The sequence below is a fragment of the Lontra canadensis genome, unplaced genomic scaffold (assembly GCF_010015895.1).
Source record: "Lontra canadensis isolate GAN:19392208 unplaced genomic scaffold, GSC_riverotter_1.0 scaffold9, whole genome shotgun sequence".
Lineage (NCBI taxonomy): Eukaryota > Metazoa > Chordata > Mammalia > Carnivora > Mustelidae > Lontra > Lontra canadensis.
In genome coordinates this window covers 3,282,315-3,555,049 of record NW_022631003.1, presented here as the reverse complement: position 1 = coordinate 3,555,049, position 272,735 = coordinate 3,282,315, and the positions used below count along the sequence as shown (strand labels likewise).

General features: G+C 37.9%; 3 protein-coding genes, 1 long non-coding RNA gene and 1 pseudogene across 5 annotated transcripts in view; 3 read left to right on the top strand and 2 right to left on the bottom strand.

Moving 5' to 3' along the window:
* The window catches only part of SYT1 (synaptotagmin 1), a 543,751-nt gene extending 474,977 nt beyond the window's left edge, over positions 1-68,774 (top strand). For both annotated transcript variants that reach the window (XM_032854709.1, XM_032854708.1), the window contains exons 9-10: positions 61,116-61,249; positions 65,678-68,774. In XM_032854709.1, the coding sequence (XP_032710600.1) occupies positions 61,116-61,249; positions 65,678-65,884 (341 nt within the window). In that variant the 3' untranslated portion in view covers positions 65,885-68,774. The remainder of the gene's footprint in view (positions 1-61,115; positions 61,250-65,677) is intronic.
* A 73,650-nt stretch (positions 68,775-142,424) lies between these two features.
* Positions 142,425-254,958, bottom strand: PAWR (pro-apoptotic WT1 regulator). Its single transcript, XM_032854707.1, has 7 exons — positions 254,761-254,958; positions 253,600-254,269; positions 182,364-182,495; positions 169,467-169,501; positions 147,231-147,375; positions 145,111-145,215; positions 142,425-142,742 (listed from the first exon to the last, which is right to left on the bottom strand). Exons 2-7 carry the CDS (start codon positions 254,116-254,118, stop codon positions 142,656-142,658), a joined length of 1,023 nt encoding a protein of 340 aa, XP_032710598.1. The 5' UTR covers positions 254,119-254,269; positions 254,761-254,958; the 3' UTR covers positions 142,425-142,655.
* LOC116866360 lies at positions 175,827-180,292 on the top strand (annotated as a pseudogene).
* On the bottom strand, positions 188,573-190,057 carry LOC116866072 (cytochrome b-c1 complex subunit 2, mitochondrial). Its single transcript, XM_032854706.1, has one exon. It carries the CDS (start codon positions 190,024-190,026, stop codon positions 188,665-188,667), a length of 1,362 nt encoding a protein of 453 aa, XP_032710597.1. The 5' UTR covers positions 190,027-190,057; the 3' UTR covers positions 188,573-188,664.
* LOC116866074 lies at positions 254,224-270,386 on the top strand. The gene is made up of 3 exons (XR_004382320.1): positions 254,224-254,263; positions 255,650-255,714; positions 270,306-270,386. It is a non-coding gene; the product is annotated as an uncharacterized LOC116866074 (long non-coding RNA).
* The last annotated feature ends 2,349 nt before the right edge of the window (positions 270,387-272,735 follow it).

Below are 272,735 nucleotides of genomic sequence, written 5' to 3'. Positions count from 1 at the left end.
AAAATATCTATACTATGCAAAGCAATGTTCATATTTAATGCAATTTATATATATATATGTTATATATATATATATAATCCTAAATAAGACACCAAAGACTACTAGATCTAATAAGTTCAGTAAAGTCGCATGTTTGGCTTTACTGGAAAAAAACTCAAAAATCAAATACAAAAATCAAGGTACAGATATTCCTCTACACCAATAATGAGGCAGCAGAGAGTGAAATTAAGAAAACAACCCATTTAAATTGCATCAAAAACAATAAAATATTTAGGAATAAACTGAACTAAGGAAGTGAAAGACCTATACTCTGAAAACTATGAAACACTGATGAGAAATACAAGATGACATAAAGAAATGGAAAACATGTTCTATGCTCATGGATTGAAAGAACAAATACTGTTAAAATATCTATACTATGCAAAGCAATCTACAGATTTAATGCAATCCCTAATAAAACACCACCAGCATTCTTCACAGAACTAGAACAAACAATCCTAAAATTTGTATGGAACCACAAAAGACCTCAAATAACCAAAGCAATCTTGAAAAAGTAAACAGGAGTTATACCAATTCCAGATTAAGTATATTACAAACCCATACTAATTAAGACAGTATGGTACTGGCATAAAAATGGATACATAGATCAATGGAATAGAAAACCCAGGAAAAAAAACACAATTATATGTTGAATGAATCTTATACAAAGGAGGAAAGAATATACAATGGGGAAAAGACTGTCTCTTCAATAAATCGTGCTGGGACAACTGAAAAGCAACGGGCAAAAGGAGGACACTGGACCACTTTCCTTCACCATACACAAAAATAAGCTCACAATATATTAAACACCTAAATGTGAGACCTGAAACCATAAAAATCCTTGAAAAGAGCACAGGCAGTAATCTCTTGGACATTGGCCATAGCAATACTTTTCTAGATACCTCTCCTGAGGCAAAGGAGAAATAAGAGCAAAAATAAACTATTGGGACTACATCAAAATTAAAAAACCTCTCCACAGTGAAGGAGACAATCCACAAAACTAAAAGACAACCCAAGGAATGGGAGAAGATATTTGCAAGTTACCTACCTGATAAAGGGTTAGTATCCAAAACATATAAAGAACTGATACAACTCAATACCCTGAAACAAATAATCCAATTAAAAAATGGGCAGAAGATATGAATGGACATTTCCCCAGAGAAGACCTACAGGTGGCCAGCAGACACATGAAAAGGTACTCAACATCACTTATCAGGAAAATGCAAATCGAAACCATAATAAGATATCCCCTCATACCTGGCAGAATGGCTAAAATCAACAACCCAAGAAATAGGTATTGGCAAAGATATGAAGAAAATGGAATCCTAGTGCACGGTTGGTGGGAATGCTAACTGGTACAGCCACTGTGGAAAGCTGTATGATGTTTCCTCAAAAAATTAAAAACAGAATTATCCTATGACCCAACAATCACACTACTGGGTATTTACTAAAAAACAAACAAACAAAAAAACCAAAAACACTAATCCAAAGGGATACATACACTGCTGTGTTTATTGCAGCATTATTTACAATAGCCAAACTATGGAAACAGCCCAAGTGTCTATTGATAGATGACTGGATAAAGAAGAGCATGCAATGGAATATTATTCAGCAATAAAAAAGAATGAGACTTGCCATTTGCAACAACATGGATACAGCTAGAGAGTATAATGCTAAGTGAAATAAGTTAGTCAGGGTAAGACAAATACCATACTCATACTTGGAATTTAAGAAACAAAACAAACTAGCAAAGGGAAAGAGAGAAACAAAGAAATAGACTCTTAATTATAGAGAACACACGGATGGTTACCAGAGGGGAGGTGAATGGGGAATATGGGAAAATAGGGAATGTGGATTAAAGAGTACCCTTACCACGATAAAAAATAAAATGGAAAAAAGTAGACGGAGGATTAAAAAAAATAATAACTTAGAGACTTAAGGGTGTACTACTGTGACTTTGCCAGGAAACATAAATGAAAATATTATATAGAAGATATTATAAAACTTGCCTTTCTATTTCTGAATTTACATTGTTAGGCATGAAATACTATTACTGTCCAATTTTTACATGTAACTTCTTCAAACTCAAATCCCAAAATTAGTGCAAAAAATGTACTAATTAAGGCATAACAAAAAAAAAAAAGAAGAAGAAGAAGAGTATGTTTGAAAACAGGGTTTGTGTCAATGTGTTTTTCAAAATGGGAGATCAGGGATCTGCTATCTTCCACCTCCCTACAGGCTAATTTCCTCCAGAGAAAAGAAATGCATTTAATTCTTGTGTTCCTATAATGGTTCTGATAACTTTCATCATCATTTTCAGTTCTGAGATTACAGTTTAGTAAATGGACCACAGACCCAATAAACATATCAGCAAAAATGTCTTTAGCAAATTACCAAAATACAGGCAAGAGAATGGGATGTGCTTGAAATAACGAGTCACTTATTTAATTAGGTTAAGAAGACTACCAGGAAATAAAACCCTGTTGTTTTTTAAAACCTCAGTTAAAAATGTCTGGTTAATGACATGTACATTTTCAAGGAATAAAGAAAATTAGCCTTCTGAAGGCTACCAAAATGTGCCAGCTGTGATACCATTCCAAAGGAGTCCTCTAGGGACCCTGAAAATACATAACAGTTTTGTTCATCATCTTAAAACCTCAAAGAGAAGTCTAAACTACACAAATCCACATAAAGCTTCCTGGTGTTTTATGGAAAGTCTTAGCCCAAGCATTTGGATTGGTTGAAATCTTTATTTCCGAGCGTGGTAGTAAACCCCAGGACATCTGGGATTTCAAACAAACCTCTCTGTTGTGTTTTTCGCCTCTCAATACAGTAATCGCAGCTGTTTGTGTACCGAAACATCAACTGATAGAACCAGAACCTTGACAAGCAGGTTTACTAATATGAAGATTACCCAAGAACACAAACAACAGTAACCGTTATCAAGGGCTTACTCTCTGCCATTCACTGTGCTTACTAGTTTACATGGGGGTACGTTATTTTCCAGTCACAAAAGAGCTGAGACAGCTGGTGTCTACCCCCTTGAAAAGCTAGGGAAAACTACTGAGGAAGTTAAAGGTTTTACCAAGTTCTCAAAGTGTAAACGAGTGAACCAGTCACCTACACCAGGCCTTCTAACTCAGAGCAGGTTTTCTGATTTGTGAGCCTCAACCCCTTTCCAGAAACAATTTGATATCTTTGGAAAACTTTTAGAATTGACCCATCTTACCTAAAAAGATTCCCTTTGCTATTAAGATGACAATTTTAACGCTCATCTTGGCCTGTCTTTCAACACTATTTCAACTCTCCCTAAAAAAGGAGGTAAAACAGCACCTGTCATTTAGATCTTTTGAGAAAATATTAACCGCAGAAACTAATTAGCATACCCTGAAGACAGATAGGAGTTCAGAGAGACGCTCTGGCAAAGATAAAATCTGAAATGTGTTCCCAGAGCATATTCATTCACACTTACACCTTATTCAGTCAGCCAGTCAGCAAATATCTATCACTCCTATCTGTGCAGGGGGTCAATCGAGTGCTTTCCTCAAAGTGAAAACAGCTTGTTTCACAGGAATGGAAGAAGTCATCCTTGCAAACCCCCAATGCAGCTTTGCAAAAGAGGTTCTCCCCTCAACCTTACCATCTCCTAGAGATACCTACTTGCACCTTCTGCCTTCTTGAAACCCCAAATTTCCTGGTCCTGCTTAAGTATTCTCCCATGCAGAATCCCCAGGTCAGGCAGAGAAATGTACTATGTGTCCCAGAATGCCAGACTCATAAAAGATTTCACCAACATGTAATCATACCATGTTGTCTGATGGAGCAGAAGTAATAGCTACCTTATTCAGACCTTACCATGCACTGGCACAGTGCTAAATATTTGACAATCTTTGTCTCATTTTATTCCTGGGATAATTCTAGGAAATATACGCTATCATTATCAACATTTTGCAGCCAAGATAACTATGGTTTAAAGAACTAAGGAATCTGAAGTCCAGGATCCTAGCTACTGCACCATACTTTTTAGTTCTTGGAAAATTGACGATCAACGGCCTATATTAAGCTATAATATTGTGATTCTGAATTCTCTGATTTCTACTTTAAAACAGTTTTTTTTTTTAATACAGCATTAGAGATGCATCTTTTGCTATCTCCAAAGGAAACTATCCCTTTGTTCAAACGTTAAACTGTACATCTAAACTTTGCAAAACCCTGTAGTTGAGGTTGTCTCAAGTTCCCATCGAATCAGGTAGTTCCAAAAGATCTCCTCGAAGAACGTAAGTGGACCACCATGGTAGCAAAGGGCAGAGTAGCCAAAGCCAAGGTCCAGGTAGCAGCTCGGCCTTGAAATGCAGGAGCAGCTCTATGTATTTACTTCCCGTCTTAGCACATGGCAGGGCAAGGGGCTTGAAGGATTTGAACTCTGAATTTCTGTCAGAATAACATCTCCCAAGAACAAGTCCAGAATGTACTTCTTATCCCCATAGAGAAAAACCAGCAACTTCTCATGCAGGTCTTTGTCAAGATAATACCTACACCTGTTGTCGGGTTAAAGCTTTAGATACTCCTGGATGAAATGCCACGTTGGCTATGTGCAGGTTAGGAGCCTGGTTGAGCTACAAAGTACTTGGAAGCGAGCTGATTTTAAGTTGCCGTGGCAAAGAAAATGCCGACAATTAGTGTTTTCCACGTCTTGTTAGGGTAGGACTGTCCAGCTGAGAGGTGCCTTTTATTCACACTTCTGGCATGAACAGATAAAATAATAACCACTAATTACAGAGTATTATAATGATCTCTGGCTTCACCTCAGAGCTACAGATATCTGACTAGGTAATTACCTCTGACAGATAGGCTCCTGGTCCTCGATTTTCATGTAAAAACCTATTTCATTGCTTGCTGATGAAACCACGGTTGTGTGTGTGTGTGTGTGTGTGTGTAGGGGGGGTGTCTCACAAGGAGGCAGACTCACAAGACCATTTTCGTCAGTGGGTTGTCAAGGTACTCCCCCTCCTCAGCCCTCCCCCTCCGCTCGCTAAGGAGATGTTTTATAGGGAAATGACCCCAGGCTCTCAGTCATGGGAACCGGTTACCTCAGGGAAATGACTGAATGGTAATAGATGGTTCTCAGGTTGAAGTGGAAGGCATTTCATGAAAATAAGATACATGTGCCCATAGTGCTCTGAAGTTTATTCCTAGTACAGGAACACTAAACTCCTTATAACACTTACATTCCCTGAAACATTCTTCTCCCTCCTGCGCCCCCCCCACCACCCGGCTAACTCAGGCTCGCGTTTCCGTACAATTCAATGTTCAGAAGGCCCACTAACCTCAGGGACTCTAGAGAAGTACAGAAATACGTGCTTTGCTCCCTTTCACATTCTCCAGAGAAACTCCTTTTCTGACCTCTAATGTACTTAGCCAGGGAAAAAATGGGTGAGTGATTCTGTCCCCTTGTTATTTACTCAAATAACTAAGAATCTATAAAAGGAAAGGGGGGGGGGAACAGAAGGAGAAATCAGAGGAGGTAGAAGAATTCTAAATAAAGCTTTCCTCCAAAATGGAGGATGTAGGCATGTGCTACTCTTCTGGAAATGATCCCGCCTGGTAAAATGATATGGTTTCAGCATTTTTTCCTCTTAGCACTAATGTGAGTATAGGGTTTCAGAGGAAAAAAGCAGATTTTAAACAATGGCAATGATTTGTACTCCAAACACCAAATAGAGATTCGTGGTATTTGATGAAATGTCAATGTCACAGCACAGTCCCCTTTTTGAATTACTAAACAAATTCAAATACTGCAGAAAAGCAAGCCTTTCTAGACTACTCATAAAATATAAGATTTTCTCTCAGGTAGTCTGTGGTATTTGGTACTACATATAATATAGGGTCACTTGCCGTCTTCTACGAATACTCTAAGGGAAATTTACCCACATTTAACACAACTGTTGAAATATTTATTGTTAGCCTGTTAGAGGCCTTAATATGCTTTATAGAACAGACATTGCCATTTTCTAACTATTTTTATCCCAAGTAATAGAGTACAATAGCAAAATAAATTCATATGGTACAGATGGCTATTCAAGCTAATTTTTTAAGTGTTCTTCCTTAAAAAGCAAAACAAAACAAAATCCTTCTGCTTTTCTAACTACCCTTTATGAACATTTTGCTGTTGTCCCTTGCAGAAGTGACAGTTAGACAAAACAGTGGAATGATCAGCATTTAATTAGGTTTACTTGTTGTTGCAATAGCTTTTAAATTCTTTCTTCTTATGAAAGAGTGAATCCCTAGATTACAGACACATGAAAATAAAGCCTAAACACAGAGAGGAATTTTACTTTGTACTTCTCAGTTCTTAATCATGTAAAGCAGTGCCTTTCTAAAAGGCACAAATTCCTCTTTATGAGTTAATAAGATAAATTCACCTCTAGAACACTCTAAAAATGAAACTGTGATAACTGGGTCCTCGAATATAACCTTTCCTGGATCATGCCTATTAACTGGAAATTCTCTGGGAAAACTAGCACCATACAGAACATATTTGTGCTCTCGTTATTCAACCAGAGTACTTACCCTCTTCTGAAGAACTTAATATTGAGGGTATGCTGAGAGGTGATCATTTTAATCTAGATAATTTTTCCAGAAATAAAGAAAATGGAGTCTGAGTAGAAACAAATTCTCCGTATACATGTTTTCATATTTCACAGAGGGCTGAATTATACCAGCAACAGAGCAAGTGAAAAGTTCCCAGCTTTGAAAATACCCAGCAGATTTTAAGTATTTACCCTAACCACCTCTTAAACATAGGCTCACTGCAATTGCTAATATGCAAGTTTGTGTAAAAGTCTTTATAGTACATATTTCATAAACAGTATAAACCAAATTTTCCATGATTAGATTTGTGTGCCAAAAATCACTAGACAGGTCTTTTTAACTCATGGGTATTAAAGACAAAACTGAACAGTTTTGTATTAAACAGAAATGTATCATGTAACAGGGATCTGTAACCAGAGTCGTCATATCTGAAAGAGATATAAAAGTGTTTAATATCCACTGAAGCATCAACACGTAAAATCTGCATTCACTGACAAAACGTTTCAATAGCTTTACATTGCCTGACCACACGGGTTAGAGACAAAAATGCTATTGCACAGAGATGGACTTTTGACAAACGTTTCTCACAGTCTCTCCTGGGATATCTGGGGCACCATATACTTAGAGCCATGATGATGATTTCATAGTTCCCACATTTCAGGTTTTGAATAGAAGTGTATCAGCAAACAAGAATGAAAGTTGACTCAGTATCATTGGCAGATGTGAGAAAATATGAATTATTATAGGATAGGTTTAATTGGCTTTCTCCTGAATTACAGACATTATGTTCCTAATCTGTTTATACATAGGTGTTTAATTCCCTGATCTTTTGAGTTATTGTTTGATTATTTACTCTTTTCTGGTAATGGTTATTCCCACCAAGCAATTTATAATAATAGCTAATAGGGATGGGAAAAATATTGGATTACACTGTGGAACAAGTAGGTATCAAGAATTTTTCTCCCAAATCCTATAGAGACAAGGACCATATAATCAGTTATTGGAAATGAATTCTCGGGATTGTGTATTTTTTTCTATTTGTGGGTGCTCAATCAAGGTTTATGTATATTCATTGATTTTTCAAGTCTGATTAACTTTAAAAATATAATCAGAATCTTCATGCTCATCCCCCAAAACATCATCCACGCAATTAAAGTCGTGCTACCCAAATTACCGATGTCAGAGTGCCAAGATGTACAATTCAAAATGGTGTCAGGGCAAAATTATAAGCCAGACCATATATGCAGGATATTATGTGCTTTAGAATAAATTGGTATATTGGGCCAAAGTTACCAATTTGAGGGGCACAGTCAACTGTAGGTATAAATTTCATTACCTGTTTCTTAATTCAGGAAAATATATCTGATATAAGTGTAGTACCTGAAAGAAATAAAGGCATGAATAAAATTGCCTCTGGTGTCTCAGGTGAGAAAGTACATGGTGATTCATAGCTCTCCAAAGATTGCTTCTTTTCCAGCATTTGTCGCTTAGCTGGCCTGTCAGTGAACAAGCTAGAGTCTGCAGCTAAAAGGAAAACAAAATTTGTTATGGTAACTCAGGCTAGCTCAGGATGAAGATGGTGCATGTGAAGGTCATTGCCATGGTCTCCGACCTTGTCTTTGTGCTGTTAGAACTACTCTAAATCAACACTGCCTATCCTGGGCCCTGAATTAACCTGCAGGAGTTATCCAGTCCCTGGCCTTACTTAGATAAGATTACTTTAAACACTCCCAAAGAAAGGTACAACATCCCTCTGCAGAAATTTGATTCTTAACATTTAAAATATGTTATCATAGAGAATCTAGTTAGGATACATTTCTAACCGAAAAAAGTTCACAAATATAAGATTCTTTTGGAAATAGACACATTTTCCCCCAAAAAAGTCATTGGAATCCCCCCCCCCATTTTCTCCATTTGAGTTCTACTGCATAGACTATCTTCCAGGACCATTAAACTTTTATATAAAATGTTAATAACTACCCTGCATGCCTGGAATTCCCTAGTGTTTAGGTTTTTAAGTATCTTTCACAACCATCATCTCTAACCTCATAATCATCTACAAAAATTCTCAGGGCTATTTCCTGAAGTTCGTCACTTCCACGCATTCCCGCCCAGAGTCGCCCTGCCCAGCTGGGTCTGTGGGCAGCCCTGCCCCACAGTGGCCTAGCTTCCCCTGCCATCCTGTACATGGCCTATGTTTCCACAGTTCTGTGCCCTTCTCGCCCTTCCTGCTTATTCTCATGACTCGGACTTCACACACGTCAAAGACATTCTATTGGAACAGTAACTATCGTGGCATTTTGCAAAGTCATTCTGAACACATTTGACACAATGAAGTCTGCCCAGCCACCTGCCTGTAGGGGATCAAGGAAATGAGCTTGAGATCAGAGACATTCCAAATCACCATCACCATTAATATCTTAACCTGTCTATCTCATCTCAATTTGTCTTCATTTTCAGCACTTCTGGGATCTTCACCCTCTTACCCACCTTATCATCTTTGAATATTTTATGTCACTGGTATCCTTCATAAGAGAAATATTTGACATACCGTACACTTTTGCTTGAAGAGATCACCGCATCGCGCCATAATGAGAACCATAACCATGGGCAAGTCACATAGCTTGTCCAGACATCAATCTCTCAAAAGAAAAAATTAAACTATTTGACATCTGAGGTCTTTTCATCTTTAAATCAATGATTCTATTATTTTTTTATTTAATAAGCCGGCCTGTCGAAGTCACTGTAGAGAATAAAAATTATAGTCAAATTATAGTCAAATAGCTCACATATGAAGCTATTTAAATGTCTGCTATACAGAAATTTTTAAAATATTTCTAGCCAGTTATGATCACAGTTTTCTTATTCTATTATTCTTTCTATGTGCATTTGATTAAGGATGATACATAAAATTCTCTTCATATGTGTTCTGTTGGGGATGCTAATTAAGATTTAGCTTATTTTGAAAGTTATTTATAATGTCAGTACATGCTTAAGAAATGCCCAAGTAATAGTTGCTAAGAGAGAGACTACAATATCTATTAAATGGTCTTAGAAATTTCCCTAATATCTAATTATGTATAGATCCAGACTATTCATGCTTGGCATACAAATAACTGTTGGGAATTAGAATGGTTTGACGACAGGCGCCTGGGCAGCTCAGTGGGTTAAAGCCTCTGCCTTTGGCTCAGGTCATGATCTCAAGGTCCTGGGATTGAGCCCCGCATTGGGCTCTCTGCTCAGGAGGGAGCCTGCTTCCCCCTCTCTCTCTGCCTGCCTCTCTGCCTACTTGTGATCTCTCTCGGTCAAATAAATAAATAAATAAATCTTTAGAATGGTTTGACCAATACATGAGATTAAGTGCACACATTTTAGATCTTTTCTTACAAAGTAGGTTTTCATTATAAGATCATATAATCATATTTTCAACATATCAATTAGTGATCTATTCAATCCAAAATCTTTGACTTCTTATGAAGGACATTAAGTTCTCATCAACAAAGTCACATTGTTACATTAAAATAAAAGAGCCTCCATGTCCTGTGCACATTTTCTTCTATCCATTGTACAAATATCTGAAAATGTATGCATACAGCTATAGGGGGTTATAGATTGAGTTGGGTCAGAAAATATCTACAGAGCACTTGCAATAATTCTCCAGTTCCTTGGAGCCCATCTTTTACCACTGCTGCCTTTACCTATATCCTTTTTCTCTTATACACACACACACACACACACACACACACACACACGGTTTGTCTTACTTCTTTCAAAAACAAAAACAAAAAACAACACTATTTGTTTCAGGGAAAGAACTATAGGCTTGAAACAGCACAAATTTTGTAGTGGTAGAAATTTTAAGAGGAGTTTCCATGTTCTATTCACAAGAAAAATTTATGGAAGAAGCCAGTACTTTAAATCCCAATTTTCCAGGGGTAAATATGTTGTTAAAAATATCATTCAAGGACATGATATACATATACATGATTTCAGCCCTCCTTTGCTAAGCCTGTGACACACCTAAATCCTGCCATTTAATGAACTCCAATGGAACTCACCCTTGAATGTCATTAAGGATGTGTATTCACAGTGCCAGAAACCTGCCTATGCCATAAAATTCAGAAAAACATGCTTAGGAAGGAGACTGATCCCACTTGCCATTACACTCCAGGACTCTCTCTACTGGCTACGGAATTGTATGTAATCACATTATTCTCATTCACATTAACAAACCCTGACAAGAAATAAAAATGTGGAAATATCAGTTCTCTGTCTCAAGGCACACTCTCAATAGACTAGGGACTATCTTACTAATCTTATCTTTTAGCAACACGAATATCAACCATAGTTTTTACAGAAAGACAGTGAATCTATAGCACATTGTAAAAATTCCAGTAGGAGCTGTCTATACTTTTCCCTGTATCATGTCTTTGATAGGATTTGTAAGCCCTAAATTATATGACAGCCAATGACAGCTAAGAGCATTTTTAATTAACTGGAATAACTTAAGATCCTGCATTTGCTAAGTACTGGATATGAATCAGGCACTGTGCTATGTGCCTCACAAAGAAGATCCCGCCTAATCCTCACTGTAACCCTGGAGGCAGGTACTGTCATTATCATTTTGCAGAGGAGGAAACTGAAACTTTAAGAGCTTACGCAACTGTCCGGGACTTCAGAGGCGGAGCTGGGACTCAAGTTTGTCTGGCTTCTGAATCGCTGATCTGTACTGCGCTCTAGCAGCCTACAGACATTCAGGCTTCCTCTCCAAGCTCACCACAGAATGCTCCACCTCATTGCAGGAACACTGCAAGTATCCTAGAATACTTCGTTCCACGTCCAAGCTCTTTTGTTGAGTTCAAAGTCTTTCGTGCCCTCATTCCAGCCACCCAGTGCAAATTACGTTCTAGGAGCAAGCAATAGTTGTAACACTCAAGAGCAGTCATGGACCCTGGGCCCAGTGCTTATACGGTTGTTTCCTATCAGCAGAATGCATCTGAATCTCCTGGATGACTTGGCTGAAATACAGGTGCTCAGACACACACCCACCCCCCACAGTGATCATGATTATCTCTTGGACAGCGACCCAGGTATCTGCAGATGACTAACTCCATGTTATTCGATGCAAAGTTCTGAAGAATCACCCTTTGGGAAATACTAGCTCAAAGATATACAACAAAACACAAAAGCTAACAAGGTTTTCGTTTTTGGGGTTTTTATTTTTTGTTTTTTTTTTTTAAACAAACCATAAAAGCAGCTTTTAAAATTCCTTTCTGGCTCTGAAATGTACACATCTGGGGAGGCCAGAATCCTACTGCTTAAGAATTTTGAAATGCGCCCCACCCCCTGCCCCCAAGAATGAAAAAAACTAATTCAATGAAGAATGACACAGTCCACAGGTCATTAACTCCAAAGTATGGATTAAGAAGATGGCCAAGAGCTAAAGTGGCCTATTTTCATTGTTTTCTGAATGTGGCAAAGATACTGCCAAGAGCAAGGACAAGATGACACTATCTTTTGTAATCTCTGTAATAGAATCTTTAGTTGGTCCCTCAACAGTTATGGTAGACAGAATTGCACATGATTATAGCCTTCAGGAAACTGAAAGGAAAATAAGATTTTTATTCAGGATAGCGGATTTGTTGTGATCAGAAACCAAGGAATTTTAAAATACCAAGGAGTGTAAACCTGCATTTGAGATTTGAAAGACAGTAGACAGAATACTAGAGGTCATGACTGACAATGAGGTCATCAATATAGAGTAATTTTGTAAACTACATGGAAGATATCAATCTGTTGATAGCTCTCCAATCTCTATACATTTTAAACTCATACTCCAAATATGCTATATCTACACCAAATGAACAGCATGTACCACCACAAAAATAATCTTCTTTGAAGGATGAGTGGGTAACAAATACAGGAGATAGAACAACCTAATCCTAATCATTGTTTCTCCAAAGGAAGAAGAGTTTGGATATTGTTTTAAGAGTGTATCTCCATGGCCATATTTTCAATCTTTAAAATGTATGTCTGAAATATCTAACTAGGCAAGTTTCCATGGAAATATACTTTGGACAACAATTTTAAAACATACTAATAATCACCAACTGTTTTCTAAGAAATCTTTATTTTCTAATGTACCTACAAAACCACATCAACCTTTTTTGCCATTGTGAAAAACTACATGTAATATGAGAAGTAATGATGTAGACAGTTTTACTATAGATTGTAACATCAGCTGTTCAAAGAGCATATAAGAACCTAGCAAATACAGATTACGGACACATAAATTATGACAGGAAATGATTTGATACAGCAAATGATAACAGGAAGATGGAAGATACTTCTTTACTCCCTACTTGTAACATAAAACTTACTTAAGAGTATAAAGGACAAAGAAAGTACAGAAAGAGAATCGAGAGGTAAACCAATTTAAGATAATGCAAAGTTTAAGAAGACAAATTTTTATATGTTTATATGTATAATTTATAGAGAGAGATATATAGAGATGATTCAGCTTAATTAACAATGATCTGGTTCAGTTAAAGAAATCTGAGATGTAGTCTAACCATGTCTGGATAGACAATCCTGAAAATATTTCTTTGGACTTCTGTCAGCCTCCCTCCATCTTCCCTCACTTCATTCTGCTCTGATTCCCCCTGCTCTTTGAAAAAGAGCAAACACTACCAATATTTACCCCACTGCCAAACCCTAACATCTCTCTGCTGTTCCATTTGGGAAAGTGAGGACCAGCAACCACAGCCATTTCAATGTATACCTTGTTGCTTACTAACTTGAGAGCTACAGCAGGGACTGCATGGAAGAGAGAATACATTACTTGGCTGCAATCTGTTCTAATGCTTTAGCATCTGGTCCCATGTATTATTTAAAATCAAACAAATACATAAACTGTTCACGTAGCCCAGATAGCTGGGTGATAAGTACTTGGTAAATGCTAGAGGTATATAGCTAGGTATTAACTCGAATTGCAATAGACCGGCATATACGAATATAATTTAGGATATCACTGAAGCAGTTGTCAAAATGGAAATAATAATTGCTTTTGCTGGAAAGGAAAAATTGAAAACAGTGAAAATGCAGCTAGAAAAAAATTACAGGAAGAAGCTCAAACAGTGTGTCAGGTTTAACCTGTATAGGCAATTGATAAGCACTGATAAAGATAGATTGCTATACAGTATATGACACAGTCTGCAGGAAGATTCTGTATCCAAATGTGAATCCATTTACACTCATAAAGATCAATACCAATCAGAAGTTGACGACACATGTCCTACCCTTTATTCTCACATCTCATCTTAGAGGATGACACATTTCAAAATTCATACATTTAAGAATGCCTGACTACTGAGATAGGAACGCATCTATTTGGCTTATTTTATGTTAAAGAAAACTTATTTCAGTCCACATAAACAACCTGAAATACCTAGCTAGAATTCAGCAAAAAAGATTTCCACAGCATCATTTCAAAAAACAGATGATGGGTTTTCCCTCTTACCACCGAAATGCTAAAACAACTGGACCATAAATTTAATCTTACCAATGGCATATCTACACTCTAGTTGTTTTGCTAATCATTAGTATTTAGTCATTAAATGGATTAGCCTGTCTACATAAAATTACTTCCATAATTATCAATAAAATTAAGGTTAAATAGATGAATCTCATTAGAATCCCAATGTTTGAAAAATTTTTATACACCATACATATAATTTTATATCATTTTTTAATGCCAAGTGATTTTTAAAAAACCTGATACATAGCAGGCATTAAGCACATTTTCTTTACTCTCATCTGACAAAAGGTAGAGAAGAAGATTGGCTATAGAAGAGATGTCAATCAATCATGTCTGCACTACAAAAATTCTTGGGAATGATTTCATTATAGATTAATTAGTAAAATAGAGAGCTCAGTATTTATAGACCTTACTATTAATCTCTGATTAATGAAGATATTTCTTCTCCTATTCTATGTAAGGTATATATTTTACTCAAAGAATATAATGAAAGGAGAGAATGTACAGGAATATCAAGGGGAAGAAAAACAAGTTGATGTGTAGCATATCAAAAGTAAATTTCTAGTAAACAAGGTCTTCAGACCATACTCGGGGGGGGGGAAAAAAAGATACCCAGATTTTCCTAAGTTAATCATTGTAATAAAGAAGACATTCTTATAATCCATGAGACAATCATGACTTTGTCTTAATATGGCTGCAAAATACTCAGTAATACTTTGCCCAGTAGTTACTATACCTAGACACATAATTTTTAATTGGTTAATAGTCAGACATGAAATTACCTATATCCATCTCTAAATCAAATGTTTTAATACTTTAGAAACTGAGGTATTTATTATGTTAACCATTTTATAGGCTTCAAAGAGTACATGAACAGATTTCCAGGCAATAGTAAGGAAAGGCTTATTATCATCTGAGATCGCCCCACCACACCATAGGATGATTGGCTGAGGTGGTTCCTACCTAAATTGATACTTTGTATTTCACTTCAATACATGCTAGGAGAATATATTTGATAATTTTGTAGCACATTTTAATATTAAAATATTGAAATATTAAATGGGATATTGGTCCAGACTTTCTGGATCTTTAGTACATCAGAGTTACCCTAGCAGATTTTTAAAATACAGATGCCCAGGCTCTATCTCAAGACTGAGAGCTGAAGATTACAGGAAACAATTTTTTTTTAATGTTTCCCAGGTAATACTAATCTAGCACAAAACTAGGTTAAATGAAATCATTCTTTTTCTGATTAAGAATAAAGAAGTAGGGGCGCCTGGGTGGCTCAGTGGGTTAAAGCCTCTGCCTTAGGCTCAGGTCATGATCCCAGGGTCCTGGGATCAAGCCCCACATCAGGCTCTCTGTTCATCAGGGAGCCTGCTTCCCTCTCTCTCTCTCTCTCTCTCTGCCCGCCTCTCTGCCTACTTGTGATCTCGGTCAAATAAATAAATAAAAATCTTTAAAAAAAATATGAATAAAGAAGTAGAGCTCAAAGAATGAAAGTCTTATTAGACACCCAGGCTAAGGGGCACAATCGAAGGCTACGTGGAGAAAAGTCTCTGAAAAAGACACGCAGAATCACAGAGGGTGAACGAGGGGATGGACTTAGCTCTGGAGAACAAAGATGCTGGAAAACCTGGAAGAAAGGGTTCCAAGAACAAGGAAAATGAGTTCCAGGTCCTGAGATGGGACAAAACTTTGTAGTCTGAGGAAGACCTAGAAGGCTGGCCTGTCCAGATCTCGGTGCAGTACTGGGCAAGGACAGGGCATTAGGACCGAGAGTAAGGCAGGAGCCAGCTTGTAGGGGCATCAAGGCATCGACAGCACTTTGGTAAAATGTTCTTAAATAAGATGACAATAAGGAGATCTGCCAGCACTGTGGAATGTTGCTGTGTAGAAGATGGCGGGGGGAGGGTTTCAAAATGGAGGTAAAAGATGATGGTGGCTTAGTACAGGGAAGATTCTAACTGCTCCTCTAAGTGTCAGAAATAGCAAGTTCTCATCGTTATCATTATTTTAGGTTAAAGACTCCATACTACACGTTTTAAAAATTGGGTGGGGATATGGGATTCATGAAAGGAACAATCCTGATAGATTTTTCCTAAGTCTAGGTGATGTTCTAATCCCAACAACTCTGATTCTAGGAAAAGTTTACATTATGTATTTTATAATCAACTTTAAACTCTGTATTACTATGTAGAGTTGAAATCTCTGGTTTCGTGTTTCTTAGAACATTTTGAATTTAGTCTTGTAACTGGATGACGTTATATTATGTTCCTGTTACGAACATTAGATTCTGAATTGTTGTTTCAAGCTAAAAGTTGGCCTTCTAACTTAATTAATTTCTAAAGGCAAAATATCTTTTTTGTTACTACCAGTTATAGTCCATTTGTCCTTCATTACACTTCAGACAGAGTGATGAGGATGCAAGGTCAGTCTGATCCACAGAACAAGAGAACACTGGGGCAGGAGGGCCCTTGCTACAACACAGCTGAGCTCCTCCGAACTCCCAGGGAAATCTGTTCAAACACCACTGAGGGAATTTCACACTTAGGTCAATAGAATATGAAGTTCTATGCTAAATTCCTATCAGTTGCTAACTTGTTTTTAATAATTTATTTGGCTTTCACCCACATTTCATTTATTATTATGTTCAATTAGCCAATATATAGTACATCATTAGTTTTTGATGTAATGTTCAATGAATCATTAGTGGCATAGAACACCCAGCGCTCATCACAACAGGTGCCCTTCTTAATACCCATCACCAAGTTACCTCCCTCCCCCCATCACCTGAAATTCATTTGGCTTCTAAGCAAATATCTTTAAAAATTTTTTTGAATTATTATGTTGAATTCTTAACTTATCCTGGCTTTGCATGATCAGCCAACTGTATTTCCCTGGGTTGACTTTTGGCACCTGTGCTTTAATGCCCATTATGGTGGAAAATATGCAATAGCAAGTCAGTAGAGGTCTGCTGATCAAAACAAACATTTATAGAATATGATCTCAGTACTCCAGAAAAAAAAATTAAGATATGATTAATGTTTACTTACATAAATCAACATATATAAAATGTTGTCCACAAGAGATACATATCAAACATTTGCAGACAGGACTTGTTAAGGAAGAAAGTTTTCTGGGAGAACTCATTACTATTTAAGAAAAGAAAAGATGTGGTTTATGGAATGGCAGATTTTAGAAATGAAGGACTTTTAGGAGAAGGGAGAACTTGATATTAGGAACCAGAAACAATTCTTTTCTCTCCAACAGTGATTTAACAATATCTTTTCACAGCTGTTCTAGCTGCTCCCTCCCCAAACTTCTATTTGCCATCACTCTCCAACTCAAGATGATACAAATCACCAGTACCATGAAAATAAATCATGTAATTTCAACTTCCGCCTAGTCAGTGTAGGCAACATTAATACACAGTTCAGTACTGTTGTGCCCGGTCTCCTTTGAAATTCTGCAATCTTAGAATCCTATTATTTCAAAGCTATTTCTTTTCTTAGGAGATTGGGATAAAGGAGGGAGGAGAAGGAATATTGATCTTCTCCTTGGTCTTTCCAAGTTTTAGAAGGATTATTGATACGGTTATTTATAAGTGCAGATGATTATAAGACCTTGCAACAAGCCGTCTGTGGTCATTTGAATAGTTTTTCCCTCTTAAAATTTTAATCATTGTCATCAGCAGATGTCAAAGAAAATATTGTGATAAAGTCAAAAATCAGAGGTGATGTTCCTGTTATTTAGAAATCTTATTTAATTTTCTCTAGAAGTCAATTAAACTGTTCAAGTACATTGCCAAGAAGGAAAAAACTTGCACTGGCTTTCTTTATATTAGGAACAGTCAACAAGTTGACATTGTTCCATTTATCTCATCTTCCAGAACATATCAGAGGAGAAAGCAAATTAAGTCTTATCATGATGATTGTTGATGGATTTTTAAGGCTTTTTATTTTTCTATATATAAATGGGGAAAGAGATTAAATCCTCATGTGGTAAATATTACAGAGTAAAGAATCAGCTCTCAAACTTGGGCATGCTTCAGAATCATTTGGAGGCCCAGGTCAAGGCAGACTGCTGGCCCACTCAAGGAGGTCTGGGGTGGTACTCAAGAATCTGTATTTCTCATGAGTGCCCAGGGGATGCTGGTGTTGAAGTACTGAGAACCACTGGAATTCAGGATGGTTTTCTATCTCCCACTTTTCCTGAGGCATAGAATTTAAGACAACCCATTATATCCACAAGAACAGCATCTTTGAAGCAAGGCTTCCATAGATCTTTAACCACAAAGATTATAGATCTCTCATTTGCAGCTCTGCTGGACAAACCAAATGGACTTAAATAAAAGCAAAGTGTTTATCTGAGCATCCTTCTCTCTAGAGCCAAAAGGACTAGAACACACCTAAGTTTCACCTTTTCTCCTATTCTTGGATTCTACTATTTTAGAATTCTACTATTTTATATCTATTCTACTTTTTCTCCAGATACCTTATCTGCACCCTCCGCGTGGAGTCCAAGCTCCCCACTCTCGCACCTCTATGCTGAACTTAGCCTGTATGTTTACATGGTGCGACTACATAGAAACAAGAGGGCACAAGGACAGAGGCTGGTTAAGGCAAGAGCCACGGTTTTTCCAGTCAAAACAAAGATAATACCTCCTTCTCTTGGCTACTGTTGATGAATAAAGGAGAGCTAGGTATATAGAGTCAAGCATAATGCCCAGCATATGGGAGGCCAGCTCTCCTCATTGCAGAACCCATTTCCTTTCCATCCTTCTAGAACTTCCAGCCTTCCCATGTCGTTTTATTACTCTCCCTACCGGCTGCACTTTGCAATATCCTGAATATCCTAGAGTGTACCAGGCAGAAAGTAGGAGAAAGAAGATGCATGGCAGAGTTGTCAGTTTTCCAGAAGGCAGAGAAAAACCAGAGGACAGATAGATGGTTGCCTGTGAGAAAGCAAAGTACCAGCAATCAGAGCTATAGAATTTTCTGGCCCTTTTAATCCCCTCTGGCTCAACAGTTTTAGTTATAGGTCAGCAGGCCATCTGACAGAATTCAACAGATGCAACCACACAGTGCTTGGTGGTAAGCTCTGGACTAATGGTGCCTTGCTGAAAGGCAAGCATTAGCTTTTTCACCGTTTCTAACTCACTGTTGTTCCTGTGTTACCATATCCACAGGACATGCTAGTCCTTTGGTTTCCATGAAGTCCATGCAGAACCAAAACTCTAGTCCAAAAGTGGGACAAATATCAGTCTTGTGCTTTCATTCACCCTTTTAGACAACAGAACAATGATCGATGGATTCAAGTAGTCAGCCCAGGAGTTTGAGAAGGGTTATGGTAGCAGTTAGGGACTAAGCATCTGGGTGCCAGTTTTAATAAACAATGTAACCTTGAATAAACCCCTTCAGAGTCTTGTGTCTCTAACCTCATCTGTAAGACAAGATGTCAGCTGGCTAATCCACTTCACATTAGCATACAGAGTCTATCAAAATGCTTTAAGAAGTACAAATGTCCAACAAGGGCAAATTTAATAGTGGTGGTTAAGTTGAAATAACTACATTAACTAGAATCAAGTCAATCATCAACTTTCACATATATACCATTTTATCAAGAATGTGCCAGAAAATACCCATAATGTTTTTACTTAGCACGCATGAAGCTAGTATTATAAACCTCCCCTCATGATACAGCGTTTGTAAAAAATCCATTGCCAATTTTTCCACTTTGGAATAAATGTCTTTTCTGAGTGCTTTTCTTGGCTAGCAGATTTCTGTGAAAAGAATTTTTTTTTCAATTTGTTTCACTTGTCAATAGGAGATAACACTTGGAAAAAGTACTAACAATTAAGTCTCAAACCTTTTAGGAAACAGGATTAAGAAGTCAGAGGGTCCCTGGGGGTTTATGCTCCTAGCCCTGGTGTATACTCACAACACTGTTTGCCCAGTAAGTACCTCAGCATTTTCAGAAGTGTAGAGCCCTTCACAGAGCCTTCTGACACTAGAGCGGACCCTCCAGCTTGAGTCAATCTACACTCCAGCCCTCAAAAGCTCCAGCAAGAATTTCTCCGGAGAAAAGTCACCGAAACGCCGCACACAAACCCTGTGGGGCTAGGCCCCCTCTGCCTGGAAGTGGAGGTGCCTTTCCAGAGCTGCCGTACCACACTTGGCCAGTAGGTGCTGCCATCTCGACACGTGTGACTCTAGCCTGCGCACAGGTTCCAGGTTTCAAGCTCTCACAGATAAAACCTGGGTTTCGAGGTTGATAAAGTCTTTTTCACAGTTATCTAGGATTGATCAATTCTGAAGGCTCTAATTTTCGTTCTTCGAGCTAACTTAAAGCAGGGCAGCCTGAGAAATACCTCTTAGACGGGCGGCCAGAGAAGCAGACTTCACAGGTGTTTGCGCGGCAAACCAAAATAGGCCCCTACCTTCAATCACGCCAATGCCAGAGGCAGAAGAAACCCTGCAACAAAGGATGAAAGGAGAGCGAGCTCAGGAAAGCTCATGGCTCCCCAGAGCTGTTTTAATGTAGAAATTTCTGTGAAAGCTCATTAAGTCCTCCGTGTGTGTGTGTGTGTGTGTGTGTGTGTGTGTGTGTGTGTGTGTCAGGACTTAGGGAAAAGTAAAAATGAAGCTAGTAAGACACCATGTCCACCCAACCTCACATACTTGTAAAGCATTCAGACTATGCCATAGAAATTTCCCGTGACTCCCCAACATATGAAAGACCTAAATTAGTTCTCCTCAGTAGACCCCAGTCCAGACAAACTGTTACATACCTGGGAGGCAGTTGCCTTTGTTAGAACATGGACCACAAACAAAACCAGTTAAAAAGCAACTCCAAGCAGGAGGGCCCCACAATGGAACGCCAGTTAGGTCCTCTTCATGAGCAAAAAGCATTAGCCATACACCATGAATATCCAACCCATCAGAATAAATCATAATAAAAGACGTTAAATGATGGCTGCATACGAGAAAAGCCAGTAAGTTTCTTTTTCCCAGTACTTTCTGCTCATTGGAAACTAGTCATAAGAAAAGGTTTATCCTCAGGCTTCAACCAGAAACTGAATGGAATGAGACCTTGTATTAGGGTCCTCCAGAGAAACAGAACCAAAGCGATGGATATGTGAGTTTTAAAAAATAAATAAATAAAATAGAAAGATTTTAAACCAATGACTCACGAAATTATAGAGGCGGCAGGGTAGGCAGAGAGGCTGGAGGCCCCGGAGACAGTGATGTTGTCACTCATGGCCAGAGGCAGTCTGGGGGGCAGCGTTTTCCCTTCCTGAGCAGTGGTCAGGCTCTTCATAATAGGCCTTCGGTTGGACTCAGCCCTCCTCGTTTTAACTTAAATGACCTATTTAAGACCCTGTCTCCAAATACAGCTGCATTCTGGGGGTGCTGGACCTTAGGTTTTCAACATATGAATTTGGGGAGACAGGGTCCAGCCCACTAGAGACATGAACAGGCATTAGAACAATCTAGAGATCAAAATAGAGAAAGACACAGATAAGGAGAGGCTGGTAAAAACCTGGGTTTCTTGAAGCAGAGATTCTCAAAGTGTGCTTCTGGACCCGGCAATACCTAGGAAACTGTTAGAAATGCAAATTCTTAGACCCCACCCAAGATGGGCTGCACCTGTAGGGGGGGGGGAAGGGCACAGCAATTTCTTTTTAAATTTTCATTACGTAAGTACAGTTCATATACAATGTTATATTAGTTTCAGTCTAAAACATGATGATGAGATAATTCTATACAGTACTCAAAGCTCAAAATGACAAACATAGTTACCACCTGTCACCATAAAACATGTTATAATGTTATTTATGTTCCTTATGCTTTATTTTCATCCCCATTACCTATTTATTTTACAAATGGAACTTTCTACGTCCTAATCCCCATCACCTACCTCATCCATCTTCCCCCTCTCTTCTGACAACCACCCATCCGTTTGTTCTCTGTACTGATGAGTCTGTTTCATGTCTTGTTTGTTTTGTTTTCTAGATTCCACATATAAGTGAAATCACATGGTATTTGTCTTTTTCTGTTAGATTTATTTCACTTAGCATAATGCCCTAATAATACCTAGAGGTCCATCCATGTCACTAATGACAAGATTTCATTCCTTTTTATAGCTGAATATTCCATTGTGTATATACATACCACATTCTTTTCATCTATCAACAGACACTTGGGTGGCTTCCATATCTGGGCTATTGTAAATAATGTTTTAATAAATACAGGGGTGCACATATCTTTTCAAATTAGTGCTTTTGTTTTCATCGGGTAAATACCCAGTAGAATTACATGGCATTTCTATTTTTGTTTTCTGAGGAATGTCTATACTCTCTTCCACAGTGGCTGCACCAATTTACATTCCTATTAACAGTGTGTGAGGGTCCTTTTTCCCCACATCCTGACCAACACTTGTTTTTTCTTGTCATTTTGACACTAGCCATTCGGACTATCTCACTGTGGTTTTGATTTGCATTTCCCTGATGATTAGTGATTTTGATTTGCATTTCTCTGATGATTAGAAGATAATTAGTGATTATCTTCTCAGGTATATCTGTAGGCCATTTGTATGTCTTCTTTGGAAAAATGTCTACTCAGGTCCTCTACTCATTTTTTTAATCAGATTAATTTGCTTTCTCACTGCTGAGATTTATAAGTTCTTTATATACTTTTGATATTAAGCCCTGATTTGGACATACCATTTGCAAATATCTTCTCCCATTCAGTAGGTTACTTTTCCATTTTGTTGACAGTTTCCTTTTCTGTGCAAAGGCTATTTATTTTGGCATAGGTCCCAATATGTCTCCTGAGGGAAGGAAAACAGAAGCAAATAAATATAAACTATTGGGAATATACCAAAATAAAAAAAAAAATCTTTTTCACAGCAATTTGTTTTCAATAAGCCCTCCAGCAATTCCAGTGATGGCCATAGTTTGAAAACAACTATCTTAGAAGTTGCCTGATTACAAGAACAATCTCACCTAAGAAATTTTCCAACAAACATGGAAGTATATATTATTTGATCTGTGTGGTTTCTTTAAATATATGAGGCTGAGTCATATTTTATAAATCAGCCCTGGAATCCATTTTACTCTTATAAATCAGAACTGGAGCCAGAGCTCTAAGGATAAGCATGATAACAACACTGCATAGGAACTTGGCCTCTGAATACAGATTTCACAGGGTAAAAGCAAAACTGTGGGTAACCAATACAGCTTATTTATCAAATACCAGGGCAGTCTAATTGCTGTCTGTCTGGTTGGACACCTCAATTATTTTATGCAAGTCCCATAAATGGCAGATTAAATTACAATGGTTGGACTTAGTAAGATTAATTCTACTCTATTTAAGAATTGTGGGGGGAAAGAAAATAACAGAAATAGAATTGTTACGTGGTCATGTTTGAGCAAGGTTCAAATTTACACTATGCTACACCTGGCCCTAAAACACATTCTCAACACTCACAACTCAGCCTCTGTCAATGCAGTGGCCAATAAACCTTTGGCCATGCTTGTCACCATGCCCTTTGGGAATCTACAGTGTTAGGAACAAAAAGATTGAATTCACCTGTGAGTTATTGTCAAGCCTCAGTGGCTGGTCAGATCTACAAGCAAGGACATGCATGCCATTTATCCGGAGAAGTCGACTTCATCTGAGACATACATGCTATCCAGTGGTCAGGTCCATGCCACTAAAGGTAAAGCCTATGTCCAGTAAGCCTTCCTGCTTGCCTAGCATAGTTCTCAGAACATAAGGTGCTGAATCACATTGCACAATACAACTAGACCCAACACTCATAATACTTTTTTTAAGTAGGCTCCACACCCCAACATGGGGCTTGAGCTCATGACCTGAGATTAAGAGACTCATGCTTTACTGACCGAGCCAGCCAGGTGTCCCGATACTCATCAGTCTTTATGTAATTTAGGTGGCAAGAATTTCCCAGGTTTTTGGGGAAAAAATTATTTGTGGAGCCTAAATTTTTATATTGGCTATCAAGAAAAAGATTGTCAGGGGGTCCTTTTGATTGGACCAAGATCTACATATACCCTCTTTGTCACATTCTGTCACAGAATGAAAACTATGAGCTGAATATATTTGGGTAAGACCTATATGAACAAGCTTAAGGACTAATTGTGAGTTGCAGTTTTTAACTGTGTCCAGATAGAACAGAGAACATTTTCACACTGAGCAACTCTATCAGCAGCAGGTCATTGATTGAGAAGTTGATGTTTGTCTGGTGCCACCAGAATATGGGTGATCTTATTGCTGGAAGCTAGTGTTCTAGACAAATAGGTACTGTAATCTGTATTCTTTTTTTTACTCCTCTATGACTCGCTCTTCTCTGGGTTTATCTCTAGAGCTCTCCCTGGGGTGGTTCATTACCTGTGACTGATCATACTGTGTGGGTCTCTCCCATTAATAATAAGTGAAGTTAACTTAAATTTAGCATCAAGAATTATCTTGAAAGGAAAATAGGTTCATAAGAGTAGCCTCTATGGTTTTGAGAGGATGCCATCCCACAAATACGGCAAGGACCTTGACTATGTGAGAGGTAGTAGAATGTCACCAGTAATGACAATTTAGCACCAGGTGGTAGTATAGCCATTTCTGTCCCACGTCCCCTCCCACAGCCCAGTTACCTAGCTGCCTCCCATTAGTTGGGAAGTCATTCGAGAAAGAAAGGATTGAATCCTGGAATGGTTAGGCCCATTTGCTGTTCCATTGGGATGGTTCTGGTTCTCACATTCTCAGAAATGCAAATCCTAAGTTCTGAGAAGATCCAAAATCGTCTTTGTGGACCACTGCCATCTCAGTTCTTGGCCTCAGCCTGTAGATGGGGTGTATCGATAGCACAGTCTGTGCTTCTGAGCTACATCAAAACTCCTTCAATGCTGTTTCCTGGTATCAGAAGATCAGACTGCCTATGTTCCTTCACTTCCCTTGTACGTGGCCCACGCAGAGATTTTAGTCTTAGAGTAGACGTGTTTGTCTTTCACGCAGTATACTCAGAGTAGGCATACATTGCTGCTTCTTTTCCTCCACCTTTGGCCACATCTCCGCTTCATGGAGACTTGTTTTTCCCAGCTACCTCCTCCTGCAAACAATAATCTTCCCTCCGTTAATCCTGTTTGTACCACCTTCCAACACTGGGCACTGCCAAAAGACGTTGCTTCCAGAACGGATTGAACCTCACATGCATGGGCAATATTCCTGACTCACCTGGAGGTAGTTTGGCCTGGGTATTAACACTTGAATTTAATTAAGCAGATGTATGTAAGAGCAGTTCCGGGATTAGCCACTCTGAACAGGAGATGGCAGTAGCAGCCAAGGCATTGGGTCACTCTGTTCCCAGTCCTTCGAAGAAATGGCACTTCCTGTCTGCTGTCATTTCTGGGCATAGTTTTAGTCTCACCGAAGCCATGGTGGCTAAATAATGCGTCCAAAGTCCTAGACCTTGTGCAGTCCCACAACTATCAGAGAACTAAAAATTGCTCAAATTGAAGACTAAATAACCAAATGAACAAGGTGGGAAGTTACTGTTAAGTCTCACTTCAAAGGAAAGGAAGAGTCCTCCAGAAAGCACAGACACTCCTACTCAGGTTGACATTAGTGAGATAGTTGGAAAAAGCAAGGATTTGAGATCCAGTGCATGTTCTTACTGAGACTTTGAGCAAGTTATTTAACAGAGGTGACTCAGCTCATGCCCCTATGTGGATTAAAAGGGTAAGGAAGTCTCCCTCACAAATTTCATAAAGGGCCAGATAAGTAATGCCCATGAAAACTTTGTAAACTATGACATGCAATAAACATACAAGGAAGGATTTTTTTATTGGTTTGTCCCTGCAGGTTTTTTTGTTTTGGTTTGGTTTGGTTTCATTTGGTTTTGGTGGGGGGGCGGGGCAGCATTGGGTTTAGGTTTGGGTTTTGTTTTTTGGGGTTTGTTTTTTTTTTTTTTTTTGGTCCAGGTAATATGTCCAGAAGCAGTTTGACCATGGGATCTACTATTTCTCTGATATTTATAAATCCCCAGAGAGTTATGGCACAGAAATTATTTTGTAACAGCTCTAAATTATTCGTTTCATCCCGGGTCTACAATTATGCTTTCACCAAGGCTCCTGTCATCTGTTGTCTTGATTTATGAAGCTTCTGTTCTCTGATCTCATTTACTTCTGCCTCCTTTAAAACTTACAAAATGTGGCTGCAAGGTCAAATTTCTCATCATCACAGCATTACATCCTCAGGTATCATCATTACTGTCTTAATAAAGTGGGCAGTTAGTTCTACAATAGTCTGTTTGTTTAATCCACTGGATAATTGCTCAGCCTTCACTATATAATCCCCAGCCTATCCCTTGCTAGGATTCCAGAACCACTGTGCTGTGGTTTTAAACATTGATGTGTTTGTCACATATATTAATTAAAAATTTATTTCTAGTCAAGTAAATGATGAATCAAGTACAGCGTAGAAGAAAAACATACCTCATGTTAACCAGTTTTACTTGGAGTGAAAACAGTATGACCAGACAGTTTTCTAGTAACTTCCATACATCCACAGACTTTGCAAAAGTTGAAAAGAAAAAAAAAAAAAAAAACCTAAAATTTAAAGTATTACAGTCTCAGTTAGGTATTATAGAAGATTTATGAAGCATGGAAACACATGAAATTTTTCATGTAGTTAATAAGACAGAGATATATTATTTCATTTTGCTCCACTTGTGACCCCGAGTGAATTATATCCACAATAAAATCAGACCTAACTGGACCCTGGTACCTGAATGGCCAAGAGGTATACAAATTTCCAGCACAGTTTTATTAGCAAGTGGGATATAAGAAGACCACACTCTAAAGCCAGTCCTCAGTTTTATTATTTATTTTGCTGCCTTGATCATTTTTCTGCACTCATTTGGCTTGAAGGCACAGACATTCCCTGTTGATTATCTCTACTTGGCAGTGGGTTTCTGCTACACATTTTGATTCCTAATATGGTAGCAGGAGAGGGTTTTGTATGAGTTCCAGCCAGTTTCTCTGGGCTTGTGGAATGCAGTGAGGAAAGAATCCTACAGAGATGAAAACATGAACATTTGCATTGATAAAGACAAAAATAAAATAAAGAAAGGAAAAAGGGGATGTTTCTCTAAAAGAAATTTGTTCTTTTTTTTTTTAAACTCTGGCCACTTTCTAATAATGTCTTACAGTTGGGAGATTAGGGGAGTTAATGTGTTTTTTAATTGCTTGTTTTTTGTTTTTTTTTTTACCATTTCAAGTCATTTAAAAAATGTCTGAGGGTTATCATAGAAGCAACATGAACAAAATTAGCTTTTCATCATCATCAAAGTTTAAATCCTTGAAGCACCCAATCACACTACCTTGTAAATTAGCCATACAATGATGAAATCTGAGAAAGTAAGCTTCACGTCCCCAAAAAGCATAAGAGATAATGTTGTCTATTCAGGGTGCAAATTATATTATTCTTCTTAATTTTTGTAGCAATATGAACTAATGCTAAAGAATCCATATATTGGCCTCAGAATTTAATATAGTTTTTCTCTCAAAGTCCTAAGTTCACAGAAATATTCATTTGGTAAAAATTCTTTAAGCTATACAGCTCAGATGATGAATTCTCCTTCAATAATGAGCTCATTTTCCCTAAATGTATTTATTTATTAAAGTGCTCTGTACTTTAATAAGCCACATTTGCACTTGTGTTAAAATGCCATTATTTCCATAATTATTAACATCCATTTTATGTTTGGAAGCTATTGCCTCCAGATTGGCTATATCAACATTTGAGGTTGTGTCTATATAGGCTTATCAGCTACATCTAAAAAAAAAAAAAAATTTCACTATAGAAAGACTCATCTTGAAATCCAAGAAATTCAACTTGCCAGTGTAGATACATTTAGCAACAACCATAAACACAATGTGTTTAGTGAAAAGGAATAAAGAAAATAAGCATAAACCGGTGCTCTTTAGTCAAAGTTCTTTAAGTCCCACACAGAATTTCCACTTGCATCTCAATGGCCAGAATGTAGTCTTGACCACCTTTCTTGGAAGGGAAGCTGGGAAATGTAGTCTTTTATTCTGGGTGGCAATGGGTCCAGTGACAAACTGTGGTGCTAAAACCAAAGAAGTCGATATTAGAGTAGGAAACACACATTCTCCATCATAGTCAGGTTCACAGATTCCTTAACTTGCTATTACTGTCAGGGTCAGAGGATGACTTAGCTTATTTGTATTTACTTATTTAAATTAGAAGTAGTGTTTTGTTTCACTGATGTAGTTATGTATAAATTAAAGAAAATTTTAAAATGCAAATGAAAAAAATGTAAACAATCTTAAAATTTGCTACCCAGAAATAACTTAATTTTTTGGTATATTGTTCTATTAAATTATAATGCCTATCTTTATGCACATATGTGTATATCTATACACTTTCCCAGGACCCTGAGACCATGACCTGAGCCAAGGGCAGAGGCTCAACCCACTGAGCCACCCAGGCGCCCCTGTATTTCTTTGATTACTATTAAAGTTGAAATATTTACCCCTGCTTGGATTTAGCCTTCTCTATTATCATTAAAATACAAGGCAGGAGAGAAAGAGGTTCCATGGGCTCAAATTTGTAACTACTAACTTCAGACGGAAGGAAACAAGTCCCTGGTTGTTAGATAAGTCATGTATGCTAACTCGTGAGCAGCAACATAGAAGAACAGGTTATTCTTCAATTTCACTTGGCACTCAATGACCACTTGAAGTAAGGTACCCCAGTTCGTTCTTCCATCATTTAAGAAAGAAGTCACCGTGATCTTGGTTTAACTTGTGTTGAGTGTGAAGGATAATGCTTCCTATGTCACTTATCAGTTTTCTCATATCCCAGTGATTCCTTTGAATTGACTGTCAAGCTCCTGTCACAGCAGAGTGGCAAGCAGAAATATTCAGAGGGGCTCCATTTTAATTCAGGTTGTCAGTGAACCACAAGATCTGTCTGCTCCACTGCTTACATACCAGATCGATAGCTCCAGTCTAACTTTGCAACTGAGCTAAAAACAACTCTGTGCCTTTAAGTATCGGCTGCTGTGTCACATATCACACACCTGCAGCCAGGGTGATGTACAATAAGTAGTCAGATCACAACATGCCAGGCAAACAGCTATTTGTGTCATTTCCTGATGTTGCTGAGTAGAGAACTTCCAATGTCTCTCAATGGCACGTGCTCTCTGTGAGTGGGCTCACAGAAGTCACTCTGGAGTAGTTTGCCTCTGGCACTTTTTAACCCTTTCCTTGGACCCAAAAGCCAATTAGTAAAGTAAGAGTTAATATAAGAGAAGTTTGAACACTGTAGGATAAATCCCACTTAGCCCCTAAGGACAAACTTCAGATAAGCGTGTGCCTAAAATGCTAAGGTACAACTCCAATAGGAGGAATAAAATAAATTTCATCCTATACCAGCAACACCAAAAATGAAACATCGAACACAACGATCTCTTTTTCTCTATAAACCTAACAATTCTTTTCCCTATATGTAAGGAAGACAAATATGCATTTTTGTTTATAATTTAGGCTGGCCTTGTGCACACGGAGCACACTCCAGTGAAACTTCAATGGGCAATAACATGGAACACTACAAACCCGTAGGTTTGTAAGACACCACTGGGGTTTGCCCCACCTCCACCGCCTTGCCAGAGTCTCTTTTTTTTCCCCTCTGTAGGAGAAACTATTTAGTTAGAGTCAAGCATCATTAAATCAAAACACAAAGGAAGGAGAAATGAATTATGGGTTAATTCCACTTTACATGCCATTGAGCCACAGTGGGTATAAAGTATTATTGTGGTAAAAAAAAAATGCATTGTGTATTCCAGGAGGACGAATGATTTGGTAAACAATATGGGTGTGTACCAGGAAGTGGCCCCTGCCCAGGATTCTGAGAGTGTGTGTATGTGTGTGTGTGTGTGTGTGTTAGTAGGGTGAGGCTACATGTAAAACCTCATTCTTCATATGCAGAAGTTGAGACTTTGTCCTAAATTCCCAGAGGAATTGCAGCTACTCATCTACTATCCAGGAATGTCCCATTTTATGTAATTTGGCACACTCTGTGTGACCTCCTCCCTTTTACCACACAAAGAAGCCCTATACCTGCAATCTTAGTAGAGAAGTAAAACCCTGATTCCTAATCAGCAGAGCTGCAGGCTAACAAAGAGAACATTGTGATGAGAGCAGCTGTAATTAAGCAGAAGACCTCTTGTGCCATCCACTGCCTGGAGATAAAAGGAATACAATCAGTATGAATAAAGGGCAGATAGGCACCGACTCTAAAGCGGTGAATTTCTTTTAATATGAGTGGAAAGAAGGCAGAGACCTAGGAAGGCCACAAGAACCATAGAAGGCTTCTCGGTGGAGGTGATGTTCGCTATCCTAGCCAGACCTGAGCCATCATGTTCAGGGTCCTGAAGGATCAAGTGGCAGTAGGACTCCAGAGAACCTTCTCTTCCCTGGCGATATAATGAAGGGCAAAACAGACAAGTATCTTGTCTCATGTACCACCACAGAAAACATAAGGGCCTCTGTTCTTTTTGCAGGCCTTGTTGCGGTAGCTGCACCCAAAAAACTCAGATAACTGTCCCTTTTCAATGGCCCATATCTTCTTTTTTTTTTCACTTATTTATGTAGAATTGTTTAAAATTTATTTTTGAAATTATAAAATTTATGTCCACGACAAAGACCAGAAGTGTCCAGTCTCTTTCTCCACTCCCATGCCCAACCCTTCCATCCAGAGATATCCACTGTTTCAACTACACCCTTGCGGAAATGTTTCATGCCTATATATGCCTAGATTCTATACTGTGCATAAATACTATACTATTTTATTATCTTACGTACCTATGCTATAATGATAGCTCCAGAGTGTTGATATAGGAGGGACTTGATGGGGGCAATCTTTAGAAAATGGTCTTAAAGCTCTACCGTAATACACTTAATATAAAGCAGAATATCAGCTGTCTTTATCAAAGAAAGGGAGTTGCTGAAAAGTAGGAAACACTAAAGCCCCACCAAACAATTCCTTGCCTTTAGGAATCTTTGCATAAGAGCACAAAAACAGGTGCCTAAAATTCCATTGTGGGAATGGGTCATCACTTTTTAATCATTTCCCCAATAGTAGATACACAGATTGTGCATAAACTTTGGTCTTCATAAACAACACTACTTTGAACCCCTTTGGATACTTAGGCAAGGGAACCTGAGCAAAAATGCCTCCAAGTAGAATCCCTGAGTGGAAAGGAGTGATAAAATGTTGCCAAACCCCTCGCCCAAGACGTTGTTCCAATTTACAGTTAATGGGAGAGACGATCTATATAATCTAGGATTTCCTTGTAGGAACTGCTGAGCTATGCTGCCACTGAACTAGTTCTGCAAGCTTAAGACACAAGACCAAATTACCTGTTTGGAACTAGGATCCCAATCATGCATGCAAGTTCAGCTCTCTCTGAGCTTTTGATGTCCCCGGTACACTTTGCGTTAGCAGTGTGGCTAAGTTGTGGCGCAGCACTTCCCATCTACATTAAGAAGCATTTTTGTTTTAGCTTTCTGGAGTGTAAATAGCTATGAGAGGATCTCCACTGCAAACCTAGGGGAAACGCTATAGAGAAGGCAAACTGATCAGAGAGAGGGAGCTGTGAAGGCCAAATATGAGCCCTGCTGTCAGGAAAGCAGACCAAAAGATACGAGGCAGAGAGGCGAGTTCAGGAAATTGAGTAAGAACTGTATGACAGTCACGTGACCATTTTAAGCTGGGAGGGTAGCGCCTTAGATAATTGCCTGAACCACACCCCCCTCAACAGTGCGGGACCGCGGCAAGGCTGAATGGCTATAACAAAAAGTTGAGCTCTTCTGCTGTTTTCACTTCATGTTCAAATCTTCTCTGAAACATATGATTTCATCTCCGTTACCATTTTGATGTTTATATGTGCGTGTGTGTGTGTGTCCTCTTCTAAACAGAGTTTGGGTTAATATTCATGCTAGTATTTATCTGTGGTAAAATAACAGATAATCATTGTATTTTCAAAAAATATAAAAAATAGGGGCGCCTGGGTGGCTCAGTGGGTTAAAGCCTGTGCCTTCAGCTCAGGTCATGATCCCAGGGTCCTGGGATCGAGCCCCGCATCTGGCTCTCTGCTCCATGGAGAGTCTGCTTCCTCCTCTCTCTCTGCCTGCCTCCCTGCCTACTTGTGATCTCTGTCAAATAAATAAATAAAATCTTTAAAATATATATATATATTTTATATGTCAAATATATATATATATTATATATATATATATAAATACAACATAAAAAATGACAGCACTGGTACTTTGATTTCAGGTTTTGTCAAATACCTTTCAAAAATGCAGTTCATACACTAAGCCTTCTCATACATAATTTATGTTATTGGTTAAAATCTAAAAGAGGAATGAAAAAGTCCAATTTTTTTTTTTTTTTTTTTTTTTTTTTTTGCTAAGAGAATGAGTAAAATACTATCAGCCATGTTAATATTTCAAACAGCAAAGTCCTAGAAATTTATCTCTGCTCTTAAAGAAAAGTTTGGGACTAATAAATTCCATTATACATGCACTATTGATGAAGAAATGGGGAATAAAATGTACAGTATACTCTAGAATATAATTACACTTTCAGTGACATACAAAACAGCTCCTCTGTTAATCAGTAAGAAAACCCCTGTAGTCATGAAGGTCACAAATACAACAAAAATCCCAATATGTGCATATATGTGGGTGTGTATTCTTCCAGTTCTTCACATATGCTACGAGATTATACCACAGCAGCATGTTTTAACTTTATCTAAATCGTAAAGCCTGTATCAGTTGTCAGTCATCCCAGTCTCTGCTGAGTATGATTTGAGTCCACACCGAAACAACAGAATGACAAACATTTTCATTTAGTCTTTCCGACTTCCACAGTTTGTCATTGGATACCTGTTTTCCTCCAAACCATGTTGTTTTTACACTGTACTTTTATCTAGGATGAGGTATCTGAGCGCTTAGGCTTTTTTGCTTGCTTGCATGTTGGCCTTTCTTCTCCCAATCACCTACAATGTATTTCAAAAAGGATTTTCCAGAAAGTGAGAATTGTCAGGTACTGGTACTGGTATTGCTATTACTACCAGTACTGGTACTGGTATTGCTCAGCTCTCCTGATCAGTTCCCTGCCTCCACCTCTGTCTCCTTTCCTGGGCCCCAGCTGGGTTTAGGTCCTTACCACTTCCCCAGTGATGGCAATGGCCTCCTAAAGCTGGGTTCCCTGGGCTCTTGCCTTGACTTTCTTCCTTCCATCCTACACACTACTGCCAATGGCATCCTCCTGACGCAAAAAAACTCCTGTTTAAACCTTTAATTGGCTTTAATTAGCTGTTCACTGCCTTTGTGATGAAATCCAAATTCCTTAGGACGCTCTACAAGCCCCTTCCTGACACGGCCCAGGCCTGTCTCTCCCAAAGCCGCCGTTTGTTCCTTATTTACTCTGTGCTTGAGCTGTAATGGCACCAGACCACTTCACACACGGAAGCTTTTGCGAGTGTCATCCCTCAGCACCCAACCTGGAAAACCCCTAATTCTTCCTCTAAAATGCTTCTCAGGCCTTCATGTCCATAAGACGCCCTCAGAGGTCTTGCTAAAGTGGAGATTCTGCTTCCATCTGGGGCCTGAGTTTCTGTTCTGCACCTCTAACAACTTCCCAGGAATGCTGAGGCTGCTCAAAACGCACGTTGACAAGCCTCAAAAATGTGACTGTGTCAGCATGCCTCGTGCAGAACGTCTCCCCTATAGAGCTGATGGGCACAAAACTTCCTCTTCCTAACTGTATAGCTTGGGTATAGGGTGCATAGATCGCCTTCTACATCACACTCTACTGTAATTCCTTGGTCACATGTCTGCCCTTCTAACCTCCTGTGGGTCATCTAAGGGCTGGAATGGCCACTGATACTTCCTCAACATTAACATCAGAGCCAAATGTATAGGCATTTTATAGAAGTATTGTGAACGGGAACTAGCAAAGACTCTTAAAGCAGTGTCTGCATGGCTCCATGATAAGTATGGTTAAAGATGCCTTTGCTGGATTGGAAGATTAAACTAAATTCTTAGCTCTCAAATTCATGCATTTTTTTTTTTAATGTTACTACCATTGTCTCCAATGGGATTGGGGGTGGGATGGAGAAGGGGAGGCCTAAAACTACTTGATTTCTATTCTTTTAGCCAGCATGTAAGTCTAGAGGCTGACTGAGACTTTGAAGATTCCAGACCCGTTAGTACAAAAAAGTGATGATCTTTGCAGCCTTGTCAGTGAGGTCTCCACCCACCTCCTAGCTCCCCGACTCCTCTACTTCCGCTGCACAGCACAACCCTGCCCGTTTCCAAACACTTGGCCTTGCACAAAAGAATGAAGGAAAGCCAAGGCATGATGAATAATCACCAGCAGGGCGTTGGGGAAAGAATGGCACATCAGAGACATTTGCAGGTCTGAGTAGAGAGAATTAGTAGAAACAAACAACTACGCAGTGTTTCTTCCATCATATCCTATCACAAACAGAATGGGATGGGCCAGAAGTAACCATTCCAACTACAGTAAACCAATGGCTATGAAGATAACAATGGCAGCACATTGATTCTCTGTGCTGAATGTACATTACAATCACCTAGGAAGTGATACTGACAAAATGTAAACACCTGCCCCCCCTACCCTACATCAACTAATTCGGAATCTCTGGGGGCAAGGCAATAGTTTTTAAGACTCTGCAGTGATTATAATGGGAGGCCAGAGTGGACAACTACTAATAGGGGTATCGCCACACTGGATGCTTGGGATCCCTACAGCTTGCCTCAAAAGTGAATGTCTAGTGTCACTTTCAGGACCCAACAACTGGCCTCCAAGTCTTATCCATTACAAGTCACATAAGACCAACCTGGCATGTTTTGCCTTTTTCCTCATGCAGCATGCACTGATGATTCTATAACAGAGGATTTATTTGTTCCCACATCTCTCATTACACAGTTTCTATTGAGAAATCAGTATGTTGAGAGAGAATGTGACCCACAAAAAGAAGGAAGTTGAATTCATTTGGAAGAGAAAATTTCAAATCCACCTGAAACACTTTTTTTTTCTTGTTTTAAAGATTTTCTTTTTTTATTTGACAGACAGAGATTACCAGTAGGCAGAGAGGCAGCAGAGAGAGAGGGGGAAGCAGGCTCTCTGCTCAGCGCCCGATGTGCGGCTCAATCCCGGGACCCTGGGATCATGACCTGAGCTGACGGCAGAGGCTTTAACCCACTGAGCCACCCAGGTGCCCCTCTGATACCCTTTCTTAATAATTCTTAATAATCTACCTTGCCTTGCTTCTCCTTCTCCCTACACCATCTTCTGCAAGTTTACTGGTCAGAGTGGCGAGCTTACAGCATAGCGCAGGAGGTCAGGTAGGGTCACATTCACTGGATCTGAAGCTACAATGCAGAAGTTTCAAGAAAAGAGGATTCTATTGCATTTAGGAGCACAGACTCCTTAGAATTAGCTACCATGCTGCCAAATGTGGAAGGGCACTGTACTAGATGCATGGAAGGAATTTTATTTTTTTTAATATTTTTTAAAGGTTTTATATTTATTTATTTGACAGAGAGAGATCACAGTAGGCAGAGAGGCAGGCAGAGAAAGAGGAGGAAGCAGGCTCCCCACCAAGCAGAGAGCCTGATGCGGGACTCGATCCCAGGATCCTGAGACCATGACCTGAGCCAAAGGCAGAGGCTTAACCCTGAGCCACTCAGGTGCCCTGGAAGGAACTTTATAAATTCTAGTTGAAACTGAATCAGAATTCCTCAGTTTTATTTAATGAAATATTTCAGACCTTATAATAAATATAATATAATGAATATTCATAGTGAATAAGTATAATATAATGAATACACAAAAGAATCAAACACAATATATATAGTCAAAATCTTGTGTGACCTTCCCTATCATGTTACGTGATTCCCAAGCCTATTTTCATGTCTTATGTTCATTATTCCTATGTTTGCCTTTAGTACATACAGTTTTAGTTTCATTTTCAGTTATGTAAATGGTTTTACACTCTGTGTAGTTCATGTGTTTACAAACTTTACATAAATAACGTATTCTGTGTCTTTATGCAACTAGTCTCTCCGTATTATATTCTTGAGATGTATGCATGTTGATTAATGTAACTTGTTACTTTTCAATTGCTGTATGGCATTCCATGGTAGGAATATACCCCAACCGATGTTTACAGCTTTCTGTTGATGGATATTTGGGTTGTTTCCAATCTCTTGCTATCATAAACAATGCAACAAGGAGCATTCCTATACAAATCTCTTTATGCAAACGTCGAAGAGTATCTCCAGGAGACTCACATGAGCGTGAGATTGATGAGATATAGGGAATGCACATCTCCGGCTTTTCTGGGCATTCCTTAATAAACACCCCAGAAAAGTATGAGTGTTCCTATTGCTCACATCCTTGTCAACATGGCTGTTTAGCTAGTTTTAACGGGTGTATTTTTCCCTAGAAATCCTGCAGAGGGCAGCATATCCCGGTATTACTTCATAGGATGCGTTCCAGTTCCTGGGTCTCTTCTTTCTTTACTCCTTGAAATCCCCTGCCCTACGCCTCGACCCGCACTTACCTCAGTCAATTCCCTGGCAGTATCTCACAAGGACAGACAAACGTAACACTATCTGAAAGCTGAAAGCTCCCGCCGGCTTCTGATTCCACATTGCTGGCGCATTTCTGTCTTCTCTCAGGTTGAGAGGGGAAGAGAGACAAGTTAGTCTTGATTTAAAATGCGGTGCCTGAGGTGGCTCAGTCGGTTGAACATCCAAACCCTGATTTCAGCGCAGGTCACGATCCCGGGGTCATGATCTCAGGTTCATGTGATAGAATCCCTTGACAGGCTCAGTGGGGAGTCTATTTCTCTCTCTCTGCCCCTCCCCCTACTTGTGCATATTCTCTCCCTCCCCCTCAAATAAATAAACAAATGTTTTTAAAAAAATACTTTTTCCAGTTCAAAGTAGCATAAGAGAGGACGTGAGTAGACAGCAAAGTCTTCCACCACTCTGAAGCCATGGTATGTAACCTAAGTAGATGACACTGCACACTGTCGGAAAGTGCTTATGTAAATTGAAGAAATACTGAGACTTAGGGGAAGGTAGTGCAAAGCAGCCGACACTGTTTTTCTTCTGGAATAGAAGGTATTTACCCCTTTGCCTTCTTAGTTACACTGTTCCTGGCTCCCTAAGGAAGAAAAACAGTATTCAGTTTCTCAACACCTCCTCGAATTTCTCTTTTTTTACTGTGTTGAAGTCCTGCCCCATCCAGAGTTCCAGGGTGGGAAGGCAACCTTCAAAGATGCATTCCTTTCAACAAAGCAGAGGTGAAACTGAGCTTTGCTTAAGGATTTAAAATGGCTGCTTTAGGAAGGAATTTACTGTTAGGACTTTCAAAGTAGCCCTACAACCACCACTCTGCTAGAGTACTATTTCCTTCCTGAAACCTGGTTTTAAGATTTTAAAATGAATGAATGAAGGAAGGAAGGAAAGAAGGATACAATTTTATTGCTGTCCTTGAGGCAGAAAGTAGACAAATACATATGCTTTGCTTTTGGATCGGTTGCTTATTTTGAGTTATTAAATCTTTTCCCCTTCCAATATCCTAGATCAAACTTTCTCCAAATGGAATCTGTCAAATACCCTTTCAGCAAGACTTTATTTATTTTTTTAAAATAAGTTCTATGTCCAACATGGGGCTTGAACTCACAACCCCAAGATCAAGAGACTCCTGCTCTACTGACTGAGCCAGTCAGGCAAATGAAAACACATTTCAGGGGAAATGCTAGGTTGAAGCATATTTTTTAAAAGAAAATCAGGTTTCAGAGGTGCCTGGGTGGCTCAATAGGTTAAGTATCGGACTCTTGATTTCAGCTTGGGTCAGGATCTCAGGATCATGAGATTGAGTCCTGCCTTGAGCTTAAGGTGTGGAGCCTGCTTAAGATTCTCTTTCCCTCCCACCTGCCTACCCCCTGCTCATGCATGCGCACATGCGTGCATGCACTCTCTCTCTCTCTAAAAAAGAAAAAAAAATTAAATCAGGTTTCTCTAACACAAAATGTCTTAGAGTCATTTCTATACTGGTGTGTACTATAAAACTCTAAGGCAAGACTTTTACAGATTCTGTGTTTCTAAGGAATTTAAGCATAGTTCCCTTTTTCATGGAACATCTGACAGGATTAGAGTTCAAAAGTCACACTTTGGAGACTGCTAAGAGAGGTATTCTAAGGTTGGCTACACCCTAGTCATTAAGCCCCCAAATTCACAAGGCCCATGTATTTGGCCTCCTTGACTACAGTTCTTTCATGATAGAATGCTTGTCTCAACATGTTGGTTCCTATACGCCTCGCTCCTGGGCTGTTACTGTGGACATATTTAAGCCAGCCTAATATGCTCCCTTGTCTGTAACTTTTTTTTCTGCTTCAATGACTCAGGAATGTCTGTCTTCTTGAATTTCAATTATTCAACTGGGAATATGTGTGTAGCATTGAACATTCTGTTATTAATACTTCCCAGAACATGGTATACCCTTTCAGTCTATAGATATGGTTCCTCTTTGTCTCTAGTGAAATTTCTTTGAATGATATTTGTGAATATGTTTCCTGTTTTATGTATTGGACCCTTTTCTTTGGGGACATCAATTCTACTGATTTGGAACTCAAATCTGTCATCTTCCAATTCTTTCAGTCCCCTTGTATCTACAAGCCTTTCTTCTAGCTCAAAAATTTTATTTGCAGCCATCTTTATTTTGCTCCTTGCTATGTTGCCTCATTTATTTGCTCTATAATATTGTTTTTTTGTTCTCAACTTCCTTAATTCTGAAACTTTCTTGTTGTTCTATCATCTTTAACCTCATATTTTTCTGAGTTCATGTTCTCATTAACTTGATTCATAGTACAAAGCACTTCTGAGGAATTTTGTTTTGTTTTTTGCATTATGTTTTCTTCAGGAGTGGGGGTTGTATCATCTTTTGGCATGCTGTGTTCTTCTCTTTAAGGGTTGATTGGTTTCGTTTGCTTTTATTTGGGAGTGTTCCCTTAGCATATTTGGATATTTGCCAGTGCCTTGCCTCCCCTCTCCCCACCATCTTGTTCATACCTGAATAGCTCTATCCAGATCTTCTCTTTGTTCTGACCTGGGAGTAGAGGACTTCATGACTCCATTTTCATGGACTCTAACCTATTTTCCCCCTGACCTACAGTTTGAGAATTTGGTACAGAATACCACCTCCTTTACTGTAGATTGATGGAGGGAGGGAAAGAAGGGAAGGGGAAAGCTCTGTTGAAGCTACATGACATCTGTCTGACCTAAAACTCCTGGGCACTGCTCTCTCCTCTGGGATTTGTAGGTGTTAACCCCTCCCTCTAAACAGGACTCATACCTCAATGAAAGGGATTTTGGAGGAGGGTGGGGGGTTCCAATCATTCAACCAATTTTGATTGAGTGCCTATTCTCTGCTGGGTACTATTCTAATCAAGGCACTGGAAATACAGCTGTATGAACAAATGAGACCAAGAAAACAATTTCTTATGAGTTTATACTTGTGCTATCTTTACTGGTACAATGTAGTAACAGAAAGAAGGAGCCAAATTCTACCTAATAAACATTCAAGGCACTCCTCAGTCAAAAGGGGGTAGGATGGATAAAGATAGTCATTCACTTCATTTTGGTCTAGATTTGAGGGCACTAGTCAAGTCTTAAGATTAATCAATTAAGATTCATCAATTCAGCAGTAAAGCTTCAGAGGGTCAGGAAGGAAAGACAGGGTTAGGAGTTATACTCTGTCACTCCAGAATCTTCTTTCCTTGGCCAGCATTTGTATGTGTGTGTGTACATGCTCATGTTTTGTTTGAGTGCCCATATTAAGTTATACTTCTTGCCTTATTTGGTGGCTGATTTCTTACTGGAGAGGAGGAAGCTAAGTGTTTCTTGTTGTTGGCATTCACTTTTTTAGCTGTAATAGATAAAGATTCTATGAATCTGTTTTCATTCTAACACCTTCAGCTAAAGGCCTCAACCACTTCTTTTAACTCTAATTGAACATCTTACCTATGGTCTGCAAATATGAGCTTGCCATGAGTTTTTCCTTAGGAATTGATCAAATACTTTAACATGCAAACAAAAAAGCATAAAGCTGAAGTGGTTTGCTTGGGTTGTATGCCAACTTCTCTTGACTAAAAAATATTTCAAGGACTTAAACTCCAGACTACTTCTAAGAAGTCAATTTATCTTATCCCTGGACACTGAAAAATGGGTTCCCTCATATCTAGGAAAAAAATTCTTCTGAAGAATTCCTCAATTTCATGATATCTTATGCTCAGGACTATTTCTGCACAGTCCCACAACAATCCATTCTCCCTCAAATAACAAACATCTATTCAGATAGTGGCAGGTAGAGACAAGATATGAGAATCAATGCGGATTCCCAGACTTCCTCCAAGATACTGGCTTCTGGGTCAGCATTAGAAATGCCAAGCTCCTAAATCTATCTGCCTAACCTAAAGAGTAAAAGAAATAACCAAACACTGTGTCTTTTATCATGTACAAAGACTCAGCATTACCCACAAATGCCTCCCAAATAGATCATACTTTAGATTACGACAAGGATATTTGATAAATACTGTACTTATAAGGGAAATTTTAATGGCGTTAGATTCCATCTTCTTGTGTTACAACCATGCTTCTAATGAAATTTCCCCCATCCAGAATTGTAATCCTTAGCCAATTGCCTTGAAAACTGGTTACCGTGGAGATGATTATCAGTATTATGATGACCTATTTAGAGGAATTTCTGCAGTGCCAGAAAACAAATAACCATTGAGAATACCTGACAGATGAATGATGCTCTTTCCCTGAAAGTGCCTTTACAGACGAATACCATAGTGTAGTGTGTGTGCGTGTGTGTGCACGTGCGCGTGTGTTTGCGTGTGTGTGTGGTGTAGATTTATTCATAATTAGCTTTTGCAAAGGTTTTTGTGAAATGATGGTTGTCCTTAAGCACTCCAAGAGTAAAAATGGTAGCTCAAACCACAGCAGGTATAAGCATCCAGACCGCTTTCTTCCTCCTACAGTCTGACATGCATGGCCATACTTGTACTGATTTCCATCAGTGTTAACAGGATTTCTGTTTGCACAGTTTCTTTTTTTGCCCAGCCTCTGTTTTTTGAGGCTTGTCAAGGGGTTCTGGAGTTTGGCTGGCAGGTGATTGGTGCAGATGGATTTTTACAAACTAATTGATTGGCCATTAATTGTTCCTAAATAAACTGCAACTGTTTGATAGCAATTTTGATTTCCTCAGAATTACGCCACAAAGTCTATACCATGACCTCTAGTTGGTCTCCCATCTCCCGTTTTCCTGTGAAACTTGTGCTTGTGATTGTATGCAGATCTGGGCTTTAAAGTTTTTATGTTTATTTATTTATTTATTTTTTTAAGATTTTATTTATTTATTTGACACAGAGAGAGAGATCACAACTAGGCAAAGAGGCAGGCAGAGAGAGGGGGGAAGCAGGCTCCCTGCTGAGCAGAGAGCCCGATGCGGGGCTCAATCCCAGGACCCTGGGATCATGACCTGAGCTGAAGGCAGAGGCTTAACCCACTGAGCCACCCAGGCGCCCCAAAAGTTTTTATGTTTAAATGTTTCTCATTAATCATTGCGCTGTCCATTGATGCTTCAGTGGTTGTCTTCTTTTCATTTTGCTTTTTTAGAGAAATTTTTGGTACAACCTTACCAAACATTATCGAAATAGGACAAACAGACCTAATTTCCTCCTTCTAATTCAACATTATGTTTTATATCATTTTCATGTTTGTCCTCAGGTTTTCAAGTGAACTCCTTTACCTATTCGCATCTTTCACTCATTGTAACTTCCTTCAAGGTGTCCATATTTTCCACCATGTTCTCATATCATCCAGCAAAGTGCTGGACATACAATGAAAATTAAACACACTTGACTCTTCACGTAATTTTTGCCCTCCGAGAACTTTCAAAACTTCTTCACTCAATGTTCATCTGTTCCTGTTCACAATGGCCTTGCAGCAAAATTATGTAGGAATCTCTTTCCTTAAAACCATATACAGTATGTCTGTTTTCCATACAGCATCTTGAATCAACATCAGTTAACTCATTTGGGTTCTATTTTCAATTTCAGTACCATAGGCCTGTCCTTATGCCTGAAAATCACATTGCTCTGAACTGAGGACAAATATCAAATTCCTGTGAGTTACCTCACTGAATTCTTTACACTGGTCTGACTGCCATACCGAAAATGCCACTGTAAGAAAATTTTCTTTCATTTGACTAAATATGTTATATTTATGTTGGATGATATGTATTTCTCTTTCAACATTTTTGAAAGGGAAACACACTGATCTTTTAATTAATTTCTAGCCCAATCTCAACTTCAAAGAATCCAGCACAACATATCCAAATTGATCATGCAAAATGTTGACTTCTCTCCATTTAACATAGGGGTACAGAAAAGGTTTTACCTTGAAAAGGCATTAATATTGCTTACTTAATATGGCCTTGGACTCATGTGTATATACCATTTCCTGAAAGAGGCACTGAAAACAGAGAGCTTTCTATCCCATTTAATTAAGGGTCCATAAATGGTAGCTTCTCCTAGAACATAATGTCTGCCCTCTTATTCCTGCATTCAAGAGATTTAACTGTCCCTCTCAAATGGCCCTCAGATTAAGTAACAAGTTATGAGTTGTTTGGATATATTCACATCTAGCACTGCTTGGTAAGAATTAACTCTTTTGGAACTAGACTTAGAATCTAAATCATCCAGAATATTTCCAAAAACATTCAATGTCAAACCTCTGACTCTGCACAACAATTCCACTAAATTAATTCACTCTGCATTCTCTTGGATGGATTTTTTCAAGGCAAATCATGAGCTTGCTTTAGAATATTCCTCTGTGTCTAATCTTCACTCTGAGAGATGACAGTGTTTAGAATTTAGTACTAGCAACCCTTCCCACCCTGAAGCTAAACTGGGAAGAATGAGAACAGAATGTTCTAACCTCATCCATACCACAGGCGGTTATTCAAGGAAAAAAACATATTTCACAGCCTTTTGCTAGATAAACTTGCTTTACAAATAGGGCACAATCTTCCGAAGACTGATGTGGAATAGCTTTTCTCCAAAAACTTTCCATGGCTTTACTCCTTCTGCTCTACGAAAACTCATGTCCTAGCAATCCTGGCAATCCAAAGCAAATCATTTTATTAACTAACTACAATTATTACAGCTGGTCATTTCTGTCAAGGTCTGTTCAGTCTAGAGCAGTACATTTTAGAGGGTTTCTGATGAGAAACTCGGGAAAAGGGTTGGGTTAAGTTAGCTGTTTTCACTGAGTCTGGTTTATCATCGTTTTAGTGCACTATAGAGATCCTATATGAGGATTATAAAAGGAGAAGCTGCTTTAAAATGCAGAGTAAAAGTGTTTCCATGAGGAAGCGGTATTAGAGCTGAGCTTCATTAAAGAGGTGTGGGGTAGGGGTATGAAGAGGAGCAGCCCCAAGAGGGAAGGGCACACAGCATACCCAGTGAGCTGAAAGGGCAAGGTGGCTAGAGCAGGGGCAGCATGGGGGAGTGTTCTGAGAGATGAAACTGGAGAGGTATGTAGCAGACACATCATTCAGGGTCTACCACTCTAGAAACAGGAATGTTTAAATTACAGTATAATTACTGGATTAGACATAATCTAAGGATGTATATCATATTTTAATCATCCCTCCTTGAAAAATGCATATAGTCTAACACTGATCAAGTTTATGAATGTGGAACTAAGATGAATGTTCAAAGTCATAGGACTTCTGTGACAACTAATATTAATTGTGTGATCATGAACCAATTAGACTCGGGTTCCTCAGCTGTAAAGTGAAGGTAATATGCTTACCTCTCAGGGAGATCATGAAGGATAAATGAGATAAACTAAAGACAGTAAATAGTACAGTGCCTACTAAGTTAAAAAATGGAAAGCATATTCGGTATGGAACAAACAAACAACAGCAACAAAAACAGAAACAGAATCATAAAAACAAAACTGATGGTTGCCAGAGCAGAGGGGGTTGGGAGATGAGTGAAATAGCTGAAGGGGATTAAGAGGTACAAGATTTGGGGCACCTGGCTGTCTCAGTTAGTTGAACATGTGACTTTTGATCTTGGGATCAAGAGTTCAAATCCGACATTGGGTACAGAGATTACTTTAAAAAAAAAAAAAAGGTACAAGCTTCCAGTTATAAAATAAATATTTCACAGGGATGAAAAGTACAGTGCAGGGAACATAGTCAATAATACTGTAATAATACTGTGTAGTGACAAATAATAAGTACACTTACTGTGGTGATCATTATATAAGATATCCCACTGTCAAATCTTTATATTGTACACCTGAAACTAATATAACATGGTATATCAACTATGCTTCAATTAAAAAAAAAAGAATGCACAGTACAGCCCTTCAATGGGACCCTGCACTAGAGCCCAGAGTTTAGAGGGCCCCACTCTGGTCCTCTCCTAGCTACACCACCAAGGGATGAGGAGTCCACAAGAGCAATAGAACTTACTCATGTAGAGGCTGCACCTAACCCTCCAGTCTAGTCCAGGCTCTGAGTACCTGAGACCCACGGTTCACTGTCAAATGACCCCAAGTTGATTCATTTAAGACTTGTCCCCCAAGTCTGAGCACCTGAAGGCTGGTGCATACCCCACAGCTGAAGGATAATTAAGAAGTAGGTTTGGGGGAATAAAGGTTGACCATGTAGGCTGAGGCATCCCCATATGCATATGTGAAATGGACCTCAGAGCTGAAGAGGAGAGGGGCAGGGCAGACCCGGGAGCACACTCTTCCACACTGCCAGTTTCTGCAGCAGAACCCCGAGGAGCCTGAGAGTTCTCCATTTAAAGCTGGGTTTCCCGGTCACTATAAATATGTATGTGTTAAAATATAAAAACAGAAAATGCATATTTTTAAGTTTGTATTTTAATCTATAACTCCTAACAATTCAGACATACAGTACATGGACTTGCATTTGTAGTCTCAACCTGGGCCCTGCAAAATGTTACAAGCAGGCCTAATCCTCTAATTTGTAAAATCCTGCATATCACACAAAATTCCATTTCACTTAAACCATCTTAAAATGTATGGATTGCCTATTTATGAGAATCACATTAAGTTAACCATAAAATTCCATTATGCACAGAAAGACTGGGAAAGGCCCAAGGAAAAAACAAGTTCAAAGAAAGACAATCCATCTAGTGACCTCCTTCTCTCCCTACATAAACATTAACACTATCCAAATATCATTGTACTGGTGTTTTATGAAACTACACATCTGTATGTGGAGGTGAAGGGAAAAGAAGGTATGAGAACTGGTGATTTTTTGGTATTAATAAAAGGTCAGTTCTCTCTTTGTGACATTTGTTTGGGCTTCTTAGAGGTACAGCCTTGAATTCAAACTAAGCATTTCCAACTGAGTGAAGGGTATTCGTCTGCTGTGAAGTCCTCTTGCGATCACTGCTATGCAAATCACTGAGCATGAAAACATGCGCCATCTTATGTTGTCTTTCCTACTACAGCTACATGGGTTGGTTTGAGCCTAACTCAGAATGTATGTCTTCTCTTCCCAACTTCTCAACCCAACTGTTAGCTCTTTGAAGAACAAATTGGCTTCTACGGTTTTCTGTATCCCCTCACTCTCTTCCCTAAGAGTTGCTCAATAGATATGTGTACTTTGCTGATTCATTCAGACATTTAGCAAATATTTACTGCATCCTTACCATGGGTCGGGCTTTGTGTCAAGTAAGAGGACAGTATGGAACAGAACGCTGGTTGAAAGGTAAATTACCGGCACATAACAGGCCCTCTGTGAGTGAGTAACTGAGTGAGTGAATGGTTGGATTCTGTGCCCCAGAGCTAAAGAATACCACCAAGAAAAATGGAATAACCACTTAAGTTAACTTAGGACAAAAGTATTCAAGGTGGGAGATGTCAGCCTACAGAATATCTGTGATTCAAGTAAATGAGAAATTGGGAAAAATGAGACCATCCCTCCTCTTTGTACAGCTGGGCTATCTCTGTGACCATGTAGTGTGTGCCTCTGAAATCTTGCAAAGACTTAATCCATTTCACAACAACAGATCCTCTATATAAAGAATCTGGCCCACTCTAACACCCCAACTCTCACTCTTCCTAGATTTAGGGAGGAAGTATCTTAGGTAATGTCAATAGCAAAGAAATCGGTGTACCCAATAACATTATTGTGAGTTTTTACTGAAATTTGAAATAGTGACATGTGGTGATTGACTTTAATCACAAATTTGCTTCATAAAAAAGCAGTAAATCACCACAGAATTCTATTACTCCATGTCGTTTTCCTATATGCAGTATAATATTGAAGTCATAGCTTATTTTTATTTTCTCTTTACAATACTGTAAGAAAACCAAATTACCAAGGTAGAAGTGGATCTCTTCTGCAAAGCTCCTTATCTTCTTGACCTACGGAGCACCAGCTGGTCTTAAACAGTGTCACAGCTTTATGAAAGAGACCCATATTTGGTCATCAATAAACCAAAATGAAATATCTCTCTTGAAGGTTAAGGGAAATCAACATTCAAATAAAGAAATTTAATAACAAGCCAACCCGGGTGCTCAAAGGTGTTTTTTTTTTTTTAAAGGACATGCATTATTCACACCATAAAATTTCAAACCAAAGATGGGAAGTATGAGTTATCAACAATATTATGATCCTTAAAATAATTACTTCTTTTTCTAAAGGGGAAATGAAAGCTGCATCATTAATCCTCTCTAGGGTCATAAGCTCAACAACATCACTTAAACACAGGAAGGAGGACAGCAAGAGGAAAGAAACTCTCATGAAAATATTAACATACTTTCTTTTTCAAACAGAGAAAGAGCACTGAGACATTTCCAGCTAAGACACGTAGGGGTCATTCCCTCACTCCCTGAGAAACATACCCTGACACTTGACAAGTTCTAGAAACAGTCAAAATGAAGACACAGAGAGAGATTCCTTCACTCCATCTGGAAACATTTCCAAATCACTCCTGTAATTATTGTAAGGCAGTTTCAGTCCATAAACTGTCCAATGCTTAGATAGCAAAATGTTTAGAAGACACATAGACATTTTAAAGCAAGTATGTGCAAGAGATAGGGAGTTAATAAGAGTAAAATGGATTCTGGCTAAGCCAACCTGAGAACTAAGTGAGACTGAGGACACACCACTGCAGAGCACTAACTCTATTTAGTCATATTATGTGTATGAGCACCCCTATTCTCACATTGTTTGCATTTTCGCCTCATGGTGAATTGCTGAGAAACAACCTCTATGTGGAGAAGGAGTCAAATCTGAATCCATTTGTCATATTCCATGTGCGTAAAAGTCCTAGAACTATTACCAAGTGACAATGTTACCAATGCTGTCTCATAGAGCACAAAAGTCTAATACTACTGTAAAAAAGAGAGAGAGAGAGAGAGAGAAAAGGAAAAAAAAAAGAAAAAAGGAAGAAATATCTCCCCAATGACCTTTCATCTGACATAAATAGGAGGCTAAGCCCAAATCTCCAGAAAAGACAAAAAAGTCAAGTCAAATTTACCGTTTGCAGTTTAGTTTGTTTTACTGAATTCTTTGACTGTTTTTTGTTAATTAGCTCATACCAACAGTTTACATTTGGTCATTCTGTCAAACTCTGTAGTCATCCAGAAAGAAGCAACCATAGTTACTACGGCTCCTGCTCTCATATGTTTGCCCTTCCTGAAAGATTTTCCAAAGTACACGGAAAAGAAGGGTGAATTATAGATAAAGAATTTCACCTTAGAAACCAAAGAGAAAAGGCTTGGGTTTTGCCAGGATGACTGATTCCTTCTTCTACCAAGCGTGGCGCTCAGACCCTCACGTAGGTCTTGCATGTGCCTGGAAAGGCGACGCCTCAGTGAGAGCATTCCTTGATGCGTCCTCACTCCCCAGTGCTGTAACGTGCATCCTTACATTTTTAATCAAGAGGCTGGCAGTCCTGTACAATCCATTTGGCAATGTTAAAAATGATTGTTGGAATTCAATGGCTTCCTCCAGCACGACCAAAAATGTTTTCCATTTAATTCACAATAATAACATTTTGCATTTACGTTTTTGTCTCCTCAAAGCACTTTGCCACCATTAATGAACTAAATAAGCCCTTGCTATTTTATGGTCTGTCTCATTAAAATGAAGTTGATTTCCTCTGTGGCAGTCACTTATCTAATGTTGTTTTCTTCTAGCAAACACTGCACTTAACGAATGTAAATTCATTTTTAAATTGTGTGCTCACACAGAAAATTTTCCCAGAATATATTTTTAATGCTACATCCTTATATAACATTACACGGAGCATTTTAAACTAGAAGACACATAAGCCTCTCAGTGTAATCTTCTCTAAGTACTTGAAAATTATTAATAAAAAAACCCTCAAGTTACTGCCACTGACGAAAATTGCTCTATGAACCCTAATACTATTTAATTATTTGTATACTATTAAATGATTGGCTTACTGGGGTGCCTGAGTGGCTCAGTTGGTTAAGCCTCTGCCTTCAGCTCATGTCGTGATTTCAGGGTCCTGGGATTAAGCCCCACACTGGGCTCTCTGCTCAGCGGGGTGCCTGGTTCCTCCCCTCTCTTTCTGCCTGCCTCTCTGCCTACTTGTGATCTCTCTCTCTCAAATAAATAAAATCTTTTTTTAAAAAATGGTTTACTGATAAAATAGGGTTACTCAGTAAGTACACAAGAAAAAGCTGCAGTATGCAAAGAAACTCTGACTCATAATTCTGCATGGTTTAACTCTGCTGTCTCTGCCACTGCTTGACCAGGTGTACAAGTGCCCAATGGCTCATTCCTAGGAATTTGATCTCAAGTGGGAAGGAAATGTCTCTCTGCAAAGAAATGCATACACTCTTCCAAGTTTAGATAGAGATCGGATCCTAGAGAAGAGACATTAGGTAGAAAAACTCTGCAAACATTGGTTGGTTGCGTCCCAACTTGTACTTCCCACTGTCTTGGTAAGAGCCTTCAAATTCCTGTTTGAGGAATCACCATCTTCTTCTATTCTTCGCATTGTGCTTAGTATAAAGTTGAGCCTATCCCCAGCTCCCAAGATAGGACTCCTGGCCCTCCTGGTTGGTTTAGGGATAGATACCTGACCCAGGACTAAGCCAACATAGCCCATCACATTCTCTTCACTCCAGGGATTAATAAAGTAGACATTTCTTCATTGTTAGTCCAATCAGAGTGAAGTGGGACTTTTCCTGGGAATTCTGATATAGACTCTCTTTTCCATTGGATGGTATAGTGTGATACAAGATTTATAGCTAGTAAGGTCATATACATCCTTAAGAGAAGAGTCCAGGATGTCTTGGGGAGGCCACCATGTGGAATCTGAGGATAACTCCACAGAAAACAGAGTAGGGATACAACAACCTGCGACCAAGCAGGTCTTGATGAATCTGTGCTACACAGGGAACAAGCAGAAGTGCTATAGCAAAAAGCTGCCCAAATACAGTGGCTCAGAAAAACGGAATTTTTGTTTGAAATTCTTTATCTTCCATATGTGCACATGTGGGTGAGTGGACAATATTGGTAGGTGGTTTGTGGCTGTGGCTCCTTCAGGAACCCAGGATCTTCCTATCTTGTGCTGGCCCCCTTGAAGATGGTTTTCACATTACAAGGTAAAAGCTGATCCACTGCCCTCCTATCCTATCCATGTCTCAGTTTCAAGAAAAAGAAAGAAGGGAGGTCAAGAAGCTTATATTAAGGCACTGTTGATCAATGTTAGCTCTACCGACATTTTGGGCCTGATAACTCTTTATTGGTGAGGGCTGTCCTATGCATTGCAGGTGTTTAATAAAACCCCTGGCCTCTGCCCTTTCAATGCCCATTATCACCTCCCTTCCAAATTATGACAATCAAATATGTCTCCAGATATGACCAAATGACTGAGGGATAAAACAGCCCCCTGTTAAGAACGGCTGGTTAAGGTTATGCTGTGGAGTTCCCACTCCTCACTTCCATTTACTTCCAGTGACCAGAGGTTAGTCATTTGGCCATACTAGCTGCAAGACAGTCTGGAAGAAATATTTCCAACTGGATGAACTGGTGCCCACATAAAACTTCAGGAGTTCTATTGCTAAAAAAGTAGGGGAAAATAGATTTCAGAGGACAATTAACAATCTTTGCCACCCAGACCTATTTCTGGACTTTTCCATCACATAAGTCAGTAAGTTACCTTTACAATTTACACCGTTTTTGAAATGGGTTTTAAGTTGCTTGAAATTCAAAACTCTAACTGACACAAGTGTTACTTTCCTCTTCCAACACCAGAAGTTGAAATTTAGTGAACATTATCCCCAAAGAAAAAAGGATAAAAGGAATAATGCCTTTAGTTATTCAGAAGCTGGGTACTGGCTCAGAGGGACTGAACAAAACAGCTGAAATAAGGCTATTTCTTATCAAGAGAAGTCTTTGGCTGAAATGGAAAGGCCATGGTCACAGGGCCCACGAGCACTGGGGTAGTTAGGAAAGAAGACAGTATAATTACACAAAATTGTCCAAATGAAAACTGCAGGCATCTTGCATTATCCGGCTTTGAACTGCGGCTCTCTCGTTCCCATTGTAAATACAAAAAGCCTTCAGTGACTCTTTGATATCTCACACAAAAGGATCATTGCTCACAGCCAGCTGTTTCACAATTATATTTGCATGAAGTTGGCATAATTTGACATTAGGAGGGCCTAAGGGAAACAGGGGTGACAATGTGCCAGGGTGTTAAAGTGGAGTATGGAATAGTAACAGAAGCAGTGCCCATGTCTAAGTCTCCCCATAGTTCATCTTGAAGCCAACAGCTCTGAATTCAAGACACCTTTTCCCATAGGAATACTGTTTTTGTATCATTCGCTGACCACAAAAGTTCTCCACTACCAGAAAAGGAAGAGATATGTACTTTGCAAAACTACATAAGAAAACGCTGCAGGGCACAGAAAGGTCTGTCTGAAGGTTCTGACTGAGAAAATCATCAGTAAAATCTTCAGGGAAGAGGTGACTTTTAAACCAAACCTAAGATAGGAAAAGAAAGAAAGGGCATTTCAGGCTAAAGGACAGCCAGTTCAAAGACATGGCATTTTAAATTCTCTGTGAGAAATAGTGAGTGTTGACCATGAGTAGAGCACAGAGTTTGTGGAAATGCTAAGTTAGGATGGGACTATGAAGGGACGATAGAGTTTGGATTTTTTTATTTGGCAAGCCACTAAAGACTTTTTTTTTTTAAAGATTTTATTTATTTATTTGACAGAGAGATATCACAAGTAGACAGAGAGGCAGGCACAGAGAGAGAGGGAAGCAGGCTCCCGGCCGAGCAGAGAGCCCGATGCGGGACTCGATCCCAGGATCCCGAGATCATGACCCGAGCCGAAGGCAGTGGCCCAACCCACTGAGCCACCCAGGCGCCCTCCACTAAAGACTTTTAACAGGGGAATGGTGTGATCAAATATAGTTTTAACAATTATATGAATAGTATGGAAGTGAGGACAAGATCACAAGAAAGGCTGGATTTCTGATCTTGAGATGTGACAAGTCAGAAAGAGGGAACAAGCCAGAGAGACAATGTGAGGGTAAACTGGCAGGATGTGGTGGCTAACTAGTCATAGGGAGTAGAGAGGAAGGAATCAGAGACAGCCCCACATTTGGTAACTTTTTGGTGCAGGAGGCTGGAATCCTAGCACAAGCACAAGCTTAGAGGAGGTAATGAGCTCAGTGGGTTCAGTGTCTGTCTGTAAGATAAGAGAAAAGCTAGATGGCTTTGACCTTATAATACAGCATATAGGCTGCATTTTTAAAATATTTTATTTATTTATTTGACAGAGAGATAGAACAAGAGCAGGAACATAAGCAGGGACAGAGGGAGAGGGAGAAACAGGCTTCCCGCTGAGCAAGGAGCCTGATGCAGGGCTCAATGCCAGGACCCTGGGATCGTGACCTAAGCCAAAGGCAGACACTTAACAACTGAGCCACCCAAACACCTCATATAGGCTGCATTTGTAAAATTTTCTCTTGGTAGAGAGAAGCTGAACTGAAAAACGAAGAGAGGAGGTATAGCTTTCACCTCTTTCCAACAACATATAGGTATTACCCCACACCCAACAACAGCAACAAATCTCAAGGCTGAGGGCCTCCTTTTGCCTATTTTCTCATTTTAAGAAGCATAACGGGAGTAGATACTTCATACACCCAAGTATATCAACATTAGTTGGCTTCAGTAACTGGGAAAGTTCAATAAATCAGTTTTGATTCACACCATCCTAAAGTCTTCACGTACAGCTCTCAAATTTAAGTTTTTGGCTCTGAGTAATTTCATCCATTGACTTCAGGAGTAGGAGTAAACTGTAAACATCTCACACCTCAAGACCAACTCATTGGGTGATAATGAAAGAAACTCCCTCTGTTTCTTTCATCTCATACATGATTAAATTCTTCATGAACAAACCAGCTTCTTAGGGTAGGTATGCTTGTTTTCAGAACTGAATCTGGGACTTGGCGCACCCTGGCTTACTTCTGCAGCAAGTAGTGCAATGATGGGCACCATGTAAGCAAAGCTGGGCAAGAGTCTAATACCTAGATGCTGACTTAGATGTCAGCCCTTTCATAAAATTATAATAATAATTAAGAACTAATAATAATAGGCATCAGGCACATATTCAAAGCATTTTCCACATAGTAACTCAATTAAATCTTCAGAACTCTACAAACTAGGTATCATTTCTCATCACTTTACATGGAAAGCAGTATGGCACAAAGAGGTTCAATAACTTGTCCAAGACCACACAGCTAGTAACAGAGCCAAGATTCCAGTTAGTCCTGCTCCAGAGGTTGTACCTGTAACACTACACTAAATTGTTTATTGATACATCACAGAGAGCAAGAGGTTCTGAGTTGAAAGACCCTGGTTTGAGTTCTTGGGGGGAAAAAAAATCAGCCTCCAGGAGCCCCTGTTTCTTCACTGGGCTGGTGGTAAGAATTAAAGGAAATGATATGATTTTTAAAGATATATATAATCTTAAAGTGCTTTACAAATATGATAGAACACTATTATATTAAACTGTGCAATGGATCTTACTTTTTAAAATTATTCAGAGCTAACAATTCATCCATTTTCACTAATTTTATCATGGATCCTAAAACATCTGTACCTATTATCTTCTGATTGTATGCTCTAGGTTAACTTTTTTTTAATTAAAAAACTTAAACTTTTTGAAGGCTTTTGCTTTGAAGAACAAAGTAATCATTTTCAGAAATTTAGAGAAAAAACATGAATTTTCTCCACTTCCCAGGCCTACTTAAATTTGATCACTTCCCAGACTTATTTAAATTTGAGTCTCATCCTCAAACCTCCCTAGATTAACAACAGCATCCTCTCTTCAACTTTGGTTGTTGTATTAGTTTTCTATTGCTGCAATGATAAACTACAACAAACTTCATTAAAAAAAAATGTGGTTATTATTTTAGAAGTCTATAAGTTATAGGTCTGACATGGGTCTCACTGGGCTAAGATCAAGGTGCCTATAGGGTTGCACTCCTTTCTGGAGGCTCCAGGTAAGAATCCATTTCCTTGCCTTTTCCGTCTTCTAGAGACCCATCCCATGGCTTGTGCCCACTCCTTCGTCTGCAAAGCAAGCAAGGTAGTGCACCTCTGATCCTTCTTCTATTGTCTCTCTTTGACCACAGCCAGGAACGGCTGTTTCTGAGGACTCATGATTAGACTGGGCCCTCTTGGATCAGCTAGGATAATCTTCTCATCTCAAGATCCTTAAGCCTAATCACATTTGTAAAGTCCCTTGTGCCCTATAAGGTAAATGTTCACTGGTTCAGAGAATCAGGGTGTAGACATCTTTTGAGGGAACTATTATACTGCCTATCATAATGATGACCTTTAGGAATTAAAAAAAAGAACAGTTTTGTATATTAAAAAGGCTGGTCAACATACAAAAGTTTGCAAGTGATTTCATTACAGTGTCCTCAAAAACCTCTAAGTCATAACAGCTATTATGACAAAAAAGAGATAAAGTTCAGTTAGGCTGATTTCTGATGAAAAGCAAACCTGACAAACAGTGAATGAAGGGTAGCAATGCCACATAGATAATAAAACCAAATGATAAGCCTCAAAATCATTCAAAACAAGGTGATGAATTGCACTCATTGTACCTGAAGTTTATTAATGGGTATGAAGAACCTTCTTTCTGATCCCACTACATCCTTTTCTAGAACTGCAAGCGTACAGCCACAGGCTATTAGAGACTAAGCAGACATCAGAAAAGAGACCTTCCTTTCTACCAAAGGTAGAAAAGTAAAAAGACCCTACTATGTTTTGAAGATAAATTAAAGAAGCAAAGTGTCCCAAGTCCTGCCCACATGTCCATGGCAACAGGGATGATCTAAATGGTGCTGATGGAAGGTTTTCAGTATGTAGATGATGAGGATTTCCATGAGTGTTTGTTTGGGAGACAGAATGAAGTGATGCAACCATAGAAATATGAAGTCCCTGAGGACAGCAGCCCAACTTTGTAGCTGGCATATTTTTCCATGCCATTTACATGTTGACAAAAACCTAATGGGTGTTTGGATGCCACACATGGCATCCTGAGCAGTTATACTCAGGAAAAGCAATAGCAGTATTAGGGAATCTCATTACAGTCTATTTTGTCATTTCCATAAAATTATGTCCCATTGTGTAATGACCAGAACTTCTAAGCCACCAAGAAATTCTGAAAAGACAAGGATTTGCTTTGTGCAACAGGCCCTAAAACAGAACAAATTTAATTATAAAGAGTCTTACTTTGCAGGAGAGGTGATCCTTGCTGTAAAAAAATACATGCATCCTTAAAGCATGGGTGTGACTCATAGTTAGATGACTCAAAGTCTTCCATTTAAGAGACTCACTCAGCCATAGTTAGACAGGAGCAAGGTCTAGATTCCGTAAGAAGTTAAACTAATGAGCTAATCAGGAGATTAGGGCCATCTCCAACAGGACCAATATTCAGGAAAAGACTTTGCACAATGAAAGAACCAGAGAACACAATTAAGCCAATCAAGGTTGAATGACAATGGAGAAGGCTGGAGAAGTTGGAGAGCAATCTAAGACTTCAGATGGCTGAGGCAAGAAGACCCTCAAATATGTCCACCTTGAATATAAAATATATCAGGCTTAGACAGCCAAAACTTATCCAGGCACAAAAGGTGCTAAAGAATAAGATCTCTCACAACCTATGGAATGTGAGAAAATAGCAAACTATATTAGATAAGGACTAACATCCAAAATATTTAAGGAAATCATACATCTTAATAACAAAATAATAATTATATGATTAAAAATGGACAGAGGATCTAAATAAACATTTTTCAAGAGAAGACATACAAATGGCCAACAGGTGCCTGAAAAGACGCTCAACTTTACTAATCATCAGGGAGATACAAGTCAAAGCCACAATGAGATATCACCTCACACATCTTAGAATGGCTATTATCAAAAAGACAAGAGATAACAAGCACCTGCTAGGATATGAAGAAAAGAGAACCCTCATGCACCATTGGTGGGAATGCAGACTGGTGCAGCCACTATGGAAAACAGCATGGATGTTCCTTAAAAAATTAAAAAGAGAACTACCCTGTGATCTAGTAATCCCATTTCTGGGCATAAACCTAAGGGAAATGAAATCACTATCTTAAAAAGAGATCTATATCCCTATATTCATTGCAACATTATTCACAATAGCCGAGATGTGGACATAACCTACCTGTCTGATAGATGAATGGATAAAGAAGATGTGGTATGAGTATATATACTATATACAATAAACATATAAAAATAAAATATTCTAAATATTACTGATTATTATTATTCATAGTATTCTAGAACAAAAATATAACATATATATAAATTAAAAATATTATTCAGCCATAAAAAAAGAAGGAAATCCTATCGTTTGCAACAACATGGATGGACCTTAAGTGCATTATGCTAAGTGAAGTAAGTCAGACAGACACAAATTCGGCATTACCTCACTTATATATGGAATCTTTTTTTTTTTTTTTTTTTAATTCCAAACACTTAGGGGCACTGCTTGAGTAGCTCACTTGGTTAAGCATCTGCCTTTGATTGAGGTCATGATCTAGGGGTCCGGGGATGGATCCCCACATCGGGCTCTCTGCTCAGAAGGGAATCTGCTACTCCCTCTCTCTGTGCTTTCTCCCTCTCCCTCTGTGCTCTCTCCTACTCTCTCTCAAGTAAATAAAATAAATAAATCTTTAAAAAATAAAAATAAAAAATAAATTCCAAAGTCATAGAAAACGGAGAATAATATGGTGGTTGCCAAGCTAGGGGAAAAGGGAAAAGAGGACATGGTGATCAAAGGGTACAAACTTAAAGGATGAATACATTTGGGAGATCTAATATATAGTATGGTAACTATAGCTGGCAAAGCTATACTGTTAACTGAAAGCTGCTGAAGAGAGTATATCTTAAGTGTTCTCACCACAAAGAAAATACAGTAATTATGTGAGATGTGTGTTATAAATATTGTAATTATGTAAGATGGATGTGTTAACGATACATACAGTGGTGATCAGTACACAATACACATGTATAAGAAATTGCCACACTGCACACCTTAAACTTACACAGCATTATGTGTCAACTGTATCTCAATAAATTTGGCGGGGGTCCAGGAAGGATAAGACCTCTGAGTTACTGTCAGCCTTGATTGTGATTAAGATGGAAATTCTACCTGCAAAGTAAGTGCTTTGATACCTGTATTAGGATGAATCTGCAAAGACAAAAACTAACTCTGCCCATTTATGGCAACCCCAAACCTGCTCCTCCTCCAGCCCTCTGTTCGTTCTTGTAAGTATCATGACATTATAGAATATTTCTGAATCACTGTCAGAATTGGCAGATTCTGCTTACGAAAGTGACATGTTAGCAGTGACCTCTCTGACTTCTCCAGCTACCTCTCTCCCCCTTGCTTTCCTTCTGCTCCACAAACATGCAAAAGGATGTGCTCTTTAGGGCCTTTGCGTGTCCTGTTCCTTCTGGTTGATACACGCTTCCCCCACATCTTCAAATGACTGGCTCCTTCCTGTCATTTTGTTCTTAGCTCAAACCTGACCTCCTCAATGAAGACTTTGCTGAACTCCCTTTCTAAATTATCTTGTTCTCCCCAAGGCATTAATCACATCACATCAGAACTTATATCTGAATCTGAAATTATCTTGTTGGGTTTTTAATTTGCTTACTCAAATGGCAGGTGCACAGGAATTTTCTCGTCATTTACTGTGTTAAATGAATAAATATGTAGTCATCATGCATCTCTTGAGAAAAGTCATACCTCAGTTAGGCTGATAAAGTTTCAACACATGAACACAGGAGGCATAAACATTGATTTATGGGTATTTAGTATTTAGGTATTCAATCAGTGCCAAAAAGCAGCTGGAGACTTGCCCATCTTTGTAAATATACAAGAGGTTTGGACAGAGGAGTCAGGGAACTTCTTAAGCAAACAAGATCCCTGAACCAAAAATCAGTATTAGTTGTGAAGAGCAAAATGGTTTATGGGTGAAAAAATCCATGTCCCCCCCAACATTTGCAATTATTTACAGTGGATTGTTTAACTGGCCAACTATTTAGTTAAGGGAGCTGGTTCCTCATGTCTAGGTCTGATTGAAAATCTTATGTTAAAAATCTTCATTACAAACCCCTCGAGTGGATGTAGCATTAAAAACAAAAACCAAAACCCCAAGCTACACACACTCAGATTGCCTGCTGAGCAGGCAGCCCAGTGCGGGGCTTTGGGACAGTGGAAGATGACTGCACAAAGAATAAGGAGATCCCGATTACCAGACCCTAAGTAAACCCCACTTACTCAACAAAAACTGAATGGCTTCAGGCACTGTTTAGTAAATTCAACTAGTGAACACCACAGGCAGAGTAACTGTCCCACAGGAGTTACGATCTACTGGCGGATAGGAAGAGAAAGATAAGAACAACCTGATCCAGCCGCACTGGCTGCTCTAGAAAAGTCGCCTTCGCGTTGTTCAGGCGTCTGGTTGCGGCCTCTCACGGCCACCGTGGCAGCCACGGGCTCGGGCAACGTCCTCACCAGCGTGCCCAAGTCTCGCGTTGCTTGTAAGGCGCTGCGTGGGCTCAGCCGCCCCTCAGCCAGGCACCTGCTGCGGAATCACCACCTCGGCGTACAGAAGGCGGTAGCGGAGGAGGCTGGGAATGAAGAAGACGCCGCTGCTAATGGGGAAGCGGAGAATGAGGGAAATGGGGAGCCAGCAATGAGGTACATGGAGAAGAGGAGGAAGAAGACGACGATGGTGAAGAGGGTAGGGATAGAAAGCTGAGGCTGAGGCGGCTACAGGCAAACAGGCCGCTGAAAGTGAGGAGAGGGGTGATGAGGACGCCAAGAAGAAGACCGATGAGGATGACCAGACAGCAAAAAAGGAAAAGCTAAACTTTAAAACAACGAACAGAAAGGCCGCCATGACCAATTTACCCTCTGCTTCCAGTCTCCGAATCTACACGGGGTCACTAAGCAGAGTCCTGCCGGCTGGCAGCACCCCCGCAGTGACACGTGCTCGCTCCCACACAGCCCAAACCACCACGTGAATCTGCAGCAGGGAAGGAGAAGAGAACCAGCGTCTCCTAGGCCCTGCTTTTCTCTTACAAATACTTAGAAAGAGGGGCGCCTGGGTGGCTCAGTGGGTTAAAGCGTCTGCTTGGGCTCAGGTCATGATCCCAGGGTCCTGGGATCGAGCCCCACATTGGGCTCTCTGCTCCACGGGGAGCCTGCTTCCCCTACTCTCTCTCTCTGCCTACTTGTGATCTCTGTCAAATAAATAAATTATTTTTTAAAGAATACTTAGGAAGATGTGTGTGTAATTTCATTTTCATTTTATGTTTTGTACATATTGTTGGGGTCAGCCATTTTTAATTTTGAACTAACTAGCCAGCCTTAGGAGCATTGTCTGTCCTACTTCTGACTCTACTTGTAATGTGACCACGTTCATTACAGTCTCAAAGGAGGGGGAAAAGTAAAGAAAAACTGAACATGCACGCACACACACACACACAAACAAAACAGTCTTACTCCGAGAATTCCAGTAACATTTTTTGTGTATGCACTAAGCTGTACTATAAACAGCTGGTTTGTATGAGTTGATTAAAGAGGCCAAAGAAGAAAGATTTCTTTCCTTTTTTTTTTTTTTAATTTTGTTGTTTGTTTGTCTATGAAGTTGCGGCCAGTTTTGGCCTGTTTGATGTATGTGTAAACAACGTTTTCCAATAATAAACCAGAATTTTATTGTGCTGAAAAAATTACAGACCAGAAAATGTTATCTAAAAATATGTGGCTATTAAACTAGGTTATCTGTAAGGTTTCTCCAAGCTTTACACATACTGAAGGAGAGGAAGGCAATTTTAAAAAGCTTAGCACTGCTTATTTTAAGGGAGTAAAATCATGGATGATTTTTTTTTTCTCTTTGTTTATCATTGTTTTCTGATGTTTTTCTATAATGAATATGTATCACATGTAAACCGGACAAATACTTAAGAAAACAGTGGAAAGATGTTAGTCAGAGCTGGGTGTTGGTTCTTAGTAACCTGAAGGTAGGTGGTTCATCCATTAGTAATGAGAACTGTAAATGAGAATTGTCTTACCCCTCCATTGATTTGCTTATTACTTTACCTTTACTTAATGAGGCTTTGGGGAAACTGCTGAGGGAATCCTGCTCCTTTTCTCATTACTTCTATGTGCACTGACTTACTCTCTACCTAGGGATTTTCGGGCACAGGTCCTGGATCAATAGATCTCTCTCTTTCTTTCTCTCTGCCCTTGCCACCTACACCCCACCCATCACTGCACATACACCACACACATACACAAACACACACACACACACACACATACACACAGCCTCTTCTCTCCCTTTAACCTTCAAATCTCAGTTTAAATGTTACCTCTACAGAGAACCCTTACTTGGGCAATCTAAGAATTCCATTGCTACCTTAGGCTCATCATACTATCCCTGCTCTTCTCAAACCTATATCTGCTCTTGCTCTATTCTTCTAGAGCACTCTCTTCAACTTGTAATTTCATATGCATTTCATTTCTTTACAAGCCTACTGTCTCCCTCCCGCCACGAGTCTGAAGTTCCCTCATGAAAACAGCAATGATCGGTTTTATTTACTGCTGTATCCCTAGGGCCTAACTAATATTGAGTAAATGAATAAATGAATGCATGAAATGGCTCCTTTGTCCTTTTGTCAAGAGTTTTACTCCCATGCAGTGGTGCTGCAACTACTACTTTGCCAGCTCAGAAGAGCCAATTATTAGTATTTTCAGGGATTTGGTAAGCTAGTTGTTAAACTATTTAGTAGCTTGAAATTAGCCATGCTGAGAGTATTTCTACCAAGGACACTGGCAAATGTTACATGTCAAGACTGTTCCCCAACCCCCCTCAAATTGCTGGTTTGTTAACACACTATGGCTCTTATCCCCTAAATCCAGCTATAAATATTGAGACAGCATGGCAAAAAACCTGGCCCAGAGGTTACTTAAAATCTTTCAATAAAGAATGCTTACATTAAAAAAATATATTAAATATATGCTATAGAGTGATTTTCCTGTTGGGAATACTCGAGTTTAATAAGCTAAATTATAGTCTAAACTATTTATTCTTGATCTCCTGAAGTTTTTGTTTCTGTTTTTCAGATCCTTATGTGAAGATCCATCTGATGCAGAATGGCAAGAGGCTGAAGAAGAAAAAGACAACAATTAAAAAGAACACACTTAACCCCTACTACAATGAGTCATTCAGCTTTGAAGTACCCTTTGAGCAAATCCAGGTAATGTCAAACATAATTTTGTCTTCCTATTCAGTTTTATTTCTTCAGACTGCATAAATGAAATGCACAAACCTTGTAAATTATCAGTGCACATGCCTTCATTAGATTTGCCATTCTTATTCCCATGCACACTTGATAATCAAGCTACATCAAGAAGGAAATGATGAAATATACAGCACAAGATGTGCTGACTCGTCAGCCAAAAACAGCTGGCATTCGGTTGAGCAGAAATAAAGTAGGAAAAAGAAAACACAACGACCCTGCTAACTCAAAAAGTACCATAAATGTTAAAAGGCCAAAAGAAAATGAACTTTCACTATTCATTCCCAGGCCACAATATGGAGTTCTCCTTATCACAGCCTTATAGCAAAAAAAAAAAAAAGAGAGAGAGAGAGATAAAAGAAATATTTTAGTTGATGATAAATATGCATCATCTTTACTCTTTTATTATTAAATTGTGATTAACAATAGAAAAATCAAACTAAGTCATATTTTTAATAGCTTATATTTAACTTCCTGTTTCTGAGTTGGAAAGGAAGGATATTTTTGTAAAGATGAAACCTTAATTTGCTAGATAATGATTGTTATAATAGGGAATATTCTATTAAAGGAATCTGTGGGTAAGATGTTCAGAACAGGATGCTACATGTAGCCACATATGATCTTATTATTTAGCAATTTTTAAATAATTTTAGGTTCTCTTACCTTCTAGCCACAGTGATACTATTGGAACTCAAAGTTCACATCCAATAACTATTGGCTATTTCTTGCTAATCTTTAATGGATATTGGATGTTAGAAACTCAAATGCCTTAAAGCAACAGTACTTTTACATTTTATTAAATAATTGATATAGGTCTATCTTTTTGGTCCTATAAAAGTTTCCCCACAATGTGAAGGAGAAATGAAGTGTAGGCACTAAAACTACACCATGGAAATTTCTAAAGGTCCAGAATATAAAACACCAGTAAATATTCTTTAGTTGCATATTTTTACTTTAATCTAGAATCTAATTTAGAATATAATATCTTATGAGCAAATCACACCTTTATTCCATGAAGAAAGCTAAGATAATAGCTACATTTATTATATATTTATTATGTGTCTGGCCCCAATTTAAGCACTTCACATAGATAATCTCATTAAGTCTTTTATAATAACCTTATGAGAGAGGTTATTATCCCAATTTTATATATAAGGAAACCAAGGCTTAGAATCTCCTCACATATAAAATAGGAATAATAGAATGCATATCAAAGAGATTGTGCATATGAAATCATTTGGAATGGTGAACGCTCAGTAAATAGTTCCCATCACCATTATTATTCACAGTATTAATTTTGTCTTTTTCAAATTAACACTTTATTAGAAAATAGATCTAACAATAAAATTAAAACAATATATGGACCAATGTTGTCTACTAGAACTCTCTGTGAGAATGGAAATGTTTTATCATCTGTGTGGTCCAATACAGTAGTCAACAGCAAGCAGGTAATGAGCACCTCAGCCACTAGTGTGATCAAGAAATTTTATTAATTTTAATTTACTTCAATTTAAATAGCTACATGTTGCCAGGAGTACTTATTGTATGTTATGGGGCAGTTCTTTAAAAATCAACGGCAATCTACCATCACTTCATGGTCTTTATATAACCTTTCTCGTGTATATTTTCACATGGTAGCAATTTACATATGTTTACTTTCAATAGTTGTTATATAAGTAAATGACATTGCAGAGGACACTGATTCCCTGTCCCCAGTCACCTGTTTACTAGCCAGAACTAGTGAGGTCACTGCTTTAGACCAACTGGCAACCCCCAAAGACACCCAATTTTCTCCAGTTTATTTTGCAATATTTATTCAGTGAACTCTTTTGAGTTCTAAGAACTTACTCCTATGGAAACTAATACCTCCTGAAGATTTGTTTTTATTATTTTTTTTAAGTTTATTTATTTATTTGACAGAGAGAGAGAGCACAAGCAGGGGGAATGGCAGGCAGAGGGAGAGGGAGAAGTTTCCCAGGCAAACAGGAAACCCAATGTGGGGCTTGATCTCAGGACTCTGGGATCATGACCTGAGCTGAAGACAGACACTTAACCAACTGAGCCATCCAGGCACCCTGAGCTTTTTTTTTAATACTGTAAAACAATTTAAGACAAGTTATTGTGATGAAAAATCCTATCGTAAACTTTCTTTGAGCTACAATTCTACACCTGTTAAAAAAAAAAAAAGTAAATGTCCTTTTGCAACAATAAATTGTGCAAATGTAAATATATTAAAACTGAAGGGGGTGCCTAGGTGACTCAGTTGCTTAAGCCTCTGACTTGGGCTAGGTCATGCATCAGACTCCCTGCCCAGTAGAGAGCCAGCTGGCTTCTCCCTCTGCCCAGCACACCGCCCCCCCCCAACCCCCACACCAGCAGCTCATGGCCCACGTGCACCCTCTCTCTCTCTCAAATAAATAAAATCTTAAAAATAAGTGAAGCACATTAAAAACAAGACATACGCTGGGTTTCTGGGGCAGCATTTTAGAGGAGCTAGTATTCTGTCAGGACAGAGAACCTGAACCCATCGTAGAGTACTTTTAGGCATGGCAATGATGAGCCCATCTCTGACTATATCCCTCCTCTTTCTCTGTTTCTTGTGAGTTTGTTCTTTTCTTTCTTCTTCCTCTCTTCTCTTTTTTAGTTTTCCCCAGGAGATTTGCTTTCCTAGTTTTCCTAGAGAAACAGTTGAACATTTTATGTACTAAAATAGGGGTCTGGGTTTCCTTTATTCTGAGGTTATAAGATTATCTGTTTTCTCTCTATCCCTATGAAATACATTATGAGCAAAATATGCTGATTTCCAAAAGTACATGTAAATGTTATACCCCCCAAATGTATAAATAAACTACATATACAGCTGCAGAAATTAATCCAAGACCTTCAGAAGGATATTCTGTCCTGAGTACGATTAATCAGTACATTCCTGGTTGAAATAATCAAAACCCACTCCAACCATTCATTCCAGCCTCCAAAAGCCCATTTCACCTTTGTGCATAATATCTGTAATTAGCTCCTACTCCCCATTCCCTGCAATATGCTTTCTTCCTAATGAATTTGCTTAGGAAAAGCTCTGAGAATTTTCCTGAGAACAAAAGCTACTCCCCATTCCCTGCAATATGCTTTCTTCCTGATGAATTTGCTTGGGAGAAGCTCTGAGAATTTTCCTGAGAACGAAAGTGATTCTGTTCTCTTTTCCAAAACCATCCAGTGGATAGATGATGCCCTTGATAATGGAATCAATCCAAGGCTGCATAAGGGAAGGAGGTTTGTTTCCTTTATTGCCAATGTGTTACATTTTACATTCTAAATTCCACTTTCAAGACTGGTTATTTTCTCTGCTGTGAAGCTGTCCATGGGTGCCATCTCTCGGTACACTGGGGCAATAATGCAGTCCTCAGAGTACAAAGTCCATGAAAGGGCCAGAACTCAGCAGGACCTTTATTTGGCCCTGGCTTCCATCATTCCATTTTCTGTTCCTTTTAACTCTGGCCACCAAATGTTATGCATTCTACTTTATTCTAAGCTCTTCCTTTATCCCTGCACTCAGTTTCTAGATTAGAGCCTTCACATATTTTGACTAATCCATTACTTCGGAAGCGGTACTAAAATGTGCTTTCAAAAAGTGTGTCTTTCATATCATAATGGCATGGGTTTCCTTTCGTCGATTCAGGCAGTTCTAAAAAGTAAGTTATTAAATAAACTCTCACAGTGTAATAGAACAACTGAAGTAAATCTTGTGTGGCTAAAAGGTTATTTCCATTTGAGATCAGCGCTGGATACGCAACAGTTACTCAGCAAATGTTTATTGAGAAAATGTATAAATGGGGAAATTATCTTTAGTTATTACTTTTTAAAGATATTTCACTCTATTGTCACATTTAATACTCACAATAATCATGTGATTATTGTACCAAATACCAATGCCAGAAATCTTGCTGATGAGACAGTTGAAACAAATGGACTTAGAGGTGGACACAGTTGACAAAGACAGAAGGGATGGTAGATTACGGCATAGACTGTGAAAACCAACCCACTCATTCCTTGCACGACCCCAGGCCGGGAACTTCACGGCATCTTCTTTGTGTAATGGCAATATTAATAGGATCTATTATGAGAAGTAAATGAGTAGTTCACATAAAAGACTTAGAATTGTGCCAAATACCTGACAAAATTTAACATTTATTCAGTATTTTGGAGAAGCTGAAGACAGTGATGGTGGTGACGTAATGTTGAAATAGGGATTGCACTCAGGTTTTCACATTCGAATCATTTTCAGTCTCGGCCTGGTATTTTGAGACTGGGTCTTATTTCCAGTGGTTTTGATCTCAAGACAGCTTTGTAAGAGGACAGGGTGATTAATGTTTTTTTTGTGTCCTCTTGCAGAAAGTGCAAGTGGTGGTAACTGTTTTGGACTATGACAAGATTGGCAAGAACGATGCCATCGGCAAAGTCTTTGTGGGCTACAATAGCACCGGGGCAGAGCTGCGACACTGGTCAGACATGCTGGCCAACCCCAGGCGACCCATTGCCCAGTGGCACACCCTACAGGTAGAGGAGGAAGTTGACGCCATGCTGGCGGTCAAGAAGTAAAGGAAAGAAGCCTTTCTGCGTTTGCCCACATAGTGCTCTTTAGCCAGTATCTGTAAATACCTCAGTAATATGGGTCCTTTCATCTATCCAGCCATGCATTCCTGACACAATTCTGTGGTACTTCAATTCCTGTATTAATTTGCACAAATTTAAACGTAGAGAGCCCCTAAGCCCTTCATCATGCCACTGCCCTCCAAATCTACTCTTCTTTTAAGCAATATGATGTGTAGATAGAGCATGACTGAAATTATTTATTGTATCACACTGTTGTATATACCAGTATGCTGAAGATTTATTTCTAGTTTGTGTATTTGTATGTTGTTAGCGTTTCCTAATCTGTGTATATCTAGATGTTTTTAATAAGATGTTCTATTTTAAATTATGTAAATTGACTGAAATATAGGAGAGCTGATAATATATTATATGGTAAATATAGTATTGTCTGCATTCCAGCAAAAATATCAACTTGTAAGGCACTAGTACAGTCAAACTGACATCTTAAAGGACAACTTAAACCTGAGCTTTCTACCGATCATTTGAGAACCAAGATACACTGACACCACATATTTGGTGGGTGAATCCAATTTTGTAGAATTTCTTCACAGGCAAATTAGCATGATCTAAACAGCATCCAGACTGACCTCCAGGAAGCATAGCCACAAAGCAGAACAGCATCTGTCTGTACACATCGACAAAGCTAAAACCAGGGCTTCACTCCTACATTCAAGGAAGCAACTGAACAGGAGTCCAAGATTTCATATTACTGCATATAGAGTAACAACGCGACGGTGTTCCATGTGTGTGTATGTGTGGGGGGGTGTGGGTGTGGGTGTATGGGTGTGTGGGTGCATTTGTTTGGGGACAGGGTGGGTGGGAAGAAGCTGAGAATTCAGCATTTCTGAAATATTGCCTGACTATTTAAAAAGAAAAAAAAAAAGTAGCTCTCCGTTATCACCTTTATACAAATGTGCATCCTGTGAATTCTGTTCCAGATTTCATACCTATAATAATTCCAAAAGGTTTGCACATTAGACTTTGTAACAAAATATTTTATTATACAAAACCATATTAGAAGGAATGCAGAATATTTTTAACACAGCAATCTGTGCTTATTACACAAAATTACTTTGTGGTAAACAGTATTGTAACCCCATCAAAAGATGAAAAAATAAACAATTAGCCATAGTTCTGAATGCACTTCAATTAAGCCAAAACAGCTAGTGATCTTTTTATATGCTCTTTTTACTTAAATAAGTTTTAATTTGTCCTTTAAAAAAAAAAAAAAAGGTGAAACAATACCAAGAACAAGTTCTAGCAAACTGGAGCAACCTCTTATGTATACTAGATGCTTGATTTAGGAGGAGTTTTTAATGTTCTCAATGTCATTATGTAGTAAATGGCACTATTATGAAGCTACTAGTCATTCCATAAGAGTCTTCAAGGACTGCTCTGTGTAACACTGTGACTGCCGTGTGTGCTTAGACACGTAGTTTCCTCAGTGGATAGCACTCAATTTATTCCGTAGTGATGTTGTAACAATACTGCCATTCCCTTCTACTGCACTGCCCAAGGTGTGTGTAGCACAAACAGTTCTCATTACAAAGGACCAATTCAGAACTGAAAAGCTATGCATAGGACAAGAAAGATACATAGACTGGGGTGGAACACACAGCATTTTGTCAAGCACTGTGCAATCCTCCTTGTTTTTCCCCACTCTGGTAGACGACTGCTTTGTGGAAGGGCAGCCGATTTGCTCACGCTGCATCCACGCACTTCCGTGGCCCATCGCAGCTCCTAGGCCACAGACAGCAGTGACGCGCTGAGGTGAAAGTTTGTCTTCATGAATACCAAAACAAGACGGAGGAAAACCGAGCATTAGCCTCGTGTTCAGACTTTAGGATACCATGCCATGTTTTTCAAAAACTACAGATAATTCAAAAAGGGCTGATGGGAGGCTTCACTGCACCGGCCTGGCTGTTTCCTGATAAAACTAGAATTCCTGTCATTCTTCTTTTCTCATCAAAGAAGAGGCAAGCCCTTGGCCTTTCAGCCCAGTCACCACAGGCAAACTCATCAGGACTGGGCCAGACACAAAGGACAAGGGAGTATAACCTCTCTCTCTTCTGTGGATGGTCCATACTTTAAAAAAAAAAAAAAAAAAAAAAAAACAAAGATAATAGAAGATGCACAAGTCATGATGTGAGATTTCATATCAGTTTGAACAGAAGAGTCAAATGAGAATCTTTCCAATTTAAGAGACCAAACTCTACCAAAGAGAGGGAGTCGACTGTCTTTTCAAAATTCTTTCAACATCAGAAACAGACATTTAATTTCACTGTATTCAGCTTTAAGTTGTTCACACTGAAACAACACTTTCAGGCAAGCAGGTTCAAGCTGCCGAACACACATTATTTCTCACATTCAAGTACTACTAATGCATTCTCTTGCAACACTGCCAGACATGGGATCGTCACCATAGAATCCGTTGGGACTATGCCATGTTTCACCAGTCAGTGACTGAACCTGCTTTAAGACCAAGATTCATCCTCAGACACGCCACATGTACCTTTCTGACAAAGCTGTGTAAACTATTAGAAGCTGATGCTCTAGAAAGATCCTAGTTGCCTTTGTGTATATTTACTGCCTGCTTGAGTGTTTCTATGTGTGGGTTTTCTCTGTATCTTGTAGAAATGTTGGGGTGTTCTCTTCTGCCATAAGGCTCGTGGCCCGCGAGCCAACTACTTTAGCTGTATTTACCTTCGTTTTTGATGAAGTGGTTTAAATTTTGTTTCACTTTGTGTAGTGACCCCACAATAGTTTTCTGATTGTTGTTAAAAATGACTTAACATATTACATGGATATTCAATAAAAATGTTTTATTTCCTGTTGATGTTGCCGCCTTTCAACTCTTTCTCTTCCTTGACTCTGCGGCTGAGTCAGAGGCCAGAGGACTTCGGGGGCTGCTGGAAGCAGCGGTGGCAGAACAAAAGCCTGCACTGCCTGGCGCCCCAAGTCGTGCCTGTGAATACAGAGCAGCTGACGCCAATACAATGCCCAGAGCGCAGCCGCCGCTGCCCTGCGCTCCTCATTCTCCGTGTGTTTGTCTCTTCCAGTTTATCAGCGATTCACCACGCACACCTTCAGGCTTTCCACTCTGCCCGAAAGGTGTCCTCCAGGGTTCTTATTCTACCGCTTGAGTCACAAAGCCTCTCCAAAATGGGACTGAAAATAAGACTTGTTTAACTCCAGTCTCGGAGGGTAGCATGCCACATTAAATTCCCCGCCCACTGCCATGACTGGGTAAAACAAGTAAACATGTCTCCTCCACTAAATTCGACATTGGTTAGTGCCTCCTGTATACCATGTGCTTACTGGATGCCGGAGAGACAACAAATGAGGTAATAAGGTACCCCTGGCCCCAAGGAGCCCATAGGCTCAGACAGGCACCTGAACGTACTACCACAATACGTAGTGATGGCACCCTGAGTCCCTGAGAACCTTCTCTAGACCGATCACAGTGGATGCCATGGTGTGCCACCCTGATCCCCCTTGGGCACCGAGGCACTCAGCCTGCAGCTACTAGAAGCCTTGCTTGATGGCAGCTCACACCTGGATCCCTCTGCCCTCTACTGAGGAAGCTGCCTCACTAAGGTCAGGCATCCTCCCCAGCCACATTCCATGGCCCAGGCAGGATCTCTCTGAAGCCATATCTCAGTTTCCAGCCCCAAGGGTTAGTTGAGAAGGCTATTGCAATGCCCCTCACCTTCTCCCTCTCCCCAGCCCATTCTCCTTGCTCCTTTACAGCGGTTGTTCCCAAGAGCATTTCCCCATAAAACCCCTTTATCTCAGAATCAGTATCCTGAGGATCCTAGCCTATAACACATTGTTTAGGGGAGGAGATATCATGAAAAGTTTTAGAGGCTAAGTACTAAAGGAACTGGTAGGAGTTATCCAAGTCAGAGAGTGGGCAGAACTGTGGCAAAATTTATCTCATTATCAAGGCTGGCCACACCATACTCCCTTCAGCCAACTTTTATTAGGCAAAGCAAAACAAGGATAGGGACTGAGCCCAAACTGCTTAGATAGGTGGCGAAAGGCCATTTAATTATGTACACTCTGAGGAAGCAGTTAGCAGGGCTCTAAATGCAAAGTGAGAAAAGGAAATTTAAGGCCCACTAAGGTTAGATGCAAAAACAAAACAAAATAAGACCAAAAAAAAAGCATTAAATATGTAAGTGTTTGATTTTCAAAATTGAGCATTTTGTTTTTCTTAAAGAGCTCTCAAAATTAGGTACAATTTCTTAATTACAAAAAAAAAAGGAAAATCACCCCAAACTTCTGTCAATATCTGTTTTCCCAAAAGGCTTTTAGGTTTGAGATATATACACTTAGGATATGTATTAGGTGTTTTATGACAACAAAACTATTCCAGGTATTTCAAAGGGGAAATTTAAGAAATTGGCCACATAGAGAGGGCTGAGAAAGCCAAGTACGGACTGTGGGTTAACCTAGAGATAAATCGATGTAGTTGAAGTTGTATGCTAGCCCTGCCCTCACAAAATCCCACAGACCTGGTGACCGAAGCAACAACAATTTCTTTTCTTACAGTTCTGGAAGTCAGAAGTCCTAGACTGAGGTGTCGGCAGGGTTGGCTTCTTCTGAAGCCTCTCTCTCTGGCTTATAGATGGTCATCTGGTCCCATGGTCTTCCCTCTATGTGTATCTGGGTCCCAACCTCCCCTTCATATAAGAACAGGAGTCACATTGAATTGGGGTCAACCCTAATGACCTCTTTTTATCTTAACTACCTCTTTAAGAACCCTAGCTCCAAATAAAAGTCATGTTCTGAGGTACTGGGGATTAGGACTTCAACATATGAATTTGGAGGGGTGGGGCACAATCCCCCATAAACACCAGGGTAAGTCTAGGTAAACAAAATAGAGGGGTGCCTGGGTGGCTCAGTTGGGTAAGTGTCTGACTTCAGCTCAAGGCATGATCTCAGGGTTCTGAGATCGAGCCCCGAGTCGGGTTCCCTGCTCAGTAGAGAGTCTGCTTGTCCCCCTCTGCCCCGCCTGTCCCCCTGCTTGTGTTCTCTCTCTCAGAAAAATAAATAAAATCTTTAAAAAAAAAAAAAACAGGAAAACAAAACAGAATGGAAAAGATAGTGTTACCATAGCTTGGAACTCTAAAGGAGGGGCTAGAACCTGGGGGAGGTACCACAAAAGGTTTTCAGGTGCTGGTGCTGGGACCAACAAAGAGGCCGCATACCAGCCCATCTGGGAGTGCCACAAGATCCTGATCCAGCAGCAGCCCCACTTTGGCTAGAGGAAAGCCAACAGAAGCTAGAAGCAGGAAGAAGATTTTTTCTCTTCTCTCCCTACCTTCCCGTTCAACTGGGGCTTCTCGCTGGGAAAACCTAATCCGAGTCAGCTGGTGAGGAAGTTTAGGGAATAGTCTGCTGGGTCTTAGAGCCTACCCCGAAGTACACAGCAGAGCACAGAAAGGTGGGAACAAGGGCAGAGAACAAGCAGGAAACGAACCAGCACGCTAAATGTCTTAGTCCCTTCATGCTGCTGTACCAACAGTACCATAGACAATAATTTAAGCAACATATATTTATTTCTCACAGTTCTGGAGGATGGGAAATCCAAGACCAAAGCACCAGCAGATCCAGTGGCTATTGGGAGGCCGGCTCCTTGCCATGTGTCACCACGAGGTTGCTCTCTGAGGTCTCTTTTAATCAGGGCACTAATCCCATTCATGAGGTGTCCACCCTCATGACCTAATCTTACCTCTCAAAGAGCCCACTTCCTAATACAGGGGCAATGGTGGTTAGGATTTCCACATAAGAATTTGGGGTGGGGGATGGGGGAGACAGAAGCACTCAGTCCATAACATTAGGAAACCTTTAGGAGCTGCACTCATTTTCTAAATGCTCTCGTTTCTTCTTTAGAGGATTCAGGGGTTCCTATCTGAGCCACACAAGTCATCCCACCCCTGATGAAACAGATATATCAGAATCACATTCTTATTTGATTTATGTGGAGAGTTTATCTTACAGATTTGAAAATTCCAACCATTATTGCCATTATCCCCAGCATGCAAAATATCTTTATTCCCAATGCACAGGACTCTTTGACGTTTGGCAATTGATTTAAGCTGCACACAAATTTTTACAGTAAAATAGTCAGACAGTGACTTTGTAATAAGAAGGTAAAAGATCAAGAAAATAAAAATGAGAAATAGCCTGATAGTAAATGTACAAAGAAATTTTCCAAAACATACAGAGTAATAATTATATAGGAGGAAATATTAAGAGGGAGCAGTAATAGGAACACCATGCAAACCGGATGATGATTTGTGTGATCAAAGTTCCAAGGCCGGCTCCAAGTTACTTGCATATTTAAAATCTGCATTTCCGACATATTGATTTTTTTGCCCTCCCCCACCAATACACATCTCTGAAGTTCCCACACTCATCCCTTTTCTTTGACAGTAACCATCCTGCCAGCAAGGCTTTTTCTGCTGTGCAAAAGGTCTTTGCAGCTGTCCCGGTGCACAAAGGTTAAAAAGCATTTTGTAGCAAACAAGTCACTTCCTTCTCAGCTGTCCACGTCCCCTCTGTCACCTTCTTATTGCCTCCCAAAGGGAAGTGTAGCAAAGTGTTGACATCCTTTATAGGCAAAATTGTTTGAGTTGTCTGTGGAAGGAACCCAATTTAAATCAGATTAAAGAAAAGAGAGAGGGAAAGAAGCAATGGGGAGAGGAAGAGAGAAAGAGAGAAACAGAGACAGAGAGAACAACTATTGGATCATCTAACCAGGAAAGTATGACTACATTCAGGACCAGCTCGATCAAGGGCCTCCAACAGTGGTATCATCCCCATTCATTCTCCCTCTTCCTCTCTCTCTCTCTCTCATTCTCTCTCCCCATCCCAAGTCTACTATCCTCTGCATCAACTTCATTTTCAAGCTCCAGTGTCACCATGTGGCAGCCCAAATGGCCCTGAGCAGCTCCAAGCTTCTGTTCTTCCAGCTTAGCCTGCTTGCAGAGAGTGCTGCCTGCACAATTATATCACCGAAATTCCCAGACCTAACTTACATGCTTGGGTCACATGCCCTCCTTAAAATGATCATGCCATGTTCACTTTAGCCAAACCTAGGTTTTGTCCCCAGCTGTAGAGCCACATGGCATGACAGTTCCTCCACGGATAATCATAATGCTACTACCAAGAAACAAAAGTGAATACTGCACAGACAAAAACAATAGGCATCTACTCTTTCGCTCCCCATATGCCCCCACCCTAAGAGAGGGACACTGAAGGCATAAACTCAGGCCACAGTAAAAGCCTGATCATTCTTCCCTTTGACCAAAAACATTATTGGAGGGACGCCTGGGTGTTTCAGTCAGTTAGGCATCTGACTTCATCTCAGCTCAGGTCCTGACCCCAGCATCAGGAGTTGGGGTCCATGTTGGGTTCCATGCTGGGCATGGAACCTACTTAAAACACAACAACAACAATAACACACCTATTGGAAAGAAAATTTTAAAAGTACGTAGCACTTTTCAATTATCTGAAAGCATCTATTTACCTTGCTATTTATTGTCAGGAAAACCAATCAACTGCATATATTTTAAGCAGTATTTTTTTTTAAGATTTTTTATTTATTTGACAGAGACAGCGAGAGAGGGCACACAAGCAGGGGCAGAGGGAGAGGGAGAAGCAGGCTCCCCGCTGATCAGGGAGCCCGATATGGGATCATGGGCAAATTATGACCTGAGCCGAAGGCAGACACTTAATGACTAAGACACCCAGGCACTCCAAGCAGCCTTTTTTTGGAAAGCACTGAGACATTAACATGATTTTTGATTCTTGAATTCATTAAATAATATTATAGAAACTATATAGGAAGAAAGGGAAATAGGAAAAAATTGGGCACCTGGGTGGTTCAGTCAGTTAAACACCTGACTTCCATTCAGATCATGTTCAGGGTCCTGGGATCAAGTCCCGTATCAGGGTTCCAGCTCATCCGGAAGTCTGCTTCTCCCTCTCCCTCTGCTCTGCCCCCCTGCTCGTGCTCTCTTCCTCCCTCTCTCAAATAAATAAAATCTTAAAAAAAAGAAAGAAATAGGGAAAAAATCACCCTACACATCCTTGTTGTTTTGACATATTGGTCCATATACACCCACCTTTATAGTTTTACTCATAGCGTACATACAATTAAGTATCAGTTTCTTTCACTTAATGTGAAAAACAAGACTTTTTTCATGTTATCACATAGTCTTTACAATTCTTATTTTTTTAAAGATTTATTTATTTGAGGGGAGGGGAAGGGCAAAAGGAAAGGGAGAGAGAGTCCTAAGCAAACACACCGCTGAGCATTGAGCACATGCTCGGCTCTGTCCCAGGACCCCAAGATCACCTCCCAAGCCAAAAACCAAGAGTCAGATGTTCAACGCACTGGGCCACCCAGGAACCCCTACAACTTCTATTTTTAATGGCCATCTGACGTTTCTTCACGCAGATAAACAAAAACTTAATCAACCATTTCCCTAATACCAGGTATTTGAGTTGTTACTAAGGAATTTCTTACATAAATAACATTGCAGTGGATACTTTAGTGGAATCTTGTTTTTCTATTACTCTATCAATATCTGTTATTAAATAGATTTTATGTATATTTTCTTCGGATAAGTCTCCAGAATTTTCCAATTTGGTTTCTTGGAAGGTTCTATCAAAAGATCCTGCCATTGGTGTTATGTGTTCAGGTTTTCTCACAGTGTCCCTAACTGTGGGCATCGTGCTTTTAATGCCTGGCAGCTGTGAAGGGTCATGTGTCTAGGTAATGACAGGCCCAGAGCTGGAATAGGAGTCTCTGCATTCGGGGACCACTGTCTTTGTCACTAGTCCAGGCAGCTTGGTTTGTTAAAAAAATCCATGGCATGAGAAAACCCTTGGTGGAGAGCCTGAGGAGTGAGGGTGTCAGGAGAGAACCTTACAGAAGAGAATGGCCCAGGACAACAAGTGTTCAGAAGTGACTCCTTCCTCCCCCTCACCTTCACGTCAAAGCCTGAAGTCTGCCCCGTGGAGCCTCTTCGCTTGGGCCCTGCTCTCTATTTCCCCCACCGTGTGCCTCATGCAGACTTGCAGCCCTTCTCACCTTCAAGGTCAAGGAGCCTCACCACAACCCTCCCTGTGCCCACCCTCACCTGCTCCGGCTCTCACTGGCAAGAGCCCCAGCTGGACAGCTGGCAGCCTGGGCTCCAGTCCTGGTTCATCCACTTAGCTGAATAACCCAGGACAATTCCCTTAATTCTGCAAATTCAAAATAATGGATATTAAAATCTGGCATTAAATAAGCATTTAATAAATGGTAGTTATTATTTTTTTCAATCTAGCCTGGATTTGGCAAACTATACGTGTAAAGAGACAGACTCTAAATAGTCAGAATTTTGTGGGTAATCTCTCCTCTTTGTCCATCCTTCCTTTCTTTCCAACCCTTCGAAAATGTAAAAACTCTTTGTAGCTCATGGGCCATACAAAAACAAGCAGCTGTATATAATTCGCTGACTAGATTCAAGTTACATCACTCTTAAAAGCCTCTCATGTTCCCTCTTCCTTACAGATCAATCTTTAAATCCTTCCGTGTCCCATGCAATGACCCCTCCCCCATATGAGCCAACCCCCCCTCCCCGTCCTTCAAGCTCTACCCCCCATGCTAGCTACACAATTCTCTGACCGCATCCACGGGTTCTCCCTTCTCCGTGCCTTCACTTAGGCTGTCCCCTCCACCTGAAATTCCCTGACAAAGTCCTACAGCTGGAGAGATTCAGGCAGTCTGGGGAAGGAGGGATGTGATATTTATTTCAAACGCACAGCACAGTCACTCTTTCTGTGAAACACAACCTAAGGTGTCAGGCTCAGTTCGCTGTTGCTGGGTCCTTCTAGCCCACACACAGTTCCTTCTACCCCCAAATGTCTCTCTGACCCTGAGGCAAACAACAATGTTCTTTAAAGTAACAATGCTTGAAAGATTCACCACTTTCCTTGAAATTGTACGTACACTATGAGTAAATCTATTTAAAAGGTGGGTGTATGTGGACCAAAATGAAGAAACAACGAGGATGTGGATGTGTAGTGTGATTTTTTTTTCCTATTTTTCTTTTCTTTTCTTTTCTTTTTTTTTTTTTTAGATTTTATTTATTTGAGGGCGGCTGGGTGGCTCAGTCATTAAGCGTCTGCCTTTGGCTCGGATCCGGATCCCAGGATCCTGGGACTCAGCCTTGCATCAGTCTCCTTGTTCTGTGGGAAGCCTGTTTCTCCCTCTCCCACTTCCCCTACTTGTGTTCCCTCCCTCGCTGTCTCTCCGTAAAATAAATAAACTCTTAAAAAACAAAAAAAAAGATTTTATTTACTTGAGAGAGAGAAAGTAGATTTTTTTTTTTAATTCAGGGGGAAATGAACACATTTCAGAATATTAAAGCAATTCCTCCTCCAGCAAAGGCGAGATAGAGGATTTATAAATTATCAGAAGGAGTTGGAAGGTAGGTGCCTAATTTCTTGTTGGTACCATGATTGCCCCATTTTCTCACATTGCCCTAATATGTGTGCGGCTGGACTTCTCACAGCTAGGACCCAGACCCAGTGACTCAAATGAGACAGGCCTGGGAGGGTAATTCCTGGGCTGAGGGACTTGACTTCCGCATTGCCTCCAGCCATTCCGCTCCCTGCTTGCGTCCCACTGCCAGGGTGAAGCCATCCATCTGTCTCTTGCCTCCCGGCCCCTGGAACCCACTGTGACCTCAGATGCACCCAGACCTGCATTTTTATCTTTGAAAACATCCTCCTACTTCACCAAGAGGTCCTTTGGCCTGTGTACACCATCTCCACATATTTATTCAATATTAAATCTGAACTAAGTGCTAATTCTTTGGTTGGGAGTTGGAGAGGAAAACTGAACTGGGATCACATTATGAACTGAAAATGGGCTTCCCCCAAGTTTCCATATTAAAGCCATAGCTCCCAGCACTTCAGAATGTGATTATATTTGGAGATAGGGCCTTGAAAGAGGTAGTTAAGTTAAAATGATCCCCTGAGGGTAGGCCCCAATCCAATCTGACTGTTGTCCTTGTTTAAAAAAGATTAGGCTGCACAAGGGCACACCAGATGTGTGTGCACACAGAGGGAAGACAGTGCGCGGACAGCAAGTGGGTGGCCATCTGTAAGCCAAGGAGAGAGAGCCTTCAGAGGAAACCAACGCTGCTGGCACTTTGTGGACTTTAGTCCCTAGAACAGGAGAAAATAAATCTTTGTTGTTTAAGCCACCCGTTCTGTGGTATTGTGTTATGGGAGCCCTGGCCGACTAATATAGGGCCCGTCCCGTTGGCCCTTGACAGAACTCAAAAGTTTTAACCCAAGTGAAACCAGCCTTCCCAGGGCCATAAATCAGACCACCCCCAGCCCTCTCTCTTACTTGAAACAGAATATTTTTCTTTCCAGGGGCGCCTGGGTGGCTCAGTGGGTTAAAGCCTCTGCCTTCGGCTCAGGTCATAGTCCCAGGGTCCTGGGATCGAGCCCTGCATCGGGCTCTCTGCTCAGCAGGGAACCTGCTTCCCCCTCTCTCTCTGCCTGCCTCTCTGCCTGCTTGTCATCTCTGTCAAATAAATCCATAAAATCTTTAAAAAAAAAAAAAAAAGAATATGCTCTTTCCAAAGCCTGTCCCAATATAGACCCTGCCCTTCCAGTTCCCCCCCACCTTTCCCCACTCTCAACAACCAGGGCCGTATAGCACCTCATTTACCCACACTCAGACTAATCACTTTGTGTAAAACTCTGGATTCTGGAGACAGGGAGGGGAGGAGGTTTACACAGGGTTTTTGTCTCCTTTGTCCTTTGTCTCCAACACATGCTCTCTTACTCAGGGTTCTCCAGAAAAACAGAACTAAGAGGATGTGTGTGTATAAATAGAGATTTGTTTTAAGGAAATGGCTCACATGATTGTGGAGACTCAGGAAAGAGCTGCAGTTCCGAGTCCAGAGATGGTCAGCTGGCAGAATTCCTTCTTGCTTGGGAGAGGTCAGTCTCTGTTCTTTTGAGGCCTTCAACTGATTGGATGAGGCCCATCCATGCTAGGGAGGGTAACCGGCTTCACTCAAAGTCCATTTAATGGTTAATCTCATCTAAAAAAACACCTCCAAAGAAACATCCAGAGTAATGTTTAACCAAATATCTGAGCTCTCTGACCCAGAAAACTGACACATAAAATTAACCATCACAGATGTCTTCCATGTACTAAGCTTCTTTACCCTCTCCTCACCATTATAGTTAGAAGTACAATGTCCAAAATAATAGGTACTAGCCACATGCAGATACTGAGCATTTAAAATGAGTCTAGTAAAGGTTGAGATGTGCTGTGCGTATAAAATACACACCAAGTTCAAGACTAAGTATAACAAAAAGAATGTAAACATCTCATTAATAATTTTTTATATTGATTTCATATGCAGATGATCATTTAGGGGCTATATTGAGTATATTCCTTTCCTATGATTGCCATACAAATTATTTCCAACTTATTGGCTTAAAAAAACACAAATTTATTATCTTACTTTTCTGTAGTTCAGAAGGCCAATGGGGTCTCATTAGGCTGTAACAATGTTTTGGTAGGGCTGTTTCTTCTGGAGACCCCAGGTGAGAGTCCACATCCTTGCCTCTTCCAGCATATTAGAGGGTGCCTACATTCATTGGCTGATGGCCCTCTAGCTCCACCTTCAAAGCCTCTCTTACCCTTCCTCCTTCTGAGCCATCTCTGACCACAGTCAGGAAAACTCTATGTTCAAGAACTCATGATTAAATTGGGCACACCTGGATAATTCAGCATACTCTCCTCGGATCAAGGTCCTGAACCTAAATCATTTCTGCAAACTCCTTTCTCTATGTAAGGAACATAAATGTGAACATATTTATGTGTTCACAATGTGAAAAGGAACATAAAATGTGAATTTTATTGACATTTTAGGGATCTCAAACTTCTTTTGGGCCATTATTCTGCCTATCACATTGTACCATATAAATAGTAAAATTATTAATTTCACTTTTTAAAACTTTTCTTAAGGGGGCTACTACAATATTTTTAGTTACATATGTGGCTCTCATTTGTAGCTCACATTACATTCTTACAGGACAATACTTTATTTGAAATCGAGAAACACAAAAATCAAGGGACTTGTCAAAAAGTATAAATCACCTCAATAATGATGCTAAGAACTTTGAAGTGCCTCAGGGCTCCTCTCTTTCCACATGCATCCTGGGTGATCTCATCCTGTCTAATGACTTTAATGCTATTTATGGTCTGATGACTCCAACATTTTATCCCTAGCCCAGACCTTACCCTTGAACTCTAGTCTCATATATCCAACCACCTACCCAGTGTTTCCATGTGGATGTCTAATAGGCATCTCTAGTGTAATGTGTCTCAAACTGAACCCTTGCTCTTCCTCAGCACCAATCCCATTCTTCATCCAACCGGCTGTCCCTACAGTTTTCTCCCATCTCAGTAAGACTAAAGTTTCAAATGTATCCTTGATTACTCTTTTTGTTTCCTGATCCACATGTTCATTGTTTCCTGGTCAACAATTTCTAATACACACACACACATACACACATACACACACATATCAGTTAGTCTAACGTATCAGTTAGCTCTACCTTTGAAATACATCCAGTATCTAATTACTCTCAACAGCTCCTCAACCTGGTCCAAACCACCTTTGTCTTTACCATAGTTAATTCAACAGTTTCATATCTGGTCTTTATGCTTTGATCCTTCTCCCCTTTTGGTTTATTTTTAATAGAGCAGCCAATGTGATCACATTAAAATAGGTAAATCATGTCGTTTGTCATCATAAAATTCTCCCGTAGTTCTCCATCTCATTCAAAAGAAAAGCTGAAGACTTACCATGTTCTACAAGGCTCTCCTTGATCTGGGCTCCAGCCACTACTTTGACCCTGTCACCCACCACTCTCTCTTTGACTTGTGCCATTCATTCATACTTGTCTTCTTGCTGATCCTCAGATATGCCAAAAAAAAAAAAAGTGCTCCTACTTCAGAGCCTTTGCACCTGCTGCATCTGTTACTCTTTCACTCACTTCAACAGTCATTCTCTAGGGAGCCTATAACTTATTCTTTCATTATCCTTAGGTCCTTACCTAAGTATCAACTTTCACCATCCCCATCACCCTCTCTCCCCCTATACTGCTTTATTTTTCTCCATAAAAAATACCACCTGGTTCTAAATACTTCCTGGTTTATGTTTAGTGGGTGTTTCTTCTCAAAGAAATGTATCTATAAGGACTAAACCTTTCATCTGCTTTGTTAATTTCTGTATCTCTAGCATCTAAAACAGTACCTGATAGTAGACACTCAGTAAGTACTGGACAATAAATATATAACTAATTGACTCAGAAAAAAATTAGTAATGTTAGGTTGAATAGTTAAGAAAAAGCTAGATAACCAGGTATTCAATATTATTTTTTCAGAACTGCAGTAGTTCTAGCAGATTTTTAAAGGCCTCTTTCAAGACTTATCAACCATGTTAACCAATTTCCAAGTAAGAATCATACCCTTCAAAGAGCTAGTGATTTCAAACCCTAGTTGCCCTTTTGCCATTCAAAATCATTTTCTCTTTCATGGATAATTATTTAAATCCGGCCTTTAGAACTGGCAGAAGAAAAAAAAATGCAGATAATTGCTGCTACAATAAATGGAAAAGCAGCAAAAATTACCAATATTTTCAGTTCATTTAACCCCTAATCAACTGTCAAGCAAAACTTCCTTTCTGACTGACATTTTCTGTTAGCAAACCATAGGACCTGCTTCTCTCAGGTTCCTGTCATACCATCAGTCTCAGAAAGCAAACTAAATAAGCAAAACTGCTTATCACTCCTGCAGAATGGGAACAGGAGCATTATTTTTTCTTATTGCTGTACAACTCTATTTCCCCATTTGCTAATGTTTTTGGAGCTGTTGGTCTCAACTTTTAAATCAAAAGCATTTTTTTCCTCAACCCATACTGAAAGTAGCTGTTCAACTTTGACATAAATGTTTCCTTTGCTTTGTTTTTCTAAAATCACATTGCCCTTGATGTTATTATCTCTATGCAACACTGTCATGTTGTAAAGAAACTTCCAAACTACCAAGAGTCTTTGTCTTCATCTTCTTTCCAGAAAACCTTAGGTAATGTCATCATGTTTTCCCAACTCTTAACCAGTCTTATAACTAAAAGACATAAAGGTATAAGTTGTTCTGCTAAATCACTTTTTGAATTACAAAAAAATTGGACCAAGAGTATCATAAAGTTGAAAAGAAATATCATAATTCATAAGCTAAGGGCAGTAGTAACTTCTACCCTACCAGGTATTAAAAACTTAGTCACCATACTATACAGATAAACCAATAGAATAGAATAGAAAAGTCCATATAGATACCAAAACATATATAAGAATTTAGTACATAAGAAAGTAGCCATTTCAATACATTTTTTTTTTAAGATTTTATTTATTTATTTGACAGAGAGAGAGAGATCACAGTAGTCAGAGAGGCAGGCAGAGAGAGGGGGGAAGTAGTCTCCCTGCTGAGCAGAGAGCCTGATGCGGGGCTCACCCCAGGATGCAGAGATGACCTGAGCCAAAGGCAGAGGCCCAACCCACTGAGCCACCCAGGCGCCCCAATACATCTTTAATAGAATGTTTTATGATTACCCAATCATTTAGAAAACAAAATACTTCTTTTTTTTCATTAAATACTTCTTAATGTTTAATTTTTTGTTTTAATTCCAATATAGCTAACATACACTGTTATATTAGTTTTAGGTATACAATATAGTGATTCGACAATTCTATACATTACTCAGTGCTCATCATGGTAAGTATATTTTAATCTTCTTCATCTATTTCACCCATTCCCTCACCCACCTCTCCTCTGGTAACCATCAGTTTGTTCTCTATAGTTAAGGGTTTGGGGTTTTTTGGTTTGTTTTTTCCTTTGTTCATTTGTTTTATTTCTTAAATTACACATATGAGTGAAATCATATCATATTTGTCTTTTTCTGACTATTTTATTTCATATAGCTTTATGCTTTCTAGATCCACCCATGTTATTGCAAATAGCAAATGGCAAGATTTCATTCTTTTTCTAGTGATTGAGTAATATTCTGTTGTACATAGATACCACCTTTTCTTTATCCATTCATCTATTGATGGACACTTGGGCTGCTTCCATATCTTGGCTTTTGTAATTAATGCTGCCCTAAACATAAGAGGGCACGTATCCCTTTGAATTAGTGTTTTTGTATTCTTTGGGTAAATACCCAGTAGTATGATTCCTGGTTCACCAGGTAGTTCCATTTTTAATTTTTGGAGGAACCTCCACACTGTTTTCCACTTTCCTACCAACAGCACAACAGCTCATTTTCCTCCACGTCCTCACCAACAATTGTTTCTTTTGTTTTTGTTTTAGCCATTCTGACAGGTGTGAGGTGATACCTCACTGTGGTTTGGATTTGCAATTCTCTGATGATGAGTGATGTTGAGCATCCTTTCATGTGTCAGTTGGCCACCTGGATGTCTTCTTTGGTGGAAAACAAAATATTAAATCCTATATCAGTTCGGAATGCTTTGGCTGCAAATAACAAAATAACAAAACTAATGGAGACTTCACCTCTAAGGACGTTGAGGTTCATACGGCATGAAGTCCAAAAGGAGGCAGTCTCAGGATTGGCTCACTACTTGAAGATATTTTTAAGTCCTCAGACTGTTTTTATATTTCCTCTTCAACATCCTCAGGGGGCTGACTTTTGTCCTTGGGCTTGTTGTTGCCTCATTATCCAAGATGGCTATCATCACTCAAGACATCAAGTGCTCACATACCAAAGTAAAAGTAGGCCAGGCCCGCCTTTAGTCTCTCTCTCCTTTTATCATGGAGTTAAGCTGTCTTTCTAGAAACCTCCCAGAATTTCTCCTCTGTCTCATTGGCTAGGCTAGGCCCAGAATCATTCCTTGATGCAGAGGATGCTTGTTAAGCCAGTGTCTAACTTTTTCAGTCTGCAGCTGGGAGTTGGGCAAGGGAAAAGGGGGCTGGAAATGGTTATTGGGTAACCAACCAAACTCTCCATAATGCATATCAAATACCTGCTTCTGGCCATCACGAGACTAAATCCCACTGGTCTAGCCTTCCCCCGATACACGAGTATCAAACTAGAAAAAATATGTATAATGACTGTTTTCTGATGTTGGACAACATAATAAACAGGACGGGCCTCGCTGAGAAAGAGAAAGAAACAAAGTAAACCATATGACCATTCCGACTCTGGAGAAACTCTCAGACCGCCGCCCAAGATAGCTGGGGAGCCCACACAAAGTATGGTGGTCTTACTGAGTTGAGGAACTAGACTGAAGCTCGTAGCTATTAAGGTGGCTGGACTATGTGGAAGGTGCCAGAAAATAAGGGAGATGTGTAGGCAAGGAGCTCCAAAACGCTACACAGGAGTCCCCTAGAATCTTTGGGTAAATACTAAACTGTATGTGTACGAAATGAGACTCTATGAGTCTGGGCCGAAAAGAACTATCAGGACAAGAACCACCACCAAGGCCTGCATGAGCCTGGGAGACATTTGAGTTTCAAGCAGTCGGAGTAAAAAGACCTTACTGAACACCCTGGGAATTTGTTGGAGGCTCCCAGGAAGGCTATGCTCAAGGTGTGGCCCATGTAGCCCTAGGGTAAAGACTGCTCCAGACCTGGCCTGACAAAGTTGAAAGACAGACCTGGAAAGACTCACGCTGAGTCACAAAGTACATTAATTGCCTGCTGAGCAAAACTCACTATTAAAGAAGAAAACAAATCCAGATGCTCAATTATGTAGTGTCTGTCGCATTCATATACTAGCAAATATTATCAAAAGATGGAGAAAAAACATGACCCATAGCCAAGAGAAAATCAATCAGTGAAGCACTTGGGTGGCTCCTTTGGTTAAGCACCTGCCTTCAGCTCAGGTCATGATCCCCAGACCCTGAGAGTTGACCTCACTGCTCAGCAGGGAGTCTCCCTCTAACCCCTCCCCCCACCCCTAAATTGCTTAGTGTTCTCTCTCTCTCATAAATAAAATCTCAAAAAAAAAGAAAAAAGAAAACCAATCAAAACAGAAATCTATATGATTAAAATATTCGAAGGCAAAATGGAAAATATGAATGTGCTAAAAGAAAATGCAGGAAATTTCCATGCTTTACACTGAAAGTTTAAAAGTACCCAGAAGATGATCGCTAAATTTGACTTCCTACAAATTTAAAACAACTGTGAATCAACAACAGGATATTTTGTGAACTGAGTTAAAAAAAAACAAGCAGCAAACTGGAGGGAGTGTAGCTCCCCTGAAAAATGGCTTAGGTTATTAATATAGAAAGACTTTCTGAGATTAATAAGAAAAAAAAAAGTGATGCAAATGTTAAAACATGCAATGCTAATGAAAAGAACTGATGGTTGGGGGTTAAAGAGTACACTTATGATGAAAAAATTAAATTAAATTTAAAAAATACCAGTGGCCAATTAACATAAGTATTTAGCTTCATTAATAATAAGATAAACGCATGTAATTACCAAAAACTTACCTCATGTAATACACTGGTGCAGATTAAAAAGTATAATATGCTGTTAACAAGGGCAAAGGGAAACTTTCATACACCACAGACAAGGAGAGAGATGTGGATCTGCTCTGAAGGGTAATTTAGTAGCAGTTGGTAACAGATGAAAAACTGTTTATAACGTCCAACCCTGCAATTCTACTTCTAAGAATATAGCTCAAGAAAATAACTAGTTAAGTGCCCAGGAAAAGTATATGATGATGTTGGTCACAGGGTAGGTTATAGTAAGCGGATTCTAAGGACAAAATGGCAGCAGACATTTGAACACTCATGGACTCAGCCCACTGGCAGCGCGTATACAAGCTAATGAGACAAAGGCATGTGAAAACTAGATGACCCATCTCGCTAAACCCCGTCATAGGTAAGGGTCCTGTGGGCCTTAAATGCGCATCACACGGCGAGGACGGAGCCACTGAAAAAGCCTGCCAGCTCTCTGCTGAGCTATGAAGGCGAAGAACATGCTAGATAGAAAGGTCTGTTTCAGAGAGGCTAAGGTCAACAGCTGGGCTCCAGATTGATTTGTGTCACATGAAAGACACTTGTGAATCCTCCCAGAAATACTCATGTGGGAAGACCACTTAGCAAGGGGTTCAAGGAGGCAAGAGCAGATGGAAGCAAGACCCAAGGGATTTGAGTTTTCTGCTTAACATTCTCCAAGAAGGGAGAGGTGGGAGGAAAGCCCACTTCTCTATTATCACCTTCCCTATGGAGCCTCATTCCATAAAACAAAACAAAACAAAACAAAACAAAACCACACTTCTGGTCTACATCTGAAGCTGCTAGAGAGTTTCATTTCTCTCACTTAGTTTCTAAATTCCTCTTCCATATTTCTTTGTCTTCTCTCTCTGTAGGACATTCCCTCATTTTTACTGATTATACTTTTTTAAAAACACAGATTTCTAATCTTTTGGAGATAGGGGAATAACGGATACATTATTTTTCTTTACTTGGTTTTTTTACATTACTACATCTTGAAATTTAAAAGTAATTGGGTTAAAAAACAAAAAACAACAAACAAACAAACAAACAAAAACCATGTATCTATTGGGAAGCAAAAGTGAAAATTACCCAGAAGCAACCTTGACACACTACACCATAAACGCTCTTCTTGTATTTCCATCTTGCACTGAACTTATTCTGGATACAGTACTCATCTCCACTGGACTATGTTCTAAATACACATCCAGAAAAAGGAACACATTCTCTAAACTGAACCTGTTGAGAGCAGGGACTTTTTCCCTTTAGCCATTCTTTTATTCAACAAAAGCAACTATTAAGTGCTTCAAAGTACCAGGCACTAGATTTTACCCTGAGTTGATAAACTGAGCAAGAGATATACAATTTGTTCCAAAAAGAATTTTAGGTAGGGGCGCCTGAGTGGCTCAGTGGGTGAAAGCCTCTGCCTTCAGCTCAGGTCATGGTCCCAGGGTCCTGGGATTGAGCCCCGCATTGGGCTCTCTGCTCAGTGGGAAGCCTGCTTCCCGCTCTCTCTCTCTGCCTGCCTTTCTGCCTACTTGTGATCTCTGTCTGAAAAATAAAATCTTAAAAAAAAAAAAAAGAATTTTAGGTAAAGAGATTGTGCTTTTCCCCTTTATATCCAGGGGTCTCACAAATGCCAGGAATAAAGGGCACCCTGGATAAATGTTGGTTTAACTAATAATGGCTAACTGCCCTGGGCTCCTGGGCCTTTATTTCCGGCCTCCCCAAACCCCCAAGGCTTTATTTATTCAACCATTGTTCACAAAGACAGGACAACAAAGACCACACTAACACCTCTGTGAACAGGGAGTGTGGATGGTGAGAGGGGCCAGAGTGGAGGGATCATGGAGATGTATAGAAGTCACCACCTTTGCTTCAGTAAGACTTGTTCTCACCGTGTTTATGACCCCTGTAGCAGCTTAACACATAGAGATCTTTGATGAAAGAACTAATGAAGGGGTATATCCTATTAAAAAATAATACAGAACAAGAAGACAGAAATGGCTGATTCTTTAAGAAAAAACAAACAAACGTCTGTGTGTGTGTGTGTGTGTGTGTGTGTGTGTGTGTGTGTGAAGGTGGGGAGAATTCCAGTAATTTTGCTATTGCTCAAAATATTTACAGTATTCATAAAAATATTCTAAGGAGAGGTTTAACGGAAGTTTTTGGATACAGCTGAGATAGGAAGAATTTCTTTTGGTCATTCACAAGATAAAATTCTACTCAACATGTCTCAAATTGGGATCCCTTTCATATTAGTCTTAGAAATAAACCAACAGAAGAATATTGTGGTCAAAAACGTTTAGAAGTTATTTCAACTTAGTCTCCCCCTTGGAGACTTTTGAAGTAAATCTCTATCATATTATCGTCAGCTCTTGCTGCATTTGTGGATTCCCAAACTAACTTGACTCAGAAATCTTTTTATTTTAATTTTTCTTTTAACTTGTATTTATTGGGCAGCCTGGGTAGCTCAGATGGTTAAGTGACTGCCTTCAGCTCTGGTCATGATCTCCAGGTCCTGGGATCAAGCTCTACATCTGGCTCCCAGCTCAGCAGGCAATCTGCTCCTTCTTCTCCCTCTGCTTCTCCCCCTACTTGTGTTCTCTCTGTCTCTCTGTCTCTTAAATGAATAAATAAATCTTTTTAAAAATTGTTTATTAGAGAGAGAATGAGAGCACGAGTAGGAAGGGCAGAGGGAGAAGGAGAGAGAATCCCAAGCAGATTCCCCACTGAGCACAAAGCCCAATGTGGGGCTTGATCTCAGGACCCTGAGATCATGACTTGATCCAAAACCCAGAGTCTGATGCTTAACTGACTGCACAACCTGGGCACCCCTTAAAAGTTTTTTTAAAAAAATTCCTATTAATATCTCCTAGAATGCACATTAGACAATCTGTTATTGAGATATGACTGACATATAATAAGAAAATCTTTTTTTTTTTTAAGTAACACATGACCTTCTTGTGTAACTTAAAATTTTTTCCTAAAAGCACTTGGATGGGGTGCGTGGTTGGCTCAGTCAGTGGAGCACACACTCTTGATCTCAGGGCTGTGAGTTCGAGCCCCACACTGTATGTAGAGACTATCTAAAAATAAAATCTTTTTTAAAATAAAATAAAAAAAATAGGGATGCCTGGGTGGCTCAGTCAGTTAAGCAGCTGCATTCAGCTCTGATCATGATCTCCAGGTCCTGGGATCAAGTCCCACATCAGGCTCCTTGCTCGCAGGGAAACTACTTCTCCCTCTACCTGCTCTGCCTGCTGTTTCCCCTGCTTGTGTTCTCTCTCTCTGATAAATAAATAAAATCTTAAAAAAAAAATAAACACTGGGACATATAGATTTTAGAAAAATATACCTGTTTTTAAAATCAGTCACTGTAGTGAAATCGCAAGTTTTATTTCTCATATCCATTTTTCCCGTCTGCCTTTAAAAACCAAAACAAATCTTTTCTGTTAGAAGTGGCAACGCGCTCGGCTGAAGAACGCTCACCTAATCTATATCCCTTTGAGGCCTTCTGACCACGTTCTAGCAATTGAGATCTAGGCGGCAGTAATCAGGTTTAGTTTCTGGGAAAGCTGTTGGAGAGGGATGCTGCTGGTGTGCCCAGGAAGCCTTTGGCCTCTGTCCCTCTATCCCTCTGGGACACAGTCCTGACACGTGAGGTGCAGCCAGCATCTGGTAACCAGGGACCCAGATGCAGGAGAAGAGCAGAGAGGTGAGTGGCCCGGATCTCTCACTGAGAGCACCCTGGGCTGCCCTGGGCTCCAGGACTATGTTTGTTTCAGAAAAACTATCTTCTTTCTTGGTTAAGCCACTGTCTGTCATGCTTTCTTTTAATTTCCCCCTTTTTTTTTTTAAACATTCTTCACTGAGAATCACATTTGTGATATTTCATATCATTTTTATCTTGCAAAAAGTTGATTGTGTTTCAGACTTAGAATGTTTGTACTGTCACCATAATTCGCTCAAACCCTTCTTGACAGTAAGTATTGTATATAGGAACCAATAAAAATGTATGTATTTATAACTCTTGCAAGCTCTACAATGCAAACCTCTGTAGGTCAGCACAGAATATAGAAGTTTCTGGGGCACCTGGCTGGCTCAGTCGGTGAAGCATGTGGCTCTTGATCTCGGAGTCCCGAGTTCAAGCCCCACATTGGGCATAGAGCCTACATGGGGAAAAAAAGAAGAAGAAGAAAGAAGAAAAAAATATATGCGAGTAGTTTGTTAAGATTTTTCTAAACCCGGTGGTGCCTGGGTGGCTCAGTTGGTTAAGTGCCTGCCTTCGACTCAGGCTGTGATTCCAGGGTTCTGGGATCAAGCCCCATGCCTGACTCCTGGCTCCGTGGAGAGTCTGCTTCTCCTGCTTACTCTGCTTGCTACCCCCCACTCAACTTGTGCTCTCTCAGAGAAACAAATAAAATCTTAAAAAAAATTTTTTTCTAAACCTGAATATTGATCAAATTTAAAACCATTAGTTTAATTTGGTAGCAATCACCCCTTACAAATTCTGTTTGTAAATATAATTCTATTAATAATAAAGTAAGTGAAAATAAATTCTGTGGTGAGAATTTTTTTTCATCCTTTGTGAGAACTATAAATGTCCTTATATATTATTGTGTTGGGTTGGGGTGCCTGGATCTAAATACTTATCTTTAACTTCTACTTTGTTGTCTTCATATGGAGAAAATCTGATTCCACCCCAGTTCCCAGCACAACTGGACTTAGGAATGCTGGGAAATGGGCAGCACTAAAATATGTGAGAAAATGAAGGGGATATAAATTGCTGAGTTATTATCATCATCTTGATGGCAGAGTCTTTTTCTCTTCTTTAGGCATAGATTTAGGGACTGGGAAGAAAGATAAAATTGAACTCTGTAAGTCTAGGCAAGATTGGAAGGGCCATAACCCAAACCACTCTTGAAGTTCTATTGAAGATGAGCTGCTTTGCCATTATTGCAAATTGCCCTGCAATTTTTAAAGGTAACTATAAAGACTTGAAGTTTTTATCTGTAGGAAAGTGATGGAACAGAAGCCAGGCTTATTTAGAAAGTTGTACCTGATTAAAAAAGAGTCAAGGAAATCAAGCTCGATTCTGGAAATTTCCATGCATATTAGTTCTTCATAACTACAAATGGAATTCTATTAAGTGCTGAAGCTGTCACTTAAAAACCTTCTAAATTACTTGCCATAACAATAGAGATATCAAAAAGGAATGATATTCAGTATGTGGTAAAAGTTACTTGAAATAAACAGCAAAAAAGATGCCTCTCAGTTTTGCATGCAAAAAATCTCCATTAGATAAGGAATTAATTAATCCTAAAGAGATCCTGAACAATGGTTATATTTAACAAACTTCATTGAGGACCTTATATCATTAGCACTGAGATTCACACTGAGGATACAAAAAGCATTTACATGGCAAAACTTTGTAACCTTTAAAAGTTTACAACTGAATAATAAATATAAGACACATATAAAAGCAAAATACATAATGATACATAGATTAAATGTGCTACATCCAAGTGACACAGCCAAATGGACTACAGGAATTCAGGGAAATAAATAGAGTGCCATGGGTAAGTGCTTTATAAACAGGAAGAATGGGCTTGCATCCCTTTCCATCACCCTCTACCTATGTGACCGTAGGCATGTTAAGTAACATGTTTATGCCTCAGTTTCCTCATCTGTAAAATGGGTTTAATAATTGTAACTACTGTACAAAGTTGTTTTAAGAATTAAATATAATAATGTATTTAAAATCCTTGGTATGGAGTCTGGCAACAGTAAGTACCCAATAAATATTACCCATTCTAGTTAATTAGTGGAGGAATGATAACTGAAGAACGGGTCTGTAGCTGAGCTGAAATCTTTCCAAAAATGTTATGAAAGATCCAATTTAAACAAACAGAGAACAGAGGAGAGATAATAACTCAAAGCAAGGACCAACATGAGTAAACACAGGGGAAAGGGGGGTGCCTGGGTGGCTTAGTCAGTTAAGTGCCTGCCTTCAGCTCAGGTCATGATCTCAGGCTCCTGGGATCAAGCCCCACATTGGGCTCTCTGCTCAGCGGAAAGCCTGCTTCTCCCTCTCCCTCTGCCCACTATCTGCCTACTTGTGTTCTCTCTCTCTCTCTGTCAAATAAATAAATATAATCTTTAAAAAAAAAAATACAAGGAAAAAAAGCATGCACAGGACATGCTGTGGACTTGATGAATTTGAACACAGCTAAGCAATAGTTCTTAACTTTTAAAATTGAATAAAAAAGCCAAGGACATGAGCAGCTCAAATTCATCAATTATGAAATAATTAGTAAACACATACATGAGAACAAATTCAGTCCTACTAGGAATCAAAAAATGCAAACTAAAACCCAATGAAAGGGAAATTGACAAAAAATGGTGGGTTAAGCACACAAATCTAATTACTCTCTTAACTCCAACCCCCAAAATGACAGGAATGATACAAAGAAGACAGAACAAAGTACCATCAGCAGACTAAAAATGTGAAATTCTTGAACTATAAAAATCACACTATACAGGATTGATGGAGGAAACCCAAAAGAGTCTGGAGAAAAAAAAAAAAAAAATGACAGCTGCAGTGATGTTAGCCATTCTGGAGGTTATCCAGGTTCATAGATAATTAAAACATGAAGGAGCAGAGATGATCAATGAGGGGATTATTGGGTAACTGCTGTAACAGATACACCCCGAAACTTCAATGGTTTGACACAATAGAAGTTAATTTCCTTTACTCACATCACATGCCATGGACAGCAGGGATGGGTGCGGGAGTTTCTGGGAAGGGAGCTGCTACATCCCGTCATTCAGACTGATGGAAGCCTTACCATCTTCAAACTACAGCTTTGGTATTTCCCTGGGATAAGAAAGAAGAAGGATGCAGTCACACCCTAGACTGGAGATAAGTGGGGTGCCTATCTTGAATCATGCCCCTCAGGGATTCCTGGGCTTTGAAGCATCTTCCTTGAAATGTTCTCAGTCTGGTGCCTGGGACTGCTTGGAGACAGTCAACCAGAAGTGGTGCTTTAAGTCTGGACCTTGTCCAATGTGGGTCATGCTCACCAAAAGTCCCTTTACCAAGTTCCCCCCCATTGAATGGGGAATGGTGGGGGCTACATGAGTATTTCCCCCCTCCCTTGCCCTCTTTTTCTGGAGCCCAATTACATATGGCTTGATTGCTTGATATCATCCCATAGATCATGCCTTTTTTCCAGGCTTCTTGCTCTTTGCTTTCTTTTGGATGATTTCTATTACTGTCTTGAAGCACAATGATCTTGTCTTCTCTGCTGCTTAATCTCTCTCAATTCCACCTGGTCTCTTCTTCATTTCAGATATGGTATTTTTTCATCTTTAAAAGTTCCTTTTGGAATCTGTATCTTCCATTTGTCTTTTCAACATGCTCATATTTTCTACCTTCTTGAACATATGGAATATATTTATAATAGCTGCTTCAATGTTATTTTCTGCTAGTTCCATTATCTCAAGTTTGTTGTATTCCTTTGAATAAGGTTGAATATTTTTTCTAGCATACAAAGAAGTTATGGTGTCAGTTGAATGTTTTCAAGACCTACCTTTTTTAGGGGATGTCTGGATGGCTCAGTCGGTTAAGTGTCCTACTCTTAACTTCAGCTCAGGTCCTGCTCTCAGCGTCCTGGGATTGAGCCCTGTGTGGGGGCTTCCTGCTCAGTGGGGGATCTATCTGATTGTCTCCCTCTCTTTCTGCCCCTCCCCCGCTCATGCACTCTCTGTCTCTCAAATAAATAAACCTTTTTTTTTAAAAGATCTACTTATTTTAAATTTTATAGTTTTTGTTTTGTTTTGTTTTGTTTTGTTTCAGTAGGCTTCATGCCCAGCATGGAGCCCAATGCGGGGTTTGAACTGACGACCCTGAGTTTCCACTATGGCTGGTGAAAACATGAACTATTCCCAGGTTTATCTGAGTTCCAATAATTTTTCTATCTTCTTTCTGATGGTTGCTTTTCTGGTTTCAGAGTTTTCCTCTCACAGAAACACAGATCAGTACCCAGCCAAAACCTCAGGAGGATCCCTCAGCAGGATCCTTACTTGCTTGCTCTCCTGCCTTCTCCCTCTGTAACTCCTTCACCCTTCTCCCCACAGCTACATTCTCTGGGGGCCTCTGACCTACAAGTTGTTGACATCTTGGTCTTCCCAAACTCAGTTTCTGTCTCCACAATTAACTGAGACTACTTCGTTTTGTTTGGGTTCCTCCTCCTTGTGCTGTGGCCTGGTAATTGGCTCTCAGTGGTGAGCTGGTGCAGTCATAGAGCCCGCCTTGTTCATTTGCCTTCTCTTGGGAATGTATTTCTTGCTGCTTCTTATCCAATGTCTGGAAACTGCTGTTCCACTGTTCTGTGTATCTTGTCCAGATTTTCTAGTTAAACTGATAGATCCTCTTCATTTCTTCTGGTACAGAAACCTCTCTATGTAACTTTATTTTTTTTTTTTTTAATTTATTTATTTGACAGACAGAGATCACAAGTAGGCAGAGAGGCAGGCAGAGCGAGAGAGAGAGAGGGAAGCAGGCTCTCTGCTGAGCAGAGAGCCCGATGCGGGGCTCGATCCCAGGACCCTGAGATCATGACCTGAGCCGAAGGCAGAGGCTTTAACCCACTGAGCCACCCAAGCGCCCCTCTATGTAACTTTAATTTACATTTCTCTGATACTAAGTTCTTGATCAAAGGACAGGTACATTTCTAAAATTATGAGACATACTACTTGCTCTCTCAAAAGTGATGTTAAAAATTTATACCCCACCAAGAGTTCTGGAGAGCATCTTCCTGCATTGGTGCCAGTACTAATGATTGCCAATCTTAAAAACACCAGATATGGATAGACAGTAATCAGAATAGGAAACACAGTTGCCTTTAAACGTATGAAAATATGTTTAATCCTGGATAGAATATAGAAACCCAAAGCACAAAATGAGGAAAAAAGCAATTTAGTAAAAATAGAGACCATGCAAAAAGAAAAACATCAAACAACATGTTATTAATCAAAGAAGATATTGCATTCATGAAACAAAAACAGGATGCTAGTTTTTAGAAGTAATTTACAAACAAAAAAAAATGGTCTCATAAGTTCAAGACGTGATTACAAAAGTTAACAAAAACATAAAGGAGTTGAGGAAATTCCCCATATGTGACACACTCACACATAAAGAAGACAAAGAGAAAAAGAAAAAAAAAGTATGAAACCCAATCCAGGAAACCCAATGCCTGAGTAGTACAAGCTCCAGAAACAGAGAAAAAAGAGGAAGAAATAATCAACAAAATGATTGAGGGACATTCCTCCAAACTGAGATATTGGATTGAAAGGATCCACTGAGTGCTTGGTACAAGTGGGTGAAAATAAACCTAGATGATTACTGTGAAATTTCAAAACATTGAACCAAAGAAAAGATTCTGTAAGTTTTGAGAGGAGAGGTGGAGGAAGAAGTCCATGTAACTGGATGTCTCAGGAGCTGCACTAAAGGCTAGAAGACAATGGGAAAATGACTTCAAATGATACCCAACCTAGAGTTCAATCCTCAACCAAGCTATCAAACAAGTGTGGAAGTAGAATATAGGCATTTTCAGATCTTCATGATCTCAAAAAAAAAAAAAAAAAATCAATCTCCCACTAATCCATTAGTAAGTAAAACTGAATAATGTGTTCTATCAAAATGAGGAAGCAAGCCAAGAAAGAGAAAAATATGGGACTTAGGAAAACAGGAGACACAACACAAAAGGGAATCAAATGGAATCTCTAGGGGGAAAGCGAAGGAAGAGGCCAAGATGGCAGTCAAATAACAAGTATTCAGAGCAATCAGAACAGTCTTACTCTAAAGACTGACACACTAAGGATGATCATTAGCAAGATCCTCTTGCCTTTTTGCCAACCTTGTAATCTGAGGACCGAATGCCCAAATAAAGCCTCGCCCAGTTTCTCATATACACTTGGCTTGTATGAACCATGGGATAATGCCGTTCTTCTCCACTCCACATTCTGACTCTTGAATCAGGTGAGAATATTCATTTCTTTCTAGAGAAATGTTTTGCTTTGATCTATTCTGGAAAATTTGAGGTAGGTCATAGTAAGCCTAAAATTACAACGCAGTCTCTTCCTTTCATCCTGTTCCTTCTGGACATCCATTACCAGGCCCATCTACTTCTACCCGATTCCCCCACTGGGCTAAGTCTTGCTTCCCAAAATTCACCTTCTAACTATGCATCCTGACTTCCCCAAGAGGGACTCCTAAGAATTTTCAGGAAAGTTGAGGCCAGGATATGACCCAGTGACTATGCAAGTTATGTTTTCTATTTCATCTAAGAGTGGCCATATTGCATTTTCCTTACACAGCGAGGCTTGTGCTTGCTACTCAGTTTTTTCATGTATTGTTGAAGGATACATGTGTGGGTGATTAAACCATGCATTGTTTTGAGGATACATGTGTGGGTGATAAAGCTATAAAAAGAAACACCGTAAGGAATATAAAATGAGCATAACAGTTCCACTAGAAGGGTGAAAAGGAGGGACCCAGAGCTATTTCTAAAGTGTTGGTAATGTTTTGATCTAGTTAGTGTATTTAGAACTTTTCATTTTATAATAATTCTTTAAAATACATATATGCATTTTATACACTCTTCTATGTGTGTGATACACTTCACAATAAAAAGAAAACATGTAGCAACATCATAATGTTCATAACTGGAAAAATGGGCCGTAAACTTGAATGTATGCTATGATTACAACTATGTACATTATATGACTAGAGGGAAAGAATGGAAGGCAGTTATACCCAAAAGAGAGCAGTAGATTATGGTTGAAAGATCATGTGTGACTTTTCTCAAAAACACGACAGATTTCAAATGTTATCATATGAATTATCCCATATAATCCTCAACATTCTGCAAGGCAAAGATTTTCACAACCCTCATATTATAAATGGAGAAGCAGAATTTACATAGTTTAACAAACTTGCCCATAATCTCACCGTCAAGGAACAATGGACCTGGGGACTCAAACCTCCATTGCCATACAACCTCCCTATGCCACTCATTTCTCTTGCCTTGGTCAGGTAACAACCTCACAAAACCTCAACATCCTCATCTTTAAAATAATAATAATGCTGATGGGGCTTTATAACAAGAGTTGTCAGGATTAAATAAAGTATGTAAAGTACTTACATACAACCTAGCACCTTGAAGCACTTGATAACTACTACACATCAGTAATAGTAATGTTAATATTAAGGATTAATCAGATGGTAGTGTTCAGTACCATGTAACTAGGCATTAGGCAAAGAAGAACAAATAGGAGTTCACTGTCCAGCAGAAACAGACAAACAAGTTCAAGAACCTATGGAAATGATGGAGGTATACATACACATGTGATGCCATGAGAACAGAGGAGAGGCACTTGATTGGACCTGGCCAGGTGAAGGCAGTTGGGGAAAGTTCCTCTGGGGTGTTACATACTCTGAGATGTACTGGTGAATTGGAAAGGAGTCTATGTCCAGGCTATGCCCTCAACCCTCACCAGAGAAAGGAAAAATGATGATACTGGAGCTGAGGTAAGGATATTACTGTCCCACGGAAAAACCAAGCTTGCCTTCTACGGGTAGTACGGTAGTTGGAGGGTAACCTGGAAACCCCTGGTTCTCTAAACACAGGTACAGGATTCGCCTGGATGTGATGGTATTTGAACATGCGCATTTCTCACTGTGGCATCGGAAGGATATTACTGTCCCAGAATTAAATCTTGCATACTAAAATGGTCTTCAGCGGGGGCCTTCATGGCTCAGTCAGTTGAGCGTCTGACTCCTGATTACAGCTCAGGTCATGATCTCATCAGTCATGGGATTGAGCCCTGTGTTAGGCTCCATGCTCAGCTGGGAGTCCCTGGAGTTTCTCTCCCTCTGCCACCCCCCCTACATTCCCCCTACTCACACGTGCTCACACTGTCCTTCTCAAAGATGAATGAGTCTTTAAAAAAGAAAAAAATCAAACTAAATGGTCTACAGTGACTTTTGTATCAAAGGAATAAAGACAAAGGGTCACTGGTTTTGACAATTAAAAAATAACTAGTTTCAGAGAAACTTGAGTATGTGCCAGGAATTACACAATACCAAAGTACTGCTCATTTTGTTAGAAGTGATATGGTGGTTACACTTTTTTTTTTTTAAGACTTTATTTATTTATTTGACAGACAGATCACAAGTAGGCAGAGAGGCAGGCAGAGAGAGAGAAGAGAAAGCAGGCTCCCTCCTGAGCAGATAGCCCGATGTGGGGCTCGCTCCCAGACCCTGGGACCATGACCTGAGCAGAAGGCAGAGGCTTTAACCCACTGAGCCACCCAGGCACCCCATGGTTATACTTTTTTAATGTCTTTCTATTAGAGAGTTCAATTTCCAAAGTTAACTCGCACAAATGGCCCGCAGTAATGATGGGATGGGAATAGGGGTGATGATTATTAAAAAAAAAAAAAAAAAAGAAAAGAAAAGAAAAAGAAAGATATCACCAGGAATTCAATGAGAATAATCTTATCCCTACTTTTATGTATATTTGACATTTTCCATGATAAAATTTTCAAATTAAAAAAAGTCACAAGCGACCTCGAAGAAAGCCACTTCAGATAAATGTTGTGGGGAGAAGACAGAAGGCAAAGGGTCAGAGAGCCCATGGGTGGAGACATGAAGACAATGAGTACAGCGTGACTCAAGAATTTTGGCCACAGTTCAGTGAAGGGTCAGATGGAGAAAACGAAGATAAGAAAGAGATAAATACACAGATACTCACACGGTTCGGCTATAAGGGAAATCTAAGCACAGTTGTAGGTCTAAAGGAAGAAGCTAGGAGGGAGGGAGATTGAAAGGGAAAAAAGAAGAGACAGTAGATTAAAATCCCAGATAGCAGGCAAGGGTCCTAAGGAGAGAGATGATTCAGCCACCAATAAGAGAGCAAAAGAAACTGTTTTCAAACCCGTGTCAGCTGGGGAAAATGCCAGCCTGGCCCCACTTGTTTCAGAAAGATAGCGGCCTTCACCACCGTGGCCGGTGTGGAGCTTCTGAGGCAAGGCCTGACAGAGCAGGGCATAGGCTACCAACAAAAGGAAGGCAAAAAGGAGTGAGGAAACATACGGATTGCAGGGAGACAGCTACTCAGAGTGAAAACTCTGACGGAAAAGAATCTGATATTGGGGCGAATCGTATCATTCAGCCACAGGCCTGTGCCTCACCACTCAGTCCCATCAGATTCCAGCGAACAGACCACACACAGTCTCAGGTCTCCAGCTCAGGAAAGACAGGGCGTCTGGCCCAGGTTGGAGTTAGCAGTGTCTGGGTTCATATGGACGCAGCCTAAGGTAAAGGTAAAGAGGTGAAAGAGAACTATGTCCATTTCCCAGAATTTCCAAGACCCAGATTCAACAGGCCCTGAATCTCAAAGGTCAGTCCGAACCTGGGTCGACATTTTTGGTTTGAAATGGCAACAGGCTGCTGAAATGGCGACTCACTAACAGATTCCATGTTATTATCCGACATTAAATTTCATGATGCAGGAATTTTGGCTCACCGTTTCTCTGTAACTCAATTCTCTTAAATTGGCCCATGGTGGGAGAAAATTATTCCAAAACAATTACCATACGAAAAAAATTATTTCAGTGAGATGAATAATTCCTCTCCTCCAGGCAAACCAAAGAAATATTTCCCACCTTTCCCCCTACATCCATCCAAAAAGGTATCTGAATCAGCAGTCCTTTAAGAGACAACAATAACTTTCAATCGTTTAGGAACTAGAATTCCACCGGAACAAATTATTTTCTTAACAATGCCAGCTGAGGAAGTGCGAACTATTTGTTGCACTGTTTAGTTGCTTTAATAGGGCATCATTAACATTCCCTCTTCCGTTCACTACTTGAGATGCAAAGCCAGGGAAATGGTCCACTAGGTGTGAGTACAGATACTCTAATTAGCGACCTTGTAACCAGGGTTTCTGCCCACTGATAAGCTAAATCATGTGAATTGCATAATAGTGAAAGAAGAGTGGCACGTCTTTCAGATCTGCCTTCTGAGCTGAATCTGTATTCTATTTCTAATTAGAGCTACACAGATTTGCTATATAAAATTTCATATTTCTAACTCTGCCTCCATCTGTTACTGACTCTTCCTTAGAGCCACAGTCCTCCCAGCAATAATCCCTCCTGCTTGTGTGGTTTTTTCCTTCCTGGGACAAAATCCATTTGACCTCACCAGGAATTCTCAATGACAATACCTGAAGCGCAGAGTTATTCTTGGAGAACCGTTTGCCCAGTGCCAGGCTTCATTTGTCTTACCCCATGGGTCATTTATCACGGGGAGGTGGCCTGTTGAGGTAAATCCTAATTGAAAGCCTGTACGGACAACCTGGATGCCAGCGCGGAGCAAAGGGAATAATTTTGCGCCCTGCATACAGGTGCATGGTCACAGAGCTGGATAAAGTCCCACCAGCTGGCAACAGCACGTGCCCTATCACTGTCTTTGGAGACGCTTCCAATTCTTGGAGAAGAATAATCATACTGTTCTGCAATTTACAAATGCATCTGAGATTTCCACCCGGCTGAAGGCTTTGGCTTCTATAGCAGCCATAACTACCTGAATAAATTTACGTGTGTTTCTGCTTCCATCTTCTGACACTTCCTTGCCTTTATATGCAGAACCCATTTATAAGTACCTCAGGTTCCTTCCCACATTCAGCAAACACAAGTGCATGGTGTGCTCCAGGCACAGTGGTGGGCGTATCGAAATCACTGGAGGATGATGGAATTTCGATTTTGAAAGAGAATTCTACATCACAATGATACAAACCTTGATGGTTGATTTCCAACAGTAAGAGTGAATCTATGCATCAAATCTGTAATTCATAAACAATGCACAGAGCAGAATGTGAATGGTGGCAAAACTGACAAAATAACAACACACATGGCAAATGCTGGGAAGTGGAAAGGAGGGAACGCTGCTGAGGGGCAGGGCTGGGGAATCAAGGGATACTTTCTAGGGTCTGTGGAAGAATAAATAAAAGTATAAACATTAAATCTACGGGGTGATTGTAGTAGATATTACTGGTTCCTGCCCAGTTGTCACCTCTCCACATTATCCTTTGGAATCACATGCTGAGGAATGACTGGGGTAAATTATGATTCATTTAAATGGTGGTAACTCTGCATTTCTTGTCACTCCTTACTGGTGGGAATGTGGCTGGCTCCAGCCAGAGACATGAGGAGAAATCTGCACTGGCCTTCTGGGAGATACAAAGGAAGAAAGAGCCTCTCATATTCTTTGAGACATCGTCTGAATTAATTAACCTTAGAGCTGTTCCCCTATCTTGGAACATCATGTTGTGGGAAAATACATTTTCTTACTGCTTAAATATTTGGAATTGATATTTTTTTTCTTACTAGAAGTGAAAATAGCCTAACATATAGTAACTCATTGAGGAATTTAAAATGTGTTTTAACTGAACTGGGTGGAAGGGGAAAAAGAAGGAAGGAGAAAATATAAGTGAAGTAAATTCCCATGTATAATAGCAGAATCGAGGTGAACATATTTTATATAGGATTATACATAAAAGTTTTTTAAAGAAAAGAAAAGTAAGCAGCATAAGCCTTCTATTTAGAGAGATGGAGGGAGTCATCAGCAGAAACAAGTTAAAAATGGGACTGGAGCTGAGGGGAGGGATAAAGAAATGTTCCTTTTCATTATAAGTGCTTCTGCACTATTTTATTTTGAAACTATGTGCATGTGTTATTTTTGATAAAAGCTTCAAGATTTACATAACGAAGAAAAGGAATTCAAAACTAGAAATTAATTTCCTCTTCTGAGGCCACTAGAGAGAAAAATAAGATTCTTTTTCGGAGACAAATCAGCAAGTTAACAGAAGCACTTTTCACCTAGGAAGAATTCCAGGGCCCCAGTGCTGTTCCTCGTGGATCAGTGCAGGAGTGTTCCCTTTGTGCAGATGTGGATTAGGCTTTTGGCAGGGAAAGTGTTTGAAATAGGAGGAGATAAGGGAGCCTGGAGGGCCAAGAAAGAGAAACCCCCCCCCCCAGCTACAGAGCAACCGGTTTTCCTCTCCCTCCGAAGATGCAAATGACACGGACTCTCAGAGTCCAGTGTATTAAAATCGGTAGCAGCTGTAGGAGTTGGGTAATTAAGCACGCTGGATTTCTCCTACGCAAGGAAGGCACCCATTTCCTCCAAGCTGATTTCACTCTCAAAAATACAAGAGAAAATTGCCTTGGTTATCCTGACAGTCTCCTAAGGGATGTGAACAAAGATCACACTTCAAACTGCATTGCCCACAACCCTTTGACACTGTTTACTAAAAAGTAACTAATGACCTAACTTGAGCCACCAGCATAGTTTTAAATCAGCTAAAGACATTCCTCTTCAACAAATCCCAAAGCTTCCAAAGCTGTGATTTTGTTCCCAGGGGATCAGAGTTACTGATACAAGTTCTAGGAAGAAGACATTCCTATAACTTCCAGAGTCCAAGAGAAGTAAACCGTGTTTTCCAACCTTATTCACATCAAGACCCATCGAACTCATGGTCAATAGGCCGTTTCTTTTAAGCTGTTTTTCAGTAATGCAAGCCATACATATAGGTTTAAAGTCAGCTAAAATAAATCCTAACTTGAACCTAGTAAAGTTTTCTAAAAACGAACCTATTTACCACATCAAATATGCATTGCCCTAGACATGCATATATTTAGGAATATATCCTACAGAAATAAAGCATACACAGAGGTGCCTGGCTAGCTCAGTCAGTAGAGCACCCAACTCTTGATCTCAGGGTTGTGAGTTCAAGCCCCATGTTGGGTGTGGAGAAGAAAGAAAATAAATAAATAAATAAATAAATAAATAAATAAATAAATAAAACATACAAGACTGTACACTGCAGCATCACTTGTTATGGCAAAAAATAAATTAAAAAAATAAGATTTAAAAAATCCTAAGAGTCAAACAGCAGGAGACTGAACAAATAATGACATATCCATGCTGCAGAGTATTAATAGAGTTATTAAAACAAAAAATAAAAACTAGATCTAACCTCATGAATTTTCATAGAAAAATGTCCATGGTACATGAAACAAGCAAATTGCAGAAATACGTGCACAATATAATTCCATTTTTACAAAAAGTACGTGTATGCATGTTTTCACGGAAAGATATGAAAAGGTATACATCAAACTGTTCATGGTGATTACTCCAGGGCATGGAATTAGAAGGCAATAGAGTTTTACTTTATATACTAGTGAATATTTTGAATTGTTTTATCAACTGTGCAATACAAAGTAAAATTTGTTGGAAATGTGGGAAAGGTTATCAAATCTCCTTTCCCAGGATCATACCTAATATCACAATTTAATGAGAATCTGTCCAATTTCTTAAAATCTTCAGAAAATATTTTACAACCTTCTTCTGTAACTTTGTCATAACAATAGTTTCTATTTGTTGAAAGGCTAATATGTACCTAATATGGTTGTAGGTGCTTCTCATACAGTTACTTATCTTGATCTTTCAGTAACAGCACAGGCTTTATTATCATTCTACAGGTGAGAAGATGATATTATTCAAACAAGATCACATAAATCCAAAAAGCAGCTCAGTCAGAGAGATCTAACTGGAAAGGAGATCTAACTGGAAGGCTTGTGTTCTTCACAGGACTACACCATATCTATTAAACACATGTGTCTAAGTTAAATCCCTCACTTCACTAAAAATCCAATTATTTTGTCAGTGGAAATAGCACGTACTATGGAGTCCCAAAACCTACCTCACAGAGTTGTTAGAAAAGAATCAAAGGACATCCGTCTCCGTTTCTTCCTCTTCTACTCATCAGGCTAGCCTCCTAAAAAAAACTGTCATTCCTAAGCCATCATGTCCTCTGCTACTCCAAGCCATGCTCTTCCAGCCCTATCTTCCAACTTTATCCAATTTCAAAAACTCTCCCAGTGAGGTCTCTCCGAATCCTCTAGATTTCTCTAGATGTCAAAATCTGAAGAGATATTTTCAATGTTGAAAATTACTTCACAGCTTCTAAAAGGCAAGATCTTAGTCATGGGTTCCCATAGCCTGCAGGCACAGTGTACTATTTTGTATGTTAACAAAAACAAAAATAGTGTGGACTCTTGGTCATTTGACTAACACCTTTTTAGCTCTTCTTGCACACAGTTTGTCATTCCTGGCCCTGAATTTGTAATATTTGTTAGTAACTCTGTGGGAGGGATGATGGTCAACAATTTTGAGAGGGACATGTTCATTAGAGCCAAAGAGGAAAACTCTGTAGGGTTTAGATAATGCAAAGCATGGTAAATAAGAATAAGGGAAACACAATAGCCATTGGAGAGGGAGTAGCTCTGTCTCCTATCATGTACCCTGAGACATGACTGGATTTATTACTGATGCTGTATTCTCACACAGCTTCAGTGACCAGAAATGCCTTTCATCCCCTCTCTGGCTGGTGCAAAGATCATATTCCCCAGGGACCTAGCACTTCATAATAATGATTCATTATTTATTCCAGCCCCAGGACATTTCAAATGAGTGTTTCAAACCACTGCTGGTTATTATATTGGATTTAACTCTACTGATGCATTTACTGACACCACAGGAACCACTGAAATGCAGTGAAAGTCTCCATAACTCTTTGAAAGCTATATTTTATTTTATTTTCTTTCATGAATCTCAAAACCTAGCAGTCTTTTCTATAATAATTAATCAAAATAGATACCTTTACTGAATGAATTAATAAATGAGTGTTTAAACAAGCTAGCAGAGTAAAAGACTAAGGACTTTAAAGTTTTAAGGAATTATTTTTCTTAATGAATTCCCCAAGCCTCTCCCAAACCTGTGCCAAAATAAGGATAAGAGCATCTGGTATTGCTAGCATACTAAGGCATTCAGTATTTGCTGAGGAAATGAATGACAAGCTTGCCACAACAAGTTTATTCTCATTATTTTTCCTGATGACATGATATAAGTGTTGTGGATTGGAAATTGGAAATTTATGTTGCTCCCTTTTTCTGTTTTTTACTACCTTTAATTTCTCTGCTTGGGCTCACTGTGTACCTGAGTCGTAGAGTCTATATATCCTACACAGAAAAAGATACATACCCACCAGAGAGAAAATGCAGTAGTCTGCTTCTAATACATTTCCAGAAAATAAATCTTCAGAATCAATAGAAGGAAAGGAGACAAAACAAACCCCTTCCCCACCCCCAACCCCCAGAAAGTATAGCCGAAGAATAGCTATAGCTGACTGGAAAGGATTCCTTAAACCACCAGAGGAAATCTCATCTGTAAATGTCCTTGAATTGGAAAATGGCTCAGGTGGTAGAACCTAATAAAGCAATTACATTATAATAGATTTTAAAGCTACTGGTATTAACTGGTTTGGCAATTTTCTCAGTCCGATTTGAAAGCATGTGCCTATGGAATTTCAAGAAGGCACTTATCATGACTCTGTCTTTCCTAAAGGTACTGAATACACCAATGGCTAAGCCACAAGCCTATGTATATGGAGGGGTGTGGGAGGGAGGTCACAGTCTGGGGACAGGTGAGGGGTGTTCCTCTTAATTTACATTTTATCTCCATACTGTTGCTATAATGATTTTTCTAGTGTGGAAAGAGTAAGTCACTTCTACATGTGAAACTCTCCTATGACTCCCCTTTGCCCTCAAGATAACTTCCTCAATATGATGTCTATCCCCTTTCAGGATATGGCATAAAATTCTCAATCTGGAATCTCCATCTGAGAATATATATTCACAGCGGTGGGTGGGGAGAGACATGATCAAACGATCTACCTATCTCTACCTGAGAACCCAATAAAATCAGGCATTTTAGATATTGTTGCTTTCTTCAGTTGGGGTTGTTGAACTGAAGATACTGAGGGATTTACTTGTGTTTGTCTTCTTATTCTCAAGGCTAATTTGTATCACTCACTTAATAGTCCAAAAGCCTCTGTAGGCAATAACTCTTTGATTGAAAATAAAATTATAACCTTGTCCTCTGTTGCCCAGAGAATTAATTAGAATCTCAACTCACTTCCTTAGTTTAGGGGGGAAAACTAACTGAAGAAATCACATGTTATCAGTATTAATGTTTCACTCAGGCCACAAATTGCAGGCCACTGAAACCTGGGAAACAAACTGTCACCTAAAAGCATCCCCACAGACATCACTAGCTCAAACTATTAGTGCAGACTTCTAATTACCTCAACAGGGTAGATTGGCACAGAATGGCTTATGTCTTTCACAAGTCTGAACAGAGCTCTATAAAGAATCATTTCTCTATCAAACCTTCTTCCAACACTGCCAGAAGCTTTAGTCAATAGCGTCATCATTTACTCATTACTCGGGTCAAAGCTTTGTAGCCATCCCCGATTCTTCTTGCTCATCCAGTCTATTGAAAATCCTGACAGGTTTGACGACAATAAATATCTACACTGACCATCTCCCACCCTCACCATTACCACCTAGTCCACACTCACTGATGGGTCCCTGCCACTGCCACACTTGTCCCCTTTGTCCATCCTTTCCACAGCAGCCAAATTGAATGTTTTAATTACATTGGCCTGCATCCCTTTCCTACAAAAAGCACTCAATGACTTCTCACTGCAACATGAATGACCTGCAGACTCTTCACTGTGGCCTGTACGGCCTTCAGTGACCCAGCCTCTGCCTCCCTCTCTCGCCTCATCCTCTCTCCCCGCTTGTTCACCAGAGCCCAAACCACTGGCCTTGTTTCTGTTAAACATGCTCAGCCCCTACACCCTCAAAATGGTCAAAGGCACTGATTTCTTCCCGACATTCAGACCTCCACTCAGATGTCACTTCTCAGAGAAATCTTTCCTGACCCAAGTGTTCAATCTCTATCACATTACTCTGTTTCATTTCTTCCATGGCTCAACTTTTATTATCTGCCTCCTCTCACTGAAGTGGGAGCTCCGTAAGGGCAAGAACCTATCCGGTTTGTTCTCTGCTCTATCTTCATGGACTACAGGAGTTCTTGGCACAAACTACAGATGAATAAACATTTGCTAACGAAGTACCACAAAAAAAGGATCTCCTTCCCCACATACCAGATGGCTAGTGTTTTGCCAGAATTAGCACACCTAGAAGGCGCTACAGTTTGAAAAACAACTTATGTCTTTGAAAGGAATGTTTCAGACCACTGTGAATCAGATTTTTATCCCAGAGTAAAGAAATGACTTGTCATAAGCAGACACAAGGGTCGTTCATTTTTCATCCTCCTTGGATTAAGATTTAAAAGTCTGATTTCAGTGTCCTGAGCTCTTCTAACTACACCTGATGAGTTATTTCCCCTTTCCTGTCAACTGATAAACAGAAGCTTTTGGTCAATTCTTACTCTCATTTACTCGATCTTCTATCTTTGGGATTGTTTGCTTCATCTTAATGCAGTTACAGCTCCACTCTGTGGAAAAACAGAGAAAACAGGCGATGCAGAGCAGGTATGCTACCTATGTGACCGCTAAGACAATCTGGGAAACTGTATAGAGATCACAGTCAGTAGAAAGGTGCACAAGATATCAAAATGATGACATGTCTTTTGTTCTTACTTGGATTGGATATGGTACTCTCTAAAACCTAAATGTGAATCACAGGCCAATAAATATTTGCTGGTTTACTTGCTCTCTTCCCATAGTCCCACCTTCCCATCTCTCTTTATTTCCACAGCGGGCTTGAAACTATTCAGCAAGTTTCTCTTTTCAGTAAACTAAAAACATGGTGACATGTATAAAAGTCACAAACACAAGAGGCAAAGTTCATTTTGGTCAGACCCAGAAATGAGACAAAAGCAAATGATTTCCTATGTCTAGATGCATAGAAATATAGCCATGGAAACCAGAGGAGGCAGCACTACCTTTTGTTAAAAGGAAAAGAACATTTTTCACTGATATCCCTTGAACCTCACCTACGAATAAGATCCTTCATGAAGCTGCCAATCATGATGAGCAACACTGAATCAAGACCTAATCAATGTCCAACTGGTTCAGTTTCTAAGAGATGGGTGCAGATATGAGGGAACGATCACTCCCAGAAAAGCCCAGAAATATTTTTAACATTTCTGAGGACCTAATATATTGCAGTTTGGAGGTCTCCAAGGTATCAAAGCACAGCTTGGTTTCCAGTAACACAGTGACACTTGACACAAGAGCGACACCGCTTCCACCACTTTATCATCTAAGAATTTAAAACCATTTGGACCCAGTTTCAACATAAGATTGATGGACACAGTATTCATCGTCCCTTCTCTAGCTTGAGTTGAATTTGAGCTCTACTTCATACTGGGCTTTTCACTGACTAACTCATTAGAGAGCTTCAACCCTTAGTGAAATTAGAAACTAGGCAACATTTATCTTTGGTGACCCAAGATAACCCTTCATCTCCACCCTCCCCCATGCTCCTGCCCCTCTTTACTTCTCAGGTTCTTTCCTTATCAAAACAGCCTCTAATGAAGAGATCTGAATTCCTTAGCACCAAAATAAATCTTTGCTAGGAGCTTCAAGGATGACTTTTCTCAAGGAGCTAAGGGAACAAATAGGAATTACAGCTTTGAATTATACTGTTTTCAAGAATAAGAGAGCAAGCATAAAGGACAGATTAGTACAAAAAGGGAAAGTTTCATAGAGGAGCCAGTGACTGAACTTGGTTCTCAAGGATGAATAAGAATTTGTTCAGCAGTCAAGGTTAAAAGACATTTTAAGCAATGAGATCAAAATGAGCAAGGTAAGGTGGAGTGAAAGCATTGTTTTAGTAGCATGGCTTCTAATTTACCTCTCTTCCCCCTCCAGAAGATCTTGACCCTTGGGATTATAAAATCTTCTTACAACAATCGGTGCTCAGTTTTAGAACATAGATAGGTACTGAGAATATTATTGATGGATATTCACTATGTGGAATACAATGAGTCAGACACAGCCCAACCACAAAGCAATTCACAATATAATGGGTTTCGATAGAAGTGTATGCATATCACATAAGAGACTTAAGATTGACTAGGAGGAAGAGAGAATGCTGCGTGAACTGGATAAAAAGCCAGCTCGCCGTGAAGCTAGTCAGCCACTAGCTTCCAAATTGGAAGTAAAGATGTACAGATGATTTAAAAAATCCTACCGAGCGATAAGGTCAATGTTATGAAGTCCTGCCTGAGTTAGAGGAGACTGGTGTGTGGGTAGAAGTGGTTGCCTTCTGTCCCATCGTAGTGTTTCCAATTTGTTGAATAAACTTAACTCACAAAGATCAGATTATCCCAGAGGAGAACAAATACCCAAAGGTTTTACATTTTCCACATTTATTAACTTATCACAGAGGAATCCCTCATCACAAGAGAATTCACCCACAGCTTAAATCATGTGGGAGCATTCGCAGCGAAAAGGGTGACCACTTTGTTTGCTCTGACCACAGGACCCATCTTCCTTGAAAAAGAAATTAAATCTCAATATCCTGCTGATTCCTCAAAATCTTGCCTCTTGTTTCTAAGGTCTGCACGTCCCGGTCGTCTGCTTCCCTTGCACACCTCACCCCTCAGCTTCATCTCCTTGATGTGGGGCTACCATACACAGACCACTCAAAATGAAGTTCAGGAATTCTCTCAATCTGGGTAGAGTTCTCTCCATATCGTTGCTAGCAACAGTCCTGGCTGAGGCCAGCCTTCACTCAGCCAACAGTGTGAAGCCCAATTAGAGCAGGGAGAGCTTTGCTGCCATTGCAAATGTTGACAAATTGCCCTTCACTCATGGCTAGATCATGGTCTCTGTGTTGAGTCTGAGCTTGCTAAGAAGCCTCTGACCTCTCTGGTCAAACAACCAGCTGATTGTTTTGGACGATAGGAATTGTTGTCAATATTTTCTTAAGGCTGAATATTTTTAATAGTTTGAGAGAATGCTCTTCAAAGCTTCAGGTACTGGGTCAAATGTACTTTTCCTTTAAAGAAAAAAAGGCTCTTCCTTTCTCTTTTTTACCTTTTGTAGCATTATGGACAATATTTGAAAAAGCTGCACTTTTTTTTTTTCTTGTTTGCCTTCTTGAGTGTGGAAGTTGGAAGGCCCATATTAAGATGCCCTTCTTTCTTGTGAAAGCATCTCAAGTCCAAGCACATGCCTTCAGATTCCCACCGATGTAATAACATGAGCTCACACACACAATGAATGTACAGAGGATAAAATCAACCTCAGTAAACACTGAATTTTCTATTACATGAAAATATGAATGGGGTATCCTATAGTTTCAAATCATAGAAACACAGATTCAAAAAGACCTCTGGGTATTATATATAAATGATGAGTTACCAAATTCTATTCCTAAAACCAATATCATACTATATGTTACCTAACTAGAATTTAAATAAAAACTAAAAAAAAAAAAAAAAAAAAAAAAGATTCAAAAGGACCTCAGAGACCATCTCCTCTAATCTCTCATTTTATGATTTAGGGAATTCATTTTCATTCATGCATTCATTTGTTTGAACTGGGCAAGATTCATCCCAGGCCAGCATTCATCCCAGTGATTCTTAAAGTGTGATTTTGGGACCAGCAACAGCATCATCACCTGGGACCTTTTAAAAATGAAAATTCGTGGGGCGCCTGGGTGTCTCAGTGGGTTGAGGCCTCTGCCTTCAGCTCGGGTCATGATCCCAGGGTCCTGGGATGGAGCTTCAGCCCCACATCGGGCTCCCCTCAGCGGGGAGCCTGCTTCCCCCTCTCTCGCTGCCTGCCTCTCTGCCTATTTGTGATCCCTGTCTGTCAAATAAATAAATAAAATCTTTAAAAATGAAAATTCTTGAGCCCCATCCCAGATCCACTGCATCAGAAATGGTGGAGGTAGGACCCAGCAATTGGTATCTTAACAAGTCTTCCAGGTTATTCTAGTGCACCCACATGCCTGAGAATCATTTCCCTATACCCTATAAGTGGAATATTTTAGTCAGAGCTATTTATTTTAACTGGATTAAACAAAAAGGGACTGTTAGTCCATGCCAACTAAAGAGTTCAGAACAATCTTTGAAAAACACCACACTTCACTTTTCTTCAATGGCTGCAGATTTCCTTCTCCATCAGCTACAGACAGCCCACTTAGGGCTGTCCACGCCATGGTGCTAAGCTACCCGTCAAACTTGACTTCCCGCTGCTCTCCAACAGCCACCTTGGCCATAATCTTCAGCCTCTTCCCTATGGCTTGACCACAGCACAACCATTCTCGCATTGTCATTTCATCCATGAAGTTCCCCTTGAATGAAACATGGCCTTGCCCTTAGCCAGTCAAAAATCCTGCCCCGACTTCAAGAGTAAGCTCTAGTTCTACCACTTCCATAAAAAATCCTGTCGGCTCCAAACCGGTCTTAAAATTTTTTTGTGAACTCCTACAACTTTCAGTGTCTGACACATAACAATACAACCCTTAATTACATGTTCAAGGCAGGGACCATTTTGTTGTAAGAGAAAACATTTGTGCCCATTTAAATAAATAGAGATAGTTGTAAGGATTCAGAGGGACTTCATGTAACCCAATCACGGGGGAATTAGCTAAACCTCCACAGTTTTGAAAGGTCCCAAATATTAGACTAGAATAATTATTCCTCAGGTTTTAAAACGCATGGACTCTCCCCCATCCCCCAATTTTGATTATCTGATTGGTGACGTTGTGAGAAGAAACTACACATGCACAGTGTAGTCCCGTCCTCTGTCTTTTCAGGGGGACTTCTGTGGGGGGCATTCAGGGGCAGGTGCTCAGGGCAGGGAGAAACTGAGGCAGGGCAGCAGCCAGCACTGTGGTTTTTAACCCTGCCTCTGACGAGGTGGACAAGTTTATTTTAAAGGTGAAGATAGCGAGTCCCTTGTGACTGCAGGGTAAAAGTTGTTCTCCGAACAGTTTAATCAATAATAAAAGTGACACTTTGAATGCCATCTGTCTAACTTATTTGTCCTTTAATTGGTTTCAACTCTGGAGAAAAAGAAAAGGGTATTATTACAGGTCACCCTAAAATTTAAATAATAGACAGCTGTTCCCTCTCTCTCTCTCTCTCTGGGGCTGCATATTTCTCACCCCTGCTGTAAATCCACTCCAACTCCTCACATTCTGAAAATTAACTTCTCTTCAACTTGGGCTTCTGGCTCCTCATTAACTTGGGCATTTGTGTGGAACTGAGTGTTACCATTAGTGACAGAGACTGCTAAGTTCCACCATATGTATTCCTCTCTTCTTGTTTAGTAACAGAACACCCAAATTTTAGCTGGGCACGTGGAAGCCCAGAATAAAGAATACATTCCCCAAGTAGATATAGTCATATGGTTAAGTTCTGTCCAGTGGGATTTAAGTGAAAGATCTGGGACAACTTCTGGAAGATATCTTTTAATAGGAGGGAATTTGCTCTTCTTTTCTGATTTCTTCCTTTCTACTAGTTGAAATGCAGTTTTGTTTTTTTTTTTTTTTTAAGATTTTATTTATTTATTTGGCAGAGAGAGAGAGAACAAACAGGGGGAGCAGCAGACAGAGGGAGAGGGAGAAGCAGGTTTCCTGATGAGCAGGGAGCTCAATGCAGGGCTCTGATCCCAAGACCCTGGGATCACGACCTGAGCTAAAGGCAGATGCTTAACTGACTGAGCCAACCAGGAGCCCCTGAAATGTAGTTTTAATGTATGGAACCAGGGCAGTTATTTTGGACCATGAGGCAGAAGCAGTGGTATTTCAACCTGGTTCATACAGGTTCAGGACAGCAGACCATTGAACATTCAGGAATTTTGCGGCCTGTTTATTAAAACGTTGATAGCTTGAAATTGGCCATGGTGGGAATATTTCTATGATAGGAATCAGGCAACACTATGTGTCAAGCCCCCCCCCCCCCCCCCCGCCAAGCCAGCTCACCAGCATGGCACTGGATAGAAGTACACACTGAAGATGACAAAGCAATAGAATGGGGGAAAGCCTAAGTCCTCAATGGCGGTGTAATGGCTTGCCATACAAGCCCTGGGCTGCCTATGTTCATGTGAGAGAGAAATGAGTTTCTATCTTGTTCAGGCATTTCCACCTTTCCAGTTCTTGTTTTCCACCTTCAAAGGCTAACTGAGACCTAGTTGAGGCACTGGGCCTAACTCAGCATAACCTGATCATAGTTTGGGATCATTAGGAAAGAGAAAGCTAACTGCTTCAACTTAAGTCAAGTTTCCATATCCTAGACACAAACTAAGGGGAACGAGGATGTGGGTTCCATGGTACAACCTGGCCAACTAAACCCACAGCAGAGGTATGGGTTTACATCTGGGGGAAAAAAAAAAAAAAAAAAAAAGATTTGAATGGAGCAGACATCCAAACTGTACTATCATTGACTATGGTATAAAATAGTAATATTATATATATTACATATAGTATAGTTGATTATACTACCATTTAATACATTAGATACATCATCTAATGTCATTCCATGTAGTGTTTAAGTCTCTATGTCTGAATTATTTTCCAAAATAGTTTATAAATCATTGTTTATATGAATTTTTCCCTATAACTGATCTATATTCCCCCTATGCCCTGCATTCAACAGAATACACTACACTCTCTTGGCCCCTGAGAGTTCTGTCGCGCTGCCCTGAGTTAAGTGTCTCGTTTATTCCAGTGTGGTCTCTCTCCATTTGTTTTATGTTCTGGCAAACAGCTCTGATCAATAAGGCCTGACAAAAGCCGTTCAGATGACAGTGTTGTAGCTGCCAAAAGGAACGAGAAAGAGTATCACAGGAAATTTCAAATGCTTGTTTTATTGTAGTTCTAGGCACCTGCAAGGAAGCAGAAACTAAAGTTCCTTAGGCAATAAGAGACTCGTGGAAGTCCTTTAACTTTATGAAAACCTCATAAACATTATGACATCCAGGGCAGACTGGCCAACAATCGCATGAGTAAGTAGCTAGAGAGAGATACGGTTGGAGGCAGAACTTCAGGGGATCTGAAGAGACTGAAAAATGCTATTGCCAGTCTACTCAGAGGAAGTACATTTCCGGGGGACTTTGCTGTAAGGGACTTTTACATTGCCGATCCAGTTAAGAGTACTAAAATTCGAGACCACAACTGTACCACTGAGTGCAATATGCATCTACTTAAAACGGACACGTATATTTATGTTTCATTTGTGGGTGATATTTATCTCGAATCAGATTATAAATTCCCAGAGGATATGGAGAGAATAAGATAAAGAAGACAAGATCTTTGACCTGCTAGAGAAAAAGGGCAAGTAAAGAGACTACTCCAGAATGGTGTGAAAGTGCTGGGAGAGAGATGGGCGGAGGGTAGTGGTTGCTGATTCTTCAATGTCCATTCTACTCCACGTGAATCATCTAATCCACTCATGAGAATCCCACCTCCTTTACTGTCAGTGGTTTAAAAAGGGGCCTAGGACCCAATCTTGGTCACCGAGACATGAAAATAAGTGGATAATTTTCTTACTCCTAAAAAGACACACACACAGAAAGAGACGTTTCCGGTCTTCCTCTGGACTTCGGGGTCAACCACCTGCCTGGTGGGCTACTATAAGAAAGTAGACACTATTTCAGCAGGTGAAAAAGAAGGCCTAGAAAGACAAAAAAGCAGGGTATCTGAGTAGAGAGACTTTAAGCGCTGTAGGAAGACGTAGCAATTACTTTTGTCATAGCCAGGAGATAAGCCTCTTAAGAAACCAGCTGATTTAAATGATAACTATTTCCAGAAATCTCATCTTATCCCTCTACTATGTTATAGGGCAAGGACCATGTCTAAAGGCCTCAGGCACAGTGCCTTGAGTAGCCCAATCAGCAGTGTTAAGAAAAAGTTCAAGAGCAAAAACTCCAATGAACCTTTTGCAAGGAATAAGATTGGGTATCTAATGGGTGAAAAAAACCAAAATCACTGGAAAGAATTTTGGAGGAAATAAAACAATTCCAGGATCCCCTCCCCAAATTCTTCCTCCGTTAAACCATTCATACAGAAACCTACCTTCTTCTCTCTCTCTCTCTCTCTCTCTTTAGATTTATTATTTGTTTCACAGAAAGAGAGTGAGAGAGCACAAGTAGTGGGGGCAGTAGAGGGAGAGGGAGAAGATTCCCCACTGAGAGGAGAGCCCAAGGCGGGGCTCGATCCCAAGATCCTGGGATCATGACCTAAGCCAAAGGCAGATGTTTAACTGACTGAGCCACCCAGGTGTCCCCAGAAGCCTATTTTCTTCAGTTGCAACTCAAGTACCTATTTCTCACTTCAGAATTAATTCTAAATCCTGTCACTTCAGGATCCTATTCTGCCTGGCACTGGCCATATAAAGTTCTTAACCCTCACTCTATACCAAAATCACAAGGAGAATTTTTTTAAAAATACCAAAACCAGGTCCCACTTCCAGACTGATTGAATCTAATATGAAGCCAGGACTGAGAACCACAGTATCACTGTAAATAGACTGTTGTTGGGTGCTAAATATCGAGAATTATTGGGGCACCTACTCAAAATATTAAAAATATTTTTGAAAAATTATTGAGGAATGCCTGGAGCTAAGAACAAAACTGTATCCCACATTCCAAATTTGGAGAACTTACAGATGTAAGGGACAGACACCTTCACCCAGGAACTGGAGAGAGTCAACATTTCAGCAGACCCACTTCTTTGATTAGAGGAAGGATGGTAGAAAGACAGGGGTTACCTCTTTGGGGGCGGGGGGGGATATACCCTGAATGTACCCTGATAGGGTGGCAACTATCCCTCCCATCACCCCTTTGTGTTCAGGTTAGAACTCTACCCGGGCCCTCCACAAAATGAGATGGACACTGAAATGTTACTTCCCACCACTATAGCTAAGTTGTGGGTTGGAGATTGGCTCTGGTCTGAGCGTGGGCAAATCACTGGTCAGGCACAACACTTGATCTTCTGAAGAGTGGAACAAGGAGCAGGAGAGAGATGCTGAAGCTGATAGGAAGTATGGGAAGGCAAGCTACATTGCCACTTTTTGGAGTAGCAAGATTGCAGGGCTTTCCCATGGCTCTGACAGACTCTAAGGCAGGTGGCTGCTTTTACACAAAGCTGTATGCCCCATGGAATAAAGGAGAATACTGCACCTGAGAGAGATCCCTACCTGGGGCCTGGCCAGGGATAGCCTATAGAGCCCACTGAAGAACCAGCCCTGTGCCCCAAGAGAGTAACAGCATTCAGGCTTCTTCCACACAGAATCAAGCAAAGGACACTTAGCGTTGGCCAAATAGCAGCCACAGCCTACAGAGAGAAGAGGTAGTACAAGATACCCTTACTCAAAGCAGGCAGGTAAGAGGACTCAATGAGGTTTTTATGGAGACAAAGGTGGAAAAGGGTGCTGGTATGAGGTGGCGGCAGAGTTTGAGGGTATTAACTCGCCAAGAGCCAGATGTGCCTCAAAATAAAAGGTAAATAAATAATTCAAAAAAAGTAGCCTCATATTACCTACCAACCAAATCATGTTCCCCATGTGAGATTCTTCCAATTGTCACAGAGATTGTTGGGTGTGTATGTAGGTTTCATTGTCATCCTCATAATTGTGAGTTAAGTGAAAAACATTTAAAAATAACCAAATAAAAAATCAATGTGGATAGAGAGCCAGAGGGACTCCAGTGGTAGTTCTGGGTCAAACTCTCCCCCATTTTCCCCTTCCTTTTCCTGTAATGAAATAAGATTCCAGCCTAATTTCCAGGACGCAGCAAATCCAGGATTGGTACCTTGTGGCTCAGCCTTGAAGGGACTGATAGCTACAAAGTTGCCTCTGTTTGCTTACCAATTGTGTTGAACACAACTAAAATAGTACAACAAATAACTCCTTTCTCAAGACTTAGAACCAGATTAATTTTGCATATCTGCAGTTTTCTACACCACAACCACCTATCCCAGAGGCCACTGCCCCCAGGTCAGCAGACAGAGAGGGACTCAAGATGAGGCTCTGGCTTCAGAGCGAGTTCCATAGCCTGAGGTAATTGTGATTTGAGGTATTTTTGAAGGCCCTTTCCCTTCCCTCTGGGCCAAAACTTTCTTTCCTGTGGGTCTGCAAAGTAGTGCGTGAAATTCTCGGCATTCCTGTCATTCCCTAAGGGCTCAGGGGAGCTCTCTAAACATTCTTGCCCACAGGCACCTGAGGAATGGGCCCCCAAGTTCTTGAGTGGGAAGACAGCAGGCAGTTGAATGCACAGTGCAGAATATTTGGGAAATATTTGGGAAAATGACAGCGAGGCCTAAAGCAAACACAGAAAAGAGTGGAGTGTATGCGATAAGGAGGTGGTCTATGTGAGCGACTGCCACAGATGGTTCCACCACTCAGCTTGGTTAGTGACCTACCTTGAAATGGAATGTGGGCCAGGAGAAGCTGGTACAAAGCTTTGAAGGCTGGAAAGCAACCCAGCGCCCTAGCACAGATCCTTAATAAAGAGTTTTAGCTAGTTATCACTTGCAGGAACCCTGGAAAAAATGTTCTCACTGAGGTCCTAAATGGATCTCAGAAGCCCTGTTCAGAAAGCCCAGTCATTGTACACGGAGATGAGCTACACTGACAAGAACCTTCTCCCCTTTCTTTCTTTTTCTCACCCTCCTTCCCTCCTCTTTTCTTTCCCACACACAATCTGGGAATTTATTTGGGTAAATTTTTTTGGAGAACTGGGGTCCATCTGCAGTTTATTCATTTAGGCCACAGACGGCCACTAGAGGGCAGTGTCATCACTAATCACGGAAACTCTCCTGAGTTCCTTTGGCTTCAGTATGGGATGGAGGCAGGCCCATCTGCACATCCTGTGACAGGATGTTTCAGAACTTTTCCTTCAATTCCCATTGTAAATAAACAACCCCGGGGGAGACACATCCAGATGCACATCACAGCTGGTATGAATTGCCCAGGCCAAAGTTTCTGGTAATCTATAACAATCTTGCCCAAAATTGTGGGCACAGTTCAGAATCCAGGGCTTACACTTGGCCTTCTAAATTTCTTGCTAAATTTTGGAATTCCTCTCATATGCTATCCTCAAGAGTAAAAGGAACTTTTCAAAGAAATGAAGAGTTAAATAATCCAGCACAACCTGTTTGTACAAGATTCTGTTTTGTTTCCATATTCAAGTTGCAAGTGTTTGGCTTGCTCTAAAGCAGGGTTGCCCAACTAGTCAAAAGTTATTAGGAGAGTAGGCATGTGTGCAAACACAGGGACCAAGGGCCACAGGTTTCTCTCTACTAGAGACGCTGAGAGTGTAAAGTGGGCCCAGTAAATTTGGTCCTCCGTAAGTATGCCAAAGAAAGCAAAGTTGCTAGAAGTTTGGGGCTTTTTTTTGGCATTATTCCTCTTCCTGTGAGTTCAACTAGTGCTCCTAGGCAGACTTTGCACCCTTGCGTGGGGGCAGGCGAGCATCTGATTTTTCTGAAATGAGTATTTTAAAAAGCCGGGCAAACTAACCTACTGACTGAACACCTGCATGCCATTATAAATCATCAGGTAAAGGACAGAACATGGCATGGGTATGGCTGCCCCAACACTGGTGCTACACTTCTTCAAACAACAGATATCTGCTCATATCAAGTTCAGCCTCAGTTTATCAGCAGAAGCAGATAAGGTGAGGGAAACATCTGCAGCCAGAGAAATTTCTGGAATTTTCCTACAGTGCTGAAATACCATCCAAAGTTCAAGTGGGCCATATTTGGACAAAGACTGCTATGTTATTTTTTCTATCTTTTGTATTTTCCCTGCTATATAATAACATTAACACTCTTTACACAGGTCAGCACTATTTACCCAAGATTTTCCCACAGGTTTCTCTTCTTTCCTACCATCTTTTCTCAAAGCATCGTGAGTACACGCTACATTTTTTTGAGGGGTAAAAAAGAGGAAAAATGTATAGAAATTAGTCAGGTGGGGATTGTAACTCAGCAAATCCACATTTACTGAGGCAAAGATGGACCTGAAAATTAGTCCCAAGGTTTAAAGATCATGTTTCAACAGAAGGCTTCCGGAGAGTTGGGCCAACATTGTGTTTCACAGCAGGTGAGGAGAGAAAAAAATACAGGAAAACAAAGACAGAAGAAAATGCTGTGGAGGATGACTGACTCCTGAGCAAAACCTGACGAGGTGGACTATTGGCCAAGCATGGAGATGGACTCGGGAGTTTTGCAGATGACACCAGTGGCTTTCAACCACCTCCTCACAAACCCGGGAACATTACCATGAAGACATCACAGCCTTTTCTTTTACAGGCAACCTCTTTACAGGACTATGCCCCAGGAAATCAGGGAACAAGCACCTCTTTGGTTCCAGCTTCCCTTTACAAACCCAAGATCTTGGCACACTGGGACAAACAAAAACAGAGAGGTAGGAAAGGATAAACAGGAGATGAGATCCCAATTGTAACTGCCTAAATAGAGTTGTTTTAGAACACAACAATTTGGCTTTTAGTCTGTATTATTCTGAATGGATAATCACTGTGGCCATCTTTTTCCAGGAAAAGAATTTTTGTTTTACTATTTTTCTTCTACCCTTTCACTCAGAATGAATGGCTTCCTCATTAGGCAGTATTCACATGCCCTGGGAAAATGTGTTTGGAATAGAGACTCCCTGGAATCGCAGATTAAAATGCCAGCAGAGTTGAGTACGTTCTTCCCTATTCTGAGCTGGTTAAATGAGAACTCATGTCATTCTCCTTGCAGGGAAATTCTCAGGTAAGACTATTAAAGCCATGGGGCCATCTACTTAGTGTTGTTATTAAAATCCTATGGCACTCAGGTAAATAGTGAGTAAATTGGCAGCTAGAACATCTTTTCCCGTTCCAGCCTCTATATTTCCTGGATTTATAGAGGCAAAACAAATAGGGAAGATTTTGAAGATAATAACTGAACACCTACACAATATATTAGCCACTGGAGTGCAACAATGAACAGGGCCTTGTCGTCTTTGCCTTCAGAATCTAGAGTCATGAGGGAAACAAGCCAGGTAAAGGCAATTATAACTTCACATCCACTAGGGTAACTATCATTTAAAAATCACCCAAAAAGCAGAAATAACAAGGGTTGGCAAGGAGGTGGAAAAATTAGAACCCTCACAGATTGTTGTGGGAATATAAAATGGTATTGAAATGGTGTGGAAAACAGTTACCACATGACCTAGGAATACCATCCCTAGGTACATATCTGAGATCACAGAAAAACTTGTACACAAATGTTCATTAGAAGCATTATTCATAGTAGTCAAAAAGAGAAAATGACTTAAATGTCCATAAATAATAAACTAATGACTATCAGGTAAGCAAAATGTGGTATATTCATACCATGGAATATTATTCAGCCATTAAAAGGGATGAAGTACTGACACAGACTACAAAATGGATGATCCTTACATTATGCTTAGTGAAAGAAGCCAGACACAAAAAGACAAATGTTGTATGATTCCAATTATATGAAATGCCCAGAACAGGCAAATACATAGAGGTAGAAATCAAATTAGTAGTTGTCAATGGATGGGAGAAGTGGGGGGATCGGGGAGTGACTATCTATAGATGTGTGATTTCTTTGGGGGACGATGAAACTGTTCTGAAATTAAACAGTGGTGATGGGTGCACAACCCTGTGAATATAAAAACCCCGGAATTGTATGCTTTGAAAGGGTGAATTTTGTGGTATGTGAGTTATATCTCAATAAAATGAGTTAATTACAATGCCACGTGACAAGTACCTCATGAGAACAGAGTGCAGTTTGACATATTTGGAGTAGAGCTGGAGAAAGAGTCCAGAAAGGCTTTCTGAAAGAAGAGGCTCTCAAGCAGAGACCACAAAAGACACATAGGAGTAAGAGGGACAAAGGAGGGGGAATGATCAAGGCTGAGGAGAGAGCAGAGCATGCCCACTGCTGAAGGGAGAGAACACAGGGCACTGCAAGCAGAAAGAACTTCTGCCGAGCCCAAGCAGTGCTGGCCGCAGGCTGAGGAGAGAAAAGAGCCTAGGGCTAAAAGGGGCCAACAGGCTAGGCTAAAGAATTTGGACTTTGTCCAGATTATAAGAGAAAACCCTTGCAAGAGTTAAAGCTCAGGAGCAACGGATCTGAACCATTCTTCCAAAGGGTGCTTCCAAGGGCAGTGTGAAGAACAGACTGAAAGTGAGGCAAGGCTAGTGGCTGAGAGATTCGTTAGATTACTGCACTAATACAAGTCAGAACTGACCAAATAGGGGAAACTGGAAGGTACTGGGGAAGTTTATCCAAGCTCTCTGTAATGTTCTGCCAACCCTAACCACGATGGGCTCCACCAGGAGCGAGAAGATGTGGTCCTGTAAAGACCTAGTGCTGAGACTAACAGGAGGCCCTAGCCCTGCCTTTGGTCTAAAGTTTCTTTTCTATTCAATCCCCTCTAGACTTGGTTTCCTTTTTCCGGCCACCATGACCATAAATATCCTCACCATTTGCAATGGAAAACTAGTCTACTCTTCATAGAGGATGAAATTGAGAGTCAGAAACACTTGGGATTTCAAATTCCTATTCTGCCATTTTCAAACTATGTGACCTTACGTAAGCCATTCCATTTCTGACCTCAGTTTTCTTCAAATGTGAAATTTGGAAGAAACTGCATATCTCATAGTTTTCGCTGAGGGTTATGACTACAGATGTAAAAAGCAGCCTTGTACCAAGCCTGTCCTGTAGTGGGTGTCCAACAGATGTGGTTCTGTACCATTCAAGCCCTCTGAGATGGTAACTCTGTGGTTAAAGTTGCCATCATAATTTCTCAATGCGAGTATGAAATCAAAGAGTGGTAAGTAAGCCTTAAGCCTGGCGCTGTCAATATTTTAGGAAGCGAGGAAAGACTATTCCACTAACAATCTAGAGACAGGTATTTAGCCAGATGACAAACATAAGTCGTTTGCATCCATGGCTCGTTAAGTACCACTTCAAAATCAAATATATTTAAATTAATTTCTAAAAGGAAAGATCTGAGAGCTCCTCAGACAAGTCATCAAACAGGGCTTGTTTACACCCAAACAGAAAGGCCAAAGTTCCAGGTAAAGGCTCTCCTTTCTGGCGGCTCAGCATAACTCCGGGGCAGCAGACCATATAAATAGTTTGAGGTACTGAACAAATGGAATGCTGTCTGGAATGATAATGTGTAAAGAGAAAAACAGTTCATGTAAACACAGCAGGCAATTTAATTTAAAGAAACACATTTAACAAGCCACCTCTATTGAGCTTTCTAGGCACAAGTGTCTGGTTAGGTTTTTATGCAGAAAGGAACGCATTTAAAGAACAGCTAAGAAGAGAAAAATATCACAAAACATCTTAAAACCTTACTTAAGGAGCTTATTGTTATCAGCACTAAAACCAAGGTCTTCACTCTCCTCCTTTACTAGGATGCAGTTTCTAGTGGTAAAATGTAACCTCATAAATGAGCCCCTAAACTTTTTGAAAGATTTCTCTCTCTCCCTTTCTCTCGCTCACACCCACACTCACACTCACACACACAATTATCTTCCACCCATTTGAAATGTTTCCTTCTCGCCCTCTTTTTATCGTAAGAAAATTTATCTCCAAAGAAACAACCTTCCCAAGTATTTTTCTTTGTTTGCAGATTACTGTAATGGGTTTCCAAAAGCACAAGGTGGCAGAAGCACGCTAGAAATGGGGCTGGAATCAGCTTGGCTATCCTGGAAACTACAGCAACAATCAAGTTATTTTTTAGAAAAATAAGAGATTTCTCCTCGTAAGAACAAATACGCTCAATAAAGCATGGGAAATAGGACTGTAAAAAGAAGAAAGAGAATGCTATCACCCAGAGATACAAATGTTTAATTCTTCTTCCAACTATCTCAGTAGTTGTGACCATACTAAAACATGCAACTTTATGTCCTCCTTTTAAAACTTAAATAAGGTAAGCGCTTTTGAACCTTATTTATTCATATAACTCATTCCAAAAAAACCCTTTAAAAAGATCGTTCATTAGAATGTGGCTTATTTAATCTAGACATTTTCCTATTACCAACAAGGTGAAACGTAATCAGTAATGTCTCACCAAGTAAATTTACATTTTTAAGATGCCATTTCCAAACACAAAAAGCCAGATATCAGAGAAAATCAGAACTGAGCAAATATAACGGTAACCATTTTTTTTTCTAAAACAGAATGAAATGATGGTATCCTTCTCTGTCCAAACAGCATCTACTCAAAGACGTTTGTAACTCCAGTAAACAAATACAGAACATATGATCTCTTGAGCTGACCTATATGTAATTGGATCTTATTTTTCAAAACTGTACTATGGTGTATAATATGTATTATATGTGTGTATACCTGTTCATTTATATATAATTTTATATGTAGAAAATATACATAATAATTAGTTTTTTAAATATTTAAGTTCTTCCCAAAGCAGCCAGAAGTCATTTATATTTTTAAAAGATTGCCATAATTAGCTTTGCTCTTGGAAAATTAGCCAAAGCCAAAATTTATTACTGCTTTGGAATCATGAATCTGAATGCTGAAAGGAACTGCATACAAATAACGTTGATCGAGTAAGCCATTATTGTTCCCCTCTGTTCAGGCAAGTGAAGCTTGCACCAATATCAGGCAACTAAGGAGGAGATGGGGTATTTAGAAGTCTGTAGCAATTGGAAAAATTTCAGATGTTTTGGGTCCTTAATTCATACCTTTAACACATAGGTCAAACTGAGCAATTAGAAATAATGTGATGACTCCTCTCCTTTTTTAAATGAAAACTTAATTTGCTCTGTTAAATGAGCAAAATACTGACTTCTGTGAGGGGAAATTTAATTGTCAGGAACAAATACTATTACATTCAAGAAACTCCTGAATGCTAAGTCTTGACTCTCTCCTTTGTAAGAACTTAGTAGGTATCACATGAAATTCTCTTCGAAGAACAACTCTATTCATGACTCCCCCCACCCCAGTCAGAACTCCAAACCAAAGGGCTCTCACTCTGATGCTTTCACTTGCTCCTTTCCAGCCTCCTCCTTACCAGGCAGCTTTGAAGAAGTGTCTCATTTTATTCAAATGCTCTCAGTCAGTTCACAGAGGGAATTTCTTCTCCTCTGAACACCAAGGTTATGTCTTCAGGGTTCAATACACTGCAAGTTGGAAATAGCTGAAGGGGGGAAGAAAATCACCTTAAAGAAATTATTAGTGCAGTAACTTACTGCACTTTATCAACACTTCTTCTCTAAATTTAGGCCTATATAAGAAGTCAAGAGTCTAGATAATCTGACTAGAACCTCAGTTTCAGAAACTTTTTCTGCCTCCCTGATTGCTGAGATTCCCCAAAGATTGGGCTTATCCATTTCCAGAGCCCTGGGGAAGATGAAGAAAACAAGAACTATATTAAGTAGCAAGCCTTGTCTTCGGAGCATCCACATGTTAAAAGCCTAGAGATTCTGGTTTGGAAAAGCTAAAAAAGTAAACACCAACTATGATGACTGGAGAAGTTAATCTTTCCTTTGCTCAATCTTGTCCCAAAACTTCCAATAAAAATAATTTAAGTTTTTGCCCTCGGAATTATTTCCTTACAGAAACTGCTTACCATCATACAAGAATAGCTTCCCCTATTTTTTGTTTATTTGTCTTTCCTCTATTTCTATTCTTTCCCACATAGATTAAACCAAAATAAGATTAGCCAGACCTAATTTGATTCCAATCCAAACCACACACCCTATGTATTCCATTCCAAATCAAGTTTAATTTACTGACTTCCTTGGGTCCCAACTGAATGACCTACTGGAATTCATGAACGAGGTCACAGAATATTATTGCAGGCCAGAAAAAGAATGTGAAAAACACAAACAAGCCTGGAAACAGATTAGCCCAAAGACATGACTTGCTTAAGATGTTTTTTGTGGAATTCAAATAATAAAAGATCAAGTCTTCCAACAGGAAAAGCAGATGAAGAGAAACAGATGCATTTGTATTTACCTATCATTCATTCATACATTCATTTGTTCATTCATTCATTCATTCATTCAGCAAATATTTATTGAGTACCTATCATACCATCAGCCCTTCCATACTCACAGACCTTACAAAGGCACAGGAGACTTGAAGAAAACATCTGCTTTTTTGGTTCCCAATTTTGCATTGAACTGTATGTTGTAAAATCTGCGAGCATGAGCTTTAATTTTTATCTGCTTTATCTTTCGGTAATTTAGAAGCTAAATTAAAAACCTCCCTTTTGATTCTGGCAACCCACAGCTTTTGGATTCCTTAATCCAAAGGATTTTAGACTTTTTTTAAAAAAACCTTTGAAGTAAGATTGACTGCTAAAAGATAAAGTCAATTTCATTTGATAACAATATAAGAGCTAGTAAGAGACAGCTTTGTATGGTTTTATACTAGTGGTAAGTCACTAATACTGTTATAGCTCATGTTACAAACTTTTTAATCAATTAATAAACTATTTTTAATCAAGAATTCCTCATGATTCAGAAGATTCCTGCTTAGTCCTAAATCTTTGGTTTTGCTTTCACAATATATCATCTGTTCCATTTGGTTTAAAAACAGAAATTAAGCACATGATAACAACAGAGTATAAATAGATAAGACTTCCATTAATAGAACAAAAATGGTCACTTCTTGGTTACAGCATGTCATTTTGGTGGACAGGAAATCAGGAAAACTATTTTAGTCCCCATTTCAGTGTTATTTAGCTAATTAACCTTGGGCAAGTCCCTCAAGTTCTGTGCCACAATTTTATACACTATTAAGTGGGTATAAAAATTGTCCTTTTAAGTTTTACAAGCAGTACAAAATCATTAATTGTAAAATATTTTATGTAGTTCCTAGTGCTACTGGTATACGAATTCTGAAAAGGTCCAGAAAAAAGCCCATTTCCAGTTTCATTTCATATAGTATCTTAAGAGACAAGGTACATTTTTTTTTTGAGGTTTCTTGTTTAATATCTAGAATACTGTGTTCACATTCAATGAATTCTTTAAATTCCTTTTACTGACATTCATTTGGACCATGAATCCAGAACCATGTAGGCATTTTTGCTATTACATGAATAGACTGGTTTGCTCAAGTCACACAGTAAGTTAGTAGCAGGATCAAAGGTCAAAATCTCTGATCAATATCCTAAGCATGCCAGGATCAGTAGGTGACACCTCTGCTAACAAGCGAGAACTGTGACACCCTCTCTAATGTATCAACAGAATTCTCTAAGCAGAGCCTTATTTTAGCTATCAGTTTCTCTCAATTCAGATACTAATTTTTTTTTTTTTACCAGATCTGCTTCTTTCTCTATTCATGCCTAACAAGCAAAGACACAGACAAAAGGAAACCTGTAAGTGCAGAGGCAAAGAATGAATAATCCACAAGCCAGAAAAACCTGACTAAATGAGAATTAACTAAATGGATTTCTACAGTTTAGAAAGTAGATTACCTTAAATCATATGGTTAGTCTCAAGATATACAGCAAGGTACAATGTGGGTGCAATTAAATTTCATTTTCATGAAAACTTCTAAATAGTCATAACCTGGAGTTGAGGAAGTGTGTAAGTTGGCTTATCCTAAGAGAAAGAAAAACATCTGTCACAACTCTGTCACCAGGACAAAACAGTAAAAAATCATGAAAAGCTTTCAGAAAAGTTAGTATAGTCATCGAAAGTAATGTATAAATTGGCTGGAGATCTATTGGTAGTATAGACAGAGTCCTTAGAGATTAGGAAGAACTGGAATATACAGACAAAGCATATATGGAAATAACAATACCAATGGGTCTGCATTTACCATATGACACACATTATTGATCCAGGAATTCTTTAAAATCTTACTTAATTCTTACAAATGTTAGATCCTGGGGCACCTAGGTGGCTCAGTGGGTTAAAGCCTCGGGTCATGATCCCAGGGTCCTGGGACCTAGCCCCGTATCGGGCTCTCTGCTCAGTGGGGAGCCTGCTTCCCCCCCATGCTCTCTCTCTGCCTGTCTCTCTGCCTACTTGTGATCTCTGTCAAATAATTAAACAAAATCTTAAAAAAAAAAAAGCTAGATTCTTAAAAATTTCACCAATCCTTTCAGAGAATTAATCTCTCCTTCCTCTGTTCTTGTTTACATTATGTCTATCCTTTATGTAAATTTACCAAAAACAGAGGCAGCCTGATTGCCTGTAGTACTGCCTTGGGCATCTATCATAGTGCCCTGCCCAATAAATAGTACGGTTTAAATGAGTGGTTTTCAAACTTTGGATGCATAACGATTACCAACAGATTTGTTAAAAGGGCAAATCCCCAGGCTCCAGAAAACTGGACTCGGTACAGCTGAACTGAATCTAGTGATTAATTCATATATTCAATAAACATTTATTAAATACTTTATGTGGTAGGTGTTATTAACTCCACTTTATAGACAAGGAAACAAAGCTATGGGTAAAGTAACTTCCTAACGGTCATAAAACTTGTAATAAATAAGACTCAGGGTTAGGTTAACATAGCAATCAATCAATGTTTCTCATTCACTCATTCATTCTTTCTTGCATTTACTTATTCAACAAGTATTTGAAAACTCCTATGGGCTTTCAAAAGGAAAATGGAGGCAGACACAAAATGCCAATTATTTCAGCGCCATTAACTAACAGTCCTGGAAAAGCTTTCCCTACTAATATAACCTAGAATAGCCATCAGAAAGGGTGCAAATCTAGAAGACAAAAGGGATGTCCTAGAGTTCTATTTCTAGATACAGCAGCGCTTCACTATTTTAGGAATAGCTTTTTACTTTGTACACTAAATTTATTCTATTGGGAATGTATTTTTTAAACTACCTTTTCGATCTCCTTTTCTGTGTAGCAGCTTAGTTGGCCATTTTTAAGACATCAAGAAAATCCAACTATATTCTTTAATCCATATTACCTTTGGTAATCCCCACCAATTGAAATTTAAGTCCCAAATATTTTACTTGAAAAACTAAACTCTATTGCCTGCTTTTTCTTATTAATGTCACTCATGGGGAAAAGTTCCTATTTCTGAACTTAATTAGAGATTGGAGCACCTTGGTGGCTCAGTTGGTTGAGCACCTTACTTTTGATTTCAGCTCCGGTCACAATCTCAGGGCTGTGATATCGAGCCCCACGTCGTCAGGCTCTGTGCTCAGCAGGCAGTCTGCCGGAGAATCTCTCTTCCTCTGCCCCTCTTCCTTGTGTGTGAATGCTCTCTCTAAAAATAAATAAATCTTAAAATAAATACAAAAGAGACTAAACTTTCTTATACTCTACAAATTTCATATAATGACAAATGAATCACCTGTTTAAGCTGAGCAAGGTAGTATCCTGTTAGAGTGATACTAATCAGAAATGTAAGATCTAGGAACGGACAAGTATAAAATCCAGTATTTGAGGACAGAATACAAAAGGAATTACACTGTATATACAATTTCAAGTTAATACATATAATTGGACAATAAAATGTTCACATCCTAGTTAACTCTTTTTTTAGGTCAGAAGATAAACATTGCTTTCAAATTTGTGCAATTCAGAGGGGAAGATGTTTTGTTCTAATCTTTTTGAATACCCCGTGGCATTCTGCCACAGTGATCAAAAAAATCATCCCCAGTAACACCTATAATTGCCATTCTCTATTTTACTGACTTATAGTAAGCATATCCAAATCAAGAAAAATTGCTTCTTGTTATCAAGGACCAGGTCAGTAGACAAACAACTTCTTGCTTTGATATGCTTCCTGTTCTGTTATTAGGACGTACTGGTCATAGTAATCAGGTACACTGAAAAAACAAGTGAAGTAGAGAAAGAAATTGACTTGTTGCCAAGCTTCATGAATTCACGCTGATTCATCCTGTTTGTTTAGTTCTCATATCAGCTTGGCTAATGACACTGCCCTGGAATATATTTGTTCAAGAGTCCAGGCAGAGGCATTTTTTAGCAGGAAAGCAGGCTGAGGATGAGGCTGGGGATTTGGAAAGAAGGGAGACCTAACTGGGAAATACTCAGAGCTTCTCAAGTAAACTAACTCAAGAAACTCTTTGTTTCTAGAAGATATTTTCCTTTATCCAAGACTTTGTTCAATGTTCCTTCAATAGCTACATTTAGCAGGGGATATAGAAATTGTATTAGATTTGTATCAATACATACTGCCTTCTTTTTTAGCACAGAGTTTTGACTTGCTTCTAAGGACAACCTCCCTAGAAAAGCAGAAATATAAAACCAAATGGTAGTTTTATTACTTATCCGGAGCTTCCTGATAACTTCTTTTAATTTCAGGAAAGACAACCATTATAATGTTCTCAACTTCATTGGTACAAATCATACTATAAGAATTACCTCATTTTAATTCTTCTCCCATCATAGCTATGAACAGGCATTGTATCACACATTTTACATGTATTATCTCATTTATTCTTCACAATGACCCAGTTAAGTTAGCACTACTTTGTCTTGTTGCAGATGGTGAGGTTATAAAGCAACATGTTCAAGGTCACACATGTAACAGTGGTACAGCCAGGATCTGATTTCAAGTAGGTCTAACTTGGAAACCAGGGCTCAAGTGGGTTGGAAGCTACCCCTTCAATAGGTGGTATGCATACAAAGAGCAGTAGATGAGGCCCTTCGCTGTAAAACCAGGATTCATCAGATGAATACATTTTCTAAATATTCCTGCCTATAGTTGATACCAACCCTTCCTCCACAACTCCTTCAAAGTTTGCTTCAAATGCTGGGTCCTCAAGAAGTCTATCCCAGTCTTCCGGGAATTCAGTCTCTCACTCCTCTTTTACTCGGGTAGATTCCATTCTTTAAACATGTTTAAGCTTTTCGGGAATAGTCTGACTCCTTTGAGTATTCCTGGGGATGCCAGGGGACTCTGATGAAGGAACAGAACAGCTATCACACTTGAACACTGCCTCCGACTATTTGTGACACTGAATTGAAATCATGTTCTAAAGCGGTAAGGTTAAAGTAAGAGTTACTTTCTATTCTCCATCAAAGAGTAAGTTTTATAACCTTCTGTATCTTACAGTATTTTGTAATCTCTAACATTCCCTCTAAACAGACCAATCTTGCCAGTAATCAGACACCTCAGTTTTCAGGCCCTAGAAAGATATGATTTCACTTATACCACCATGTGACATCAGGGTAAATGACATGCTCCTCTCAGGCTTACTTCCTCATGTACAGAGATCATCAGCTTTTTAAAAGTTAGGAAGAGGTTATAAACCCATTTGAGACCAAATAAGAGAACCTCCTCAAGTAGCCTGAAAAAGAGAAATAGCTCTTACCAAATTGCTTTTTTAAGAGTTTTTAAAAATCTAAGTATAAAAAGACTAATGCTATTCTATAAGTGAACCAGGGGTAAATCCTCAAAACTGGATCTAATTCTCCCACATATATCCTTTCCAAATAAAATAAATCTTTAGGCAAGGACCACAAGAAAAGGATAAAATGTACTAACCACTCAATTAAAAAAAAAAAAAGGCAATTGATGATTTCATCACAGGGAGAGCATTTCTCAAGTAACTAGACAACAAAAGCCTGTGAAATACACTGTACTTAGTTCTACCTTAACTGCAGAGCTCAGAAGAAAAGAAAAATCCAGAAAGAAATAATTTTATTTAGCTGTGGGTGACTTTGGGGCTCTAAATCCACAATCACTTTTAATTTCTCAAGATTAGGGGAATAAATCCTTTCCAAACATTAGATTTATAAGCATGATTTTGAGAACATAAACTATATAGCCCATGACATGTATTAAGGCTACCACTGCTGTCAAAAGATAAATGAATTTCAATTCTCATCTTTGGAAGGTCCAAAATACATTCCAAGAAGCAACCACTCCTCAACCCTGGGTCCACATTTTTATTGGGCAATAAGAATAAAATGATGTAGGTTAGGATTTTTTCACTGCTATGTCCCTTGTACCTAGAGCAATACCTAGCACAAAGTAGTATATAATAAGTATTTATGAATCAATGCAATATGCAAGAATTTAGGCTAAGGTTGATTTCCATATTCAGGAATAAGAGTGGATCCTTCTTTTTGGATGGTATTGGCAGGGGTAAATGATTTTGCCAATATTAATTATTAGGTAGTCCCCTAGGTGATGACTGCCAACAGCTGAGTTTTATTCTAAGCACTGTTTAAGGACTCTTGATGGCCCAGTCAGTCACATGGTAACTTCACAACCTACCCTCTAGCCATCATCCAACATTTTTTTTTCCATTAAAAAGGTAAGGGAGTTTATATTAAGCAACATGTACCCTAACACTCAAGTTGATGACTTTTTAAAAAAAAAATCTAGTGTAGTTAACATATCATGTGGTATTAGTTTCAGGTGTACAATATAGTGATTCAACAATTCTATCATGTCACTCTGTGTTCATTAGGATAAGTGTACTCTTACAACTCAATCACCTGTATCACCCATCCTTTCTCTGGTAACCATCAGTTTGTTCTCCATAGTTGAAGAATCTGTTTCTCGGTTTATCTCTTTCTCTTTGTTCATTTGTTTCTTAAATTCCATTAGTGAAATCATATGGCATTTCTTTTTCTGACTTATTTCACTTCTACTCTGTCACCAACCATTTACTACAAATGACAAGATTTCATTCTTTTTTATGGCTGAGTAATATTCCATTGTATATTCCATATTGCCCCCCCACCAACACTCCCATTTTCTTCATCCATTCATCTATCACCAGACACTTGGGCTGCTTCTATATTTTGGCTATTGTAAATAATGCTGCAATAAACACAGGGGTGCATGTATCTTTTCAAATTAGTGTTTTCATATGTAGGTAAACACTCTGAAGTAGAATTACTAGATCATATGGTAGTTCTATGTTTAATTTTTTAGTAATCCCCACACTGTTTTACACAGTGACTGTACCAGTTTGCATTCCATCATCCAACATTCTTATTGCCCCTGCACACCAGGCCTGGCTCACAACCAGCTATGAAGATTTATCAATGGCTGGCACCTCTGCATAGACTCTCATTCAGAGGTGACTAGAGATAGAAATGTCTAGTCTCTATTAAAATCCACAGGATGAGTTTGAGTCAAATTTTAATGTGGTGGGGTGAAGAAACTGCAATTTGGGCACTTTTTTATTATGAATTCTAGCTTATTATATAAGCTGTCTTTTCACACCCAACTTAATATTTATACATTTTTACACAGTTATGTGGCTGCATTCTAACTTGGAACACTTTAAAGTGACCTACTTAAAAAAAAAATCTTGACTTTTATAATTAATCTCCTGAGATTCTCAATAAACATGAATAGATTTAAATTTCAAAAAAAAAAAAAATCAAGATATATTTAGGATTTACCTTCTATTTGCCCAGAAAATGGGTAAGAAGACAAGTGAAAAATGGCAAAAGAACAAGTAGATTTCTGTCATCTCCTTAAAAATTTTCCCATGAAAACATAAGTTGGAATATTTCAATATCCACATAGCTTTCACAATTAAGAAGAACTCTATGAATGCCCTCTGGTTTTTATATCATCTGATAATTTCAATGGCTATCAAGGCTTTAATTTTTCACAAAGAAAGGTAGCTCTTGATTCTGTGTCCTGAAACGGAATATACAGGATAAAACTGAAAACCTTATGCTGGAAAACAAGGAAGGGCCAAAGGGACACAAAAGCCAACTTGGAAGGGACTCCTACTAGCTAAACACGAGACAATGTGGACATAAAAATAGTAATTGCAGTGTACTAAAACACACTAAATATATAAACATACATATGACTTACCTTTGGAGATTGCTTTAGCTGTGGTCTATTATTACTAAAATGATAAAGGGAAACAACCAATGTGATCTTATCTTACTCATATTTTAAGGAACCAAGTATTGGTAATTCAAAGTTTTTCTTTAAAGAATTCCAACTACTAAGGTACATAGAATCAAAGAATTAGAAAACTATATGATATAATGGCATCTAATGATATAATGAGTCTGGGCAATAATTATCAATGTCTGCTAAAATCATTACATAAAAGGTTGAAGAGGAACTTTAAAATAGAATAATCAAAAATGAAACAAGATGGGATCGGGAGGGAGACAAACCATAAGTGACTCTTAATCTCACAAAACAAACTGAGGGTTGCTGGGGAGAGGGGGTGGGGTTATGGACATTGGGGAGGGTATGTGCTATGGTGAGTGCTGTGAAGTGTGTAAACCTGGCGATTCACAGACCTGTACCCCTGGGGATAAAAATACATTATATGTTTATAAAAAAATAATAATAAATTAAAAAATAGAATAATCAAGCTAACACTATCCAAAGTGTTATTCTTAACATTACTAAAAGTGAGAAAAGACATAGGGTGCCTCCTCATGTGATTGAATACAAAGTACATACCACCTATGAATTACTGTACAAAAGGTATATATATATATATATATATATATAATATAAGCCTCTAATAAATAATTTGCAGAAAAACGGGATAGAGGAACAAATTACACAGCATCATTAAGATGCAATCTGTCAAATCCAGAAAGTGGGAAATTCTACAGAGCAAATTATCTAATTTCCTCAATTTGAAAAATGGCATAAAAATTGGAGGTATAATTTATATGCTAAAAAAGACTTAAGAGACATATCAACCAAATGACTCTCATTTAGATCTTTATTTGAATAAACTACAGTAAGGACATTTTTGAGATGTCTGGGGAAATCTGAACATAAAGTACTTACTATCTATGTGAGAGCCATGCAAAGGGGTCTCTCTAGTCTCCTGCTGTGGGGAAGGTAATTAACTGACAGTTCTGTGGTCTGAATTTACTATGGTCTTCAACTAAGGCCCTGTTTCCTGCAGCTGTTCCCTGCCAACAAAGGAGCATAGCACAGAATACAAAGTCAAGCCCACCCCTGCAAGATGTAGGTCTACTGCAATGAACAGGCACCTTTGGTTTGAGGACTTTTATGCTTCCCTAAAACTTCTTTCAAACTGCATTATTATAAAGACTTCCTGCTCAGCCATCCTTCTTCCCTCTCTCCTTCACAGTAATCAGACCTGTACTAAGGTCTCCTAGCCTCTCCTAGGTCCTCACGGGTATCTTTCCCCAATAAATCTCTTGCAGGCCTTCCCCTCAGGAACCTACGCTAAACAGATGATATCAAGAAATTAGCATTAAATTTCTTAGGTATGATAATATTATGGTTATTTCTTAAGTTCTTATTAGAGATACATACATGAAATGATAGGGTGATTAAAATTTAACTTTACAATACCCCAGGATAAAAAGAAAAACGGGGGATAAAATAAGATTAGCAATATATGGGGGCGCCTGGGTGGCTCAGTGGGTTAATGCCTCTGCCTTCGGCTCAGGTCATGATCTCGGGGTCCTGGGATCGAGCCCTGCATCAGGGCTCAGTGGGGAGCCTGCTTCCTCCTCTCTCTCTGCCTGCCTCTCTGCCTACTTGGATCTCTGTAAAATAAATAAATAAAATCTTTAAAAAAAAAAGATTAGCAATATATGAATCATTATTTTCTCAACTTCTGTGCATATCTGGAGATGGTCATAGTAACAAGTGAAAAATACCTGACCGGTAATCCTCAAAACTGTCAATGTCATCAAAAATAAGAGAAGTCTAAGAAACTCTCACAACTAAGAGGACTGTTCAGAAATATAACTACTAAATGTAATGTGGTATCTTAGATTGGAACCTGGAACAGAGAAAAGACATCAGGGAAAAACTGAGGAAATCTGAATCAAGTATGGACTTTAGTTAATAATAATGTATCAATATTGGTTCATTAGTTGTGACAAATACACCATACTATTTTTTAAAATATTTATTTATTATTTTAGAGACAGAGTGCAAGTCAGAGGTGGGGAAGGGCAGAGAGAGATAGAGAATCCCAAGTAGATTCTGTGCCTAGCTCAGAGTCCAGTGTGGGCCTTGATCCCATGACCCTGACATCATGACCTGCGCTGAAACCAAGAGTCGACTGTACCACCCAGGTGCCCCCGATGACATTTTTATTAACATATAACGTATTATTTGTCCCAGGGGTACAGGTCTGTGAATCATTAGCCTTACACATTTCACAGCACTCACCATAGCACATACCCTCCCCAGTGTCCATAACCCAGCCACCCTATCCCTACCTCCCCACCCCCAAGTAGCCCTCAGTTTGTTTCAGGACATTAAGAGCTTCTTATGGTTTTACTCCCTCCCAATCCCATCTCGTTTCATTTCTTCCCTCCCTACTCCCCACAATCCCCTGCCCTGCCTCTCAAATTCCTCATATCAGAGAGATTATATGGTAATTGTCTTTCTCCTATTGACTTATTTCACTTAGCATCATACCCTCTAGTTCCACTTATGTTACCGCAAATGGCAAGATTTCGTTTCTTTTGATGGCTGCATAGTATTCATATATATATATATATATATACACACACACACACACACACACACACACACATACATACATATACCACTTCTTCTTTATCCAGTCATCTGTTGATGGACATCTAGGTTCTTTCCATACTTTGGCTATTGTGGACATTGCTGCCATAAACATTCGGGTGCATGTGCCCCTTTGGATCACTACATTAGTATCCTTAGGGTAAATATCCAGTAGTGTGATTGCTGGGTTTTAGGGTAGCTCTATTTTCAACTTTTTGAGGAGCCTCCATACTGTTTTCCAGAGTGGCTGCACCAGCTTGCATTCCCACCAACAGTATAGGAGAGGTCCCCTTTCTCTGCATCCTCACCAAAAATCTGTCGTTTCCTGACTTCTGACAGGTGTGAGTTGGTATCTCACTGTGGTTTTGACTTGTATTTCCCTGATGCCGAGTGATGTGGAGTACTTTTTCATGTGTCTGTTGGCCATTTGGATGTCTTCTTTGCTGAAACGTCTGTTCATGTCTTGTGTCCATTTCTTGATTGGATTATTTGTTCTTTGGGTGTTGAGTTTGATAAGTTCTTTATAGATTTTGGATACTAGCCCTTTATCTGATATGTTGTTTGCAAATATCTTCTCCCACTCTGCTGGTTGTCTTTTGGTTTTGTTGACGGTTTCCTTTGCTGTGCAAAAGCTTTTGGTCTTGGTGAAGTCCCAATAGTTTACTTTGCTGCCCTTGCCTTTGGCGATGTTACTAGGAAGAAGTTGCTGCGGCTGAGGTCAAAGAGGTTGCTGCCTGTGTTCTCCTCAAGGATATTGATGGATTCTTTTCTCACATTGAGGTCCTTCATCCATTTTGAGTCTGTTTTCGTATGTGGTGTAAGGACATGGTCCAGTTTCATTTTTCTGCAAGTGGCTGTCCAATTTTCCCAACACTATTTGTTGAAGAGGCTGTCTTTTTTCCATTGGACATTCTTCCCTGCTTTATCGAAGGTTAGTTGACCATAGAGTTGAAGGTCTATTTCTGGGCTCTCTCCTCTGTTCCATTCATCTATGTGTCTGTTTTTGTGCCAGTACCATACTGTCTTGATGATAACAGCTTTGTAACAGAGCTCGAAGTCTGGATTTGTGATGCCACCAACTTTGGCTTTCTTTTTCAATATTCCTCAGGCTATTCGAGGTCTTTTCTGGTCCCACATAAATTTTAGGATTATTTGTTCCATTTCTTTGAAAAATATGGATGGGACTTTGATAGGGATTGCATTAAATGTGTAGATTGCTCTAGGTAGCATAGACATTTTCACAATATTTGTTCTTCCAATCCATGAACATGGAACATTTTTCCATTTCTTTGTGTCTTCCTCAATTTCTTTCATGAGTGCTTCATAGTTTTCTGAGTATAGATTCTTTGCCTCTTTGGTTCGGTTTATTCCTAGGTATCTCATGGTTTTGGGTGCAATTGTAAATGGGATTGACTCCTTAATTTCTCTTTCTTCTGTCTTGTTGTTGGTGTAAAGAAATGGAACTGATTTCTGTGCATTGATTTTATATCCTGACACTTTACTGAATTCCTGTACAAGTTCTAGCAGATTTGGAGTGGAGTCTTTTGGGTTTTCCACATAAAGTATCATATCATCTGCAAAGAGTGATAATTTGATGACTTCTTTGCCGATTTGGATGCCTTTTATTTTCTTTTTGTTGTTGTTGTCTGATTGCTGAGGCTAGGACTTCTAGTACTATGTTGAATACCAGTGGCATGCACCACACTAATGAAAAACATTAGTAATGAGGAAAACTGGGTGTGAGGTATTCAACTATTCATTGTACTAACTTCTCGGTAACTCTATAATTTAAAATTCCTCTCTAGTACTTAAAAAGCAGAAATAATTAAAAATAATAAACTACCTGGAAAGAAAATATTCTAAATCAATAAACATAGACTTCAAATTTTTTCTTTACTCACTGATATGCAACACTGAATTTCTCCTTACTGATGAATTAGCTAGAAGATACTACTGATTTTCTGAGTTCAGAGTGAACTTTGAAGATTCAACCTCTGCATGGGCCACCCCAGTGTCCATACATAGAAAAAAATAATAAACCCCAAAACCAACAAAAACAAAACTGTAACTGATGAAACATCTATTTATTTGTTCCAATCAAGTTTTAAAATTTGAAGAAAAAAACATGTTACGAAAAACCTTCAGGCAATAAGAGAGATTAAGCTTAACACAGTAAAACAAAGATTTCATTCCACAGTCTGTTGGACTTAAGAATCTATTTGAGTTCCAGAGAGAATACTAAACTAATGCGGTTATGTCAAGCTGCCAATATCCACGCTGGGTCTTTTCCTAATACACTCTTTTGCATCGTAAGCAACAATGAAAAGATCACCTTTTTTTTTTTTTTTAAGTCCACATATTATTTATATAATGTCCAAAAAAAGACCAAGATCTTTACCTAAAAATAGAAATGCACAATGCAAATTTGCAAGCATTGATCTGTATCAGAATCACTTCAAGGGCCTGTTAAAACATAGATTGCTGGGCCTTACCTCATTCAGGGTCCAAGAGTTACTATTTCTAATCAATTTCAAAGTGAAGTCAATACTACTAGTGTGGGGATCACACTTTGAGAACCACTGGCAAACTGCTGAATAGTACAATGATTATGTCATAAAAGTGAATGTGTTACAGCGAAGCACAAAGCACTGCTTTGTGAATTTGGGCAAATTACCCTTCCCAATCTGTATTTTGCACAAGTTTTAAAGAGTCAAAAATATTTAAAGCACTTAACACAATGCCTGGCAAATAGTGCTACTGAACTTCTAATTATTTAATGCTGTTATGCTATCTTGCATTAGCGTTAAAGTTGGGCTCAGACTGTCAACTGAGTCACTATATTTAGCTGAACCTCTTAAACTACACTGATCTTAAATGAGTTACAAGAAACATACTTAGTTTTTTGAAAGTGAAGAGTAAAATTTGGCATTTGGTCCAATATTAAAAGGGAAGGTTTGCTTTCTAGCTTCCTTTCCAACCTTATCTGGTTAGACATCAAAATAAAATGAATGAATTGTAAAGGATATTATAACCAGTCCTACCTCTTTAGTATGAAGGTCCAAAATTACATAATTTCTCTCCAAGAAGTTAACCAGGAAGAAAATGTAACCGCTTATAGACGTGAAAAGGAAACTAGACACAGGAGATTAAGAAAATATGTGGGTAGTATATAGCTACTGATACAATTGTGTGCATGCACAGAGTGAATCTAGAAAAAAAAAAATAGGGATTTGATGAAGTCTAAGATAAAGGGCTCAAGGTCCCATTACGACTAAGAGACCTTACAATTTTTTCAACAGGCTTACTAATGGAGTAGGTTCTAAGGACTTGAGACATTATCTAAACAGTCTGACTGAAGGATGCTTGTTCACTTGTTAGACATGCATGACATTACTGAGAAGATTAATTTAGAGTTCTAGAAGTAAAGAAGACTGATTAGCTTGTGCAGGTGTATGAAAAACGACACATTAGCAAAAGGTTATGTAAACCATTTACTCAAAACACAAAGACCAGATTTTTACATTCCCAGACTCCTACTTAACTTTTTCAAACTATGAAGGACCTGAAATTCTTTGAACACCATCAGATTTAGTTGATAATAGATCCAATTTTGAATTAGGAAATTATTCATGTAGTTTTAAAACAAAGACCATTAAAATTTTCAGTCAGATTGAACATGTGTACACTTCCTCACTTATTAAAGAAGTCCCACCACTGAAGTATACAGATCTTATCAATACGGCATTTTTATTTTTTACATTTTTCCTTCTACAATAATGTATACTAAAGATTCAAATGTACTATTTTAGTAAGAGGCACATAAATTAATTAGAATATTAACGTCATCCCTTAACTCCAGAAGTAAAACTCATGGTCAGCATTTTACTGATAGTTCAGGGAGGGAAAAAGATAATTAAACATTGTTGAAAAATAAATGAAAATTTATTTTTTATTGAGTATTATTTTACATGCAAAACATATTAAAAGTGAATCTATATCAAGTTGACTATTCCAACATGAAAACCTATGCCATGGGAATTATAAAAGCTCTCTACACAATACTAATGTCGTCAATAAATTATCCAGGTTTTTTTCTATAAATATTTAATTACCTGAATTAACTGATTTTTCAACAAAACAGTAAATTTTAGTTTTCATATGGTTTTTGCAGCCATCTAATACTTAAACTCAGAAGAAAAACCCTGATTAAAAATAGCCAAATCTTCCCCCAAAAAAAGTTCACCAAAAAAAGTAATGTGTATCCGTTAGGTATCCAGAGGAGTCAAAACAAAACAGGTACATAATTAGTGTCCATCAAGTGATCATCACTAACACTCTATTATTACCAAAGAAATATGTGTCAGGATGTGAACTGCTTATTAAATGTAAATATGTAAAAACAAACTAGTAATCAATAATGTACAGAGAGAATACCACTAATAGTTTGTTGTATCTGAAATATTATGAGTTCTTTTTATTTCATTACTGCTATATTCCTTAACAACATTCTCTTCATAAAGAATAATTACCTAAATGAAATATAATATTTCCCAACATGCATCAGGTCTTCCACTCCACCATTCAGTAAATGCTGCTGCAAATTAAATGGTACCTATTAACTAGACCTGAAAGACAATGGCTAGATAATACCAAAAACAAAAACCAAAAAACAAAACCAAAAAACAAAAAAACAAATTTTTGAATGAACTATTCAGATTAGACCAGCTAATGCTAATTAAGGTTATACTTTGTGCTACTGACACACACTACATAGACTGTACACTGCTAAATGAAAGGACTGATCCATGTCCATTTTTTAAAAACGTCTATAAAAACCATAATTAGATACCTATCAGATTAGTAAATACTTGTGAAAAGATATGAAAATTTAATATATTTATAGTCCTCATCCATATTCCTCTCATATACTGACACGTAATTACTTTTAGAATGGGGAGAGCATTTTAACATTCTGTGAGAGTCTAGCTAAGTAAAATAAAAAAACAATATGGGTTTAGGTTTTCTAGGATAATTTTTTAAGTCTTAATACTGAGAATGAAACAACCAACTTCTATACTTTAATGAGAAACTTAACAACATGGGGGAAGCACCTGAAGAGCAAAACATTTGTTGTCTATTAGTACTATGCTTTCAGCCTAATGGAACAACAAAAGTGGCACTAGTTCTCAGATAAGTAACATATAAATTATAATCCTAGTTGATGGGATGTCCTTTACTTATGAGAGTGAACATAGTTCCAAAGCAAAGGAAGTAAAGCTTACCATTACATATTAGGAATGGTTCAGATACAGTAAGAGAATGTTTAGCACTGACTTTAACATGTTATTTTAAAGTTCTAACTCCTTGAATGCTAGATCTTTCTCAATTACTATTTTACCAATGAAAAACTGGTGTGTTTGGTTTCTTACAAGATGAAAATCTGTGCCGGAATCTTGTAACAGGCTATTAACTAAACCATGAACAGTTACTAAATAAGCGCCAATATTGCATGGAAATTACTAGGCACAGACTCAAGATTATAAAACTACAAAAAAGACAAAAGATGACTATCACTATACATATGAATATTGTCTAGGACATCAGATCAATGATCAAATCAAAGGTCTTCCCTGTTTTATATAACAGTGTTGAATTTACAAAGTCATTATAGTGACTTGTATTTTCAACAAAGTGTTAGTGGGCTCAAAATGTTACATTTTAACTTCCAATTATAAAAATCCAGATTAATCCAGAAAACATAAACCCACATATAATTGAGGTAGGGTTTCCACCTTAAGAATACATTGCTTTAAACCACAATTAAAAAGTTAACTTAAAAAAAAAAACCATTGCTACATGTGTCTGCCCTGCTACTAATTTTTTATGTTTTAAACTACTTGAGCCAGTGTGACTGTGCTAATCTTAATCTCTGTATTTAGTAAATTCCCTCAGAAATACATAACCACCAACCTCTTTCTAAAGGTAACTGTAGTACAATAAAATTAATAACAATTCTAGAAAAATGAAAAATGGAGGTTACTTTGTAATTCCAAGTTAATGCATGTCAGAAATCAGGGGAGACAAGTCATGTTCATGCTTCAAAATTAATAAACATTGTTTTGAAAATAATATCATAAACACATTAAAACTTATATGAATATGCTTTATTATGTCATAAATTCCCAGGAAATAGAAGAAATATCATTTCTGAGTGGTACTAAAAATTTCACAAATACTAGCATTTTATTGATAACAGCCAAGTTTTCTAAGGTAGTGCACATGTCTTTACCTTTTTAAAATCTCAATGCTTTTTTTCCAACCTCAATGCTTTTTATACATTTTAAAGGGAAATTATAAAAGATCCTACTTAATTTTTCAATATTCAGTGTCAAAATCTGTAAGTGATATAAATATACATTTTAAGGCCAAGAGGAAGGACTGCTTGTGAACTGCTTTGCTTAAGTTGTCAGAGTCCTGTATTTGCACTAGGTATTATGTAAAAAATCATTGCTGGAAACTTTTCTAACAAACTGAAGAAAAGGAAAATTTAAAAACAGTCCCGTCTTTAAAAGCACTAATAATTGTCATAATTTTAAAAAGGGAAATGAAATATTCCTTTATTTACATATGGATTAAATAGAAGTTTCAAAAACTACTGAAAAACCAGCACACTAATATATTTTAAGGCTGGATACTGACAGCATCTTCACAACATACAAAGCTTGGATGCAAACTAGGAAATACCGCTACTTCTGCCACATACTTAAGGGTAACTGAAGGGAGATGAGTGCCTCAGAGCCAAGGCAGTAACTGAACCTGGCATACCACTCTGATATGTGGAGAGCAGGTCACTGTTCCCATGTTTGCTAACATTCTTCAAAAAGGATGACCTTATGCAATAATTCTGTAACTATATCAAGTTTGGTAATCTAACATTGAACTTTTGGGTAAATATATTTAAACATATGAAAACTTCTCCAGAGACCAGATAAATTATTAAATAAACTAAAAGGGGGACAAAATGCTCATAGCTAACATATGTTAACTCTAGGGTCTGCAGTGGAAGATACAGAAAGGAAAGAGGCGACAGGAGCTATTTCCAAACCTAGGTTATGATCAGAATCCTCAGACGGTGAGATTTAAAAATTCTGTCCAGGGTCTCAACCTAAATCTATCTAGAAATTCCAGCCAGGGAATTCTTTGTAGGCAAAAGTGATTCTGATGATCAACCAAGGCTGAAACTTCTGAATGAGAAGCCAATCTAGAATTATAAAATTATAGAATTCAACATGGGTGATATTTATCATTTACTCTACATTTTGTCCAACTGTCTCACTTCCCTATTTTTCTAATAGTAAATAATGAAGGGACTTGGCAAGCAAAGAAAAAGTTAGTAGGTTACCCAAAATGGATTTTACTATGTTTAACTGGACAAAACAGCATTAGTATACTGTTTGGGATTCAATTATCAGACAGACATTTCTTAATGTTTATATATTTTAAAAGAGGGGGTTTTCCTTACTCAACATGAAAATTTAATATACAACTCTAAACACTAAATGATATTTAATAGAAAATTTATATACTTCAAAAATTTTAAAAATTGTTTTTAAGAATCCAATGTTAGGAAGAAAATCCCTTAAATTTGAGGTAGGGGAATAATTCTCTCAAATGAGAATAACTGTATCACAGTATTATTCTCCAAGTTAGAAATAAGCAAAGTATTTTGATACTATTTCTGTTTATGCATTGTTTTGTAAATGTAAGTATAAATGTTTAAAGAGTGGATAAATATTTTGTTTTTGTTTTTAATGCAAATGATAATTAAAAATATAAATTTTTTTCTTTTACATTGAAATTGTACACACTCTCCTGGAATGATGAGTTAACAACTTTTTAAATATTCCATGTTCATTTATAAACCTTGGAATAATAAAAAACGTAGTACCTACATAAGAAATTTTACAATGAAATTACAAGTTTATGTTTTTCAGAAGCTAAAGTGATTTTAAATTTTTTTCAATATTCCAACATAAAAATTGTATATTTTAATTTACTGTAGCACAATTCAAGTATTCTCTAAAATTTTTTATATTTAGCCAACTGGTACATGATATTAAATGACTTTTCATAATAGCTTTCCTTTTTAAAGATGACTGTTAGTACAAAATGGTATGACACTCTATTACTCTAAGCTGCTCAGAATAAGCTGAAAGAACAAATGACAATAGACAAAGCCTATATGAGTAAATCAACAACACATAAGTTTGCACACATCAGTAATAAGGCAATTGTAGGTAATTCCCCAAAAGTATTTGAATCCATGTAAACAAAGACTATGTATATTCCTTTAGGGAGAAAACATACTACCATAGATAAAATATATTCAAATGGTTGTGACTTTAAACCATATATTATTTGAATACCACACAAAACCGAAAGAGGCATAACCGATCATTTTAATAACTGAAAGATGTTACTTATTGGTGAAACAGAAGGTTGATACTGTTTTGAAATAATGAAAAAGAAGTATTTTGAAAATAAACACCCACTGTTTTCTCGAAATAAATACACATACTTAATGTATTGCAGCATAGGAATATTATCCTAGCATTAACCATAACATTCAATCAGTAGTTTTAAAATGTTTCTTCCACACTGGGTCTTGAATCTTCTACCTTGTTAGCTGACCAACAACTTTCAAAAGAGTTTTATTTTCCTGCTTTAGTTGTTCATTTTCATCTTCTATGTCATCTAGGTCCTTAAGCAAACAAAAAAGAAAATAACATAGGAGTTTTTTAAGTACTTAAAAATATTCTAAAGGTGATTAAAAAAAACATTTTAAAATAAATACATTCAAAGATAACTCATACATGCACTTAATTTGGAAACAAGGACAAGTTCCAAAAACAACTTTAGATGGAGTATGCCCCACACCTGAAGGGAGCACCCACTACTCAACTCCTTCTCATTATTATCATGGTTAAGACAGATCACGTCTTGCCAGATTTTTCATTTTTAAGAGAAATAAAAAACCAGAATTCTTTAATTGTGAATCTTCTAATTTTTAATCATTATAAACAGCTTAATTTTTTAGTTAAGAACAACCCCCCCCACCCCAAATTGAGGACTAAACAAAATAAATATGTGGGCAGTATGAGGTTCAGGGTCTCAGATAACAACCTGTGTCAAATGAGACATCAGAAAGATCGAGGTACAAGTTCTGGATATACTCCTACCACCTTGTATGATCTTTAACAAGAGTGTATGTTGTGAGGTGAAAATCTGAGGAAGTGATAAAATGGAGGCATACAGTAAAGGAGATCTGGAGCACAGAGAGTTGATCTGGTTCAATTCATGTTAGGTTCCTCCATAACATTTTGTTTGAGGAAAAGGTTTTTAAAGCTCAAAAAAAAAGAAAGCCACTAAACTAAGTAATCATCCTCCAGCTTTAAAGGTATATGATTCCAGGTCTTTGTTCCCTATGTAAATCCCAGCACCATATATACAACAATTTGGTAAAGATGAAGATAATCCACTCTAAATTAAAAGAAACTATTTCAAGGCAGAATGCTTACTGATAGTTGTAAAAGCATGTATTTTAGAATTATCCTTGTAATTCAAAATACTAAAACTTGAGTAATCAATTTAAATTATAAGCATGCTACCAGATAGCAGCATTCTGATAAATTCAGCATACTGCCTTTGGACAATTATGTAAATGTTTTTAAAATGTGCAAAAATAGAATCTGCATTTATTCACAAACCAAATGAATGATGCTAGGGAACTTACCTGTTGAAAACAACAATAATATACAAGATTCTGAAAATTACTACAACTGAGACCTTTCTAAGATGTAGACTTAAGTAAGATATATTTCTGTATCATTACCAGATTATAAACTCTGTAAGAGCAGATGTTTTATTATTCTTTTTAATGCACAGTGCCCAAGACAGTACTAATACTACTTCAAAACTATTTTCATATTTTATTAAATCATATTCCAAAACCAGTAGAGGAACACCTGTGTTCTAAACCAAGATGGAAGACTGTCTACAAAAATGGAAGAGCTCAGAATTAGGATTTTGGAATACCTGCTGTCAAATACTGGCTCAGATAGTTACTCTGTGATTACCACCTATGACCTTGAGCAAGTTAAACTAAGTTTTGCTGTCCTCATCTATTACCTATAGTTAATGCCTCAGAGCTTTATTTAGAATGGGTCTATATAATGAAGCCTCTTTATTGCCTCTTCTTTCATTGTTAGGGTCAAGACTCGATTAGGAATCTGTTTCCCTCCCCTCACCCCCAAGCAAACTTTTTTTTTTTTTTAAAGATTTATTTATTTGACAGACAGAGATCACAAGTAGGCAGAGAGGCAGGCAGAGAGAGAGGAAAGGCAGTAGGCTCCCTGCCAAACAGACAGCCCACCACAGGGCTCAATCCCAGGCCAGGCGGGGCTCAATCCCAGGACCCTGGGATCATGACCTGAGCCAAAGGCAGAGGCTTTTAACCCACTGAGCCAGCCTGGCGCCCCAAACTTTTTCTCTTATCTAAATCATTCCAGTATGCAAAACTATGGAATCTCTTCTCATCAGCATTGCTTAAGAATGGCCCAGCACTAACACTTGTTTCTTAAGCAAAAAGTGAATTCTAGGGCTGAAAGCAAGAAAAAGAATTACAAAATAGTATAATAGAGACCTGGTATAATGCTAAACTTAAGGGGGACATGCATTAAGTACAATTGGGGGGAAAAAGGTGGTAAAACACAAAGACATCTCAAGTTTCTTATGGCAAGAAAGCAGCAAGTTTTGCTCTTCACTGAGGCAACTCTGTACCCATGTCCTTTTATGTGTGGTGGTGACCAAGCTGCCTCTCACCTCAACTCTTAACAAAACACTAAACAAATCCATTCATCAGTCCATCCCCAAAAGAACAATAATAACTGAATACAACTGATAACTGGCCAGAGGAAATCAGTTTATAGAAAGAAATGATTCTTATTACCATAAATTATCATCTCTTTAACAAAATAATGAAATTACATAATCTCTTCATATATATGTATTTTCATCCAACTGCCAGGAAAAAAAAAACAACTGTGAAACTGAAATGTTTGAATACTTACTCGATTTAACAAATCAATTTCTTCTTTGAGTTTTCCGATCATTTCCTCTTTATCTTGCATTAGTCTCACAAGTCTTAAGTTTTCTTGCCTTTCTCTTACTACTTCCTGGTAGATATAATTAATACGAAGTATTAATTGTGAAGTAACTGGTTGTTTTTAACCTTAAATGACATGTATCTGCCAAGTTTGGTGAAGCACCTTAGATATATAAAGATTTCAATGGATTTCTTAAGTCACCTGGTGAGGGAAGGAAAAACCCAGCCTAGGAAAGACCCAAAGAATGAGAGGAATACAGGAGATGTAAGATATATTCCTTCTTCTTCTTTTTTTTTTTTTTTTAAAAGGATTTATATATTTTATTTGAGAGAGAGAGAGAGCGAGCCCCGGTAAAGGTGAGCATGGGCAAAAGGGGAGAGGGAAAGAATCCAAGCAAAATCCCAAGGCGGGGCTTGATCTCACAATCTATTAGATCATGATACGAGGAGGACCCAAGAGTCAGATGCTTAACCAAATGAGCCATCCAGGTGCCCCATATTTTGATTAAACTGATGTTTACACAATTCTTTAACAAACAATAATACCCAATGACTTACCCTCTTTAGTTCATTACCACCATTAGTAATGATATATCTTATTTTTTAAATGAATAATATCCTGTTTGAAGAAATTCAAATATGTTATTCAAAATACAAAGTTTAAGGTGCACCTAGGTGGTGCAGTTGGTTAAGCCTCCTACTCAGGTAGTGATCTCGGAGCCCCTTGTCAGCTCCAAGCTCAGCGGAGGGTGCTTGGGATTCTCTCTCCCTCACCGCCTGTCCCTCCCCAACCAAATAAGTAAATAAATATATCTTAAAAACAAAACAAAACAAACCCAAAAAGTTTAAGAAAAGGAGATGGCTCTGGAAAACTAAACAGAAAAACAATGGTTCTCAATGTTACCTGTGGCCCTACCAGTTAATGGATAAAATAAAGGAACTGAAATAGATTACTGGTTTTTAAGCTTTTTTATTATTTTTTTTTAACAATGCAATACCTTTTTCAAAGAAATCTGATTTAGAATTCAGGGTCTTGGGCTGGGTTGACTACCATGGGGGCAAAGGAAAGCAGAACTGAAAAATTTTGCTCAGAATTTAACCTCTTTTCTGCTAGCCCTCAGAAAAAGCAGCCAGTGGGCCTCATTAAACAGCTGCTGCCAAACTACTCAGGACTGGATCCAAACTCATGTGGAACTGTAAAAGCCTTTCTAAAGAAAGCTTTTAAACTGGTTAGACTATGTATTCCTTTAAGTTTTTAACTTAAACTCACAGAAACTGGTATCAAAGCTGAAATATGAACTAAAAAACAATCATAATGCTATACAAATTTTTTAAAATTAAATTTCTACTTAAAGCAATCTTTGTATCACAGGGAATAATTTCAAGTCAGCAATACAAAACATTTTCAACAATCAGAAAGTAATCAGCACTATTACCAACTTTATGTATTAAATGTTGACAGAAAAAAAACCCAAAGACTGTATGGTTAATATATTTATGACAATATTCATTTGACTTGTTCTCAACTACACTCCTGAATAGGTCTATTCTGACAATTGTTTCAAACACCGAAGATGATTCTAAGCTCTAAACAAGACCCAGAAGAAAGTCTACAAATGATACACTATATAGATAATATAATAAAAACACAGTAGGGCACACTGCCAGCATAGATTTAGAATCATTTAAAAACAACGACTGTCTTTTAAAATGTTAGCGGTAACATGCAGCAGAATGGGAGTATACATTAAATATTAAGGAATACAAGAACTGGCTCCATTCCTAAAAGTTTTAACAACAGAACTGGATAGGAAAGTGTTAATGGAGTCAGAAAATGTCTAGCCACAATGTATCTGGAAAATATATACTTAAGACAGTGATTTAAAGATGCAACTTGACTATATATGGAAATACCAATTAACCCTAATGGTATCTTCCACGAGCACCTCTCATTCTTTTCCTTTTGTTGGCACCAACTCTCCCATACAAATTTCAATTTATTTTCTCAGCTGCTCTGAAGGTAAAAAAAAGGAATCCCTATGGTATACGAAATTTATCAATCTTAAAATAGTTTGTAATTCATACCTTTTCAAGATCTTCAATTTTCTTTTCCAACATGCTACTTGAGACCAAATTACCTGAAGCATTTGCATCCCTGTTATATCTGCTGAACCCACTTCTATCTGTTCGGGGATATCTACTTGAAACATCTTCTTCAGAGGCAGTTGTGCTATGGAAATAAAAAGATGTATTTTATAAAAGTATCTAATACTCAGCAAGAAGAATGCCAAGAATATTTTCTATTCACCATAAATAATTACCATTCCCTGAGGACACATGGTTATAGTAGCCAACTCATTTATAACTAAAGAAGTTAATCATTATTCCAACACAACGAAAAAAAATTAAAAAACAAAAAGTTAATTCTTCTGACCAATAACTACTGAGTAGCCACTAAGTACCAGACACTGTTCTGTGCATGAAGATATAGCAGCAAAGAAAGACATGGACTCTGCCTTTCAAAGAGCTTTCGGTCTAACAGGGAATATAACCCATCATAATAAAGCAAGATGACCACCACAATAAGGTTAAATGTAGGGTACTATGACAACTGACAGGGAACTTAATGTAGATTACCTGTGGTGGAAAACCATTTTGTTTTCTTTTTCCTTTTTTTTTTTTTTAAATTCTAATCCATCATAGACCAATAGATCAAATGAAAACAAACTAGTGGGAAAATGGCCATATAAAATACAAGTTCACTGTTTTATTAGCTATGTCCATAAAATTGTATTTCAATAATTAGAATGAATAGAAAAAAGAACTACATAAAATTGTGTACTTTCACTGAACTGTCATACAGGCAATCACAGAAAACAGCCATCACACTAATAACTTTTGCCATTTCATAATTATAAGTGAAAGTGATGACTGAAATGGCAATTCTTCATATTAAACACCAATTCATATTCCCTGAACTAATAGCATATATGCTCATATTTAAAGTTTTTAACATAATAAGTGAGTTTGCTTCTTGTTTTTCATATTAGTTATTTATTACATTAAAAGTTACACCAAAACTTAGTGGCTTAAAACACCACACACTTATCTCACAATGTCTGTTGGTTAGGAATCTGGAAGCAGTTTAGCTGGGTGGTTATGTTTCAAGGTCTTTTATGAGGTTTTGGTCAGGACTACAGTCATCTGAAGGCCTGACTGGTCTAGAAAAATTTGCCTTTGAGCTCACTCATATGGCTGATGGCAGAAGGCTTTAGTTTCTAACTGGCTGTTGACCAAAAGCCTTAGTTCCTCGGTATGTAGGCATCATGTAGGGTTGTTCACCACATGACAGCTGGTTTCCGGAGACAGACAGACAGACACTGCATTATCTATGCCCTAATCTTATAAGTGACATACTATCACATCAACCCTATATATACTGCCATGTGGAAGGAGATTATGAAGATGTAAATACCAGGAGGTAGGGCATCCTGGGAGCTCTGTCAGAGGCTGGCTGCCATTTTTGTAAATTGACCTATACTAGGTTAGACTGATGACAATGCCAGACACGAGGGATAAGGTATATCTAAACTACTTCTAGGTTTTCTTTCAATAGCACTCATAACAGAAAAACTAGTTTCATAGCTGTATGTTAACAGGAATAGAAGATATTTTAAAGCAATTTCAGCTCAGGATACTAATTTTTAACTTTTACCCAAAATCCAGAAAATGGTGCTTTTTAAAATTTGTCTTCAATCCTTTATTAGTAGCCAATATCAATAATTTATCCATCAAAATTATAGTTCAATCCGCAATAGTTTTTGATGAAAAAAGTGGATTCTTGAGCTATTGACTTTATATGCACTTTCTTTTAATAAAAAATAAAATTCAAAATATGTCTTACCAAATTTGTAAATCTGACAAACTTCTTCCCAAGTTTGCCTTACCAATTTGATATTAACATTTTATAAATGTGCACTACAAAAATCACCAACTATTTTACTGACAATTGTTACTGTGAAACCTATCAAAACAATCTGGAAATTTTTTCCCCAAATTTCTAAGTTTCATTTTTGTCCTTTGATATTATATAACATTAAAAACATCTTTCTTTCCTTGCATGGAAAGCTAAAATCATTTTTAAAAAAGAATAAGGCTATCAGACAAATAAATCTAATTCACATATTTAAGAAGTCTGGGGACCAAACTGGTTCCCTGCAAAAACACTAAGCGTTCATCCCAAAGTTCAAACACTTTTTGTCTGAATATTTCCCTTTGAAAATTATTGTATTCCTTAGCATATGGTAACAGTTGACCGTCTCAGCTTCCAAACTATAGTTTATTTTTTTTTAATCTCAAATTTAATGCATTAGTGTTTGAGCAATTCACACTTTTAGTGAACTACTGTTAATTTAGCTGATAAAGGAAGTATACCGTTTAGTTCAGCTGACAATAGCAAGGTTTTCTCAATGAAAGAAGCAGGACATTGATTCACATTATGGCACAGGTTCCAGAGTGTTTTTCTTGTCACCATCTCTCTATAATCAGAACATACTCCTACAAAAGCAAAAAAACCCTCCAAACCATATCTGGTGATTTGTTAACCTTTTAAAGTTTTACATAAGTCCTAGTAAGTTGTGTTTGTCAACAAGGAAGCTGAAAAATAAATTCTGCCTTCCTATCACTGTCATATTAACAAAATCAACGTGATAATCAAATTGTAACAAAAAATTCCTTTGCTATCCCTATCTGTCCAAGAGTCAGTCTTCTGTATCACTAAACTATTCCTAAATATATCAAGCTATGGTGTTGTCAGAAAGTATTACATAAACTACCTTCTCTGCTACGGATTCATCCAACATTTCCAAAGAAACACCTTTGTCTTTTCATTTTTGTGTAGTTGTTTTTAATGTTAGCAACATGAAAATGAGACTTTGAAAGAAACTAAAAAAGCTCTAATGATTACATAAGAAATCCTGCAGATCTGATTCTGTCAGCTTAACTGTAATATTCCTTCTTTCAAATAATTCATTTGTGGTTGTGAATGTACTTATGTAATACATATAAATGCCACTTAAATTTTGATGTTATTATTGTTGTAGCAGCCAGCACATCACTGCAAATAAACCACTGTGGTTTTAACACTTCCCCATCAATTACAGGTAAAAACTGAACTCAACACAGGCATCCCTCAGCGATACTTTGGGTTTGGTTCCAAACCACCACAATGAAGCACATATCACAATAGAGTCAAATGAATTTTTTGACTTCCCAGTGCATATAAAAGTTATATTTACACCATATTGTTGACTATTTTTAAAAATTTTATATAACTACAAAATATTTGTAATTTTTTTTTTAAAGACTTCATTTATTTATTTAACAGAGAAAGAGAGAGAGATCACAAGTAGGCACAGAGGCAGGGGGAAGCAGGCTCCCTGCTAAGCAAAGAGCCTGATGTGGGGCTCGATCCCAAGACCCTGAGATCATGACCTGAGCTGAAGGCAGAGGCTTAACCCGCTGAGCCACCCAGGCACCTATGTAAGTTGTTTTTTGTTTGTTTATTATTTAAATTCTAGTTAGTTAAAATACAGTACAATATTGGTTTCAGGAGTAGAATTCAGTGATTCATCACTTACATACAACATCCAGTCCTAATCATAACAAATGCCCTCCTTTATCCCCATCAACCACCTAGCCCACCTCTCCCTCTCTCAACCTTCAGTTTGTCCTCTATCATTGAGTCTCTTATGGCTTGGCTCCCTCTCCTTTTTTCTTTTCTCCCCTCCCATATGTTCATCTGTTTTATTTCTTAAATTCCACATATAAATGAAATTATATGGTCTTTCTCTGACTTATTTTGCTTAACATAATACTCCCCAGCTCCATCCACATCATTGCAAAAGGCAAGATTTCATTCTTTTTGATGGCTAAGTAATAGTCCATTGTATATACTACTACATCTTCTTTATCCATTCATCAGTTGATGGACATTTGAGCTCTTTTCATAGTTTGGCTACTGTTGATAATGCTGCTTATAAATATCAGGGTAAATGTACCCCTTTGAATCAGTACTTTTGTATTGTTTGGGTAATTACCTAGTAGTGAAATTGCCAGCTGATATGGTAGTTCTATTTTTATAAACTTTTTGAGGACCTCCAAACTGTTTTCCAGAGTGGCTGTACCACTTTGCATTCCCACCAATAGTGCAAAAGGGGTTTCCCTTCCTCCCCATCTTTGCCAACACCTGTACTATAGCCTATTAAGTGTGCAATAACATTATGTTAAAAAAAAAACAATGTACATGCTTAAATTTACAAATATTTTTTAAAATGCTAACCATCATCTGAACTTTCAATGAGTCATAAGCTTTTTGCTGGTATTGGGGGGCAGGGGTCCATACTACCCAAAGCAATGTCTATACTACCCCAGAACAATCCACATCTACTTCTGTGTTAATGGCTGCTGACTGATCAGGGTGATGGTTGCTAAAGGCTGGGGTGGTTGTGGCAATTTCTCAAAATAAGACAACAATGAAGTCTGATGGATTGACTGAATCTTTCTTTCACAAGCAATTTCTCTGTAGCATGCAATGCTGTTACATAGCATTTTACCTACAGCAGAGTTTCTTTCAAAACTGGGAGTCATTCTCTCAAACCCTGCCAATGCTTCATCAACTACATTTATATATTATCTAAATCCTCTGTTGTCCTTTCAACAATCTTCACATCTTCACCAGGAGTGAAGATGAAAATACCCATCTCAACAAACCACTTTTTCTGCCCATTCATAAGAGACAACTCCTCATCCAGTAAGGTTCTATCACAAGACTTCAACAACTCAGTCACATCTTCAGGCTTCACTTCTAATTCTTCTTTTTTTTTTCCTACCCCATGTGCAGTTACTTCCTCTACTGGTCTTGAACTTCAAACTGTAAAAAACACAGTTAACTACAAAACAAAAAAGCAGAGTGCAATAAAAGACGGTATGCCTATATAGGAAAACCAATGCTTCCCAACAAAACTAGCACAAACTCTTTTGGTCTGTAACTCTTTGAAATTACTTCCATCATCATCATCATCACCACCATCATTTGGCTTTGCTAGTGTCACATTCAGTAAAGGTATTCTCTTTTCCTATCAAAAGAAGTCTAGTAAAGCTTGTTTTATTACATATAAATAGGATTAAAAATAAGGATTAAAGTTTTACTTCCTAGATTTAGATAACACTAACAAAAGCAGAAATGGAAAAGAATGAAAAAGATTTTCTATTTGTTTATTTTTAATTATTATATACTCACTTTTTAATTATCTTCTTTATGAAATAAGAATAAATAATGCCAGATTTTTAAAGTAAATAAATCCTTGTTGTTTCCTTCAGCTCTTACACATTTTAGATTACAACTGACTAACATAAAAATATTCTAGACCATAAAACACACCTTCACAAATTTAGAAGAACAGAAATCATACAAGGTCTGCTTTTAGACCAAAACAGAATTAAACTGGAAATTAATAACAGAAAGATAACTGGAAACTTGTAAAATGTATAGAAATTAGTTATCGGAGTTCTAAATAATACATAAGTCAAAAGAAATCCCAAAGAATTTTTAAAATGTTTGAACTAAACAAAAATGAACCCACAACTTAAAATTTGTGCAATGAAAGCAGTATTTGCAGGGAACTTTATAGCACTGAATGCCTATGTTAGAAAAGAAAGAAAATCTACAATCAATACTTTAGGTTTCTGCCGTAGGAAACTGGAAAAGGCAAATTAATCCAAAACAAGCAGAAGAAATAAGAATCAGACCAGAAATCAATTATACTGAAAACGAAATCAATAAAGAAAATCAATGAAACCAAAAACTATCTCTTTGAAAAGATCAATAAATTCAATAGGCTAGGCTAACTAAGCAAATATGGGGACACAGATTATTAGTATCAGAAATGAAAGAAGGGACAGCACTAGAGAGTCCATGGCCATTAAAAGGAATACTGTGAACAACTCTTCTCACAAATTGAATAACCTAGGTGAAATGGACCAATTCCTTAAAAGATACAGTCTGCCAAAACTCACACAAGAAGAAATAGAAAATCTAAATAGGCCTGTATCTGTTAAAGAAATTGAATCAATAATTGATAACCTTCCAAAACAGAAACCACCAGGCCCAGACAGGTTCACTGGTGAATCCTATCAAACATTTAAGGAAGAATTATACCAATTCTCTACAATATCTTTCAGAAAGACAGAAGCAGAAGGAATACTTCCTAACTTATTCTGTAAGGCCAGCATTACTCTAACACCAAAATCAGCTGAAGATATCATAAGAACACTACAGACTGTTATCGCTCATGAACATATAGATGCAAAAATCCTCAATAAAATATTTGCAAATAAAATTTAACACTGTATAAAAAAAACTACAGGGGAACCTGGGTGGCTCAGTTGGTTAAGTGTCTGCCTAGGACTCAGGCATGATCCCAGGGTCCTGGGACCTGGCCCCATGTTGGGCTTCCTGCTCAGTGGGGAGTCTGCTCCTCCTCCTCCCTCTGCCTGCAGCTCTCCCTACCTGTTCTCTCTAATACACACATAAAATCTTTTTAAAAAATTATATTAAGCAGAATTTCCCAGGTATTCAAGGTTGGTTCAACATTCCAAAATCAATTAATGTAATTGACAGCTTTCCCCTAAGGTCAGGAACAAGACAGGATGTCTACTCTCACCACCTTAATTCAACACAGTACCAGTGGTCTTAGCCAAAGCAATCAGACAGCATAAAGAAATAAAAGTCATCCAAATTGATATAGAAAAAGTAAAACTCTCACTATTTGCAGATGATAGGATACTATATACAGAAAACCCTAAAGAATCCACAAAAAGACTACTAGAACTAATAATTGAATTTAGTGAAGTAGAATATTAAATCAATGTACAGAAATCTGTTGCATTCTTATACACTAATAATAAAACAGCAGAAAGTGAAATTAAGAAAATAATCCCATTTACAAAAACTGCAACAAAAGCAGTAAAATACCAAGGAACAAATTTAACCAAAGAGGTGAAAGACCTATACTCTGAAAATTATAAAATACTGATGAAAGAAATTCAAGATGACACAAACAAATGGAAAGACATTCCAAGCTCATGCGTTGGAAAAACAAATATTGTTAAAATATCTATACTACCAAAAGCAATCTACACATTTAATGCAATCCCAATAAAAATACCAACAGCATCTTTCACAGATCCAGAACAAACAATTCTAAAATCTTTGTTTTTAAATATTTTTAAAATTTATTTATTTGACAGAGATCACAAGCAGGCAGAGAGGCAGGCAGAGAGAGGAGGAGGGGAAGCAGGCTCCCTGCCAAGCAGAGAGCCTGATGTGGGGCTTGATCCCAGGACCCTGGGGCCATGACCTGAGCCTAAGGCAGAGGCTTTAGCCCACTGAGCCATCCAGGCACCCCTAGAACAAACAATTCTAAAATTTTATGGAACTACAAAAGACCTTGAACAGCTAAAGCAATCTTGAAAAAGAAAAACTAAATTGCAAGTATCACAATGCCAGATCTCAAGTTATATTACAAAGCAGTGGTAATTAAACAGTATAGTACTGACATAAAAATAAATGCACAGATCAATGGAACAGAACACAAAAAACCTGGAAATAAACTCACAATTACATAGTGAATTAATCTTTGACAAAGGAGGAAAGAATATACAATGGAAAAAAGACAGTCTCTTCAACAAATGGTGTTGGGACAACTGGACAGCAACAGGCAAAAGAATGAAACTGGACTACTTTCTTTCGCCATACACAAAAATAAACTCCAAATGGATTAAACATCTAAATGTGAGACCTGAAACCATAAAAATCCTTGAAGACAGCACCGGCAGTAATCTCTCAGGGTCATAACATCTTCTAGCTATGTCTTCTAAGGCAAAGGAAATAAAATGAAAAATAAACTACTGGGACTACATCAAAACAAAAAGTTCTGCACAGCAAAGGAAACAACAGAAATGAATGGGAGGTGATATTTGATATGGGAGGACATAGCTGACAAATGATTAGTATCCAAAACATATAAAGTACTGATACAATCCAATACTTCAAAACAAATAATCCAATTAAAAATGGGCAGAAGACATAAACAGACATTTCTCCACTGAAGACATACAGATGGCCAACAGACACACAAAAAATTCTCAACATCACTTATCATCGAGAAAATGCAAATCAAAACTACAATGAAATACCACCTTACACCTGGCAGACTGGCTAAAATAAAAAACACAAGAAACAGCAAGTGTTGACAAGGATATGGATAAAAAGGAATCGTCTTGCAGTATGGATGGAAATGCAAATTGAAATGTAAATTGATACAGCCACTGTGGAAAACAGCATGGAGGTTCCTCAAATAATTAAAAACAGAACTATCTTATGACCCAGGAGTCACACTACTAGGTAACCAAGAAATATGAAGACTAATTCAAAGAGATACATGCACCCTTATGTTTACTGCACATTATTTACAATAGCCAAGATATGGAAGCAGCCCAATATTGTCCATCAATAGACGAATGGATAAAGAAGAGGTGATATATATATCATGTACATATACACATATATACATGATATATATGTATATATTTATTTATATGTATATATTTATTTTATAGCTGAATAATATATACATTATTCAGCCATAAAAAACATTTTCCATTTCCAACAACCTGGACAGAGTTAGAGGGTATAATGTTAATCTAAGTCAGTCAGAAAAAGACAAACAGCACATGATTTCACTCATATGTGGAATTTAAGAAAAAAACAAATGAGCAAAGGAAAAAAGAGACAAACCAAGAAGCAGACTCTTAATTATGGAGAACAAACTGATGGTTACCAGAAGGGAGGTGGGTGGAGAGATGGGTGAAAAAGAGGATGGGATTTGGAGTATACTTACCATGATGAAAAAAAAAAATAAAACAATTTAAAAAAAAACACAAAAATCAATATAGTCCATTATGTCAACAAGCTAAAGAAAAAAATCAAATGATCATACCAATAGATGTAGAAAAAAATCACATGACAAAATCCAACAATTATTCATGAAGAAAATCTGAGACAAATTAAGCACAGAAGGGAATTTTCCTCAACTTGATAAAGAATATCTACAAAAAACCTACATCATACTAAATGGTGAGACACTTGAAGCTACCCTATTAAAAGACCAGGAACAAGGCCAAAATGTCTCCTCTCAGCCCTCCTTTTCAACATCTTAGAGGAGTCCTAGCTAATGCAACAAAACAAGAAAAGGAGATAAAAGGTATACAGATTGGGAAGACAAAAATAAAACTATTTATTCACTGATGACATCATTGTCTATGTAGAAAAACTGAAAGAATCAATAAAAAAATTCCTGGAACTAACAAACAATTATAGCAAGGTTGAAAGATACAAGTTTAATACACAAGTCAATTAATCACTGTCCTAGCAAGTGGAATATGTAATTAAAAAACAATATATTTATATTAGCTCCCCCAAATGAAATACTTGGGTATAAATCTAATAAGAAAGTACTGTATCTATAGGAGAAAAACTACAAAACTCTTGATGAAAGATATCAAAGAAGAACTAAGTAACTGTAGAGATATTCTGAGCTAATGAATAGGAAGATTCAACATTGGTAAAATGTCAATTTTCCCCAACTTGGTCTGTAGTCAATACAAGTCCAATCACAATCCCATCCATGTTATTTTATATTGACAAACTAATTCTGAAGTTCACACAGACAGGCAATAAATAAATAAATAAATAAAAATCCAGAATAGCTAACACAAGATTGAAAAACAAAGCTGAAGACTGATTATACTCAACTCAATACTTACTATAAAGCTACCGTAACCAAGACAGTGTAGTGTGGTACTATTGAAAGAATAAACAAATAGAGCAATAGAACAGATAGGGAGCCCAGAAATAAACTAACATAAATAACCCGCAACTGATCTTTGACAGAGGAGCAAAGGCAATACAATGAAGACAGTCTCTTCAACAACTGGTGCTAAAACAGCTGAACATTCACATGAATTTTTCAAATTAAAAATGAAGACAAAGATCTTATACCCTTCACAAAAAAACAAAACAAAACAAAAAAAAAACACCTCAAAATGGATAACAGACCTAAATGTAAAATGCAAAACTACGAACTCCTAGAACGTAACCAACATAGGACAAAACCTAGAAAACCCTGGTCATGGCAATGACTTTTTAGATTCAACACCAAAGGCATAATCTACAAAAGAAATAATCAACAGCAGGACTTCATTAAAATTAAAATTTCTGCTATGTAAAAGACAATGTTAAGAAAAAGGGAAAGGGGACCTTGGGTGGCTCAGTCGGTTAAGCATCTGCCTCCCATTCAGGTTATGATCTCAGGGTTCTGGGATCAAGCCCCATGTCTGACTTTCTGCTTAGCAGGGAGTCTGCTTCTCCCTCTCCTTCTGCCTGCCACTCCCCTTGCTTGTGCTCTCCCTGGAGCTATTCCCTCTGTCAAATAAATAAATAAAATCTTAAAAAAAAAAATGGGAAGAGAAACCACACGGAGAAAAAAATGCTTATAAAAGACACGTGCGGAAAAAGAACTACTACCCAAAATGTAAAAAGAACTTTTAAAATTCAATAGTAAACAACCCTATTAAAAAATAGGCCAAAGACCTTAACAGACACCTTATCAAAGAAGATATACAGATAGCAAATTAGCATATGAAAAGCTGTCATCAGGGAAATGCAAATTAAAACAATAATGCACACCCATAAGAATGGCTAAAATCAGAAACAATGACAATCCCAAATGCTATTGAGGATTTAGAACTGCTAGTAGAAATGTAAAATGGCACAACTACAATGGAAGACAGTTTGGTAGCTTCTTATAAACTAAATATACTCTCAACCACATGATCCATCAGTCATGCTTCTTGGCATTTACCTGAAGAAACTTTTGTCTACACAAAAATCTGCACAAGGATGTTTACAGCAGCTTTATTCCCAATTGCCAAAATTTAGAAGCAATTATAATATCCTTTCATAGATCAATGGACAAATAAACTGTGGTATATGCAGACAATGGGATATTATTCAGTGCTAAAAAGAAGCTTAAATGCCTATTACTAAGGGACAGAAGCCAGTATGAGAAAACTATATACTGTATGATTTCAATTATATGACATCGTGGAAAAGGCAAAACTATGCTCAAAGTAAAGATAGATAGTTTCCAAGGGGTAAGGGGAGAGATAATACAGGGAAGGATAAACAGATGCAGTACAAGAGGATTTTCAGAGCAGGGAAAATACTCTGTATGCCATAATGATGAATACATGTCATTCATTTGTCCAAACTCTTAGAATGTACAACACTAAGACTGACCCATAATGTAAACTATGCACTTTGGGTGATTATGATGTGATATGGAATGTATCAGTTTTAACAACTGTGCCTCTCTGTTGGGGAATACTGATAATGCGGGAGGCTATGAGTGAGGGGAGGCAGGATATACTGGAAACCTCTGTACCTTTCCCTCAATTTTGCTGTTAATTTTAAACAGCTCTAAAAAAAACCTTGAGTTAAAAAAGGAAATCACACAAGCATCATGGTACTTGAACTAGTTAATATCCTATTGAGAAAGGAGACCACTGATCATGCACTTAGATGTGATGATGACAATATCAAAATGCAATTCAAGCTTCAAAATGTTTACTCTCAAGTTCTGTTCTTATCTTGTCATGGGCTGGTAAGAGTTGAAGGACCATACTTTGAGTAGCACTATGCATGCTAGCGAATATTTAAGCTAAGACTTAAAAGGGGAATAAGAATGTACAAATATCTACAAACAAAGAGTATATGGCTCATTTAAGAAACAGAAAAGTCCAACATAGCTAAGGTATGAAATATAAATATAGGCATGGTAAGATATGATTCTTGAAACGCAGACAGGAAGCCTGAAAGGTATTTTATAGAAAAATTTGAACTAATGATCTCCAAACTTTATTTACTACATAACCATGTTGGTATGTATCTTTGTCTACTATTTTTATAATGACTTATAAACATATTATATAATACATTTACATATAGTACATTATTACACAAATATATGAAATATAATATATAATACATGTACATAATATATATAAAATATTATTTACAATATAATCATACCATGAAAATGTTATCTGTATCACAAAAAATAGCACACAAAGGGATGAAAAGAATTTATGTTTTAATTATTTATGATACAAAATTTTTTTGTTTTCTTAAAAACAGACTATAGTATTTTTAGTGAAAGTATAGTTGAGTATGTTTCATTACTTCTTAGGGTCTTACTTTAACACTCTGTGACATAGAGATTCAAAGAGCTAGTTCTAAGATCAGCTAGCAAATTTGATCTTAAGTGGCCATCATAGCAAAAAGAGGTAACTGAAAATAAGAACTTAAATTTTTAAAACCTTTCACTTACAGCTCCGAAATAAGGATATAAGAACAGATCTGATTTTGTATATTTTGCCTGCTGACTAACCTTGAGATCATCTTTGTACATTTTTTTTTAAGATTTATTTATTTACTTGAGAGAGAAAAAGTGTATTAGCACATGAGTGGAGAGGGAGAGGGGAAGCAGACTCCCCACTGAGTGCAGAGGCCCACATGGGGCTCAATCCCATACCTTGAGGTCATGACCTGAAATTAAAAAAGATTTTCTTCTTGCATACTAGCATTATCTTGAGTATCACCCTACCTTGGAGACTAGTTTAGACTTAATTCAAAGGTCACAGGAAGCCATTAAAGCCAGGAAAGTGAAAAACTCATTTAACAAAAAGCATGAAAGACAAACAAAACTGGAAGCCGGGAAGCCAGTTTGGAACCTATCCTAATAATCTATGTAAGAGATGATAATGTCCTAGACTGGTGTGTTGGCACTGAAGATATGCAGGAGATACAAACTCAGTCTTGATAAATGCCTGAATGTAGATGCGGTAGTGTGGGGGGGGGGGGAAAGGTCATAAACAATGTCCAGATTTCTAGCTTGAGCAAAAGTAGATTATGATGTCAACTACTGAAATTTAGCAGGTTTAACAAATTTACTCAATGAACATGCTGAGTTTTGAAATACTTCTGAGACACCTGTAAGTAGATATTTAACAGTTGTTGGTTAATACAGATACAGAGTCAAGGACTTAGAAGCCACTGGTGTATGTATAGGTAGTACTGTAAGTCTGAGAAGTAAAGAAAATTTCTGGCACAAAAACACAGAACAAAAAGAAAATAAAGTTGAAGACAGATAGCTGAGTAATACCAACACATAAAGAACAAGTACAGGAAAGGATGAACTACAAATAAGACTGGGAAATAGCAGCAAAATGGTAGAGAGGAAATCAAGAGAGTAAGGTACCACTGAAGCCATATCATATTATAGAAGGGCAGGAATAACTCTTAAAAAGCTTTTCACTTAAAAAATCTAGTTATCTGTATCAACCACAACACCATTTATGTAGAAATTATAATGCTGGCAACCACATACATAAAAACCTAGAAATATGGATATCCCTTAAGAGTTGGTATTTGCGGGGCACCTGGGTGGCTCAGTGGGTTAAAGCCTCTGCCTTCAGTTCAGGTCATGATCCCAGGGTCCTGGGATAGAGCACCACATTGGGCTCCCTGCTCAGTGGGGAGCCTGCTTCCCTTCCTCTCTCTCTGCCTGTCTCTCTGCCTACTTGTGATCTCTGTCAAATAAATAAATTAAAAAAAAAAAAAGTTTGTATTTGCTTGATGCAGAAGCTTAGGAAAGTATTTCAGAAAATTTAACCCATTAATTTCTGAAATCCTTCATATTAGGCTAGTAACTATATAAATGATACTATTATATAATTTTAAAACAAGGAATAATTATTACTAAAAAATCAGTGCTTTATGTGTTATGTATTAGGTTTATAAGGAATACTGTTTTATTTATTTATTTTAATTATGAATAGTAGTTACTTTATCTTTTGCCAAATTTAGCTCTGTTTATTTTAAAAACAGAAATGTTTTCAACGTATTTTGAGGGACAGATATGTACAGTACAAAATATACAGAATAAAAGGTTGTTTCATCAACTCCAAAGAGTTTGTAATATTGTGCTTGGGAATGTTAACATAAAGCTCTAATACAATTCTGAAAAGAATCTCCTCTGCCCTTAGCTATTAAAGATATTAACTATAAAGTTCAGAAGAGGGAAAAGAATAAAGTATCATAAAAGATAAATACTTCCATTCACTGGAAGTTTTTCCCCTCTGGGAATTTTCACATCTTCTGTGGAAAGACTAGGAGGTGTTACATTGGGGAATAAAAAACTGTTATTCTAAAACTATCATGAGAACAAGATTGGCACAGCATTATAAGATTACAGCTAGAGGAATTTTCCACAAAAAAAGGTATTTTAAGGCTTAGCAATTAGAAGAAATACAAGACTCATGAGTAAAATCCCACTTTTAGAATGGTATCAAATATTTAGCAGTATTGGATAAACTATGAAATCCCTAAATAACCAACCAGTACAGGATTGCCCTTCATATTTTTAACATGTTTTGCTATCTTACTCTCTCCCACCATTACTCACACTCCTCCCTCAAAACAGCCCCTTACTCTGTGTAAGTCTTCACTGTCTTCCTTTACACACACACATACACATAGAGTAACAACTAAAGATCAAAATCAAAAACTCCCAGACTCATTCAAATTTATATATATTAACTGCAGGAAACAAAACATATAAATCACTCATCTCAGTAATCCCACCAATGCAGAGATAACTACTGATATATTGTACAACACAGTAGTTCTTAATTTTTTTAGATCACAGCCCCCTTTGAAAATCTGATTAAACGATAATTATTTATTAATAAACATTACATTCTATTACATACAATTTTAGTAGATTTCAAGTTATGAAGACTTAATGTATATTATGATACTTTGTTTTGTATCATACTCTTTGTAACATGCCCACCCTCTCCCCATTTAACATATAGGTAATAATTATTCTACATAATTGTTTTCTACAGCATCAGATTAATGTCTGCATTATAACTATTTATAATATATTAATATATTATAGCTAATAACCTCCTCATTGTTAGAAATTTAAGTTTTTCCAGTTAGGGGCTATCATACATGCTCATTTCTGGTATATTACATATATTGAATTATCCTAACGAGATCAAATATGACAGTTATCTCATCATTTTACTCAAATACCTGGTTGCTAAATTTCACTACCTGAGGGACAGACAAACCCAGAAAACATTCTTCCAGAGGTAAGTCACTGCATTTGCTAAGAACAGCTAAGATTATGCACTTTTCATTATTCTCTTAGCACGTGTCTCCCAAACACCAAGCATAGTACCTTGTACCTCAGAATTATTCAAAACATATTGACATAAAACATCTACTTTTTTCAGAAAAATTTTCAACTAAGCAATATGGAAAATTTCTGTGTATTAAGAATAAATAAGAACCACAAAAATTTACACATGAATGTTCATAGCATACTATATACTACATATCCTAATAAAACTCCTATGAGCCAAAAGGTGGAAACACCCTAAATATCCATCAAATGATGAATGGTTAAACAAAATGTGGTTTTATCCAGGTAGGCTACAACACAGACAAATCTTGGCAGGCATTATGCTATATGAAAGAAGCCAGACCAAAAAGCCACATATTATATGATTTCACTTATATGCATTACCCAGCATACGAAAATCTATTAAAAAACACAAAACAGAGTACTGGTTGCTAAAGCTAAGGGGAAGGGAATATGGGGACTGGCTGGTCATTTAACAGGCATGGGGTTTCCCCTTTTTTTTTGGTGTGGGGGTAGTTCTGGAACTAGATCGTGGTAATGGGTATACAACCCTGTGTAAGTACTGTCAACCACTGAATTGTATACTTTCAAAGGATGAACTTTATGATATCTGAAGGACATTTCAAAGCTCTTAAAAACAGAGATTAAATATGGAAGAGCAAATTCAGATTAGTGATTAATTCCTAAGGAAATATAATACATAAAATGCACTTTAAAATAATGTACCAAATGTTATCACACAATTTATCTTTCATGATTATAAAGATAACTTTAGATCTTGTTGGATTTGAAGATTATAAGAAAAAAACTTCCCATTTTCCCATGCTGTAGCCAGAACAAAAGTAAAGATAGCTGAGTGAACTCTGTGAAATCCAAAGCCACATGAGTAGTAAACGATGTTAAACAAACAAAAAAATCTAGTTATGGGTACCTTCAGTTACTTGGGAGTCAAAATAAGCAAAAATCAGACTCTGAATCAAATACTCTACATTCTACCAACACTAAGCAAATTAATATTACCATGAGGTAAAGCAAACATATGTTGATAAGATCAACCAATTAATATGTCTGATCTCAAAAAGACATTAAATTTCACTGTGCCTCAGTTTGCTCATTTGTAAAATGGGAATAATAAAACATCTTCCTCATAAGGTTACCAGGAGATTTAACTGAATTAATGTATAAGGAAAGTATTCTGAATACTGTATACTACATAATAAATACTATCTAAATCCTAGCTACTAATATTTATAGCATAGATAAAAATTCACAGATCCACAAGGGAACCATGAGGTCCACAAAACGTACCAGTATCTCAATTATTTTTAAATTATCATTTTTTTGACATTCACGTTCATTTGTAATATCCATTCACCAGAAGAACCACAACTAAAACATACAGCTACTGTATGCCTTATAGCATTAGGTAAAATAAAGAATATATTGATAAAAAAATAAGACATTTTGAAAAGGAATATATTTCCTTAGAAAACACATACAGTCCAAGAAACCTGGTTCCTCTTCAGTACTAGAAGATACATTTGGTCCTTAGTCTGTAATTCTCACCTTTAAACAATCCAGTTGATTGTTTTGGTTTGATCCCTAACCAACAAACCAAAGAAATTTCTTGTGACTCAGTGATCTCAAAACACATGTGCAATCAAACAAGAACTACTGGTTTTAAAACAATGGTTATAGAGAAAGTGCCATTTAGAAAAAATGTTGCAACATCTTAAAATCTTTGCATGAAATTTTTCTGAATAAATTATTTACCTTCCAAACTTAAATAGGTTCTATTTAATTTCCTATGAAAGAGCCTCAGAATCAAGTGACAACTAAAGGATTGAATTTCTCTGTTTGGTAGTTCAAAACAACAGATCTGAGATAATATCTGAGAAATAATCTGAAGATACAGTATCTTTTAAAAGTGATCCCTCTTTTTTTTCCCACAAGAAGTGTAAGAAGGAGAGTTATCTGAAATCAAATGGGAAGTTGTGACACCACGTGTGAATGAATGGCTGTGACTCACACTCAAGTCAGCTGGTAGATGTCTGAGGTGTGTGCTTTTTGTGTCTTCCTACATGGTTCAGTTAAGCTGGGTACAGTTTTATGCGCTTACCTAGTGTTTCCGATGAACAAAATTGTGTCTTGGCAAACACAAAAATCTGTGTTATGGCCAAACTGTTCCCTAATATATCCACTGGGACAAATTCGAGTTTCCAAAAACGTATTATAGCAGAACTGATAGGAAGATAATGCTATTGTCATGTCTGTCCTAATAAAGAATTGAGGGACCCTGGCTGGCTTAGTCAGAATAGCATGCAACTTTTTGATCTCAGGCCCATGTTGGGTATAGAAGATTACTTAAGGGGCGCCTGGGTGGCTCAGTGGGTTAAAGCCTCTGCCTTCGGCTCAGGTCATGATCCCAGGATCAAGCCCCACATCAGGCTATCTGCTTAGCAGGGAGCCTGCTTCCCTTCCTCTCTCTCTGCCTGCCTCTCTGCCTACTTGTGATCTCTCTGTCACACAAATAAATAAAATCTTTAAAAAAAAAAAAAAAAAAAAGAAGAAGATTACTTAAATAAATAAAAACTTAAAAATAAAAAATAAAGAAATTAAGGGTCCCCAAAGGAGTTACAATGAGTGTCTCCGGTATGTTTATGCTGTACTTCATGAAAGGGAGAAAAGAAGAGACTGCTCTGTTGATATCAGCCATTCTACTGAAAACTTAAGAAGGAGCAAACCAGAATGCAAAATCATACATCCATTATGCCCATGGTCATTTAAATAAAAGCCTAAAAAATAAAGTGGAAGTAAAAAATTAAAATAATGTTAATAATGATTAACTTGGAGGGTAGTGTTGAGTGGGCTTTTCCAATTCAAATCTTCAATAGTGAGGACTGCCTTTAAAGAAAAGAAAACAATTTTTAAATCGTATAAAAATTCTACCCTGATCGCTTTTATTAACAGCAAAAAATTATAAGGGAAGAGAAGTCCCAATGAAGGTACACACATTAGAGTTACAGAAAGAAGTAGAGTAATAACATAAAACACTATAGATCTGAAATAGGATTTTGCACCTGTTTTAGTTAAGACAATGTTTCTTCTTTCTAACATTCATATCCTGATGTGTCCATGCTCTTTGAAAAGCAAAACCTTGCGGTGCCCAGGTGGTTGGTCTGTTAAGCTTTAAGACTCCGGATTTCAGCTCCTGCTCCTATCAAGATCATCATTTAAAGGACCTTGAGATTAGGCCCCTGGACAAGCTCAGTGGGGAGTCTGCTTCTCCCTTTGCAGCACCCGCCCTGCACTCACTGGAGGGCAGGTACCATCTCTCACTCTCTCAAATCTTTACAATAAAAAAAAATAAAGGAAAACCTTGTAATATTTCCTCCCTTGTAACTTAACTAATTTCTGCTCAGAGGGCATGTGGTAAAACAAAGGGTTCACTGAACTAAAGCCTTTTTCTTCACTTTGGAAAGAAGATACCTGTCCCACTGCCTGACAGGATTACTGTTGGGTAATGTCTGTGAAGGTGCTTTGCATACTATTAAAAACAACATAAATGTAACCTAATGTTAAGGTTACTAGATGGGGGAGGACTTAGAAGCACTTATGACTCCATAATTACTTAATAAAACAATTAATACTGCATTAAATATATTTGTGAAAACAAAGAGACCAGTTAATTACTATGTGAGAATGATAAAACTTAGTATTTGTCTTAACTCACTTCCCTATTTTTTAATCAGAGCCATTCCTGACGGCTGAATTACATACATAAATAAAAATGGTAAATTATACACCCTGGTTAATCCTGCCCTTTGTAAGTCATTTAGAACTGTCTTGGTTTTTTTTGTTTGTTTTGGTTTTTTTTTTGGTGTGTGACAGTTTTATTTAGATATCACACTGAGTAGGGTATCTGCAAGCACACATCTAATAACCTGTCTTGCCTTTTTTTAAAAAAAACCTTATTTTGACCAATGCACTATAAACTTAACCAAGTAGGCTTATTAAGAAAAATCACACAATGAAAACAAAAACAAAAACCTACGAATATGTGATACTGATTCATTTTTCCTAAATTTTGAGTTGCATAAATTTCATGATTCCCACCTCCAAATAATTTCTAAATATGTTTTTTTTAAAGATTTTATTTATTTGAGAGAGAGAGAGAGAGAGAGAGACAGGGCACAGGCAGGGGGAGGAGCAGAAGAAGAGGGAGAAGCAGACACCTCTTTGAGCAGGAAGCCCAATGTGGGACTTGATCTTGGGACTCCCCATGACCTGAGCCGAAGACAGCCACTTAACCGAGCCACCCAGGTGCCTCTAAATATGTTTTAAAAAGGAAAGTAGTCCACATATAAAGATGCCCGAGATAAACAAGGGTTGATTTCAATAAAATACAGCCTAACTAGTATTTAACAGACTCAATTCTCAAAAAGTACATTCTTGCTATTTGTAAGAAAAATTAAATATTTAATTCATAATTTATAACAGCACACATACAAACTAGTTCTGTGAGTTCTTGTATCCTACAATGACTTTTTAAGAATTTGTCTAGCTGTGTACAGTATCTCATAAATTATTTGGTACAGTGGAAACATTTTCTAACATATGAGGCCAAATTTCTATTCTTTAGGCAGTCTTCCTTTTTTAAAATGCCCATTAGTCAGCAGACACCCTCACCAAGATCATCCATTCTCTAGTCCCTGCTACACGTGCTGATAGATTAATGAAAGTAATGAACTGATGATTCACAATTTAACAAATTCCTTTAGATAAGGAATTAATAATTTCAAATTAGATTCTAGATTTTATGTTTGTTTTTATTTTTTTAGTCATTTTTCTCCTTTTTAAACAGTATTCAAACTACAAGTTGCTGTAAGTCAGGGAATAATGACTAGAAGCTTTAAAAAATGTTTGTTTTATAACAGAATTAAACAGGGCTAAACCTTTGAAAGCTGAAAATTAACAAAACATCCTCTAGGTCATGAAAACAAAAAAGTATCAGTATAGCAACAGGTCCCAAGTAAAATAATGGTCTGAAAAGCTTAAAAATAGAAACATACATGATGGAAAACCAATCTTCTTCCTGATTTAACACAATGAAATGTAAATGAAGTATTTGATGAGTATTCATAAGAAAATTATTCCCCTGTTAATTCTACTTAACACTAATCTGAAAAGTGTCAATTATAATTCAAGGTTTACTATTTAATAAGTAAATATTTATACATTTATTAAATTACTGAAGTTTATCTTTATCCCCAAACCAAAAACTAATGATAAAAATGTTTCTGGTTTGAGAATGTGGCCTGGAAATAAGCCAAATCAAAGCTATTTATTTGACTGGCAATAATTTCTAGCAAAAGAAATGAGATTCTTTCCAGTTTAAGCTACTCATGTTCAGTAAAAATTATTAAGCAATGTATAAATGTTAGACACTTAAAAAGAATCACAGACTTCATTATACCTAAATCAAAATTACTCAGAAATGAAAATTAAAACAGAAGCAGTAGCAAAAATATTAAGTTCACCTGAGACCATTTCACTTTCTTACACTCAATTGTTGCTTATTTTGGTCTTTTTACCTTTTTCTACTACTAGTAGATATTATGGCCCATACTAAAAATTAAAAATTGAGTTTTATTTATATGTAATAGTATTAAAATTAGAGCTCCTCTTAATCAATGTTTTATTTTAGATGGAATATACTAACTAAAACTTTCAACCAAACACTTCAAACTTTAACATACAAATAGAGGAAATCAATGGTTTTATGTGTATAGATCTACATAGATGGTGCAGGCATGTGTATTCTGGAGTCAGGCTGTCTGAGTTCAAATCACGACTCTGCTAATGACTAACAAGCCTTATTCCCTAGTGAAATTATTCTACCTCTTGAACGCCACACTTCTCTCATCTACAAAATTAAACATTGTGTCTATTATACCTACCTTTTAAGATAATTGTGAGAACTGAATGAGATCGCTCTATGTAAAACACCTGAGACATTATAAGCACTTGATAAGGTTTACCACTATTCTATGATTATTAGCACATATATGACCATATCTTCTGTAACCTTTATGATGTCACCAGGGAAAGAGGAGGCTAGAGCCCAAGCATCTCCATTAAACAACTTCTCATATCTAATTCTGATTTTCCTCCTATACATGTACATACATACTCAAACACATTTTCTGGTAAAAGTATTACTCATAGTGTATAAGACTTGGTATTGTCTGAGTGTTCTGCAACCTCCCAAAAATTGTACGTTGAAATCCTCGTGTTCAATGTGGTAGTATTAGGAGATAGAGCTTCGAGGTGTTTCAGAGGTTCTTAGGTCACAAACATAGAGTCCTCATGGATGGAATTAGTGCTCTGATAAAGCAATCTGAGAGAACTCCTTGGCCCCTTCCTTACCACAGTAAGGACAGAGCAAGAAGTCTGCAACTGCAAAGATGACCTTCACCAAAATCTGACCTTGGTGGCTCTCTGATCTCCAAACTGCCAGCCTCCAGAACCTTGAGAAAAGTAATTTCTATTTAAGCCCTCTCTTTCTATGGTGTTTTGTTATGGCAGCCCAAGCTGACTAATAAAGGTAGTATACTTATATTTTCAATGTTCAAATACACAAGGGGATATGATTCTTAGTTTCTATTTTGCTTAATTTCATCAGTTCCATACAAATTCATGGTACGCACAGTTTTCAAGGACAGCAGGGTATAACAGAATAAGTCATGATCAAACAGACATTACTATACTCCTGCCTACAATGTAATTTCTTAACAGCACAATATTAAGGTTTCTTATTTTTCAACAAGCTGTTTGAAACAGTTCTCCTTAGTTAAGCTATGGTCAGACAGATATTACAGTCACATCTATAATATGTTGTAAGTTAAAATTTAAGGAGTCTTACCTTTTATATCTGCCTGAAACTGTTCTAGATGGGTCCTGTAAAGCAATAATAATGACATCAATTTCGGTGTATGTGTAAGAACACAATTCCACATTACATAAAACAGTTAATGATTTTGAAAGAAATTAATTTGGAACAAATATCACTGCTTTAAAAACTTGACAATGCTGGTCAAACAAAATAAGAGTCTACATCTGATTTCTCAGACAAAACCAACCACTTTTTAAAAAATTGTTTTTTTTTTTTTTAAGATTTCATTTATTTGACAGAGAGAGATCACAAGTGGGCAGAGAGGCAAGCAGAGAGAGAGAGGAGGAAGCAGGCTCCCTGCTGAGCAGAGAGCCTGATTCAGGACTCAATCCCAGGACCCTGAGATCATGACCTGAGCCAAAGGTAGAGGCTTAACCCACTGAGCCACCCAGATGCCCCCAAAATTGTATTTTTAATTTAGAAGATTCTTAAAACTCAGAAAATTGAAAAAGGAAACCTTATTCATCAACCAATCAGCTTAAATCACTTTGGAAGTCACTGAGCATTTAAAAACACAATTAGAATACACACACACACACACACACACACACACACACAATACATATACATAAATAATGTATCTCCCTCTTTTACTTTTTTATACCCTCAATTAAAAAAAGACTCACCTCAAATACATATAATGATTAATGCTTATTTTAAAAGACAGCTAAAAATTAAAACTAAAAGTATTCTTTATGCTGATTGTATACTATCCAAAAGAAAGGCTGTTGTAAATTAACATTAACCACTTGGATGGAGAAATTATTATCTTGCAATTAACCAGGGATTTTTCTGTTCAATCATTTTTTTTAAGATTTTATTTATTTATTTGAGAGAGTGAGTGCCTGCACCTGGGAGTAGCAGGAGGAACACTGGAGGAGGGGAAGGAAGGTGGAAGAATCTCAAACAGAAAGTGCTGGGCTTGATCCCTCCACCCTGATCACGACCTGAGCTGAAACCAAGAGTCAGACACTTAACCAAGTGAGCAACTCAGGCACACCATTCAATCTTTGTTTTTTTTTAAGATCTGATTTATTCACTTGAGAGAGAGAGAAAGGGACATCAAGAGACAGCATGAGCGGGTAGGAGAGAGAGATGCAGGCTCCCTGATGAACAGGGATCCCGATGCAGGGCTTAATCACAAGACCCTAGTATCATGCCCCTAAGCAACTGAGCCACCCAGGTGCCCCAACCCCTTTCAATCTTTTAATACCCTGGACTCTCCAAATATTTTTTGCAGCTTCATTTTAATATAAAACCTGTCAAAATGAAATGATGAGTCTTTTTAAAAATTGATCATTCTCTTCTTCTAGTTATCATTTAAAGTATTCAAGACTCTACAATTAAAGAATGCCCCATATTAAAATCAGAGAATCCACCTTTTTATAAATAAGATGACCAGATTCCAGACTAAAACAGCAAATACTGATTGCATGGTACAATAAAGGACTCATCAATGTAGAGGAAACAGTATAGCAAACCACATGGTTTAGAGTAAGATTTAGATCCAAGTTCCAACCAGACAGGCTTCAGTAGCTATGAAGCAATGTTAAGTTATTTAACTTCTATCAGTCTCAGTTTCCTCATCTCTAAAATAGGAGTAACAATGTCTATGTTATTGGATTATTGTGGGGATTAAAGGACATAAGTGAGTAAAAAAAATTGCATAACTCCTTTACAATAGGCTTACAATTTAAATTTTGAAGCGAAGATTTTTTTTTTTAAGATTTTATTTATTCGACAGACAGAGATGACAAACAGGCAGAGAGGCAGGCAGAGAGAGGGGGGAAGCAGGCTCCCCGCTGAGCAGAGAGCCTAATGGCTTGCTCCCAGGACGCTGGGGTCATGACCTGAGCTGAAGGCAGAGGCTTTAACCCACCTAACCACCCAGGAGCCCCAAGATTTTTTTTTTTTAAACTGGGATACAGAATAATCTTTACCAATTTTTCTATGTGGAATTTTAGTAAATCTGTTTCAATTGTTCCAAGTCAGTACATATCCATTACGACAGTCTAACCTACTTACTTAAATAAAAGTTTATCTCATTTTTTCATGTCTGATATATATCTTATTTTCTGGAAGATGGGGATTCCCACCTTTGATAACGTTTTTGTCCCAACCCCCAGCTCAAATAGTATGGAATAAATAATATGGGCAATGTATGAAAATAACCTCTCTAGTCACCTGCCACTACAGAAAAGTACCACTTTGGAATTAAGCAGTTGCAGAAAGTAACCAGGTTACAGATAGGATGCTAGAAGTGTCCATATGTATGGGCTTGACCTTTGAGGAAGTTATGCTTTGACAGCTGGTTTAAAGACATTTTAACTCTCCCCACCCTGGCATCAGCTGTTCTTACAGAAGGGAGTAACAAAGCCTACCAAGTAAACTTGAAAGAATTTATCAGCCTGTATTAAAGTGGCAGTACCTAAAATTAAGGCAGGTGAATCTTTGTACTTTATACATCAAACATGTAAACAAAACGTCTGTTTACAAAAATATTTCTTATAATCAACAAAAAATAAACTTTGTAAAACCTAGCTTTTCAGTTATTTTTAAAACCAAAATAACTAGATTAAAATGTCTAAACACTTGCTGAAAAAGCATATGACAAAGTACAGCATCCCTTCCTGATCAAAACTCTTCAAAGTGTAGGGATAGAGGGCACACACCTCAATATCATCAAAGCCATCTATGAAAAACCCACCGCAAATATCATTCTTAATGGAGAAAAACTGAGAGCTTTTCCACTAAGGTCAGGAACACAGCAGGGATGTCCATTATCACCACTGCTATTCAACATAGTACTAAAACTCCTAGCCTCAGCAATCACACAACAAAAAGAAATAAAAGGCATCCAAATCAGCAAAGAAGTCGTCAAACTATCACTCTTTGCAGATGATATGGTACTTTATGTGGAAAACCCAAAAGACTCCACTCCAAATCTGCTAGAACTTGTACAGGAATTCAGTAAAGTGTCAGGATATAAAATCAATGCACAGAAATCAGTTCCATTTCTTTACACCAACAACAAGACAGAAGAAAGAGAAATTAAGGAGTCAATCCCATTTACAATTGCACCCAAAACCATGAGATACCTAGGAATAAACCGAACCAAAGAGGCAAAGAATCTATACTCAGAAACCTATGAAGCACTCATGAAAGAAATTGAGGAAGACACAAAGAAATGGAAAAATGTTCCATGTTCATGGATTGGAAGAACAAATATTGTGAAAATGTCTATGCTACCTAGAGCAATCTACACATTTAATGCAATCCCTATCAAAGTCCCATCCATATTTTTCAAAGAAATGGAACAAATAATCCTAAAATTTATGTGGAACGAGAAAAGTCCTTGAATAGCCTGAGGAATATTGAAAAAGAAAGCCAAAGATGGTGGTATCACAAATCCAGACTTCGAGCTCTATTACAAAGCTGTCATCATCAAGACAGTATGGTACTGGCACAAAAACAGACACATAGATGAATGGAACAGAAGACAGCCCAGAAATAGACCTTCAACTCTATGGTCAACTAACCTTCGACAAAGCAGGGAAGAATGTTCAATGGGAAAAAGTCTCTTCAACAAATGGTGTTGGGAAAATTGGACAGCCACTTGCAGAAAAATGAAACTGGACCATTTCCTTACACCACACACGAAAACAGACTAAAAATGGATGAAGGACCTCAATGTGAGAAAGGAATCCATCAATATCCTTGAGGAGAACACAGGAAGCAACCTCTTTGACTTCAGCCACAGCAACTTCTTCCTAGGAACATCACCAAAGGCAAGGGAAGCAAGGGCAAAAATGAACTATTGGGACTTCACCAAAATCAAAAGCTTTTGCACAGCAAAGGAAACAGTTAACAAAACCAAAAGACAACGAAAAGAATGGAAGAAGATATTTGCAAATGACATTATCAGATAAAGGGCTGGTATCCAAAATCTATAAAGAGTTTATCAAACTCAACACCCAAAGAACAAATAATCCAATTAAGAAATGGGCAGAGAACATGAACAGACATTTCTGCAAAGAAGACATCCAGATGGCAACAGACACATGAAAAAGTGTTCCACATCACTCAACATCAGGGAAATACAAATCAAAACCACAATGAAATAATACTACCTCACACCAGTCAGAATGGCTGAAATTAACAAGTCAGGAAATGACAGATGCTGGCGAGGATGCAGAGAAAGGGGAACCCTCCTACACTGTTGGTGGGAATGCAAGCTGGTGCAGCCACTCTGGAAAACAGCATGGAGGTTCCTCAAAAAGTTGAAAATAGAGCTACCCTATAACCCAGCAATTGCACTACTGGGTATTTACCTTAAAGATACAAATGCAGTGATCTAAAGGGGCATGTGCGCCCAAATGTTTATAGCAACAATGTCCACAATAGCCAAACTATGGAAAAAACCTAGCTGTCCATCGACAGATGAATGGACAAAGAAGATGTGGTATATATATATGCAATGGAATACTATGCAGCCATCAAAAGAAATGAAATCTTTCCATTTGCGACGACGTGGATGGAACTAGAGGGTATCATGCTTAGCGAAGTAAGTCAATCGGAGAAAGACAACTATCATATGATCTCCCTGATAAGAAAAGGGGAGATGCAACGTGGGGGATTTGAGGGTAGGAAAAGAATAAATGAAACAAGATGGGATTGGGAGACAAACCATAAGAGACTCTTAATCTCACAAAACAAATTGAGGATTGCCAGGGAGAGGGGGTAGGGAGAGAGTGGTAGGGTTACTGACACTGGGGAGGGTATGTGCTATGGTAAGTGCTGTGAAGTGTGTAAACCTGGCGATTCACAGACCTATACCCCTGGGGCTAGTTAATACATTATATATTAATAAAAAAATAAAAAAATTAATTTTAAAAAATGTCTAATCACTGATTATTTAGAAAAAGCAGAAATTCTAGGCTTATGTGTATCCAAAATACATTTTATTGAATGCAGATGATGATTTCATATGAAACTTTAACCTCTAAATTTTCACAAACAGTACTCAACTAACATTTTATAAAGGTTGTCATTTATAAATTTCCCTAATCTTATTCTACATGAACTAAACAAAGACATAACATTAAATGATGCCTGTCTAAATATGCATTAGAAAAAATGTTAATTCTATAGATTCCAAAACAACACTGTCTCTCAGTTTGGTTATAACTGAAATATTTTAAAACATGACATCAGCTTGATTGCCCAGACTACCTTTTCCTGAAAGGAGTAACCAGAATTGCCGAATGAGAACAGCCTTTATTGGATTTACTGATTTGTGGGTTACCAATAACACTGATTGAAATGATATGAACATTGCAATAAATAATATTTATGAAGTTTAACACAGGAATTTTCCTGAATATGGTAAATTTTGATTAATACAGAGTTAGAGCAGAATTTCTAAAAATACAGAAATATGAAATGAAGGATGTTTTCAGCAACACTAAACTATAGTGGCATTATACTAATTTTATACTTTGACCCAATTATAAATGACTTAAAGTCAGTATCAGAGAAGTTTCTAGTTGAATGTACTAATAGGAAGTCATGTAAGATCAGTTTTCCATATTTCTTGCAGCTTTTTTTTTTAAACAATTAGTCACTTAGAACATATCTCAATCAAGTTTCACACAGTATTTTCTATACAGCTAGTATAGAAATCAGTAAAATAAGAATTCTGATCAAATCATTCCATGTTTATATCCAAGATGTGTAAACAATTAGAATTTAAGCTTATTTCTATATAACCACTGTTTCAATAGTGAAGATTTTGAAGCAGACAGAAGACACTTAAGCTTATTCTTTATTGGTAGATTTAAATGGGGTATTTTATTAGATTATATATTTTGTAGCTAAATGTTATTTTACATTAATTCTAGTAATCAAATTACATTCCTTAACAATGGAATGTTCCCCAAACTGGACAGACTATATTAGTATGAGAACTAGTACCAGAAGAAATTGGGAGGAGTGGTAGTAGTCTGCTTTTCATGTGCATTCAATATGGTCAATTATAGATGGAGTTTAAAGAGATTTCTAACCTCTATCCAAAGAGAAAAAACTGAGCATTTCTTGAATGAGAAATATTAGACAGAAAAAGCATAATCAACCTCTCTACTGCAGCAAGAGTCTCCTACAAGTTTAAGAAGGAAAATGCTTGATGTTTTTACACATTAATACACAAATATAAACTTCACCTCAGATTTTTTAACAAGAAATCTCTGTATTCCTGTGGCAATAAAGACTTACAAACAAAGGATGACAACTTAGCAATTAGGATACCTGTTAAAGTTGGCAACTGCATTCGAAATGGGGGCGGGAGGTAAAAGAAATACCAGTGTCACTGAAACCACTTATAAGAACTACAACTGCTAAGAGTGACATTGGTCTTAAAAGTTTCAAAGACTATGTAATTAGACCTTCCAAATAACCCCAAAGCCTGTTATACAACTGATTTAAATATGCTTTGCCTGAAATAATCTCCCTTGCAATGGGATGGTTTATGTTACTAAAGGGAGGGGTAAAGACCAATACAGCACTTAGAAAATGTTGGCAAGACACAAACTGTTTTGTGTAAGTTTAAATAAAACATGCTGCTTTAGTCAAGCTTAGAATGGTCAATGAGGAAATACCATGAATTGTCTTTACAGGTGCAGTGGCAGATCAGAACTAAAGTATAAACAAATATAAAAGCATATGTGAAATAAGATCAGAGAAAATCAAGACCAGCTAAATATAGCAAAATAATACTGAAGTTATTCAAATAAACTAATTACTGACAAAGCCATAGCCCTCAATAAAATTAAGGCATTACATGCTAACTGGCTCTCAGGACTAACTTACAGGACTTATACTGGTAGACATAATGCAGCAAGATATACTGTTGAAGATGAATGCAGCACAAAATATCTGCAATGTGTTAACTGATAAAAATAGCTAAGAAAATGAAAAACAAAACAAGAACTCTATCAAATTAACAAAGATTTTAAAAGGAAAAACTCATCATTCCCTTCCTTTTTGAACGATTCAGTCCTAAAACCATTAGGTGGGGCAGAGCTAGATGGAGAGGAAACATAGTGGCCCAAACTAGGGTATCAGAGTACTGGAGCCCTATATGAAGAAGAGCTGGCTGGCATAGAGAATCAGAGTCTAAGCAATCTGAAGAGAGTATCCATACAGCAGGGGGCACTTTGCTTAGTCTGAGAAATCAGACCCAGAGCAGATATGAGGGTGTCTACAGAGCAGGAAGGGGAAAGCAGACTATCAGTCTTGGGACAATGTCAGAAGCGAGTCCTATATAGGGAACATCAAGAGGCCCAAGCAGGGTGTGAGGATCATTCATTCAGGAGAAGAGAGAACAGGTGGCAGAGAACAGAGTTTTAGAGCCCCAGAAGAGTACAAAAGCAGCATGGCATAGAAGTTCGCAGCCCTTGCAGAGAGCCTCTCTACAGGGAGATGAACAGGGATGATATGCCAGAGCCAAAACATGATGAAGAGAGTGTCCACACTGAATGTTATTCTGGTCTGAAGGTGTCAAAACCCAATCAGGTTGATGATGGGTCTCCATGCAGAAGCAAATCAGCATGAGGTCTCAGAATCTAAACATGAACAAAGACCCTAGGAAAGGCAGCCTATCATAAGGTGACAGAAGCTAAGCAGTATAAGGAGGGAATCCCAGGGCGAGGTGGGGAGGGGTTGTGATCCAGTGTGGGGAGTCACAATTCAAGCAGGGTATGGAGGGCAACCTACAGCCTTGCATAGGATGCCCAAGCCTGAAGAGGGTCAAGCAAGTGTTCATGCACAAAGAAAGTCACCATGTGATGTCAGACCCACTTGTAGTGAGGAGGGTATAAATATGGGGAAGAGGTAGCAATGGGAGATAAGTTACATAAAAGGGGATTGAACAAATAAGAAAACATTAAGGATAACGGGAAACAAGTTTCTCAGCGTCACAAAAGGGAGTTATAACTACTAGAATAAAACCGTATAGTATTAGATTAGATTGGAAGTTGTCAGTATAAATTAGTTTCAGTACCTACATAGATGTAGGCAGGTGGGCAGACAGAAGACAGATATGTATATATACAGATATACATATATTCTGTAGGTCTATACACAGAGACGGACCAGGAATGGTGACATTTCAGTATCATAAACAAACCTACAGCCCAGATCGTGGCTTCAAAGTACTTTCTAGTGAAAGGAATCGGAGCTCCTTAGCTTCTCAAAGAAATGGCTGCTTCCAATGTCCGTGTAGGAAAGTTAAAAATGAGCCTGCTAACATTATATTATGCCAAGAAGTATTCCAAGAATGATGAAGATGTGGCAAAGGATACAAAAGCTCGAAAGAGTTTCCACTGGCAAAATCTGGGATAATTTGAACATCAAAATAAATAATAATGGTGTGGTAGGCAGAATAATGACCCTCAAAAATGTCTATGTCCTAATTCCTGTAACCTTCAAACATATTAGATTATCCGACAAAGGGAAATAAAGGTTGCTAATCAACAACCCTAAATAGGGAAATTATCCTAGATTGTCTGACCGGCTCAATGTAATCACAAGATTCATTAAAAGTGGAAGACAGAGGCAGAAGAAGGTCAGAGGGAGATATGATTAAGAAGAAAGGTCAGAAGGACAAGCTGCAGAAGTACTCAACCTACCGTTGCAGGCTTTGATGGAAGAAGGAGGGCCATAATCCAAAGAATGTGGGTAGTCACTGAGAAAGAGCTAAACAAGGTAAGAAAATGGATTCTCCCCTACAGCCTCCACAAAGGAATGTAGTGCTATTTTTGCCTTTGAAGCCTTTGATTTTAGTCCTTGATTTTGGCCAATTAGAACTGTGTTGGACTACCAAATTACAAAACTGTAAAATGATAAGTTTGTGCTGTTTTTAAGACAACAAATTTGTAGTAATTTGTTACAGGAGCAACAGTAAACTATTAGATTGTAACAGGGTACACGACCCATCAGATAAAATAGGTAACAGTGAGTCAATACAGATATACAGATATAAAGGCAGGAAGACGATAAAGTTTGATGGAGATTAAGGTATCTACATGGTTCAAAGCACTTACCCACAAAATACTTTTTTCTATTAAAGGACTCATTTGATCATCAGTTCCACAAAATACTTATTAAGAAAGGGAAAGTAAAGCCTGAAAAAAAAAAAACTTCCTTAATCACGTGACCAGAGTGATCAGCAGCCATGAGGGGACAAATTACAATTATGTATGAACTGAAAGGATACGTAATGAGAAGAATATAGCATCAATTCTGTGATATTCCTGACACAGATCTATAACCTGAATCTAGAAGTAAATATCAGGTAACCCAAACTGAAGGTATATCATAAAGTAACTGCCCTGTAGCCCTATAATCTTTTATTATTTTTAAAGATTTTATTCATTCATTTGAGAGAAAGAGAGAAAGCACAAGCAGGGGGAGAGGCAGGGAGAGAGGAAGAAGCAGACTCCCCGCTGAGCAGGGAACCTGATGAGGCAATCCATCCCCGGACCTTGGGATCATGACCTGAGCTGAAGACGGACGCTTAACCATCTGAGCCACCCAGGCGCCCACCCTATGATCTTTTAAAGTGGGAAGATTAAGAAATTTATTTTTTTAAAGATAGATAGATAGATTGATTGATTTGACAGAGAGAGAGAAAGAGCACAAGCAGGGAGAGTGGCAGGCAGAGGGAGAAGCAGGCTCCCCACCAAGCAGGGAGCCCAATGTGGGGCTCCATCCAGGGTCCTGGGATCATGACCTGAGCCAAAAGCAGACATTTAACCAACTGAGTCACCTAGGCCCCCCATGATAAGACATATAAAGAGAGACTGCTTTAGATTAAAGGAAACTAAAGGGATAACAGCAACTAAATGCAAAACCTGATTTTGAATGAGATCCTTCTGCTATACTTTGGAATATCACTGGGATAACTGGTGAAACTTGAATAAGGTCTAAGTATTAGATGGTAAGAATGTGTTATTTTTAATTTTCTATTTTTAAGAGCCATGTTGTTTTTATGTAGGCGACTCTGTTTGTAGAAAATACTCAGTAAAGGAAAGAAAGGCTCTTTCCTTTCTCTGTGGCAGCCATCAGCTCAAAGGTAAGCCAAGATGGGCAAAATCGTTCCTACCAATTCAGGAGTCCATTCAGGAACTATGGAGGAAGAAGTAGTCCACTGCAATGCACTTTATTCTCAGGGTACACTGCTGGCAGTACCACCAGCTCTCTGCACTCCATGGGGCCCCTGGTCAACCTGGCCCAATAAAGCACACAGACTAAGGTACAATGCCAAGCAAAGTTACGTCATATTTAGGATTCGTGCACAATGTGGTAGCCACAAATGCTTAGTCCCTACAGGTGCGACCTACAGCAAGCTTGTCCACCATGGTGTTAACCAGCTAAAGTTTGCCTGAAGCCTTCAGTCTATTGCAGACGAGTGAGCTGGACACCACTGTGGGCATCTGAAAGTCCTAGAAATTCTTACTTGGTTGGCAAAGATTCCATATACAAATTGAGGTTATCCTCATTGATCCATTCTATAAAGCTAGCAAAAGAAATCCTGACACCCAGTGGATCACCACACCAGTTCACAAGTACAGGAAGACACAAAGGCTGACATCTGCAGGCCACAGAAATGTGGCCTTGGAAAGGGTCACAAGTTTCACCACACTAATGGTGGTTCTCGCTGTGCAGCATGGGGTAGCTCCACCATTACTGCTAATGTAAGTAATGTTTGTAAAATCGAAAGTGTTCTTTGTCAAAATTAGTAGTCTGCAGAATGTTCCACGAATGCGCTGTCAAATTATGAAAGTTAAAGTGCAATAATGTTTGAAGACTAAAAGTGAGGGTGAGGGTATATCTTGTTTCTTATAAGAGAAACACTTTTATCCTTGCTCTACCTTATTAGGGTATTTATATGTCAGTGTTTAAAATGCTATTTGGTGTAACAGGTATAATACAAATTCTGTAAAAGTGGAATGCAGAAGTTAGCCACATAGATTTGCTGGTGCGTGTAATGAAACCTACAGCTTCACTGTAGGCTGATGTTCACTGTACATCATCCTGAGACGATGTAATGCTCTGCTGGTTTATTCTCAAACGGCTGTTTTTAAGGGTTTGGTAGGAACAATTTTTTTTTTTTTAAGATTTTATTTATTTGTTTGAGAGAGAGAGAGCATTGGGGGGGGGGGTCAGAGGGAGAAGCAGATTCCCCACAGAGGTGCCTGGTGCTATTTGAGTATACCAAAGTGGCATGACCAAGAATTAAAATTTTAATTCTTAATAAATGTTTTAAAAGATTTTATTTATTTGGCAGACAGAGATCACAAGTAGGCAGAGAGACAGGCGGAGGGGTGGGGAAGGAAGCAGGCTCCATGCTGAGCAGAGAGCCCAATGACAGGCTCCATCCAAGGACCCTAGGATCATGACCTGAGCGGAAGGTAGAGGGCTTAATCCACTGAGCCACCCGGGTGCCCCCTTAATAAACTTATTCTTAATAAAAATACTGTATTGTCTCTATTTCAATAAATTAAGCCTCTATCTTCACCTGGAATAGACCCAGATTTAACTTCAATTTTGTTAAACAAAGGATACAAAGATATTTTAGATTATGAATAGTCACACAGATACTGAGAGAAACATGGCTTATTAGCTTACACCATGTCATAATAGGGTAGGTACTTCTAGTAATAGCAACTTAGATACAAAGGACAGATAAACTTGCATCACTTCATCATTCTTCCCATCAGTATATCTGCCTCAAAGAGCAGATGACAAAGAAGTTTTGCACCTGCATTTCCAAACTACTTCAAAATATCTGCCTCTTTCAAATGCCTTTTTATCATAACCTTACAAAGTAATAGAGTTTATATTTAATTTTTTTCATTAATAAAATGGAGAGATATTCGATCTGCTCAGAAACGCCTTTTAAAGTGATATATAATAAAATGCATTTAAAAAGTCAAAACTGGAGGCACCTGGCTGCCTCAGTCAGAAGAGTATGCAACTCTTGATCTCAGGGTCACATGTTTGAGCCCCATACTGGGTACGGAGGTTACTTAAATAATTTTTTTTAACATCAAAAATGAACTCTGAGAAGATGACAGAGTAGTTTATGATCTCAATCATCAAATTAACATAAGATTAGATGATATCACGATCATTCCCAAATTCCAATTTAAATTAAACGGTTCTGCAGAGTAGTTTGCTTTCTACTGAGGCATTCTAATACGATCAACTCCCAGTTTTCTTTGCCACAAAAACCCAAAATAACAGCTAATTTGAAATTGAGTTTAATTTTACTTGTATAATTATACAGAAGTGCAGATGTTTCTGGCAATTCACAATACTACATAGAGTTCATTCTTTAGTTGCTATATAATTCTAATGCAATATCAGCCTAGAGCATAACTGTCCACTCAAAAGCTTACTAATTCTAACTTTATTAAGAGCAAAGAGGAAATTATTTTTCCTAGCTATCACTGATTAGGAACCAAGAACCATATATACTTGAATTTGAACAGAAGGAAAGTCAATGGTTAAATCCATTGAAAATACTTAAATGGAGCAGATGTAACCAAAAGGAGAAGGGAAAAATTATTAAAAGCTACTTAAAAATGATTGTTAAAATAGCAACTGACATCCTAGTATTTTTAGATATTCATTTGTAAAATAAAAAATTTTAAAAAATAGATTTTTAGGGGTGCCTGGCTGGCTTAGTTGGTTGAGCATGTCACTCTCGATCTTAGAGTTCACAATCAATCAACATATAGTAACTCATAAGAAAATGAATTTTTAAGGTAATTCTTTAAAATTAAATTTAAATAAATAAATACTCACTTGTAGCAGGTAGGAACTGCCTGGATCTAATAAGCTGACAGCTTCATTCTGCATCGTGTTCTGTTGTGTAATTGCATCCTCACGTTTCCGCTCTTTCTGCCCTGCTTCATCATCTTCATATTCATCTAAGCACTAGAAGAAAAAATAGTTTCCATTTTATTTCCACATAATACTAACAGATTGTATTGACAATATGTGAAGATACATTTGGATAGCATTAAAGAAGTATCTGTGCATTCAGAAACTAATTTATATGATAATGGTGTTCCTTTCAGTAATATGTACATTTAATTCCTGTAAATTAAATTATATGCTTAAACCCCAAACTCCACATTCACACCCCTGACAACTTATCTTTCCTCTAGACTCTAAATAGCAGTGAGAAAGCTTGCTTAAAAAGCAAGGTTTACTCATTCTTTCACATTCATCCAACAAGTAAATGAAAGGTGTCTACCTTAAAAAAGGCACTTTTCAGAGGGTAACAAATGATATACCCAAGACATGGAATTTATAGTCTAGTGGGAAGTTAACACAGAAGATGTAAGATATACAGAGATATAGATATAGATGCAAATAACTCAATGATAAAGGCCATTTTCCAGCTTAGTACTACCTGAAAGTATACACAGAGAGAGTATTTTCACCTGGGGAATAGTCTTCTATAAAAACTCTGTAGAAGAGTTTATAATTTAAAAGATGGGTAAAATTTAGAACTGCAGATATAGAAAAAAAGAAAATTTCAGATGGTGGGAAGAGCATATGGAAAGGTTGCTGCTAAAAAGCTGAATCAACATCTGCATTATCAATTTCCATACCCTACATGAAAAAAGTCATAAATAGAAACAAATTTCTATTCATTACACCCATTGTGCAAAGGGCTATCTGTTCCTTGCAAATGAACACATTCTTTTTTTTTTTTTTTAAGATTTTTTTTATTTATTTGAGAGAAGGAGAACAAGAGAGCACAAAAGCAGGGGGAACAGCTGAGGGAGAGGGAAAAGCAGGCAGCCCTAAGTGGGAGTCGATCCCAAGGACCTGGGATCATGACTCAAGCCAGAGGCAGATGCTTAACCGACTCAGACACCTAGGCACCCCTACAACTGAACACATTCTTAACCAATATCGCCCTAAAGGGTTCTGTGAGACATGAAAAATAATGTTTCAGCAGGCAGCCTGTAAATAAGAAGGCACTAATGAAAGAAACAGGACCTACAAATTATAAAAAGAGAAAAAAAGTTAAGTTAGATCACTGTGAAAACCAAGAAGGGACGCTGGAGTGTCTGGAATAGGAGGGACACAGTAGATAAGCAGCACATTCAAAGACACAAGGTTCACGATGGTGTGGGGGTGGGATATGGAAGAAAGCTCCTGAGATGGAGTCTTAAAAATTACAATGATATGGAAAGGAAGTGAGGGGAAAGAATGAAATTTCCTGCTCTCCCTATAATGGAACTGACTGTGTGTACAGGTGTCATCTGGCCCTAAATGGGACTTGGGTTATTGGTACAAAAAAAAATTATGATACTGAGGCTACTTGACTCTGAACCAGGAGACTAGTGTATTCGGTCATGATCCATGAAATTACAGCAGGCTAACATGGTTAGTTTGCAAGTAGGGTAAGATCTCAAACCCTTCACAGTTCTTGACAGAGGTAAAGATTGGAAAGGCAAGGCTCTGATCACAAAAAACATAAATAACCTGAGAAGTGTAGACTTTTCACTACGTAACACACAAAGATGTTATGGTGCTACAATTCCCTGGAATATAAGTAAAACATAATCAAAACTGATGCAGGGGTGGGGGGCACGTGGGAGGCTCAGATGGTTAAGCATCTGCTTTTGGCTCAGGTCATGATCTCCAAATCCTGGGATCCAGCCCCATGTCTGGCTCCTGGCTCAGCAGGGAGTCTCTTCTCCCTCTCCCTCTGCTTCCCCCCACCCCCTGACTGTGGTCTCTCTGTCTCTCTTTCTCAAATGAATAAATAAAATCTTTAAAAAAAAAAAACAAAACTGATTTTGGAAATAGAACCTATATAAAAAAGTTCAGAGTGGAAATTAACAGGGACCAAAAGTGGAGAGTACACAAGAAAGCAGAAAATTTGATCCTATGAAAAATACCATATCCCAGGTAGAAAACAGAATCAATTAAAATAAATCTAGTAAAGGGTACTAAAATTTAAGAAACTAGTCCCGATTAGAAAAAGAATCTCTCTTAGGACTCTTTAAAAACCTTTCTCAGACCAACAGATGGTATCATGTTTAACGGCAAAATATCAATAAAATTTAAAAGCAAAATCAGACTTAAGACACTGATATCCATTCTACTATAAACAGAGTTAACATCATTCTGGAGGTGCTATCTGATAAATCCAGGTAAGAAAAATAAAAGATTTCAGCAATAGGAAGAAGGCAAAATTCCATCACTTCAGATGATACAATTTTGTTGAAATAACATAAAAATCTTAGAATTATTAAAGTTCATTACAATGGTTTTTATAGATGTATGCAAAAATTGCTTCCCAAAGTAACATCAACAGCCAGTCAGACTGTATAATTTTAATAGTAACTATAAAAATAAACCAAAAAACTTTATGAAAAAAACTATACAATTTTACTGAAAAACACAATTAAAATCTTTTCTTACATGGAGAAAAACCTAATATTGTGAAGATGTCAATTATCTGTAAGCCAATTTATAAGTTGAATAAAAATTCCAATCAAAATCTTAAGGAAATTATTTGGAAAGTAGGGGTGACCATCTGGATAAATACATAAACATCCAGAAAACTTTAACTTTTTAAAAAAGTTATGACAAAACAATCATTCTAACATTAAAATATATAAAACCACAATAATAAAAACTTTGTAATTGAGGTCCTAGAATAGAAAAGAGAATAAAGTAAAGGAATTTCTCAATACACATTACTGAGATAAAAGGTCAATCATTTAATGCAAAGTGGGGGCTGAGAAGCAAGTGTATAAGATCTGGAAAAAATAAAGAGTAGTCTCATCTCTAGGCTTCTACTCCGTGCAAAGAATCATCTCATTCTCCAGTACCTGGACTGCAAAAATCCCTGACCGTAGGATCAAATGTCAGTAGTATAAAGCTAGAACTCTTAAATCCTAACGTAGTGTAGATAGAAAGTAAAAGCTGAAGCAGATAGCCATGAACTGCCTGAGCACTGGAATATTATTTTATTTATCTTTGTTTTCATTTTCTGAGATCCAGTCCCTCAACACTAACCTCCGTTCCTTCCACTACCTCAATAAATGTATACTCCCTTACCAACACTTTAAAAAGAAGAAAAAAAAATTCAGTAAATGCTTGATAAATGAATGAGTTACCAAGATGAAACAAATCAGGGAGATGGACTATAGCACCCCAAGATAAAACAGAATATGCTTTTCTGTGGCAACACTGTTACCCACTGACCTGGGAACCTATTCATCACACACACTATCTCTGAGAAGAATGTGTGCATCTTACACTCCAGGCAGCTTGGATTACTTGATGAATCACAACTTCCCTCCAAGGTTCTTCTAGCAACCTGTAGAATTCTTTTAGCAACAAGCATCCTACAAATTCTCTAAGCTATCTTATGTAACTGTAATAAATATACCTAGAGGAAATTTTGGTGGAAATGGTGAGAAGAAAAAATGAAAGCAAAAAATAACTGAGTAAGTGGACCAAAGTGGGTTAGGATATTTTCCACTTCTATTGCTTTTCTTTTTTTTTTAAAGATTTTATTTATGTATTTGACCGAGAGATCACAAGCAGGTAGAGAAGCAGGCAGAGAGAGGAGGAAGCAGGCTCCCCGCTGAGCAGAGAGCCCGATTCGGGGTTCGATCCCAGGACCCTGGGATCATGACCTGAGCTGAAGGCAGAGGCTTTAACCCACTGAACCACCCAGGCGCCCCTCCACTTTTATTTCTTACAAAGATTAAGAATTCTCTCCATGCACAGCTGATGGTATCCTTAATGGAGAGAGAGTTATTTTGGGGTATTTTTTAAACATTTTTTCATTTTTAAGTAATTTTTTAATAATCTTAAAAATTAAATTAATTTTTAAGTAATCTCTATACCCACCATAGGGCTCAAACTTACAACCCCGAGATCAAGAGTCACATGCTCTACTTAGACAGCCAGTCGTCCCAAGAGTAATTTTTTTTTTTAAGATTTTATTCCTTTATTTGACAGAAATCACAAGTAGGCAGAGAGGCAGGCAGAGAGTGAGGAAGGGAAGCATGCTCCCTGCTGAGCAGAGAGCTCAATGTGCGGCTCGATCCCAGGACCCTGAGATCATGACCTGAGCTGAAGGCAGAGGCTTAACCCACTGAGCCACTCAGGCGCCCCCAAGAGTAATTTTTAAATAAGTACCAGCAAGAGAGAACCAAAAAGAATTCAAACATGTTTTAAAGTTTATTTCTGGGCACTTCGGTGGCTCAGTGGGTTAAGCCTCTGCCTTTGACTCTAGTCATATCTCAGGATCCTGGGATCAAGCCCCATATCAGGCTCTCTGCTCATCAGGGAACCTGCTTCTCCTCCCCTTCTGCCTGCCTCTCTGCCTACCTGTGATTCTGTCAAATAAATAAATAAAATCTTTTTAAAAAATTAAGTTTCTTTCTACTAATCAAAAGCTTTTTATCTGAGAGAGAAAAAGATGAGATGAAAATGAATGCTGGTTCTATATTATAATTACACCAACAACGTGGAACTCAATGCACTCTCTTCCCAGCTCTTATTTCTAGATAAATGTAATCACGTCAAAGTTACTGTATCCTTTTACATAGAATAGAGAGAACTGCATGAGAACAGGGTTAACAATTATTTTAAACTGAAACCAAAAAGTTTTATGAAATGACATTTTTTAAACAAAATGAGAGTAAGTATCACTGACTGTCACCAAGCTCTTTACTATTCCCAAAACTGCATTTTGGAGCACCAGTATTTTGGCAAATAAAACTCCTGAATAAAACAAAAGTATGATTTTTCTTTTTTTTTTTTTTGTGGCCATATAATATACTTTGTCTTTATTTCTTTCTTTTCAGTGTTCCAGAATTCATTGTTTATGTACCACCCCCAGTGCTCCATGCAACATGTGCCCTCCATAACACCCACCACCAGGCTCACCCAACCCTCCACCCTCCTCCCCTCCAAAACCCTCAGTTTGTTTCTCAGAGTCTACAGCCTCTCATGATTCGTCTCCCACTCCAATTTCCCCCAACTCACTTCTCCTCTCCATCTCCCAATGTCCTCCGTGTTATTCCTTATGCTCCACAAGCAAAACCATATAATTGACTCTCTCTGCTTGACTTATTTCACTCAACATAATCTCCTCCAGTCCCATCCATGTTGATACAAAAGTTGGGTATTCATCCTTTCTGATGGAGGCATAATACTCCATTAGTATATATAGACCTTATCTTCTTTAGTCACTCGTCCGTTAAAGGGCATCTTGGTTTTTTCCACAGTTTGGTGACTGTGGCCATTGCTGCTATGAACACTGGGGTACAGACGGCCCTTCTTTTCACTACATCTGTATCTTTGGGGTAAATACCCAATAGTGCAATTGCAGGGTCATAGGGAAGTTCTATTTTTAATTTTTTTTTTTTTTTAAGGTAAGTATCACATTTTTATTTAGATATTTAGTTTCTCTTGTTTTGCAAACTTCAGATGCCCTACTTAAAATAAGAGATGTATTTTTCTGGCTTGTTGTTCACATAACAATTTTTTCCCCCTTTTCAGCCCTAAGAAACAGAAACAGATGAGCGAGAGGGAGAAGATGAGAAAAAAGACAAAACTCTGTGACACAAGTGAAGATAAATCTGACATAAAATGAGGCAGGGGGAACATAGGATATGACTAGGGAATTTATATTTTTAGGAAATAACTCTATTCCAAAAAAGACAGGGGGTAAAACCCAACTAATTATTCTGACCCAAGAGGACAGATTTTTCAACTGGTTTTATCTCTAAAAGCCATCAATAATTATCTTAATTTTAATAGTTTCTGATGCTTCTGGACTCTATTATTATGTTCCTGTTCTCCTTCACAGCATCTAAAACAAAGATCTCAACATATAATAAATACTTGATTACCAATAGCAAAGATGCAAGAAAAACATTTAAACAGAATGTTTTATTGACTTTAAGTCAGCCGGGGATAATTACCTGTATTTATATGTTAAGACATTTCACCTCATTGAAAAAAAAATGTTATATTAGAGATCTTTGACTTTCATGTGTTTGCTGCTCTGGGTTGAGAACATGTTCAGCTCTTCCCTGCAAGTTGTGTTTCAGTATTACAACTCATCAACAAAAGGTGTATGGCCCAGATTTCCACTTGCCGCCATTGACTTCCGGCCCGAAACAAACTTCTTTGCAGCGTTTACGACATCAGCGTCAGCTACGGAGTCTATCTGCTGAAGGACTGTGGCTGGCGGCGTGTACGATCCCGCACCCAGCGCCTGGGACCCGACTTCATCCAGGAACCCCTCAGAAGACTCCACTGACATTAGGTAGCCAGCTTTCAGCTTGTTCTTAGCAGCTTGGACATCTGCATTGTAAAGGTTTCCTTGAGCAATCGTTTTTACTTGGTTATAGGCAGCCTTGATAACATCTCCAGCTGCGGCAGCCTGTGAGATGGTGTAAATCCCAAAGAGTCCAGAATCCGAGTAACTGGCGTTAAAAGCGGAAACATCAAATGGCTGGTGAACTCCCTTGGCAACAGCCTGGTACAGAGAGCTGGTGGGATTGCTGCCCCTCTTGACATGTGGTCCGGCACCAAGAACATACTGGAGAACACTAAATGCATTTGCTTCCGCACTTCCTGTGGCAGCACTTTCAGCTACAAGAGCAGCGTGAACAAGACTGTCTCCATTCTGCTCTCGGATTTCACCTCCACGGTACTTGGCCTTCGTACCAGGTAAACCAAGCCCACCCCTCATGTTGAGAAACTGTTCTGCAACTTGCTTTAGAACAGGGTGACTCACACCAAGTCCAATCAAAGCCATTCTCGCACTTGTGAAATGGTTCTGAACAAAGTAATGCAACTCATCTGGTGTCACTTTTCCAATCCTATAATCAGGACAATACAGAGAATTGGCCAAGGCATTTCGGTAAGCTGCAGCATGCAGATTTTCAAGGACATGAGCCTGTGGATTCTGAAAAGCTACAGCTTTGTCAGTCCTTAGCTGAGACTGAAGGGCAGCCACTTCCCAACGACGAAATTCTGGTGATGTGGTGACATTGAGCAGGAACTCCATTAGAATATCAACATGGTCCCGCAGGCATTCCACAGTGTAGGCCATGCTTTCCCTGGTTGAAGTCACACTTAATTTACCACCAACTGCTTCAATTCCACGGGTTATCTTGAAAGATGAAGCTCCTTTAGTAGTCAAACTGGATGCAAGACGAAGCAGATGAGAGGTTCCTAAGTTGTTGGAGTCCTCATATCTGCTGCCAGCTTTAATGAACAAACCAATTCTTGAGGCAGGAGCATAGTTTTCCAGAGAAGCAATCACTAAGCCGTTTGGTAATTTGGTAAACTCAAGGTCCTGAGGCTGTGATGGCGCTCCTGCAGGGGCGGCCGTGGCTTTCACTTTGGGAGCAACTTTCAGGGAGTAAAATCTCGAGAGGGACCCGGCTCTGCTTAGCAGCTTCATGGCTCAAGCTCGCTCTAACCCACGGTCACTGCCGGCTCCTATTTTTAATTTCTTAAAGAATCTCCACACTGTTTTCCAAAGTGGCTGCACCAACTTGCATTCCCACCAACAGTGTAAGATGGTTCCCCTTTTTCCATACCCTCTCCAACACTGTCCTAATTTTGGCCATTCTGACTGTTGTAAGTATGTTGTAAGGTGGTATCTCAATGTGGTTTTGATTTGAATCTCCCTGATGGCTAATGACGATGAACATTTTTTCATGTGTCTATTAGCCATCTGTATGTCTTTCTTTGGAGAAGTGTCTGTTCATGTCTTCTGACCATTTTTTGACATGATTACATGTGTCTTTTGCAAATATCTTCTCCTGTTCCGTGGGCTGCTTTTTTTTCCATGGGTCTTCTTTTTTATGTTGACTGTTTCCTTTGCTGTGCAGAAGCTTTTGATCTTGAGGAAGTCCCAAAAGTTCATTTTTGCTTTTTTTTCCTTTGCCTTTGGAGACATATCTTGAAAGAAGTTGCTGTGGCCCATGTCAAAGAGGTTACTGCCTATGTTCTCCTTTAGGATTCTGATGGATTCCTGCCTCCCGCTGAGGTCTTTTTTCTATTCCAAGTTTATCTTTGTGTATGGTGTAAGAGAATGGTCGAGTTTCAGTCTTCTATACATATAGCTGTCCAATTTTCCCAGCACCATTTATTGAAGAGACTGTCTTTTTTCCACTGTATATTTTTTCCTAGTTTGTTGAAGATTATTTGGCCATAGAGTTGCAGGTCCATATCTAGGCTCTCTACTCTGTTCCAGTCCGCAGTTTTTTCTTTTTCAACATTTCCTTAGCAATCTGGGGTCTCTTCTGGTTCATACAAATTTTAGGATTGTTTGTTCCACCTCTTTGAAAAATGCTCTTTGAAAATGGTATTGAAAGTATAGACTGCTCTAGGCAGTATACACATTTTAACAATGTTTATTCTTCCGATCCATGAGCATGGAATGGCTTCCATCTTTTTGTGTCTTCAATTTCTTTCATAAGTTTTCTGTAGTTCCTTGAGTACAGATCCTTTACCTCTTTGGTTAGGTTTATTCCCAGGTATCTTATGGTTCTTGGTGCTATAGTAAATGGAATCGATCCTCTAATTTCCCTTTCTGTATTTTCATTGGTAGTGTATAACAAAGTAACTGATTTCTGTACATTGATTTTATACCCTGCCACATTACTGAATTGCTGTATGAGTTCTAGTAGTTTGGGGCTGGAGTCTTTTCGGTTTTCCATATAAAGTACCATGTCATCTGTGGAGAGAGAGTTTGACTTCTTCATTGCCAACTGGAATACCTTTTATTTCTTTTTGTTGTCTGACTGCTGTTGCTAGGACTAGTACTGTGTTGAACAAGACTGGCAAGAGTGGGCATCCTTGTCATGTTCCTGATCTCAAAGGGAAGGCTGTCAGCTTTTTCCCATTGAGGATGATATTTGCTGTGGGTTTTTCATAGATTTCATGAAGTTGAGGAATGTTCCCTCTATCCCTATACTTTGAAGCGTTTTAATCAGGAACAGATGCTGTGTCTTGTCAAATGTTTTTTCTATATCAATTGAGAGAACCATGAGGTTCTTCTCTCTTCTCTTATTGATTTGTTCTATCACACTGATTGATTTGTGAATGTTGAACCACCCCTGCATTCCATGGATAAATCCCACCTGGTCATGGTGGATAATCTTTTTAATGTATTGTTGGATCCTATTAGCTAGGATCTTGTTGAGAATCTTAGCATCCACATTCATCAGGGATATGGGTCTGAAATTCTCCTTTCTGGTGGGGTCTTTGCCTGGTTTGGGGATCAGGGTAATGCTGGCTTCATAAAAAGAGTCCGGAAGTTTTCCTTCTGCTTCTATTTTTTGAAACAGCTTCAGGAGAATAGGTATTATTTCTTCTTTGAATGTTTGGTAGAATTCCCCAGGGAATTCGTCAGGTCCTGGGCTCTTGTTTTTTGGGAGGTTTTTGATCACTGCTTCGATCTCCTTACTAGATACTGGTCTATTCAGGTTGTCAATTTCTTCCTGATTCAGTTTTGGAAGTTTATAGGTTTCCAGAAATGCATCCATTTTGTCTAGGTTGCTTAACTTATTGGCATATAACTGTTGATAATAATTTCTGAAGATTATTTCTACTTCCTTGGTGTTAGTCGTGATCTCTCCCTTTTCATTCATAATTTTATTAATTTGGGTCCTCTCTCTTTTCTTTTGGATTAGTTTGGCCAATGGTTTATTGATCTTATTCTTTCAAAAAACCAGCTTCTAGTTTCGTTGATGTGTTCTACTGTATTTCTAGTTTCTATCTCACTGATCTCTGCTCTAATCTTGATTATTTCCCTTCTTGTGTGGGAGTTGGCTTAATTTGTTGTTGATGTCCAGTTGTTGTTGTTGTCCAGTTCCTTAAGGTGTAAAGAGAATTGGTGTATTCTGGATTTTTTCAATTTTTTTGAGGGAGGCTTGGATGGCTATGTATTTCCCCCTTAGGACCTCCTTTGCTGTATCCCATAGGTTTTGGACTGAAGTGTCTTCATTCTCACTGTTTACCATGAATTGTTTAAGTTCTTCTTTGATTTCCTGGTTGAACCAAACATTCTTAAGCAAGGTGGTCTTTAGCTTCCAGGTGTTTGAATTCCTTTCAAACTCTTTCTTGTGGTTGAGTTCCAGTTTCAAAGCACTGTGGTCTGAGAATATGCAGGGAATAATCTCCATCTTTTGGTATAAGTTGAGTCCTGATTTGTGACCAGTGGTCTATTCTGGAGAAAGTTCCAGAGAACTTTTTTTAACCTATTTACTTTTTTTAACCTATTTAACCTTTTTTAACCTCATCACAACGAGAGGTTCAATATAACAAATTCCATAATAATAACAACCTTTTAACTTGGAACTTTTTTTTGATACATATACCTGTGTTTTTCTTTTTGCTTTTCTATTTTTTTAAATATTCATATAGAGATAAGCTTCAAAGTAATCCTCTTTCCCCAATCAATACTATCCCTATATACTATCCCTATAAATAAACCAGTTTTAATCCCCCTTTATCTCTGGAAAGTTGAGCCCTTTAACAAAGATATCAAGATACACCCAGGAAGAATCAAAATAACCTTCCTTGTCCACACTGAGGATTTATAACCACCCTCCCATCTTTTCTTCTGTGTTTCTGTATATTTGTTTTTCTGGTAATATATAAATGTTCTGGTAATACGTAAATCTTATACTTGGGGTTCATTTTGGCAGGGTTCTTTTTTCCTTGTCATTTACTTTTGTAGGTCTTTTTGTCTGTTTTTGTTTGTATACCTTATAAATCTTACGTTTGGGGCCCATTCTGGCTGGGTCTTTTTTCTCTCTTTCTCTTTCTCTCTCTCTCTCTTTTTTTTTTTTTTCCTGTCTCTCTCTTCCTCTCTCTTTTTTTTTCTTTTTTCTTTCCTTTTGGTGGGGAGTCCCAATAGCTCAGAAGTGTGCCAGGGTGCACCTTGCCCAGATCACGGTTGATACATTCAGCTACACATCCCCCCTCAGCCATCTCTCACCAAAATGATTAAGAGGAGGAATGCCCAACAGAGGAAAATTCAGAGACTGTGCCTTCTCCATCAGAGCTATTGGATATGGATATAAACAGTATGTTGGAAAGGGAATTCAGGGTAACAATTATCCAGGCAATGGCTAGGTTGGAGAAAACCATTAATGACAACATGGAATCGATTAGGGCAGAAATGAAAGCCACCAGGGAAGAAGTTAAAAATGCTATCAATGAGTTCCAATCTAATCTAAATTCTCTAATAGCTAGGGTAAATGAGGCAGAAGATAGAATTAGTGATCTAGAGGACGAACTGAGAGAAAAAGGCTCAGGAGGAGGCCTGGAACAAACAGCTGAGAAGCCATGAAAACAGAATTAGGGAAATAAATGACTCCATGAAACGTTCCAGTGTCAGAATTATGGGAATCACTGAGGGGGAGGAGAAAGAAAGAAGACTAGAAGATATAGCTGAACAAATTCTCCATAAAAATCTTCCCAATCTGGGGAATAGAGCCAGCATTCCTGTCCTAGGGCAGAAAGGTCTCCCCACCAAGATCATAGAATCTAGAAAGACCTCAAGACACCTGATTGTGAAACTGATGAAATCATAATTTTAGACAGGAGCCCTTGAGAGCAGCTAGGGGGAAGAGATTCCTTATGTACAGAGGAAGGCCCATCAGAATAACGTCAGACCTATATTGAAATACCTAAGATACTGATGATAAACACTGAACTAATATGTCATTTGAGATCTGCTTCAAAATAACACAGGAAATAAAGTGGGTAGTGTGTGGTGCGTATAGATAAAACTTGCCAGAAGTTGATAACTGTTGAAGCTGAAGGAGGCATACATGGAGAACTTCATTACAACATTTTCCTTAATTTTGTACATGATTAAAAGTCCCATAAGGTTTTTAAAAAGGCAGTAAAATTTAACTGACCATTTACTGAACAACTAAAACTAGATAAATATTTATTCTAAGGGCGTTTGGGTGGTTCAGTTATTAGGCGGCTGCCTTAGGCTCAGGTCATGAACCCAAGACTCTTGTGATGGAGCCCCGCCCGCATCAGGCTCCCTGCTTGGTGGGAAGCCTGCTTCTCCCTCTCCCGCTTCCTCTACTTGTGTTCCCTCTCTATCAAGTAAATAAATAAAATCTTTAAAATATACATATATTTTATTCTAAGTAACACAACTCTGCTTCTAGAGAAAAAAATGATGGAGTATTATTCAGAAAGTGTTTTCCAAGAAATGGGAAATGTTTGCAATTTCATGCAAAGTGAAAAAAAGATATGAAATTCACTCAGCACATCACAACCCAGAATTTTTATGAAGAAAAAGAAAACAGAACAGAAAATATCAAAGACGCTTTTTTGTACAACTTTTGTTTTAGATTGTCTGTGAATGTACTGCCTCACTTAGTACAAGACAGAATTAGTAGGAGTTGCAGGGAAAAGAGTGGCTATGAGTTGACAATTGCTATAGCTAGATGACAGCTGGATAAGCATTTATCTACCCTGCAGTTCTATATATGTGTATTTTTATTTTTTATTTTTTAACTTTAAAGAGACTCTCTGGAGCGATTCTATCGGATCTCATTTCCACATCTACTTTGGACACTGACAGCAGGCCAAGATTCCCCAGGTCTCATCCATCACTGTACAGACCCTCATTTCCATCTTATTCTGTACATTCTATAACCTGCTTCAATCCTATATCCCCCTTCTCTCCCTTCCAAATCATCCCATTGTATCCTCTGAATTCCTGTAGATTAATATTTGTTCTCCTCAACTGCAGAATGAAGTCTAGCTGGCTCCCTGAAAAATCCCTTTCCCCTATGGCTGTCTCAATTGAAAGCTATTTGTGTTTTAATTTCTCTAATGTCAAAAAAAAAAAAAAGTCTCTAGTGTCTTCTCTGACTACCAATCTAGAACAAGTCTCTCCTTTGGTCACAAAGCTCTAGCCCAGTGATTCTCATTCAGTCAATACCACTCCCTACAAGGCATGGAATTTTTTGAAGGCATTTTTGGCCATATTGATGACTAAGCCATGCTACTGGTTTATGGATCAGAGGCATGGAATGAATATCTTCCAATTTGAAAAACTAGTCCCTCTAAGAAAGAAGTGACCCATATTCCATTCAACCGCAGAATATAATACTGAACAGTCATGTAGGTGAAAAACCCATTATTATAATTATCTGAACCTAAACATATTCTACCTCTAAAACACAGTATGTTTTGGGGGTGGTTTACAGCATTTTAAAATATATAGAGATCTTTCCAGGAAGACAACTATATCCTGTAAACGATATTTTGTTAGTAATCTTATGAAAAAATTTGCTTGATATTTCAGAAAATGTCACTAACAGCAAAACTATTCATGGTATTTGAGTCATTAATAAAGCACACTTTTATCAGTCCAAAACAAAGTTTGAAAGCCACTGCATTATGTTTTTATAGCTCTAAGACTTTGCTTAAAGCAACAGATTCCACCATCACAATAGCAACATCACCACAGTGTATCACACTTATTACAAAACATGGCATATATAGTACATATTCAATGTTTGCCGAACTAAATCAATACTGGGTTGCATAGTAAAGAGACAAGACTAGACTGAACCAGGTTAAAAAGGACACTGAAACTAAGGAGAAGATGGGGCTTAAAGTCCTAAATACAAAGTAACCAGACAATCATCACTTAATTTCTTGAACAAATGAAAGACATAACTGGTTTTCAAAGACTAACCACAGAGTGATATATATGAATACGCAAATAAACTTGGCTTAGAAATCTTAAGGTTGTAGTTTTTTATGACTATACCTCGAAGGTTGTGGGGTTTTTTACTTCTTTTCAGTTCAAACTCATTTCCCTTTTATTAAAGTCCAAATTACCATTACATCGTTTGGTATTTAATAAAGGAAAACTTGTTCAAATAAGGTAAAATGTCATCCAGGATGATATCCTGGATGACAAGCCATCATCCAGGTCCATGATGACCATGGAGTATTTCCAAATACTGGAAATCAATATTTCCAGGTGGTTGTTTACAGCCAAGTAGCATCATGCATAAAACTTTAAGAAGCCCATCTATGAAGTTTATACTTTGTCAAGGCCCAATTCCACTGGAGTGGAGATTCTCAGTTTATTTAAAGTTGATCTAAGCTCCTGAATGACTTAGGGGTAGATTTCCTTATGAGGTCCCACTTTGTTCTTAACAACCTCTAGGATGAAAACTACACTAGCAAAATCATTTCACCACCTACATGCCAGCAAAGCAGCATCATTGATTTGGATTCTGGAACCAGATCATAGCCAACAAGCATGTTCATCCTTTCACAATTTCCAGGCATCAGTATCTGGCTTGTAGAAGTATGTCACCCAATGCGCATCAAATTCCTCATGTGTTTCCTCTGACCCACAAGAGTAGCAGCAAACTGGACAGTGGCAGTGGGGCAGGGGGCTTGGGACCAGGTACAGGAGGCCGCAAGGGCTGGTAACGGCCATTACAGCTACTGCTACAGTACAAAAGAGAACAACGCCAAGCCTAATGGTGAAGTCAGCATGTACTCTATCTATGTCAAGGTTTTTAATATATCAAAAATGTAGTAGGTTCAGAGAATAAAATAACTAAAAAGGATCCAATTCATAGCCACTCTTCCTTATCAATTTTATAAGGCAGAATTCCATGAAATTCAGGAGTTCAGAAAAAGCAATCAACATACAATTTGCCAACTTTATTATTTTTTTAAAATATGTACATATTTGAGAGAGGGAGTGCACATGTGCGAGGGGTGGGGTGGGGGATGGGTACAGAGAGAGAGGGAGGAGCAGACTTCCCTGATAAGCACAGAGCCCCACATGAAGCTCAATCTTAGGACTCTGAGATCATGACCTGAGCTGAAATTGAGAGTTAGCTGCTTAACAGACTTACCTACCCAGACGTCCATACCCATTTGCCAACTTTAAACACAATTTTATTAAGGTATTTTTAAATGTTTGTAATATATGGAAAACACCACACTCCATAGGACTTTTTACTTACATTAGTAAGAATTGTTGGACAGTAGGGGTATACCTAACCATAACAGATAACCATCATTCACAACTATTATTTATCTAAAACTATGCATACAAAACAAAATACAATTTAAAAAAATTCTGATTCGAACACACTGAGAATTGTTAAAATTAATTTTTGTTAAATATAAATGCTTAAGCCTAGTTTTGAGACTTCGATATTTTGACAGTATAAATTGTGTGGTATACTATCTAGTTCTTGGAGGAGTTCAGCTAGATACTGCTTCACATTCCTCTTTTTTCACAGCTATTCTTTTTCATAAGCAATGAGTCTTACAAAGAATGAAATAATCCATTCATCTCCAAACAATACTGAATAGTTCATAAAATTCATTAAAAAAATGCTACTTCCTTTAATTTTCAGAATTCCCCCCAATTTTAATAGTCTCTTCTATCCAAATGCTGAAGTCTGTATAACATACGCATATTTGATCTTAAAGAATCCCCATAAATTCCTTAAGTGTTCTCATTTTTCAATAAATTTTTGTAAAGTATAAGTACTTCTTCAGGGAATAGGACATTTTCCTCATATGAATTAGAATAAGGACAAAAATTAAAACAGAACAAAAACGAAATGCATATTTCAAACAGCCAGGTAAATTTAACTGTATCTATTATAATAAATCATATGAATGTGGCTCTAAAAGCATTCTCACTGTCCTTTGCATTTAAAAGAAAATCAAGTAAGCAATCCTAGCAAAGCTTTTAGGGAAAAGAAAGAAAAGCTATATAGCTCCAAGAGAATGAAAAAAGTTTCTATTCAGGATCAAACAATTACAAACCATAAATGTGGGTAAGTAGCTATGCTTTTTCAAAATGAAAGTTACTATATCCATGAAAGGCATTAGGAAAGTTGAGATTTTGTTCAGTAAGACTATGTCAATCCCTATCAGTACTGCTGCTGCTTTATCTGCCCCCCTCTCTGGTAATACCCTTTTAACATCCTCCATTAGTTCTTTATCTAGCATATAGCAGTCTATCATCACTCAACCTCTGCCTAGCTTCTCCTCACCTTCCTCCCCCCTAAGTCAAGAGGTTTATTTTGAATGGTTAAACAAAAGAAACTTTTCAATAACAAAAAGAAAACTGAAATAAGATCAAAATAATAAGTATCTGTACATGAAAAGAACTGAACAAAATGAACAAATGACCCCTCTCTCCACTCATCAGGTGGCTGAAAAAGCCATGTATATCTGTACCACAATGATTAAAAACTACTACTACTATTACCACAACAAACAGCCCTAAGACAAAAAGTTTGGAAAATAAATGGAGTAAATTAAAATGTATGAAATTTCCAAAACTAATTATTAAATAAGAATTCAATAACTGAATTAGTTGTGCTTTCTAACAACTTTGTAATACCTAGCAGAAGTACTCTGATTTCATGGATTTAAAAGCTAAATTTACAATAAAAGCTAGCATTTTCAATAAAAAAGAAATCTTAGTTGTAAAGAATCTCAAAATATAACCCTCCAAAAACAAGAAATGAAATCAGAATTTCATTCTTACAGTTTTAAAGCACCTTTCTCACCATTAAAATCTACACCAATACCATCAGATATGACGACTCAGCCATGGTCAGACCCAACCACACAATCTTGTGCTGGGATCCTACTGGACCTCAGGGCTAAGCAAGTGTTAAATTCTCTAAATAGCAATATTCATGATTAGACAGGTAGCACTCTCATTTTCAGCCATTTCAACTAATATTAGTAATCATAATTCTTTAAAAATAATTTTAAAACTGCAGTTGGGTACTTTTATTTAAACAAAATGACATTTTTCCTAATTACAAAATTAATTAATGTATATTACCAAACACTTTCGAAATAAAAAAGGAGAAGCACCTCTGTGGTTCAGCTGGTAAAGCATCACTCTTGATTTCAGCTCAGGTCATGATCTCAGGATCCTCAGATTGAGCCCTGGGTTGGGTTGCCACACACCCCCTCCCAGGCCCCCACTAACTCACTCCCTCTAAAATAAATAAATATTTTTAAAAATAATAGACAACTGTTATCACTTTGGTACAAATCCCTCCTTCCACTAGAACTTTCATCTTAAACTCAGGTAATTATAGGCATCCTGTTGAGACCTACTTGTACATCTCTGTTTTCAACAAAAATTTTAGTAGCTGCATAGTATGATTTCACATTATGAATATACATCATGATTTATTTAATCATATCTGGTTGTAGGTCATACAAGCTAAACAGTCTTTCATATAAATTCTAGTATACATCTCTAATTTTCATGGCTCTTTAAGAATGCTGCCAAAGGGGCGCCTGGGTGGCTCAGTGGGTTAAAGCCTCTGCCTTCAGCTCGGGTCATGATCCCGGGGTCCTGGGATCCGGGGTCCTGGGATCCAGCCCCGCATTGGGCTCTCTGCTCAGCAGGAAGACTGCTTCCCCCTCTCTCTCTGCCTGCCTCTCTGCCTACCTGTGATCTCTGTCAAATAAATAAATAAAATCTTTAAAAAAAAAAGAATGCTGCCAAATCTTCTGCCAAGAAAGTTGTTACCTCATTATTTTTTTAACTATCTCCAAACATATTAGGCAAATAATGGTTTGACTGAATCCTAGTTAGCAAAATGAACTTGGGTTATCTTTATTAACCTTATGTATCTCTTTATGTATCTTTACTTTCCTCACTATGACCTCTCTCAATTTTTATATTAGTTTCATTTCCCTAATATTTCTGAAAGCTCTTAATATAATAAGATGGCAACTTCTATCATATAGCCAATCTTTTCCTAGCTCACCTTTTAATTCTGTTTCCTTTTGAAATTTTCTCCCTGTGGTTTTATGATAAGAAAATGTTTTCCCATTTTGAGATCTAACAAACACATACACTTTCTAATTTTTACTATCTCATTATTAATTTCTTAACTCATCTCCTATTTAATTTGTTATATAGTCAGGCTGGAAACAAATCTGTTTCCTTTTTTTATAATAAGCAGTTGTTCTACCATATATATGGAATAATCCAGAACTGCAACACTGGTAGTGGGTTGTATGAGTAATGGCTCATTACTGGAGCACCCCCTCCAAGTTTCATACCCAGGGGCTCTGAACAACCCATCTCCCTACCATGGATACAAAATCCTACCTTTATTACATATTTATGGGTAGGTTTTTAGCTTTCTATTATGTTCCACTGACCTACCTATACTAATACTCAAATCATATTAATTTTATCACTGTAAGTTAATAGTATCTAGTAATATCTAGTGGTTCAATTATTATTCATTTTTAAAACTCTCTTGACCATTCCCAGCCAATGTATTCTCCTAGAAGATTATTTCAATACATTTGAAGTAACGTATAAATTACTTGGAAAAAACTACTGATACTTATTGGCTGTGTGACCTTGTAAAATGGGGACAAGAGCAATAACCACACACTACGGTTGTTGCTAAATAGGTTAGCAATAAGTTAGAACTAAGGAAATGAAAGTAGATATGGACAATGGATAGACATGGCAAACAGAAGTAGAACCTGACTAGACCTTTGGGAGAGCCAAAAGCAATCAAGTAGCAGTAATAAGGTTACTCCTAGCTATCTAGCTCATGGTGTCATTCATGTACATAGAAAATTTAAAAAGGGAAATGATGAGGAGCTTGGTGTTGAGCATTTGAAATATTTGTAGGATATACAAGAGGAAAAGAAAGACCAAGGTACAGATCAAAGGCTAACAAGCCTCTTCTAAAACTGCAGGGAAGGCTCTCAATATGGATCTAGACAATACAGGTTAAAAAAATAAATAAAACAAAAAATTGAGAGAGTTCTGACTGAGAGCTCTCTAGTTTCTTCTCTGAGAGGTTAACTGCTCGTCTGCTGACAGTCAAGGGTAGAAGTTTAGGATAAGGTAATGGGTATGAGGTGGGTTAAAAGTTTAAAATACCTCTAGTAGGAAACATAAAAGTGAGAAGGGCTTTCAGACAAGTTCTGAGGGTCTAGCTCAGAATGAACAACCTGAGACTTCAAAATGGCACCAATCTGTGAAACCAGGTGTTACTAATTTAAAACTCATTAGTGCTATGAGTCTAATTCTATTCTGAAAGCTTATTTATCAGTATTTTCGGCAAGTTGTCTATTTCTGGAATGAATATGAAAGAGGGTCTTCCCATATCCCTCAATTGTAGAAACTGGTAATTCAGAAGCAAGTCTTGACTAGCAGGATATTAACTGTGTAATCATACTTGAATATATTAACTGGGCTAGTATCATTTCCTATCAAAACTGACTCCCCTATGGATTTTTTTAAGTTATTAAACTTAGTGAATCCCCAGGATTTTACTAGTTTTTGGCAGATTTTCTTTCCATAGCCTTATATTATATACTTTCTTCTATTATCCACAACCCAGGTCTCAACCTAGCTAGACTTGTTCTAATGCTTAGCAGTTGGGAGTAATAGGCCTTGGTATTTATAACATACGAATTCCTTAACATGAGTCACAAAAACAATGCTAGGAGTAAAGAGACTATCTTCAGAAGAAACTATTAAAAAAAGACAAATATGCAAAACATATTCTATCTTAAATGTATCAATGATGGCTCTTAAGCATAGTGTTAAGATCAGAAAAATAAACATCATACTTTTCAGCTCAAGAGTTCACACATTACGGATTACAGCCCTAGAGAGCAATACGAATAATCAAAGAAAATGAACAATCCAAGTTATCTATAGTTTTCAACTATTATCAGATTTAAACAATCCAGTATCCACAGGCTTTCTTGAGCTACATCCAATGATGCAATCTAATCCCATGATAGTTATTCCTCAGCTTCCAAAATATTTGGGCAATATACTCAACCACTCTGTGCTTGTTCCGGTCATCTACAAAATGGAGGTAACACCAATAGATATTCCCATAGAACTGTAAGGATTAAAGGAAATAATGACCACAGAAAAACTAAAACAGTAACACACAGCGCTTAGTAAATACTGTATCATAATGCTCATCAAAGAACACTCAGACATACATTTAAGCATGGTAATGACAGTAACAGCTAACTTTTACTGCATACTTACTATGTACCAGGTATTTTTCTAATACTTTACTTGGATTATTTCAGTTAATCCTCACAGGTAGGTACTACTATAGATTTATTTGGTCAATGCTGCTTCAACTGGAATCTCCTTCTCCTTACTTCTCTGCTTCCAATTCCCAGTATCCAATTCTTCCACATAGTAGGAATATAGGTATTTATTGAATGAAATCTTGTCTGATTATTTCAAATGTAAAAATCAGACTATAAATCCTTAAATTCTTAATATTTAACTCATTCTAGTTCCTGATTACCTACCACTACATTGCTCCTTTCTTTCATGTTACCTACTTAATTAGATTTTAAGGTTCCCAAAAGCAGGTATCTCATCCAGTATTGTTTCTGGATCCTTCAGTCTCTTGTCAGTAATAACTACAGAATGGGAAGTTAATAAATACAAATGCATATTTCTTAATTTAATATTTCCTAAGGACTTCCAATAATATTTTAAAATAATTTTAACAGCAAATTTATTAACTTAGGATAAGGTTAGGATTAACTTAGGATAAAGACATTCCTTTTTCTTAAAACTACAATTGGAAAAATACTCAGGAGAACTCTCATACATAGCATGCTCTAAGAAACACTATACAAATGAAGTAAAGTCTTATTTCTTCTGCACTGAACAAGCCAAACCTCCCTATGTTCCAAATAATTAATATGGGTCACTCAACCTCAAACCCTCAAACCCCTAAATAATGAAAAGCAGTGATTACTAAATTCAGAGGATTGAAAATTAAGTCTAAAAAGACTGCAGACAGAAGTTCTGAAACTTTTAGAGTAAGTTATGTCTTTCTAGTTTTTGTGGGAATGTTTACTATAAAATCATTCAGAATTTCCTTTAAACTACCTATTGAGATTTTGGGAGGCAGGAAGAGAGAAGACTATGGAACAGAAAGCAATCTACCACATGTCGAGATTTCTCCAATGCAATGTGCTTTTTCCGAGAATTTAGAAATATTTGGATAAACACAATGACAAAATAATTTGTATACATACTTCAACAAAAGGAATGATAGCACTGAATCCTTTGGAACTGAGCAATTATCCTGGAATCTTTTTTATGCCTGGAGTAATAAAACCACCAAAGAGCTCTTCTCTATTTTAGCCAGAATTTTCAATAGAGAACATTACCATTTGGTCAATACTACTAAAAAGAAATTACTAAATAAGGGGAAGTTATAGGAAAAGGAATCCTAAAGAAAAGATGGAGAGTCACAGTTTTGCTAAGGTTTCCACTTTCACAGCATAAAGTTTTGTAAAGGTTCTACAGAAAACCTACCTTTTCAGTTTAGTGTCTCTTAAGTGCATCTTCTTTTTTCCGTTAGGAACATTCATCTAGCCCCTCTTATGAAGTTTTATTTCTGCTTAAATTTTCTTGTTCCCTATACACATCATCTCCCATCCTCAATATAGTTACATGAAAATAATTCAACTTAAACTTAACATATAAATCATTCATACTAATACGTAATTTCATTAAGAATGGGTTCTCTCAAAAATTAATTAATTAATTAATTAAAAGTGTACATCTACGTAAAACAAACTAAACTGATCTTGAATGTAAGTCAGCACTTAGCACAAAGGCTGGCACACTGCGGGTATTTAAAAATTAAGTAGATGAACAACTTAACAAGTGAACCAATGAATCTACTCTTGCCTAGCATGCTCCCACCCACCAAGGGTCTTTCCTCAGCACTCTCTTCGTCCTAGATACTCCATTTTTCTCCCATCCATTGGCCCCAAGACTCAAGGACCCAAGTCCTACGTGCTGTACTTTATTCTTCTATCCCAGGCGTACAACCACAGAGTGACCCAAACAAGCAATCCAACTTGTATAACCAAGAGAGATTCGCCTTCTCAAACTCTTTAATCTTTTGGATACACATATTTCAGGCATTAAGAAGAGAAAGAACCTAGGAGAAAGACTACTTTGGGAGCACAGGGGTATAGCTTAAAGGAAGTCAATCCTAGAATAGTTTGACAGGTAGGGATCTTGGAAGACAGCTTATGCGTATATGTATCTGAGTCTGAGGTCAAGAGGAGTAACTAAAAACTGTAGTAGCAGTTTTTAGCAGATAGTAAAGATAGTAAAGAAAATATAAAGAGAACTAAAAATTCAATCTCAATTTTGTCTAATTACCATATAACACCCACCACTGAATGGTGAATTCATTTTACTTTAAATTTTATTAGATAACATTAAACTCTATTTGTGCCCTTAATTCTCAGGTTTTGTTGATTATACAAATGTAGTTAAACTGATTTTTTTAAATTTTCTATATAGTACATGATCACGCTAATTCAAATGTAGTAACAACAGTAATAGTTAACAATCATAGAACACTTCTAGGTCAGGCACTGGCCTAAGTGTTTTTCAGAGAATAACTCTTTTAATCTGCATAACCCTGTAAAAGAGAGGTATCATCAAACCCACTTTATAAATTCCGAAGCAGTTAAGCAACTTACATAAAGTCATACAGCTAACAAGTTGATGGAACTGTGATTTGAACTCAGATAATGTACCTGCAGGGCCTATTTTATTTTTTTATTTTTTAAGGCCTATGTTCTTAATCAGTAACCAGTATTTACTATTCTGTAGTGACTAGCTTATTCTCTACTCTTAGAAAAATTTTTTTAAAAAGTCTCAAATACAACAGATATTTTATAAAATGTTTACTAACAGGATTAAGAAAATCTAATGACTTACAAAGGGAAACTGCGTATCTCCTTTCCTGAGCATTCTGAAAAATCATAAATATTTACCTGCTATGCTATAAGATGAAGATGGGGGAAGGTGTATAACAGGAATACTATTCTGTGGTGACTAGCTTATTCTTTACTTTGGAAAAATTTTTTAAAAAAGGTCCCAAATACAGCAGCTATTTTATGTTTACTAATAGGATTAAGAAAGTCTAATGATTTACCAAGGGAAACTGCATATCTCCTTTCCTGAGCATTCTGAAAAATCATAAATATTTACCTGATATGCTGTAAGATGAAGGTACGGGAGGGTGCATAACAGGAAAAATATATTTTATTAAATCAAAGATGCCAGTGATTGAAAACATACCATTATTTTACATGCCACTGACGACAAAAAAAAAAAAAAAAACCTGCCAAAAGATAATGCAGTGTTATTTTAAAACATATTGTATCTTAAATGAAAAGGGAACAAAGGTATAACTATGTCAACAAACTACAGTCACTTAATCAAGGAAATTTAAATATATAGTTGCTTAATAGATGAGACCATGTAAAGGAAAATTAGTATTTCCTGAAATCTGCTTTATTATTCTGGGAATCTACATATGTAGAAGAAATTAAAGACTGGAAAACAACCTAAGACTAGCATTTAAACTGTGGTTGTAGAGAATTTTAAAACTACATGAGAAACTGGTTTACCAACCATATGCCTAGATTAGTTAGCTGGGGCTACCATTAACAAAACACAATACAATGGGGGCTTAAAGAAGAGAACTTTAATTTTCTCACAGTTCTGGAGGCTGAAAGTCCAAGACCAAGGTGTCAGCTGGTTTTGTTTCTACTGACACCTCTCTCCTTGGTTTGCAGACAGCTGTCTTCTCACAGTACCTTCATATGACCTTTTCTGTGTGGGTGTGTTTCTCTGCTGTCTCTCTCTCTTCTTATGGACACAAGTCATATTGGATTAGTGTCCCCCTCTCACAATCTCATTTAACCTTAATTATCTCCTTAAGGGACCTATCTCCAAGTACAGTCATATCGGAGGTTAGGGCTTAGGTGGATGGAAGGAGATAAAATTCAGTCTGTAATAAAATACAAGAGCAGATCTTATTGGAACTCATTCCTAGAATGCAAAACATCATTTCTGTATAGGCAACTACAGTTGAGGTAATAGTCCTCAGTACAAAATCATTTCTACATTAGGATCGACAACTAAAAAAATAATAATAATAATAATAATAATAGCTCTTCATTTGAGACTAAATAAATTATTCTGGGATTTTTAAAAATTGTTTAAGGCTCAAGAAATTACCCTTATTTCTGGTTCTTGCTATATTCTCATGTGAGAATCAATTTACATTTTATATGACAAAAACTGCTTTCAGGCAGTTTTTGCACATTATTCTATATATTACTTAAGAATAAGAATCCTACAGCCACCTGGTTGGCTCAGTGGGTTAAAGCCACTGATCCTGGGATCGAGCCCCACATCGGGCTCTCTGCTTGGCGGGGAGCCTGCTTCCCCCTCTCTCTCTCTGCCTGCCTCTCTGCCTACTTGTGATCTCGGCCAAATAAAATCTTAAAAAAAAAAAAAGAATAAGAATCCTATTTACCTTTGATTCCTTAGCACCTCACAAAGTGCCTCGCATGTAGTGGCTGCTTAGTAAGTATGGGGCAGGGGGGATTGAAAAAAAAGAAGGAAGAAATAAGTTAATTCAGATACAGCACTCTTAACTCTCCCCAGTTTCTTCTAGTAGGTACTCTGTAGATTACTTGAACAAAGTACTTAACACTCAAAAAAGGTATAAAGAAACACCCAGCAAATTTAAGGTCTAACAGACTCGCTTCATGTCACAAATCATAAAAGTAGAAAGCAAGAAAATCTCATGAACAAAATGTCAGCTCCCCCTGAATAAGCATTTAAATGCTATTTGAAAGAAGAAAACAGACACAGTTTAAAAGACTTTTCAAAGCTTAGAGGGTCTGTTTAAAAGTCTACTAGTTCAAAAGCTGGTTTTTGAAGCCTGCTGGATTCTACTGTTTCAACAAGAAACTCCTACGAAATTTTATCAGCTTTGTCCCCCAAAAAGCCTTCATAAAACACAGCATTTACTTACAATGCCTACTCTAAACCCTAGATATTCAGAAACCATCCATGCAATAAGTCATCAGCTGATTCAAGGTTTATCATCTGTATGGCTCTACTGCACATGGAGAAAAGTGGAAGCATAGAGTAGGCTAGAGATCGGTGAAAAGAAACATTCTGAAGGTGGTTACCCACTATTTTTCAACTGTCAAAGAGTATCAGAATGTATGTACAAACCAAAAATAAAGCAGTATCTAAATATTCAGTTGGGGGTGCCTGGGTGGCTTAGTTGGTTGAGCATCCAACTCTTGGTTTAGGCTCAGGTCATGATCTCATGGGTGGTGAAATGAGCCCTACATCAGGTTCTGCACTCAGAGCAGAGTATGCTTAAAGATTCTCTCCCCCTGACTCCCACCACTGGTGCACTTGTACTTGTGCATGTGCGCATATGTGCTCTCTCTCAAATAAATATATAAATTTTTAAATGTTTGGTTGGGATCTTAACCATAACAGATACATGAACGAAGTTGGACCATTTTTAGATTATTATTTGTGTCCATGCTTCTCCATAAATTTAGACAATTAAGTATGAAAGCAAACAGTAATAACACTACTTTGACTTGACACATCTCAATCAATGAACATTAACACACAATAGTTATTTAGAAAGGAAAACATTCCTTCAGTACAAATGTGCTTATTACAAGGTTTCTTGTCTTTGTAATTGAAATTTAAGATTTGTTTAAATTGCCAAAATCCCATATCATTGAGTTTTAGTTTATTTGAAAAGGATCCAAAAAAGTTCTTGGTCTCATGTCAGAAGAACTGAATAAGACTTTTATTACGAGAGAGAAAACAAAATGCCTACAGAAAATGATACAATTCATTTTGTCTTAAATCTGAGATTTATTGAAACATGTTCTTGTGTAGCATACTTTTCAAAGCCTTTCAAAGAATGATAATAATATGCTTTTCCTATTACATAGTTCAGATCAAATTCCATGCCTAACAATTACAAACATGAAGTACTCATTTACATACCTTTTTTCAGTGTTCAGAATGCATTTCCTATTGACCAAATTGCTTATGTGAAAGATTTAAATAAGAAATTGGTAACAAAAGTCCATTTCTCCTTATTTATTTTCCTATTCCTTTTATTAAATACTTTCTGAGCCATATCCTTAAATATTGATATCCAACTATATCCTATATATATATATGTATATATATATATATCTGCAACTATATCTAAAATATATTATTCTATAGCACTGCTTTGTATAATCTGGAGCCCCATGGAGCCAGCTCAATATTGATCTGGTTATAGCAATTCAAACATCTCCTTTCAGTAGTAAGCCCAGTATCTCAATTAGGAACATGATGGCTGCAGTCAGGTTCTACTACCATGTACCTACCCTTAAAGCCCCGTCTCTACTTTTTTATATAACCACATTTAGTGTTGTTCAAATGAAATTATGCTTATTAAAATACCTCATAAAATGTTACTTGTTACACAATCTAATGGATACACCGTTCCTTCAAATTTTTACATGCAAGGCACTGTGTTAGCAAATGGGGAATGAGAAAACAGAATCCCTCTCCTCATGGAACTCAGGTTCTAGCTGTGGAAATAATTAATAAACTTAATCTCAGTTTCCTTCCACTAAAGACGACAATGAAGAAATGTAAAAAAAACTTTAGTACATAATGACCAAAAAAAAAAAAAAAATGAGGCAACAGAAGGAGAGATGACGGCTAAGTCTTGGACTACAAAAAGCAGATGGACAACTGCTGATTTAGCAAAGTAGATAAAGCTGAAATCTACATATCAATCAAAAAAGAAAAAGTATACCAAGGAACTGAAGAAAAGGCTTAGGAACTAGAAGTATCAGAAGTCCCTTAAAGACAAGGACGGGGGTTGGGCAAAAAGAGGAGGAATAGTAAAATTTCTATGTCAAAGGAAATCAGGACAACCTGCCGTATCCTCCTCAAGTCAACTATTTTCTCCCCACAGACAAGGTTTAACTCTTTACAAATACTGAACCAAAGAGGTGCCTGACTCTGAGACTTCAGTAACAGCGACATCACTAACAGTTAAGGGTAGAAGTGAGGGAATGAATCACCCTGAAATAAGGGGGGAACATACGTACATATAAAATAGTTACATTTTTTAGAAAGTGTCTTTTTTTTTTAAGTGTCCTTTTCAGGGGCAACTGGGTGGTTCAGTGGGTTAAAGCCTCTGCCTTCAGCTCAGGTCATGAATTCAGGGTCCTGGGATCCCCATCAGGCTCTCTGCTCAGCAGGGAGCCTGCTCCACCCCCTCCCCACCCGCCACCTCTCTCTGCCTGCCTCTCTACTTGTGATCTCTGTCAAATAAATAAATAAAATCTTTTTTTAAAAAACTATTTAAAAAAAAGTGTCCTTTTCAGTCTTCTTCCATGACAAGGATATCAAAACATCCAATGAAAAAAGTGCACCAAGTATTCTCCATAATTTCAGACTTATCCATTAAGTCACATATTAAATACAATAAGTATTTATAATACTTCATCAAAAAGCTATATTTCTCTATCAAAATAATTTATTTATTATGTTCAGAGAAAAAGGACATAAGGAATTATTTTTGGAGTTTAGATGATGATCGATCATCCTGTCAGGGACTGCTTTAGGCAATGAGTAAAAAGGTAATCAACAAAATTTTAAATAGCATACAAATGGTTATTATTTTAACATACATTAGAAAAAAATACTGCTAGTATACTGAATCTGTAATTTCAGATGTTATTGCTTATCCAAGGCTAAATTTTAAAAATATTACTGTAAATACTAGCAAAGCACTTTGCAGAATTAACAGCAGTATGTAAACATCTGCACTTCTAAGCACACTACTGCAGAGGCAATGACTAAGTTGGTTAATAACATTAAGACCAGATAAAATTCCTTCAAACTCCAAGGATTACTTCAAATCTGATTCTAAAAACATTTTCAAAAGGGGTGTCTGGCTGGCTTAGGCCACAGAATATGCAATTCTTTGAGCTACAGTGATTTAAAATTTGAAAACAGAATAATAAATTAATGAAGAAATAAGGAAGCACTTAGAAAAAAAGGAGAATTAGAAGTTATATTAATAAAAACCACCATTTACTGAAGTTCTACTCTGTACTGAGTCAGACAATAGAAATAGGCAGTCTTCACAAAATTGTCGTTTATAGATTAAAAATCTAAGACTCAGAGATTAAGTAATGTAGCAGTGGTCCCAACCGGGGGAAAGATGGGGGGAAAAATTGAGACATAAGGGAAAAAATTATCTGAGTATCAACTAAGTATCACAATCAAATTCTTCATATAGTTTTCTAACTTCCTAACATCTAAAAATCCTTATAAAAATCCATAAAGTAAATGACTAAAGACTGAGGCAAACAAAATGGTCAATAAATTAGATTTACTTTAATTAACATTCCAAGGAGATATTATCCCCAGAAAAACCTTCAATTTGATAGAATAGATTCATCATGTTCATCTTATTCTGAGGATTTAATTACATTGCTGGTTCAGCCAATGAAGAGTCATAGCAAAACAAATGCCCAAAACTTAAATGGTCACATACCACTTTTCAATAATACAAAGTCATTGAGCTGATAACACGAAGTTACTGAGCAGCCCAACGAAACAACAACAAAACTTGGCCACATGCTTTGTATTTCTCTGACCTGTGTCCTTAAAATGTCAAAGGACCGCGTTAGCAGTTAAATGTAAATTCTCTAAGTTTTCAGAAATCCTCCCATATTTGTATTATCATAAAAAGTAGTAATTTTGTGAAACTGAAGGGAGACTCTGCTATTCATGCTTTTAAAATGTGCTTTTAATTTTTCTGACTACTAAAGGCTATAATAATGTCACTTGGAAAACAGAAGGCTGAGTGAGCATCTGAGGGTAAAAAGGAATGTTTTCACAGGCGCAGTTGGTAAATACCACTGGCTCTAGATGAACATTCTTCCCTAACTGGAAGCCAATCACAATTTAACTTGAAAAATCTCCTTGTTTCACAGAGCAATGGGAGATCGTATTATCTCAATTATCCCTTCACTTAAACACAAGGGTTCAACTAATACTTTAAACATTATCAACATCCGTTCTTTTTTACTGTTTCTAGGTCCATAACCAGAGTTAAGATTTAGCTAAACCAGTAAACAGGCCTACATGTTAGTTCTCTAGTTTGGGTACAACAAAAAGCTGCTTTTTATACTCCATACTTTGCAAACATTCAATTTGCAAGTTATAATACAAGTGCTCTAAGGGAAGAACTTGAGACCCCCAGTTCAAAATTTTAATGTCATAGCAATCATTCCTTGTATTATATGCAGCAGTATTCAGCACAGCTGAATAAGGACAATATTATGGGAAGATGTAATTCTATACAATTTCTAGAGATAATAAATCTGCAATCAGTAAATCTATTTGGATACTAGAGTACATGATCTTGAACAGAAAGAACTAGATGTCCAGGAGATACATGAAATATAATCATATGAAGTAAAAATTTTTAAATTAAGCAAAATATTACATTTCTGAAAGTTAAAGTATTTTTCTTTCCTCTGACATAAATTTTTATTCTATATGCCTGAATATTGAATACATCATAAACATGAACAGGCAACTCAGAAAACACCAACACCCAGTTAAGTAAGTGTAAACATGTACTATCTCAAAGAAAAGCAAATTACGATAAAAAAAGAAAGAACTGATTAAAAACATTATGGCACACAATTTGAATTTGAAGCTTTCCTTTATAAGCCTGAATCCTCAATCCCAGATCATCACCCATATCTTGACTCAATCTCTCAATATAGATGCCCCATGTGATATCTCAGCTTCCATCTGGACAGAGGATCAAATTATGCTCACCTCTAGGTTGTACTAGCAAAACCAACACTCAAGTAACAGTAAGAAAATCGAGGAGGAAAGGAAGAGTACGCTTGGTCCCTTCTACAGTGGATTTCTGAAACACTGTTCATAGTTGTAAAACACTAGGAACGACTGATATGATCTGTATTTAAAATTTATGCTATAAAAGGAAAGAAAAGGAAGCAACCCATATCACTCAGCTGATGAATGAACAAACACAAACAAAAGTGGTATATATGTGTGTGTGTGTGTGTGTGTGTACACACACACAGCCTTAATAGGGAAAGTCTGACACACACAACAACATGGATGAGACATATGCTAAATGAAATAAATTAGTAACAGAAGGACAAATAACAGCATGATTCCACTTCTATGAGGTACCTAAAGCAGTCAAATTCATAGACAAAAAGTAGAATGATGGTTACTGGGGGTGGGGTGGGAAGGAAGGGGAACTAGGGATTTACCATCCAATGGAGTTTCAGTTTGGGAAGATGATTAGGTGGCTGCACAACAATGTGAATGTATTTAATTTAACGTATACTTTAAGATAGAATGGTAAATTTTATGTTATGTATATTCTACCACAATAAAAAAGGAAAAGAAAAGATAAAAACAATGAAGCTCACAAGTGCAAAGATCCTTTAAGACTCTCAAAAGCACTAGTAGAATTTAAATACTTAATTGGCTAATACAAGGATATTCTTTGGCTAAACATACCTTGTAATACAGACTACAACCTGATGAATGTGAGGATTTGAGCTGATAAAGGAAAGGCTTTCAATACAAGTCCATTTAAATCTTTCATATGGAAAAATCCTCCGATTTGTGATTCAATGGAGAATGTCATTTCAAAAGCTCTTTGGAAAGAGTTCAATGATAAAATAAGATAAAAATACGGACCTTGATGCACTTACTTCATTTTCCAAACTCTATATTAACCTTTTCCTGAAAGGAATGCATATTCTGCAGCAAATCTTTTCATCAATCACCATGTGAAAACCTTTGGCAGGGACACTGTGCATTCCTGGGAGGATTTAAATGAGTTTGTGAGAGACTAAAACCTGGCGTAAAAGCAAAGAATTGGATTCAGAATTTGACAAAGAGTTTCTTTTCTGAAGAACTAAAAATGTTCTATCATGAGTTTCATATTTGTTTTCTCCATCATTAGCAAAGAAGCAAAATAAAATTACCTTTTGGTAGTTTTCTACACATTACTGCCCTAGCTCTATCTGTCTACACTACAGTCCTATATTTGAAATCATATTCCTATTTTTAGCAAAAAAGGAATAAATTAAAAATTCCAATTACAGGAAATCCTATTTCAAATCCATCATTTAAAAACTCTTAACTCATTATGGACATTGGGGAGGGTATGTGATATGGTGAGTGCTGTGAAGTGTGTAAACCTGGTGATTCACAGACCTGTACCCCTGGGGATAAAAATACATCATATGTTTATAAAAAATTTTTTTTAAAAATTTAAAAAAAAAACCTCTTAACTCATCTACTTTTGAACTCATTCTCTACTAGAAAACAGGATAATTTTTTTAAATGATGCAATTTCAATCTCTGTAAACATTTCACATGAATTGATACCAGTGCTTATTAAAAATAAATCCACCCTTTATTTCAAATTCTTGGGGTTTTTCTTAATGTTCATTTGTCGTGACAAATTATTTTAATTATAAAAAACAGACACTCATTTAATTCTGCAACATTTAGTTTACACCTAAAAACTGAAATTGCTCTAAAGAATTCTTATTTGTAGGGGTGCCTGGTGGCTCAGTGGGGTAAGTCTCTGCCTTTAGCTCAGGTCATGATCTTAGGGTCCTGGGATGGTGTCCCCTCTCCCCCATCGCATGGGGCTCTCTGCTCGGCGGGGAGCCTGCTTCCCTCTCTCTGCCTGCCTCTCTGCCTACTTGTGATCTCTCTCTCTCTCCTACTTGTGATCAAATAAATAAATAAAATCTTTTTTTAAAAAATCCTCATTTGTAGTGGAACAAATTACAGAAAATAAAGTACTCATACAGGTGCTATCTGAATGATACAAAATCTTCCTAGAAGAGCCAAATTGTCAGATCAGCTTAATTTAAGTACTCAAACATGTTAAAACAGCTGCTGTAAGCCCAGGAGGACAAGATTAAAAAATTAAGAAAAACGAATTGACAGTCCTTGAAGAATTGAAGGGGGAAAACCAAAAGGTCCTTGTGAAGAATATTCCAGTCCTATGACTCAGGGAAATAGCATCCTATTGGCACAACAACAATGGTAAAAAAAACAGAAAAGTCTACCCATAATGGCATCACCCACCATTTCCATAAGTAATATTTGCTTAAATACAACTGCATTTAAAATTTACCATAATTACAAATAATATTCTCTTAATTAAAGCAACAAAGTGTGGGGGGTGGGGATGAAGACATGAACTAGTCAATCCACTGGTTATAATATAACCAAATATAATAACAATAATAATAAGGCAGTCTCTGTGATCAACTTATTAAAAAGAGGGAAAACACTCCCATGTAACAGACAAAGCTCTGCATCAATTATAAGACAATGATTCAAATGACAGCTCTCTTATCCCTCTATACAAAAGCATGTGTTTCTCCTTCCCATAAATCAACTGACCAGGAAAGGCTCTGGAGAGTTTGCTTTCCTTCTTAATATAGAAAACTGCTCAAAAAAGTCTAATTTTAATGGCGTTTTAAGACCCCATGCAAGGGGCAATTATCACTTGGGTACTGGGGACTGCAGGCACTTCATTGCCCTTTCTTCTTTTCAGTAACAATCAAGGAATACTTTCACCTTGTGAAGTACTGCTACTGTACCATGAGGAAAAAGCTAAGGTAGTAGAAGAAAGTTCATTTGTTTTTATTAAAGCCGCTTAACATCTCTATTATTTTTCTAATGCATTTCGGTGTGCTAAAAATGCAGAATCTCAGGCCTCTCCCCAGATTCTTTCAACAAAATCTGCATTTTACAAAAGCCTCAGGTAATCTGCAGGCACATTAAAGTCTGAGGTGTATTCGTCTAAAATGTCCACACCTGCCAACCTCTGAATCAGCCAAGACCTAATTACATATCAGCAGCCTCCAAGTATTTTTAAGCTTTAAAATGGAAGTGTGAAAGGAGCTCAAAATCTGAATTTGAACTAACATTTCCTCCAGCATCAGACTAAAATGAGAGAGGACTTCAATGAAAGTATAGGATCCCCTTGGGAGTGTTAAGAAAATATTCATGTCTAGGGTGCACACCACAGGATTAAATACCAAGCATCAGTCCTACAGATGACTTTAACAATACAGCTAAAAAAGATAACCAATAAACTAGAGCCTGGCTTCTCACTTTAGTGCACCTATCACCTGTGGATTTGTAAAAGTGCAGATTCTAATTCATTCTCTGAATTGAGGCCTGAAATACAACATTTCCAAAAAGATTCTCAGAAGCAACAGCCTCTGTCCATGTGGTCTTAACAACTCAGGAACAGGATGTCAAAAATAGAGATTTTGAGTTATTGTGCACCTTATTTTCAATAGTCAAGTCTGAGTATGGATGATCTCCAAATTCAGAATATTCATATTATGTGTCAGACACTGTTTTAGACAAACCACTACAAAAATTAACGAGATACATAAAATTCCTACCCTCATGGAGTGGATCATCTAATACACGAAAGAGACAGCAATTAAAATAGTGCTGATGGAGATACCTAACGCAAACCTGGAATGGAGAGAGATTTTTTAAGTACCATATGACAGAGACGAGCACATTTGGGATAGAATTCCTTCAGGGGCAGAGGACAGTGCATGTGAAGGTATCAAGGTGAGGAAGACATCACACTGAGGAATCCAATATTCACTATGTCTAAAGTTCAAAACATGAAGGAGAGAATCTGGGAGATGAGACTGAAGGGCAGACTGAGCGAAGGCCAAAACATGAAGAGTCTGGTAAACTAAGAGTCTAGACATTTCCTAACTCCTTTTTGAATAGGAGAATTATATGACCAGATTTGTGTTTTGAAATCTAGCTCTCACTATAGGACGGAGAACAGACTGGAGGCAGATAAATTAATTCGAAGCTACCAGAGGGATCCAAATTAAGTGATACTGGTGGCTTGAATTATTGCAGTAATAATGAGGATGGGAAAAAAGTAGATGAATCTAAGTGATATTCAGGAACTAAAGTTGACAAGATGTAGTGAATGAATGGATGTGATATGGAAGTGGAGCAAGAAAATATGGAAGATAATCATGTTAATTCAGAGCATTCATAACAATAACTTAGAGAAACTAGATTCTCATACTACTCACAAGTTAAGAAACACAAGAACAATAAAGTTCAGCAGGAAAAGGTTACAAATTTTTAGGGAAAAAAGCAGAAATATTTAGTAGGCAGACTGCACACAAGTCTCAAGCTCAAGAGGAAAAAAGACACTGGAAATACAGTCATAAATTAACAGTGATGACATCAATTTCTGGCCAAGTTGGAGTAACAGGGACCAGACTTACCTTCCTGTCTGGGGTGGAAAAACAAACAAACAAAAAAACAGTTGAAATATATGAAATAATGATTTCAGACAATGAACATAAGGCAGCATACAATAATGACCCCTGAGAGAAAGAAAATTAAGAAGTAAACTCCAAAGTTATTGCTTAGTTTCCAGACTTCAACACAGTGAAGAAGAACCTGAGCAGAGCCCAGCAATCTCTAGGAATTGAAGAAAAAAATGTGGGAGTCTTGGAGTGGCTAGAATTTGCAGGGCAGAATTCTGAAGAGGACAGAGGCACAGAAATCTCCAGAGATGGAACCCCCTTAAGATTTAAGCTAAGTACTGATCAATGTGTGCACATGAGAAAGTACCCCAAAGCTGGGATTAAAACCATCCATGAGGATTAGTGGGAACAAATCTAAACAAAGCTAAATAGGCAACACCACTATGCTGAAGGAAACCAAATTTAAGAGTACATACTGTATGATTACAGGTATATAAAATTCTAGAAAATGCCAAGTAATCTATTGTGACAGAAAACAGATCACTGGTTGCCTTGGATGGGGGAAATATTACAAAGGGGTAATGGGTAAACTACTGAGAGCAATGGATGTGTTCAGTATCTTAATTCTAGTGGTAGTTTCATGGGTGTATACAAAAGTCAAAACTTGTATACTGTACACTTCAAATATGTATGGTTTACACAGTATTTATCTCTCAATAAAATTTTTTTAAAAACCATCAGCATATACATACAAACTGAGACTATGGAGTAGCTGAGATTGCTGAGCAATCACATATAGATTCAGAAGATGATCTAGGTGACCATAAAGAATACCAATATTTAAAGAAGTAATAAAGCAAAGAGATTGTGAAGGAGTGTCCAAAGAATTAAAGGAGAAATCTGGAGAGTGTGGCATCACTGAAGCAAAAAAGTAAGTTTTCTCTCAGGAAGTCTGTTAAGGAAAGAGCAGTCTATGATGTCAAATAAAAGGCCTACGAAAAGTTCAATGTGCAAAAGAGATGAAGACTATGAGGCAGGCAACACGGCTTAGTAGAAAGAGCACCAAGACAAACATTCTTTATTCAATAATTTGTCAAATTTAATAAGAAAGACTAAGAAATAGGGTGAAATTTTTATTTTAGGTTTGACAGCTAAGAAAAACCATGAATCCTAGATGCCGACAGACTGTTACATCTGGCACCAGCACCCTCCTAACTGATATACTATATACAACATAAACAACAGTAATTAAGTATCCTTAATTGAGTCTTTAAAGGAAATTAAATCAGAATCATATTCTCATTAAGTATGAAAAAAAATCCAACTTGGAGGTCTATCTTCCCATCTAAATTTAATAGGAAACTAAATACTTGAAATTCTTCCAGTTTTTCTTTTTTGATGAGGAATAGGGTTATTTATGTTCTTCCTATCAACCAACCATAGCAGAACAAGATTTTTTTGCTTCATGCTAAAATAAAATAAAAATTTATGTTTACATACAGATGCACACTAACAGAACACATAAGAATTTAATTCAGTAAATTAAAATTAGTGAAAAATCTTTAAAACAAATGCAGATTTATTTGTTATATAACACTAAAATTCTAAGAGAATAAATTAGTCATCTTTCAAAGTAAATACCAGAAAGTAGTTGTTTTATTGCTCCTTTTAAATGTTTATACAGATTCAACTTACTGAATATCTCAAAATGAAAAAGTTATAGATTCTATCTATATGTTAGTCTCTTGATTCTCTCTATATATTTTAATCCAAATTCAAGCTACAAATATCGGTAATATTTTGTAGCAGGAGCACTTTATTTTTAATTTTACTTTTTTCAGTGTTCCAAGATTCACTGTTTATGCAACACACCCAGTGTTCCATGTAATACGTGCCCTCCTTAATACCCACCACCAGGCTCACCCAAACCCCAACCCCCCTCCCCTCCAAAACCCTCAGTTTGTTTCTCAGAGTTCAGTCTCTCAATGCTTCATCTCTCCCTCCAATTTCCAATTCACTTTTCCTTTCCTTCCATGTTATTCCTTATGCTCCACAAATAAGTGAAACCATATGATAATTAACTCTGTCTGCTTGACTTATTTTACTCAGCATAATCTCCTCCAGTCCCATCCATGTTGATACAAAAGTTGGGTATTCATCCTTTCTGATGGAGGCGTAATATTCCATTGTATATATGGACCATATCTTCTTTACCCATTCATTTGTTGAAGGGCATCTTGGCTCCTTCCACAGTTTGGCAATTGTGTCCACTGTTCCTATGAACATTGGGGTACATATGGCCCTTCTTCACACTACACCTGTATCTTTGGGGTAAATACCCAGTAGTGTAATTGCAGGGTCATAGGGAAGCTCTACTTTTCATTTCTTAAGGAATCTCCACACTGTTTTCCAAAGTGGCTGCACCAACTTGCATTCCCAACAAGAGTATAAGAAGGCTTTCCTTTCTCCACATCCTCTCCAACACTTGTTGTCTACTGTCTTGTTAATTTTGGCCATTCTAAATGGTGTAAGGTGATGGGGCGCCTGGGTGGCTCAGTGGATTAAGCCGCTGCCTTCGGCTCAGGTCATGGTCTCAGGGTCCTGGGATCGAGCCCCGCATCAGGCTTTCTGCTCAGCAGGGAGCCTGCTTCCTCCTCTTTCTCTGCCTGCTTCTGATCTCTCTCTTTCAAATAAATAAATAAAATCTTTAAAAAAAAAAAAAAAAAAAAAGATCGTCTAAATGGTGTAAGGTGGTATCTCAATGTGGTTTTGATTTGAATCTCCCTGATGGCTAATGATGATGAACATTATTTCACGTGTCTGTTAGCCATTTGTATATGTCTTCTTTGGAGAAGTGTCTGTTCATGTGTTCTGCCCATTTTTTGACATGATTATATGTTCTGTGTGTGTTGAGTCTGAGGAGTTCTTTATAGATCTTGGATATCAGCCCTTTGTACTTTCATTTGCGAAGATCTTCTCCCATTCCATGGGTTACCTCTTTGTTTTACTGACTGTTTCCTTTGCGGTGCAGAAGCTTTTGATCTTGAAGAAGTCCCAAAAATTCATTTTCGCTTTTCTTTCCTTTGCCTTTGGAGACGTGTCTTGAAAGAAGTTGCTGTGGCCCATGTGGAAGAGATTACTGCTTATGTTCTCCTTGAGGATTTTGATAGACTCCTGCCTCACATTGAGGTCTTTTATCCATTTCGAGTTTATCTTTGTGTATGGTGTAAGAGACTGGTCCAGTTTCATTCTTCTATACATTCCTGTCCAATTTTCCCAGCACCATTTATTGAAGAGACCGTCTTTTTTCCACTGGATATTTTTTCCTAGTTTGTTGAAGATTACTTGGCCATAGAGTTGCAGGTCCATATCTGGGCTCCCTACTCTGTTCCACTGGTCTATATGTCTGTGACAGTACCATGCTGTCTTGGTGATCACAGCTTTGTAGTAAGGCTTGAAATCAGGCAACATGATGTCCCCAGTTTTGTTTTTCTTTTTCAACATTTCCTTAGCAATTTGGGGTCTTTTCTGTTTCCATACAAATTTTAGGGTTGTTTGTTCCAGCACTTTGAAAAGTGCAGGAGAATTTTAGATACTGGATAAAATAAGCCAATAGAGAAGGCCAAATACAGCCACAGGCATTCACAAGCATAGACAGGCTTTATTTGATCTTATCATGAAAAACACTGCCCCACATTCTCCCTCGTTTTACTAGCATCATCTCCACCTGTACCATAGGAATACATGACTTGAGAAAACCCACTAGTTCTCATATAGTCCAGACCAACTGATCCTTAAATAAGATTAAAGTATTAAATTTTTTTTCACAGTAAATTCCATTTTATAACAATGCATATTTCTATCAGTTGTCACTCAGAATATTTACTGCATTCTCATGTAACTATAAGAGAAAAATAAGCTATAGCAGCTTAAGACTACACATTAATTATCATTTATCAATGATAAGGAAGATTAAGGTTTTTAAAAATAATTTACAGTGATATTTAAAAAGGATTTTGTCTCTGGTCTGTCCGGTTTCCCTTTTTTTCTTTTATGATACTTAACAGAAGAAAATATTTGGGTTTAAAAGACTACATACTCCCCAAACACAGTGATACAAACTGTTCAAAAGTAGAAAGGATAAAGAGAGGTGGGAGAGAGAGACATGGAATGAAAAGAGTAACTCATACTAACCAACAATTTTATTAGATGAGGTTGCAAGAAATAACAGTAAAAAGAAAATGGTGAAAACAATATATTCCTCGTGTTTAGTGTACGGCCCATGTTGAAAGTCTGGGAGACATAACTAGCCTTTAAAAGGCATTAAAAGCAAATTTACCACAGACATATGAATTATAAATACAAGTATCTGGGAGCTCTACAATCACCTACAGTGAGCAGCCCGAAGTCTCTGATGAATTTACCCTGGTCAGGAGTAGCAAGGGAAATGAAGCAAGGGAAACAGGAAACAGCATGGATAAAATGTGTTTTCCTAAGGTAAACTTCAAAGTGCCACTAACAGGAATCTGGTCCTTTCCTGATCAACTGAACATGTTAAGAGGCAGAGAATGAAAGTACATAGTTATTAGGTACCACAATACAATTCAAGATGACAGAAAGAAACATGCAGCAGAAGTGCAAAGAGAAGGAACTGGGAAAAGAGAGGAGAATGAAGGGAAAGTAAAGATTAAAAAACACCTTACGGGAATAATCTTCTTAAACACACACTACAACCACCACTATCACCTCACAAGACAAGGATACTTTCCTGTCATATAGACTTTCATAACAGCCTATACCAAAAGTTCTTTTTTTTTAAAGATTTTATTTATTTATTTGACAGAGATCACAAGTAGGCAGAGCAGCAGGCAGAGAGAGAGAGGAGGAAGCAGGCTCGCTGCTGAGCAGGGAGCCCGATGCCAGGCTTGATCCCAGAACCCTGGGATCACGACCTGAGCCAAAGGCAGAGGCTTTAACCCACTGAGCCACACAGGCGCCCCTATACCAAAAGTTCTTAAGCTCTAGCATCCATCAGTAAAATACCCAGGGAGCTTGTTAAAACACTAGGTCCGGAGTGAAGTACAAGAATTTGAATTTCTAACAAGGCTGTTAGAAACGCTCACATTTGATGAGGCTGCCAGACCCAGAACCACACTTTAAGAAGCACTGCTCTATATTTACCTTTTTATAACACTTACCCTACTCATGACCACTTATTTAATATCTGTCATCTGGGAGGGGAGAGACTCTGCTAAATCCATCACTATATGCCTATCTCCCAGCATAATAGGTGATACAACATAGTCTCTAAATATTATACAATGAATAAAGACCACCATGAAAAACCTGGAATGCACACAAAACAGAAGTAAACGGGGGGGAGGGGGGGAATGCACTAAAAAGAGAAATAAAAGTACAAAGCTGTAGGAAACAAAAGCACAATATAAATTTACAAGCATTTACCAACGAGAACTGCCCAAGTCTTTTTTTATGTTTGTTTTTTTAAGATTTTATTTATTTATTTGATGGAGAGAGGGAGATCACAAGTAGGCAGAGAGAGGTGGAAGCAGGCTCCCCACCGAGCAGAGAGCCTGATGCAGGGCTCGATCCCAGGACCCTGAGATCATGACCTGAGCTGAAGGCAGAGGCTCAACCCACTGAGCCACCCAGGTGCCCCAAGAACTGTCCAAGTCTTAATGAGAACGGCACCAACTGTACACGGATCTAATTTCACATAGAGGTAGTAAGCAGAGAAATGTGTGTGACAATGAGCCAGAAAAACCAAAAAAGTTAGAAGTAAAGGAAGAAAAGTCAAAGAGTATTTGATATCATTAAAAAGATGGTATTTTAGATGGAAAGAGTGGTAAATTATATTCAAGTGGAGAAAATTTGTTATGGACATACTGCTGTTAGACAGCTATGATCCTAATCTTCAACATCACTACTAAAATTCATTAAGTACCTATGAGTCAGACACTACATTAAGCAGTTATATTTGACTAACCACTCCAGATAGTTGTTCTCTACATTTTACAGATAAGGAAAATAGACTAAGTGATAAAATCATTGGCCTTTAGAGTCAGACGGACCTAGACTTGAATCCCTAGAATAGCCTTTAGCAAATATTTTAGCCTTTTAACCTCTTGCTTAACTGTTATTCCTCCCATTAAATCAGTTTTTTCTTACGGTTGTTTATTTTGTTTTTAACTTAGCATTTAATGAGTCCACTGTGTGCTAAATAACATGGTGGTCAAGAGCACCAAGGTGTAAACTCAATGCCTAGGTTGATTTCACAATAAAATGGATATAATAATAAGACCACTAGCCACACAGGCTTAGAAAAGTGTCTAGCAATAAAACCTAACATCTACTATCATTACACATCATTGCCATTATTACTATTAATCCATATACCAACACAGATATTAGTCCAAGCCAAAAGAGAATAGGACCTAGTAATTAACTGTTATCTATTTAAGTATTTGTTGGATTTAATTGTTTTATCTATACTCAAAATGCTACTAATTAATTTTTTACAAAGTTTAGAGAATTGAGTCTTCTCATTTACAGGAAATGATTCTTCTGTATGCAATGGGGGGGAGGGGAGCTGTGTAACAAAACTAACATCTAAGTAAGAATAGAGAGTAAAAGAGAAAAGAAAGCAGAAGGCAACATCTCTTGTTATGTCCATAACTCATAAAAGAGGCCCCTCAAGATATACTTGATCTTATATATTTCTACTTTCTTGGAAGGTGTATCTCTCATTTCTGGATACAATCACCCTTCCTGGAAATATACCATGACACCCTGGTATGCAGAGGCACAAAACATATATGATCTATTCTTACAGCACCAAATATATTCAAAGATGCAGGAGGGGGTGGTACATAGAGGAGAGGAGACTTCAAAGAACTATGCAACCATACCAGTACAACTTGGGCCACTTGTGATACACAGAACTGTATGCTCTCCTGCCCAGGAGTTATCTGGTGGCAGTTTGAGAAGTACTGGTTTCTATAATAAACCTATCAGTGGTATAATACTAAATCTTTTTCTACAATTACTAAAAATGAGGTCAGTATGATCAAATCAGATAACACATGTACATTTTCTTCAAACTGTCAAGACCTACCACATAAATTTGTATTAATGTCCTCTTTAGTTTTAAAATACTATGACTTGGGGCGCCTGGGTGGCTCAATGGGTTAAAGCCTCTGCCTTCAGCTCAGGTCATGATCCCAGGGTCCTGGGATCGAGCCCCGAATCAGGCTCTCTGCTCAGCAGGGAGTCTGCTTCCTCCTCTCTCTCTCTGCCTGGCTCTTTGCCTACTTGTGATCTCTGTCTGTCAAATAAATAAAAATGAAAAATCTTAAAAAAAAAGAAAATACTGTGACTCCCCTCCTTGAGGAAAGGGCTCATGTAACAAATAGCTATTTTTCTCTCCAAAGTCATTTTTATAACTAACATTTATAGAAGATTCCCTACCACTATATTTTTAGAATACCTATGCAAATTGCTAATGTCAAGCCATTTAAAGATAACAGATCTTTGTTAATCTTTTTTTTTTTTAAGGATTTATTTGTTTGAGAGACACATGTGTGCATGAGTGGGAGGGACAAAGGGAGAGGGAGAGAGAATCTCAAGCAGACTCCATGCTGAGCATGGAGCCCAATATAGGGTTCAATCTCAGGACCCTAAGATCATGATCCAAGCCAAAACCAAGAGTCAGGTGCTTAACCAACTATGCCATCCAGGTGCCCATGTATTAATCTTTTCCTAAAATTATATGATTCACTATCTAGGTTCACCTCTTTACTTACATCCAAAGTTTTTTCAACTGCTGACAAATACCAGAATATTAAAAATCAGATGTTTCTTATTATGATTTTCCCTACCCCCAGATCCATGCTGTCCAATAGAAATAAATTATAAGCCAGAGAGATTATTATAAATGTTCTAGTAACCACATTAAAAACAAGTCAAAAGAAGCAGGTAAAATTAATTTTGATAATATACTTTATTTCATCCAATAGACCAAAAGTATAATTTTATTTTATTTAAAGATTGTATTTATTTGACAGACAGAGATCACAAGTAGGCAGAGAGGCAGGCAGAGAGAGGATGAAGCAGGCTCCCTGCTGAGCAGAGAGCCTGATTCCGGGCTCGATCCCAGGACCCTGGGATCATAACCCGAGCCGAAGGCAGTGGCTTTAACCCACTGAGCCACCCAGGCGCCCCAAAAGTATAATTTTAATATGTAATTCATATAAAGTTTAACATTTTAATATTCTCGTAATTTTATATTAATATTTTTTCAAACAAAGTCTTCAAAACCCAGTTTATAGTTTATTTGGTCCCCCCCCCAGTGTGTATTTTATACTTAACAGCACATCTCAACTCAGATGAGTCACATTTCAGGTGCTCAGTACCCACTTGTAACGGTGGCTATCATATAAGATACAGAAACCCTATTTGGTGACACAAACAAGTTTCACTAACCTAAACGCTACAAATTCCTGATCTTATGCCTACCTAATCTACTAAAGGAATTAAGAGAGAAAACTTTTACTCCCTCTCCCTCCATTGTATATCAGATTAAAACTGAAATTGAATGCAAAAAAGATCTAATTCAACAAAATAAATGCAAGAATTATAAACCTCTGCACTAGCAAAATTAAAAAGATTCAGTAGTACATAAACAAACCAGAAACCAAAAAACCCATGAAAGTGAAAATTCATTAACTGAGTACCTACTGTGTCTAATATTAATCTATAAAAAATACAGCTCTAAGTATCAGTGATTCTCAAACATGGCTGGAATTCAAACACAGGCAAACTAACTTCAGAATTAGAAAACTCCACTAGGATTTTTTTGCTGGGTACCATGTTCTTTCTGTCATAAATCCAAATGACTTCCCTCTTGGTAACTGCCAATACTTCCCCCACTTTTACACCACACCCACTTCCCCTGGCCAACCTAGATATGCAAGAGTCCCCATTGTAATCCCTTCCTTCCCTCCTGAAGGCAGGTATACAGACCTTTTCTTTAAAACACACAAATTCTTTCCTCAAGAATTTCTTAAATCCTTTACCATGTTTGTGTGTATTCTGAAACATCCAAGAAACAGTAATAGGACACAAAAAATATTCCAAATTTATTTAACTATTAGAACTCTTCACCTCCTCCTGGACAAGACTTCACCCCCACCTTACTCCATCCCTTGACTCCATTAACTAAATAAAGATGCTCAGTGCTCAGCTCTCAAAATTCTGCTCTTGTATATCTAAGCTACCTCCCTATATCTACTCTAACATGGTTTAAACAACACATATCATTAATTCCCAAAGTGTGGTCCGCAGAGTAAAAGCAGCATCACTTGGGGACATGTGCAAAATGTAAATTCTTGGACATCACTCCAGACCTACTGAAAAAGAAACTATTTGGGTCACCCCAGCAATGTATGTTAGAACAAGTCTTCTAAGTGATGTTAATGTGTGCTGAAGTTTGAGAACCACTGCTCATGACAGACCTTCTAGCTCCAAATTATTATCTCTAGGCCAGACCTCTTCCTTGAAATATAGGCTTAGCCTATGTAGTAAGATAGCCAAAAAGCATCTTATTGTATTTTTTTAAAGATGGGATTTACATAAACTAGAGAATTATATAAATATATTATATATATAATTTTTTATATATGATATATATCATATATATCATATATATCAATTATGTAATATATATAATATTATATATATAAAGAATCTCTGGGGATATTCATATATATTTGATGGTAAAAAAAATCTCTGGAAGGCACACAAGTCAAGTTAACAGTGGTTATCTATATATACCATTTGATTTTGTCGTGGGCATGTTAAGTTTTAAAAATTAATATATTATATTTAAGGTACTATTTCACTTTTAGTTGTAAGAAGATAGTTTTCTTACTTTCTTAAAAAACTGTTATTAGTAGCTCTATCTCTCTGTCAAATAAATTTAAAAAAAAAAAAAGCCCCTATAGATAGGCTGTGATATTAGAATAACTAGGTTATGGTGTCTTTAATAAAGAAATCAAAGATCAGAGAAGTTAGGTAACCGCTCAGAGTCATATAGTCAAAGAAAAGTAAAAAATATTTTAGTCCTTAATTTGTGACCTTCTACTGTATCTAGGGGAAATCTAGATCATCTGGAATTATTCATCTCTTGCTTCCACTCACATCCTCATTCTGGCCCATTCACCAACAGACTCTACTGCCAAAATGAACTAGAATTCAGTTCAGCTTGCTTCCCTCTAGCAAAGCAAAAGGAATCATTCACACATAGAGGCCCAGCTCTTCTGGATTCCAGAGTAAGAAATCTATACGAAGGCTTAAACCAAATCACATAAAGTCCTTTTAAGCATCTGCAAACTGTAATAAAATGGCATCCATTCCAATCAGGCCTATTCTAGAAAACAGAGGACAGAAATAAACAGAAATAGCTCTAAATAAATATTCTTTGTATGAATCAACACTTAAAACCATAAGCGAGATAGGAAAAATGGGCAGGACACCAACAAGAATCTCAGCAGATCTCCACACACCTGCTAAAATACAGAGTAAGTGACTGGGGTTCATTCCACCGCAACACTGATCCTCACTTTATCAAACACTTACCCATTCATCAGATTTATTAATTCTTAATATTTATCCTTCATATTCATTCTTAACAATTATTATTGAATACTGTTAACTATTAGAGATGTTAATTAAGAAGGGTGGATGTCCAAGTGAGATAAACCTGAATTTCAATCTTAACACCATCAGTTAGTAGCTATGTAAAACTGGGTAGGGGCACAGGTGGCCCTTTAGAAAAATGGAGAGTCACTCAACTATCTTTAGATTAAATTAAATAAATTTAATTTAATTTTAATTTTTAAATAAATTTACTTATTTATTAAATAAACTAAATAAATTTATTATTTAGGATTAAATAAATTTATTTCTCACAGTTCTGGAGGCTGGTAATTCCAAAATCAAGGTGCTGGCAGATTGGTTGTCTGGTGAGAGCCCACTTCTTCATTCACAGACGAGGGTCTCTCTTGCTCTCCTCTCTAGGTGGAAGGTGCAAGGGAGCTCACTGGAACCTTTTATAAGGGCACTTATCCCATTCATGAAGGCTCTGGCTTCCCAACCTAATCACTTCCCAAAACCCCTCACCTCCAAATACCATCACCACATATGAATTTGGGGGAAAACACTTAGTCTATAGCAGCTTATAACGAAGTTGTCCTTTACACTCTAAACAAAAAATTGCCCATCAAAAATAAACAGACCTAGTGAGAAATTTACTATCTACTTTTCATAAGTGATTATTTTCTTAAAGAGCTGTACAAAACAAATCTCCTGAAAATAGTCACCAAAGGCCACCACTTCAAAGGCTGAATAGCAACTAGCCGCTAATATTTCTTTAAAGACTTTATCTATCTATCTATCTATCTATTTATTTATTTATTTTATTTATTTGAGAGAGGGAGAGCGTGCACAAATGCGGGCATGGTGGGGGGGCAGGGAGAGGGAGAAGCAGACTCTCCACTAAGCAGAGAACCTGATGCAGGGCTCAATCCCAGGACGGTGAGATCATGACCTGAACCTAAGGCAGATGCTTAACCGACTTAAGCCACTCAGGCACCCTGCCCCTAATTTTTTTAAGTGAGTTTTCTTTAGCCAAAATGATTTGGAGATTGAAAAAAAGGATCCGAATAATCCTCTTCATTGACTACAACTCAGCAAAACCCTCCCCTCAATTAAAAAAGAAATCACATAATAAATTAAGCACTCAAAAAGGAAGTCTCTTTACTGTCTTAAGAGTCTTCTCTAAATTTTGGCCCAGTAGGATAATGTAGTGTTTTTAAATTATTAATTACCATGAACTATCATTACTAAGTTTCTACACTGAATCGTATTGACAGGAACATGCCCTGGAAATATATTTTTATTCTGTTTTTAAACCCACGATATTATCTTGTTTTGGGTCATATTATTGTTTATTAGTAAGTTTTTTTTTTTTTTTTTTTTAAAGTAATTACACCCAGGGGCGCCTGGGTGGCTCAGTGGATTAAGCCACTGCCTTTGGCTCAGGTCATGATCTCGGGGTCCTGAGATTGAGCTCCATGTCGGGCTCTGTGCTCAGCAGGAAGCCTGCTTCCTCCTCTCTCTCTGACTCTCTGCCTACTTGTGATCTCTCTTTCTCTGTGAAATAAATAAATAAAATCTTTTAATTAAAAAAAAAGTAATTACACCCAACATGGAACTGGAACTCACAACCCTAAGATTAAGAGTCACATGCTTCAATGACTGAGCCAGCCAGGTGCCCCAGAAAGCCAGTGTTTTTAAACATTAAAAAGGAAGTCCTAAATGTGATAGCAAATGATTTCTCCTTTTTTGTTGATACTAAATTATTTCAAAGTCAGAGTAAACTTTTTTTTCTTAAAGCTCTGAATTTTATACTTTAGAAAAAAGAATGGGAACAGAAAACATACTAATAATTATGTAAGTATAATCAATATGCATCTACTATTTATATTAATAAACCAATAAATTTTTAACTTTGTAATGAACATTCAGTCACTGCATTCATCATTTACAACTAAACAACTCCTCTTTAATTTCTAGGAAGGAGAGGCAGTTCACATATTTTTCCAAAAATCATTATTGATATTTTACGGTTCAACTTTGATATATACTTCCAATAAATATTCTTTGAAAAACAAATTAAAACAATGAAAGAAGAGATTTAATTTCTTTTCCAAACTGAGATGTTTCCATGGAATGATGGTGGTTATTCACAAGATTCTCAAAAAAATGGGCGCCTGGGTGGCTCAGTGGGTTAAGCCGCTGCCTTCGGCTCAGGTCATGATCTCAGGGTCCTGGGATCAAGTCCCACATTGGGCTCTCAGCTCAGCAGGAAGCCTGCTTCCCTCTCCCTGTCTCTCTAACTACTTGTGATCGCTGTCAAATAAATAAATAAACCTTTAAAAAAAAAAAAAGATTCTCAAAAAAAGCAAAAATTTTATAAATGCAAAAATTAATTTTTTAAGTTCTTCTTAAGTCTACAAATACAAAACTAAAATAAATACCTTCAAACCATAGCTATGCTATTAAATTCTAATCTCCAAAATAGTTTTCAACAGCTCCAAAAACAACAAGAATCTAACTAGAGATTTATTTTGCTGACAGATTATTCTTTGTGGTTCAGCTTCCTTCCAGCCTTCAACTCATATCCTTCTTACTTCTAACCCACATTAAATAACCACTTAAACTGCCAAATATTTTAAGATCTATAGAGAGCTGGCTTAATAAACTTGTCTCAACATATTCCTATTATATTGTAAAAATTCCAAAAGTCAATTAAAATAAAAATTAAGTACAAGAAAACTCATTCCACGTTTCATCTCAAATATACATAAGTAAGGAATTAAGATGACCTCCCTTCTTTCATTTATGAAATTTTATTATGACTAATTAATCTATTGCTTACACTACTCTGACACACATCTCTCTCCAGACTTCATTCCATTCCAAGTTTTAGTCTCTGGGCTTTATCATTTTTGACAGCTTACAACTCCCAGTCTTGCTCAAATTTTGGAAGCAATTCTGGAACTGGATTACACAGTTCAGTTTTCTAAAATCAAACTGTGGTAAAGCCTAACATCCCATAACAGAATCTGTATTTTTCCTTCTATGGAGTTAACAATAATATATCTCACAATACCCAAGAGCTTTAAACTATTCACAGACATTATCTTGTTAATCTTCACAACATTTCTATAAGGAAGTGATAGGTAAAAGCATCAGATAGCTTGGAAGCTTTCAATCCTTTTTAAACTCAAGTAGTTTCTTAGAGATTATGTTATTTGACATACTACTAAAATAAGCAACCTCTAAGATACAAACTGCATCCTAAATAAGGTGGCAACTCAAATGGATTAGCAAAGGGCTTCCTTTCTCTTGTAGGAGTCTAAATGAAAGTAGTTTCAGTTAGTATAAAGGGGGTTTTGTGGTCCTCTTTCTCACAGAGTAAAACAAATGCAATAAAGCTTTTATCTACCTAAAGAGAAAGAATTAATAATTTAACTCACCTTATTTGTACAAACCATATCTCAGGGCAACTAAATAGTTGATAAAAGAAAAGTTCTTTTTATAAAATACTCCAGCTAATAAGTCTTTTTTTAAGATTTATTTATTTGACAGAGAGAAAACACATCTGCACACAAGTGAGGAGGGCAGAGGGAGAGAGAGAGAATTTCCAGCAGACTCCCCAATGAGCACAGAACAGACGCAGGGCTCATCTGAGCCAAAACCAAGAGTCTGCTGCTTAACCATCTGAGCCACCCAAGCACCCCTAGCTAATATATTTTAAGGGTATGCCAGAATTAGAATATCACCATTTTGCAACCCCTAATAAAATGGATCCTGACCAAGAGTCCCCAAAGTATGGTCTGGGCATCGCTATGGGTCCCTAAAGCCCTTTCAGAGAATCTGCAAAGTCAAAACTATTTACATTACTAAAATGTTGGGGCATCTGGGTGGCTCAGTCAGTTAAGCGGCTGCCTTTGGCTCAGGTCACGATCCCAGGGTCCTGGGATTGAGTCTCCTGTCAGGTTCCCTGCTCAGCAGAGAGCCTGCCTTTCCCTCTGTCTCTGTCTGCTGCTTTGCCTACTTGTGCGCTCTCTCTCTCTCTCTAAGTAAATAAAATCTTAAAAAAAAAAAACAAAAAAAAAAACTAAAATGTTACTTATGTCCCCCCCAGCCATGCTCTCATTTATGTATATGAAGTTTCCAGAAGCTACAGGATACATAGATCACAAAAAACTAAGTGATAAAGTAGATATGAGAATCCAGCAGTCTTTTTTTAAGCCAGATAGTAGAGATTTACAAAAATGTAAAACAATGCCACTCTTCTCACTAAGTTTATGTTCTTGAAATAGTTTTCACAAAAATGTTATTCATATAAACATGCAGGTTTTGTTATTTTTAAATAAATAATTATTTCTAAAATTTGTCTTAATTTCTATTAAAATAAACACCAATAGATATGATATTCATACATAAATAAACTCTTTAGGGTCCTTAATAATTTTTAGGAATATAAAGGGGTCCTGGGACTAAAAAGTTTTGGGACAACTGATCTAAAGCAATTCATTAGTAACTGCTAACATCATAAAAATAATAAAAAGAGAGATAACCGAACAATTTATCCCTCCTGACATAAGTACCAAATATCAACTATGAAGTATTCTTAACCCACAAAAAAACAAAAACAAAAACAAAACAAAAAAAAAAACACAACACATCTGAACATGACTCTGATCAGCTTCTAGTTTAAATAAAATCTACCAACTTACAGGAAATACAGGGTGCAGAGATTTACAATAAATACCACCATGGGGATGCATTCAGCAAAATCCAGACTACAATAAATACTACACATCAGCTTTATTCAATAAATAAACTGCCAAAGAATATAGGAGAAAGAATGTAAAGATTTAAAAAAGTAGGAGACATAGTAACCAACTGCAGCATATAAACCTTATTTAGGTATAATATAAAAAAACATATGAGACAATTACACAAATGTGAACAATAGGTATTTCTTATTAAGGAATTATTATCTACCTGTAATCATATTATAAAAGTAATATTGTGGTTATCATTAAAAGAGTCTTTATCTCTTATAAACCTTTTCTATTTACAAATGAAATGACAGGATTCAAGGATGTCTCAAAATAATGAGGACTGATGGAAAATAAAATTACTGAATCCAGACAGTTATGGTTGTATACAGGGTTCACTATACTATTTTGTTTACCTTTGTTCTTTTGATTTTTCTATAAGTTGCTGTTGCTTTTTAATGTTTGAAGTTAGGAGAAAATGTATTTCCATATGTTAAGGTCATTCACTCACTCTGAAACCAAAGAGAGCTATAACCAGTATTTCCTCCCATTAAGCTACCTGATAATGTGTTGTTTCAGCTTCACAAGGCAGCCCTACGCAGTTTGTCATTGGTTATCCAGCATCCTACTTCTGAACTTTTCACCTCCAATATTATTATAAAACAAAAACAAAAAACAAAAAAACAACTGAGAGAGGACAAATACAAAGAGCGGAATCCGGACAAGTCGGGGACTTCGCACTAGAAGGAAACAGTCTCTTCCCAATAGAACAAACATAGGCATGCTTACACAGAGGCACATATTGTCCATTATAGCCCAGAAATGGGAAAGTTCAAAACAGAGCCAGGGAAAGGAAGGAATGAGTGCATTGCTTTTTAAAGATTTATTTATTTGAGAGAGAGAGAGAGAGAAAGTGAGTGAGCATGGGCCAGGGGGGGCCCATGGGAGAGAGGGAGAATCCCAAGCAGGCTCCCCTCTGAGTGCAGAGCCAGATATGGGTCTCAATCTCATGATGCTGAGACCACCACCCAAGCCAAAATCAAGAGTCAAATGCTCAACTAAGCCACCCAGGTACCCCTGTAATGAGTGGTTTTTTTTTTTTTTTAACTTAAGTTCAATTAGCCAACCTATAGTAGTACATCATTAGTTTTTGATGTAGTACTCAATGAGTGCATTTTAAAATAATTTCACTCCTATCTTTTTCTATTGCAGACACATCAAGGATTGATTAGTTTTCACATTTTGATTTGAAGTCTTCAGTCCTAGAGTTGTTGAAAGGCAAGCCCTAAAAGTTACTGCCTTTAGTTATCTATAGGATACCCCACCAACTGGATACTATGTAAAGATTAAAGATATAAAATCAATAATCTTAAATTTAGAGTTTCTTGCACATGATTATTACTTGTTTTTTAAAAGTAATCTGCATGACAAACTTATGAATCACAAAGGCTTCAATCTTTCCCTGCATGGAAGGAAAGGGTAAGCCATATTCTCAAATAGGACCATGTCCATTTATCTAAGATCATCCACATTTCAAATTTCCTATCTTGTCATCAGGTCTTACATTCTGATTATTGGTTTGGGGGAAAAAAGTCATCAGATTCACAGAACTTAAGTAACTAAGAAATATATTTAAATAACATCTAAACAAACAAACAAACAGCATCTATCATCTTTCCCAATATAAGGTTGCACTTCCAAGACCTCCAAAAGAAGCAACTCTATCAATAATCTATCTGGAGTTGAATAACTCTGAATAAAGTTTAAATAACTTTCAAAAACAAATCATATAATAAATGGAAAGATTAACTGAAAATTAACTGAAAAATTAAGATAAGTTATTCTATATCGATGGTAGTTAGTCTTTGTTTTTAATGATCACTTTTCAAGAAAAAACTCAGTATTTTTAACCTATACATGGACAAAAAGCAGAAGAATCTGTCTTCAAAATAGGGAAGAAAGCTGTTAATCACACTTTCATTCCTTGAACCAGAGCACATTTTTAATATTTTCCATTTTAGCAACGTAAACAATTTATAGGAAACAACAAAAAGTTTTAAAGAACTAATTGATAGGGTCCCTGGGTGGCTCAGTTGGTTAAGCGACTGCCTTCAGCTCAAGTCATGATCCTGGAGTCCTGGGATCAAGTCCCATATCAGGCTCCCAGCTCCAAGGGAAGTCTGCTTCTCCCTCTGACCTCCCCCTCATGCTCTCTCACTCTGTCTCTCTCTCTCTCTCAAATAAATAAATAAAATCTTTAAAAAAGAAAAAAAAAAAAAAAGAACTAATAGGTAGTATGTAACCAAGGCCAAGAGAAAAATACAAGGGAAAATTACAAAAGGGTTTTTCTGTTTGTTTTCAAAACTATATTCTCAAAGACTACCATGGAATCACATAATTTAAACCTAAAAAATGAACTATCATCCTAGTTAATACAGTAAGAAAAGAAAATGTATACAGATTGGAAAGGAAGAAATAAAACTGTCTTTGTTCACAGATGACATGATGATCTATATAGAAACCTCAAAGAATCAACAACAAAAAAAATGCTGGAAATAGGGCACCAGAAATGGGGTGGTTCAGTGGGTTGAGTATCTGCCTATGGTTCAGGTCATGATCCCAGGGTTCTGGAATTGAGCCTCACATTGGGCTGGCTCTCTGCTCAGCAGGTGAGTGTGCTTTTCCCTCTCCTCCCACCTTCCCCCCTCATGCTCACTCTCTCACTCTCAAATAAGTAAGTAAAATCTTTTTTAAAAATTCCAAAAATGATAGGCAATTATAGAAAAGTTGCAGAATACATAATTAATACAAAAAATCATTTTCCATACATCAGCAATAAACAAGTGGAATTTGAAACAAAACAACATTTCCATTAGCACCCCCAAAAATAAGAAACCTAGATGTAAATCTAACAAAAATATATGCAAAATCTATATGAAGAAAACCACAAAACTCTGATGAGAGTTGTCAAAGAAGAGCTAAATAAATGGAGAGATATTCCCTATTTATGGTTAGGAAGACTCATCACTGTCAAGAGGTCAGTTCTTTCCAACTAATCTATACAGTCAATGAAAGCCCAATCAAAATTCCAGCAGTAAATATTTTGTGGATATAGACAAACTGATTTCTGGAGAGGCAAAAGTCCCAGAACAGCCAACAAAATACTGAAAGAGAAGAACAAAGCTGGAGGACCAACACTACCCAACTTCAAGATTTACTATAAAGCTTCAATAATCAAGCAGTATGGCACTGCTGAAAGAATAGACAAATAGGAGCAATGGAATAGACAGAGAGCCCAGAAATAGATCCATGTAAATACAGTCCACCTGACAAAGGAGCAAAGGCAATACAATAGAGCAAAGACAATCTTTTCAACAAATGGTGCTAGAACTACTGGACATCCATATGCAAAAATTCTATCTAGACACAGACCTTACAACTTTCCAAAAAAATTAATTCAAAGTGGATTACAGACTTAAGTACAAAACATTAAACTATAAAAGTCCTGGAAAATAACTAACATAGGGGGCCTGGGTGACTCAGTGGTTGGGCATCTGCCTTTGGTACGAGTCATGAGGGTAGGGTCCTGGGATCAAGTCCCACATCAGGCTCCCTGCTTAGTGGGAAGCCTGCTTCTCCCTCTCCCACTCCCCCTGCTTGTAACTCCTGTGCTCGCTCTCTGTCAAATAAGTAAATAAAATCTTAAAAGGAAAAAAAAGAAAGAAAGAAAATTACTAATATAGGAGAAAACCTATATGATCTTAGGTTTTACAATGACTTTTTAGATCTAACGCCAAAGACACAATTCATGAAAGAAATAAGTGATGAGCTAAGACTTCATTAAAATTAAAAATTTCTACTCTGAAAAAGACACTGTCAAGAAAATGAGGAATGGAAAAGAACATTTACAAAAAAAAACATAAAAGACTGTTATCCAAAATACACAAAGAACTCGTAAAATGCAGCAAGAAAACAACCCAAAAAATGGTCCAAAGACCTTAAAAGACAATTCACCAAAGACATACAGATCGCAAATAAGCATATGAAAAGATGCTTCATATCACATGTCAGAGGGAAATGCAAATTAAAATTACATAGGCATGTTACCTATCAATCAGAATGGCCAAAATCAAAAACACTGACAACCCCAAATGATGTCAAGGATATGGAGCAACTGGAACTCTCACTGTTCATAGGAATACAAAATAGTACAACCACTACGGAAGACAGTTACTTACAAAACTATACACTTGGGTGCCTAGGTGGCTCAGTTGGTCAAGTATAGGACTTTTGGTTTTGATTCTGGTCATGATCTCAGGGTCCTGGGATGGAGCCCCGTCTCAGGCTCCCTGCTCGGCACGGGGTATGCTTGAGATCCTCTCTCTCCCTCTGTCTCTCTCCCTGTGCTCATGCACACATTTTCTGTCTCTCTAAAATAAATAAATTAATTAAAATGGATAAATAAATAAATAAAACTAAACATACTCTTACCATTCAATCCATCAATCACACTCCTTGGTATTTACCTAAAGAAACTGAAAATTTAGAAGAAAAAGGACCTGAAACTGAAACTTATGTCCACAGAAAAACCTGCACATGGATGGTTATATAGCTTTAATTATAATTGCCACAACTTGGAACTAATCTTCTTTAGTAGGTGAATGGATAGAGTGGTACATCCCGACAATGGAATATTACTCAACACTAAAAAGAGCTAATGAAAAGATGGAGGGAACTTAAATGCATATTACTAAGTGAAAGAAGCCAGTATGAAAAGACTACATACTGCATGATTCCTACTATATGACATTCTGGTAAAGACGAAGCTATGGAGATCGTAAAAAGATCTGTGATTGCCAAGCGTGGGGAGGGGAGGGCTGAAGAGATCGAACACAAAGGATTCTTAAGGGTGTGAAACTACTCTGTATGATACTATAACAATGGATACATAACATTATACATTTGTCCAAATTCACAGAACGTACAAAACCAAAATGAATCATAACATAAAATACAGACTTGGTAATAATGATGTGTCAGTGCGATTCATCAATTCTAAACAAATATACCACTCTTGTTAGGTGATACTGATAATGGGGGAACCTATGCATAGATGGGGGGAGAAGATACATCGGATATCTCTGTATCTTCTGTTCAATTTTGCTCTAAGTATAAAATTGCTCTAAAATATAAAGTCTAGGGGCACCTACGTGGCTCAACTGGTTAAACTCAGTTGATTAAGCTGCTTAATAAGCTCCTTTGGTTAGGAGTCCTGTGATCAAGCCCTGTGTCAGGCTTCTGGCTCAGCCAGGAATCAGCTTGTCCCTCTACCTCTGCCCTGCTCATGCTCTCTCTAATAATAAATAAATTTAAAACCTTATTAAAAAAATCTAAAAATAAAATATAGAGCCTATTAAAAAAAGCTATCAAATCTGGTCCTGGAACCAAAATTAAATGGATGAAACACCTTAACATTAAAATACCCATTTTATGTGTTATTATTATAAATTTTTTTTCTTGAACAAAAAATTCCAATTAGTTAAGAGTAAAAATTCTTCATAGAAAAATCAATTGGCTTCAAAAACACTAAAAATAACTCATTCAGAGTGCCTGGCTGGCTCAGTCCATAGGATTCTCAAAGCATACTCTTATCTTAGGATTGGGAATTCAAGCCACATGTTGGGTATATAGCTTACTTTAAAAATAAATAGGGACACCTGGATGGCTCAGTTGGTTAAGTGTCTGCCTTTTGCTCAGGTAATGGTCCCAGGGTTCTGGGATGGAGTCCCGCATCCGGCTCCTTGCTTGGTAGGGAGCCTGCCATGGGGATTCTCTACTTTCTACTCAATTTCCCTATAAACCTAAAACTGCTCCAACATGTTACTATAATCTAATATAAGTGGTTCAGATCATCCAGGGTAGAGCTCTGAAAGTAACATTAGGGGTACCTGGATGGCTCAGTCAGTTGATCATCTAACTCTTGGTTTAGGTTTGGGTCATGATCTCAGGGTAGTGGGAGTAGGCCCCACGCTGGGTTCCTCACTTGGTACAGCATCTGCTTCAGATTCTCTCCCTCTCCCTTTGACCCTCCCCCTGCTCGTGCTCTCTCCCTAAATAAATAGAGTCTTTAAAGAAAAGAAAAGAAAGAAAGAAACATCAAACCAAACTACCGATTTTAATATCTGTATCCCTCTACTATGTTTGAAAACTGAGATTTTATAGTTATGTATTTTTTCCATTAACCTTCTGCTTATAAAATGTAATTCTGTCAAAGTTCAAGGAGAAACTGACAAGCCAACAGCAATTAACATCAGTATATCGTCTAAGAAACAACAGATCAAACAAGACAGAAATAAGTAAGGTTTAATGATGTGGAGCATAATTTGGGAGATTGGCTTAACAGAAAATATTCAGAATTCTATACTCAGAAAATACACACCTTTTCAAATACCTCTGGAATATCTACAGAAACTTCCCATGCCTTAGGTCACAGAGAAAATCTCAACAAAGAAAGATTACACAAAGAACATTCCAACAATAAAAATCTCCTCAATTCAACCATCCAGAGATAATCATTATTAATCAGTCCATGGATATCTTTCCAAATCGTTTGCTATGCCTCTCTCACATGCAGCTTTTACCTTAAAATAAGCAGGAAAGAGAAAAAAAATTTCTTAAAACAAACTACTTAATTAAAAACCTGAAAGATAGAACACCTGGGTGGCTCAGTCAGTTAAGCATCTACCTTCGGCTCAGGTTATGATCCCAGAGTCCTGGGATTCAGTCCCTCATCAGGCTCCTCGCTCAGCAGGGAGCCTGCTTCTCCCTCTCTTTCTGCCTGCCGCTCCCCCTGCTTGTGCTTTCTCTGACAAACAAATAAAAAAAAATCTTTAATAAAATAAAAACCTGAAAGCAAGTTAAATATAAGGATGTCAATTTTGCTCAGGCTAATGCTAAAAGGTGATACTGCTCCTACTGTAAACTTGAAAGCATGGGGGTGAAGAGGCAAAGTTGGCATCTAATTCTTCAAATCAGAAATTCAATATGGCTTATCATCTCTGTACTTCACTTTCCTCATTAGTAAAACATATAGCAGTTACCTTCCTGGAGTTTTTCTAAAAATTTAGTGAGTTCAGGGCACCTGGGTGGCTCAGCTGGTTGGGCATCTGCCTTCGACTCAGATCACGATCCCACAGTCCTGGGATCAATCCACGTGTCTGGCTCTCTGCTCAGAGCCCACTTCTCCCTCTCTGCCCGCCTGCTGCTCCCCCTGGCTCCCGGCACTTGTGCTGTCAAATAATTAAATAAAACCTTCAAAATACATAAATAAAATAAAAATAAGAATAAAAATTTAGTGAGTTCATACCCATAAAGGGCTTAGAATAATGCCAGGCCCAGTAAGCATGCAAATGCTACCTATTTATTAACATGGCTTGCTTATCCTAAGAGACAAATGTCTTTCTCTTCACCTACAATCTAAATAATAAAATATTCTAAAAGCCAGTTTGTAGTATAAGTGATTTCTGGTTTATTATCTTTAAAATATTCATGTGACTCATAATAAGCCCCCCAAGCACTCCAACTGAAGACAGTAATAGTCAATTAAACAAGACATAAAACTAAGAATGTTAATGAACTATATTCTACTACAATGTTCTAATGGTTTTACATACAATGTCTCCCCACTGTGTATGACAACCTCCCAATTCATTTCTTTAGTTACGTTCGCCCCTTCCTCTAACCTATTCTACACATCACTACCAAGCTGATCCTGTTAAATTCCTGGTGTCACAAATATGAACATATCCTGCTCAAGGTTCTCCTTAGGCTGACACATCAAGCCTAAAATTTTCAGCCCAGTTTTTAAGATCCTTCACAATTATGCTCCCTAACTATTATTATTTCCTAATATAAACCACTTATTCCAATGAAGTTGCTAACTCCGACCTTTGTAACTTTACCCACCCTGCTCTCTCAGTCTGAAATAATGACTCCCTTCTTTATGCGTCCACTTCTTATAGTCCCTCAAGATCAGCTCAAATCTCACTCACTCCATGAAACTTCTTGGCTCTCTGTACTAACAGCATGGCATAACATTTAACACTTTATTATATTATACATTTCTCTTTAATGTTTCAAAATTATCCTACATAATACATATTTCTCCAAATTAGATAACTTGCTCAAGGACAAAATGATGAACTATATATAGCACATTCAAATCCTGAGTGCAGGTAACAGACCAGATACAGTAATTCATATGCCCAAAAGGCCTACATCAGTGTCTAACATGTATTACGTACTGAGACTGAAAAATCAAATAAAATATGTACTAAGACTGCAGCAAATGTATGGGAGCTTTATCAGAACACCATATTATGAAATATTCTATATTAAGAGTAACAACAACACAGTAGGGCACCTGGCTGGCTCAATCAGAACACATGACTCTTGATCTCCAGGCTGTGAGTTCAAGCCCCATACTGGGTGTAGAGATTACTAAAAAATAAAAATAAATAATAAAAAAAAACCAACACAGGTATATATTTGCTTGCATACAAAGATGTTCATGAGATACTGAAAACAAAAAGGTTTAATAGTATTTGTAGAATGATTAAATTTCTGGATATATATTTTTTATACTCAAGAATTATATGCCAAAACTATAAAGTAAGAGTTACCAATGGACAGTGGGAAGTTATGATTATGAAGCAAAAAATATTCAGCAATTAACATCTCTTCCAAAAAGTTTAAAAGGAAATAATAATATTATTGGCCATGTTCAATGATAGGTCATGTTTAAGTTTCTAAAAATATACACAGAATCCCACTATGTAAAAATAAAAATGGAAAAACATGTCAAATTGATATAGTAATCTATAGCTGATCTTTGCACAATCCTATTTTTGCTAGTTTTACTTCTAATTTTCTACAAAGAAGCAGGCATTACCTTTGCATCACCAAAAATAAATACTATTCCTAAAACATCATTTGGAGAAGCACTTGACTTCCTCTAAGATAACAGAGGCAAAAGGGATAAGGCGGCAGGCGGGCAGCATCTGTGGAAGTTGAGCAAATAGTATGTGAGAAACGATTCAAAGGCAATGCTCACCCTTCAACACCTGTATCCCAAGAACCTATATCACAAGATCAATCGTAAGAAAGTGGGAATGGAAAAAACATCACCTTTCACATCAAGTACCGGGCCACATCTAAACCCAGGGACAATATTAAACTATAAACTTCTTCATGATAACACTCAGTACAGAATCTGGCAATTTAATACCATCAGAGTCCCCATCTCCTCCATCCTACTCCACTAAAAATGCCACTCCCAAATCTACCTACAGTACAGAATTATTTTTGTAATAAAAAGAATTACTTGGGCACAACTCTGCTTAGAGGTTATCCTCTCATTTCTTTTTAACCCATATGGAAATTCAGAATTATTTATTCTATTATATGCATATAATTTTTACCTGATTTTATATTGTTTATTATTTTTGAACAGATACTTGCCTCTGAACAAGAAGATCCTCTTAATGACTTCAAATTAAGCAGGCTAAACTTTTCCGTTCCAGAAGCAGTCAGCATTACTAGATATACAGGTATGGAAAGAGGAAGGAAATACCCAGCCAACAACACTAACAGAAGAGCAGAATAAAGTCTGAATTCCTTGGCATGACATTCAGTTCCTCTTCAGCCATTCTCCATTCACTCCCCACCAAGAATTCTCTGAACATCAATGTTTCCTCTGTTAGAACATGTCCCTCCCTCTTTCCAACAGTGACAACCCATGTGTATGCACCGGCACCCAAACAAATCTGGAGTCAAATCCAAGTTCTGCCAGTATGGCCTCTGGGCAAGTCACAACTTCTTCGAGGCATCTTGTAAAACGAGGAATATATTTTTAAAATCTACCTTGTGAATCAATGTGAAGATTAGAATTAACACATGGAAATCCCCCAATACAATGCAGGGCACAGAGGAGATATATTTGTAATAGAATGTTATTATTTCCTGGCTTTGTGCCTTCACAAATGCTAGTTCCTCCACACAAAATGTTACCGAGTCTCCCCTCTCCAATTGGGAAATCCTTCTTATCAGTCAAGACACAGGGCTCAATACTACTTTATCTTATGTAAAGCCCTCCTTGACTGCCTCATGTAACTAATGGCTCCCTTTTCAGAGTTAGTTCAGTACTCTGTTCTTTTCTCTATCATAGCTCTCATTATACCAAATTCCATTTATTTGGAATGTGTCTCCCCAAAATTTCTATGTCAAGACCCTAACCCCCAATATTACAATATTAGAAGGTGGGTCCCTTGAGATTAGCTCATAAGGATGGGACCCCTCATGAGTGGGATTAGTGCCCTGATAAAAGATAACTCTCTGACCCCTTCCACCATGTGAGTGAACCAGGAACCAGGCTCTCACCAGACACCAATTCTGCTGCTGCCTGACACTTCGCAGCCTCCAGAACTGTGAGAATAAAGTTCTGTTGTTTGTAAGCCACCCAGTCTATGGTATGGTTATGGCAGCCTGAACTAAAAATTATTTTTTTCTCTGAGAGATGACAGAAAGTTCCTTAAAGACTGGTGAGTATGTAATTCATCTATGTATCATCTAGCACTGAGCTTGGGGCAAATGGCAGGCACTCAAATGTTTCTGAGTAAACCAAGTAAAAAAGAATCTAACAAAAATGCTGTAGCACCCAAGGGAGAGGAATGACAAGAGCAATACTACAGGGAAGTCAAATAGGCTGAAAGTAGAAAAAAAGCTATCTCATTTGGCCATTAGGAGGTCACAAGCAACCTTGTAGAGATCAACTTCAATGAGGTAACAGGAAATGAGCGATGAAATGGAAGTTAACAGGTGAAAACAATCCTGCAACTTGAGCAATTAAGTTGAAAGTGAAGCAGAATTAAGGTAACAGTTCTTCATGGCAAGATGAACAAACCAAGAGGGAAAGTCGATGTATTTAAGAAAGAAGGAAAACAATAAGCAAGATTTAGTAGGAATCCGGGTATAGGTAGCCCTGGAGGGTGGGAAGGTAGGTGTGTGCTACCCTCAGCTAGAGGCAGGAAGGTGGAGGAGGAATTTTCCAGCTCAAAACACTGTTACATAATTTCCTAACACCAATGAAATACCTCTTAATCCATCCATTCCTTTCCTTTTCTAACTGCCATTTCCCTAGTAATCAGTATTATTATACTCTTAAATAAGTATTATCTCTAGTCACACCTGCTCCCTAGCCCTTTCTCCATCTCATTACTTAGATTGAATTTCTCAAGCCACTGTTTCACATATTTTGGATGAACGAGGATGTGCACATAAATGTATAAATAGATGTATACATACAGATATTTACATGTACATTATAATATTTGTTTAGAAAACTGATTTATTTGTTCCAACACAACTGATATATTAGGGAGCAAGTAGAGCATAATACAAATACCACATCTGCTTACATGCAACTGAAAGAAACACTAGGTGAGCACAGAAAATGCAACCCAGTCACACAGAATGACACAGAACACACACATCTGAAATATCTGCCAGCTCACTCCTGGTGTAGGAACCCATCCACATCTGGAGTTAACAGTTTCAGTCCAATTCAGATAACCCTTCTTCCAACACTTCACAAATTGTCACCCTTTTGACACCCACTTCTATTAAGAAAACTCGGGTTTTTTTTCCAGGTCGAGTTTCCTATCTATTGTAGTATTTACGTATTTCTTAACCATTTAACATGTGTAAAATTGTGCTGCTCTTTATTATATTTCTATCTTTTTACATGTTACTGACAAAATTTCTGAGTATTATGACCCTAAACTCCATTTTTCCTTATGTCCTATAGTTTTCATTGTGTGATTCTGCATGTATAATTAGGAGCTTTTAGGTTGAATTACAACTTACACACACTTATAATTACTGCAACTGTGATCACCAATTTCCCACTGAAATCAAAGGCCACAGAGGAGGTTAAAAAAAAATGGGCATGGAGCATCTTAGTCAGTTAAGTGTCCAACTCTTGATTTCAGCTCAGGTCATCATCTCAGGGTCCTGGGATCCAGCCCCATGCTGGGCTCCATGCTCAGCTGGGAGTTCACTTGAGGATCCTTTCTCTCCCCCTCCCTCTGCCCTCTCTCTCTCTCCTTCTCAAATAAATAAATAAATCTTGAAAAAATTGGGCATCCCTCCCTCACAAAAATCTGAAGGTCCTAGTATCTATGAGGTGCTTTGAAAGACCCAAACACTTGTCTTGAAGAACACTTCAGGAAACAAATACATGAAAACAAAAAATATATATGTTTATCTTAAGACAACTTACTTATCTGCCAATCAGACAGCTACATAATAGAGCAAAGAAGCAACAGAGTCCTTTACCAATGAAGTAATGGTCAAGTATTGTAATACCAAATAACACAACCATATCCATCCCTAAAGACAGAAAGTATAATGGTAGTTGCCAGGGACTAAGTAGGCAGAACGAGGAGTTATTGTTTAATAGGTATAGAGTTTCAATGTTACAACACGAAAAAAGTAATGTGATGGGGTGTGATGATAACTGTACAGTAATATGAATATATTTAATACCACTGAATGTACACTCAAAACAGTCAGAATTTTTGTATTAGTATTTCACCACAAAGAAAATAATCCCTATACTGCACACCTGAAACTCATTTTTTAAAAAATCCATCCTTATTTTTGAAGAACACCATCATAAAAAACTCACGATGAATGACTACTAAGTGCACATAAAATCTGTATAGCGTGGTTCCATTTTTTATGTAGATATAGAGGAAAAGGATCCGAAACAAATATTTATATAAATAAGATAACAGGTGATGTTTATCTTTTCCTGTATTTCTACAAGGGAACTACAATGAACATATTCCTTTTTTTTTTTTAAACACGTTACTTTTACCAGCAGAAAAAATGAAGATTATGTAAGTTTAGTGTGGATCAATTTTTGCCTGCACTACAGGATATCAAGTCCTGCCAAGAATTTGAAACCCAAAGTAACCTTTCTGACTAGTGCAGCTAATACAAGCTTATTTTATTCCTCAAGTACCATATTCTGAATGTTAATATTGTTCTTCAAACTGATTTCCATTCTTTTTTAAAGTACTACTAAAAATATTCTGGGGGTGCCTGGGTGGCTCAGTCGTTAAGCATCTGCCTTCGGCTCAGGTCGTGATCCTGGGGTCCTGGGATCAAGCCCCCCATCAGGCTCCATGCTGAGCAGGAAGCCTGCCTTTCCCTCTCTCACTCCCCCTGCTTGTGTTCCCTCTCTTGCTGTGTCTCTGTCAAATACACAAAATCTTTAAAAATAAAACAAAATAAATAATAAAAATTAAAATGTTCTGCACGAAATTCCAAAAGCAATACAAAGTCACTACATACTTTGTGTAACTTGTGAATTTCACTTTATGTCCATAAGCTTAATATTAAATAACATCTTTTAAAGTTTTCTTATAAAACATATTTTCACCCTGTATTTCAAACTGTATTATTTTTATTTCTTATTCAGCTAGTCCCCTAGAGTTTAAAGAAACTGCAAACACAATTTTAACTATTACAGAAATGTAATCTGTAAATTCTCTCCTTTCTATTCATTTCAGCAAAACCCTAAATTACCTTCAGAATACAACAGACTGTTTTAAAAAAATTCAGCCCTATAAAACAAATGAAACTATTACTGAAAACTACCTTATGACCCACAGAATTTGGTGAAGGAATTTTCTAGACTATCACAGAATATATATTTATTATCCAATTTTCACATGCTAGGTTTTGAACTCACTGGAGCAGTTTTTACCTTTTGAGATATGTAATTTTGCCACGTGTAGAAACTACACGTTCCTACAATTTCATTCAGACATGGTGCCTAGTGTATTTTTAAGTAACCTAAAAAAAATATAAAAGATGGCTAAGGCTTGATTCTATACAGTATGTCTATGGCTATAAACACAAATGCCTAAGATTTAAACTGAAAAGTTCCCTAGCAAAACCAGATATTTTAAGAATCAACTGGCTAGCTAAGAATGCCTATAGATTTAATATGTAATAGTGAACAAGAGAAAAAAAATCATGCAGTTGGGAATATTCTGTGATAAGATAGACAAAACCTGATTTAAGAGTTTGAACCACTAAGTATTAAATACACTTACAAAGATGATTATACACCTTCCCTTAAAGGTATGTAAAAATGAAAAATGAATGAAAGTTCAAATTACATATTAAGGTAGAGTTTTGGGGTTTTTTTCCTATAGTCTATGCTTCTAACAATTCAAAATAAGCAAGGCAGATGCAACATTTTTCATAAATGTCTAAGGTGCTTTGAATTTCCAAGTAGTTCAAGTTATCTTCGTTAAAATGTTTAAGAAGTTTTTAATTAAAGGCACCTGGGTAGCTCAGTGGGTTAAAGCCTCCGCCTTCAGCTCTGCAGCTCTGGTCATGATCCCAGGGTCCTGGGATCAAGCCCCTCATTGTGGTCTCTGCTCAGCAGGGAGCCTGCTTCTCCCTCTTTCTCTCTCTGCCCACCTCTCTGCCTACTTGTGATCTCTCTCTGTTAAATAGATAAATAAAATCTCAAAAAAATTTTTTTAAAAAGTTTTTAATTAGAAGGAACAACAAAAAAAGAATTTAACATCCCAATAAGAAATTTCCATTAGACATCAACAGTTATCAATATAACCACACAGTAACTATAATTTATCACTTTATCATTTTTAGAACACATATACCAACATTATTTTATTTGATTCCTGTAACAATCCTGTTAGATAATCAGTATCAATTTCACTTGACAGATCAGTAAACCATTACAGGGCATTTAAGTCAGTTCTTCCCAAACTTTAGGGTGTACAAGAATCACTCAGGAACATGTTAAGACTCTGCAGTCTCAGTAACCTCTCCCTCTCCCCAGACTGAGCTGGATCCCAGAAATTTCCATTCCAAATAAACAACATAGGTGATACTGGTACAGGTGGTCCTAATCCCCACATCCCCAAGCCACTAAGATACTGACTTAAGTAACATCACTAAGACTTCAGGTGGTTTAAAATTCCATTTTTACTTTGAATCAAAGTTCCCAAATGTTTAGATAGCAGAGCTTTGCAGAGCTCCTTGAAAGATATGTAAAATTTTAATTTTTAAAAAATTTTATATTTATTTAAAATTTTAATTTTTTTTTAAGATTTTATTTATTTGAGAGAGAGAGAGAGAGAGAGCATGAGAGGGTGCAGGGTCAGAGGGAGGCGAAGACTCCCTGCTAAGCAGGGAGCCAGATGCAGGACTCCTTCTGGGACTCCAGGATCATGACTTGAGCAGAAGGCAATCACTTAACCAACTGAGCCACCCAGGTACCCTAAAAATTTAATTTTTAAAAAATTTTACATTCAGTTTAATTAAATACCTCTTATACTAAACTCTTATAAGAACAAATGGTAGATGTTTAAAGAAATATAAAATGGAGAAAATTCTACCATAATTTCATTTTCTCTGTGAGATGCAAGAAAAGCTGAGATTGAATTGAGTACTGCTGCATTTTATAGGGTGGGAAGCTAAAACTTAGGTACCACATGTTCTAAAAACATAATGAAAAATTAAAATGAAAATATAAAAGCACTTAGAGCACAACTTCGTGAATACATTAAAAACCATTGAACTGAATAATTTAAAGGATTAATTTTATAATCAATGAATTATATCTCACTTTTTAAAAAGAAAAAAGCACTCAAAAAATTTGAAACTCTAATCTGTCAATCATTTTAAACGTCTAAAACATATATTAGCCTTGCTACTAAACAGCATAATTTTCTGGCCTACATCACAGGTGCTAAAAACCAATGCACAAATAATAAAGAGCATAAATAAAGCCACTAGCTTGATAGTGATTTTTTTTTAAGATTTTTTCTTTATTCATTTGAGAGAGACAGAGACAGATAGCAACAGCAGGGAGAAGAGGAAAAAGCAGGCTCTCACTGAGCAGGGAGCCCCGATGCAGGGCTCCATCCCAGGACCCTGGGATCATGACCTGAGCCGAAGGCAGATGCTTAATTGACTGAGCCACCCACGAAACCCTTGACAGTGATTTTAAATAAGAATTTTAATGTTACTGTTTATTTGCTCTCAAGTTTTTCTAATAAAGTTCAACTTTATCTGCCTTTTATTACAGGGTTATTTTCAAATTCTATAGTCACATGTTAGCATCTTCTAGTTTACTACTAAAATTATCTTTGTCTTTCTTAAACTAGGTATAAAGTATCAATACACTGAAATACAGTAAGATGGTTTAAAGGCAGACAATCTCTACTCTGCTCCATACCACATTTGTGACTCGAAGCAAGTATACTTACTTGCTCTCCTCCATCTTCCCATAGGGTCGCAGTGAGAATTAAATGCACCAATACATGTGAAGTGCTTAGAACAGTGCCTAGCACTTAATAAGCACACCATAAATGTTATCTATTTTAATTACATAATTATTTTTATAGAAAAAGGCATCTCAGCTTAGATGACTCTTTACAAATCCTAATAATATTAATATTTTAATTTACTTCATCAATGAGCTCAAACATTTAGGGAAGTTGGGCTTCATATCTTATTAAGCAGTCTTAATGTTTTTGCTATATCTACCCTATTCACAAGTTCAATTTTCCCCAACCTGAGTCACTATTAGTTCCTCTTCTGACTCATCACATAGAAAGGTAGACAGTCTGGAACATACTGGGGATACCGAAAGGCATTTCTTAATCTACCTGGATTTACATGGTTTACTAAGTAGAACTTGTCCTACATAATGCTCAATAAATACATTAAATAATTGTAACTTAAAACTGTGCTCACTTAAAAGTGCTTTCTATATATCACATGCTCCTTCAAACTACAGGGCAGGTGTTTAGCCCCACCTTGACAGAAAAACAACGTATCACTTAAGTAAAAACAAAGACACATTTTCTGACTTCTAGCCAAAACAGATTTTGCTGGTGACCTGGTGTTCAAAATCTTGCCAAGCCAACTATAAATTAGAGTCAGAAGCAATGTCTGAGTCTACAAATTTGACCTTTATTTCTATTCAGTTCCTTTTACTGTTTTCCCCAATCAGTTGTTTAAATTATTTAGGAGAACCTCTAATAAAGAGAGAAAAAAAATAAAAAGCTATAGGGAAATAAACAAAATAATGCAAAATAGGTTCTTTTTTTATTTTTTTTTTTTAATCTTAAGTAGGCTTCACACTCAATATAGGGCTTGAAATCATGACCCCGAGATTAAGAATTACACACTCTACCAACTGAGTCAGCCAGGTGGCCCCAGAGTAGGTTAATTCCTAAAAACACTTTCCCAAAATGCACATACACATACACACACACACACACACACACACACACAAAACCATTTAAATATTGCTCTACCACTTATTCACCTTCCATGTGATCCCGAGTCATTTAAATTCTCTAAGCCTCCATTTTGTCTTCTGGAAATGAGGATAAAAAGAGAAACTATAACTACCACCTGGGATTGCTGTGAGCATGAATTAAAACAACACATAAAGCACTCTAGCCAATCACTATGAAAATAGTAAGTTTTGATATATATTAACTTTATATTTAAATCAAAACTTCAGTGCCAGTTGACCTCGACCTATTGAATTATTATATCTTCATAAGCACTCTGGAAACTGGAGTGGTATTGTCCAGCAATCCTTTCTCAACTATCCCCTCCACAAGTTAGATACCCTGCTTAGGAAACAGGCTGTACTTAACGCTGTACTTTACCACAATTCCCTATATTACTTGAGAGGCCCTATGGACAAGGCCTGTGTCCTATTCACTTCTCTATCCCCAGACTGCAGCCCAATTGTTCTGAACCCCGACTCACAGCAGAATCACATGTGAAGTTTATCAAAATATTAATGCCTGGTATCCACCCCAGACCCATTAAATCAAAACGGAGTCAGGGAGGGAGAGGGCAAGTATTCTCCATGGGGAGCATTTTTTTAAGATCCTCACATGATTTTAATTTGCATACAATTAAGAACCACTGCACTCTGATATTTAAAATACTATACAAACAGGTATATACATGTATGTGTGAATATATGTTTAAATATGTAACTACAGAAATTTAAGTCTCAGCTCAAGACCCTCATCCTCAGTAGCTTCTCACAGCCCAATCATCACTTTCCTCTAAACACAAAATATATAGTTTTTTTTTAAGTAATCTCCACACCCAATGAGGGCCTGAACTCACAACAGTGAGATTAAGGGTTGCACGCTCCACCGAGTCAGTCAGGCGCCCCTAAACACAAAATATTTCTAATAAACAATTTGCTGTGTTAAGATGGCTTTTCAATTGTTAACTCAGTACTTAAGTTTTTTCATATAATTATGCCTTATCCTTCCTCCTGGATTATAGTTCAGCTCCTTGAGAATATACACTGCCTTACTCTTCTTTTTCTACAGCACTTACAATAGTGCCTTGAAAACAGACATGTAATAAACATCTGACTGTTCTAATAAACATATACCAAAATGACTGGCAGGAGGTATGTCACATCCAAATTATCCAATTTGGGCTACTGCCCCCAAAAATAAAGTAAAAATTTAGAAAAAAACATTTTTAAAATAATCTTTACCTCAGTAAATGAGAACTAAAGTTTGTCCAGCAACTGAATATTTGCACTTTTTATTAAAATTATTACAAGCAGTATCTCCCCCCTCCAGCTTCCCATCCCCATCTACACTTCCTCACTGAAACTATCTTCTAGCTATTTGTGGTATCTTCAGCTGTTGTCAGGTATCTTTACAACAATTTTATAATACTCTGTAATTACTAAAATAAGTTAATGAAAGTCACAATGTGTCACACAGATGTTTAATAAATACTTCTTGAAGGAGCTTAATGTTTATCAACCACTAAAATAGGCTTTTGCATACAAGTTACATGCTACTCTTCTAATATAAACTTGGCTGAGAATATTGCCTGAAAATAAAAGTCTTTCTCAACGTTATATAAGAGGACAAGTCCACACCTAAATGACACACTGGTGATTTTGTTTTTATTATATTTGCAAACCTGAAAAATTTTAAAATATTATGACTTCTTAAACCAGGATTGCTAAGTTGTATTACACAAGAAACTCCACAGCAACTGACATTCTCAATGTTGAAACTACTACGAGAAATGAATAGTGCACAATTCTAAAAAAACAATCACCTACAACAACCTAAAGATATAAAGATGGCCCACCTTTAAAGTTTTGTTTCATGTATTTACCACTATTAAAATAATCTGAATGACTTAAGTTGTTTTAAATGAAAATGAAAAGGCCCTTAAGAAGTATGCCTGCTAATTAGCTATTGCAGGAAAACATTACCATGTTTTGTTGCGTCCTACACCAGCAACAGATAGAACCATAGTTACCACAAAAAGAGATCAGTCTTCAATTCCCTATTCAATAAAAAAGGTTCAAATTCCACAGACAAAAAATGGTACCCTGAGCTGTTTGTTTTTAAGGAAGATTAAATTTAGGAGTTGCCAACACCCAAACGAAAAAACATTCCAGAGTATTAGACTCAATTGTAGTGGGGAGTCATCTACATTCTCAGCACTATGTTCTCTAACCCAAAGCAGCAGTATTAACAAAGGATGTTTCTTAGGATCTCATAAGATACACCACACTTATTTCCCCCAGTAAACATTACCCTTGTTAAAAACAAAAACAAAAAAGGTACTTGAGAAGTAACAATTCTAGCATAAGCAGCCAGACAAAAATGAAGTTTAACATCTGCCAAAATATTTCCCAAAATAAGACCCCTGTCAGATGAACAATGAGGAAAAGATTGAAATGACTAATTCTTTTATTTGGACGATCAGCTACTTTTAAAAATAAAGTTGAGGAATGTAACTTTTCCAAAGCCTTGTCTTTAGTTTCCCCTTAATCTTCATATTTTTAACTAAAAAAAAAAAAAAAAAAAAAAACCTAGAAATTTGATTACCACTCTCATGAAATTCCTTTTAAAGCAATTTAATGAATAACAGATCTTTTGTGCAAGTAGCAAACCACAGAGGACAGTTCTGCTGGCTGATAAAAATCTGTCTGAAACATGCATATAAAAATATATCCTTCAAAGACAAACCGTAATTTTCCAGGTATGGAAAACATATTAACACTTAAAAAGCTGTGTATGCTTGACACACACCCTAACTTACTGCGATTGCTTTTACTTAAATCGCAATTAAAGTTAGTATATTCTTATTATTTACTGGTCATCAAAGTTGAATAAATTAGAAAACCACGAGTAAAAAAATGTAAAAAATTAAAAAATTAAAAAACCTAAAAAGCCAATGAGAAAAAGATGCAACTACTTTGGGTGAAACAAAGTTGTGTAATCACTTCCCAAAACCAGTGCGCTTCTATTAAAGTAACCAAAATTGTTTAGGATTTTTTTTTTTTTTTTTTTTTGAGGACAGAGATAGGTGCGGTTACACATTAAGTAAAAATGTTTCACCACTCACTCTAATAGGAAGATGCTGCTGCCTGCAGGAATGTTGAGACAACTCAAAAATACAAAACAAAAACAAAACCCCTACCACAACTCTTTTCCCGCAATATACAGAGCCAAATATTTAAAAACAAGGAAAGATCATCTTAGCAAAAAGAATTATGGATTACTACAACTTTCCTCCTATTGTCCTATCACTCAGAATTAACTGCGGGGTGGGAGGAGGGGGGTGGGGGGCTGAGGAGCGCTCTTCCCCAAAGCTGGTTTATAGATAAAATAGTATTATCTTTATTTGGATATTCTCATCTGGATACACTGAAAAGGTTGTGCTGGATAGTGCTAAGGACACGTTTTTTTACAGGTGCTATTAAACACTGTCAAGAGAAAAGAGATAAACAATCTGATAAGTTCAAATAGACACGTGGGAAACCAAACTTTGTATGTCGTAATCGCCATTAATCAATTTTTTTAACTGATTAAGTGAAAACAAACAACCCTAGGTGGGCAAGTTTTGGAGTTTTGTCTTTCCACCGCTCAAGAGAAGGATCCTGAATCTTGAGACCTCAGCCAGAAAGCCTGAAAAGCACGTGTCCCACTTGGGGTTTGGGGAACTTCCCAGGAAGCACCGAGTAAAACTCCATCACCCCCTGCCTGCCTAACCCGGTGAAAGGATAAGTAATACCGGACGGGCTAGAGCGGGGAAACTCGGCGGCCCGAGAGCCGGGGGAGCTCCCCCCGCCGCCCCCGCCCGCTCACCTCTGCCGCGGGGATGTTGACCACGCCGGTGGAGCGACGCTTCTCCCGCAGCTTTCTCTTCTCGATCTGCCCCTTGCCTTTCCTGGCACTGGGGCCCGAGCTCTTGCCTTTCTCCGGGGCGCCGTCCCGCTCCTCCTCGTCGCCCCGGGCCGGCGGTGCCCCTGAGGCGGAGACCGCGGCGGTGGCCGTGGGGGGCGGCTCGTCCTCGGGCCGCCGGGAGCCGGGGGTGGACCGGGGCAGCGCCGCGGGGCCCACGGCGCAGTTCACGCCCCCAGAGCCGGGGGCGGCAGGTGCGGCCGCGCCGCCGGGGAGGTTGTTGTTGAGCTCGTTGGCTGCGGCCGCGGCCGAGGTGCCCGGAGCCCCCGCCGGGGGCTTCCCGGTCGCGTCACTGCCGCCCCCGCTCGGAGCAGCCGGGCCCGGGGGGTTCTGCTTGGCGCGCATCTTCTCGCGCTTCGCCTTCCACTCCTCCAGGAAGTCTGTGGTGCTGCCGCTGCTGGTCCGGTAGCCACCGGTCGCCATATTCCCAGCGGGGCCGGCCGGGCTCTCACCTCAGGCCGCCCAGCCCCGCTCCGGCCGCCGCCGCCGCCTTTGCCTTCCCGAGGCCGGGAGGATGCAAGGGAACGACCCCCGGGCGTGGGGGCGGCCGAGGCTCCCCCGGTAGCCGGTGAGTCTGAGGGGAAACACAAAAGGGGGCGGGGAAGAGAAGCGTTTAGGTCCCTCGCCCGGCCGGAGGGTCTGCCCGCCGGCCCGCCTCGGAGCCCCCCGCCCCCCACAGAGCGCTCTGCCCAGTCCCCGCCGGCAAGTGGCTGCCGAGTCCCCACCCTGCAAAGTTTCTCCGACGCACCTACACGGCCGGCCTGGACGATCGCCGCCCCTCGAGGGGAGGAGAAAAGGGCCTGTCCCCACCCCCGGCCCGCCTGCCCCATCCCCACCGGGGTCTGCGCCTGCGGCGGTCGGGGGACCAGGGCCAGATCCCTCCACCTGTCGGCCGGTCGGACCTCCTGCCCCTCGCTCCGGCCACCGTGGGCCAAGGTCCCCACCTTCGTTCCTGGGCGAGGCGCGAAGCCCCTGGGCGACTCGCTGAGGAGGCGGGACGGGTACACACACCAGCTGTCCAGCCGCCTCGAGGGTCGAGCTCGGGCGGCCCAAGCAGCCCCTTACCTGAGAAGAGTTTTGGTGGAGGGCGAGGCGTGGGGTCTGGGAGTAGGCGTCCAGGTGAGCCCGCCCGGCGGCGCGGAAGGAGCTGCCGCAAACTCGCCGCCAGATCTCACGGCTCCGCCGGGCCAGAGGGAGGGAGAGAGGGAGGGTGCGAGGGGCGGGAGGGGAACCGAGCGGCGCCGAAGCGCGGGCGGAAAGGGCCGAGACGGCGCGCGAGGGGCGCGGCGCGCAGTGCGGGGGGTCGTGCCCGCCGACGCCCCGCCCCCGGCGCTCAGGTGCGCGCCGCCTGGTCCAGCCCGCCGCTGCAGCCCGCCCCGCGCCCGCCTGTCCCACCGCACATTCCTGGGCTCGCGGCCCTGCAGCGGCGGGCCTCGCGGCAATGCTGACTCGGAGCGGGACAGCCCTCCACGCCCTGCACCCCGCTCCTGTTCTCCGCCTCTCCGCCTCTCTGTCTCCCACCACTCTTCCTTTTAAGTACAAGATATATTCTTCGAGGGAAAATCAAGAATGGGGCTGGCCGAGGGGGAAAATGTAATGAAGTTGGGATGATTCAGCCCTGACTGGCTGGGATGGGGAAACAGTCGCGCGTCACTTTTCCTGGTCGCTGCCCCATCTTCAGAGGTACTAGAGTGGCAGGCAGAAGAGTTGGAAAAAACAACAACAACAAAACCGAAACAAACCAGACCCTTCTCTCTGAGCAAAGCCTGTGGTTTCTGGGTGAAAGGGTGGGCTGAACGAAGGAGGGGCTTAAATTATCAGTGAACTATCAAGGGTTTACTATTTTAGGCTTGCAAGAGAAAAGGAAAAACTCGTTTTTACAGTGTATTGCATTGGCATCCGAATCCTATTTGGAATTGTCCTTTTAATCCTTCTCTACACCTCTTCTTTACAGAGAGAGAATTTAAGATACCAAGATACCAAAACTGCGTTGATGCTGATCTAATGTGACCTGGGGCGGTGATTGACTCTATTTTTCTACCTTAAACGTGTCATAGGGTATATCTTATCCTCAGATGCAAGTCATCTAACATTTCTGGATCGGGGCTGGGTGGACTGCCACCATCATACACCTCAAGAGACAGATCTCACTATATTACAAGAGGAGCCAGGGCACATCATTATCACAGCCTACAATTGCCAGGTCACCACTTTGAGAAAAAAAAAAAAAAAATGTAGGCGAGCCCTGAGTCACACTCTTACCTAACATAAAACTTTCTTCCTTCTTAGTATTCCTGTTTTGCCCAGGTGGCACATGGTGGGTGGGCAGTCAGTGTGTGCCTGCCACAAGAATGAGATTGGGAGAAAGTGATTCACATGCTATTTATTTCTCAGAGGGAAAGTCACACAGTTCTCTCTTTGGTCTGGCTGTTGGGGTGAACATGTGGGTAGCAGGGAGAGAACTCTGGAAAAATCCTTAGAAAATTAAAGGCCTTCCTTGGGAATTGGTTTCAAAGGCTGAGCCTAACTGGTACCATCCAGGGTGTGCCACCTGAAATTCCTCAATTACAGATTCACTAGAGTTTTGTTTTCTGAGTTTTAAGGGGGTAGTAGGAGGGTTGGGCATTAGACAGATTCACGTTAATGCTTTTTAACTTACCAAAGGATTTTCACCTGGAGGGGCCTGCAGGCTACAGTGGAGAGAGGATTCGGTGTGCCTAAACACAAATTCATAAGGAGCTAAGAGATCTTGGAGGTGTTGTTTAAATTCTCTGAAACTCAGCTTTCTTTACTATAAAATCAGTAACAGCAGCATGTATTTTTAAGCTATTATAAGAATCAACACTATGCTTGGTTCAAGGAAGACACTCAGTAAATATCCTCTTGTTAACAGGATATCAAACAATTTTTTGTCTCTAAGAAGTGGGGGAGGAGTGTGGGGAGAGAGAAGGCAGGCGAAAAAGATAAAGTACTGAATACACTGAAAATTTGAAAATTATGGCAGAGAGTAAACTAGAATAACACTTATGCCACATGAATTTATCACACACTTTTGGACTAGTTCTCTTAGTATTAATAGGCTCTGACTCAGGAATTGGCTACTACTGACTCCTGTGGCTTTGGGCAAGTTGCTTAACTTTTGTGCCTCTGTTTACTTACATATAAAATGGGGATAATGATACTTCCTACATTGTGAGAGTGTTGTGAAGGTGCCTGAGATCCTTGGATAAAAGGTAGTATATGAGAACCAGAGTAGTTATTATTAGTCTATAAATGCCCTAGGAACCATGGATGAAAGAGATTATTGAGGTAACCAAAGCACTGTGTATTATTATTGTTATCATTTATTATACCTTTTGTCTTTACCTTACCATTCTCATTTCCAAAGATGTATTTCACAGTCAGACTGCTTCAGCCCTGCACCAAGCTATTTAGCTGAGTCAGTCCTAAATTGCAAAATGTTTGCATATCATCAATCTTTATGTTTAGCGTTCTGATGAAATAATCCTCAAAGACTCAGAGCATGGTTTCTCAACCATGGCGCTACTGACATTGAGGACTTGTTAATTCCTGGGGGTTTGTCCTGTCCATTGTAGGATGTTCAGCAGCATCTTTGGCTTGTAGCCACTGGATACCAGTGGCTGCCCCTGTCCCCCAGTTGTGACTTTGCCAAATGTTCCCTGAAGGGAAGAATCTTCCCCAGTTGAGAACTGAGCTAGCCCTAAAATAACTAATATTTGTATACACTTGCCCTTAATAATGAAAGTAAATATGATGATGCTAACAAATAAAAGGATTCATTGTAATATGTCTGAATAAAATTCACTCTAAATGTTAAGTCTTACTTCATGTTTTCCAGGCAGTGGATTAGCTATGATGTGAAATAGCCCATTTGTATGTATTGAAATAATTAATAGGGTATTGAGGAATAGTCATTGTGCCTTCAATGTAAGTATTTCTAGAACATATGCAATTCACCCTCTAAAATCAAAATAATACATGCATATAGCCTTTGTTCTGCAAGGATTATTACAAAAGACAACAATGCCCTACCTAGCCTTCCCACTCCCAAACCCCACCCCAAATTTTGAATTCTTGTATCTGTTTCTGCTAATATAAATCATATTAATTTTTATACCCTTAGCAGCTCCTTCTTCATTTTTAGACATACTTTATTGATTTCCTACTAGAAAAAAAGAAAATTTAGCTCTTATGCTAACTACACATACACTTTTCTTACTCCTAATCTCCTGCTCTATTTATATTACAATTTTATTAAATAGACATTTAATGTTTGTTGTGTTACGACTATGCAAATATTGTTCACAGCTGAGCCATGCAGTGTACTATGACTGAATTTTTACTTTTGTCTTGTTATGCAATTATTTCTTTTTCCTCCACAGTTAAAACTTGCCATTTTTAAAATCATTTCATCATATTCCATATACCAGTCATAAATTGAAACCCAAATTTTCCTCCTCTCAGTACAATTAGTCATGTCAGGTAATCTATAAGTTCTGTTTCTCATTTTCTTGGAGATATCTCTCTTGGAGCCCTCCATCCCCTGCTGTGATCTGGGCTGACTTTAACAGCTCATGGCTCTATGGTCATCCTAGGATTGTTTCCCTAACATCCTGAGGATCATTCCTATGCAAACCTCTTGTTTCCTAAATCCCATATTGTCCTCTTTCGTTTTTTCCCCCATTATTTCAGTGGAGTATAATTTCAGTTTATTCTGGAGGTAGGATTACACATTCCTGAAGACACTATGTGTTGGAAAGTGTTTTTAATCTATCTTCACACTCAACAGTTTGTGGGGTGTGGAACTCTAGGTTAGAAATCATTTCCTTCATAATTTTAAGGGAATCACGGAGTTCCTGGTGGCTCAGTTGGTTGGACATCCAACTCCTGATTTCGGCTCACGTCATGCTCTCAGGGTCCATGACATGAAGTCCTGGGGGGGGGGTGGGGGAGGGGAAACACTCCATCTCAGCAGGGGGTCTCCACAAGATTCTCTCCCTCTGTCCTCCCCCATCCCACACTCTGTCTCTCTTTAAAAAAAAGAAAAAAGGTGTCACTATATTGTCTTCTAGTTTCCAGAGTTGATGCTGAGAAGACCAAAGGCATCGATTCCTTTGTGTTTTCTCTCTGGAATTTTCTGAACTTTTTAACCCAAATCTTCTGGAATATCTTGGATTTGCCTTGATTTAGCCTTTTTTCATTATAATATTAGGCACTCGGTGGGCCTTTCCGTCTGCCATCTGCCCTTTAGCTGGGAAATTTCCTTATCCTATTACCTTTGGTAATTCTTCTCTTCAGTTTTCTCTGTTCTCTCTAGAACTTTTGTTAAATAAATGTTTGACTTCTAAACATTCTCTAATGTTTACTCTTTTCCTGTTTCCATCTCTTTGGCATGTTATTCTACTTTCAGTGAAATTTCCTCTATTTTATATGCCAACATTTCCATCCAATTTTCTGTTTCTGCCACCATTTTTTTTTTTTTTTTTGGTAAGTTTTTTTTCTTATTCTCTAAGTGTTCTTTTTCCATCCATATCATCATGTTCTTATGTCATAGATTCACCATCTTTTCTCTCCCAAAGGGAATTTCTTTAACTTTTCTTCTACTGGTCCTGCACTCTATCTCACCTATATGTTCCTTTTTTCTTTTTTTTTTTTAAGATTTTATTTATTTATTTGACAGACAAAGATCACAAGTAGGCAGAGAGGCAGGCAGAGAGAAAGAGGAGGAAGCAGGCTCCCCGCTGAGCAGAGAGCCCGATGTGGGGCTCCATCCCAGGACCCTGAAATCATGACCTGAGCCGAAGGCAGAGGCTTTAACCCACTGAGCCACTCAGGTGCCCCTCCTTTTTTCACTTTTTTATTGCTTTAGCCTTCATCTTTCTGTTAGAAGATTTCCTCCTCCATCTGCCATTCACTCATACTTAAGACAGAAGTACTAAAAAGCTGACTGGGTGCTCTTCTGTGAAAAGGCAGAGCTTATGGACTGATGGTCCTCATTTAGGAGGCTGATGTTTGGACCCAGGCATTCTGTGGAGGCATGTGTCAAATGTCAGCATTTATGGGACTTTTCTCTTGGCCAGAACAGTTTCCCTGAGAGAAATTGCGTTTCTGCCTGTGTTGCCAGTTGTTAACCATTTCAGGTGCCAAGTAGGGAAAGAGGACTTGGGAAGTCTCATTACTCAATATGCAAGTTTTACCCCAAACCTATGCTCAGTATTCCTGGAGTACACAAGTTCAGTACATTTGAGATTCAGCAACTGCAGAGTGTGAACTTCCAGGTCTCTGGCAGAATCAGGGGAGACAGCCTCCTTGCTCCTGGGCCTTAGAGAAGGGACTTGAGAATCTAACTGTTCCTTTCACAGATTTTCAACTAATTCTTCTGTTTTCACCACCTTCTTCTGTTTTCAGAAGTACATGATTCTGCCTCCAATTTCTGAGCTTTCTTCCGGACAAAAAGGGTTATTTCTTGTCAGTTCTGTCTCTTGCAGATGGTTGGAAGTCACCTTTCTCTGCTCTGCTAATGTCTGTTTCCCGTCTTCCAACATTTTGTTCTTGTCTCCTATCCCCTTTGTTATGACTGGTTTATTAGTTTATTTTTGTTTTGGTAAAATTACTTGAGGACATAGAGGTAAACATGTGTATTCTGCCTGTTATGTTTAACAGGAAGCCTAATCCATCCAATTTACAGATTTCCAGATACTTTGAAATCTAATCTGTGTTGAGGCCAGATAAGTGGAACCCTCTACATCTCCTTATTGAATTACATCATAAGCTCCTATGGATAGACACTGTGAGAAAGAACTCATGAGATGTATTGTCTCTAGGCTGTCTATAAAGATGTGGCAAGTGATATTACATAATGTTCCTATTATAATAAAAACTAGGAAAAATGCCTGACATTAATATTAAATATAGTTACACAATATTGTAATAGCACTGTACAGTGATAGTAACTACACTTGTAGTGAGCACAGCATAACAAAGTTGCTGAATCACTACACCCCACACCTGAAACTAATGTAACATTATGTACTAGCTATACTTCAATATATAAAAATAGAAATAAAATAAAATGATGGTATCAGACAGAGCCTTTCACATTGCAGTCATGACCCCTTAATGGGCCGTGGTCGAGTTAGTTGGCTATTAGGACTTTTTAAAAAAGAAAAAAGAAAAACATTAGAGAAAAGCCCTCACATAAAGGTGAAGGTTGTTTGATGACCTGTTGGTCTCAGTTGTGTGAGGAGCCCCCCTGTGAGCATGTGAAGTTCATTCCATATGGTAAGCAGAGTCAAAAAAGCATGAAAACCAGTATCATAAATAAATATTTATAAAGATATGGAGTAGTAAAAAACAGACAAATAAAAATATGGAGTAGGGCTTATCCACTTAAAATGCAAAAACCAGTTTACATAACCAAATGCACATTATAATCCCATTCTGTGGAAGGAAAAAAGAAAGCAGCATATTCCTTTTGTTAATGGTTTTGTGGGTTTTTTTAACCATAGTGAAACTACGTGTTATATAGCTTGTAAGTTTTCCCTTGACTTCTGGTAATCTTAGGCCACATTTGTGGTTTATCCAGGAAAGACCTAGGTTTTGTGGTATCTGAGGCTTATATAACTTAAGAAACTTCATTAAGAAAAAGAATGTGTAAGAAAATAAATGTTTAGAACAAGACAGCTTTAAAAATTGTAAGTTTTAATAAATTGAAAAATGCCATAAACATTGCAAAACCCAGAAAGACAACCTAAATTATTTTACTCTGGCATATTTTATAATACTATTTTGTCTGCATTTTTATTATTGATTTTATTATTACTTACTGATGCACAGAATAGATGACTTTACACACAGATGTATCCTCTATTTGCAGTACAAATATGTAGATTAATGTACCATACACACAGGAACTCTGATAAATCCTATTTCATACTATTTCCATCAAAAAAGAAAATAATATACTCAGCATTTATAATCTTATGGCTTGTATTATGAAATATATCCTAGGTAGGAAAGAGCTTCTGTTTCAACTAGACTTGCCAACCCCTACAAGGGGCAACCTCTTTGCTGGGGTCACTAGCCAACTTCCCCGCCACTCTGAATCACTGAGGATCTTAGCTCCTGGCTCACTGTCTTCTATTTATGTCACTTCTCAGTGATAACTTGCAAAAATAACCTATCCAATCTTCTGGCATCTCAGATACTTGACTTTACTTCCAATAATCTTTTCCTCTTTACCACTCCTCAGTTAGGCAGCTCCACAGTTAGTCTCTTGACTTTGTCATCACCAGCCAGTGCACCTCCAGATTCCCAGTTTAAACATCCCATTTCCCAACCACTACCCCCTACTCCTCTAGCACACTTACTCCAGTACCCCCACCAACCATTTTGTTTCTGTTGATCCCACCGATTTTTCGTTATCTATTTTTCCATGTCCTAACTTCCTTACTCAGCTTAGATTCTAAAATTGATTGTTATTAGCCTCCTCTGTGCCTGTACCCGCTCAGCTAAATAAGGTTAATTAAAAACAGTAGGGCAAGCTTTCTAACCCTACTTGAAATGTATGACCATAGTCTCAACTGAACAGTCTATACAGTCTAGCAATCCTGCAATCCTCGTAAGCTTGCTCTTCTGTGCTCCAGAATGACTAGTTCACATCAGTCCCTTAAACTTCCAATACCCCTTTTCCACCCTGGCACTCAGTTGATGAACTTGCTTTCCTATTTGTTTGACTAAAGTAGGACTAATCAGAGCAGAGCTCCTCATATTCCTAAGACGGCTCTACCCACTTTCCTATACCTGGATGTACTGTCTGCCTTCTTTCTTTAAGATGAAGTTCTCTACTCCTTTCAAAAGCAGTTCTGCCATCTGTGTCTTTCCCTTCTCAGGGGTTTGCTCCTGCTACCATACTCTCCTCTTGTGCATAATCAATTCCTCGTTCTCTATTAAATCATCCCCTTCAACATACAAATAAAGTCTAGTAATCCCTTCTGTATTAATTTTCTATTTACTGCTCTAACAAAATTTCACAGACGTAGCATCTTAACACTTTATCATCGTATAGTTCTATAGTAGATGTCCCACGTGGGTTTCACTCATCAAAAATGAGGGGACTGGCAGGGCTGCCCTCCTTTTGGGAGGGTTTCTGGAAGAACCTGTTTCCTTGCCGTTTCCAACAGTTAGAACTCCCACATTCCTTGGCTCCAAGTCCTCTTCCCCCATTTTCAAAATAAGTAATGTTGTATCTCTCTGTATCTTCCTTTCATTATCACCAATCCCTATGATTCTCTCTTCTGCCTCCCTTTTCCACTTGTAAGGATCCACGATTGCATTGCGGTTACCTGCATATTCCAGGATAATCTATTAAAGTTAGCTGATTAGCAACCTTAATCCCATCTTCAACCTTAATTCTCCTTTGCTGTAATTCAGCATACTCACAGGTTCTAGGAAGGAGGGCCTGGAAACACTTTGGGGGCGATTATTCTAAATCTAGCATCCTCTTAAAGCAAAAAAAAAAAAAAAACAAAAAACAAAAAACAAAAAAAATTCCCTTAATTAGGGGATCTATTCTGGTCAATGTCCCATTTCTCCTATGGTGTTCCGTCAAAATTCTTGGAACAGTCATCTTTACTCACTGTTGCAGTCTTATGGGACTGGGTCACTAACCAGTGGGTTCTGCACTAACTCCAGGTAGTTAATGTTACCACTGAATTAATTGTAGGACATCTGATTAGTGTTCAGAGAGTGGGAGAACTGGTTAGTGTAAGAACCCACCCCCAACATTTGGTGTTAGAATTGTTGAGAGTAAAGGAACACACTGCTTCCCCTTTTACCTGGCTAAGCTGATGATGTAATTTTTTTTTTTTTTTTTTTTTTTTTTAGTAACATCTGATGTATTATTTGCCCCAGGGGTACAGGTCTGTGAATCATCAGGCCTACACATTTCACAACACTCACCATAGCACATACCCTCCCCAATGTCTATAACCTCACCACCCTATCCCTACCCTCCCACCCCCCCAGCAACCCTGTTTGTTTCATGAGATTAAGAGTCTCTTATGGTTTGTTTCCCTCCCAATCCTATCTTGTTTCATTTTTTCCTTCCCTACCCACCCCCCCACAACCCCCCCTTGCTTCTCAAATTCCTCATATCAGAGAGATCAAATAATTGTCTTTTTCTGATTGATTCATTTCACTCAGCATGATACCCTCTAGTTCAATCCATGTCATTGCAAATGGCAAGATTTCATTTCTTTTGATGGCTGAATAGTATTCCATTGTATATATATAACACAAAGATATGATTTCCTGACAATCCAGGGATGGTACTCTCAGGTATCTCCCCTAGAGAAACTATAACATGAACACAGGGACACATGGACATAAAGGTTCTTCACTGCAGTACTTACCATCATAGTGAAAATGTGGAGATGTACCTGTAGTTAGCAGGAGAGTGAATATATAAATTTACAGTTTATTAATACAACAGAACATTTAGAGCATTTCAGAAACATCATTAAAACCCAGTTTCAAATGGGTATGTAATCTATACTATTCGTATAAATTTCTAAAATGTATAATAAAAATAAACATATGCATATATTTGACAAATACATACTTTTGTAATATAAACACAAACACAGCAAACCACCAAATTCAGTGTATTAGTGACTCCTGAGGACAGATGGGAGGAAAAGATAGAGGAACTATAATTTGCCCCAGGGGTACAGGTTGTTTTATTTATGTATTTATGTTTTATTATTTAAAAAATAGAAGAGGGGCACCTGGGTGGCTCAGTGGGTTAAGGTCTCTATCTTCCGCTCAGGTCATGATCCCAGGGTCCTGGGATCGAGCCCCACATCGGGCTCTCTGCTCCGCGGGGAACCTGCTTCCTCCTCTCTCTGCCTGCTTCTCTGCCTACTTGTGATCTCTGTCTGTCGGATAAATAAATAAAATCTTATAATAAATAAATAAATAAATAAATAAATAATAGAAGAGATCAGGGGCCCCTGGGTGGCGCAGTCAGTTAAGCATCAAGCTCTTTGTTTCCACTCAATTCATGGTCTCAGTGTTGTGATTGAGCCTTATCTTAGGCTCCATGCTCAGCATGGAGTCTGCTTAAAACTCACTCTCCCTCTTCCCCCCCTTCTCCTACTCCCCCACTCTTTCTTTCTCCCTTTAAAATAAATAAATCTTTTTAAAAAATAAAAAATAAAAGAGAACTAAGATAAATGTTTCAAATCATTAACATTTGTGAAATCTCAATGGGGGATGGGGAGGACCTAGGCTCTTTGTTATATTATTTTCTATACTTTTATATGTTTAAAATATGCTAGAATTTAAAGTAATTTTTAAAGGAAAATTTCTGGACTTGGATAAATCATTTTATAAGACAAGGTTTGATTTTTAAAAGGCCAAAACTTCGACAAAATTGTACTTGCCCATCACGTCTTAGGGCAACCTTAAAACAGCCCTGTTTTTTTATGCCAAGCAAAAGAAGAATCAAAGTTGTAGAAAATTTAATGGAGCCCTGTACCCTGGAAATATGTGAAGTGGTTTATTACTTGGGGCAAAGGAAGAAAACTGAAGGCATACCAATTTTAGAGGGCACGATCCCCTTGATAATCACTGATCTTCCCTCTAATATCTGGAAACATGTCACTAAACCATCTCCTAAACCACTTTCATTCAACAGGCAAACAACTGGAAGAAACTGCTGATGCCTCTCATTTCAACAAGCTCTTTATTATTATTTATTTAATAATATATTTGTTTATATTATTTTACATATATAAATATATATTATATTTTAAGTATTATATATAATATATAATATATATTATATATTTATATATTATATAAAATATATTTTATATAATATATATAAATATAGATATTGGAATACTTCAGTGGCATCAGTGTGCAAATTAAATAATAATAATAATTTTTATTATTATTAAATAATATAAACAAATATATAAATACTACATATTTATATATATTTTTATATATTATATATTTTTATTTTTATATTTATATATCTATATAAATATATTTATATACTCAAGAAGTATTCCAATTTTTCTGCTCCCATTTCAGAAACTTGACAATTCATTGTCATGTTCCAAATAGTGAAAAAATATGTCTTTGTCAAGGAAAGCTTTGTGCAGACAGAGTGTTTGGTTCTCTGGGCGCGGTAACATACCTGGTTGAGCGACTTTGCTGAAGGTGCTCCATTCGTCGTCATGACTCATTGCCCTCAGCATCAACAGGAATTGATTCATGCCAGCAATTCTCAAAGGTGTCTTGTTTACTGCTGTGAAAGTCATCAGCTCTATCACAGCCTGGTCCTGACCTCAGCCTTTTCAAGAAATTTTAACTAGAAAAGAGATCGAAGTAGGAAGCTCTTCTCTATTACACTTAGTCCACTAACTTTACAAAGAATACATCTTCAAGTAAGTGATTGAACTTCATGCTTAAGTTGTATGTGTGCTCTAAGGAGAGAGAGGCAGAGACAGAGACAGAGCGAGAGAGAGAGAGAGAGAGAGAACAGTTCTCAGAACAATGTAATTAAGAGGAGTTCCTTCCTGGTTTTGTTATATCATAGATATTTCTGACCAGGAGACTAAAGCAAATCTTTTGATTTAAGGCTCTACAGAGGGTGTTACAGATACTGCTAAAAGGAACCCACCAATTCATAGCTGAGCACCATTTCAGGAAGTGAAGATAGAATGCAGGCAATACTGTAAGCTTTCTAGTGAGGAGAAGGGCTTTCTACGATCTGAAGCCCCACTGAGAAATTCTTTTTTTTTTTTTTTTTTAAGATTTTATCTATTTGACATATAGAGAGAGACAGCGAGAGAGGGAACACAAGCAGGTGGAGTGGGAGAGGGACAAGCAGGACTCCCGCCAAGCGGGGAGACCAATGTGGGGTTTGATCCCAGGACCCTGGGATCATGACCTGAATTGAAGGCAGACGCTTAACAACTGAGCCACACAGGCACCCCCCACTGAGAAAGTCTTATTAATTTCCCTACAAACAGAAATTTTCAATATCCCCAAACACCATAGAATTCTTTTACAAGTTGCTTCTGTTCCAATGACTTTAAAATTAAAACACAAACTAATCCTTTTGGGCCCTCCCCGCCCCAGAAAGCTTCAACAATATACCTAACCAAAGATAGTTTCATTAATTTATAGTGGTGGTGATGAAGCAGGAATTCAACTTAATCTTGGTGTATGATTTTGACCTGTAGGAGCCAATGTTTTCAGTGTTTATTACCACTAAAAAAGAAGTGAAATGGATGACATAAATGACATAACTTTTTTTTTTACATAACCCAACTTCTTATTCAAATCAAAAGCATCCTTTCACTGGAATTTACTACTGAGTATAGTTAAGGTTGCCTTTGATTTTATTGGCACTCAAATTAATGAAGACAATATTTTGCATAATAACACTAATAGCAGTAAGTCCTTGCTTACTACACTCTAGGGACTGCGCTGTCACTTCGTGTGTAACACCTAACAATTCTCAGCAGTCCTATCAGGGGAGCACTAATATTCCTTTGACAGATCAGCAAACTGAGGCATAGAGACAGTAAGTAATTTGTCCAGTGTAACAGCTCATACATGATAAAGCCAAGTCCTTCAGCACATAGCTGTCTGATTCCTGAGCCCATCCTATATTAGATGTCAAAGGCATTTATTTTCAATGCTATAAAGCAAACTAAATGCAAACATACTAGTTTCTGTGCATTTTTCCGTGAAAGATTTGTTTCGGTTTCATCAAAATTTTAGGGTTTCATAATCAGCGATTCTTAGGACTAAGAACAACTGCCTTAAACAAACCACAGCACTTGGGAAACCTGAGCAGCCCCTTCCCTCTCTCTCTTTGCGTCCTAGTGTCTGGTCTACCGCAGGCGCTCTGTGTATAAAAACTTCTCAAAAGGCATGCAGGCAGGCTGGCTGTCCTAAGGTTGCCCTGGAAGCAGACTGTTCACCAGGGCTTACTGGGGCGGTGGGCACAGTTCTGGTTGGAGAAGTAGTCCTGGGTGTATGTACCATAGTCAGCCTTTGATCCTCAGCGTCACCGATTCAGAACTCTGATTTTATCAACAATTAGAGAGTGTATTAATTTTCAACAGCACATTCACATTAATGTAGCCCACTTGCCTGATGTCTAAGCGCCAAATAACTCATTGATTTATGATGAAAAATATGAAGGTCAGAAACACAAGAATGTTAAAGTCATCACTTAGAGTGTGTAATCTCCAAGAAGGCAGACCTACAGGGGAGTGAAAACATAACTGGAAGTTTACTTGGTGAATATGGAAAACGAACAATAGAGGTTAATTCGAGGAATCCAGTGTTTATTGCCCTCTGGTAAGAGAGCCAGAGCATTCATCCCCACAAACAAGGAGAGTCTTGCCAAACCTAAAAGAACAGAATGGCTCTCCCCAGGACCTTTGCATTCCATCTCTTGTTTGCTAAGGAAGCTGCTAACTTGGCTAATGATGGACACATTCTTTCTTTGTATATGCTAATTATTTTAATCTGGTTATGGTCATATTTTATTGGTCAGACCTCTTTCAGGTGAATTTGAATATTTCCACAAAATCCATCTATTGAGTTTTTAAAAATTATTTTAAAAAATATTTTTAAAGATTTTATTTATTTATTAGATAGAGAGCATGCACCAGAGGGGGGGGACAGCAGAGAAGGGAGAAAGAATCTGAAGCAGACTCCAAACTGGTCTTGGAACCCTATGTGGGGCTCAATCCCATGACCACAACATCGTGACCTGAGCTGAAACCAAGAGACCGTGGCTTAACAGACTGAGACTCCCGGGCGCCCCATTTATTGAAGTTGAATTCTCCCTGGACAATGTTATTGGTGGGCATTCTACTATAACTTCAGTGTGCTGATGACTAACATTTTCTAAAGCCCCTAAGTAAAAGTCTGTGGTCCGTTGATCTTCCAAGAGAAATTGCTCCTTAGGGGCGCCTGGGTGGCTCAGTGGGTTGAGCCGCTGCCTTCGGCTCAGGTCATGATCTCAGGGTCCTGGGATCGAGTCCCACATCGGGCTCTCTGCTCAGCAAGAAGCCTGCTTCCCTCTCTCTCTCTCTGCCTGCCTCTCTGTCTACTTGTGATCTCTGTCTGTCAAATAAATAAATAAAATCTTAAAAAAAAAAAAAAAAGAAATTGCTCCTCATTTTAAAGTTAATGTATAAGCTACATGAAGAGAAGGATTGTGGGTCATTCATAAACACTTTGGGGGTGTACCTACTGTGCATCAGGCTTGTTCCATGCAAGTTACTGTTTAGACAATGGAGAACGAGGATGGATGACAGCTCCTGCCTTCAAGGCACTTGCAGGTGGGTAAAGACTTACGTAACAAAAACAGATACTACAGAAGAATGTCTGTATAAAAAGACTTGGAAAGTGCATTCCAACAGACGGACCCACAGAAGCTCAAATACAGAATTGTAAAGTGTGCACAAGAAATGGGGAAGGTGGGGCCCTTGGAAGGCTGGGAGGGGCGACACAGGTGAGCTGGAGGAAATGGAGGCACAGGGATGACAGGGCTTGAGCTCTTTAGGGCCAAAGGCACAGGAGACATTTCCTCCCTCTCCCACGCTCCTTCCCTCATCCCCAGAACATTCGTTTTTCTATGTTTGCCTCTTGGGCCTCTAGTTATTAATTCTCTGTTTCTTTCAGAAGCTTCTGTTTTGGGGTGTCTGGGTGGCTCAGTGGGTTAAGCCTCTGCCTTCAGCTCAGGTCATGATCTCAGGGTCCTGGAATCGAGCCCCGCATAGGGCTCTCTGCTCAGCGGGGAGCCTGCTTCCCCCTTTCTCTCTGCTGGCTGTTCTGTCTACTTGTGATCTCTCTCTCTGTCAAATAAATAAATAAAATCTTTTTTTTAAAAAGCCACTGGAAAAAAAAAGAAGCTTCTGTTTTCTCAGGTTCATTTTTTAAATAAATAATTTTTTTAAAACTGGGGACCGTGACTGGTTCAGTCAGTACAGCATGCAACTCTGGATCTCAGCGTCATGGGTTTGAGTCCCATGTTTGGCATAGAGATTACTCTAAATAAATAAATAAACAAATAAATACATGCATAAATAAAATTTTTAAAATTTGGTTTTTGGTTACATAATACCTGTTTGTGGAATGATGTTCAAGAGCTATAAGGGTAAAGTGCAAAAAACCTAGTTTCCCTCCCACCTGGGCCAGCTGCCCAGCTCTGCTCTCCTGATCCTAGGGACAACCACTGGCACTGGCTTCCTGTATTTCCTTCTGTAAAGTCTCTGGATAGGCAAGCATTTATGTGTGTGTATAAGTGCACGGCTATGTGTGTATATAGTTGTGTAAGTATATAATTTTTTACACCAAGAGTAGAATACTACTGCATTTTGCTTTCTCCACTTTAAAATGGATTTTAGAGATTTTTTCCATATCTGTCCATTCTTTTATGCATTCAGTTGACAAGTACTTATGCAGCATCTACCATGTGCCAGGCACTCTTAGATGGTAAAGATAGAGCAGTGGACAAAATCTCTGCCTTCGTGGAACTCCTCTTCTAGGAGAGGGTTACAGGAAAGACAAACACACACCAAAGAAGCAACGAAGTACGTACAGGATACCAGATGGAGAGGAGAGCTAAAGCAGAGTGCTGGGAGGGTAGATGCTGGAGAATGGCTGCAGCCAATCTAAAGGAGGGAAAAAGAGAGGCTGAGAGAGAGAGAAAGGCCTAGTTCTTTCTAGTCCCATGGCATTCTGTCAGATGAATATACCATAATTTGTTTAATCAGTTGCCTACTGACATTTACCTTGCTTCTCACACTTTGCTGTTACAGTAACGCAAATCTTGCCTATAGGTCATTTGACACATCTAAGAGTATATTTGTAAATTAAATTCCTAGACGTGGTATTGCCCTTTTAAGGGTCTGTGCTTTTTTAATTTAATTTTTATTTTTAATTTTAACAGATATTGCTAAATTATTTTCTGCCGAGTACCAACTTACAGTTCTTTCAGTAATGAATGGGAGGACCCCCCAGCTACAGCAACACTGTGTTGTCAAGATTTGTGATGTTTGCTTATCTGATGAGTAAGCTATGAAATCTTGTTATAAGTCTAATTTGCATTTTACTCTTTATGATTGAAGTAAAATGTCTAAAGCCCCCCCTCCTTTTTAAAAGACTTTATTTATTTATTTGACAGAGAGAGATCACAAGTAGGCAGAGAGGCAGGCAGAGAGAGGGGGGAAGCAGGCTCCCTGCTGAGGGGCTCGAACCCAGGATCCTGAGATCATGACCTGAGCCGAAGGCAGAGGCTTAACCCACTGAGCCACCCAGGTGCCCCTCTAAAGGCCCTTTTTATTCCTTGTAAACTGTTCATGTCCTTTGCCAAATTTTCTACTGTATGTGTGAGGAGTGGGGCCGGGCGTGGTTGCTTCGTTTTGTTTTATTTCTGATTCATAGAAAGTCTTCTCAGTAAAGAGTTAACAGCTTTCTTGGGATGTAGGTAGCAAAAATTTTACCTAATTTGTCAGTTCTCTTTTGATTGTGTTTATAATAAATGGTTTTCATAATACAGAAAATTTTTACTATTATATAACCCAGTTAAATAATCTTTTAAATTACTTTTTAAAGATTTTATTTACTTATTTGAGAGAGAGAGAGGGAGAGAGAGAGAGAACATGAGAGGGGGAAGGTCAGAGGGAGAAGCAAACTCGCTGCTGACCAGGGAGCCCGATGCGGGATTCGAAGTGGGACTCAATCCTGGGACTCCAGGATCATGACCTGAGCAAAGGCAGTCACATAACCAATTGAGCCACCCAGGCACCCAGAAATTATTATTATTTTTTTAATTACTGTTTTTCTTCTAGTACTTCAACATTATTTTTAAAAGATTTTATTTATTTGAGAGAGTGAGAGAGAGAGAAAGAGATGAGGGGGTAGATCCCAGGACCCCCAGATCATAATCTGAGGTGAAGGCAAACATTTAACCAACTGAGCCACCTAGGTGCCCCAACTGTGTGTTTTTTAACATTTAAATATTTGATTCATTTAGAATTCATTCTATGGAAGGTGTGAGGCATGGGTCTAATTTTCCCCCCCACAACAGGTTACCTGATTGTCCCAAACCCATTGATAAAATACTTCCTCTTTTCTCCACGACTTTTTTTTTTTAAGATTTTATTTTTTTAAGTAATCTCTATACCTAACATGGGGTTCGAACTTACAATCCAGAGATCAAAAGTCATGTGTTCTACCAACAGAGCCAGCCAGGCATCCCTCCATGACTTTTAAATTCCACTTTTTCACATGATAAATTCCACTAAGAATTTGGGTCCAATTTGGGTTTTCTAGACAAATCTGTTGATTCAACTTTTCATTTAATCAACAATTGTATATTATATGTGCCAAGTACTGTTCTACATGCATTAGTAATATTTTAAATGTTACAGCTTGTAAAATATAGTGTACTATCTGATAGAAGAGTACATCTTATTTTTCCTATTCTTCTTGACTTTCCCAGGCTCTTTTTATTTGCTTATTTTCCATTTGAACTCTAGGATCAGTTTGTCTAGTTCCAAAATAAATCATCTCAGTGTTTTTATTGGGATTACACTGAATTTACAGATTAATTTAGGGAGAGTTGACATCTCTCTCATGCTAAAATTTTCTGACAAGAGTATAGGACGTCCTATACATCTTTTATACACCAAAGTACATCTTTTTTTGCGTGTGTCCCTCAGTAGTCTTTTAGTTTTCTTCATATAAATTGTTCACATTCTCTGTAAATCTTACCTTTTTCCAGTTTTTTCCTTCATATTGGCTCCATGAATGTTCTTGCGGATTTTGAATTCTCTTACTGTTTCTAACAGTTTTTCATTAAATTCTCTTGCACTTTCTGGTTTAAAAAAAAATCATACCATCAGCAAATAATGATGATTTTACTTCACTTTTTCTAATTTTTATTTTTATTCATTTCTGTTATCTAATTATAT

Coding starts and splice junctions, on each gene's coding strand:
- LOC116866072 (XM_032854706.1), bottom strand. CDS start 190,026: ATGAAGCTGCTAAGCAGAGCCGGGTCCCTCTCGAGATTTTACTCCCTG.
- PAWR (XM_032854707.1), bottom strand. CDS start 254,118: ATGGCGACCGGTGGCTACCGGACCAGCAGCGGCAGCACCACAGACTTC. Junction 182,496..253,599: donor TCAACATCCCCGCGGCAGAG/GTGAGCGGGCGG, acceptor TTTTTCTTCTAG/TGCTTAGATGAATATGAAGA. Junction 169,502..182,363: donor GCAGTTCCTACCTGCTACAA/GTGAGTATTTAT, acceptor ATTGCTTTACAG/GACCCATCTAGAACAGTTTC.